The 288358-nt window shown below is 36.8% G+C and overlaps 3 protein-coding genes across 3 annotated transcripts; all 3 read right to left on the reverse strand.

The window, feature by feature from the left end:
- Window positions 1-6088: 6088 nt before the first annotated feature.
- LOC128640809 (BPI fold-containing family B member 6-like) lies at window positions 6089-30137 on the reverse strand. The gene is made up of 4 exons (XM_053693233.1): window positions 30036-30137; window positions 29900-29963; window positions 17939-18024; window positions 6089-6479 (listed from the first exon to the last, which is right to left on the reverse strand). The coding sequence occupies exons 1-4, from the start codon at window positions 30075-30077 to the stop codon at window positions 6441-6443; spliced, it is 231 nt and encodes a 76-aa protein (XP_053549208.1). The 5' UTR covers window positions 30078-30137; the 3' UTR covers window positions 6089-6440.
- A 16928-nt stretch (window positions 30138-47065) lies between these two features.
- On the reverse strand, window positions 47066-178234 carry LOC128662660 (BPI fold-containing family B member 6-like). Its single transcript, XM_053716533.1, has 14 exons — window positions 178154-178234; window positions 176107-176170; window positions 175595-175714; window positions 163608-163719; window positions 118229-118333; window positions 94543-94689; window positions 94398-94461; window positions 91939-91999; window positions 74198-74289; window positions 70114-70296; window positions 58108-58161; window positions 57579-57740; window positions 48843-48910; window positions 47066-47078 (listed from the first exon to the last, which is right to left on the reverse strand). The coding sequence occupies exons 1-14, from the start codon at window positions 178232-178234 to the stop codon at window positions 47066-47068; spliced, it is 1326 nt and encodes a 441-aa protein (XP_053572508.1).
- A 31926-nt stretch (window positions 178235-210160) lies between these two features.
- BPIFB2 (BPI fold containing family B member 2) lies at window positions 210161-243715 on the reverse strand. Its single transcript, XM_053716544.1, has 14 exons — window positions 243610-243715; window positions 242074-242221; window positions 241298-241402; window positions 240430-240579; window positions 232625-232685; window positions 229116-229176; window positions 223768-223859; window positions 221460-221645; window positions 220165-220335; window positions 218675-218742; window positions 218535-218586; window positions 213469-213532; window positions 212803-212879; window positions 210161-210202 (listed from the first exon to the last, which is right to left on the reverse strand). Exons 1-14 carry the CDS (start codon window positions 243713-243715, stop codon window positions 210161-210163), a joined length of 1383 nt encoding a protein of 460 aa, XP_053572519.1.
- Window positions 243716-288358: the final 44643 nt, after the last annotated feature.

Below are 288358 nucleotides of genomic sequence, written 5' to 3' on the forward strand. Positions count from 1 at the left end.
ATTGCTTTTTCGTTGCCGAACTCTGCCTGTCTGACCATTCTACTGGTTAACTCCTAAACTGCTGAATTTCTGTTGTTGAACTCTGCCTGCCTCTGACCACTCTTCTGATTTATCCTGTTTTTCTGATACCTGGGTATCCTACTTGTTGCCAGACTCTGCTTGTTCCTGACCTTTTTCTGCCTCACCCTTATTGTCGTGAAGGTCTACCTTGCCTACCGTGAGTATGGTTTACCTAATTTCTTGAACTCTCTCTCGTTCTAGGATATTTCCTTATCCTTCCACTTGACGCTGGTATAAGAAGACTACTGGCCAAGTTTGGTCTAATAGGGAAATATCCCACGAGCATTACAGTAATAGCATGATACTAAGTTCATTGTTTATAAATCATCATACCATTTGAAAATTCTAACTTTTTTATTTTTTTAAATTATATTCAAAGTATGTGATCTACTTATTAAACAGTTCATGACAATTATTCTATATTGGTATGGCTAACAACAGATCTGCAATTCAACAGACAATAAAAAATGGCAGAAGTTCATAACCAGTGGCAAGACAATTTCTAGAAAAAAGGTCACAATGTTACAGATTTGAGAATTATTCTCACTGATCATGCCTTCCCTCAATAACACTAATATTTTGGTGCTCCACTTGTAATCTAGTCCACTACTGGTATACAAGCTGATGTTATCTTATGGCTAGATTACGAGTTTTGCGTTATGAGTGAAAAAGCAGCATTATGGCTTCTTTTTCACTACCGCTGCTATTACGAGTCTTGTAGGTATAGCCGTCACGCAACGTAACTACCGCACTTTTTAAAAAGTCCTTCTTCAATGGGACTTCCATAGCGCCGGTATTACGAGTTTGCCTGGGAGGCCAAAAAGTGATCGGTACAGCCCATAACTACAAGATCCATACCGTAAACTGAAAGTTAGTAGTTATTGGTTTTACGTTACAAAGCTGTAGCATAAAACTCATAACTAAAGTGCTACAAACTGCACTAACACCCATAAACTACCTATTAACCCCTAAACCGAGGCCCTCCCGCATTGCAAACACTAAAATAAAATTATTAACCCCTAATCTGCCACACTGGACATCGCCGCCACTATAATAAACATATTAACCCCTAAACCGTGCACTCCTGCATCGTAAACACTAGTTCAATATTATTAACCCCTAATCTGCTGCCCCCAATGTCACCGCCACTATACTAAAGTTATTAACCCCTAAACCTCTGGCCTCCCACATCACTAACACTAAATAAATATATAAACTCCTAACCCTAAGTCTAACCCTAACCCTAATACCCCTAACTTTAATATTTGTGGTATTATTTAGGTAATAAAACCTACTATTATTACCTAAATAATACCTATTTAAGACTAAAAACTTACCTGTAAAATAAACCCTAAGCTAGCTACAATATAACTAATAGTTATATTGTTTCTAGCTTATGTTTTATTTTTATTTCACAGCTAAGTTTGTATTTATTTTAACTAGGTAGAATAGTTAGTAAATAGTTATTAACTATTTACTAGCTACCTAGTTTAAATAAATACAAATTTACCTGTAAAATAAAACCTAACCTAAGTTACACTAACACCTAACATTACACTAAAATTAAATAAATTACATTAATTAAATACAATTAAAAAATTACAAAAACAAACAAACACTAAATTACACAAAATAAAAAAGAAATGATCAAATATTTAAACTAATTACACTTAATCTAATAGCTCTATCAAAATAAAAAAAGCCACCCAAAATAAAAACCCCTAGCCTACAATAAACTGCCAATGGCCCTTAAAAGGGCCTTTTGCGGGGCATTGCCCCAAAGAAATCAACTCTTTTACCTGTAAAAAAATAATACAAATAACCCCCCAACATTTAAACCTACCTAAAAAACCTAAGCTACCCATTGCCCTTAAAAGGGCATTTAGCTCTTTTACATTGCCCAAAGTCCCTAATCTAAAATAAAACCCACCCAATAAACCATTAAAAAAGCCTAACACTAACCCCCGAAGATCCACTTACAGTTTTTGAAGACCGGACATCCATCCTCAATGAAGCCGGGAGAAGTCTTCATCCAAACGGCAAGAAGTTGTCCTCCAGGTGGGCAGAAGTCTTCATCCAGATGGCATCTTCTATCTTCATCCTTCCGACATGGAGCGGGTCCATCTTCAAGACATCCGGCGCGGAGCATCCTCTTCTTTCACTGTCTACTGAAGAATGAAGGTTCCTTTATGACATCATCCAAGTTGGCATCCCTTAAATTCCGATTGGTTGATAGAATTCTATCAGCCAATTGTAATTAAATGGTAGAAAATTCTATTGGCTGATTCAATCAGCCAATAGGATTGAGCTTCAATCTTATTGGCTGATCCAATCAGCCAATAGGATTGAGCTTGCATTCTATTGGCCAATCGGAATTCAAGGGACGCCATATTGGATGACTTAATTTAAAGGAACCTTCATTCTTCAGTAGATAGCGAAAGAAGAGGATGCTCCGCATCGGATGTCTTGAAGATGGACCTGCTCCATGTCGGAAGGATGAAGATAGAAGATGCCATCTGGATGAAGACTTCTGCCCGCCTGCAGGATGACTTCTTGCTGCTTGGATGAAGACTTCTCCCAGCTTTGTTGAGGTCTTCTTGCCGCTTGGATGAAGACTTCTCCCGGCTTCGTTGAGGATCGTTGTCTGGTCTTCAAAAACTGTCAGTGGATCTTCGGGTGGTAGTGTTAGGTTTTATTAAGGGTTTATTGGATGGGTTTTATTTTTAGATTAGGATTTTGGGCAACAAAAAAGAGCTAAATGCCCTTTTAAGGGCAATGTCCATCCAAATGCCATTTTCAGGGCAATGGGGAGCTTAGGTTTTTTAGATAGGATTTTATTTGGGGGGTTTGGTTGGGTGGGTGGTGGGTTTTACTGTTGGGGGGTTGTTTGTATTTTTTGTTACAGGTAATAGAGCTGATTTCTTTGGGGTAATGCCCCAAAAAAGGCCCTTTTAAGGGCTATTGGCAGTTTAGTTTAGGCTAGGTTTTTTTTATTTTGGGGGGTATTTTTATTTTGATAGGGCTATTAGATTAGATGTAATTAGTTTAAATATTTGATAATTTATTTTTTATTTTGTGTAATTTAGCTAATTGTATTTAATTAATGTAATTTATTTAATATTAGTGTAATGTTAGTGTAAGACAGGTTAGGTTTTATTTTACAGGTAACTTTGTATTTATTTTAACTAGGTAGCTACTAAATAGTTAATAACTATTTAGTAACTAGTCTACCTAGTTAAAATAAATACAAACTTACCTGTGAAATAAAAATAAAACCTAAGCTAGCTACAATATAACTATTTGTAATATTGTAGCTAGCTTAGGTTTTATTGCACAGATAGCTACAAGATAGCTACAATGTACAATGATTGGAACAGCCAATAGAATGCAAGATCAATCCTATTGGTTGATTGGATCAGCCAATAGGATTGAACTTCAATCCTATTGGCTGATTGCATCAGCCAATAGGATTTTTCTTACCTTAATTCCGATTAGATGATAGAATTCTATCAGCCAATCGGAATTCAAGGGACGCCATCTTGGATGACGTCATTTAAAGGAACATTCATTTATCAAGAAGACGTCGAAAGAAGAGGATGCTCCGCGTCGGATGTCTTGAAGGTGGAGCCGCTCCGAGCCGGATGGATGAAGATAGAAGATGCCGCGTGGATGAAGACTTCTGCCCGTCTGGAGGACCACTTCTGCCGGCTTCGTGGAGGACTTCGGCCCGGTTGGGTGAAGACTTCTCAAGGTAGGATGATCTTCTATTTTATACTCGCATTTTCGTGATTTTCAATATCTAGAACCTTGTGTCCCTATCTTCTTATAGCAATAGATATTTTGCAAAGACAAGCTTCATTCTGTAAAATGCAGTTTAGTACTTTTGCTAATATTTAAACCTTGTCATTGTTTTCACTTAGCAGTTTCATTATTTATAGTATGATATGTGTTGTAGAAGATAAGTTGCAGCCACTTTTTTCATATGGATATTACATTTCTTGCATTGTTCTTCATTTTAAAACTGAAAACAAGATTTTCTCAATGAATACAAATAAAATAAAACTATGTGTGTGTGGGGGAACTTTCAGTAGGGGAATAATCTGCAGCATACAGGTGCCCCTTTGTAATGAGCAGAGACCACAGATCAGTGACTAGGCTGCAATCAAGTAAAAATGCCTCAAGAGGCCTGCTGCCTACTAGCCAAACTCACATGAAGCTATACATGTTTGGCGGGCCTCAAGATGAGCTGCATTATTTATGAAAAATGGACATATAAAAAGTGTCCCAAATGTCCAGCACTAGCCATACTATTTGGGCTCACAACCTGCTTGAAACGGCTCTGCTACATGGCTTGCTTAATAGATGCTGTATATTCCAGATAAAGGCACTCGTGTGTCTTCTCCTATCTATAATGCTGCAGAGAAATTAAGTGCTATACTTACCATCTGTAAAGCTGCAGGATATGTCACACTTTCTGTACTGAACTAAAAAATGCAAGCACTGTGCCAGATGTATTATATATGTTTTCTATAGAAAAACCTCCATCAAAGCAATTTTTATCCAAAGACTGCGTCTTTATATCAATGGTTTTCTTATCTGAGATAACATCACTCTTACATAGGGATTAAAGCAAAAGGTTTCTAGATTTTTACATTGTATGGACTTATAGCTGCATTAAATATGTGAAAGTTGAATGCAGATATTTAATTTTGAAGACATAAATTACTCCTGGAAAATGTGCCCATTTGTGGGAGTACTATAAATAACCAGCTATTACAAATACATATGTTTGTAAATATAAATATATATATATATATATAAATATATACATATAAATACATAAATACATGTGTACATATATATATATATATACAGGTATATATATATATATATATACATATACATACATATCCCTATTTAGACATGTATATATGTATTTCTATGTTAAAGCCCTTTGCCTGCTTTTGTTCTTCTAACACCTGAGACCTCATATCTTTGAGTCCTTAAAACTTTTATGAGCAATATTTTTTGAATAATTTTTATTAGATGGTGTTATTATGAGTGCAAATATATTTTGTAATGTATTTTTTATGTGATTTGTGCAACTTTTTAGTTTTGCAAAACAGTTAACCAGAGCTCTGAAGTCTTGGTTAATGATTGTAACGTAAATTGCGATTGTGCTCAAGCAATCATGTTTACTTTCAACTCATAATACGAGTGGTAAGCCCAACCTCACGATTAACCTCGCGATCAGACACAAACATTTACGCTCCACTCGTAATCTAGTCCAATATGAGCAGCAAAAGTAGCCTTGCACAAAAAGTCCCAAAGGAAATACAAATATTGCATTTTCTTGTTTATGTAGCTTTTGTTGTCCTGTAATGTTTTAAGTTTATTTTGGAATCACTTTTGTGTCTCTTATGCCTTTAACGCTATTATCCAATCACCATTTTTTTAATTCAACTTTATGCAAATATATATTTTTTTATATATATATAATTTTAACCATTGCTAGCCTAGTCAAGAGGACTCAAACTATAACAGGGCTGGTACTATCTCTGGAACTTTATTGGATTATGGTTTAAAAACTGGGAGAAAAATAGCCTATTTTTTCATATTTTATGAGGGCTTATTCTGTAAGTTTTGTTAGCAACTATTTCACCTTACCAGATACGTTTATTGCATTTAGAGCAATGTGGAAACAAATATTTAAATAATATTTCTAGTTAAAATAATTCACAGGCAACCTAAACAAGTAAAGACCAAACAAATGTAGGTGTAAAGTGGGTTGCATATGTTTATATATTTGTTTGATCTTTAATAGATCAGTATAACCATTCTCAATCATTTACTTACATAGGCATGTCTAATATTTTTTCTCTATGTAATTTAGGTATAGTAGTGTATGTTAGTGATGCATACATTTATTTTGGACATTTTCTTATTGGTTACATCTGTTCCATTATTTCTTTAACCTTTTCATTGCTAGAAATAAAAACTATTTAAAAAAAAAAAATCACAAAATATCAAAGCTGCTATAGGAGATAGAATTTATTCAGAAAAAAAAAAATCACTTTTTTGTTTTTATTATTGTTACTAACTGAAATAGAACTGGAATATGCTGTGTATAATTATATTTGTATGTATATTCAAAGGCTATTTTAAAAAAAGATGATCAAATGAAAATAAGAATGGTATGTCTGCAATTTCTAACCAACTCATGTACTTCCATTTATAAATTCAAAATGAATGGGGATGATAACTTATTTATTGTTTGGTTATGATAAACAATTTCGGGTAGGATAAGACAGGATGTAAGACAGGTTCTTGACTGAATCTGCAGCCCATTTTCTTAAAGATAAGTGACCACATTACTCTTCTCAAGCTTTACAAACACTGACAGATATGAGGAGCAGGTCCTGTAAAGAAACAAACAAAATGTTAAATAAAATCTGTTGTTTCTGCCTTAACTAAGATACAAAACCCCAAAAAATAGCGCTACACAGGTGTATATTAAGTATCAATACTGCCTTCTAAATCTTAAAAAATACTCAAATATATAGTGATCCTACAGTAAAAACCTTGACAATAATAATACGTGTCAATAGGCAAATAAAAGTTACTTGTGGTCCAAGTGTGTGTGTATATATATATATATATATATATATAATGAATTATATAAATAATAGTAACATCACTTAAGGCCAGATTACTAGTGGAGCTCATAAGTTTGTGCGCAAGCGATATCAGGTTTTCGCGTTCGTTTTTGTGCAGGTTAAATTGCACTGTGGTATTACAAGTTGAAAGTAAACATTATCGCTTGAGAACAATTTAAGTTAATGCTTGTCGGGTTAGCACGTCCTCAGAGCTGTGGTTAACTGTTTGGAAAAACAAAAAAGTCTCACAAAACACATCAAAAATACATTACAAAGTAAAGTTACACTCATAATAACACCATCTAATAAAAACGATGTTTAAAAAAAATGCTGTCTATGTAAATATGTACAAGTAGATGAAAACATGTAAAGCATATTTATGCAATATTCATAATTAATAAATTGTTATACTGTGTATTTAAGTAAATATTTCACATTTGAATGTTCTGCACATAGCATAATATGTTCTAAGTAAGTTGTAAATAAATATTTCTATATATGTATTTATTAATAAATAGAACATTAGGGCTGCAACTAACGATTATTTTAATAAACGATTAATCGGCCGATTATTTTTTCAATTAATCTACTAATCGGATAAAAAAAAATTGTTTTCCTATATTTAAAATAAAATCTACATACTGAGTGTTATAAATATAAACTTCCGACTAAAACTTTGCATTAAAACAACTGTTTGTCCATTTTTTAAGCAGCAGAACACATTTTTATAATTAAGCAAAACAAAACCACAAACTGTTTGAAAAGAGGTAGAATTAGAAAGAGGGAGACTACCACTGTTTATAACATTCTGTTATTCACTCTTTCAGAAACTTTGCATTGAAATGCAAAAATGTCAACATGTCCACATGCTCCTGGCTGAGGCTGGCTCTCTTTTTGCCTGCAGCAGAGAAGAGGCGCTCAGATGGTGTTGTGGTACCTGAGATGCATAAATAGGGTTTTGCAAATTTCACCAAGGTGGGCTATTTATCTTTGTTAGTTCTCCACCAATGCAAGGGGCCTCTCAACAAAGTAAGCCTGGACTTCATTTTAACATAACAATATCTTGAATATCTATATGCAGTGGTAAATAACCATCTATAAGGTTAGGGGGAAAAATATCTGGTCCACTTTTAAAATAACAGATATATACGTACAGAGGTTGAATTTGGTACATATTCCAATTTAATTAAAAATAGGAAGAAAAATAAAAAAGGCAAAAGGGCTAAAGACTAATATATCAGTAAAAGGACACAGTCTTACACATTTATGTATACAGTACAAATATCAACAATAGCAAGCGATCCGCTAAAAATTGTGCAAACAGGTAATAGTGACATCAATTTATTTAACAAATGCCATCAATCTAGGACTAGGTGTAAATAACAAGCTCAGCACTATATCATGCAAGGCATAGTCCCAAATCACCTGATTTTATATAAACAATCCAAATTATGACTCCTATTTTATTTCTTGGTTGCACATTGACAGGAGTAGATGTAAACTTAAAAATAAACTTAGTATCCTAAAAAGGTAAAAAGTAAAATGTCTGTAGATGTCCATTAGGCTAAGGGCATAACCATAAAACACAATACCATGTGCAGGAGCTCAGTGGAGTGAAGCAGCTGGTGCTGTGCACAGAAAAATAATTGCAAACCAACTAATCGATTATGAGATTCGTTGACAACTATTTTCAGAATCGATTATTATCGATTATGCCGATTAGTTGTTGCAGCTCTATAGAACATATTCTGCTATGTGCCGAACATTGGAATGTGAAATATTCATATTTTCTCATTGGGTTAGCGCATATGACAATGGCCTCTATTTATCAAGGTCTGTCGGACCTGATCCGACAGTGCGGATCAGGTCCGACAGACCTCGCTGAATACGGCGATCAATACGCTCCGCCGTATTCAGCATTGCACCAGCAGCTCACAAGAGCTGCTGGTGCAACGCCGCCCCCTGCAGACTCACGGCCAATAGGCCGCCAGCAGGGGGTATCAATCAACCCAATTGTACTCGATCGGATTGATTTCCGGCGATATCTGTCCGCCTGCTCAGAGCAGGCGGACAGGTTATGGAGCAGCGGTCTTTGTAACCGCTGCTTCATAACTGCTGTTTCTGGTGAGCCTGCAGGCTCACCAGAAACACGGGGCATCAAGCTTCATTCGGAGCTTGATAAATATGCCCCATAATGTGAACAGGTTTGCTTGTGAGTTGTGTGTTAGGATTTTTTCCATTTTTTTGCTCCATTGACTTCTATGGGGGAATACGTTATTACGTGCGCAATATTGTAAGTTTGGCTTTTTACGTGCATCAAGTTAGTGTGCAAGCAAAAACAATTTACTTTCAACTTGTAATACAAGTGCAACCCGAAGCGCAAAAATCTTGAGCGGAATATAACACTCCGCTTGTAATCTGGCCTTATGTTGTGTAGAGATTCTTTTAAGATTGGCTTTATGTGCGCAACAGGTTAGTGCGAGACCAATAACTTTTTACTTTCAACTCGTAATGCCAGCACAGCCCAACGCACGCAAAAAATGTACTTCTTAATTTGTGCTGTAGTGAAAGCGATAAATAGCACTCTACTTGTTATCTGCCCTTAATCATTTGTCATATTAAAATATTTTTACATGTTTTATTGCTGCTTATTCATATAGATGATAGACAATTTTCATTACAAATTCTGTTTAGCTACAGATTATAGAAAGTAGTGTTACACTTTCATTGTACATGAATTACAATTAGAGATTTGAATATCAAAATATGTTTTTCTCAAAAAATACAAAACACATATTTGCAACTCTATGTTTTATGATAATATAAGTATTCTGTAATTATTTATTGAAACACCAGAAATTAATAAATAGATACTTTTCAGATTATTACATTATTATATACTAAAACAGGGAACACTAGTAGCATAATTAATTATTTTAATTATATATTAAAATAATATTATCTTGGGGGGCGGAGCCTGACCACGCAGGGAGATGGTCGCACACTGAAAGGGCTCCCATCTCCCAAGCCAGTAAAAACTACTTTTTTTGCATCACAACTCTCCCTAAAACTTGCAGCTATTATGGACAGAGGATAAGGGGGACAACCGACACAAGCTTAAAGTCTGGAGTAATACGGTCGAGTCAGGGCTTCAGGTATCCTGAGGACGCGGCGAGGGAGAACACGCTGCTCAAAGATAAAGGCCTCAGACTCCTGTAACCCATACCGCCTTCATCCACGCTCGAACCGAGCGATAGACAGAGTCGCCAGAGGGGACCCGATCGTGGGCCGACAACAACCCAGGAAACATAGGACCCACCGCGATCCACCGCGATCACGCATCAGCGAGGTGAGATTGTAAGAGTGGTTAATACCGGAGGGGGTCACGGGTCAATACCTAAGCACGAGGGCCTTACCGGAGGCACTATACAAAACTTAACTGCTCAGACCGGTACACACTGCCCTTAAGCACACTGATCTCACAGAGCCTAAACTCTAGGTGCCTGATCAAGGAGGATACTAGTTATTGAGGCCTAATAACCACGTGGGGATCCGCGGACACAATTTGAACGCTCCACACCACATTATACCACCCCTTCTAACAAGGACTCTGAGATCAAGTACACATTAAAAAAGAAAAAAAGGGGTTTAAAAGGGGACAAAAAGACATAACAAGAAGAAAATAAACAGTCAAGAGACACAGATCTAATACAGCGACATCCACCATACAAGCCTGATCCTTGGGGGATGCCTTGCAAAAAACAAAACAAAGCAGGACACTCAGGGCCCCCTAACCCTTTAAGCCAATTTTTAAAACCTGTTGACTCCAAAACTGAAACCCCAGGCGAGAATATGGCCAACAAACAAACCACTACAACAGCTCAGGTGCTACAGACAGAAGCCCCACAGACACCATATCTTACAAAAAATGACATACAGCAATTATCTTCTAAAGAAGATATTCAGGGTGTTTTGCTGGAAATGAGATCTTTATTTGGAGACCTAAGGAAGGACCTGGGTGCTCTAGACAATAGGGTACTGAAGTTGGAAGAGCATCAAGGCACCATTAAAGAAAAAGCTAAGCAACAAGATGAGGATTTGAGGAGCCAGTCAGAACAAATCTTCTATCTGACAGACAAAATGGAAGATTTGGACAATAGATGTAGGCGCAACAACCTTAGGTTTAGGGGGATTTCTGAATCAGTACACCCCCCTGCAATTGAAGGCTATTTACAAGCTCTTTTCAGGATAATAAAAGGGGATCCCTCTGCTCAGGAGATACCAATAGAAAGGGCCCACAGGGCTCTGAGGCCTAAACCACCCTTAAAGGCCCCTCCTAGAGACATTATAGTCAAATTTCTAAGTTTCAAGGATAAGGAGGACATCCTCAAAAACGCCAGATCCAAACAACCAATATCGCATGCAGGTGAGGAAATTCAAATTTTTTCTGACTTATCCCCAGTCACCCTCCAGAAAAGACGGGAACTATCGCACATAACTGCACATCTTCGGAGACACAAGATCCCTTATCGCTGGGGGTTCCCAGTATCCATTATTGTGATTCACAATAATAAATCACTCATTTACAGACCAGGAACCGACCCAAAACTGTTCTATAGGGACCTGAATATTTTGGATAACAAGGAGCACATACCCCCCCACCTAAGGAGGGATGACACAGCGGGACCCTCTACATCTACGGCTGAACCATCTTCAGATGAGTAGTTAAAATTACTGTCTGTTTAGTATTACTTGTATTCATGTTTCTTCATTTTAGGAGACTGTAATTTAACAGAATTATCCTCTGTATTGTCACTACATATAATGGTGATCCACTTTTCTCTAAGTCCAATTTATTAACAGCGGACACACACCACTGAACTCCATTCCTATCATCATTTGTATCCAGTGGGATATGCTGAGTTCTTTCGATTACACCAAGAAGAAAGGGTTGTCTGGATGTATCAGCCCTCTAGAACTTTGCAACTCCCAACTTCCCTATAATGTTATACCAACTAATGTTTAGAATTAATTATGATAACAGATAGGAGTATTGTCTGCTAGGTGATACCTACACCTTTCTGAAACCCCCCCTTCCCCCCTACCTTCCCTCTTGCCCCCTACACACTCTTCCCCTACTCCCCTCCTACCTCCTAATTACCCTTTACCCATTTACCACCTCCTTTATCCTTCACTCATATCCCACCACTCACCTCTACCCTCTCCCCCTCCCTTTCCCATACTCTTCCTCCCCCTTCTACTTACACACTACTTTACGATTCTAACATACTAGATATGCACTCTGAACGGAGATGTGATATGTTACAATGAGCACTAGGTCAAAATATTTAAGGTCACAGGCACAAGACTAGCTGATATATTTGGTAAATGCTTTGCAATTACTAAATAAGGGTATTTTAAATGATAACGAAATACTTATGATATTAGATCATTATATTATATGTTTTGTGAATTTTTAATGCTTTCCCTCCCTCATACCTATCCCCATTCCCCCTTGCCCCCTCCCCCTCTTTCCCCCTTCAATCTCACTCACCCTTTACCATAATACTGTTACCATCCTCCTCTCTCCCACGGTCCCCCTTATAATCCTTTCCTTCACCTCTCTCTCCCCTCTTTTTCCATTAACCCCCTTTCCCCTCTCCACTTATCCTACTCCCACTAGACTTCACCCCTCTCTCTTCACCCTTTCCCTTCCCCACATCTCCCCCTCCCCTCTGGTCCTTTCCCATCCCTCTCTTCCCTTCTCTGAATACATACGACCGCTTGGCCTAAAATATAATTGCTAAGCTCACCGACTGGAGGTGCGCCCAGATACAGTTGACACCAGGTCAAAATCCTTAAGGTTTCAGGTACTAGGACACTTGTTAAATTTGTTGTTTGGTTTTTCTAATGTTCAAAAATGTATTCTTGCAATTTCTAAAAATGATATGTGTTAATAGATTTCAGAACTATATGGCATGTGAACTTTATATCACTCTAGTAACCCTACCTTCTCCACTTCTCTCTTCTACTTCCTCTTTCCCACTCTCCTCCTTCCTCATTATTTCGTCTCCCTCACCCCTCATCTACTATCTCCCTTCACCTTCCCCTCATCCTCGTCCTTTTCTCATGACTCCCCCCTTATTTCTTCCTCACCCCTCTCCACTCACTCTCCCCTCTTTATCCCTAACGACCATATTGGCTAAATTTTTATCAGTCGTGCCCTATTGTTAGAGGTATATGGTGATATTGCAAGTACCCGTTTAGAATGTTAAAGGTTACAGTTTCAAGGTGTGATCGATTCTCTTTGTCATACTTTGTTCGGCCTGTTATTGTTATAGTATTCTGTTCCCTTGTCCCCCTCCACTGTCGGCCAAGAGTTAATTGACGTCTCCTTTCTTGGAGAGTGATCTCTTTATGGTTATTATTTACTGTGCTTGGGAGTACTACCCCTATATTGACTTTGCCTATAGCAAGGTTGCCACATTCTCTCTTCCTATCACCAAGGTTTTTACAGAGACACATCCAAATTAGTCACTTAATCTAAAGCTTAAGTTGTATATAACCTTGGTACTCTCTTTTCTTTAAGCTTGTATATCTTTTCTAAACCTCTTTCTAACCTCTCCTCATTTTCTGACCTATTCCTTTTTTTTTTTTTTTTTTTCCCTCTCCTCCTCCCCCGGCTTGAGCGTCAGACCCAAAATGATTCCTAAAGTCAGCAAATTTCAGGACCACTCCTTACAAATATCTACTATTAATGCTAAAGGTTTAAACAACCCAGGGAAACGATCTATCGCTTTCCGGGACCTTAATAAGCTTAATAGTCACATCCTAATGTTACAGGAAACTCACTTCCAAAAGGGTAAAGAACCTAAATGGTACAATAAACAATACCCAGTCGCACACTTTGCATCTGGGCCAAATAAAAAAGCGGGGGTGGGAATCTTATTTCATAGATCTTTACCAATACAAATACTTCAGGTAGAAAAAGATCCTGCAGGCAGACACATATTGATCAAAGGCTCCCTATATGGCCATCTAATAACTTTGATTAACATATACGCCCCTAATCAGACGCAAATTGGTTTCTTTAGAAAAGTTGCCAATCTCATTCTAGATCACTCCCAGGGTGTTGTCTTCTTAGCAGGAGACTTTAATCTTTCCTTTGAGCCTCACATGGACTCCTCAAAAGGATCTTCCAAGGTTGCTACCAAGAAAATCAAAATAATCAAACATATTTTGCAGAGCCTCACACTCCATGACATATGGAGAACTATGCATCCCCTAGAAAAGGATTATACCTTCTACTCAAACCCACATAATAGTTATACGAGAATCGATCATATATACACGGACCCTCTGGGTCTTTCCATCACGGGTGATTGCAATATTGGCCCTATCACCTGGTCTGATCATGCCCCGGTCACGTGCAGAATACTTTGGCCTGACATTCCAATTTCTCCCAAAATCTGGAGGTTAGACGATTCGCTGTTGAAAGACCCGATATTTCTTGAATCAATACAAAAAGAAATTTCAGAATATTTCACCCTAAATTCACACTCATCTTCCTCTAGACAGTTAGAATGGGAAGCACACAAAACGGTGATAAGAGGCTTACTAATCAAACAAAAGTCTAAACTTAATCGCGTAGCCAGGGAAAAACACTCTAAGCTTTTACAAACAATTACAACACTAGAAGTAACCCATAAACAAAACCCAAATAATGAACAAATTCTTAAAGAACTCCTAGACACTAGACTTCAGCTCAAACAACATTTGAATGAGATTTACCAACGAAAGGCTATGTTCCTCAAACAGTATTACTATGAAGGAGGTAATAAGCCAGGGAAAATCTTAGCGAGAAACTTGAAAAGGAAGCAACTGAATACATACATACACTCATTAGGATCCGCAGAAGGAAAAATAGCTAAAGATAGTGTTATGATAGCTGAAACATTCCGGGCATATTACAACAAGCTCTACAACTTGGGAGGTAACACCTCCCAAGATAAACCCTCTTTAGAAGAGGACCTAAATCAATATTTCCAGAATCTACAACTACCAAAAGTAGATAAACAGACTGCTGACTCTCTGGGGTCAGAAATTTCCTTAGAAGAGCTACAGCAGGCCATAAAAGATATCCCTTCTGGGAAAAGCCCTGGACCGGACGGTCTTACTTCTACATATTATAAAGAATGCGGTGGGGTACTAGCGGGTCACATGTTACAAATGTTTAACAAACTCAGAGACGAACCCACATTATCTAGAATGTTATTAGAGGCTCATATAACGGTTTTGGCCAAGCCAAGCAAACAGGCCACTTCTCCCGGTAACTTCAGACCCATATCTCTGATTAACGTAGATATGAAAATCTTGGCCAAAATATTAGCTAATAGATTAAACAAAATTCTCCCGAATTTGATCGATAGGGACCAAGTAGGATTTATCCCGGGAAGAGAGGCGAGAGACAATATCACTAAAGTAATCCAACTTATTAACTACGCGAAGGTTTCCAATACCCCTATAGTATTATTTGCAACAGACGCAGAGAAGGCCTTCGACAGGGTGGGCTGGCCCTTCCTGCGGAAGGCGATGGAAGAGATGGACATTCCATCAATCTTCTTAAATATGTCCATGGCCCTTTACTCGGCCCCGAATGCGAGGGTTCGGGTGAATGGGACACTCTCTGACACTTTTTACATTAGCAATGGAACGAGGCAGGGATGTCCCCTGTCGCCCTTGCTCTTTGCTATTTCAATTGAGGTTTTAGCTCAAAAAATTAGGCTTAATGACAAAATCACAGGCATAAGGGTGGGAGACTTAGAGACTAAACAAGCATTATATGCGGACAACGTGCTTTTTACTTTGACCAAGGCAGAAACATCCATCCCAGAACTCTTAAAAGAACTAGAATCCTACAGAATGGTTTCTAATTTCCTCCTCAATCTAAACAAATCCGAACTCATGAATATAAATACCCCCCCGCAACATATAGTTACCCTCCAAGAAAAATACGCGATCCCTATAGCAAAACATAAACTTAAATATCTAGGGATACATCTTACACCATGTATAGAAGATTTATTTAAACACAACTACATACCCTTAAAAGATGAAATTGTTAGAGATTTATCGGGCTGGAAGAATAAGCCTATCTCTTGGTTAGGGAGGATAGGAGTCTTTAAGATGAATATCCTCCCTAGAATTCTTTATTTTCTACAAGCTTTACCAATTCCACTACAGGGAGGATACTTAAAACAACTACAATCCATTATAGAACGATACATTTGGGCAAACATCAAACCAAGAATCCCAAAGAAGACAATGTATCTGCCCAGGGAACGAGGGGGGTTAGGGCTGCCCAATCTAATGACATATAGGAGAGCGATACTCCTACAAAGAGTGGTGGAGTGGTCACATAATAATACGGACAAGGCATGGATCCATCTTGATAGACAGATATTTAAACTAAACAATGTGGGCACTTTAGTCTGGATCCCAATGACACATAGACCAAAAGTATCTCTAAATTCCTAATAACTACAGAAACACTATCAGAATGGGATAAAACATTAGCAACAAGCACTCACATCTCATCCAGAAACTCTCCTCTCATGCCAATTATTGAGAACCCTGAACTTCCATACTGGAAACAGGGTTATCAAATCAAACAACCATACAGTATCAGAATAGGATCAATGTATTATCTTAGGGAGAATAATCAACTCAAAACTCATGCTCAAATAGCGGAGACACACACAGAAATCTTCACCTCATGGCTCAACTATAACAGATTACTTCACTACATATCACATCACAAATCTAGGAAAGACCTAGGGAGAGACCCTACAATTTTTGAGGGTCTATGCATTCTCCAGAGTCCACCCAGACATCTCATTTCCATATTATATATAATTGCAGCCAACAACAAGGAGGCACCGCTTCCCTCCTACACATTAGCTTGGAACAAAGAATTATCCCACGAACAGGATGCAGACGCCTGGGCTAAGGCCTTTGAGCATACAAAGCGTTCATCAATCTCCGCTAACATACAAGAGACAAATTTTAAACTCCTGAGCCGCTGGTATCTCACACCAGTCAGGCTCCACAGAATCTTCCCCTCCTTGAGTAGCTCCTGCTGGAGGGGTTGTGGAGGCGAGGGCTCTCTGTCGCATATATGGTGGTCGTGTCCCAAGCTAGGATGCTACTGGGAAACCATCTTTAGCACTATTTCGAATAAGCTGCACACTCACATACCAAACGCCCCTGAAAGCATACTATTCTGTTCTCTTCCCAAAATTAAGGAACCGGCCAAACTGACACTTATGCTAATAATGATTACGGGGGCTAAGAAACTCATACCCAAAAGATGGAAATCCCAAATAACCCCCACAATAGATGAGTGGAATAGGGAGGTCTCGGAGCTAATTTCCCTAGAAAGATACCACTTCCTCAAGATAAATAAACTTGACATACATGAGATGATCCTGGCAATATGGAAGGGTACTATATAGATGGCGCCCCCTCGGGAACCTCTGCCCTCCCCCCCTCCTCCCCCTTTTTTTTTTTTTTTTCTCTCTCTCTCTCTCTCTCTCTCTCCCTTCTTTTCCTTATCCTCTTCTCTATATCTTTTCTTGCTCTTACGGATCTCATTTGTTGCACATATTACTCTAGGCACTTACCAGCTGAGCATGTGGCAATGGTAATGGTGTAGGTTTCACCACATGCACTATATACACCATAAATATAAAATTAGAAGGTTTTCCAGGACTGATGCTCTCTCTTCCCTTTATCTTTCTATTTTATATTTGAGGCCAAGAACTCTAAGACATTGGTTTCGAACTGTATAAATAAAGAGATAGGCTTCTTATTGTATAGTCAGGACCGAATCACATTATGTTGCTCCTGTATTTACTGTAGAGCTTGTTATGAATCTAGATTCTGTTATGAATATTGTAAACCTGTAAAAACTACAATAAAGCTTATTTGAAAACTTAAAAAAATAATAAAAATAAATAAATAAAAATAATATTATCTTTAGGTTCATATTAATTTTCAGTGAATATAACATTTCTTCTAATTGAAATTTCCATCTCAATACCTTAGAACACAGTTTATCTTACATATGTGTATATTTAAATATGCATACAATTACCTTGAAAATAATTACTAATTAATAATCATTATGTCTATTTTACATTTTAATGTTTATAGAAGATTACCTTAACTGCTTCAATGTGTCCTTCACTAAAGTCTATTTTCATCATCTTTATAATGTTTGGTAGAGGAAAAACTGTCTGTAAATTATCTTTAAAAAACAAACAAAAAAGAAAACAATAAATACAAGCATAGAAATATTAAGATACACTGTAACATTATGTGAGCAAATGTGAGATTCTACTTAGATGTGGGTTAGGATATGCTTTTTATGACTTAGCAAATTAGGGTTATTCAATCATTTTTTTCCCAAGGGGTTACACTTTAAAAATATTTAAGACTAAATAAAACATACAGGAAAAAATTGACTTAAAACATTCTAATAAGCAATGGTTTAGTTAGCTATGCACATTGGCTAGAACAAGTGCCAGAATTTGCTTTCAAATTTTAGTACAGAATGTGTGCAGATACATGAAGGCTAACATACTTGTATGGCCCAGATTGCAAGTGGTGCACTTATTTTTTATTGCTTATGATCGCTAATTGCGCTTAAGGTAAAAAAATAGTGATAACTTCGGGATATCATAACCGCGGCCTAGAAGCAAAACTTTTTTTTCTTTCTGCGATGAGATATTTTTAGTGAAAATTTTTCTACAGGTCATTTTGAAATTCAATTTAAAATTAGGCGGTTACACTAGAACACCGACTAAATTACAATGTGTTGATTAACTGGAGAATAAATCATTTTCTTAACCGTTTTATATATATATATATATATATATATATATATATATATATATATACATATATATATATATATTAACAGGTATTTGAAGAGCGCCAACAGATTCTGCAGCACTATAAACATAGTTGGTATACAGGATAACATTTATAGGGATCCAATGGGTAGAGGGCCCTGCAGAGAGTTGCACTTTTGTAGTCGGCTCTTATGAAGGCAATCTACAAACAGCTGGGCTCATTCTAAGGGGTTCAAGGGGAAAGCAATGGAGTTAGGAAAGGTTAGTGTAGGTTGTATGCATCCCTGAATAGTAGAGTCTTTAGGGAGTGCTTGAAGCTGTTAAAACTAGGGGAGAGTCTTGTGGAGTGAGGCATGGAGTTCCACAGGATGGGGGCCAGTCTGGAGAAGTCCTGTAAACCGGAATGTGAGGAAGTAACAAGAGAGTAGGAGAGTAGGAGATTGTGAGCAGAAAGAAGGGGACAGGAGGGAGAGTATCTGGAGACAAGGTCTGAAATGTAGTGGGGAGCAGTGCAGTTGAGGGCTATATACGTCAGCGTTGGGATTTTGTGTTTAATCCTGGAGGCAAGAGGAAGCCAGTGAATGAATTGGCAGAGAGGTGCAGCAGATGAAGAGTGACGTGTAAGGAAGATGAGCCTGGCAGAGGCATTCATTATGGATTGTAAAGAAGCTAGGTGGTAGCTAGGTAGACCAGAGAGGACGGAGTTGCAGTAGTCGAGATGGGGAAGGATGAGAGAGTGGATTAAAATCTTAGATGTGTCTTCTGTAAGGAAATGTCTAATTTTAGAGATGTTTTTAAGATGGAAGCGACAGACTTTAGCCAAGGACTAAATGTGAGGAGTGAAGGAAAGGTCTGAGTCAAGTGTGATCACAAGTCATCGGGCATGCAGGGTAGGGGTAATGATGGATTTATCAACAGTTATAGCAAATTGGGGGGGTGGAGATTTTGGAAGAAAGGGGAAAAATAAGGAGTTCAGTTTTGGAGAGATTTAGCTTAAGGTAGTGAGAAGACATCCAAGATGAGATATGAGAAAGACAGTTAGTGATACGGGTTAGTAAGGAAGGAGGTAGATCTGGTGCAGAGAGGTAGATTTGGGTCTCATCGGCATACAAATTATATTGAAACCCATGGGACTTTATTAAGGAACCTAATGATGATGTATAGATTGAGAAGAGAAGTGGACTGAGGACAGAGCCTGGGGTAAAGTTGTAACGGGGTGGAGGATGCTCCGGAGAAGGCTACACTAAAGGTATGGTTAGATAGATAGGAAGAGAACTACAAGAGAGCTGTGTTACAGATACCAAAGGATTGGAGGGTTTGGAGCAAAAGAGGGTGGTCAACAGTGTCAAAGGCTGCACACAGATGAAGGAGGATAAGCAGAGATAAGTGGCCTTTGGAATTTGCTGTAAGTAGGTCATTGGTAACCTTGACAATTGCTGTCTCTGGGGAGTGATAGGGATGACATCCAGATTGCAGTGAGTAAAGAAGAGAGTATAGTGTAAAGTATAGTGTAAGGAAATGGGATAGACGTGCATATACTAGCTTTTCAAGGGGCTTTGAGGCAAGAGGGAGTAGGGAAATAGGACGGTAGTTAGATGGGAAGTTGGATTGAGGGAAGGTTTTTTGAGGATAGGTGTGACCAGTGCATGTTTTAGAGATGAGGGAAATATACCAATGCTGAGGGAGAGGTTGAAAATGTGTGTGAGTATGGGGTGAGGGTAGAAGAGAGGGAGGGGAGTAGCTGTGAGGGGATAGGTTCGAGGGGACAGGTAGTGAGGTGGGAGGACAGTATGCGGGCAGAAACTTATTCCTCAGTAACAGGGGCAAAAGAGCTAAATTTAAGGGTATTTGGGTTTTGAATGATTGTGAGATTTTGAGGGGTGGGAGATTGGTAGTAAGTTGAGAGGTGATTTCATTTCTGATAGAGTCAATTTTGTTATTGAAGTGGCTGGCAAAATCTTGAGCTGAGAGAGATGTTGTATTAGGAGGTGGGGGTGGGCGGAGAAGAGTATTGAACATTGAAAACAGATGTTTTGGGTTAGAGGAAAGAGTAGAGATGAGATCAGAGTATTGTTGCTTATAAAGTTAAAAGACAGAATAGTAGGAGTTCAGGATGAACTTGTAGTGAAGAAAGTCAGCTGAACACAGAGATTTCCTCCAGTGTCACTCAGCAGTACGGGAACATCTGTGTAGGTACCGTGTCAGAGGAGTATGCCAAGGATGAGAGTGTGGTTTCTGAGCTATGGTAGGAGGGGCCATGGTGTCAATGAGCAATGTAAGGGTGGAGTTATAGTGGCAGATAGATTGGTCAGGGCAGGAAAAGGAGGTGATGGAAGAGAGGAGAGGTTCGAGAGAGATAGCGAACTGTTGCTAATCTAATGACTTAGTGCTTCTGTGAAGTTTGTTGTAAGGGGTAGAAGAAGGGGAGGTTGTAGGGAGGGAAGTGATGTTGCAAGTTAGGAGATGATGGTCAGAAAGAGGAAAAGGGGAGTTTGTGAAATTTGAGATAGTGCATCGATAGGTGAAAATCAGATCAAGGGAGTGACCATCTTTGTGACAGGCCGAAAGAGGAAGTTAGTTGCAGAAGTTGTTTTGCAGAGGAGGCAGTGGGATTGTCAAAAGGGATGTTGAAGTCAACAAGAATGAGGGCAGGGGTGTCTGAGGAAAGGAAATAAGGAAGCCAGGCAGCAAAGTGATCTAAAAATTGAGTTGGGGAGCCAGGGGGCGGTATATGACTGCAACATGTATAGAAAGGGGAGAAAATAAACAAATCATGTGTGCTTCAAATGAAGAAAATGTGAGGGAAGAGAAGGGCTGTATTTGTTGAAAGGTGCAATGAGAGGAAAGTAAAATACCAATACCATCTCCTTGTCTATTGCCAGACTTAGGAGTGTGGCTGAAATGGAGACCCCCATGTGACAGTGCAGCAGTGGATGCTGTGTCTGAAGCAGAGAGCCAGGTTTCTGTAAGAGCCAGAAGGTTAAGAGAGTGGGAGATAAAGAGATCATGGATAGAAGTGAGCTTGTTGCAAACAGAGCGATAGTTCCAGAGTGCACAAGCGAAGGGGGTGGTGGTTTTAGATGCAAGAGGATTGAGATTAATGTTACCAGAATTTTGTTTTTGGAGCCTATTGAAAGGAACGCATGGATGTGCAAGGTTAGGAAGTTGTGGGGGACCAGGATTAGGGGAGATGTCGCCAGCAGCTAGTATGAGCAAGAGGGAGTGTGACGTGAGGTGAGATGCAGATTTGCAGTTTTGCAGTAATGAGACTGTTTTCGGGCTGAAGTGCAAGGGGGAGAGAGCGTCTTTAGGAATGTGTGAAGTTCATGAATACAAAAGTAAGGTGAGGTTAAGAGAGATAGGCTAATGAACAGTGCAGGTGGTGAGGGGGAAGGAGTAATAGAATAAATTAGTGTGTTATAGAGACAAAAAGGTAGCAAATAGGAATGTGAATATAGTGAGCATTATTACAAACTAAGCAAACAGTGAATAAAACACAGTGTTACAATAGGACTTGCCTTATCCCTTGTCCACTCCTTGTTCAATTCTTGTGCAATTCTTTTGCCCAATTGTTAATGTCTCACTTATAAATGTTCACTTAAGAGATGGGAACAGATGATGTTACACTATTGCTATATAACCTACATTGCTAACCCTGCCCCTGCATTGTTTCCCCTTAGCAGTGTTAAATTTATAGGCCACAGCATTCAGCTGATTGCAATAAAGTAGGTAATGACATGATCAAATATAGTCAAAAGACCAAAAGGTTTGATTCAGGGTGATATAAGTAAAAATAACAGACAATAGAATTTGGGGGAAGCTAGGGTTATACTATTAGTGAAATAAAAAATTAAGAATTATAACAAGTATTGACAAGGTTTGAACATCACATAGATAAAGATGAGCTATCAGCAGAATAAATTCATAACATATTACACAGACTACAGGCACAACACAAAGGAGAGACTTTGAGTAAAATTAACACATATACATACACACAAACACACACACATAAATATAATTTTTTTTCCATATAAACACTTTTTTATTTCACCTGTTCATTGGAGTGCACTTATTTCAATGGATTATAAATGAAAACATATATATATATCTCTCAATGTAAATATTTGCATAGGAAATTAGCACATCTAGGCAAGAGACCCGCTTGCTTTTTTAAACCAAAATTCATTAAAAAACGGAGAATTTGCATATCTAATTTGCATATCTTACCCAGAATTCTCTTGTGCATTGGAACATTGTATATGAAGTATTTCTGGGAAAAAGCAAGCGGGGGCTCTTGCCTAGATGTGCTAATGTCCTATGCAAATATTTACATTGATTACATTTTGAGACATGGAGGATTTTAATTTCAGTTTTTTATCTCCCCCATAATTTTAATGAATTATATATATATATATATATATATATATATATATATATATATATATATATATATATATATATATTTATCCAAAACATTGAAGGGGACTGCACTCTCAGACTGGACTTGGTACACATTCCATTACCCTGTCCCTAGAGTAACAGGCAGTTAACCCCAAACAGGCCTAGGTGCAAGACCCATAGGGGAAATTACAAAACAAATTAATACAACACACAGAGAAAGTCCAGCACTCACTTACAAGCTCTCAGCTAAGATTAAAAGCAAAAATGGAAGGGTTAGTTACCGCATCTGGCCAAATTGGACAAGTCCAGGTACCTCATCAAGGTCCCTTCCAAAACCTGGGTCACTAAAATAGCCACACAATGCAAGCTCTCAATCCAAAAAACTGGGAACAAGTGAAGGGTGCACAGGCTTAAGTAATCACCCTAGACATATACAATACATGAAAGGGGACTGCACTCTCAGACTGGACTGGGTACACATCCCATGACCCTGCAATATGCTCAGCTCTGGGTGTTCACTGGTACTCACAGGAAGCTGTTCTGTCCCCAGACTCACAGGCAGTTAACCCCAGACAGGCCTGGGTGCAAGGCCCATAGAAAAAAAAAACAAATTAATACAACACACAGAGAAAGTCCAGCACTCACTTACAAGCTCTCAGCTAAGATTAAAAGCAAAAATGGAAGGGTTAGTTATCGCATCTGGCCAAATGGAACAAGCCCAGATACCTCGTCAAGGTCCCTTTCAAAACCTTGGTCCCTAAAACAGCCACACAAAGAAAGCTCTCAATCCAACAAACTGGGAACAAGTGAAGGGTGCACAGGCTTATGTAATCACCCTAGACATATACAAAACATGGAAGGGAAGGAGACTGCAATCTCAGACTGGACTGGGTACACATCCCATGACCCTGCAATATGCTCAGCCCTATATATAAAATATAACAGTAATGAATCTAAATCTAACAATCATCCAAATTGAATACCTGCATGGACAAAATTCTGCTGAACCAAACATTTGAAAAATTCAAAACGAATTTTTTGCCTGTGTACATTTCTAATATTTACACCTATAAAGACATGTATACAGATGTATACACATATATAGACATGGATGCACACACACACACATCCAAAATGGTGGTCGCTATGCAAAATGGCCTGCCAAACACTGCACAAGGTGGGGGACGTGATGAGGGGTGGAGCTGGGACTGTGATGTGTCCAAGATGATGCTGATTCGCAGGGTGTGACTTATGGTCTCCATGCAAGTCCGAATACAGGAAAATGTCAGTCACCTGACCTGCATACCCTATATTACCCCAGTGCACACCCCAACAATTGCTTGGTTATTTTTGCACTGTCTTGATTCCTGGCATTCATCTTGCCCTGTTATCTCAGATCCTGTTCCCCATTGTCCTGTCTAGCTTGGGTTATGACTCGGATTGTTTATTGACCTGCCTTACTGCCACCTGCCCTGACCTAGAGAACCTTCTGACCACAACTTCTGCTCTGCCCTGTATTGGATACCTCGCCTGGCTTTACTTACTCTGTTCCACTGCACCCGAGTTCCAATACACTACTAGACCCCTAGTGGGTTGTGACATGCGCAACCCATTACTTTCAACCTTTACTATAAGTAATATTTAGCAACATTGCAGTGTCCATTAAAAGTAATGGGTGCGCTAAAGCCATGTTGGCCACATTAAATCTTCTCTATGAAATCTGATTTACCATGGACTTTTAAGGGACAGTCTAGTTCATTTTTTTTATTGTTTAAAGAAAATAGATAACACCTTTACTACCCATTCACCAGCGTTGCACAACCAACATTGTTATATTAATATACGTTATAACAATTTAACCTCTGACTGTTTCTAAACCTCTACAGTCTGCCTCTTATCTTCATTTTATAAGCTTTTCACAGCCAGATAGTGTTAGTTAATGTGTGCCATACAGATAACATTGTGTTCAATCTCGTGGAGTTATTTATGAAGCAGCATGAATTGGTTGATATGCAAGTTTTTAAAAAGCACTGAGATAAGAGGGCAGTCTGCAGAAGCTTAGATATAAGGTAACCACAAAAGGTAAAAAGTAATATAACCATGTCAGTTATGAGAAACTGGGGAATTTGTAATAAAGGTATTATCTATTTTTTAAACAATAACATTTTGTGGGTAGACTGTCCTTTTAAGTTGTGCGCTAATGTTAGCATTAATAAGCGATACTGTTTATCACGTCCAGCACTATTATTATCTTGCCACTTGTAGGACTCCATTTATGAAGCAGTGGATGCAGCTTCGGAGCCTCATAATTTCAGACTCACCTGAAACAAAATTTAAGAAGCAGTGGCCATAACATCTTTCTGCCACCTTTTAGGTGGTGGATTGAAATCATCTTTATCCGTTATGATTGGGATGATTGACAGCCCCTGCTAGTGGCATATTGGCCGCTAGTGAGCAGGGGGCGGTATTGCACAAGCATTTCACTAGAAATGCTTGTGTAATGATAAATGCTGAAAGCATTTAGAGATGTCAAGCAAACATGATTCACTTTAGCGAATCATGTCCAGTTGACATTTTGTAAATCTACCCCATACTCTAGACCTATGAGTGTAATATTAGCTAATACTGTAGCTGGTAGTATGACTATTTTTGGGTATGTTGATATAACTTATTGTGTTAGAGTAAAAACTTAGGGAGATTTTGTAGCTGTAACATTAAAGTGATTGGTTCAAGGACCCCTTTGAACAATTTCCCCTTACCTTGAAATATAGTAAGGGATAGTATTGGTGGACAGAACTAGTTTACAAAACATATTAGTATTTATCTACTGGGAGGACTGGTGAATCCCCATAGTACAAAAACTAGTTTATTTTTCTATTGGCATTAGTAATTTAAAACATTGTGGCTAGATTACAAGTGGTACTCTAGTGATAGCACAGATGCAATAACCAATATCGCTTCACAGTGCTACCATTACACGCAACTTTGATATTAATAGTCCATGGAAAAGCATGTTAACCAGAGAAGGCTTAGCGCTGCTGACTTTGATTGATATTGCAACCATAATTTTCACTGGTATTAAAAGTTGAAAGGTATAGTTTGTGTTTGAACAAAAGCTGGAACTGCACCAGAATATTTGGAACAACTTCAGCATTGAAGTAAATTATAAGGGTTAAAAAATTTCCTCAAAACACATTAAAATAAAGCTCTACACACACATATATATACTTTTTGATATCATATTATTATTATTATTATTATTATTAAACGGCTAGATTTAGAGTTTTGTCGGTAATGACCCGCGTAGCTAACGCTGCCTTTTTTTCCCCCGCACCTTTTAAATACCGCTGGTATTTAGAGTTCACAGAATGGCTGCGTTAGGCTCCAAAAAGGGAGCGTAGAGCATAATTTACCGCCACTGCAACTCTAAATACCAGCGGTGCTTACGGATGCGGCCAGCTTCAAAAACGTGCTCGTGCACCATTCCCCCATAGGAAATAATGGGGCAGTTTGAGCTGAAAAAAACCTAACACCTGAAAAAAAGCAGCGTTCAGCTCCTAACGCAGCCCCATTGTTTCCTATGGGAAACACTTCCTAAGTCTGCACCTAACACCCTAACATGTACCCCGAGTCTAAACACCCCTAACCTTTCACTTATTAACCCCTAATCTGCCGCCCCCGCTATCGCTGACTCCTGCATATTATTATTATTAACCCCTAATCTGCCGCTCCGTACACCGCCGCCTACTACGTTATCCCTATGTACCCCTAATCTGCTGCCCCTAACACCGCCGACCCCTATATTATATTTATGAACCCCTAATCTGCCCCCCTCAACGTCGCCGCTACCTACCTACAATTATTAACCCCTAATCTGCCGACCGGACCTCGCCGCTACTATAATAAAGTTATTAACCCCTAATCCGCCTCACTCCCGCCTCAATAACCCTATAATAAATAGTATTAACCCCTAATCTGCCCTCCCTAACATCAACGACACCTAACTTCAAGTATTAACCCCTAATCTGCCGACCGGACCTCACCGCTACTCTAATAAATGTATTAACCCCTAAAGCTAAGTCTAACCCTAACCCTAACACCCCCCTAAAATAAAAATAATCTTATTCTAACTAAATAAATTAATTCTTATTAAATACATTATTCCTATTTAAAGCTAAATACTTACCTGTAAAATAAATCCTAATATAGCTACAATATATAAATTATAATTATATTGTAGCTATTTTAGTTTTATATTTATTTTACAGGCAACTTTGTATTTATTTTAACCAGGTACAATAGCTATTAAATAGTTAATAACTATTTAATAGCTACCTAGTTAAAATAATTACAAAATTACCTGTAAAATAAATCCTAACCTAAATTACAATTAAACCTAACACTACACTATCAATAAATTAATTAAATATAATACCTACAAATAAATACATTTAAATAAACTAACTAAAGTACAAAAAAATAAAAAAGAACTAAGTTACAAAAAATAAAAGAATATTTACAAACATTAGAAAAATATTACAACAATTTTAAGCTAATTACACCTACTCTAAGCCCCCTAATAAAATAACAAAGCCCCCCAAAATAAAAAAATGCCCTACCCTATTCTAAAATTAAAATAGAAAAGCTCTTTTACCTTACCAGCCCTTAAAAGGGCCTTTTGCGGGGCATGCCCCAAAGAATTCAGCTCTTTTGCCTTGAAAAAAAAACATACAATACCCCCCCAACATTACAACCCACCACCCACATACCCCTAATCTAACCCAAACCCCCCTTAAATAAACCTAACACTAAGCCCCTGAAGATCTTCCTACCTTGTCTTCACCATGCCAGGTATCACCGATCGGTCCAGGCTCCGATGTCTTGATCCAAGCCCAAGCGGGGGGCTGAAGACGTCCATCCTCCAGCTGAAGTCTTGATCCAAGCGGCGGCTGAAGAAGTCCATCTTCGTGCAGAAGTCTTCATCCTATCCGGGCAGAAGAGGAGATCTGGACCGGCAAACATCTTCATCCAAGCAGCATCTTCTATGTTCTTCCATCCGATGACGAGCGGCTCCATCTTCAAGACCTCCGGCGTGGATCCATCCTCTTCTTCCGACGACTAGACGACGAATGAAGGTTCCTTTAAGGGACGTCATCCAAGATGGCGTCCCTCGAATTCCGATTGGCTGATAGGATTCTATCAGCCAATCGGAATTAAGGTAGGAAAATTCTGATTGGCTGATGGAATCAGCCAATCAGATTCAAGTTCAATCCGATTGGCTGATCCAATCAGCCAATCAGATTGAGCTTGCATTCTATTGGCTGTTCCGATCATTATTATTAACTATTTAATAGCTATTGTACCTGGTTAAAATAAATACAAAGTTGTCTGTAAAATAAATATAAATCCTAAAATAGCTACAATATAATTATAATTTATATTGTAGCTATATTAGGATTTATTTTACAGGTAAGTATTTAGCTTTAAATAGGAATAATTTATTTAATAAGAGTTAATTTATTTCGTTAGAATAAAATTATATTTAATTTAGGGGGGTGTTAGGGTTAGGGTTAGACTTAGCTTTAGGGGTTAATACATTTATTAGAGTAGCGGTGAGGTCCGGTCGGCAGATTAGGGGTTAATACTTGAAGTTAGGTGTCGGTGATGTTAGGGAGGGCAGATTAGGGGTTAATACTATTTATTATAGGGTTATTGAGGCGGGAGTGAGGCGGATTAGGGGTTAATACATTTATTAGAGTAGCGGTGAGGTCCGGTCGGCAGATTAGGGGTTAATAATTGTAGGTATGTGGAGGCGACGTTGGGGGCGGCAGATTAGGGGTTAATAAATATAATATAGGGGTCAGCGGTGTTAGGGGCAGCAGATTAGGGCTACATAGGGATAATGTAGGTTGCGGCGATGTGCGGTCGGCAGATTAGGGGTTAAAAAATTTAATAGAGTGGCGGCGATGTGGGGGGGCCTCGGTTTAGGGGTGCATAGGTAATTTATGGGTGTTAGTGTACTTTAGAGCACAGTAGTTAAGAGCTTTATGAACCGGCGTTAGCCCAAAAAGCTCTTAACTCCTGACTTTTTTCTGCGGCTGGAGTATGTCGTTAGATTTCTAACGCTCACTTCAGCCAAGACTCTAAATACCGGCGTTAGAAAGATCCCATTGAAAAGATAGGATACGCAAATGGTGCAGGGGGATCTGCGGTATGGAAAAGTCGCGGCTGCAAAGTGAGCGTTAGACCCTTTCCTGACTGACTCTAAATACCAGCGGGCGGCAAAAACCAGCGTTAGGAGCCCCTAACGCTGGTTTTGACGGCTAACGCCAAACTCTAAATCTAGGCGTTAATGTTTTAAAAGGGTTAATATATATATATATATTCATATATTTATAAATATGTATGTGCTCACGTACATACATACATATATACACATAAATATACATAGATAAACAAACACATACTGTATATATATATATATATATATATATATATGCACACACATATATACACACATACATAGAAATATACACACACACACACATTTTGAGCCCTTCTTAGTCAAATACCTTGAAACATGCAATATAATTGTATTCATTTTAATGTGTTTTAATGGAAATACTTGAAATTCCAATGCTCTTAACAAAGATAAAAATTATCTTTGTATTTTTAAATATATATTTCTATATATGTCTGTATGTACAATCTTGCTAGCTCAGCCAAAACCATTTTTTACTTTGACCACAGTTAATGCGCAAGCTAAAAAGCAGTTTACCACACTACTTGTAACTGGTTCTGTATGCAGCTTTGAAACTTCATTAATGAAATACTTAAATCAAATATAATGTATTGATTACTCACCATTAATTGTGGGTGTGTATACCTGTTCAATAACAGATGTAAAAAAATCCTCCAGGTCTTGCACCTAAATTAAATTGTAAATTAGTACATGGATTTAAATGAAAACATTGCAGATCATAAGACTCTAAGCACTTACTTCAAAAGCGCCAACTGAGGTTGAAAAGAGGGTCAGAAACATTCTAGAAATAACAAAATGGTCGTAAATGAATTTATATTTCTTGTTATTGTTTACATTTTTTGTAAATACATTTACAGCTTTCTTTTTGACTTTTTTTTCTCATTCTTAAGCTGTCATTTTACTTTATTGTGACACTCTATCTACACCATATTTTAAAATAGAAGCACAAGAAAAAAAACAATCATCAATATGACACACACACATACACATTCACACACACAGGGCTTGACATTTCTAGTGGTCCATTAGGCGACTTAGAATTTGCAGCGGGCAACTTTCTTATCTTTATCATTGAGTGTACTAGTAACTTTTTCCCTCTGGATATTTTCCACCACTGCGTATGTATATATATGTATATATATATATCCTATATTATAAATGACCAGGTATGTTTGTCCAACTGTCCGGCTCCGTCATGCACAGTAGAGACTGCGGCACAGTACAAACATACCAGGCCATAAGGATCAGTGACCGCCAAGACTTTGCAAGTCAAAGGCCATGACGACCAGAGCCAGGAAGGTTAGAAAGGAGGCGGTAGGATTGCTACGCTACAGAAAAAGAAAAAAGGTTGACAAAGGCCGTGATGACCAGCACTGGGAGGGTTAGGAGGGAGTTGGGTGGGCGACACCTCGTTGGAGAGGGCAGGAGCGGTTGGGACCGCTACGCTACACATAAAAAAAAATTATAATCAAAAAGTTATAGTAACAGCACAACTTTAAAGATAAAATGATACATTTTTGATGGGAAATTTATATCTAAAGGGTTCAAGAGTCTAGTATCGCTATAAATACTATAATAAATAATATAATATAAAACGTAGCACACCTGATTAGAAAAAAAGGCTCAACTTTATTAATATGCCTATACAAAAAAAGAAGTATATCAATACCCAAAATTCATGTCATTCCAAACATTCGTCAGTCATACATACACATAAAAAGAGATTACACCCCAGGCGTCCCTAGGGGAATCAAACATATGCTGCCATCTTGTTAGAATTTTTTTTTTTGGAGGACGTAAAAAATTCAAATGTTGAATGTAGTATAAATAATCCTAAAAATGAGGGTATTAATAAACCATCAATCTCATCTGCTGAATTATCGAATCAGAGCTCAATGAGGCACTCAATGAAACACTCGGATAAATGCTGACAATAAAGTTTAGCTGTAAACCACTCCCCTTATCAGTGGGTTTGTCACTTTGTACTCCATACACCAATCGATGTGTTTGTACTGCAGAAAGTTCCCAAGACTATACATATGGCAACCTTAGTGTATGTGTTTCCAAAACTATACCTACGGCAATCTTGATTCAAACAGCAATAAAGTGTCCAGCTGTGTATGATTGTAAAAGTCACTTGTCAATGTGCCAGTATGTTAGCAAGGTATAGCAATTTGTCAACATGCATGTTAGTATACAACACAATACTTGCGGTTCCATTTGTATCACTTCCACATTCAGTATTGCACATACTGGCACATTGACAAGTGACTTTTACAATCATACACTTTATTGCTGTTTTGAATCAAGATTGCCGTATGTATAGTTTTGGAAACATTCTGCAGTGTAAACACATACACTTGGCTCTTCATTTATGCTGTTGCTAATTGCTACATTCCTGTTAACTCTACCCTACCGCAAGTGTTGGATTAAAGTTGGGAGTGATATATGCATAGAGTTTGCAAATGATAAAAATGGAATTGCAAGCACTGGGTTTCATACTAACATGCATGCTGAGAAATGAACTGCTTCATCTTGCAAACAGATTGGCATATTAACAAGTGATACTGACAGCTATATGCAACAAGATAATTTAATGCTGTTTACATTAAGGTTGCCATATGTATAGTCTTGGGAATAGCTATCCCTCTGAAGAAGAAGGTAACTTTGAAACGTGTCAGGGATGCTGTACGGATGTTATTGAGTTAGTAGAGACTCTGAGGTATTGTTTTATGCTCGTTCTCCACCTAACTTATCTGATGATATCTGTCCTATTCTTACCACATAACGATTGAGGTTCTATATCGTGAGTGGGACTGTGATCATTTTTGTTGTAATATACACATTTGTAATAAACGTACTATTTTGGGTTATTTCCCATTTTTTTTCCCACTTACATATTTTCTGAAACATTACAGAAGGGCATACTGTGGAGACTCGAATCAGCACTTCAGTTGTAGCACAGCTGATTCCCTTGGCCGGTGTTCCTGATTTATCATACCACGGACCAGGAGTTTTCAGCTATTTTGGGTGCTTTCTATGAATGGTGACTACTTACCTCATATAGATTGAGGTCCTGAGAAGTAAGTGCATGGGGATAGGGGATTCGTTACCCCACAACTTTTATAGATTGGTTTATCCTGAATACCACAGAAGGAAGGCGCTAACACATAGTCTTTTGCATTTATCTACCTCTTCCAACACACAATATGGCATATACCGCAACAATCCACTCGCACTCAAAGACCTGTAGTTAACCCCTAAACTTAACACCCCCTAACTTTACCAAAATTAAAATACACCTAAATTAAAGTTAAAATTAACTAACTACCTTAAAATAAATAAAAACTTACCTGTGAAACAAAATTAAAACCTAAGCATAAACTAATAAAATATGTAACATTACTTGTTTAAAAAAAAATAAAAAAAACTACATTACCAAAAAAAAATTACATTACTAAAAATAATAAATCCTAACATTACCAAAAAAAATAAATAAAACTACCATTAGAAAATAAAAACACTAAAATTACAAAAATTTATAAAGCTACCATTACAAAATAAAAATGAATATTCCTATTCTAATACCTCCCCAAAAAACTACCCCAAAAATAAAAAACCCTAATCTAAAAATAAACTACCAATAGATCTTAAAAGGGCCTTTTGCAGGGCATTGCCCCAAAGCTAACAGCACTTTTACATTAAAAAAAACAATAATTATTATTATTATTTTTATCTGTTATTTGTAAAGTGCCAACAGATTCCACAGCGCTAATTACCCCTTAAAATTACAACCCCCACCCCCCAAAATAAAAAAAACCTAACTAAAAAAAACCTTATCTACCCATTGCCCCAAAAAGGGCATATGAATGGTCATTACCCTTAAAAGGGCACTCAGCTCTTTTTATGCCCAAAATAAAAATAAAACCTAACACTAAGCCCCAAGTACTCACCAATGATGAAGGGCAGCGCTCCATCCTCATCCCGGTATTTGGAGTCACTGAAAAAAGGGTCTAACACATAAAAACATATGTATACATATGTAGACACACACAGACACATATATATATATATATATATATATATATATATATATATATATATATATATATATATATATATATATATATAAAAGCATTGGAGCCCTTTGCAGTCAAGTAGCTGTAACATGTAAAATCATATTTAATAAAGGTTTTAACTGTGTATTTACAGTAAATATTTCACATTTAAATGGTCTGCACTTAGGGGAATATGTTCTAAGTATTTTGAAATAGATATTCATATATATAGCAGCAGTTTTTCTACAAGCCTATGCTGGATTGTGAGATCATCCTTTTGATCATGTATAACATGGATGTTTTTATTCTGCAATAAAACCAAGTATTGGAATTTGGAACAAAGATGTCTGCATCCCGTTTTTTTCTACTTGCTATATATATATATTTATTGTAAATATATATATCTATATACTATTGTGTGTGTATATATAGTGTATATATATATATATATATATATATATATACAGTATATATATATATATATATTATTATTATTATTATCAGGTATTTGTAGAGCGCCAACAGATTCTGCAGCGGAAAACACATCACATATCATATGAATAGAAATATGTATTTAAAAATATATAGAACATATACTGCTATGTGAAGAACATTGCAACAGGTGACAAATGCATATTTCATATCAGGTTAGCACACTTTAGAAAACATGATCGGGTTTGCGCGCGAGTATGGGTGTTAGTTTTTACACTTTTCACAATACATTGAAGTCTAAGTGGGAATACGTTAACGCAGTTGTGATATTCGAAGTTCAGACTTTTGCACCCGTCGGGTTGTAATTTGCCTGCTACCTGACGCACTCAAAAAGCTAGCTCCACTCATAATCTAGCCCTTAATGTGTATAATTTGGACTTCATTACAGAGACTGCTGGAGATATACTGCAGCCATTCAATCTGAAATAAATTCGAGTGTATATGGAATGTTAGCCTGCTGAATTTGTGTTTGAAATGCAGTTTTTTTCTATGCAGGCTCAAGTGCACATCTACAAAGTAGAATAATTTGAGTGCTTGAAGGACCTCCTTCTTGTACATCCAGTAATATTAAAATAAATAAAGGATGTGACGCAATTACAGTGGACAATTTACCATTCTTCATTTTCTACAGTCTGCCCCAAACTGTATAGACAAAGTGACTCATTCTTCTCTATAAATGTAAGTAAAATTAAATTAAAGGGGATCACATGCCCTGCTTAGCTTCTTTGCAGTTTGCAATAAACCTTCTGCCAGACAACTTAACCAATCCTTGGTGTTAAGGGACTGCCTGATAATTTAAACTTTTTTAAAATTGCTTAATTAGGAATGGCAAAATACCATTAATGTGCTTATGAAAATCACACAGACATCTCATGGCTCATTAAAACAAAAAAGTACAATTTACAACAGTCAAACATATCAATAGGTATTATTTAAGTATTTTTAGACGTGCACGGGTGAAAAAATAATTTAGCTTATTATTAGATTAAACTACTGTACCTGTTTATGTTACAAGAAAACTTATCTTCAAGTATAATTCATAAGCCTGTATTCAATATCCTTTTCTTTTAAATGATTCATATTATACTTCTAAAGAATCATATTTAGATTGCTAGAAGCACAAAAATGGTTATTTTATTAATGCTTAGGTGTCTCATATATTTCTTCAGCTACATTCATAGTCCTTATGTGACATAATTCACAGTTTATTATCTCTCTACCTATATTATATTGACCTCATACGAGACACCGCTTTAACATATTTTATGCTATAGTATATATATATTTCTTATGTGAGACTTATTTTAAATCAATAACAAAACAAAGAGAAAGTTACTATTACGTTGTGAGGTTCATCTCTTATATGTTTAAACTATTCTGTGATGTAACATATATGATTGTATATTTATATCAATGCAGTTTCTGTGACAGCACAGTGTTATTGAACATTTAACCTCAATAAAAAAAAAAAAAAAAAAAAAAGATGTTCGGTTCTACCAAATTTTGTCTTTACAAGATATTTGGTTTAGATGAATATTAGATTTCAATTTGTTAACGTTATTTCCAATGGGAACAGCTAATATACACCTACAGTAGATTACGAGTTTTGTGTTACAGCTATACCGCTGAAAAATTGGCCATTGTGCGTGGAATAGCCAGGAACGCATATTAAAAGTCTCAGCGGTATACCTATACCGCAAGCAATCTAGCCTTTAACGCAACGTCCATTCCATACTCAAAAAAATGACGTTTGAGTGTGGGATTTTAATAGTGCTGGTATTACAGGTTGTGCGGTCCGGCTAAAATGTTTGCATTACAGCCTATACTGACACAATCCATATCGCCATCTGAGAGCAGTAGTTATGAATTTTGCAAAACAAAAATGTTTCACAAAATGCATAACTAAAATGTTACAAAGTACACTAACACCCATACACTACCTATTAAACCCTAAACGGCCACCCTCCCGCATCGCAAACACTATTTGAAACTCATTAACCCCTAATCTGCAGCCCATCCACATCGCGACTATTAAATAAATTTATTAACCCCTAAACCGAAGCTCCCAGACACAGCCACCACTAAAATAAAGTTATTAACCCCTAAACCGCCGATTTCTGACATCACCGCCACTAAATAAACCTATTAACCCCTAAACCTCCGGCCTCCCACATCACTGCCACAAAATAAACCTATTAACCCCTAAACCACCACCCCCCACATCCTAAAAATGCTAAATTAAACTACTAACCCCTAAACACCCCCTAACTTTAAATTAAAATCACAATATAACTATATTTAAATAAATAAAAACTTACCTGTGAAATAAAAATAAATGTAATATTAAACTATAAATTAACCTAACCTTACTATTCTAATAAAATTAAAAAAACTACCAATTAAAAATCCTAAATTACAAATTTAAAAAAAACTAATCCTACAAAAAAAAAATCTAACATTACAAAAAAGATAAACACTAAATTATGAAAAATAAAAAACACTAAGATTACAAAAATAATAAATGAAATTATTAAAAATAAAAACTATTACACCTAATCTAATAGCCCTAAAAAAATAAAAAGCCCCCTCAAAATAAAAACACCCCCTAGCCTACAATTAACTACCAATAGCCCTTAAAGGGCCTTTTGTAGGCCATTGCCCTAAGTTAAACAGCTATTTTACCTGTAAAAACTACAAAGTACCCCAACAGTAAAAACCACCACCCAACCAACCCCCCAAAATAAAAAACCTAACTCTAAAAAAAACCTAAGCTACCCATTGCCCCTAAAGGGGCATTTGTATGGGCATTGCTCTTAAAAGGGCATTCAACTCTTTTGCACTGCCTTTAAAAGGGCATTCAGCTCCTTTACAATTTGCCCAAATCCCTAATCTGGAAAAAAACACCCCAAAAAATAAAAAAAAAACCTTACACTAACCCCAGAATATCTACACATGGTTCCAGAAGTCTGGACATCCATCTCCATCCAAGTGGCGAGAAGTCTTCATCCAGGAGGCGATATCTTCATTCATCCCGGGGGGCGTCTTCTATCTTCATCCCGGCGGCGTGGAGCAGAGCTATCCAATAGGATTAGAGCTACTGAAATCCTATTGGCTGATTTGAACAGCCAATAGGATTTCAGTAGCTTTCATCCTATTGGCTGTTTTGAACAGCCAATAGGATTTCAGAAGCTCTCATCCTATTTGCTGATTTGATTTTGAAGGATCAAATCAGCCAATAGGAATGAAAGGGACGCCATTTTGAAATGGGTACCTTGCATTGAAACTTCAGTGTTCGGCGGTGACTGTATGAAGAGGATGCTCCGCGCAGGATGGCTCCGCTCTGTGCTGCCGGGATGAAGATAGAAGATGCTCCAGGGATGGATGAAATATCGCCACCTGGATGAAAACTTCTCGCCACCTGGATGAAGACTTCTTGCCGCCTGGATTGAGATGGATGTCCGGACCTCAGGAATTGTGAGTAGATATTCTGGGGTGAGTTAGTATTATTTTTTTGGGGGGTGTTTTATTTTTCAGATTAGGGCTTTGGGCAAATTGTAGGGGAGTGCACAAGAGCTGAATGCCCTTTTAAGGGCAATGCCCATAAAAATGCTCCTTTAGGGGCAATGGGTAGCTTAGTTTTTTTTTAAAGTTAGGTTTTTTATTTTGGGGGTTTGGTTGGGTGGTGGGTTTTACTGTTGAGGGGACTTTGTATTTTTTTACAGGTAAAAGAGCTGTTTAACTTAGGGCAATTCCATACAAAAGGCCCTTTTAAGGGCTATTGGTAGTTTATTGAAGGCTAGGGGGTGCTTTTATTTTAGGGGGCTTTTTTAATTTTTTAGGGCTATTAGATTAGGTGTAATTGATTTTATTTTTGATAATTTCATTTATTATTTTTTATAATCTTAGTGTTTTTTATTTTTCATAATTTAGTGGGGGGGTTTGTAATGTTAATTTTTTTTTTTTAGGTAGGAGTAGCTTTTTTAAAAAATTTGTAATTTAGGATTATTAATTGGTAATTTATTTGATTTGATTAGAATTGTAAGGTTAGGTTAATGTACAGTTTAATGTTAAGTTTATTTTTTTTTACAGGTAAGTTTTTATTTATTTAAATATATTTTGTAATTTTAATTTAAAGTTAGGGGAGTGTTAGGTTTAGGGGTTAATAGTTTTATTTAGTGTTTTGCACTGTGGGAGGCCGGAGGTTTAGGGGTAAATAGGTATATTTAGTGGTGGCGATGTGGGAGGCCAGAGGTTTAGGGGTTAATAGGTTTATTTAGTGGAGGCGATGTGGGAGGCCGGAGGTTTAGGGGTTAATAGGTTTATTTAGTGGCGGCGATGTGGGAGGCCAGAGGTTTAGGGGTTAATAGGTTTATTTAGTGGGGGCGATGTGGGAGGCCAGAGGTTTAGGGGTTAATAGGTTAATTTAGTGGTGGCGATGTGGGAGGCCAAATGTTTAGGGGTTAATAGGTTTATTTAGTGGCGGCGATGTGGGAGGCCGGAAGTTTAGGGGTTAATAGGTGTATTTAGTGGCGGCAATGTGGGAGGCCGGAGGTTTAGGGGTTAATAACTTTATTATAGTGTCGGCTATGTCGGGAGTGGCAGATTAGAGGTTAATAACTTTCATTAGTATCGGCGATGTTGGGGAGGGGCGGATTAGGGGTGTTTAGTCTAAGGATGTATGTTAAGTTTAAACTTAACTTTCTTTCCCCCATAGACATCAATGGGGTTGCGTTATAGTAATCGCCATCCCACACTTCAGATGTAATTTTTTTTCTAACACTCTCTCCCCATTGTTGTCTATGGGGGAAAGCGTGCACGAGCACGTCAAATCAGCCCTCAGCTTTTGTGCGGTATGGAGCTTAACGCACCATAACGCACAGCAGAAGGAGGCTTTTCAGTAACTTGTAATGGCAGCGCTATGGACAGTGAAATAACTTTTTTGGCATTATTTTCGCAAACTGCTTAGCGCAAAACTTGTAATCTAGGTGATAGACATTTAATATTAAAAAAAAAATACTTGCATAATAGGATTCAAACAATTAAAAGGACCTTCCCCGCTGGACGAATTTGCATTCATCCAAAGCCCAAATGCACATCTCTAGTATTTTTTAAGAACCATCATTTTTTTTTAATTAATGTTTCACATAGTAACAAACACAGTAAGATAGTATATAAAATTCACCTAAATTACGAGTTTTGCGTTTGTGTTTTAACGCTGGAAAAAATTTCCATTTTAGCATTAAAACAGCAACGCAGACATTACAAGTCTAGTTGGTATAGCTGTACCACAAGCCATTTAGCCTGTAACGCAACGTCAGTCCCGCACTCAAAAAAATGACATTTTTGCATGAGATTTCCATAGCGATGCCATTATAAGTATTGCGGTGAGGCTAAAGTATTGCGGTGAGGCTAAAAAGCTTGTGTTACACCCTATAACGACACGATCCGTATCATAATCTGAGACCAGTAGTTATGAGATTTACGCAAAAAAACTGTTACACAAAACGCATATCTAAACTGTTACGAAGTACACTAACACCCATAAACTGCCTATTAACCCCTAAACCGAGGCCCTCCTGCATCGCAAACACTATTTTAAAGTTATTTACCCCTAATCTGCCGCTCCTGACATCGCCTCCACTAATAAAATGTATTAACCCCTATTCTATACTAAAGTTATTAACCCCTATTCCCCCGCACCCCAACATCGCCCTCACACTATAATTAAGATATAAACCCCTATTCTGCCGCTCCCCGACATCGCTGCCACTAAATAAAGTTATTAACCCCTAAATCTCTGACCTCCCTTATCACTACCACTAAATAAATCTATTAACCCCTAAACCGCTCCCCACATTGCCAAAAACTTAATTAAATTATTAACCCCTAAACCTAAACCCCCCCTAACTTTAAATTAAAATTACAAGATCCCTATCTTAAAATAAATAAAAACTTACCTGTGAAATTAAAAAACCTAAGTTTAAACTATATAATAAACTAACATTACTATTATACTAAAATTAAAATAACTATCAATTAAATAAATTAAATTACAAATTAAAAAAACTAACCCTACTAAAAAAAAATTAATCTACAATTACCAAAAATAAAAAATACTAAATTACAAAAAATATAAAAATACTAAAGTACAAAAAATAACAAACACTAAATTACAAAAAATAACAAACGGCTAGATTACGAGTTTTTGTCGGTAAGGCTTGCGGCTCTAACGCTCCTTTTGTTTCCACCGCTCCCTTAAGCCAACGCTGGTATTACAGGTTTTTTTAAACCTGGCGTTAGTTGCAAAAAGGTGAGCGTAGAGCAGAATTTAGCTCCACATCTCACCTCAATACCAGCGTTGCTTACGGTAGCGGTAAGCTGGCTAAACCTGCTCGTGCATGATTTCCCTATAGGAAACAATGGGGCTGAGCTGGCTGGAAAAAAACACCTGCAAAAAAGCAGTGTCCAGCTTCTAACGCAGCCCCATTGTTTCCTATGGGGAAAGAAAAAATATGTCTGCACCTAACACCCTAACATGAACCCTGAGTCTAAACACCCCTAATATTACACTTATTAACCCCTAATCTGCCGCCCCCAACATCGTCGCCACCTGCATTATACTATTAACGCCTAATCTGCCGACCGGACATCACCGCCACTGTATTAACCCCTAAACTGCTGCACTCCTACCTCGGAAACACTAGTTAATATTTATTAACCCCTAATCTGCCTGCCCTAACATTGCCAACACCTACTTACATTTTTTAACCCCTAATCTGCCACCCCCAACGTCGCCGCTACTATATTAAAGGTATTTACCCCTAAACCTTAGTCTAAACCTAACCCTAACCCCCCCTAACTTAAATATAATTTAAATTAAACGAAATAAAAAAAAATAAAAAAATTCCTATTTAAAACTAAATACTTACCTGTAAAATAAACTCTAAGATAGCTACAATATAACTAATAGTTACATTGTAGCTTGTTTAGGATTTATATTTATTTCACAGGCAACTTTGTATTTATTTTAACTAGGTACAATAGTTATTAAACAGTTATTAACTATTTAATAGCTACCTAGCTAAAATAAGTACAAAATTACCTGTAAAATAAATCCTAACCTAAGTTACAATTACACCTAACACTACACTATCATTAAACTAATTACCTAAACTACCTACAATTAATTACAATTAAATTCAATAAACTAAATTACGAAAAAAATAAACACTAAATTACAGAAATAAAAAAAATTACAAGAAGTTTAAACTAATTACACCTAATCTAAGCCCCCTAATAAAATAAAAAATCCCCCCAAAATAATAAAATTCCCTACCCTATACTAAATTACAAATATCCCTTAAAAGGGCCTTTTGCGGGGCATTGCCCCAAAGTAATCAGCCCTTTTACCTGTTAAAAAAAGAATACAATACCCCCCAACATTACAACCCACCACCCACACACCCCTACTTTAAAACCCACCCAATACCCCCTTGAAAAACCTAACACTACCCCATTGAAGATCCCCCTACATTGAGCCGTCTTCACCCAGCTGGGCACCAGTGGTCATCCGATCCGTCCAGAAGTCTTCATCCGATGGGCCAGAAGAGGACATCCAGACCGGGAGAAGGCTTCATCCAAGTGGCATCTTCTATCTTCATCCATCCGATGTGGAACGGCTCCATCTTGAAGACCTCCGGCGCAGAACATCCTTCTAGGCTGACGACTAACGATGAATGAATATTCCTTTAAATGATGTCATCCAAGATGGCGTCCCTCGAATTCCAATTGGCTGATAGGATTCTATCATCCAATCGGAATTAAGGTAGGAAAAATCTGATTGGTTGATGCTATCAGCCAATCGGATTGAAGTTCAATCCGATTGGCTGATTGGATCAGCCAATAGAATGCGAGGTCAATTCTGAAATCAGCCAATAGGATGAGATCTACTTAAATCCTATTGGCTGTTTAAATCAGCCAATAGGATGAGAGCTACTGAAATTATATTGAATCATTCAAATCAGTGTTAGGTTTTTTTTAAACTTTTTTTTTTTAGATTTGGGTTTTGGGCTTTCTTAAAATTAAAAATGCCCATACAAATTCCCATTCCAGGGTAATGGGTAGCTTATGTTTGTTTTAGAGTTAGTTTTTTTTTATTTTGGGGGGTTGGTTGGGTGGTGGGTTTTACTGTTAGGGGGTCTTTGTATTTTTTTACAGGAAAAAGAGCTGATTCCTTTAGGGAAATGCCCTACAAAGGGCCCTTTTAAGGGCTATTGGTAGTTTATTGTAGGCTATTTTTTTTTGGGGGGGGGGTGGCTTTTTTATTTTTATAGGGCTATTAGATTAGGTGTAATTGTTTTTATTTTGGATAATTTTGTTTGTTATTTTTTTGTAATTTAGTGTTTGTTTGTTGTTTTGTAGACACAAGGTGAGACGCAGCTCACAGCCCGGAGGGATGCGATGGAGCCGGGAGATTACTGAAACACAGCGTCATTCACCAGAGGCAACGTGGTGCAAACGTGCGCTGTCACAACCCAGCATGGTGCAGGTCAACAGGGAAGCCGAGCCAGTCAATGGAAATCACAGGTGAAGGGAAGACAGCACTCGTTGATCCTTAAAATATTGATATTATATTGAACATGAAGATGGACACACCAAACACAAAAGGTATGGATGGAGGAGCGGGTCCTTACGCATTTCGTGCCATGCGGCACTTAGTCATAGGATGATCCTCTATGCAACACTTTCACCATATATAGCATGTTGCACTAATCAGAAGCCTCAAACAAGAGGCCAATCGGACTGCGAATATAACGGAAGAAAATGTGGCAAATTTACAATTTAAAAACAAAGTGTCAAGACTGAGATATCAAATACTCTAAAAATAGACATTATTTACAATGACACAGTACGATAGGAATAAGACTGACACAATATCAATATAGCGCTAATGCAGCAAATATATAAACCACAGGATAATATTTAAATACATTTAACGATGAGGTAGTTGTTAATAAGGGAACTAGTGGATATAATACCCAATATATATGCTGGTGACAGAATTTTAATCAACAAGGAAACCTGTATATATTTGATAATATTCATACACATGAGGATCCCTTTAGGTCTTAATAAAGAGTGAGACATCAGTTACTTTGTGGAGTGATAAATAATATCTAATAAATTGAATGAAATTAATTCATGTTAAATGTATTGCCACAAATGAAATTGATTTGTAAGATAACATAGATGAAATCAATTCATGTTAAATGTAATAATACAAATTAAATTAATTTATATTTTATGTATTGCATTTTATTTATTTATTTGTTGTACAAATGAGTATGAATATTATGAAATATATACTGGTTTCCTTGTTGATTTACAGTGTGGTACAGTTATAGCTCACATAGATACATCACTTAACTTTTCAGATGTATCCACCTTAGAATTACTAAGGGATCTTGAACACACTGTAGATGGATCAAATGATCTTGATATACCCAAACCAAATAAATTAAAATCAGAATTTTATCCTGTTCAATCACGAGGTGCTCATATTAATGTTTTTCAAAAAAGAGTTGAGCAAGAGATTATAGAACTATTTTACGAAAAAAATTATCTTTTGCGAAAAGGCAAGCTGTTAAACAACTAAAGAATAATAATGACATAGTGATTCGTACATCTGATAAAGGTGGAAACGTTGTTTTGAATAAAACCAAGAAGCTTCAAGACAACTTAGTGACAGTGTCACTTATAGAAAATTAAGCTCCATTCCAATTTTAATTTAAAGTTAGGGGGTTGTTAGGTTTAAGGGTTAATAGTTTAATTTAGTGATTTGCGATGTGCGATTGCTGTCGATTTAGGGGTTAATAGGTTTATTTAGTGGCGGTGATGTGGGAGGCCAGAAGTTTAGGGGTTAATAACTTTATTTAGTGGCGGCGATGTTGGGGAGTGGTGGAATAGGGGTTAATATCTTTATTATAGTGTGGGTGATGATGGGGTGCGAGGAATAGTGGTTAATAACTTTATTATAGTTGCGGCAATATCAGGAGCGGCAGATTAGGGGTTAATAACTTTATTTAGTGTCGATGATGTCTGGGGCAGCAGATTAGGGGTGTTTAGACGTGGGGTTTATGTTAGGGTGTTAGGTTTAAACTTAATTTTTTCCCCCCATAGACATCAATGGGGTTGCGTTACGGAGCTTTTGATTCCGCAATCACAGGTGTTAGTTTTTTTTCTAACACTTTCTCCCCATTGATGTCTATGAGGAAAGTGTGCATGAGCACGTTAAAGCAGCGCTTGTATTTTGTGCCGTATGAAGCTTAACACAACCATATTGCATGCACAAGATGGCTTTTCAAAAACTCATAATGGCAGCGCTAGGGAGGGTGAAATAACTTTTGTTGCATTCATTTCACACCCTCTATAGCGCAAAACTTGTAATTTAGTTGTTTGAAAGATAACTGAACTCCATCTAGTTCAACCTATACCTTTCCTACCTAATTTACAAAAAAGAAGCTTCCAATTGCACTTACGATAATACTATTAAAAGTTTACCAATTCAACACAAGTAGATACATTTCTGGTTAAAAAGAGAATTCAGTGATATTTTTTAAGTTATTTGCTTTCACTACCTCCTTAGGCAAGGAGCTCCACATTGTGATTGCTCTTATATTAAACATTTTTTGACATTGCTGAAGATGAAATCTCATTTACTCTAGCCTTAAAATGTGACCTCTTGTCACGAGCATTTGCCTTGTATTAAACAGAGCTTCTTCTAATTCTGTATATGGGCCTTGAATATATTTACATGCTAGTATTGTATTATCCTTAGAAGCTGCCGCCTTACATTGAACGCTCATACATACCTTGTTATTTATAAGTAACCCTACATTCATTTTCTCCTCTGCTTTACAACAGTCATATGGTACAATGCCTGAGTTTAATTAATCCTGAAAAAAGAGATTTGGCTATGACAGTGCCCGATTTTCTGAGAGACCTTTGGTGTATTAATTTTTTCCTGATATCATCTAGGGATAACTCAATTATTGGCATGAGCCTGAATGTTATAGTTTGTTTTAGTGTTTCTCCCATTGGTTCCTCTTGTATATATTTAATAAAGAACATGGTTTAGCACCACAGCCTTCACCTGTTCAATTTTATTCATGCTTCTCACATTTTAATGCACTTATTTTTTAATTCTTACAAAGTCAAACAGAATAAGCAAAGAAAATAATTACAGTTGTACAGATCAAAATGGGCAGTACAAAAACATATTAAGATGAGGATACATGGGGAAAGGTACTTAGTTTCTCTGAGCAGCGCTGACAGAAATTTAAAATACAGAAATTTGTATCTATGTTAAAATAAAATAAACCATAGGGAGGAGGAATATTGTGTCTCTTAGTTAACCCTCTAAACAAAATATTAGCTACAGAATTTACATAATAGAGTAATCCTAATGGGAGGTGGTAATTAAACATGTAACAACAAATAAAACTAACCATTTGAATAATTAGTGAGAGGAACTTAAATTATAAAGGAGCAATATGGTAGGTGAAACCCTATGGCTTCTCAAGGCACAAGACAAAGATATCATATAGAGTAGAAGACACAACTCCTGTCATTCTCCCAAGTAGCTAAGAACTTCAGGAGAGAGTATTTGTGGTAGATATGGTGTGAGATTAAAAGAGGAATAAAAGGGGAAGAGGATGAGGCATAATATTGCCTGATTAAAATGTAGAAGCTGGTCACTAAGAAAAAAAGAGTTGTCCAATAGTACTCCACGGAGTGTGCTGGGCGTGGCTTGGCACACTCTAATCCAGTGCTTAACTAACCCAGGCACATTAAATGACAGGCAGCAGGCCAGGCAGTGATGAAGAAAGATTCAGCAGCAGCTAGACAACTTAGTACAGTTAAATAGTAGTTTAAAAGCAAGCTGCTCCTGATCTTCAATTGTTGCCTGCCTGAGTGAGTGCTGACAGGATGTCTGACCCCCACAATGTAATGTCACACACTAACCATACTTAACCACCAATGAAATACAACCTCTGCCCCTCTAGCGTCCCACGTCTTCCCCACATGCGGATCTTTCTAGGAAGAAGAATGCTGTGTGAGATGTTAACGTGGGTTATGTAAATGTTGGTAATTTTGTAAAAAAAATATTGATTTTAAATCACACTTGGTGGTTACTACTACTACTAAAGTTGAAAATTGACACTCAATCTAATGGAGTTTACTTTTTAGTGTGCACAGTAGCAAGTGGAACACTTGGTTTAGGGGCATATCTATCTAAATTTTATTTTCAGTATTTATGGCCTATTTGGGCTATTAGCTTGTAGAAAAGGCTTCTTCAGAGAGAAGAGAGAGTAGGTGAGCAAACCTCTTGAGAAGAAATAGGAACCATTTATCTTTCTGTTTACAAATAAGAGAGTTTACTACATTTAGGAAAAAAACAGAAACTTTAATAAAACTATATATAAACTAAATGTGTGCATTAGATGTAGAACATTGCTTACTTATTTGATTATTGCAGAATTTTCTAATAAACTGAACCTTTTCTTCAAATGCCATTTCAGTGCAATTTTTGTAATCTTCAAAGATTTCACTAATTAAATAATGCTTGCTTCCCCATGATTGAGAATAAAACTGGCTAATTTTTATTGCAATATTTAAAGGGACACTGAACCCAATTTTTTTTCTTTTGTGATTCAGATAGAGCAAGCAATTTTAAGCAACTTTCTAATTTACTCCTATTATCAATTTGTACTCTTGCTATCTTTATTTGAAAAAGAAGGCATCTAAGCTTTTTTTTGGTTCATCACTCCAGACAGCACTTTTTTATTGGTGGATGAATTTATCCACCAATCAGCAAAAACAACCCAGGTTGTTCACCAAAAATGTGCTGGCATCTAAACTTACATTCTTGCATTTCAAATAAAGATAGCAAGAGAATGAAGAAAATATGATAATAGCAGTAAATTAGAAAGTTGCTTAAAATGTCATGCTCTATCTGAATCACAAAAAATTGGGTTCAGTGTCCCTTTAAGTACATAAATACATAATTCAATTATTTCTAGAATCATAAAAGTAAATTCTATCAGAACTTTGAATAACTACTACTATTATGTTGCATGGGGAAAAGCTTTATGAAGAACAGACTTGAATAAAAGCTTTACAGTGGGTTAGATTCAGAGAATCCTGCAAGAAAAGGCTTCATAGATGGAATCTGTACAAGAGAAAGACATAGAATAATCATTCATATGAGTCTAGAAGTATTGCAAAGTGTAAGAATAGAAAAAGCTTTTTCAGTACAATAAGATATTTTCAAAGTCAAAGCCATTTGAATCCATCAGACAACACAGTTGTATAGTATTTTTGAATGGTTTTTCTCTAGGTAAAACTGCCAGGAATCATTGCATTAAGATGTTCCCCCAGTGGTATTTCAATCTATCAGAAAACACTTTTTAAACAACATTTCAAATACATTTCTATGTTGACATGTGTGATCACTTAATAAATCATACTGACCTATTTTCTCATGTCATAGATAATTTTTCTGAGGGTGGAGGTAGATGATGTATCTATACATCACCATTTCACAACAGAACAAAAAATCTATTGTTTTTTATACTTTTTTGTTGCTAGGATTAAGTAGTCACATGTTTATTTCACAATAGGGTAAATACATAAGGTTGCTTTTGTGCATGCTTAGTTCACATTTACGAAGCAAATGACTATAGGTCGGTGTAAAATAGTGTTGAGTTAGAGGGTCCTGTTTGAAGTAGAACCAGAGAATGGTGAAGTAAGCAGGACCAGTGTATAGCAAAAGATGCACCATTGCAAAGCAGAACCATGAGAGAGGTCTAGCTTCTTAATGAGGCTGAGCCAGCAAAAGGAGGAAGTCCAGTCTGTAGTACAGGCTGAACTAGTGTGAGAGAGGTATGAGTAGGTTCCATCTGGTGAACTTTTGAGAAAGCCTAGCTAATAGAGATGGTTTATTTATTCTTGATTTGAGCTCATACAAGCAGATGAAAGTTAAGCCTAGAGGCCTAGATCCACAGCACATCAAAGGTTTAATGTTATTGCTTTAACTGCCAACATTCCTTGCTCTGTATAAGCTACTTAAAGATGACTTAGAGCCCCTGTCACAGGCTAATGGGTTGGCACAAATTTTGATCTGCATAAGCTTACTGACATCTATGATTCTTTTAAACATTTACGGGTGTTTTCAGTGGACTGGATCAGTTTACTTAGTAAAGTATTAAAGCTGTTTCTGACAAGCCACAAGATGAATAGCCAGACAATAGGTTTCCTTCTGTCAATCATTGAAGGATGGCACTGTTTAAAAATGAGATTTTTTGCAGGCAGATGAAAGCCATGTCACCTCTAAACCATAGATAGTACTCATCTGAATGGATAGAGTTGAGAACAGCAAATACACTTCCCGGAAAGCTGATGTGTGTGTTCCTATGCTCATAGTTCTTATTTTACCTTGTTTCATTTTCAACTACTTTTGCACTTGCTATTTGTGCAAGTTTTTCTCTTCTTTACTGTCTGCAATCCTTTCTGGCAGAAATAAATAAGTCATAATAATTATTTGATCACCACTGCCTACAATCACTGAAGGCATGATCTTTTGACAAGCATAAATCTTAATTTGTTTAAAATAAATAGCAATACTTTTGTGCTAATATTCAAATTACAATGCAGTAATTTGTAGTAAGTGCAATGCAATAATCTATGTGACATAGATTTGAATTTGCCACTAAAATTGTATGAAATGTAACTAAAAGAAATAACTTCAGAATAATTATTTTTTTAGCAATGCAAATTATATTAAATGAGGGGAAACTAAACTGATATTCTGTTTGTTTTAATAATAATCTATCCCAATCTGTGATGTATTTCCGACATTTTTGCATTTAATAATGTTTTTAAACCATAATAAATCTTCATAACACCTATGACCTACAGTTAATTCTTTACATACCTGTCTAGCGCAGCTACAGCATGCACATTTGTATCATCAGCTGAAAACTGCATTCTGAAGTTCATATGCTGAAAATAAATAAACAAAGCCAATCAACTAGATGAACTGATCAAAACTACTGGGAGAGTCTAATATTTTCAAAATAGATATTATTCTAGATGGGTATTTTTTGTAAGATGCAGTGAAAAATACTTTCAACAACAGCCTATGATAGACATTCTTGAATTGTTTCTGCAATATTGAGAATTGCTGTACCTATCTTATTATGTTCTGATAATGCGTACACCCCGTGTGCACTGACTTTTGTAAATGTTTGAAATTATTGTTGTAGCACCTTTTGTTCAAAATAAAAAATCAACTGATAAAAAAACAAAACAAAAAAACAACTTTCAACAACAGCATAGTAGCCAAACAAATAGAGAGGCAGAATTTCTTGAGGACATTGTGAGTCTTATTTATTGTTCAGTATTATGTCTTATTGCTTTGTGACAGCTAAGAGGTTGTTCTCAATATATTATTTAATAAGTAACAGCTGTAGATGATCATTTTTCAATGTAAAAAAAAATCACAATCATCCATATTCATTGTATATAGCACTGGTTTTCAAACCTGTCCTAAGGCCTCCCCAACAGGCCAGATTGTTAGGCATGAGGACAGCTTTAAAAACCATTGGTCTATAGGAAATACATTTCATTGTTTTTATGATAAATGACCCTGTACTTAAAGGGATATTAAACCCAAAACATTTATTTTGTGATTAGATAGAGCATACAATTTAAAAAGAAGTTCTTCTATAATTAAATGTATTTTGTTACCATGGTATTCTCTGATAGGTGTCTGAAGCACCACTTGGCAGGAAATAGTGCTGCCATAACAGCACATAACAGGTTAGTTTAACACACAATCTATTAGCATCACTATAGACCAGATTATGAGTGGCGCGCCAACTGTTTCGGATTTATCTTGTCTGTCGCGCGGAGGAAGGAACGTTTGTTTATATATATATATATATATATATATGTGTGTGTGTGCGTGTGTGTACATATGTATTTATATCTGTATATATATATGTATTTACAGACATGTATGCACATACAAACACATAAATACATATGTACACACAATTATAGACATATAAAACTGCATCGGAGCCCTTTGCAGTCAAGAAGATGAAAACATGTAAAAACATATTTAATAAAGTGTTATACTGTGTATTCACTGTAAATATTTCACTTTCCAATGTTCTACATAGCAGAATATTTTCTATGTATTTTTAAATATATACTCATATATATAATCATCTATTTATATAGGTATATATATATATATATATATATATATATATATTACCAAAAAATCATATATTTATATATGTGTGTGTGTGTGTCATGTTATAATGTAACTTACTTTTGATATCAATATTTCTTTGCTTATTTTTTAGCAAAATGAATCTACCATAAAAAAGCAAAGGTTGCTATATGAATGTTGACCAGTAGATGGCAGTGGAACTGTATTTTTGCTAGTAACCAGAGTGATGAAGAATCAGAGTAAGCAGCTGTCTTTAATCAGAGTGGTATTTAAAGGCTGTTTTATACATAGTTGTGCTACCTTGAAAAAGGCCCCATTATAGGGCCGAAATGTTGGAGTTACACTATTTAGTGAACAATATATAATAATTTGAAGCAAACTTTATGAAGTACTAAGGGCTAGATTTATTAAAGCTAGGCTTACCATCATTTTTAGAGATGAAACTGGGACCACCTGGCGCTGTGCCAGTGGGGGTGTGGTCAAGGATGTGGTCAAGGGGGCATGGTGATTGCCAACCGGAACTAAATTTAAAAAATACTCACAGATGCATAATTTAATCTCTTTAAAAATAGGCTCTGACTGAAATAGAAGGTGGCACTAGATAATTCAGTTACATGAAAGTAGTTAGGGTTGGAAAAGTCAGAAGTTAAAGCAGAAACTACTTAGAGATGGTGCAGATATGGCTATGCAAATTAGTAATTCTACATATATAGAGGAAATATATTATATTGAACAACTATTATTAGTATGACCAATGCCACAGCATGGTGCACATAAGGAGACACATACAGGCCCTGCAATTGTACAGGCATGGAGGTAGGTACAGTGACATGGAAGCATTAAACTGCTGGCCTGTGTTCATGACCAGATTTTAGTAATAAAACTGAATGAACAGTCAGTAGTTGAAGAGCAGGGGCAGAATGCTCATTGATGGGAAGCTGCTGCTTGACCAGTCTGGGGCATAACTAAAGAAACCCTAGGCCCCATAGCAAAATGTAAAAACCTGAGCTCCTCCTTTACACCCTTCCCTTTTATTTTTCACCCATATAAAAAAGTAGTCATTTGATCTGTTGCACTTGAATGCTTCATTTGGGGGGTCCACCAAGGCTAAATTTTAAAACTCTATTAAACCTCTCTGCGCCTGCTGTATATATATAAATAGAGAGAGAAGAGGCAGAAAAAGACATCTAATGCTGCTCCCTAGAGCTTTGAGAGGGATAACAACTACATGCATTGCATCCTAATTGATAAGCCTATAGTAACTAGAAGTCATTAGTGCAGTGTTTCCCAAACCCAGTCCTCAGGACCCTTACACAGGCCAGATATTCATTATATCTTAACTAGAGCACAGGTGAAATAATCATCTCACCCATCAACTGATTATTTCACCTGTGCTCTAGTTAAGATATAATTAATATCTGGCCTGAGTAAGGGTCCTGAGGACTGGTTTTGGGAAACACTGCATTAGTGGTTAATGGTTGTGGTTGAGAGGTCAGCGCTGGTTTAGTGATGGGAGGTTAGATTAGAAGCAGTCTGTAGTGAATTATAACTATTCAGGTAGTATTCATGGTAAGCACTGACCCAAACAGTGAAAAGATTTAGATTTTACCATTTATTGATGGGAGTTGGAGACTGTACCAGTAAAATAAGAGAAGTCTAGTTTTAGGAAATTAAAGGATTACTTTCTGTTATTATTTTTAAGCTAAACAACTAACATATTAACGTTAATAAACATTAATTAAAACCTACTGACCTATATTTTCTCCAAAACGAAGTTTCATAAAGTTCTAAAAGTTATATCTTTTATTCGCCCACTATTTTCAGCACTGCATGTTCAAAATACTTAAACCAATAACTTTGTGTTTAAAGCGCCATTTTGAAACCTAGGTATTGTAAACAGATTGGTACAGAGCAAAGGATACCCACGGATACCCACGGAGTGGGTTTGGAAAACAATTAAATTTGCAGACAAGATTTCTGATATACGGTAGAGATATGTTAATGAAATGCTATTGATAAAAAGCGTATTTGGGGTAGTTAGTTAGTAACAGGCATAGAAAATATTTACTTACAGTGGCCCTTTAAGTGACGTAACTGTTGCTCCTGTAAATAAATACCAGTTCTGGATAATACTTCACCAAGATCTCAGTTGGTTGCATTTATTATTACCTCCTAGTTTAAACAGTCAGTCCTTATAAGACTAAGGGGTAGATTTATCAAGCAGCCGATGCTGCAATCTACCCCTGAAGTTTCAGGTCCGCCTGAAACTTTAGTTAAGAAGCAGCAGTCGTAAGACCGCTACTCCTTAACTCATCCGCCACCTCTGAGGTGGCGGACAGCAATCATCCCGATCGGATACGATTGGGATGATTGACACCCCTGCTAGCTGCCAATTGGCCGCAAATGTGCAGGGGGCGGCATTGCACAAGCATTTCACCAGACAGCGGATCTTGTCCGCCCGACATTTGATAAATCTACCCCTATGACCCAAATGAGCGATATTCACTGCTTGTGGCACAGTGATGACTGCTGATTCTGACTCACCAATTTCCCGAACCAATTATGCTCACTCTGAGGGGAGGCATGATAGTGTATATGGTAGGTAGCTTGGATATTCCTGGTCTTATTCGCATCTGTTCTGCCCTATGTGCTTTGGTGCCACGGTTATGATTAACTCTTTCCTGGTCCTGCTTTGCTTCTGTTACTGACTCTCTTCGTGTCCTGATTCAGTCTTTTCTTCCCTCCTCTTCCACGATTATTACCAGTTCCTTATAGCCTCGGTTCTGCCCTGCACTGTCACTGCTGCTGTCAGTGTTTTGTCAGATGACACCTTAAATTCCTCTCACCGCAGCACGTTTTTGGATTGGACGAATAAAGCTATTTGGTGTGTCACTGAGTGTGGCTTCCTATGGGATGGTTGTGTGGTACTTGCAATTCATTTTGAGTTTAGAGGGGGCATTCAGGGACCTACACAGTATAGCATTTTGTGATAATATAGCCCATGTCAGCTATGCTAACCAATTTCAATCAGAAAGTAAAAAAACATCTTTTGCATTGTCGGTATTTATAATGCCGGCACTGGCTGGGACAGAATGAACAATCGGGTGGGACACTGGGACAACGCCTCCAAACAGGGACAATCCCAGTCAAACTGTGACATCTGGTAAGCCTAATTAAAGCCCTACGGCTGCAATTTCTCATAAGAACTTGCTTGCCGTAATTTATCAAGTATATTAATTAAATTTATTAAAAATCTATTATGACATTCAAAAATATCTTCCAAAAAATCAATATTTCATTAACAGTTGTCCTATTTCTTCAGAAAATTGTCCAGCAAAAATAGTGTTTAAATTTTCTTTAGCAAAGGCAAGTAAATACAAAGGGCAAGATGACAAGTTGTGCAGCAAATCTGTTTTTCGGAGTTGCGAAAACACTGCGCGCGTTATGGCTTTTTTACATTTGGGGTTGCACAGGTATTACAAGTTGCAAAATAACTTATTTTGTAAGCGCGTTAACCTGCGTAATCCAAAAAGCCAAATAGTGTGCGCATTCAGGTATTCCCCCATAGAAGTCAATGGAGAAGACAAATAGAAAAAACCCCCACTAAAACCTGAATCTTTTGCGCAAAGCACATGAGGTATTCTCCTCGAAAAGTGTACATTAAAATGCGATTATTTCATATTACGAGAATGTTTTCTTAACAGAATATGTTCTATTTATTTATAAATAAATATTTCTCTATATATCTGATGATTTTTAGACTGATATATCTATTTATTGCGAGATGTACTGTATATGTATATTAGATCTATAAGCGAATATCTCTCTAAGGTATTGTTGTTTTTTAAATTTTTTAATCTTTTATTGAGGTTGTTTGTGGATACAACATAAAGTAGACAAGATATATAGATAGATAGATAGATAGATAGATAGATAGATAGAGATATAATAATAGTACAATAGTAATTCTAATGTCATGACACTAGTGTATATAAACATATTCATCAAACACATATAGCAAGATATTGTCAGAGAAAACAAAAGTTTACACAATAATATTTGCACTTGACAAAAATAACTTGGAACCTTGTTTTAACATTATTAATTCCTCTTACACTTCAGAGGGTCACTCATGTACCCAGGTAAACTAAAATCGTGCTTAGAGGAAATTTAGTGAAATGGACAGTCACGCTTGGACCTTGATAAAGTAACAATATTATCCTAAGAAATATTAAAGAACTTTGATAAGCTAGTGATATATATATATATATATGTAATGGAGAAAAAAAAGTATATCAATATATTTGTAAACTTTTAAGTTAATATAACCAACATCCTACTTCTAGACACCTGTAAGACCTTAAAGTTTAACTGTAAGTTCTAAGATGTCCTATCTTTTCATGTGTCAATTTTTAACTGCCTCTTATGGGGTGCCCATATAGCCAGTGTTGCATTAATGGGGCGTGCAGTGGGAATTATGTGAGAAGTTGCCCGTTTTTAAGTTTGAAAATACTCCTATGTATACTTAAGGCTAGTTCCTGACTTATCTAAGACCAAATTGTTCACTGGAAGCAGACTAATAATTAAGTCCATATTGGATCAGCAATTTTAATATTCAGGCCAAAGGGTGGAATATTTATGCTTTAGATAACCTTGGTTCACATCATGCTACCGTTCATCTGAGATTACCCAAAATTCAAACTAAGTTATTCATATGAAGAAGTCCTTAGGTCTTCCTGCTGTTATAGATGGTATGCTAAACACAGGTGACAAGCATAATTCTTAACTATGAAATATTGAATAAAGTTTCCTCTTAGTTGTCGTTGTCTAACAAAACATAAAACAGCCATAAAGAATAATACTCAACTGGTCTGTAGACTCATGTAATATTTCAAAATTCTAGGACCTGTTCTACATAGCGTGATCACTTCTATACGTGCAACAATAAATAAATAGAAAAAAAAGAGAACCCACAGAATATGTAAGACATAGAAGCCTGGTTGCTTAATTGAATGTCAGTATCATGGTATGCCTGAAGAATCTTTGTTAACTAACAATGTTTAACTAGTTCTATGATTGATTTTACACATCTTGAAGAATTAAAAATTGTATTCATGAAGTTTAAGAGATCTTGATATTCCACTCCTCCGATCACCAGATCATCATTCAGGGCATCATCCATTTCAGATCAGAGATCTAGCCAATGCCACGTACAGAATATCATAATTTATTAAATTCCTGATAGTTGAAATAGATTAGCAAGCCAATAAGGGAAGTGTAGGAAAAAAAGATACACAGTCACTGTGTCACAAACCGTAGATAATTAACCCACTCCAGTTGTTAGGAGGTACGTGAAGCTCCACATAGTATTCTATGGTAATTTGCTGTACCGTTTATAATTAACCCACTCCAGTTCTCACAAGGTTCGTGAAGCTCCACATATTATTCTGTGAGAATTTGCTGCTGAAGTCCCAAGGTAATTGAAAAGCATTGCTACATGTTCCTTGCTATCAAGAGCCTCCCTTCATCTGTGTATCTTATCCTTGCTCATAGTAGTTAAGAGCTGATTGTCAGAGTACAATAGGTGATTTATTGGGTACTTGTATTTCTGCGATCTTCTGTGACTCCTCCAAGTCTGCTAGTGTGTCTGTAGCATGATCGGGTTGAGAAATAACTGCCACCACCACCCTTCTTTGCCTCTGAATTCCACCATGTTTCATCTCTTCCCTCTGTATATCCTGAATTTGCTGTGCAAACGGCACAGCCGGAGATCGGCACCAGGGCCCCACAACATCACTCTGGGTAAGCAATTCACACACGCTGTTAGGATGCAAATTTTTGCCAGACACTTTATCCGGGGGTAGGCTGACTGCAGATTTTAGTGTGATCAGGCAGATGTCGTGATAACGATACATGCGGTTGCTTAATTCTTTAAATAGCGAGGCAGCTTGCTCCATGGTAGGACAGTAAGCAGGTGCTGGATATGATTTAGCTTAAGACCTGTTATCATAGTTGGTTGGTATAAACTGCTTTGCCCAGATTACTGGGGGGGGGGGTGTTAGAAGTCAGAAACATATGCCACCACCTCGACTTCCAATGGCCCAGTTTAGAGCTCCGACTTGGTCAAAGTTCCCCCCCAAAAAAAGATTATTTCTGGTATATCAACTGTAGTTGTTTCTTAAAACAGTGATCTATAGCCAGGATGGTTAAGATGATTGAGGTTAACTAGCGGATTATCAAGTTTGAAGTCTTTGAGCCTCTAAAGTATGCGACTGGTCATGGCCGCTGCCTAGGCATGCCCTCCATCTGAGATATTGTTTAATGTGCATAAGATTGTAATGTGAAATATTTTCATTATCTCCATTGTTAAACATATCTCTATACATAATAATGCATGTTTCTCTATATATGTGTATGTATGTCAATCTAAAATCCCTTTGTCTGCTTTTTTTTTCTAACACCCAAGATCTCGTATCTTTGAGCCCTTATAACTTTTGCGTGCAATATTTTTTTAAAAATAATATTTATTAGACAGTGTTAATATGAGTGTAAATGTACTTTTTAAAGTATTTTGGAAGTGTTTCGCAAAACTTTTATGTTGTGTAAAACTGTTAAATTTGAGAGCGTAAAGGAACGTTGTGTAAAACGCATTTGCACAAGCTCAATCACAATTTTTCAAGACTTATAATATCTGTACAATGGAAATTGATTGCGAAAAGACCATATCACGCGCTGAAAACCCATGACGCCACAACTTGTAATCTTGCCCATAGTCAATGCAAATATGTATTTTTCCCCCCAAAAAAGGTTTTGTTTATCACTGTCACATACGTTAAACAGAGACAAACAAATGGTCTAGTGACATTGTTTAGAGAATCTACACATGATTTTTGCATAAATGCAAATAGAGAAGATTTTTTTTTTATTTGCTCTTTACTGCTATTATAAAGTTGTGTTATATGTTAAGATATCATTACCTACATCAATAAATTAAAGGGACAGTAAAGTCAAAGTTAAAAGTTTGTGATTCAGATAGAGCATGCAATTTTAACCAACTTTCCAATTTACTTCTATTGTCAAATGTGCTTTGTTCTCTTGGTATCCTTTGTTGAAGTTTAAAGCTAGGTACACTGATAAGAGCTTTGTAACATGCGCATGTCTTTAGAATTCTATGACAGCTGTATTTGCAGCTATATATAACATTGGTATACACATTGTTGCAAACAACTGAGCTTACCTAGGGTTACTCTTTAACAAAAGATACCAAGAAAACTAAACAAAATTGATGATAGAAATACAATGGAAAGTTGTTTTAAAATATTTAGTTTATCCAGTCCATTTAAGTTAAATTTTGACTTACTGTCCATTTTAAGATGATCTTTTTCAGTACAGTATAGCAAAAATGAATTTCACTCAGAAACTACTCACCACTTGCACCACAAACAGTGCCTCGGGTTCTGATTCTGGGAAGGATGCAGACACTTCAAAGGTAGAGTAAATATGTAATAGTGATTTGGATGGGTTCAATGTAACCATTGTTGGTTCATCTACAGTAATATTTATTGTGTAATCTTGTACGTCAAGTGGAAGCTGTAAAAATATTGTACACAGTTTAGTGCATATTCTAAATACAATTGCAATATACTATTATTATTTAGCCATTATGTCCTCTGTGTTTACAGTGACTTTATTAATCACAATATATTGTAGATGTTTAGGTGCAAAAAGTAGAATAAACACATTAGAGCATTTTTTCTTACTTTTACATCCCTTTAATCTCCCTTTATGGTGGTTGCAAAAGACAATATTAAGTCAATATAAAACATAATTTTACTTTGCTGAAATAACTATATTTTAATTTTCTGAGGTCCTCTGTCTCAGTAACTATTGATAATCTGACAAATTGTATTCACTTCTTTCTCTTAAATCTAAATATATACATTATGAGAATACCTACCTCAGGAATTATTTCAGTTAGCATAGATGGAGACATTGCTCCTGAATCTGTCAGCTAAATAAAAAGGAAAGAAATAATATTAGAGTCTTGTTCCAATCTATACATTAAACCATATATAAGGTGTTGCAATCTTAAATGCTGTCATCCGATTTTTCACCCTATCTTTCAATTCTCTGTATTATCAAAAATAGTCCTATTTGTACTTGCAGTCTTACTGTGTCATATCAGAAAGCTAAAAGAGGGAGAGAGGAAAAGTGACTTGAGGTGTACCATGATGACATGGTCAGTATGCCTATAAAGGGGCATACTCAAAGAAGTAAATGATAAAGATAAAAGAGAAGGTAAAGGGATGGGTGGGTGGGGGAAACGTAAAGGAAGCACAGACAAAAAAGGTAGGGTATGTATGGATATATATAGGGTAAGACTCCTACGCATTGAGGCTAACATATGGCCAGCCTTCCAACTTGTACTCAAAGTCTTACTGTGATGTATCAGAAAGCTAAAAGAGGGAAAAAGTAAAAGTGGCCTGAGGTGTGCCATGATCACATGGTCAGTATGCCTAAAGGGGCGAAAAGAGACAGAGTATGATGAAGGAAAAGTTAATATAATAATTAAAACAGTTATTCAGCCAAGTGTGAGAAACACAAAAAACATAACAACTTGAAGATCGGGAATATACCTAGCAAATTCTTGATGAAATGAGCGGGGCCCCCATGACGAGAGGCAGCAGCTGACGCAGATTCTAATTGAAAGAAATGGTCAGAGAATTATATAGGTTTAAAGCCTAGATACATTAAGAGAATGCGACAATGTTTAATGAATATGTGTTGTAGTGAGGGGAGTACAGGGAAAAGGTAAAAATGGCCAACCCTAGGTCTACCTGTCAACTTTAACATGAGCTAGTCTAAGGGGTCTATTTATTATTGTGTGGACGGACATGATATGATGTAGCGTATCATGTCCGCTGCACATCGATAAATTCCCACAGCATACGCTATCAGCATTTATCATTGCACCAGCAGTTCTTGTGAACTGCTGGTGCAATGCCGCCCCTGCAGATTCACGGCCAATAGACCTCTAGCAGGGGGTGTCAATCAACCCGATCGTATTAGATCGGGTTGATTTCTGTCTGCCGCCTCAGAGCTCATAACTTCTTTTTCCGGCGAGCCTGAAGGCTCACCGGAAGCACGAGGCATTAAGCTCCGTACGGAGCTTGATAAATTTACCCCCAAGAGTCATGAGTCTCAAAAGGCTTGAGATTGATGATGGCCCCTGTCTGCATTTAACATGTATCCAAATGCAGACAGTAATGATCAGGCCTAAATTCACTAAGGGAATCCGACATTTTTGAATAGTAGTTAGGGTCTCAAAATACAGAGCGCACAGAACTTGATACCAGTACACGTGAATATGCCTCCTTAATAACCCCAATGGCCAAAAAAGGCAGTTAAAAGGAAAAACTAGATAAAAGCCCGAAAGGGAACCAAATTGGACAAGTTACGGAGAATCTCCCCCATAATGGGACCTGACAACCATGAAAGGGGAGCTACTTATCTGAATTCCTTTATAATAGCTTAATAGGATATGCAGTAAATAAAGAGGGCCTATAAGGGTACAGGCCAGCTAGTGAGAGTCCAAAAATAAAAGCTGCATAACCTGAGAAAGCTGCAGCATCTGTAACTACATGAGGAAAAGATTCAGACACTGCAGGAATGAACATGAATATGCCATCCCAAAGTAGAAGGAACTCTTCTTACATATGTAAATCAAATAAAGCAACAGGACAAATAATACTCATAGCAAAGTAAAGCATACATAGCAGTGACTGCAGCTCCTCCTGGTACAGACAAGGGAGATTTTAACGCATGGATATGGACTACTAACTCTTCCTAACGTGACAAAAATGAAGGAAATAAACTAGGTAATGAATGATTTTCGACAGGAAAATCTAAAAGTGATGAAAGACATAGTAAGCAAATGACATCCCTGAAAACACTAAAGACAAGGACAAAACCTAGACAGAGAGTATGCGGCTAAGTCAGATAGCATGAAATGTGCCGGAGTGACAGAGAGGGCAATGATACCTGAACATAAGTCTACCGGCAAAGGAGCCAAGACAGCGAGAGTTCAGGAGCAACAGGTGTCTCAGGGACATGATGGAGGATGGGTAACACTACAGAGTATCAACCCCAGCTGAAGCTTGTGACATGAAGTCAACAATAAATACAAAATAGAATGCAACTAAAACAAAGAAGTAGCAACAGTACATCAAAGAGTTGTACAATGCTGGAACCTAGTGTGTTGGGGAACAGAAACCTAAATAAAACAGCTTGCGTGCTGTAGCCAGGTAAGAAACACCCCTACGCTGTAGCACAGACATGAGCTAGGGTATAATCCAGGACCTAAGTGAGGGTGTATTCCCGTGCTCCGATCCCCTGGCAGGAGATGGCGAAACATATGCAAACTCATTGATGTCTGAGGCTTGAGACATAACCTATGTAACTAAAAGAAAATAATTATTAAAACATCTTAAAATGTATAACATTTAAATATATGTCTGAGGTATTTGGTGCAAACAAGCGGAATCACAATGGTGATAATAAATCATACGCCTAGATTTAGAGTTCTGCGTTAGCCGTCAAAACCAGCGTTAGGGGGTCCTAACGCTGGTTTTTACCGCCCGCTGGTATTTAGAGTCAGTCATTAAAGGGTCTAACGCTCACTTTCCAGCCGCGACTTTTCCATACCGCAGATCCCCCTAAGCCATTTGCGTATCCTATCTTTTCATGGACATCTTCAGCCCCTGCTTGGATCAAGACTTCAGCCGGATCATGAACATCTTCAGCCCCCGCTTGGGCCAAGACTTCAGCCGGATCATGGACATCTTCAGCCCCCGCTTGGGCCAAGACTTCAGCCAGATCATGGACATCTTCAGCCCCCGCTTGGGCCAAGACTTCAGCCGGATCATGGACATCTTCAGCCCCCGCTTGGGCTTGGATGAAGACTTCGGAACCTGGACCGATTGGTGATACCCGGTGTGGTGAAGACAAGGTAGGGAGATCTTCAGGGGCTTAGTGCTAGGTTTATTTAAGGGGGGTTTGGGTTAGATTAGGGGTATGTGGGTGGTGGGTTGTAATGTTGGGGGGGGTATTGTATGTTTTTTTTTACAGGCAAAAGAGCAGAATTCTTTGGGGCATGCCCCGCAAAAGGCCCTTTTAAGGGCTGGTAAGGTAAAAGAGCTTTTCTCTTTTAATTTTAGAATAGGGTAGGGCATTTTTTTATTTTGGGGGGCTTTGTTATTTTATTAGGGGGCTTAGAGTAGGTGTAATTAGCTTAAAATTGTTGTAATATTTTTCTAATGTTTGTAAATTATTTTTTTATTTTTTGTAACTTAGTTTTTTTTTTTTGTACTTTAGTTAGTTTATTTAATTGTATTTATTTGTTGGTATTTTATGTAATGTATTTATTGATAGTGTAGTGTTTAATTGTAACTTAGGTTAGGATTTATTTTACAGGTAATTTTGTAATTATTTTAACTAGGTAGCTATTAAATACAGGGAGTGCAGAATTATTAGGCAAGTTGTATTTTTGAGGATTAATTTTATTATTGAACAACAACCATGTTCTCAATGAACCCAAAAAAACTCATTAATATCAAAGCTGAATATTTTTGGAAGTAGTTTTTAGTTTGTTTTTAGTTTTAGCTATTTTAGGGGGATATCTGTGTGTGCAGGTGACTATTACTGTGCATAATTATTAGGCAACTTAACAAAAAACAAATATATACCCATTTCAATTATTTATTTTTACCAGTGAAACCAATATAACATCTCAACATTCACAAATATACATTTCTGACATTCAAAAACAAAACAAAAACAAATCAGTGACCAATATAGCCACCTTTCTTTGCAAGGACACTCAAAAGCCTGCCATCCATGGATTCTGTCAGTGTTTTGATCTGTTCACCATCAACATTGCGTGCAGCAGCAACCACAGCCTCCCAGACACTGTTCAGAGAGGTGTACTGTTTTCCCTCCTTGTAAATCTCACATTTTATGATGGACCACAGGTTCTCAATGGGGTTCAGATCAGGTGAACAAGGAGGCCATGTCATTAGATTTTCTTCTTTTATACCCTTTCTTGCCAGCCACGCTGTGGAGTACTTGGACGCGTGTGATGGAGCATTGTCCTGCATGAAAATCATGTTTTTCTTGAAGGATGCAGGCTTCTTCCTTTACCACTGCTTGAAGAAGGTGTCTTCCAGAAACTGGCAGTAGGACTGGGAGTTGAGCTTGACTCCATCCTCAACCCGAAAAGGCCCCACAAGCTCATCTTTGATGATACCAGCCCAAACCAGTACTCCACCTCCACCTTGCTGGCGTCTGAGTCGGACTGGAGCTCTCTGCCCTTTACCAATCCAGCCACGGGCCCATCCATCTGGCCCATCAAGACTCACTCTCATTTCATCAGTCCATAAAACCTTAGAAAAATCAGTCTTGAGATATTTCTTGGCCCAGTCTTGACGTTTCAGCTTGTGTGTCTTGTTCAGTGGTGGTCGTCTTTCAGCCTTTCTTACCTTGGCCATGTCTCTGAGTATTGCACACCTTGTGCTTTTGGGCACTCCAGTGATGTTGCAGCTCTGAAATATGGCCAAACTGGTGGCAAGTGGCATCTTGGCAGCTGCACGCTTGACTTTTCTCAGTTCATGGGCAGTTATTTTGCGCCTTGGTTTTTCCACACGCTTCTTGCGACCCTGTTGACTATTTTGAATGAAACGCTTGATTGTTCGATGATCACGCTTCAGAAGCTTTGCAATTTTAAGAGTGCTGCATCCCTCTGCAAGATATCTCACTATTTTTGACTTTTCTGAGCCTGTCAAGTCCTTCTTTTGACCCATTTTGCCAAAGGAAAGGAAGTTGCCTAATAATTATGCACACCTGATATAGGGTGTTGATGTCATTAGACCACACCCCTTCTCATTACAGAGATGCAAATCACCTAATATGCTTAATTGGTAGTAGGCTTTCGAGCCTATACAGCTTGGAGTAAGACAACATGCATAAAGAGGATGATGTGGTCAAAATACTCATTTGCCTAATAATTCTGCACTCCCTGTAGTAAATAACTATTTAATAGCTATTGTACCTGGTTAAAATAATTACAAAGTTGCCTGTAAAATAAATATTAATCCTAAAATAGCTACAATATAATTATTCTTTATATTGTAGCTATATTAGGGTTTATTTTACAGGTAAGTATTTAGCTTTAAATAGGATTAATGTATTTAATAAGTGTTAATTTATTTAGTTAGATAAAAATTATATTTAACTTAGGGGGGTGTTAGGGTTAGGTTTAGACTTAGCTTTAGGGGTTAATAAATTTAATAGAGTAGCGGTGAGGTCCGGTCGGCAGATTAGGGGTTAATACTTGAAGTTAGGTGTCAGTGATGTTAGGGAGGGCAGATTAGGGGTTAATACTATATATTATAGGGTTATTGAGGCGGGAGTGAGGCGGATTAGTGGTTAATACATTTATTATAGTAGCGGTGAGGTCCGGTCGGCAGATTAGGGGTTAATTATTGTAGGTAGCTGGCGGCGACGTTGTGGGGGGCAGATTGGGGTTAATAAATATAATATAGGGGTCGGCGGTGTTAAGGGCAGCAGATTAGGGGTACATAGGTATAATGTAGGTTGCGTCAGTGTACGGAGCGGCAGATAAGGGGTTAAAAAAAATATGCAGGTGTCAGTGATAGCGGGGGCGGCAGATTAGGGGTTAATAAGTGTAAGGTTAGGGGTGTTTAGACTCGGGGTACATGTTAGGGTGTTAGGTGCAGACTTAGAAACTGTTTCCCCATAGGAAACAATGGGGCTGCGTTAGGAGCTGAATGCTGCTTTTTTGCAGGTGTTAGGTTTTTTTTCAGCTCAAACTGCCCCATTGCTTTTTTGCAGGTGTTAGGTTTTTTTTCAGCTCAAACTGCCCATTGTTTCCTATGGGGGAATCGTGCACGAGCACGTTTTTCAAGCTGGCCGCGTCCGTAAGCACCGCTGGTATTTAGAGTTGCAGTGTCGGTAAATTATGCTCTACGCTCCTTTTTTGGAGCCTAACGCAGCCTTTCTGTGAACTCCAAATCTAGGCGATAGTTTGTTGTCATAAAAACAACAAATTAGACATGTCAGTTAAGAGGTAGGAATGTAAGTGTTTCCTAAAATTATAACTGAAGTATGTAGGGCAAGCAAGCAGACTCACTAGGGTGATAGAAAATCAGTTAAAAACTAAAACTCAACTTGCATGTCAACTTGCATGTCTAGCCAAGACAGCTAGAGTTCAGGAGCAACAGGTGTCTCAGGGACATGATGGAGGATGGGTAACAATACAGAGTATCAACCCCAGCTGAAGCTTGTGACATGAAGTCAACAATAAATACAAAATAGAAATCATAAAAACAACAAACTAGATATGTCAGGTAAGAGGTAGGAATGTAAGTGTTTCCTAAAATTATAACTGAAGTATGTAGGGCAAGCGAGCGGACTCACTAGGGTGATAGAAAATCAGTTAAAAACTAAAACTCAACTTGCATGGGACCAAAGATGTGTAAGTCCCTGTCTGTAAAAGAGGCCTTGTGATTATCGACAAGGAGACTTGTCACCAAACAAGGTTAATTATTATACGATAATTAAGTCCATAGGTGCCCATAAACATGATGGGTAACAACACGTGGTGATATAATGCCAGAAATAACAGAAATAATGCTGCATGTGAAATTAACATGATGAGGATAATATAAATACAACAAGACATAAGTGAAAGAAAACATGTTAGGTGATGGTTCGTATGAAATAACAAAATTAACATAAGTGTGAGGTATATGGAAACAGCCCCTGTCTGTAAGAGAGGTCGACTTCGCTAGAACATACCAGGCTAATTAAACTTGAATCTGAGGCCTTGTGGTACCTGAAAGAACATGTCAGGTAAAAGGTAGACATGTTGTGTTTCCTGTAATTATAACTGAAGAATGAAATGCAAATGAGCTGACTCACTAGGGTGATAGCAACTCAATTTAAAACAAAAACTCAACTTTCACAGGGGCCGAAGACGTGTCAGTCCCTGTCTGTAAAAGAGGCCGAGTTACCTATGTCATACCAGGTAAATTAAAAACATAAAACTCAGGCCTTATGATTACCTCAAAACATATCAAGTAAAAGGTAAGAATGTTATGATATGACGTGCATATATGACATATGAATCTACGGGCGAGGAGACTTGCCACCAAACAAGTTATTTATTAAATGATAACTCAGCCCGTAGGTGCCCATAAATGTGATAGGTAACAACATGTAGTGATATAACGCCAGAAATGACAGAAATACTAATATATGTAAAATGAAAGTGATGTGACATTACATAAAGTAAAAACAACAAAAATATGACGAAAAGAAAATATGCGAGATGATGGTTTGTAAAAAATAACAAAATAAACATTAGCCAAAAAGAGTATCAACCTGAACAAAATACAGCCTAACAACTGAAAACAAGCCTAAAATTATCTGTATAATAATTATCTGTATAATAATTATCTGTATAATAATAAATGTATAAAATAATATATGAACTGGGTTTGCCTTACTAGTGTTACAAAGAAATAATTGTTATATAAAGTGAACAAACATAATTGTGGACAATAAAGTGGTGTGTAACAACTGAAATCAATAAACCAAACTAATATGCTAAAATATATATATATCCTATCATACAGAACCAGTATAGCATTTAAAACCACAGTACGGTGAGTGGTGAAAAAAAAAAAAACAGACAGGGGACAAAGATATATTCAAGTCCTCTTTAAATCTTGAGATAGCAGTATAATAAAATGTCTCCAAGCAATGTCCTAGTCCTGACGGGACACAAGCAGCTGCTGTCTCCTTCTCAAGCTCAATATGGCAAATGAGCAACGATAGCTGTATCAAATAGAAGAACAGAAGGTGGTGCCACAATGGTGCAGATCAAAATGGACAAGGAAACCACTATACATAAGACACAAGGTACTCACAGAGTGTAAAGCACTAGATAGTGCTAATCTCGCCTTCTGAACACTTTTGAGCCGTTCAGATAGCTCACAAAGGCAAAGACTGCTGCGTCCTCCTCCAGAAGTGGGTCTACAATTCCAGCACAAAATCGACAATGTCTAGCTGGTCGGTCTCCCACACAGAACTGCATCTTTCTGTGTCCCTCAAATCAAAAAAACTTCCACAGAATAATGCTGGAATTGCAGACCCACTTCTGGAGGAGGACGCAGCAGTCTTTGCCTTTGTGAGCTATCTGAACGGCTCGAAAGTGTTCAGAAGGCGAGATTAGCACTATCTAGTGCTTTACACTCTGTGAGTACCTTGTGTCTTATGTATGGTGATTTCGTTGTCCATTTTGATCTGCACCATTGTGGCACCACCTTCTGTTCTTCTATTTGAAACTGAAAACTAACAACCTATAAGATAAAAAGTTATATGAAAGCGTTCAAACCTACTGAACGAATCCGGAAGTATAGGAAGCATAAATAAAAGGCTAGAGATATACTAACTAAATAAATATGAATATGAATAAACATAGCTAAATTGAAACAACAAAAGCGTTTGAAGCTACCGAACGAATATGAAAGCATATGAACATGATTAAAACTATGAATGTACAAAGCAACAACAACCTTAATAAACACAGCATGCAGAAAATGAAAGTAAATAAAAGTAATAACACAAAGTACTAAACGTATGAATTTGAAATATAACGAATGGATCCGATAGCGCGGTGGCTATGGACAGTAATAAAAAAGGACAACCTTAACATTACACTAAACAAACAACAAAAGTATATATAAACAAATATGAACAATATAGCTAAATTGAAACAACAAAAGCATACAAAGCTACTGAATGGATCTGATAGCACACGAGCATCAGAAAACTACGAATATACAAAGCAACCAGGGCCATCTTTAACACAGGGCAAAAGGTGTTTTTTTTTTTGGTTCATGCCAGACTGGACATGCCAAGCTAGTGCCATGTGCTATTTAGATGTGCACAGTGCAGCACTGAATGCTAATCCATAACTCAGCATACAGCCAATCCCACTGCATTAGAAAAGGTCCTGCTGGGGTTACCACTGTTACCAGGTAACTGCTCTGGTGGTGGGGATTGTTTCTGAGTAGGGCTGACTGTAGACACATGCAGCAGAAAGCTGGAGCGGCAGGCACGTGAGGATTTGAGCATCTGTGCAGCTGCACACACTGCTCTCTTCAGTCTTGAGGCTGTGTGACTCGTCTCACACTGTATCCATGCAGCCTTGGGCAGACAACATCCAGTCTGCTGGTCCCCTTAGCCCTGCTCTTTCTGCTGCGGCCCTAAGATCAACTAACTGAAGTTTGTTAGGGGAACAGTGCTTTGTAGAAAGGTTTCAATGGGAAGAATAAGTGATAATATAAGAACATAATTAAAACCTACAAATATACGAAGCAACAACAACCTTAATGAAATTATATAACAAGTGTACAAAACGTATGTATTCGAAATATAACAAATGGATCTGATAGCGTGGCAGCTATGGACAGAAAGTAAAAGTAATTGTAGAAAACAAAAAATAAACGTGTATGAAAGCAGATATGAAATGGTAGCATGTAAAGATATGAAAGAAATGGTTGAAAGGAAAAAAACATTAACTTAGTAAATAAATAATCGTAATATAAAAACTGCAGAGTAACGACTGAATCAAATCAAACAACAGATGTGTAAGGAATCAAAATGTGAAACGATTAAAATCGACCAACTTCGAACTACAATGAAACCGGAAGCGGAATCCGGGAAACGTAATGGAAATGCAGACAAAGATATATATAGGGTATATATAGATATATATAGGATAAAACTCCTCCTACAAATTCAGGCTAACCTATGGCCAGCCTTTCAACTTAAAGGGACACTAAACCCAACATTTATCTGTCATGATTCAGATAGAGAATACAATTTTAAACAACATTCCAATTTACTTCTATTATCTAATTTGCTTCATTCTTCAGATATTTTATGTTGAAGAAATAGCAATGCACATGGGTGAGCCAATCACACGAGGCATCTAAGTGCAGCTACCAATCAGCAGCTACTGAGCATATCTAGATATGCTTTTCAGCAAAGAATATCAAGATAATGAAGCAAATTAGATAATAGAAGTAAATTAGGAAGCTGTTTAAAATGGCATGCTCTTTCTAAATCATGAAAGAAAAAATGTGGGTTTCATGTCACTTTAAGCGAATCTTGCAATGGAGTATTTTGAAGATAGGCGCTAAAGATGGTTCAGATGTGACACAGTATGAGTACCTTTGGGGGTTCCAGTGATCACAGGATCAAACTAATGTATTAAACAATTCTTGCACATGAATAAATATCAGTGATTATGTGATAGATCATTTAACATGTTTAACAGAAACACATATAAATATGGTATTTTTTTCCTTTTTGCAGAAGCTGAAAATGAAAATATGGTGACTTTATTCTGACAGGATTATAATACAAAGAGAACATGGTTTTAGTAATTTTAATTAAAAATATGCGCTGTTACTATTAATTTCGGATGCTGTGGTGGTGCTGCTGCTATTTTTGTGAATAACTGCTTTTTAATCATAGAGAACTGTTGCTATAAGTTGCAGCTCGGATAAGATCTAGACCAGTTTTCTCAAAGTATTGGCCCTGGGGCCATATGCGGCCCTCAAGATAGTTTAATCTGGCCCTCCCATGTTTGTTAGGTAAATTATTAATTTGGCCCCATCAATTTTTTTAAGGTCCAAAGAAGTGCAACAAGTTGATGTTCTATATAGGCACTCACAAGATAAATATAAAGACAAGCAGGCATTTGTCAAATGTAGACTCCCATTATTTACTGCTTGAATAAATATCACCTTTTCTTCAGTTCCAGAATGATCACTTCATCAAGTACTCGATCGGGTTGAATTTCTGCGATTTCTGTCCGCCTCATCAAAGCAGGCGGACAGGGTTATGGAGCAGGCTCGCCAGAAACACAGGGCCTCAAGCTCCATTCGGAGCTTGATAAATAGGCCCCAATAAATCTAATTTTAAACAAAATTCCAATTTACTTCTATTATCTAATTAGCTTCATTCGTTAGGTATCCTTAGTAGAAGAAATAGCAATGCACATGGGTGAGCCAATCACATGAGGCATCTATGTGCAGCCACCAATCAGCAGCTATCGAGCCTATTTAGTTATGCTTTTCAACAAATTATATCAATAGAATGAAGCAAATTAGATAATAGAAGTACATTGGAAAGTTCTTAAATCATGAAAGAAACAATTTGAGTTTCTTGTCCCTTTAATTGAAAAGAGCTGTAAATTGAAAAAACAAAACAAAAACAGGACATAATAGAAAAGTAGCATGACATTTAAATGGACATGAAACCCAAAATTTTCCTTTCACGATTCAGAGAGCACATGCATCTTTAAATTACTTTCCCGCTTCCTTCTAATATCGAATTAGCTTTGTTCTCTTGGTATCATTTGTTGAAAAACATACCTAGTAGTCTGAGGAATGCACTGCTGGGTGTTAGCTGCTGTTGGTGGCTGCACATATTTGCTTCTTGTGATTGTCTCACCTTATATGTTCAGCTAGCTCCCAGTAATGCATTGCTGCTCCTTTAACTAAGCATACCAAGCAAAGTAATACAACTTTATAAAAGAATTAAACTGGGAGTTTGTTTAAAATTGCATGCTCTGAATCCTAAAATAAAAAAATGTGGGCTTATTTTCCCTTTAATATGACATTTAGGTCAAACTCAAATTTACTTTAAAAAAATCTTATTTACTCTATAGCATTTTTTCAACAAAAGTTACCGAGTACAAAGAACAGAAGTTGTTTAAAATTGTATCCTCTATCTGAATCATGAAAGAAAAACATTTGGTTTAGTGCCCCTTTTAAAGCAAGTTTTGCTATTAAACGGTAGAATTACTTACATCACTTTCAGTAACAAAGACATTAAATGTCCCTTCTTTTTGTAGTGCTGTAAACACACGTCCCAGAAAATCAGCTGACAGAATTAGTGACGTATCTCCAGGATTTGTAGAAAATACATTGTCTTCAGTAAGCTCAGAAGCTTCAGGTGATTCAATAATGGTTTCTCCATGCTGAACTGTACCCTGAAAATGAAATTCTCCACAATTATGTTCAATGACACCATTTGGATAAGCAGCCTCATAGTATAATCTTGTTTGCATATTTTCTATATTATCTATGCACAGACTAGCCACCTATTGAAGCAGTTCATGTTTACGCACACATAAACATGGGTTTTACAGAAATTACCACAAGACACATTTATTCACTTGATCTGTTTTGAAGTAAGGTTTTTTCTTTTTTTTAATACACATGTATTAAAATGTATCTAGATTCCAATTTTGTGATAAATGGAACAAGTTGTTACCCAAAGAATCACACCTCAGCTGAAAACCTTTAGCTAAAGCTCTGTCAATTTGCTGCCATTACAGGTAAATCACATACGCTGTATAACTAAATTTTGACAGAGAGCTTTCCTGGTTGATTAGTAAGTTATCTATTCATGATTTCAAACTAGATAAATTGGAAATTAGAACAAATAAAGTGTAGAGAACCATACGGCTAGATTACGAGTCTTGCGTTAGGGTTAAAAAGCAGCGTTGAGAGGTCCCAATGCTGCTTTTTAATGCCCGCTGGTATTACGAGTCTGGCAGGTACAGGTGCACCGCACACTTTTTTTCTCGACTCGAGCATACCGCAAATCCCCTTATGTCAATTGCGTATCTTATCTTTTCCATGGGATTTGCCTAACGCTGGTATTACGAATCTTGGAAAAAGTGAGCGGTAGACCCTCTCCTGTCAGAACGCCTACCGCATTTTAAAGTCAGTAGTTAAGAGTTTTATGGGCTAACGCCGTAACATAAAACTCTTAACTGAAGTGCTAAAAAGTACACTAACACCCATAAGCTACCTATTAACCCCTAAACCGAGGCCCCCCCGCACATCGCAAACAGTTAAATAAAAATTTTAACCCCTAATCTGCCGACCAGACATCGCCGCCACAGTAATAAATATATTAACCCCTAAACCGCTGCACTCCCGCATCGCAAACACTAATTAAATTTAATTAACCCCTAATCTGCCGTCCCTAACATCGCCAACACCTACCTACATTTATTAACCCCTAATCTGCCGCCCCCAATGTCGCAGCCACTATAATAAATATATTAACCCCTAAATATAAGTCTAACCGTAAACCTCACCCTAACACCCCCTAACTTAAATATAATTTAAATACATCTAAATAAAATTACTATTATTAACTAAATTATTCCTATTTAAAACTAAATACTTACCTAGAAAATAAACCCTAAGCTAGCTACAATATAACTCATTGTTACATTGTAGCTATCTCAGGGTTTATTTTTATTTTACAGGCAAGTTTGTATTTATTTTAACTAGGTACAATAGTTATTAAATAGTTATTAACTATATAATCACTTACTAGTTAAAATAAGTACAAATTTACCTGTAAAATAAACCCTAACCTAAGTTACAATTACACCTAACACTACACTATAATTAAATTAATTACCTAAACTAACTACAATTAATTACAATTAAATTAAATAAACTAAAGTACGAAAAAGAAAAACACTAAATTACAGAAAATAATAAAATAATTACAAGAATTTTAAACTAATTACACCTAATCTAATCCCCCTAATAAAATAAAAAAGCCCCCCAAAATAATAAAAATCTATACCCTATACTAAATTACAAATAGCCCTTAATCAGCCCTAAATCAGCCAATAGGATTGAGCTTGCATTCTATTGGCTGATTGGAACAGCCAATAGAATGCAAGCTCAATCCTATTGGCTGATTGGATCAGCCAATAGGATTTTTTCTACCTTAATTCCGATTGGCTGATAGAATTCTATCAGCCAATCGGAATTAAAGGACGCCATCTTGGATGACGTCACTTAAAGGTACCGTCATTTAGTGTTAGTCATCGGATGGAAGAGGATGCTCCGCGTCGGATGGCTTGAAGATGGACCCGCTCCACTTCGGATGGATGAAGTTAGAAGATGCCGTCTGGATGAAGACTTCTGGCCATCTGGAGGTCCTCTTCTGCCCGGATTGGATGAAGATTTCTGCCCGTCTCGAGGACAACTTCTGCCCGGTTGGGTGAAGACGTTTCAAGGTATGGTGATCTTCAAGGGGTTAGTGTTAGGTTTTATTAAGGGGGGATTGGGTGGGTTTTAGAGTAGGGTTGGGTGTGTGGTGGTGGGTTTTAATAATGGGGGGTATTATATATATTTTTTTTTTACAGGTAATAGAGCTGATTCCCTTTTAAGGGCTGTTTGTAATTTAGTATAGGGTAGGGATTTTTATTATTTTGGGGGGCTTTTTTATTTTATTAAGTGGATTAGATTAGGTGTAATTAGTTTAAAATTCTTGTAATTATTTTATTATTTTCTGTAATTTAATGTTTTTTTTTTTTGTATTTTAGTTTATTTTATTTAATTGTAATTAATTTTAGTTAGTTTAAGTAATTAATTTAATTATATTGTAGTGTTACGTGTAATTGTAACTTAGGTGAGGGTTTATTTTACAGGTAAATTTGTTTAGGGGTTAATAACTTTAATATAGTGGCGGCGACGTTGGGGCGGCAGATTAGGGGTTAATAAATGTAGGTAGGTGGCAGCGATGTTAGGGACGGCAGATTAGGGGTTAATACTATTTAACTAATGTTTGCGAGGCGAGAATGCGTCGGTTCAGGGATTAATATGTTTATTATAGTGTCGGCGACGTTGGGGGCTGCAGATTAGGGGTTAATAAGTGTAGGTAGGTGGCGGTGACATTGGGGGCGATAGATTAGGGGTTAATAAATATAATGTAGGTGTCGGCGATGTTGGGGTCAGCAGATTAGGGGTTCATACATATAATGTAGGTGGCGGCGGTGTCCGGAGCGGCAAATTAGGGGTTAATTATATAATGCAGGTGTCGGCGATGTTGGGGGCGGCAGATTAGGGGTTAATAAGTGTAAGATTAGGGGTGTTTAGACTCGGGTTCATGTTAGGGTGTTATGTGTAGACATACATTTTATTTCCCAATGGGAATCAATGGGGCTGCGTTTGGGAGCTTTACGCAGCATTTTTGCAGGTGTTAGACTTTTTTTCAGCCGGCTCTCCCCGTTGATTCCTATGGGGAAATCGTAAACAAGCACGTTACACCATCTCACCGCTCACTTAAGCAGCGCTGGTATTGGAGTGCGGTAATGAGCAAAATTTTGCTCAAAGCTCACTTCTTGTCTTTTAACGACAGGTTTCTGAAAACTTGTAATACTAGCGTTGCATGTAAGTGAGCGGTGAGGAAAAACTGCTCGTTAGCACTGCACAGCCTCTAACGCAAGACTCATCATCTAGGTGTATTTACAATTAAAAGGACATTTTCCTGTAATTGAAGAACATTGGAGTGTGAAATATACATTATTCATGCTGGGTTTAGCGTATTAAATAAACTTGATCAGGTTAGCATTTTTGTATGTTTTTATTTTCCCTTTTTTGCACTCCATTGAAGTCTACTGGAGAGGAAGATAATGGGGTTGGGATATTTTTTAAGGGTGCGTTGGTTTTTTGCTTCTGAGAAAACTTTTTACTTTTAGCTTGCAATACGAGCGCAACCCGACATGCCGAAAAAGTCTCTAAATAGCATAGTTTTCACTTGAGCAGGAGTGTTTAATTGTGCTACACTATCTTGCCATATTTATGCTAGGATACAGCTGTTGAGTAATTCTTGTTCGTCATTTATCTGGCAGCAAGAGTTACTTTTGCACGTGCATGATCTGTTAAAATAAAATATATAATGTGTATATGCTGCTTATCAAAACTGATTTTAAATTCAGTCAGTGCTAAAGTGTAAAAACAGCTTCAGCTTAGAGGAGTGAAATGACTCAGCAGTGAAGGGGTTAACCCATACCCTTCTTATTACTTTTTATAAATTTCTTTGGCATCACAGTCTAAGCAATAAATTTGACTTACATTTAGCTCATACACAAAGTGGTCCGCTGTCACTTCTGGAAAATTGGACATCACGTATTTGAGATTTTCAGATTTTCCAAATGGGTATCTGGCTGAAAAGATTGCAGAAAGTTAGCATTTCTTTAGTCTTCTGTGTATACATAGATGCCTACTTTTGTTTTCCTGCTTTATCAAAATTCAGTTTGATTAATTGGCCTCTATTTATCAACCTGTCAACTTATCTGCATTCGCCGGCAAGAATACGCTCGCCTAAGATCGCCTAACATCGCTGCCGCAGACCTGAATATGTTCTCCAAAATATCAAGAAAGCTGCCAAAAACTGCTCATCGCACCAAGTACGGAGCGATGAGCAGTGGACTGTTGTTAACTAACAGTCATCTACCTCGCTGCTCTTTGGCTTATTTGCAGCTTTCTTGGTACCCTGTCATTAAGCACCCACACTATACTATACTGTTTACCCTCATACTGCCGCTCCAGGAGCCCACCGCAACTCTAATAAATGTAATAACCCCTAAACCGCCACTCCCGCCGCCACTATATTAAATTTATTACCCCTAAACCTAAGTCTAACCCTAACCCTAACACCACCCTAACTTAAATATAATTTAAATTAATCTAAAAAAATATTCCTAGCATTAAATAAATTATACCTATTATAATATACCTATTTAAAACTAAATACTTACCTATAAAATAAACCCTAAGATAGCTACAATATAACTAATAGTTACATTGTAGCTATTTTAGGATTTATTTTTTATTTTACAGGCAAATTTGTATCTATTTTAACTAGGTAAAATAGTTATTAAATAGTGATTAACTATTTAATAACTTCCTAGTTAAAATAAATACAAAAGTACCTGTAAAATAAAACCTTACCTAAGTTACAATTACACCTAACACTACACTATAATTAAATGAATTACCTAAATTAAAATAAATTAATTACAATTAAATAAAATTAAAACTAAAGTACAAAAAACAAACACTAAATTACAGAAAATAATAAAATAATTACAAGAATTTTAAACTAATTACACCTAATCTAATCCCACTAATAAAATAAAAAGCCCCCCAAAATAATTAAAAGCCCTACCCTATACTAAATTACAAACAGCCCTTAAAAGGGCTTTTTGCAGGGTATTGCCCCAAAGTAATCAGCTCTTTTACCTTTAAAAAAAATACAAAAATACAATACCCCACCAACATTAAAACCCACCACCCACACAACCAACCCTTCTCTAAAACCCACCCAATACCCACTTAAAAAACCTAACACTAACCCCCCTTGAGACGTCTTCACCCAACCAGGCCGAAGTCCTCAACGAAGCCGGGCAGAAGAGGTCCTCCATCCAGAGCGGAGCGGGTCCATCTTCAAGACATCCGACGCGGAGCATCCTTCCAGGCAGACGACTACCCGACGAATGATTACGTGTAAAAAAAAAATACAATACCCCCCACCAACATTAAAACCCACCACCCACACAACCAACCCTACTCTGAAACCCACACAATCCCCCCTTAAAAAAACCTAACCCCATGAAGATCACCTTACCGGGAGACGTCTTCACCCAACCAGGCCGAAGTCCTCAACGAAGCTGGGCAGAAGAGGTCCTCCAGACGGGCAAAAGTCTTCATCCAGACGGCATCTTTTATCGTCATCCATCCATCCAGAGCGGAGCGGGTCCATCTTTAAGACATCCGACGCGGAGCATCCTTCCAGGTCGACGACTACCCGCCGAATGAATATTCCTTTAAATGACGTCATCCAAGATGGCGTCCCTTGAATTCCGATTGGCTGATAGAATTCTATCAGCCAATCAGAATTAAGGTAGGAAAAATCCTATTGGCTGATGCAATCAGCCAATAGGATTGAAGTTCAATCCTATTGGCTGATCCAATCAGCCAATAGGATTGAGCTCGCATTCTATTGGCTGATTGGAACAGCCAATAGAATGTGAGGTCAATCCTATTGGCTGATTGCATCAGCCAATAGGATTTTTCCTACCTTAATTCCAATTGGCTGATAGAATTCTATCAGCCAATCGGAATTCAAGTGACGCCATCTTGGATGACGTCATTTAAAGGAATATTCATTCGGCGGGTAGTCGTCGACCTGGAAGGATGCTCCGCGTCGGATGTCTTAAAGATGGACCCGCTCCGCTCTGGATGGATGGATGAAGATAAAGATGCCGTCTGGATGAAGACTTTTGCCCGTCTGGAGGACCTCTTCTGCCCAGCTTCGTTGAGGACTTCGGCCTGGTTGGGTGAAGACGTCTCCCGGTAAGGTGATCTTCATGGGGTTAGGTTTTTTTAAGGGGGGATTGTGTGGGTTTCAGAGTAGGGTTGGTTGTGTGGGTGGTGGGTTTTAATGTTGGTGGGGGGTATTGTATTTTTTTTTTACACGTAAAAGAGCTGATTACTTTGGGGCAATGCCCTGCAAAAAGCCCTTTTAAGGGCTATTTGTAATTTAGTATAGGGTAGGGCTTTTTATTATTTTGGGTCGCTTTTTTATTTTATTAGGGGGATTAGATTAGGTATAATTAGTTTAAAATTCTTGTAATTATTTTATTATTTTCTGTAATTTAGTGTTTTTTATTTTTTGTACTTTAGTTAATTTTATTTAATTGTAATTAATTTATTTTAATTTAAGTAATTAATTTAATTATAGTGTAGTGTTAGGTGTAATTGTAACTTAGGTTAGGTTTTATGTTACAGGTACTTTTGTATTTATTTTAACTAGGTAGCTACTATTCTACCTAGTTAAAATAAATACAAACTTGCCTGTAAAATAAACCCTAAGCTAGATACAATGTAACTATAAGTTATATTGTAGCTAGCTTAGGGTTTATTTTATAGGTAAGTATTTAGTTTTAAATAGAAATTATTTATTTAATGCTAAGAATATTTACTTAGATTTATTTAAATTATATTTAAGTTAGGGAATGTTAGGATTAGACTTTTAGGGGTTAATAAATTTAATATAGTGGTGTTGGGGGCGGCGGTTAAGGGAGCGGAATAGTGCCGAGCGTACCTGGTAGAAATTTGATAACTTCCAAAAGTAGTCAGATTGTGCCGAACTTGCGTTCGGAACATCTGTAGTGACGTAAGCATCGATCTGTGTCGGACTGAGTCCGGCAGATCGTATGTTACATCACTATATTCTACTTTTGCCGGTCTGTAGGGTTTGGTTATTAAGGCAAATCAAGCTCCCCACAAATACGCTGCGGAATTCCAGCGTATTTGCGGTTGACGGCTTGATAACTAGAGGCCATTGTCTTCTCTTTTTTATTAAATTCTTTATTCGAAATCTTACCTTTTCCTTTTTATGTGAAAACATAGGTTGTGATTACACTGAAGCTGCTAATTGTTTTTCAGAGGCCATTTTAAAAGCTCATGATACCCACATTTTTATTTTCATGATTCAGATAAAATATACATTGTTAAGCAATTTTCCAATTTACTTATGTTGTCAAATGTGCTTAATTCTCTTGGTATCTTTGTTAAAGAAGCAGCAATGTACAACTGGGACCAAGCTGAAAACATTAGGTAAACCAATCACAAGAGACATCAGAGATGTGCAGCCAAGAAATTTTCGTTTATAAAAATTTGCTTCCCCAAATATTCGTTGGCTGCACTATATGGTATTTGTTTTTGTAAAACGAAACAAATACTGAAGTTTAGTTAAACATTATCATTTTTTTCGCTTTAACCAAATGTAAATGTTTCGAAGTTACAGATGGAAAGTTTACCTGCAGCTACAATACTTTCCTTAATGCACCTATTCATTTGATTCCTTTATTTCTTTAAAGGGGTTAATACCTTAGTACGCTCTGGAGAGTGCACTAACCTAATCTTCATCTTGCCAGAGCCTTGGCTGTGCTAACAGCAGGCTTAACGCTCTTGGCAGGTCCTGGTGAGTGGGCTCCTGTTAGTGTGGTTGTAGCTATGGCAAGAATAGAATCGGGTTAGCACACTCTCCAGAGCATGCTAAGGTATTAACCCCTTTAAAGAAATAAAGGAATTGAATGAATACTGATGATTTTTGTCAGTATTTTTTATTTTCTTTCATTTTCTTTGTGCATTCATTCGGATTTTCGTTTCATTAAAATTAAAATTAAATTTTTGTCATGAATGTGCATTTGTACTAAATCGAATGCACACCTCCTAGAGGTATGTATGTGCAGCCACCAATCAGCAGCTAGCTCCGAAATGTCAATTGCTGCTCCTATGCCTATCTAGGTATGCTGTTCAACAAAGGAAACCAAGAGAATGAAGCAATTTAGAAAATTTATGTAATTTGGTAAATTGTTTAAAATTGAAAACTCTATATCCTGAAAAAATAAAAATAGGTTTCATGTCCTTTTAAATGGCTGTCAAAATTATTACAGATTTCTGCTGTTTAGATAGGTGTTATACATGCTTTTTTGATAGTCGCAATTTTTTAGTTAGCTTAGCTTACACTAAAGCCATCAACAAATTTAGGGTTTCCAAATTCTCATGTTTCTAAATGTGAACAAATTTACATCTACCCTTGCATGGTGTCAATGAACAGAATGATTTTTTTATAAATGCTAAATGCAAATATATATATATATATATATATATATATATATATATATATATATATATATATATATATATATATATATAAATTGGGGGACACACATAAAATAATAAAAAGCTATTACAAAGTGAGACTGTGAGGTTACTATTTATTTCTCAGAATACTGTTTTTTTCAAGAGGGGGATGGTTGATTTAAAATAATAATAATAAAAAAGCTTATAGAAAATGTTTTATGGAATATTAAGAATTAAGGAATTTACTTTTTATTAAGAATTTACTTTTTAATTTTTGCCCTGTTTGAGAGCACTTCACACATGCCTAGTCTACCCCAAGAAGTGATTTCTTATGGCACCTGTTTAGTATCTATATGACCGTTAAGGCACAGATGCCCTAAAAAAAAAAAAAAAATGAATCCTTACATTTAATTGGCTAAGCTTGGGGGTGGGGTTTAAATGCTCTGAAACACAGTCCTTTGTACCTGATTAATCAGAACCTGCCACTGGCGCACTTAGATAACACCCTGCCAACCCTTCTAAGACACCCATGCATGCCCTTAGTTATCCAGACAGTGCCACTGGCAGCTGTAAAGCTGGGAGAGAAGATTGTTACAGACACAGCCTTTTATTTCCAGCATCTGGACGGACCGACCAGTTACCTGAGCTCCCTCCAATTCAATCTTGTGCACTTCCTGAGGCCTGCCAGGGAAAGTGCCATGGAAAAAGAACATACCATGTGACAAGAAGCACTGGAACACTTCTCTGGTAACGAGCACTTTCCCTGGCAGGCACACAGCAAGAAGAAGCATGCACAATGCAGTACTCCAGTAGGAGAAGGATAATCTAGGCTACCAGGCACAAGCCCCCTATCTACCCTCTATGTTCCTGGGTACTGACTAGCTGGGGCCGGCATTCTGCTTACACCCGCCAGGCCACTTCCTCCATGGTGAGCCAGGAGAGAAGCCTGTTACAGGCTGAGTTATCCAGGCCATGCCACTGGCAGCCTCACTACTGGGAGTAAGGAGAAAAGTTTATTACAGGCTGAGTTATCCAGGCCATGCCACTGGAGAAAAGCCTGTTACAGGTTGAGTTATCAAGGCCATGGCGCTGGCAGCCACACCTCTGGGAGTCAGAAGAGAAGCCTGTTACTGGGGCATCTTTTTATTTCCATTCCCAGCATCCGGACAGGCTGATCGTTCTTCACCTGAGCTCCCTCCTCTTCACAGAGATCTTGTTTGAGAGCACTTCACACATGCCTAGTCTATCCCAAGAAGTGATTTCTTACGGCACCTGTTTAGTATCTATATGACCGTTAAGGCACAGATGTCCTAAAAAAAATAAAAATGAATCCTTACATTTAATTGGCTGAGCCTGGGGGTGGGGTTTACATGCTCTGAAACACAGTGCTTTGGACCTGATTAATCAGAACCTGCCACTGGCGCACTAAGATAACACCCTGCCAACCTTTCTAAGACACCCATGCATGCCCTTAGTTTCCAGACGGTGCCACTGGCAGCTGTAAAGCTGGGAGAGAAGATTGTTACAGGCACACCCTTTTATTTCCAGCATCTGGATGGACCGACCAGTTACCTGAGCTCCCTCCAATTCTATCTTGTGCACTTCCTGAGGCCTGCCAGGGAAAGTGACATGGAAAAAGAACATACCATGTGGCAAGAAGCACCGGGACACTTCTCTGGTAACAAGCACTTTCCCTGGCAGGCACACAGCAAGATGAAGCATGCACAATGCAGCACTCCGGTAGGAGGAGGATAATCTAGGCTACCAGGCACAAGCCCCTATCCACCCTCTATGTTCCTGGGTACTGACTAGCTGCAGCCGGCATTCTGCTTACACCCACCAGGCCACTTCCTCCATGGTGAGCCAGGAGAGAAGCCTGTTACAGGCTGAGTTATCCAGGCCATGCCACTTGCAGCCTCGCTCCTGGGAGTAAGGAGAAAAGCCTATTACAGGCAGAGTTATCCAGGCCGTGCCACTGGAGAAAAGCCTGTTACAGGTTGAGTTATCCAGGACATGGCGCTGGCAGCAGCACCTCTGGGAGTCAGAAGAGAAGCCTGTTACTGGGGCATCCTTTTATTTCCATTCCCAGCATCCGGACAGGCTGACCATTCTTCACCTGAGCTCCCTCCTCTTCACAGAGATCGTGTGCACTGCTCAAACCTTGCTGAAGCCTGCCAGGGAAAAAGAACATGGCAAGAAGCAGAAGAAAACTTTTCTGGTAACACCCACTTTCCCTGGCAGGCCTCAGCAAGATCTGAGCAGCGCACAAGATCTCTGTGAAGAAGAGGGAGCACAGGTGAATGATCAGTCCGTCCGGATGCTGGGAATGGAAATAAAAGGGTACATCTGTAACAAGTTTCTCTTCTGACTCCCAGCGATACGGTTGCCAGCACCATGGCCTGGATAACACAGCCTGTAACAGGTTTGACTTCTCTCCTGACTCCCAGTAGCAAGGCTGCCAGTGGCACGGCCTGGATAATTCTGCATGTAACAGGCTTTTCTCCTGACTCTAGTCAGCACCCATGAACATGGAGGGTGGATAATGGGCTTGTCCCTGGCAGCCTAGATTATCCTGAGTGCTGCAGGGTACAGGCTTCTTCTTGTTGCGCAGGGAGTGTGGACAGAAAGAACTGTCTGAAATGTATGACACTAAGGTACTAAGGGCATTGGGTTTGGGTTTTAAAAGTACTATAGTCTATTCTGTGTATAAGATGATATATATATATATATATTAAATCCAATGTTTTATTTAGTGAAAATAAAAATAATTATTATTATTATTGTTTATAATAAAATATTAATAATAAAATAATATTGATCATTGGTCCAAAATATGAAGTGGGCAGAGCCATTTGAGGGGCTGGGTTTTTATATCAAGGGGTGTCTAACACCCTACCATTTTCAAATTTCATCAGCCGTCACTGAGAACAAATCCATATTTTTAAAATATTGGTTAAAACTGTAAAAAATATATATACACATGAGACTGAAAAATATGTTAATTAATTAGTAACTATCTTATTAAGGGTCAGATTATGGGGCATATTTATCAAAGTGTCAACTTTTCAGGGCAATGGGTAGCTTAGGTTATTTTAGATTTTTATTGGGGGGGGTTGGTTGGGTGGTGGGTTTTACTGTTGGGATGTGTTTGCATTTTTTTTGCCTGTTAAAAGAGCTGTTATCTTTGGGACAATGCCCCACAAAAGGCCCTTTTAAGGGCAATTAGTAGTTTATTGTAGGCTAGGGGTTTTTTATTGGGGAGGGGGGGCTTTCTATTTTGATAGGGCTATTAGATTAGGTGTAAAAAATGTTATTTTTTATAAATTGGTTTGCTATTTTTTGTAATTTAGTTTTTAAATTTTTTTGTAATTTTACCCAATGATAGATACATTTGTGGCCCTAGTAACGACTGAACTTGAAATACTAGACACTAAAAGTGCAACTGGTAAAAACTTAAGCTTAAAAGAAATAACAGCACTGACTGAACTAAAAAAATAATCCTGACATTACACTCAAAAATGCAGATAAGGGCAATACAGTAATCATGACGAAGAACAAATATTTAAAAATGTGCAAGGACATACTTTATATTAGTGAAAACTATTGTGTTATCAGAACAGACCCTACAGATATATTTACATATTAATTAACAGCAATGCTGGACTGGGGATTCAATGAAAGATTAATCACTAAAGATGAACATCAGTACATGATGAACAAAATGGCAAGAACAGCCACATTCTATAGTCTCCCCAAGGTACACACTATGACATTGTATGTACAGGACACAAAGGATGTATTAAATCACTTAGAAAACATGATAGTGGATGATAATGTACTACTAGCTAGCATTGATGTAGAAAGTCTATACTCTAACATCATGCACAATCTAGGTCTTGAGGCTGTAAAACATTTTCAAAAGACTGTAAATCAAAACGGGAGTTTGAAAGTTGACTTCACTATTGATCTACTAAAGTTTGTCCATAATTATTTTCTTTTTGATAATAGAAGGGGTATCCTAACCAATGTCCCAAGAAAGCCTATCAAAGAGCGAAAGCCTTAGACTGAAGATCTTTACTAAGAAACACCACAACAGGCTGCACACCAATACAGGGAAAGGAACAATCCATAAGAGTCATGGGCCTCTAGTTATCAAGCCGTCAACCTCAAATGCGCTGAAATTCCGCAGCGTATTTGTGGCGAGGCTGATTTGCCTAAGTTATCAAGCCCTGCTGCCCGGCAAAAGTAGAATTTTGTGATGTAAGCTTCGATCCGCCAGACTCAGTCTGACACAGATCGATTCTTACATCACTTCAGATGTTCCGAACACAAGTCCGGCACAATCTGACTACTTTTGCTAGTTATCAAATAACTAGCAGGTATGCTCGGCACTGTTCCGGCCCAACGTACCTGGTTTTCAATCCGCCGCCCTGGAGTCGGCAGATCCCATAGGAATCAATGGGAGTCTGACCATAGCGAAAGCTCATGTTCGCTGCTGCCCGACATCCCATTGATTCCTATGGGAACGTCTACACCTAACACCCTAACATGTACCCCAAGTCTAAACACCCCTAATCTGCCCCCCCCCTACACCGCCGCAACTAAATAAATGTATTACCCCCTAAACCGCCGCTCCCTGAACCCACCGCAACCTATATTAAACTTATTAACCCCTAATCTGCCCCCCCTACATCGTCAAAATATAAAATGAGAGGGCGCTAAAAGCAAGAATAAATACCACACTTAATCTCTAAAAAATTATAGGTTTAATAAACACAATTATACATATATATAACAAGTAAAAATTACTAACATCAAAAAGTTGAAGGGACGTCTCCCTATAAAAAATTTAATCTTAAAAATACCACCAATATATTCCAAAAAAAATGTTAAAATTTCATTTATCATCCGTTTGTATAAGGACAAAAGAGTATAGTCAAATCGATGTAGGCCACTGGTAATTGCAATAAAATTAATCCGCAAATGTTCAGGGACCAGCAGTTGGTAATGATCCAAAAAATGATTAACAATGTTGCATAACACTTTCAGTCACTTTGTAGCAGTTCTTAAATAGATAAGTGCCTAAAGTTTAAAGACAGTGTTCCACCTTTTATATGCAATTATCAAAGATACTTGTGTATATATTAAGAAGGGCGCTCCAGGGCGTCTTACCGTTCTCTTCTGTCGGCTAAAAGCAGGCCGCTCAGCTTTTGTGGTAAAGGTTCACCCGTGGTGATTAAGTGATGTTCAAGCTTCCAGGTAAACTCCCACTCAGGTTTAACCGTCTCACAGCAAGCCGCTCTGACCACACTGGTGGCGGTTTCCTCTCGGTGGTTGAGCACGGTTTGTAGCCGTAGTGGTCCGTGTCACTGGCTGGATCTGTACTGACTGAGGTTAACACCTTACTTTGTAACTGTTAGTAACAGCGGCTCCAGGACCAAATTGAAATTCTGGCAGCATGAAGTAACGAAGAATGTTTCTTCGTTATTTCATGCTGCCAGAATTTCCAGTGTGGTCAGAGCGGCTTGCTGTGAGACGGTTAAACCTGAGTGGGAGTTTACCTGGAAGCTTGAACATCACTTAATCACCACGGGTGAACCTTTACCACAAAAGCTGAGCGGCCTGCTTTTAGCCGACAGAAGAGAACGGTAAGACGCCCTGGAGCGCCCTTCTTAATATATACACAAGTATCTTTGATAATTGCATATAAAAGGTGGAACACTGTCTTTAAACTTTAGGCACTTATCTATTTAAGAACTGCTACAAAGTGACTGAAAGTGTTATGCAACATTGTTAATCATTTTTTGGATCATTACCAACTGCTGGTCCCTGAACATTTGCGGATTAATTTTATTGCAATTACCAGTGGCCTACATCGATTTGACTATACTCTTTTGTCCTTATACAAACGGATGATAAATGAAATTTTAACATTTTTTTGGAATATATTGGTGGTATTTTTAAGATTAATTTTTTTATAGGGAGACGTCCCTTCAACTTTTTGATGTTAGTAATTTTTACTTGTTATATATATGTATAATTGTGTTTATTAAACCTATAATTTTTTAGAGATTAAGTGTGGTATTTATTCTTGCTTTTAGCGCCCTCTCATTTTATATTTTGATACTCTGTTTTCCACATAGCCATTTGGAGAGGTGGTTAGGGAGAGGCTTGGATATATTTTTAGACCTTAGCGCTATATAACACTTGTTTTTTCCACCCCCTACATCGTCGCCACCTATAATAATTTTATTAACCTCTATCCTGCCCCCCCTATACCGCCGCCATCTATATTAAACTAATTAACCCCTGAACCTAACCCTAACACCCCCCTAACTTAAATATTATTTTAAAAAATCTAAATAAAATTACTCTTATTAACTATAGTAATCCTATTTAAAACTAAATACTTACCTGTAAAATAAACCCTAAGATAGCTACAATGTAATTAATAATAACATTGTAGCTATTTTAGTATTTATATTTATTTTACAGATAACTGTATTTATTTTAACTAGGTAGAATAGTTATTAAATAGTTATTAACTATTTAATAACTACCTAGCTAAAAGAAATACAAAATTACCTGTAAAATAAATACTAACCTAAGTTACAATTTAACCTAACACTACACTATCATTAAATAAATTAAATTAATTATCTACAAATACCTACAATTAAATACAATTAAATAAACTAACTAAAGTACAAAAAAATAAAAAATCTAAGTTACAAAAAATAAAAAAGTATTACAAGATTTTTAAGCTAATTACACCTAATCTAAGCCCCCTAATAAAATAACAAAGCACCCCAAAATAAAAAATGCCCTAACCTATTCTAAATTACGAAAGTTAACAGCTCTATTACCTTACCAGCCCTTAAAAGGGCCTTTTGCGGGGCATGCCCCAAAGTATTCAGCTTTTTTGCATGTTAAAAAAAATACAACCCCCCAACATTAAAACCCACCACCCACATACCCCTACTCTAACCCAAACCCCCCTTAAATAAACCTAACACTACCCCCATGAAGATCACCCTACCTTTAGCCATCTTCAGCCAGCCGACCACAGATGGAACAGAAGAGGACATCCGCAGTGGTCGAAGTCTTCATCCAAGGAGCGCTGAAGAGGTCTTCCATCCGATAGAAGTTTTCATCCAGGCGGCGTCTTCCATCTTCATCCATCCGGAGCGGAGCCATCTTCAAAGCAGCTGACGCGGAGCCATCTTCATCCACCGACGCCTACTCGCCGAATGAATATTCCTTTAAGTGACGTCATCCAAGATGGTGTCCCTCGAATTCCGATTGGCTGATAGGATTCTATCAGCCAATCGGAATTAAGGTAGGAAAAATCTGATTGGCTTATCCAATCAGCCAATCAGATTAAGCTTGCATTCTCTTGGCTGATCGGAACAGCCAATAGAATGCGAGCTCAATCTGATTGGCTGATTGGATCAGCCAATCGTATTGAACTTGAATATGATTGGCTGATTGGATCTCCCAATCAGATTTTTCCTACCTTATTTCCGATTGGCTGATAGAATCCTATCAGCCAATCGGAATTCGAGGGACGCCATCTTGGATGACGTCACTTAAAGGAATATTCATTCGGCGAGTAGGCGTCGGTGGATGAAGATGGCTCCCCGTCGGCTACTTTGAAGATGGCTCCGTTTCGCTCCGGATGGATAAAGATTGAAGACGCCGCCTGGATGAAGACTTCTATCGGATGGAAGACCTCTTCAGCACCCCTTGGATGAAGACCTCGACCGCTACAGATGTTCTCTTCTGTTCCATCGGTGGTCGGCTGGCTGAAGACGGCTAAAGGTAGGATGATCTTCATGGGGGTAGTGTTAGGTTTATTTAAGGGGGGTTTGGGTTAGAGTAGGGGTATGTGGGTGGTGGGTTGTAATGTTGGGGGGTGGTATTGTGTTTTTTTTTTACAGGCAAAAGAGCTGATTTATTTGGGGCATGCCCCGCAAAAGGCCCTTTTAAGGGCTGGTAAGGTAATAGAGCTGTTAACGTAACTTAGAATAGGGTAGGGCATTTTTTTATTTTGGGGGGCTTTGTTATTTTATTAGGGGGCTTAGATTAGGTGTAATTAGCTTAAAAATCTTGTAATATTTTTTTTAACTTAGTTTTTTTTATTTTTTGTACTTTAGTAAGTTTATTTAATTGTATTTAATTGTAGGTATTTGTAGATAATTAATTTAATTTATTTAATGATAGTGTAGTGTTAGGTTTAATTGTAACTTCGGTTAGGATTTATTTTACAGGTAATATTGTATTTATTTTAGCTAGCTAGTTATTAAATAGTTAATAACTATTTAATAACTATTCTACCTAGTTAAAATAAATACAAAGTTACCTGTAAAATAAATATAAATCCTAAAATAGCTACAATGTAATTATTAATTACATTGAAGCTATCTTAGGGTTTATTTTACAGGTAAGTATTTAGTTTTAAATAGGAATAATTTATTTAATGATAGTGTAGTGTTAGGTGTAATTGTAAGAACAGGAGAAGTGGACCGAGCGCTACACCCAGGGCCTTAAGCTTACTAACTTTAATACATATAAAAATTTACAAATGGCAATCAGACGCATGGATCCATGCGTCTGATTGCCATTTGTAAATTTTTATATGTATTAAAATGTACTTTTTACTAGCCTTTTAAGCTTTTTAGCGCTTACTCTCACCCCATCTTAACTTTTATAGGTGTAATTGTAACTTAGGTTAGTTTTTATTTTACAGGTATATTTGTCTTTATTTTAACTAGGTAGCTATTAAATGGTTAATAACGATTTAATAGCTATTTTTCCTAGTTAAAATAAATTGAAATTTGCCTGTAAAATAAAAATAAATCCTAAAATAGCTACAATATAATTATTAGTTATATTGCTATATTAGGGTTTATTTTATAGGTAAGTATTTAGTTTTAAATAGGATTAATTTAGTTAATAAGAGTAATATTTATTTAGATTTATTTAATTAATATTTAAGTTAGGGGGGTGTTAGGGTTAGACTTAGGTTTAGGGGTTAATAATTTTATTATAGGTTGCGGCGGTATAGGGGGGGCAGGATAGGGGTTAATAAAATTATTATATGGTTATTTATGTTGTAATGTGCAAATGTAATTTGATCTATGTGGGAGATCTACTCCTCCAGGGAGTTAAGAACTAGGATCTTGGAACATATTGGTGATATTAAATTAAATAGATCAGTACCAATAGCCCAGCATATGAATATATTCCCTGCAGATGCCAAATATGATATTATTTTTTTGCAATTGAACAGCTGAAATTAAAAGGCAGAAGAGGTAACTTTAATAAAATATTGCTGCAAAAGGAATGCATGAATTGCAATCAGCCGCACCAAAAGGGCTAAATGAAGCGATATCATATAAATGTTTTCTGGGGTAAATGCAGAAATTCCATAATACCTGTATGATAATACTCCAGTATGCAATTAATTGAAAGCGATCAGGATTGGAAAAGATACCCAGTAGGCTGTTCAATATAACATAATATACAAAATATAATACCTGTCTGATAATACTCCAGTATGCAAATAATTGAAAGCGATCAGGATTGGAAAAGATACTTAGTAGGCTGTTAAATATAACATAATATGCAAAATATACCCTAAAACTGTATCTTATGACCCTGTGGAATAAGCACAAAAAATAGCCCCGAACAGTCATTCATTTTTGACTGATATGCTCTATTACGATAATGCCGATAACATATGATATGTAAACAAATGTCTACAGGTACATACACAGTATATGTATCCTGGAGCTAATTAATAGTAAACCAAATTGAGAAGTTTTAAAGGTGATTATATCCGTCTAGGATAAAAAAAGTATTCCAGGAATCTTTTCCTGTACAGGAATATGGCATATATTTCAAAAAGAACAAATAGCCAATATTGAAATCCTCATTACGCATCCAATTTCTGTGGAACTTAATAGACATATAAAGACAATTTAATATGAGATTTTGTAAAAACATATATAATTAAGAATAACCTTTTTTGTTTTAAATAAATATGAGCACCCTCTGCGGACCTACATGAATTTAACGTTGACGCCTGTCAGTATAACACTGCTGTCAACAAAACTGGTTACCATGGCATCATATGCCTATAAGAGAAGCTAAGATGGCCGAGACCTATCCTAAGCCCTGACGAAGTCATGTACAAGTGACGAAATGCGTTGGTGGGCTGGGCTATGAGGGACGTAACTGTGGAGTTAAAATAATTTGAACTTTATTCAAACTGGAAAAAACTATACATCTGTTACAAATACAATATAGTCACATTCTGTAGCTTACCAATGTTATTGTTATGGTGATTATTTGGAGACTGAATAGCCAGCTAACATAGAAATACTATATATAACGGCATAGTTACAGTATTGAATAGATTGAATATACTTTATGATACTCTCAGCATTGAATGAGTGACCAGCTTGAATCAACTTTGATGTGTGTTGGTTAGTTATAGGGATACAGTTTGAAATTGGCCGACTGTGTTCAATCACAGCAGTACGCAGGAAGGAGGTCGCCTTTGAGCATATAGGTTCATTGGATGTACCCTAATACATGCCTGCATGTTTGTTTATTCCTATTTGCTAACAAATACTCCACAGTCTCTCACAGCCCACACAGTCTTTTTTAATGTAGCAGCCACACTCTTAGGAAATACCCCCTAATGCCTAGCAGTTGTAGCTGTATTTTTAAATGTTTGTGTATGTTGAATATATGTTAATAAAGTGTTATTTTTTATCATACAATACAATAGTATGTAATTCAGCACTGGGCTAAAAGCCCCAAATCCTTTTTGGATTCCAAACTTGATATATAATTTAGGACTTTGTAATAATGTTTAATTGTATATTTACATAATTTTAGTAGGGCTAGGTTTTTTTAAAATGTAATTTAGCTTATTTAATTGGTAGTTTAATTTAATTGTAGTATAATAGTTAGGGTAGGTTAATTAATAGTTTAAAATTAGTTTATTTTAAATCTACAGGTAAGTTTTAATTTATTTGAAGATAGGAATGTTGTAATTTTAATTTAAAGTTAAGGGGTTCTTAGGTTTAGGGGTTAACAGCTTAATTTAGTTTTTTGCGATGTGGGGGGCTGAAGGTTTAGGGGTTAATAGGTTTAGTTAGTGGTGGTGAAGTGGGAGCAGAGGTATAGGGGTTAATAAGTTTATTTAGTGGCGGCGGTGTCAGGGAGCAGCGGAATAGGGGTTAATAACATTATGTAGTTGGCGGTGATGTTGGGGGTGGCAGATTAGGGGTGTTTAGACTCAGAGTTTATGTTAGGGTGTTAGGTGTAAACGTAACTTTTTTTTCTACCATAGAAATCAATGGGGTATGCTTCATTCAGCATTGAACATAAGCCTTCAGTGCTTTCAGACTCCCATTGATTTCTATGTTATCCGCGGCCTCTAGGGTGGAGGATTAAAAACCAGGTACGCTGTGTCAAAAAAGACGCAAACGTACCTGTTAGATGTTTGATAATTGGAGGAAAGTGTCAAATAGAGCCGAATGTGTATTCAGAACATCTGTAATGACGTAAGATTCAATCTGCATCAGATTGAGATCGCGGGATCGTATGTTACATCACAAATTTCAACATTTGCCAATCTTGAGGCTTTGATAACTTGGTCGGATCAATCTCGCAACAATTATGATGCGGAATTCCACCATATTTTCGGTTGACACTTGATAAATAGGCCCCTATAAGTGGAGTGCAAATATTGCTTCCGTAAAATTGATATTTGTGCTCTACTTACTGATATCAATGCATGCAAATGTGCACTGGTATTACAAGTTAGGTGAACGCGACTTCATGTTCACATTGCATGGAAGCTTTGCGCTCATGAGAAGGAGATTTCATAGGCTCCAATGGGAGCCTCAATCTCATGCCGTGTCTCATGAATGAATAAATACATATATATGTATGTGTTAATATGTGTATATACACTTATTAACATGTAAATATATATGTATATATTCATATACATAGATATTTACAGGGAACACACAGTTCCCATCGACTGCTATGTAAAGGAACTTTTTAGTGGTGTTTTGTTTCTAACACCCCACACCTGCCAACTTTAACCCCTCATAACTGCTTTTTTCAGGGGTTTTTTATTTTAAGGCAAATTGAGAGTTATTTTGAAAGTTAACTAGATGTCTGACCTCTGGTTAATTTTCTGAGTGTTAATTGTTACAGAGAGCTCGCAGTAGCAATAACAAACCACTTGTAATGGCTGCTAATTTTTCATGCGTTCATTTACAGATGGGCAGTAAATTGGTGCTCCACTTGTAATCTAGACCTAAATGTTTAAAAATATATTTGCATGCCTACTGTTGCTGAGTCAATCATAGGTAAAGGCCACATACTCAAAAGAAGATTGAGTATGTGACAATAATTTTCTCGTAAAATGTATGAAGATGTTGAAAGTTAAATAAGAATTAGAGTAGGGTTAGCCTTAATGGATGACAAAATATTCATATGTTTTTAAAATGGAATTAGGGACTATGTAAAAAAGAAATAAAAAAAAAGCACTTTACACTCTTTTGAAGATCAAAATGTAAACATTCCCTTTGATTTTGACTATTCTGGGTTACAATTTGAAAGGCGAGTATTAGGTTTTTATATATTTGCTCAATACTTTAATTAGTGTAGAGTTTCTTTTCCACAAAAATGAATAAAAATCTAACTGGTACAATACTAGGGGGCCAATTCATCAAACTCCGTATGGATCTTGATGCAGCTGTTTCCGTGCGAGAATTCAAGCTCACCGGAAGCAGGAGTTAAGAAGCAGTGGTCTTAAGACCGCTGCTCCTTAATTTGTTTACTACCTCTGAGGCGGCGGACAGCAATCAGCTTGATCTAATGGGATTGGGTTGATTGACACCCCCTGCTAGGAATGTGCAGGGGTGGCATTGCACAAGCAGTTCACCAGAACTGCTTGTGCAATGATAAATGCTGACAGCGTATGCTGACAGCATATGCATTTATCGATGTGCGGAGGACATGATCTGTATGATTTTATTATTACTTCATGAGTCACTTTAAATATGAAATTCTAAACACCAAGAATGTTATCTGGCCCACATATGTACCACTTAGAGCGCAATACTTACTGTCTTGTAAGCATAATTTTTCATTTACGGAAGAAAGTATTATATCCACTGATGGACAAACCTGAAAAAAAACCACTGATAATCATTATTTTTATTATTAGTAGCAGTAGTTTACATTTTTTTTTCTTTTAAAGATTAAAAGTATCTCTTATTGATTAGCACAAGACCCTTACCAACCAGATGGTAATACTTTGTTTAAAAATAGTTCTGCTACACAATGGGCTAGATTACAAGTGGCGCTAGAGTTAAGCTTTTTGCACTTGTCGGGTTGCGTTCTTAAAGTTATTTTGCATTAGCGGTAACCCGAATAGCGCAAAAATCATAACCAATTTTTTGCGTGCGTGCGTGTGCATGTGTTCCTCCATAGAAATCAATAGAGAAAAAAAAGTAGAAAGAAAACCTAACATCCAAGATCGCACAAACACTATCACATTTTCTCATTCCCCATAGAAGTCAATGGAGAAAAAAAAATCTTGAAATATTTACAGTAAATACATAGTTACATTTTTTATTAAATATGAATATTGCATATATATATATATATATATATATATATATTTATTTAAATTTTTTCTTATAGCTATGTCTTTATATGTATAAATTTATGTGTTTAAAAGTGTATAAATATTGGTCAATACATATATACACACATATAAATACATTAATATATATGTACACATATATAGACATATCTATATACATATAAATACATCTTTAGCAATGTAGGTATCTCTATGCTAAATTACTTTGCCTGCTGCTTTTTTTTAACACCCGAGATCTCAAATATTTGAGCCCTTAGTAATTTGTATTAGATGTTGTTAATATGAGTGTAACTGTACTTATTTTTGAAGTGTTTTATGCAACTTTTTTGTTTCGGAAATCAGTTAACTGCAGTTCTGAGATTGTGGTAAGGATTGAAGCATAAATGGTGATTGCATTAGCGCAGTCACAATTTCACTCAACTTGTAAAATCAGAGCAATTAAAAATGCTTGCAAAAAGACGATATCGCTTGTACAAAATAGTTTGAGCCTCACATGTTATCTAGCCCATTATCTATAATTTAGACATAGCTTCAGAGTAGAATGTTAGAACAAGCAGAAATGGATACAGCACCCACTACTCACAAGAGCACGGATGGGGCTTACCAAGCCCAAGTAAATCAAATGAAAAGGTAATCTCCAGCTGTAGTGAGCAAAGTGACTTTTTATTTTTCATACAGGGTCAAATACAGCAACCTTTCGGGCTAACAATAAGCCCTTTTTTCAAGCTTGAAAAAGGGCTTATTGTTAGCCCGAAACGTTGCTGTATTTGACCCTGTATGAAAAATAAAAAGTCACTTTGCTCACTACAGCTGGAGATTACCTTTTCAGAGTAGAATGGTCAGATGATAAATGATTACAGTGAAATGGCTCATTGTCCTGTCTATTGAAAAATAGTGACATTGTTAATTGACCTCTCTATTGGAAAATATTCAAGAAATATATTTCTAGCTATCAATCTATAACTTTTTGGCATGTTCTTCTGTGCTACATCCCTACCACTTTATAGTTGGCCTATACAGAAGGTTAAGAAGAAGCTGTCTGATGACCCCTGCTTCATAACTCTCTGTGATACAGCAGCCAAGGGGGATCCAAAGCTACATTTGTAGCTTCTTAAATGGAGCCCTTATAGGGACAGTAAAGTTAAAATTAAACTTTGGTGATTTAGATACAGCATGAAATTTTAATCAACTTTCCAATTCACTTCTATTATCAATTGTGCTTTGGCGAGCTCAGCAGCGTGCAGCAACGTTTATAGTAATGTTGTGAATACATGCAAGCACTGCTGCCAAAGGGTGATAACGACACGTGCACGCTCCTAGACTCTAACATTTCTATAAACAAGCATGCAAGATGGCAAAAGAAATGTGCACACTCCTGAGCTTACCTAGGATTACTAGTTAACAAAAGATATTAAAATAAGTAAGTAAATTTGATATCCAATCCGTTTACTTTATTTTCCCTTTAATATCATAAGGCCTTATATACTATTTACTTGAAGTATAAATCGAATAAAGGTTATTATTTTTTTTTATATGTGCATAGCATATAGCAGCAATTTTTCCTTCATTCTCTTGGTATTCTTTAGGGAAAAAGCAGCAATACATTTATGGCAGATATCTGAACACATCAGTAAGCCTATGACAAGAGGTACATATACTGTATATATATATAGCCACCAATCAGCAGCTAGCTGCCAGATCCTGAGCCTATCTAGGTATGCTTTTCATCAAAGTATACTGAGAGAACTAAGTTAATGAGATAATAGAAGTAAATTGGAAAATTGTAAGCTTGATCTGAATTGTGAAAGAGAATGTTTAGGTTTCATGTCACTTTAAGCTGTAACTTAGGCATAACTTGCTTTACTGAGTTTTTTTTTTTTTTTACTGTTATGATGAACATTCATGATCAGTGCTCACCGTCGTGGGCAAAAGAGTTTTCAGGTTTTTATCCAGGAAATTATTCATCACATTCGGCAAAATTCTATGAAAAAAAATAGTATACGAAAATGTTTATGTATAAAAACTGACATTGGATTATAGTGAATTTAAGTTAGTCACTTACCCTTTTGGCAAATTAGCTTTAACGTCAAGGAGGTTGGTATCACATGATTCCTTTACTAATTTAGGACAGCTGGAGTTGTCCTTCTTGAGACTTGTAGTAGTTTTAATATTTACTGACATCTTCATTTCTACCCTCCCACCAAGGAAGCTATAAAACATAAAAAACACTGTGATCTTTTTTTTTTTTTCTTTTTGTGGTACACTTTCCTAAAAACATTATGCACTGTATCACTAGTATATGCTTATGGTTACATATAAAATTCATATGTATTATGACATCTTTAAAAAAAACTTTAATTCACCTGCATATATTTAACTTGTGTGTTTCTTTGATTAAAACTTTGGACCACAAAATATGTTTTGGTGGTTGTATTTAACAATTGTTAAAAAATATTTTATAGTAGATTGTTTGTTGTTCATTTTATATTGCTATGAAAATTAATTTTAATTTTTTTGCTTGTTATTAGAATTAATGAACATCTCACAGAAACTTGATGTTAGATGCAATTCACGTTTATTGTATTATATAATAGAAAGTAAACCACTGTATGTAGCATTTCCCTTTGGCATGTTTCCTTTCGGCACATGCATTTGTCAGGCTAATCTGAATGCCGAAGATGGAGGCCGAAAGCCACATTGAGCAATTTTCAGAGCCGGATTTATTCTTGCGAAAATGCAATATGCTAAGATCGGGTGTTGCACTTCCACAAGAATAGATCTGGCTCTGAAAATTGCCAAATGCAGCTTTTGGCCACCATCTTTGGTATTCGGATCTGCCTGAAATAGACAAATGCACATATCTATTTTCTTCTTTTATTGTACTTATACTGTAATTAGTCTCAAAAATAAGATTACAACTTAATAACTTTTAATTTAATGGATGGCATTTTGATTTATAAAGTAATTGCAATAGTGTGGTCGCAACATATTAATAGGATTCAGAAACTGCAATACAGTTATCTGATTTGATTAAAACAACCCAAATATGTAAAAATTATTATTGTGCTTTTATCACTTTTGTTTGCTAAAAATTTTGTTTACTCAATATTAATGACAATTCTACACATGTATGAATTACAGCTACTATTACTTATATTTTATTAGTTTTATCATTTAAAGGCAAACAGCACATCATCATCAAAAGGGTTAAACCAAATTATCACTATTTTGAATATCACCATTGTTATGTAGCACAGAAGCACTAGGATACATTGCTGGAAATGTAGGTGGTTTACACAGGCACAGAATACAGGAGATGTCATTATCAGTAAAATGGTGGATTCCAGATTGTTGAATCAGAACAGACTGTAATTGTTATTACATAAGGGTAAAAAAATGACAATATTTAAAGCTAGCTATTGGCTCTTAGTTTTGTCTGTTAAAATACCTGGAATTCGCTATCTTATTGCAGCATTTAAAATTAAGTGGTGAAGTTAGCACTGTTGGTATTTAAATTTGATACAAAACTAATATAGTTGTATTAGAGTATCTAGAAATAATATAAAAGAGGGTGCAATAAACCAAGGATGTAATTCACAATACAGTGAAAATCCGTATATATAGCATACGTGTGAAAATTGAAAGCTTATAAAATAAAACATAACATTTTAATTATGCTAAAAATCAGAACATGAAAATCAATTTAAAAAACTCTTGCACAAAAGCACGCTACTCCCAAACTGAGGCTCAAGGGCCACAGGCCTCAATGTAGAGCAGAAGGTGGATTATTATTCATGTAGTTATTAATTTATCTAGATTTTTTAATTTTAATACTAAATATAATTCTATGGTAAAACCACTAAACCATTATAACTAAGTTAAGTGAAATAAACACTATAAAGGGTCTCCATTTTTTCTAAAGAATTTATTAGGAATCAATATACTGTATATATATATATATATATATATATATGTTGTAATAAGAGGAATATTTACAGGTAGTATATATATATATATATATATATATATATATATATATATATATACAGTATATATACATACATTTTACAAAAAAAAACAGTCCAAATAATAATACAGGGAAACTCCAGCTACCACAACCCCAATTTGTGCAACACTGCTAACTAAAAGGTAGATTACTAGTTGTGCATTCATGTTTTAATGCTGAAAAAATGGCCATTTCAGAGTTAAAACAGCAATGCAGTCATTACAAGTCTTGTCGGTATAGCTGTACCAGCAACGTCAGTCCTGCACTATAAACATTTTTTTTTCATGGGATTCCCACAGCACTGCCATTACGAGTTTTGCAGTGAGGCTAAAAAGCTTGCATTACACCCTATAATGACAAGATCCGTAACTAGTAGTTATGAGTTTTACGCAACAAAACTGTTACATAAAACTCATAACTAAAGTGTTACAAAGTACACTAACACCCATAAACTACCTATTAACCCCTAAACCAAGGCCCTCCCGCATCACAAATACTATATTAAAGATATTAACCCCTAATCTTTCACTCCCGACATTGCCACCACTAATAAAATGGATTAACCCCTATGCCGCCGCTCCCTGACATCACCGCCACTATACTAAAGTTATTAACCCCTATTCCCCCTACACCCCAACATCACCCACACTATAATAAATCTATTAACCCCTATTCTGCCGCTCCCCGACATCGCCACCACTAAATAAAGTTATTAACCCTTAAACCTCTGGCCTCCCACATCACTACCACTAAATAAACCTAATAAACCCCTAAACCACCAGCCCCCCACATTGCAACAACCTAAATTAAACTATATTAACCCCTAAACCTAACCCTAACCATAACCCTAACCCTAAACCTAACCCTAACACCCCTAACTTTAACATAATTAAAATAGAGCTAAATTAAAGTTACAATTATTAACTAAATAATACCTATTTATCTATTAACTATTTACTAACTACTTAGTTAAAATAAATACAAACTTACCTATGAAATAAAATCAATCTGCCTTACACTAAAACCTACCATTCCAAAACCACCCACTAAAATTACAAAAAATAAAAAAAAAATACCATTACAAAAAATAACAATTGAAATTAAACAATAAAAATTATTTCTATTCTAATACCCTGTTTAAAAAAAAAAAACACCCCAAAATAAAAAACTAATATAATAATAAATAATATAATAAACTACCAAAGAACCTGAAAGGGCCTTTTGTAGGGCATTGCCCTAAAGAAACCAGCTCTTTTTCTACAAAAGAAAAAATAACCCCCCTAATAGTATACAACCCCCACCCCCCAAACCCACAAAATAAAAATAAAGTAAAACCTAATCTACCCATTGCCCTGAAAAGGGCATTTTTATGGCATTGCCCTTAAATGGAAAAAAGGTGTGATTTGATCAGCGCAGAAAACCACACAAACAATCTAAAAAGAGACTCCCAGAAATCCCTCAAAATAATAAAATTAGAAAAAGAAGGGGATATAGATTGCGCAAAAAATGCTGAAGGTGGACGTGAAAAGTGTAAAAATAAAAAAATTTAAAATGATTCATTTGTGTAAAGTTTAATAGTGAGGACTAATACTATTAGTATTAGTATTTGGTATGTAAAATGTATTATGAGGACTCAATCAAAGTCCATAAGATTTAAAAAAATGTATAAAAAATATGTAATAATATATAAATAATATTTTTATATAGTGGGGGGGGGGGGTATATTTAAACTGTGATATTTTAAAGAGTCATATTCGACTCTAACATAAGCTCATAAAATGCGGTAATATAAGCTCTAGGTAAAAACTAGAGAAATATAATAAATAACTGGTGCTGTAATATAATTGAATAAATAGCATTATGAATAAATACCAGTAATCAATACATGTGTCCTCTTATAAGAGTAAAAAGTCTTACTGGATCTGCAGGAAATATGCTATTAAATAGATACAGTTGATACAACTAAAACATAATATAATTATGTGTCACACAGTATGCACCAGAGTCAGCAAGAGAGAAGAAAGGTCTTAACTCTAAACTTTGTCTACACTGTAGATCTTTGCTGGATAAGGTGAACTTAAATGTGAGTACGGATATACGCTTAAGCACTACCACTGTAGACATTGCATTAAGGAGTCCTTTCCCCCATTAACAGAACCTGGAGACGGTTGTTCTGAGGGATTTCACCAGTATTCTAAAGGCTTCAGATTCAGCCCACACTGACACCGGAACGCCCTTTATACCAACAAACATTACATCTGATTCTTAATGAACTTTTTTCTTCTTATACGATCAAATGTTACTATCTGATCAAATGTTTTAAACTGTATTAATTGTATTATGTTTTAAGTGTATTAACCGTATCTATTTAATAGCATATTTCCTGTGCGGCCGCTTTTTGTTTTCTGTTTTTAGTATTTCTGTTAAAATAAATAATTTTAACTGCAGATCCAGAAATACTTTTTACTCTTATAAGAGGACACATGTATTGATTACTGTTATTTATTCATAATACTATTTATTCAATTATATTACAGCACCAGTTATTTAATATTTCTCTAGTTTTTCCTAGAGCTTATATCACCGCATTTTATGAGTTTATGTTAGAGTCGAATATGACTCTTTAAAATATCACAGTTTAAATATACACAGCCCCCCCTTACTATATAAAAACATTATTTATATATTATTACATATTTTTTATATATTTTTTTAAATCTTATGGACTTTGATTGAGTCCTCATAATAAAGTTTACACACCAAATACTAATACTAATAGTATTAGTCCTCACTATTAAACTTTACACAAATTAATAATTTTTATTTTTTTTATTTTTACACTTTTCACATCCACCTTCAGCATTTTTTGCACAATCTATATCCCCTTTGTTTTCTAATTGCCCTTAAAAGGGCATTTAGCTCTTTTGCTGTCCATTAAAAATAAAAAATGGCTATTCTAAAAAAAAAAAACCTCCAAAACGAAAAAAACATTACACAAAATAACAAACAAATTATCAAAAATAATAACAATTATTCCTATTCTAATACCCATTTAAAAAAAAAACACCCCAAAATAAAAGAAACCTAATCTATAATAAACTACCAATAGCCCTTAAAAAGGGCCTTTTGTAGGGCATTGCCCTAAAGAAATCAGCTCTTTTTCTAAACAAAAATACAAACCCCCACCCCCCCAAACCCACAAAAAAAAAGCTTTCTTAAAAAACATAATCTACCTATTGCCCTGAAAAGGGCATTTGTATGGGGATTGCCCTTAAAAGGGCTTTTGGCTCTTTTTCTTGCCCTTAAAAGGGCATTTAGCTTTTTAAATAAATAACCTTAATCTAAAAAAAAAACCCACCCCAAAAAACGTTAAAAAAACCTAACACTAACCCCTTTTTAGGTACAGTTGCTGAAAGTCCTGCTTGAACGATCTTCATCCTGACGGCTCCATCTTCTTCCAGGTGGCTCCATCTTCATCCATCGTGGGACCAGCATCTTCTTCATCCCTGCAGAGGCAGAGTGATTGATGTGCAGAGGCGGAGGTTCAGACGAAGGTCCAAGGCGGAGATCCAGGCGAAGGTCCAAGGCAGAGGTCCTGGCGGGGATCCAAGGCGGAGGTCCAGGCGGAGGTCCATTGATCCAATGTGGAGGTCCTCTTCATGATATCGTCTGCTGCACACTGAGAATTCAAATGCAAGGTAAACCTTTTATACTGGGGGTACCATTGCATTCCTATTGGCTGAAAAATTTAAATCAGCCAATAGGAATTAGGGCTGCTAAAATCCTATTGGCTGTTCAAATCAGCCAAAAGGAATTAAGCAGCTCTCATTCCTATTGGCTGATTTGAATCAGTCAATAGGAATGAGAGCTGCTTAAATCATATTGACTGATTTAAACAGCCAATAGGAATGAGAGCTGCGGAATTGGGGTTAAGAGATTTATTGCCCCCACCTACATTGCCGACACCTACATTATGTTATTAACCCGTAATCTGCCACCCCCGATATTGCCGCCACCTTTGGCACTAAGTGCTCCTTAATTTGCTGCATTAACTTTTCAGTTCTGTTTGCTGGGAAGCGTACAATTGGCACTAAGAGCTTCCAATTTTTTGCAAACTGAATTTGCTCATGTTTATAAAAGTAAAATATGTGATACTTTGCACATGCATGGTGTTACAAATGGTGGTTCATGTTACTTTTGTTCTCACAATAAATACTAATATTTTTAAAATTTTGCATTGGTGCAGGCTTACCATTCTTTGATATATGAATATATATCATTTGTCCTTTCTTTTTCTTGTGCATAATATATTGTTTTATGGTTGCATGCAAATTGCATCTAAAAAATTCTTTAAAACATTTTTGAGTGCCACGCATTTATAAGATTTGGTGGCGGCGATATCGGGAGCGGCAGATTAGGGGTTAATAACATTATGTAGGTGTCAGCGATGTCGGGGCAGCAGATTAGGGGTCTTTAGACGTGGGGTTTATGTCAGGGTGTTAAATTTAAACGTAACTTTTTCCCTGTAGACATCATTGGGGCTGCATTACGGAGCTTTTCATTCCGCGATCGCAGGTGTTAGGTTTTTTTCTAACACTCTCTCCCCATTGATATCTGTGGCGAAAGCATGCACGACCATGTCAAAGCAGCGCTTGTATTTTGTGGGGTATGGAGCTCAACACAACTATATTGCACGCACGAGACGGCTTTTTAAAAACTCATAATGGCAGTGCTATAGAAGGTGAAATAACGCAACTTTTGTTGCGTTTGTTAACTACCCTCTATAGCGCACGACTCGTAATCTACCTGTATATAAACTAATCACAGATATCTTTATCCCAAGAATACTAAGCCAAATTCTCTAATGTGTGTTTTCTCGCATTGTCCAAAATCAGAGATCTTCATCAAGAGGGTAAAGAGAAGAGAGAGGACAGAGAGAGTTTGGTTTCCCAATTTTATGCTCAATTCAAAAGGGTTTGGTATATCATATGCCAGTCTTTATATGGTATTTCAATGCATTTAGGGATTCATGTAAGCTGTATAAAATGTAAAACTATGTACAGTATAAGATTTAAAACCAAAGTTAGTTTTTTTCTGTTGAAAGGATATCTAGGTATTGTTTAGGTTTAGATAGGTAAATTAAGTATATCATCTATATGGGAAGATTTTTTTGTATTTTCTATATGATCTATACCATGTGTAGCATTGTTGCCTTTCATGTTTTTGCCTTTAATAATTGTTAAAGAAGAGTTAACAAATGTTGTACTCTTTAGCGCCAACTAGTGATGGTTATTTATAAATAGATGATGTTAATCACATGCACCTAGATTACAAGTTATGCACGCTATAGGGAAATTAGCGAATGCAAAAGTTGCGTTATTTAACCCTCTATAGCGCAGCCATTACAAGTCTGCAAACAGCCGGCTTGTGCGTGTGATATGCCTGCGTTGAGCTCCATACCGCACACAATCCAAGCACTGTTTTGACATGCTCGTGCACGCTTTCCCCATAGCCATCAATGGGGAGAGCGGGTTAGAAAATAGCCTAACACCTGCGATCACGGAAAGAAAAGCTCCGTAACACAGCCCCATTGAAGTCTATGGTGAAAAAAAAAATAATGCTTAAACCTAACACCCTAACATAAACCCCAAGTCTAAACACCTCTAATTTGCCCCCCACTGACATTGCCACCACCGACATAATGGTATTAACCAGTAATTTGCCGCCCCAATATTGCCGCCACCTAAATAAAGCTATTAACCCCTAATCTGCCGTTCCCAATAATGCCGCCACTATACTAAAGTTATTAACCCCTATTCCCCTGGACCCCAACATCGCTCACACTATAATAAATCTATTAACCCCTATTTTGTTGCTCCCCAACATCATCATCACTAAATAAAGTTATTAACCCCTAAACCTCTGGCCTCCCACATCACTACCACTAAATAAACCTAGTAACCCCTAAACCGACAGTCCCCCACATCACAACAGCCTAAATTAAATTATATTAACCCCTAAACCTAACCCTAACGTAACCCTAACCCTAAATCTAACCCTAAACCTAACACCCCCTAACGTTAACATAATTAAAATAGAGCTAAATTAAACTTGCAATTATTAACTAAATAATTCCTATTTAAAACTAAATACTTACCTGTGAAATACAAATAAAACCTAAGCTAGCTACAATATAACTATTAGTTATATTGTAGTTAGCTTAGGTTTTATTTGTATTTCACAGGTAAGTTTGTATTTATTTTTAACTAGGTAGACTAGTTAGTAAATAGTTATTAACTATTTACTAACTACCTAGTTAAAATAAATACAAACTAACCTGTGAAATAAAACCTAAGCTGCCTTACACTAAAACCTACCATTACAAAAAATAAAAAACACTAAAATTACAAAAAATTAAAAAACCTACTATTACAAAAAACAACAAACTAAATAATCCAAAATAATACAAATTATTCCTATTCTAATGCCCTTTTAAAAAAATAAAAAACCCATCCCAAAATAAAAAAAATAATCTATAATAAACTACCAAAGGCCCTTAAAAGGGCCTTTTTGTGGGCCCTTAAAATGGCCTTTTGTAGGGCATTGCCCTAAGTTAAACAGCTCTTTTATCTGAAAAAAATACAAAGACCCACTAACATTACAAACTCCACTCCCCAACATAAAAAAATCTAAAAAAACTAATCTACACATTGCCCTGAAAAGGGCATTTGAATGGCCATTGCCCTTAAAAGGGCAGTTAGCTCTCTTGCATTGCCCTGAAAAGGGCATTTAGCTCTTTTAAGGAAAGCCCAAACCCTAAACTAAAAAAAAAAACACCCACAAAAAACCTTAAAAAACCTAACACTAACCCCCGACGATCCACTTACAGTTTTTGAAGTCCCGCTTAAACGATCTTCATCCAGGTGGCCAAGTCCTCATCTAGGTGGCGAGAAGTCTTCATCCAGGGGGCCTCTTCTATCTTCATCTAGGCGGCATCTTCTATTTTTATCCCGACGGCGCGGAGCGGGTCAATCCTGAAGACATCAGAATAAAACAAATGATAGAATAGTCAAACAACCTAATGATTAAGCTGCTACACCAAAAAAGAACACGATACTCCTCAAATAATAGTGTTAACTGAACTGAAAAAGATAGAGGTCAGAAGGTGGCGCTATAGAGTTTCAAAGGTGAAGTGTTACAATGTATCTCATAAGCAACTAAAAATGGCAATAAATCGTTAAGCCTATATAGGCCTAGATTTAGAGTTCGGCGGTAGCCGTCAAAACCAGCGTTAGAGGCTCCTAACGCTGGTTTTGGCCGCCCGCTGGTATTTGGAGTCAGTGATTAAAGGGTCTAACGCTCACTTTTCAGCCGCGACTTTTCCATACCGCAGATCCCCCTACGCCATTTGCGTAGCCTATCTTTTCAATGGGATCTTTCTAACGCTGGTATTTAGAGTCGTTTCTGCAGTGAGCGTTAGAGCTCTAACGACAAGATTCCAGCCGCCTGAAAATAGCAGGAGTTAAGAGCTTTCTGGCTAACGCCGGTTTCTAAAGCTCTTAACTACTGTACCCTAAAGTACACTAACACCCATAAACTACCTATGTACCCCTAAACCGAGGTCCCCCCACATCGCCGCCACTCGACTAAAATTTTTAACCCCTAATCTGCCGACCGCCACCTACGTTATACTTATGTACCCCTAATCTGCTGCCCCTAACACCGCCGACCCCTGTATTATATCTATTAACCCCTAACTTGCCCCCCACAACGTCGCCGCAAGCTACTTAAAATAATTAACCCCTAATCTTCCGACCGCAAATCGCCGCCACCTACGTTATCCCTATGTACCCCTAATCTGCTACCCCTAACATCGCCGACCCCTATATTATATTTATTAACCCCTAATCTGCCCCCCACAACGTCGCCGACACCTACCTACACTTATTAACCCCTAATCTGCCGAGCGGACCTGAGCGCTACTATAATAAAGTTATTAACCCCTAATCCGCCTCACTAACCCTATCATAAATAGTATTAACCCCTAATCTGCCCTCCCTAACATCGCCGACACCTAACTTCAATTATTAACCCCTAATCTGCCGACCGGAGCTCACCGCTATTCTAATAAATGTATTAACCCCTAAAGCTAAGTCTAACCCTAACACTAACACCCCCCTAAGTTAAATATAATTTTTATCTAACGAAATAAATTAACTCTTATTAAATAAATAATTCCTATTTAAAGCTAAATACTTACCTGTAAAATACATCCTAATATAGCTACAACATAAATTATAATTATATTATAGCTATTTTAGGATTAATATTTATTTTACAGGCAACTTTGTAATTATTTTAACCAGGTACAATAGCTATTAAATAGTTAAGAACTATTTAATAGTTACCTAGTTAAAATAATTACAAATTTACCTGTAAAATAAATCCTAACCTAAGATATAATTAAACCTAACACTACCCTATCAATAAAATAATTAAATAAACTACCTACAATTACCTACAATTAACCTAACACTACACTATCAATAAATTAATTAAACACAATTGCTACAAATAAATAAAATTAAATAAACTATCTAAAGTACAAAAAATAAAAAAGAACTAAGTTACAGAAAATAATAAAATATTTACAAACATAAGAAAAATATTACAACAATTTTAAACTAATTACACCTACTCTAAGCCCCCTAATAAAATAACAAAGCCCCCCAAAATAAAAAATTCCCTACCCTATTCTAAAATACAAATATTACAAGCTCTTTTACCTTACCAGCCCTGAACAGGGCCCTTTGCGGGGCATGCCCCAAGAATTTCAGCTCTTTTGCCTGTAAAAAAAAACATACAATACCCCCCCCCCAACATTACAACCCACCACCCACATACCCCTAATCTAACCCAAACCCCCCTTAAATAAACCTAACACTACCCCCCTGATGATCTTCCTACCTTGTCTTCACCATGCCAGGTTCACCGATCCGTCCTGGCTCCAAGATCTTCATCCACCCCAAGCGGGGGCTAGACATCCACTGAAGAAGTCCAGAAGAGGGTCCAAAGTCTTCCTCCTATCCGGCAAGAAGAGGACATCCGGACCGGCAAACATCTTCTCCAAGCGGCATCTTCTATCTTCTTCCATCCGATGACGACCGGCTCCATCTTGAAGACGTCCAGCGCGGATCCATCCTCTTCTTCCGACGACTAGACGACGAATGACGGTTCCTTTAAGGGACGTCATCCAAGATGGCGTCCCTCGAATTCCGATTGGCTGATAGGATTCTATCAGCCAATCGGAATTAAGGTAGGAATTTTCTGATTGGCTGATGGAATCAGCCAATCAGAATATAGTTCAATCCGATTGGCTGATCCAATCAGCCAATCAGATTGAGCTCGCATTCTATTGGCTGATCGGAACAGCCAATAGAATGCGAGCTCAATCTGATTGGCTGATTGGATCAGCCAATCGGATTGAACTATATTCTGATTGGCTGATTCCATCAGCCAATCAGAAAATTCCTACCTTAATTCCGATTGGCTGATAGAATCCTATCAGCCAATCGGAATTCGAGGGACGCCATCTTGGATGACGTCCCTTAAAGGAACCGTCATTCGTCGTCTAGTCGTCGGAAGAAGAGGATGGATCCGCGCTGGACGTCTTCAAGATGGAGCCGGTCGTCATCGGATGGAAGAAGATAGAAGATGCCGCTTGGAGAAGATGTTTGCCGGTCCGGATGTCCTCTTCTTGCCGGATAGGAGGAAGACTTTGGACCCTCTTCTGGACTTCTTCAGTGGATGTCTAGCCCCCGCTTGGGGTGGATGAAGATCTTGGAGCCAGGACGGATCGGTGAACCTGGCATGGTGAAGACAAGGTAGGAAGATCATCAGGGGGGTAGTGTTAGGTTTATTTAAGGGGGGTTTGGGTTAGATTAGGGGTATGTGGGTGGTGGGTTGTAATGTTGGGGGGGGGTATAGTATGTTTTTTTTTACAGGCAAAAGAGCTGAAATTCTTGGGGCATGCCCCGCAAAGGGCCCTGTTCAGGGCTGGTAAGGTAAAAGAGCTTGTAATATTTGTATTTTAGAATAGGGTAGGGAATTTTTTATTTTGGGGGGCTTTGTTATTTTATTAGGGGGCTTAGAGTAGGTGTAATTAGTTTAAAATTGTTGTAATATTTTTCTTATGTTTGTAAATATTTTATTATTTTCTGTAACTTAGTTCTTTTTTATTTTTTGTACTTTAGATAGTTTATTTAATTTTATTTATTTGTAGCAATTGTATTTAATTAATTTATTGATAGTGTAGTGTTAGGTTAATTGTAGGTAATTGTAGGTAGTTTATTTAATTATTTTATTGATAGGGTAGTGTTAGGTTTAATTATATCTTAGGTTAGGATTTATTTTACAGGTAAATTTGTAATTATTTTAACTAGGTAACTATTAAATAGTTCTTAACTATTTAATAGCTATTGTACCTGGTTAAAATAATTACAAAGTTGCCTGTAAAATAAATATTAATCCTAAAATAGCTATAATATAATTATAATTTATATTGTAGCTATATTAGGATGTATTTTACAGGTAAGTATTTAGCTTTAAATAGGAATTATTTATTTAATAAGAGTTAATTTATTTCGTTAGATAAAAATTATATTTAAGTTAGGGGGGTGTTAGTGTTAGGGTTAGACTTAGCTTTAGGGGTTAATACATTTATTAGAATAGCGGTGAGCTCCGGTCGGCAGATTAGGGGTTAATAATTGAAGTTAGGTGTCGGCGATGTTAGGGAGGGCAGATTAGGGGTTAATACTATTTATGATAGGGTTAGTGAGGCGGATTAGGGGTTAATAACTTTATTATAGTAGCGCTCAGGTCCGCTCGGCAGATTAGGGGTTAATAAGTGTAGGTAGGTGTCGGCGACGTTGTGGGGGGCAGATTAGGGGTTAATAAATATAATATAGGGGTCGGCGGTGTTAGGGGTAGCAGATTAGGGGTACATAGGGATAACGTAGGTGGCGGCGATTTGCGGTCGGAAGATTAGGGGTTAATTATTTTAAGTAGCTTGCGGCGACGTTGTGGGGGGCAAGTTAGGGGTTAATAGATATAATACAGGGGTCGGCGGTGTTAGGGGCAGCAGATTAGGGGTACATAGGGATAACGTAGGTGGCGGCGGTTTACGGAGCGGCAGATTAGGGGTTAAAAGTGTAATGCAGGGGTCAGCGATAGCGGGGGCGGCAGATTAGGGGTTAATAAGTGTAAGGTTAGAGGTGTTTAGACTCGGGGTACATGCTAGAGTGTTAGGTGCAGACGTAGGAAGTGTTTCCCCATAGGAAACAATGGGGCTGCGTTAGGAGCTGAACGCTGCTTTTTTGCAGGTGTTAGGTTTTTTTTCAGCTCAAACAGCCCCATTGTTTCCTATGGGAGAATCGTGCACGAGCACGTTTTTGATGCCGGCCGCGTCCGTAAGCAACTCTGGTATCGAGAGTTGCATTTGCGGTAAAAATGCTCTACGCTCCTTTTTTGGAGCCTAACGCAGCATTTGTTTGAACTCTCGATACCAGAGTTAAATTTATGGTGCGGCCAGAAAAAAACCCGCGGAGCGTTAACAGCCCTTTTACCGCCGAACTCTAAATCTAGGCCATAGTGTTTAAAATGTAATTTATTTGCTATTAAACTAATACATGTCATAAAATGTAATTTATTTGCTATTAAACTAATACATGTCATAAAATGTAATTTATTTGCTATTAAACTAATACATGTCATAAAATGTAAAAAATTAAATCTATCAATTCATAAATCTATCGACACCAGTGTCAGGAACAATTCATTGATAAAAAATCTTTAAATATATAGAAATGAAAATAAAAGACCTTTGGTCATATTGGTATTAAATTGTGCAATTGATATATCATACAACATAATATCACAACAGTTATATACACAAAACTTTTTCGTGCAGTGTAAAACAATGATGTACAAAAGAGATCACTGGTGAGTCACTTGCAGATTCGTTATCCAGGAAAAAACAATAGTCTTTACCCTTGAGTTAACTCGCTGATTCGTTATTATGTGAACATAGCCAAATGCTTGATTACAAAAAATTATGTTTCTCAAAATGTTCTTATAGGCTTTTCTTGATATTACTTATATTCACAGTCTTTCTGATAATCAGATATTGCCTTGTTAATTTAGGCTGTGATGCGAAAAAGCAATGTTATCCGTGATACACCTCACCTTTGAGTGTCAGGTGCGGACGGAGGACACAGACAAGTCCCTCCTTTACCCTTTGGCTGTGGATGTCTTCAGTAGTTTTTAGCAAGCTCCACAACGGCTAACCCCTCGGGACCAAACAATCCTGGGGTTCCGTTTTGCTTGCTATGCTGGAAGATAACAGTCAGCAGTGCTCGTTTAGCGAAGATCTGTAAAGTTGCAGCTCAAGCGTTCTTTACCGGTATGTTACGCCTTGCAGGGAGCTGGGGGTGTGCACACACCTTCACCTACAGTCAAGTCAGGTGATCTACGCATTTCGGCTAGATGCCTTTGTCAAGATACCTGACTCGATTTGGAACCTCTCATTTATTCACTCCGCTTATTAACCCTTTGTTGCATTTGGCTAGTTTTCATTTGATTTGTTCCTTTTCGCTTAGTTCATCAAGTTGATATTTCAAATTAATTTTCTTAGACCAATATATTTATAATTATTTCATCTCTTTTGAATAAAAATAGAATGTATATTTGAAATAATACAATTAATTCATAAATACATAAATACATAGATAAAGCGCTCCTAAAATCTTTTATTGCATTTCAGTCCTTAGTTATTTATCCTTTCATTAAATAATAATATTCATCTTATCTATAGGGACATCACAAATGTTTCTTTGACTACAAAATATTTTGTGAATAGGGTAATGTAGGTTATTTTTATTCGTTAATGTGTGAAATCTCTTTTTTGAAGACAAATCATTAAGAGGATGTTATTATAATTTATTTATATTTTCATTAGACAAAGATTACTACAATTTCTTAAATTTTTGTATTTGTATAAAAACTAGATTTATAAGATTTGATTAAGATCAAGTTCTGAATTTAAGCCATGGGGATGTAATGTCTTAACGCTATAAATTAATTCTACTTCAGCCTTTAGGAGTGTTTTTTCAATATTTCCTCCTCTGGAATCTTTATAGATTTTCTTTATACCTCAAAACAGTAATGCTTTTGTGTCTTTATAATGGTGTTCTTTAAAATGTTTGTACAAGGCTGTATTGTCTATACCATGTTCTATACAGAGTAGATGTTCTCTGATTCTAGTTTTTAGTAGTCTACTAGTTTGTCCAAAACACTGCAAATTACATTTGCATTGTATTAAATAGATGACATTTTTGCCTGAACACCTAATGATGCTATTAATATCATATCTTTTCCCTGTGTTTGTTGATATTATTTGTTGTTTTTTGGTACTGCAACTACATGACTTGCAGTTTATACAGGGAAAGAAGCCTTTTAATTTCCTCCCATTTAGATCTTGTTCACACTTTGTTTCTTTATTTCTATTTTTGAATTCACTGGGTGCCAATATGCTTTTTAAGTTTCTTGCTTTTTTGAAAATTATTTCTGGTCTCTTATTGATTTTTTGACCTAATATTGGGTCTTCCTTTAATAGATGCCAGTGTTTAGAAATAATCTGTCTGATGTAAGGGTGTTGTGTACTAAAGTTTGTTATAAAGGGAACATTAATCATGTCACTATTTTTATGTCCTCCTTTACTTTCATTCTTATTTTATTCTTATTTCTATTTCCTATCAGTAATTCTTTCCTATCTAGCTCTCTTACTAACGCCCTAGATTCTTGTATCCTTTTTTCATTGTATCCTTTTTCTGTAAATTTATTAGAGAGTCTTTTAGACTGTATGTCATAGTCTTCAATATTCCAACAATTTCTTTTGACCCTTAGGAACTGGCCTTTGGGATGTTATTTTTCCACTTTTATAATGACAGCTTTGATTATGGACATAATTATTTGAATCTACTTTTTTGAAGTGTGTTTTTGTGGAAACCACATTGTTATCTATCATGACTTCTATATCAAGGAAATTTATTCTTGATGTAATATATTCGTGGGTGAAGGATAAGCCGAGTATGTTCTCATTTAAATCTTTTCAAAAACATATCCAATAAATCTAGGTCACCCTTCCACACTATAAACATATCGTCTATAAATCTCCTATACAGCACGGGATTTGCAACCAAGGGGGATTATTTGTAGAATTTCTGCTTCAAAATATCACATGCATAAGTTGGCGTAACTGGGTGCAAATCTCGTGCCCATAGCAGTTCCTTTTATCTGTAAATAAAATTTGTCATTAAATGAAAAAGAATTGTTTTTCAAATAAATTCTATACTATCTAAAATGAATCTTTTTTGAGTATTTGAAATAATTAATAATAAATAATTGTCCATTTTAAGGAAATATTCAATGGCTGTTAATCCTAATGTATGATTAATATTTGTATATAGTGAGCATACATCGCATGTTACTAGGCAGTAATTATCTTGCCATTCTATGTTCTCAAGGGTATTTAGAAAATGTGTGGTATCTTTTAAATAAGCTGCGAGATTAACTACATAATTTTGAAGGTAGTGATCTACATATTGAGACAGATTTTGGGTTAATGATTCTATACCAGAAATAATTGGTCTTCCCGGTGGTAATTCTGTGTTTTTATGGATTTTCAGTAGGAAATAGAATATTGGAATTCTTGGGTTATCAATTTTTAAGAATTTATATTCAGATTCATTAATTATACCTACTTCCTTAGCATCATTTAGAAGTTTATATATGTAGTTGAATCTTGTAGTAATCTATTTGCTTCATATATATAGTAATCTGCATCCATGATTACTATTCCTCCACTTTTGTCCGCTTGTTTAATGGTAATAGTGTTATCCATTTTAAGTTTTTGTAAGATTAAATTCTCCTCTTTAGTTAAATTCTTGTATCCTTTTTTCATTGTAACCTTTGTCTGTAAATCTTTTAGACTGTATTTTATAGTCTTCAATATTCCAACAATTTCTTTTGACCCTTAGGAACTGGCCTTTAGGATGTTATTTTTCCACCATTTATAATGACAGCTTTGATTATGGACATAATTATTTGAATCTACTTTTTTGAAGTGTGTTTTTGTGGAAACCACATTGTTATCTATCATGACTTCTATATCAAGGAAATTTATTCTTGATGTATTATATTCGTGGGTGAAGGATAAGCCGAGTATGTTCTCATTTAAATCTTTTCAAAAACATATCCAATAAATCTAGGTCACCCTTCCACACTATAAACATATTGTCTATAAATCTCCTATAGAGCACGAGATTTGAAACCCAGGGGTATTTTTGTAGAATTTCTGCTTCAAAATATCCCATGAATAAGTTGGCGTAGGTGCAAATCTCGTGACCATAGCAGTTCCTTTTATCTGTAAATAAAATTTATTGATTAAAGAAAAATAATTGTTTTTCAAAATAAATTCTATACTTAAAAAATTTCTAGAAAGAGAAATCAAACAGAAGAATGAAGTTTCATTTATACAGAAAAATATAGACAACAAAATAGTACCAAGAGGACTTAGATTAAAAATAAATTGTAACTTTGAATTAAATAATGATCTATCAAAAGAATGTTTTGGGATATTAGAAAAAGCTTTGATAGATCGTATGTGAGTAATTATTAAAGCAAGAGAGATATCACTGAATGAATTAAACACTAAAATTGACTCATATAAAGAAATATTAAAACCATATGAAAAGATGAAGATTGTATATCTAAACATAAAGAGATAGGAAACAATTTAACCAGGTTTAAAGAACTAGTAATCAATAACAAATGGAAAAATATGATAGAGACCGTGAGGATTATGGTCTAATAGAGAAAGAAAAAAATGGTGAGGATGATATTAGAGAAGAGAACCCAAATCCAACAACTAGTAATACAGTGACTACAAACAGAAAACCCATAAACTGCGTATTTGGGAGAGATAAGAAAAACAGTAACAAATATAATGAGACTTATTCAAAACATAGTACTGATAGACAGAACATAACGAAAACCAACTATAGAAGGGATAGACAAGAGACATTTAATTCAGATCAGAATAGATCTAACTATTACAATTGGATAAATAATGGTAACATAAGATCTGATAGGAGAGAAGTGTATCGAACTGAACACAAACCATATAATCAGCATGAGTCCTTTGGAACTTATAACAATATGAGATATGATAGACAATATAACAGAAATTCTAATAGAAATTACAATAGAAATTTTAATTATGAAAAACAAAATTGGAGAGGTCATAATTTTGATGAAACAAATAACTATACACATAGAAGATTTAATAACAATAGAGAATTGGATGAATCACACAGAGAAAGGCTTGCAGGAAAAAGAGAATGGGAACTTCCAATCAGAAACAGATTTGAACCACTCAGAGAAACAGAACACAACGAATCACAACCTACACATACTACTAGAGATAATTTTTTAGAACAGCGCTCCCCCCAAAAAAGCAGACCCAGAGAGGAACCATTCCAGGAATAAAGAGGGTGGTACGAAACCGTAAAAAGGAAAAGACCAGTAGAGGGTCTAGAGGAGGAAGAACCAAAAAAAGCCAGGACAAAAACAAGATAAATATAATAAATACAGAGGGAATTTTCAATATAAGTAAAAGGGATTTAAATGACAAAGAAAAAGTAATCCTAAGTAAAGGTCTAAACTTTGCCCCTTCCTGTAAAATGAACAAATTCGAAACCCTAATAAATATCAATTAATTCATAAGAAAATTGACAATTAAAAAATATTTTATAACAAATTAAATTGAGAGTAATATAAATAACAGAAATGAATTTATCCATTCAGAATTAAAATCAAAATCTACATTTTACCCAACAGAGGAAAAAGATCTGTTTATTTCAACTTTTGAAAAATTAAAGAAGACTTAGAAAAATGTGATCTGTCTGGTAAAATTAACTGGAATTTAACTAAAGAGGAGAATTTAATCTTACAAAAACTTAAAATGGATAACACTATTACCATTAAACAAGTGGACAAAAGTGGAGGAATAGTAATCATGGATGCAGATTACTATATATATGAAGCAAATAGATTACTACAAGATTCAACTACATATATAAACTTCTAAATGATGCTAAGGAAGTAGGTATAATTAATGAATCTGAATATAAATTCTTAAAAATTGATAACCCAAGAATTCCAATATTCTATTTCCTACTGAAAATCCATAAAAACACAGAATTACCACCGGGAAGACCAATTATTTCTGGTATAGAATCATTAACCCAAAATCTGTCTCAATATGTAGATCACTACCTTCAAAATTATGTAGTTAATCTTGCAGCTTATTTAAAAGATACCACACATTTTCTAAATACCCTTGAGAACATAGAATGGCAAGATAATAACTGCCTAGTAACATGCGATGTATGCTCACTATATACAAATATTAATCATACATTAGGATTAACAGCCATTGAATATTTCCTTAAAATGGACAATTATTTATTATTAATTATGTCAAATACTCAAAAAAGATTCATTTTAGATAGTATAGAATTTATTTGAAAAACAATTCTTTTTCATTTAATGACAAATTTTATTTACAGATAAAAGGAACTGCTATGGGCACGAGATTTGCACCCAGTTACGCCAACTTATGCATGGGATATTTTGAAGCAGAAATTCTACAAAAAATCCCCCTGGGTTGCAAATCTCGTGCTGTATAGGAGATTTATAGACGATATGTTTATAGTGTGGAAGGGTGACCTAGATTTATTGGATATGTTTTTGAAAAGATTTAAATGAGAACATACTCGGCTTATCCTTCACCCACGAATATATTACATCAAGAATAAATTCCCTTGATATAGAAGTCATGATAGATAACAATGTGGTTTCCACAAAAACACACTTCAAAAAAGTAGATTCAAATAATTATGTCCATAATCAAAGCTGTCATTATAAAAGTGGAAAAATAACATCCCAAAGGCCAGTTCCTAAGGGTCAAAAGAAATTGTTGTAATATTGAAGACTATGACATACAGTCTAAAAGACTCTCTAATAAATTTACAGAAAAAGGTTACAATGAAAAAAGGATACAAGAATCTAGGGCGTTAGTAAGAGAGCTAGATAGGAAAGAATTACTGATAGAAAATAGAAATAAGAATAAAATAAGAATGAAAGTAAAGGAGGACATAAAAATAGTGACATGATTAATGTTCCCTTTATAACAAACTTTAGTACACAACACCCTTACATCAGACAGATTATTTCTAAACACTGGCATCTATTAAAGGAAGACCCAATATTAGGTCAAAAAATCAATAAGAGACCAGAAATAATTTTCAAAAAAGCAAGAAACTTAAAAAGCATATTGGCACCCAGTGAATTCAAAAATAGAAATAAAGAAACAAAGTGTGAACAAGATCTAAATGGGAGGAAATTAAAAGGCTTCTTTCCCTGTATAAACTGCAAGTCATGTAGTTGCAGTACCAAAAAACAACAGATAATATCAACAAACACAGGGAAAAATTATGATATTAATAGCATCATTAGGAGTTCAGACAAAAATGTCATCTATTTAATACAATGCAAATGTAATTTGCAGTATTTTGGACAAACTAGTAGACTAATAAAAACTAGAATCAGAGAACATCTACTCTGTATAGAACATGGTACAGACAATACAGCCTTGTACAAACATTTTAAAGAACACCATTATAAAGACACAAAAGCATTACTGTTTTGAGGTATAAAGAAAATCTATAAAGATTCCAGAGGAGGAAATATTGAAAAAACACTCCTAAAGGCTGAAGTAGAATTAATTTATAGCTTTAAGACATTACATCCCCATGGCTTCAATTCAGAACTTGATCTTAATCAAATCTTAAAAATCTAGTTTTTATACAAATACAAAAATGTAAGAAATTGTAGTAATCTTTGTCTAATGAAAATATAAATAAATTATAATAACATCCTCTCAATGATTTATCTTCAGATTTCACACATTAACGAATAAAAATAACCTACATTACCCTATTCACAAAATATTTTGTAGTCAAAGAAACATTTGTGGTGTCCCTATAGATAAGATGAATATTATTATTTAACGAAAGGATAAATAACAAACGACTGAAATGCAATATAAGATTTTAGGAGCACTTTATCTATGTATTTATGTATTTATGAATGAATTGTATTATTTCAAATATACGTTCTATTTTTATTCAAAAGAGATTAAATAATTATAAATATATTGGTCTAAGAAAATTAATTTGAAAAATCAACTTGATGAACTAAACGAAAAGGAACAAATCAAATGAAAACTAGCCAAATGCAACAAAGGGTTAATAAGCGTAGTGAATAAATGAGAGGATCCAAATGGAGTCAGGTTTCCTGACAAAGGCATCTAGCCGAAACGCGTAGATCACCTGACTTGACTGTACGTGAAGGTGTGTGCACACCCCCAGCTCCCTGCAAGGCGTAACATACCAGTAAAGAACGCTTGAGCTGCAACTTTACAGATTTTCACTAAACGAGCACTGCTAACTGTTATCTTCCAACATAGCAAGCAAAACGGAACCCCAGGATTGTTTGGTCCCGAGGGGTTAGCCGTTGTGGAGCTTGCTAAAAACTACTGAAGACATCCACAGCCAAAGGGTAAAGGAGGGACTTGTCTGTGTCCTCCGTCCGCACCTGACACTCAAAGGTGAGCTATATCACGGATAACATTGCTTTTTCGCATCACAGCCTAAATTAACAAGGCAGTATCTGATTATCAGAAAGACTGTGAATATAAGTAATAACAAGAAAAGCCTATAAGAACATTTTGAGAAACATAATTTTTTTGTAATCAAGCATTTGGCTATGTTCACATAATAACGAATCAGCGAATTAACTCAAGGTTTAAGACTATTGTTTTTTCCTGGATAACGAATCTGCAAGTGACTCACCAGTGATCTCTTTTGTACATCATTGTTTTACACTGCACAAAAAAGTTTTGTGTATATAACTGTTGTGATATTATGTTGTATGATATATCAATTGCACAATTTAATACCTATATGACCAAAGGTCTTTTATTTTCATTTCTATATATTTAAAGATTTTTTATCAATGAATTGTTCCTGACACTGGTGTCGATAGATTTATGAATTGATAGATTTAATTTTTTACATTTTATGACATGTATTAGTTTAATAGCAAATAAATTACATTTTAAACACTATATAGGCATAACGATTTATTGCCATTTTTAGTTGCTTATGAGATACATTGTAACACTTCATAATACCTTTGAAACTCTATAGCGCCACCTTCTGACCTCTGTCTCAATCTTGAAGACATCCTCTTCATACGGTCGCCGCTGTATACTGAATCTTCAATGCAAGGTACGCAATTCAAAATGATGTCCCTTGCATTTCTATTGGCTGATTTGATTTTGGAAATTCAAATCAGCCAATAGGATGAGAGCTACTGAAATCCTACTGGCTGTTCAAAACAGCCAACTGGATGAAAGCTTCTGAAATTCTATTGGCTGTTCAAATCAGCCAATAGAATTTCAGTAGCTCTCATCCTATTGGCTAAATAAATTTGTTTGCTGCCACCTCTTTTGTAATCTTTGATATGCCAGTCAAATGCCAGTTAAAGGCTATATGGGAGTGTCTATAAAACCTAGAATAACACCTAGAATAAGAGACAAAATGTGTATCTGGGGAAAGGGACTTTAAAAAAAGCTACAGTATGTGATAAAATTTGAAATCTATGTCACCAGAATCCCCACTACCAGATTTATAGCAAATAAAAAGATCCATCAATCTGTTATATATTGCCCGTACAGGCTTATGTATACTTTTGCTGTATCCCCTGGTAGTTATTAAAAACAACTGGGTATCCTGTGCTGTACAACCTAAAAAATTTAAACTCAGTTATCTATGGGAGTAGCAGTGTGAATACCTGATGCAAGTGTCTCCACTCCTTTTATTGTTATGAAGTACAGAGGTGGCAGTTCTTTATAGTGTTAAGAGGAGTTTTCTTTTAGTTATAGTTTGAAGGTAAGTCAGGTCATTTATGGTAAGAGGAATTCGGGGGGGGGGGGGTGAAAACATGGTCAACTGCTGTTAGGCTTAATTGCTTTGGGTTTTGGCTCTGTTTAAAGTGACACTAAATACATTTCATGCATCTCCCTTAAATCATAGGTGCGGCCCATTATCAAATCTAGGTTGCTACATGTATCTGAAGAAGAGTTGCTGCACATGATCAAATAGGTCCTCACTGGAATGCAGTGAAAGATATATTTCAACATGGTGGCACTCAGTGACCCACATTTTAAAAGATCTGTGGAGACAATGCTTGCATCAGAAGAACCTGACCTCATGCATTTAAGGCCTCCAGATTAGTGTGTGCAACCCCGTCCCCTGCTCAAACGCAACAATTGCGCTTGAGCAGGGTTTGTCAGTCATCCTGGATGAACAAGCTGGGCTGTCTGAGGTTCGCAACTTCGGAAGCTGCAAACATGTTAAGAAGCAGCGATCGCACAAAATGACCCCCGGCTATTTAGGCAGCTTTATAAATGGGGACCTGTTGTCTGACCATGTACTTACCCATCTCTAGCTAGGATCTTTGCTAATGTTTGTTTAATGCTACAATGTATACTCCTCACCTTTTTCCACTTAATGCAATCTTGTTTGTTACTGACATCTTAATGCCAGCACCAGGTACAATATCCAGAGAGATTTCTGTGAATTTTAGGTCATCCACCTTAATTCTGTGAAACAATGGGGAAAACAATGAAGAACATGTATACACTAAAATATATACAAAGTTTACAAACATTATAAAATAATAGTTTAAAGGGACATAATACTCATATGCTAAATCACTTGAAACTGATGCAGTACAACTGTAAAAAGCTAACAGGAAAATATCACCTGAACATCTCTATGTAAAAAATGAAGATATTTTACCTCACAATCACCTCAGCTCAGCAGTGTAAGTTCTGTGTAAAAAGTTATACTCAGCTGCTCCCAGCTGCAGGTAAAAAAATTTTAAAAAAAATGAAGAAATGAACAGCCAATCAGCATCAGCAGTGCTGAGGTCATGAACTCTTACTGTGATCTCATGAAATTTGACTTAACTCTCATGAGATTTCATAGGCCTAGATTTGGAGTTTGGCGTTAGCCGTGAAAACCAGCGTTAGAGGCTCCTAACGCTGGTTTTAGGCTAACTCCGGTATTTGGAGTCACTCAAAATAGGGTCTAACGCTCACTTTTCAGCCACGATTTTTCCATACCGCAGATCCCCTTACGTCAATTGCGTATCCTATTTTTTCAATGGGATCTTTCTAACTCCGTTATTTAGAGTCGTGGCTGAAGTGAGCGTTAGACATCTAACGACAAAACTCCAGCCGCAGGAAAAAAGTCAGTAGTTAAGAGCTTTCTGGGCTAACGCCGGTTCATAAAGCTCTTAACTACTGTACTCTAAAGTACACTAACACCCATAAACTACCTATGTACCCCTAAACTGAGGCCCCCCCACATCGCTGCCACTCGAATCATTTTTTTTAACCCCTAATCTGCCGACCGCCACCTACGTTATACTTATGTACCCCTAATCTGCTGCCCCTAACACCGCCGACCCCTGTATTATATTTATTAACCCCTAACCTGCCCCCCACAACGTCGCCGCCAGCTACCTACAATAATTAACCCCTAATCTGCCGACCGCAAAGCGCTGCCACCTACATTATAGCTATATACCCCTAATCTGCTGCCCCTAACACCGCCGACCCCTATATTATATTTATTAACCCCTAATCTGCCCCCCACAATGTCGCCTCTACCTGCCTACACTTATTAACCCCTAATCTGCCGAGCGGACCGCACCGATACTATTATAAAGTTATTAACCCCTAATCCGCATCACTAACCCTATAATAAATAGTATTAACCCCTAATCTGCCCTCCCTAACATCGCCGACACCTAACTTCAAACATTAACCCCTAATCTGCCGACCGGAGCTCACCGCTACTATAATAAATGTATTAACCCCTAAAGCTAAATCTAACCCTAACACTAACACCCCCCTAAATTAAATATAATTTTAATCTAACGAAATTAATTAACTCTTATTAAATAAATTATTCCTATTTAAAGCTAAATACTTACCTGTAAAATAAATCCTAATATAGCTACAATATAAATTATAATTACATTGTAGCTATTTTAGGATTAATATTTATTTTACAGGCAACTTTGTAATTATTTTAACCAGGTACAATAGCTATTAAATAGTTAAGAACTATTTAATAGTTACCTAGTTAAAATAATAACAAAATTACCTGTAAAATAAATCCTAACCTAAGTTACAATTAAACCTAACACTATACTATCATTAAATTAATTAAATAAAATACCTACAATTACCTACAATTAAACCTAACACTACACTATCAATAAATAAATTAATTACAATTCCTACAAATAACTACAATGAAATAAACTAACTAAAGTACAAAAAATAAAAAAGAACTAAGTTACAAAAAATAAAAAAATATTTACAAACATAAGAAAAATATTACAACAATTTTAAACTAATTACACCTACTCTAAGCCCCCTAATAAAATAACAAAGACCCCCAAAATAACAAAATGCCCTACCCTATTCTAAATTACTACATTTCAAAGCTTTTACCTTACCAGCCCTGAACAGGGCCCTTTGCGGGGCATGCCCCAAGAAATTCAGCTCTTTTGCCTGTAAAAAAAAACATACAATACCCCCCCAACATTACAACCCACCACCCACATACCCCTAATCTAACCCAAACCCCCCTTAAATAAACCTAACACTAAGCCCCTGAAGATCTTCCTACCTTGTCTTCACCCTACCAGGTTCACCGATCCGTCCTGAAGAGCTCCTCCGATGTCCTGATCCAAGCCCAAGCGGGGGGCTGAAGAGGTCCATGATCCGGCTGAAGTCTTCATCCAAGCGGGAGCTGAAGAGGTCCATGATCCGGCTGAAGTCTTCATCCAAGCGGGAGCTGAAGAGGTCCATGATCCCGATGAAGTCTTTTATCAACGGCATCTTCAATCTTCTTTCTTCCGGATCCATCTTGCAGACCTCCGACGCGGAACATCCTCTTCTCCCGACGCCTACTAGCCGAATGACGGTTCCTTTAAGGGACGTCATCCAAGATGGCGTCCCTCGAATTCCGATTGGCTGATAGGATTCTATCAGCCAATCGGAATTAAGGTAGGAATATTCTGATTGGCTGATGGAATCAGCCAATCAGAATCAAGATCAATCCGATTGGCTGATCCAATCAGCCAATCAGATTGAGCTTGCATTCTATTGGCTGATCGGAACAGCCAATAGAATGCGAGCTCAATCTGATTGGCCGATCGAATCAGCCAATCGGATTGAACTTGATTCTGATTGGCTGATTCCATCAGCCATTCAGAATATTCCTACCTTAATTCCGATTGGCTGATAGAATCCTATCAGCCAATCGGAATTCGAGGGACGCCATCTTAGATGACGTCCCTTAAAGCCGTCATTCGGCTAGTAGGCATTGGGAGAAGAGGATGTTCCGCGTCGGAGGTCTGCAAGATGGATCCAGAAGAAAGAAGATTGAAGATGCCGTTGATAGAAGACTTCATCCGGATCATGGACCTCTTCAGCTCCCGCTTGGATGAAGACTTCAGCCGGATCATGGACCTCTTCAGCTCCCGCTTGGATGAAGACTTCAGCCGGATCATGGACCTCTTCAGCCCCCCGCTTGGGCTTGGATCAGGACATCGGAGGAGCTCTTCAGGACGGATCGGTGAACCTGGTAGGGTGAAGACAAGGTAGGAAGATCTTCAGGGGCTTAGTGTTAGGTTTATTTAAGGGGGGTTTGGGTTAGATTAGGGGTATGTGGGTGGTGGGTTGTAATGTTGGGGGTGGGTATTGTATGTTTTTTTTTACAGACAAAAGAGCTGAATTTCTTGGGGCATGCCCCGCAAAGGGCCCTGTTCAGGGCTGGTAATGTAAAAGAGCTTTGAAATGTAGTAATTTAGAATAGGGTAGGGCATTTTGTTATTTTGGGGGTCTTTGTTATTTTATTAGGGGGCTTAGAGTAGGTGTAATTAGTTTAAAATTGTTGTAATATTTTTCTTATGTTTGTAAATATTTTTTTTATTTTTTGTAACTTAGTTCTTTTTTATTTTTTGTACTTTAGTTAGTTTATTTCATTGTAGTTATTTGTAGGAATTGTATTTAATTTATTTATTGATAGTGTAGTGTTAGGTTTAATTGTAGGTAATTGTAGGTATTTTATTTAATTAATTTAATGATTGTATAGTGTTAGGTTTAATTGTAACTTAGGTTAGGATTTATTTTACAGGTAATTTTGTTATTATTTTAACTAGGTAACTATTAAATAGTTCTTAACTATTTAATAGCTATTGTACCTGGTTAAAATAATTACAAAGTTGCCTGTAAAATAAATATTAATCCTAAAATAGCTACAATGTAATTATAATTTATATTGTAGCTATATTAGGATTTATTTTACAGGTAAGTATTTAGCTTTAAATAGGAATAATTTATTTAATAAGAGTTAATTAATTTTGTTAGATAAAAATTATATTTAACTTAGGGGGGTGTTAGTGTTAGGGTTAGACTTAGCTTTAGGGGTTAATACATTTATTATAGTAGCGGTGAGCTCTGGTCGGCAGATTAGGGGTTAATGTTTGAAGTTAGGTGTCGGCGATGTTAGGGAGGGCAGATTAGGGGTTAATACTATTTATTATAGGGTTAGTGAGGCGGATTAGGGGTTAATAACTTTATTATAGTAGAGCTCAGGTCCGCTCGGCAGATTAGGGGTTAATAAGTGTAGTTAGGTGGAGGCGACGTTGTGGGGGGCAGATTAGGGGTTAATAAATATAATATAGGGGTCGGCGGTGTTAGGGGCAGCAGATTAGGGGTACATAAGGATAATGTAAGTAGCGGCGGTTTACGGAGCGGCAGATTAGGGGTTAATAATAATATGCAGGGGTCAGCGATAGTGGGGGCGCAGATTGGGGGTTAATAAGTGTAAGGTTAGGGGTGTTTAGACTCGGGGTACATGTTAGGGTGTTAGGTGCAGACGTAGGAAGTGTTTCCCCATAGCAAACAATGGGGCTCCGTTAGGAGCTGAAAGCAGCTTTTTTGCAGGTGTTAGTTTTTTTTTCAGCTCAAACATCCCCATTGTTTCCTATGGGGGAATCGTGCACGAGCACGTTTTTGAGGCTGGCCGCTTGCGTAAGCAACTCTGGTATCGAGAGTTGAAGCTGCGTTAAAAATGCTCTACGCTCCTTTTTTGGAGCCTAACGCAGCCTTTTTGTGGACTCTCAATACCAGAGTTATTTTTATGGTGCGGCCAGAAAAAAGCCAGCGTTAGCTACGCGGGTCGTTACCGACAAAACTCCAAATCTAGGCCATAGTAAGCTTCCTTTACCTGATTGGTGAAATAATATGAGAGTTCACGAGGCTCATCCTTTCAGCTGTCCCAGGACAGACACACTAAAATGCTGCTTAGAAATCCTTTACAATGGGAGGTGGCTACTGAGGAACTTTTGAGGTAAAATATCTTTCTTTTTTACATAGAGATGCTCAAGTGATATTTTCTAGTCAGCTTTTTACAGCTATGCTGCATCACTTTAAAGTGTTTAAACATTTGGGTATTATGGCCCTTTAATGTGTCTCTGTAGTAATATCCATTAACATATATTTATTGTGGGATTTAAATCTCTTAAACTAAACTTTGTCACGTTTTTGTTTTGTTTTTTGGCGTTTACATACAAAACAAAAACATGACACAGAACAGCCATACATATCATTATATTTTAAATGGTATTACATGGTAAATAAAAATATATGCATAATACTTTATTTTTTTCATGTAATTGGCAAGAGTCCATGAGCTAGCGACGTATGGGATATACAATCCTACCAGGAGTTTCAAAGTTTCCCAAACCTCAAAATGCCTATAAATACACCCCTCACCACACCCACGATTCAGTTTTACAAACTTTGCCTCCTATGGAGGTGGTGAAGTAAGTTTGTGCTTGATTTTCTTCTGTAATATGCACTTCTCAGCATTCTGAAGCCCGATTCCTCTCAAAGTACAGTGAATGCTAGAGGGATGTGAAGGGAGTATCACCTATTGAATTCTATGGTTTTCCTCGCAGGAAATCTTTTCATAGGTTCTCTGTTATCGGTCATAGAGATTCATCTCCTTCCTACCTTTTCAGATAGACAATATACTCTCATATTCCATTACCTCTACTTATAACTGTTTCAGTACTGGTTTGGCTATCTGCTATATATGGGTTGGTGTCTTTCGGTAAGTACGTTTTCATTACTTAAGACACTCTCAGCTATGATTTGGCACTTTTTTACCTGTAAAAAAAATACAAACAACCCCCCAACAGTAACACCCACCACCCACACAAATAAAATCCTAATTAAAAAAAGCTCCCCATTGCCCGGAAAAAGGCATTTGGATGGGCATTGTGCTTAAAAGGGCATTTAGCTCTTTTTCAAGTGCTCAAACCCCTAATCTAAAAATAAAACCCACACAATAAACCCTTAATAAAAACCTAACACTAACCCCGAAGATCCCCTTACAGTTTTTGAAGACCCGACATCCATCCTCAACGAAGCTGGCAGAAGTCCTCAGCGAAGCGGCAGAAGTCTTCATCCAACCGGGCAGAAGTCTTCATCCAACCGGGAAGAAGTCTTCATCCAAACGGCATCTTCTATCTTCATCCATCTGTCACGGAGCGGCTCCATCTTCAAGACATCCGGCGCAGAGCATCCTCTTCAATTGGCATCTTCTTGAAGAATTAAGGTTCCTTTAAATGACGTCATCCAAGATGGTGTCTCTTGAATTCCGATTGGCTTATAGAATTCTATCAGCCAATCGGAATTAAAGGTGAAAATATCCTATTAGCTGATGCAATCGGCCAATAGGAATGAGCTTCAATCCTATTGGCTGATCCAATCAGCCAATAGGATTGAACTCGCATTCTATTGGCTGAAGACTTCTGCCCGGTTGGATGAAGACTTCTGCCGCTTCGTTGAGGACTTCTGCCGGCTTCGTTGAGGATGGATGTCAGGTCTTCAAAAACTGTAAGTGGATCTTCGGGGGTTAGTGTTTTTTAAGGGTTTATTGGGTGGGTTTTATTTTTAGATTAGGGGTTTGGGCTCTTGAAAAAGAGCTAAATGCCCTTTTTTTTTTTTTAAATGGGTTTTTATTCATTTTAAACAATATATAACAATAATTGGGGACTGGCAGGGCCCCTGCTCATTATAATACACATCATATAAATAAGCATTTAAGTATGAAGCGTACATCTGATACAATCAAGGTTCAGAGATAGAAGTCGATACATTTCCGAGAAGTTATCAAGGGGGAGTGGAAGGGGGGGGGCGCATATCTATAGGGGGGGAGAGAGAGGGGGGAGAGGGGGGGGGGTCCCTACCGGGGATTGTCTGAGGAAGTCGCAGCGTGGTTTCTCAGACACTAACCTGGGGTAGCCATGCAGTATCGTGTATGTCTGTCCAGTCAGCCCAAACCATTTCAAAAAGGTCGATTCTGTCCAAACTATAATATATGTCTTTTTCCATAGCGTGTAAGTAAGCCATGGTTTTGAGAATATCAGGCCATCTAGGAGGAGAAGCTTTCTTCCAGCGTCTGGCAATATTAGTTTTAACTGATGACAGGAGATAAACACAGAAGATCTGCTGATGTTTGGGGAGGACGTGCACGTTTAGGTGTAGAAGTGCCGTGGCAGGGCATTTGGGCAGCTGGATACTGAGGGCAGACAAGGTGCAGAAACATGTATTCCACAGAGGAGTCAGCTTAGGGCATTCCCACCATATGTGGAGCATGTCGCCAGGGGAGCCGCAGTCCCTCCAACACTGTGGAGAGGATGTCGGAAACATCTTGGACAGCCGCGCGGGGACCAGATACCATTGAGAAATGATTTTATAATGGGTTTCGAACATTGTTACACAATGCAATGATTTTTTAGTTAAGGTGAGGGACCCCTGCCAAGCGTTTGCAGAGATACGAGTGTGAAGGATAGTGTCCCACTTACGCAAGTGTGGGGCCAGGTCTGGGGGTACGGAACCCTCAAGCAGACTGTAATGCCTCGAGAGAGGCTTGTGGAGTCTGCGACCTCCTTTCCACACAGACTCCCATGGGGTAAGCTGACGTGGGGTGGCGGGGAAAAATCCCCAACTAGAGAGGAAACTCTTGATCCTAGTGAGTTCGAAGTGGAGGTAAGACGGAATGTCTTCCCGAGGTCTGTCCATAGGCAGCGAGATATATCCATCCCCGCTGGACCCTGACCAAAAGTCTGAGACTTGGTTTACCCCTATCCGAGCCCACGTGTTGGGATGTGTTTCTGTGAGGCCTGTGAAAAGGCCAGGGACAGAAGTGATCGGGGAGGGGTGTGGCGCAATCAATTTATGATACTGAATCTTATCCCAGATTGCCAGGCACTCCAGGACTACAAAGTTGTGAATATTCAGGGTTCTACAACTATGGACCGGGGTCCAGATTAGATCCTTTAGGTAAATATCAAAGGGTAGTGAAGCTTGTTCAATGTCTCTCCACCTGTCTCGTGAGTGAAGCACTCCCCATTGGGAGATATGCGTGAGCATGGCTCCCTCATGGTACTTTGCTATGGATGGGGAAGCCAGGCCCCCCAACTGGACTGGAAACTGTAGGGTTTTATGGGCTATTCTGGGAGTTTTGTTCTGCCAGATAAATTTTGTGCACTCACTTAGAAATTGTAGTAAAAGGTGAGCGGGTATTCTGACCGGGAGACACCTAAACAGATAGGTGAGCCGAGGGAGGAACGAAATTTTAAGGGAAGCTATACGACCCATCCAAGAAATTTTCTTGTGGTCCCAAACATTTTTTAACGCACGCAGATCCGCCAGAAGGGGTAGATAGTTATCCTTAACCATCTGTTTCAAGTCATTAGAGATTTTGACTCCAAGATGGGTAATCCATTTGCTAGACCACTTAAAGTTAAACTACTTTTGGAGGACCGTGACATAATTTTGGGGGAAACCCCACCAGTAGATTTCTGTTTTGGGGGCGTTAAGCTTATAGAAAGAAAGAGAGCCAAAGGCCTCAAGTATTTCCAGGAGTCTAGGAATTGTGCGAAGTGGGTCTGCAGAAAACACCTTAACATCGTCTGCAAACAGGGCGATGTTGTGTTTGGAGCCAGAAAGTGTAATTCCCACTAAGCCCTTATCGGTGCGTATCGTTTCGGCGAGTGGCTCAATTGCCAGAATAAACAAGAGCGGGGAGAGTGGACACCCCTGCCTCGTACCGTTAAAGATGGGAATGAGGTTGAATGGAACCCTACCCCCCTGACCACTGCTGTGGGACTGGAGTATAGAGCTTGAATCGCGAGGCATAAGGGAAATTTGAAGGCATTAAGAGTCTCCCAGAGGTAACTCCATCTGACTCTGTCAAAAGCCTTCTCGGCATCCAGAGAGATAACCGAGAAGGGCTTATTAATTCTTGTTGATTCGCAAACAATGTTGATAAGGCGCCTAGTATTATCCGGGCCCTCGCGATTGTGTATAAACCCTACTTGGTCTGGGTTGACCAGGGTAGGCAGGAGTTTGCATATTCGGTTGGCCAGAAGCTTGGAGAAGATTTTACTGTCCACGTTTATAAGCGAGATAGGCCTATAGTTGGGGCAGAAGGAGGGGTCTTTGTTTGGCTTGGGAATCATAATGATCTCAGCCTCTAAAAATTCTCGCTTAAAGTTTCCTCCTTGTCTGGCAGTGTTGAAAAACCTAAGGAGCAACGGCAACAGTTCTTGACTATAGGTTTTGTAGAACTGTGCGGGAAATCCATCTGGGCCAGGGGCCTTAAGGGGTTTGAGACGCTGAATAACCTGCTTAATTTCCATCTGGGTAAACGGATTGGTCAAAGACTCTTGTTGTTCCGTCGTTAGAGACGGGAGGTTTAGTGAGTCAAGGAATTGTCTAATCTGTTGCGTGGAGGCGGGGGTTGTGATTTCAGTACTCTCAAGGTTATAGAGTTTGGAGTAATAGTCTGAGAAACAATCTCCTATCTGTGAGGGGAGTCTGTGGGTCTTATTGTTGTATAAGATTTGGTGTATGCGAGATGTGCTATTCCGCTGGCGCAATTTATGTGCTAACAATGTATCTGCCCTGTTGCCTTTGTAATAAAATAGCTGCTTAAGTTTTGTGAGATTCTCTTGGGTACGTCGCAGCTCTAGGTGATTAATATGCGAGCGCACGGCTGAAATCTGGGAGGTCAGTGCATCTGTAATGTTGGCTCTGTTAGTGGATTCAAGCAGCCTAAGTTTACAGTGAGCTTGGGCTAGGGTAAGTCCTGCTAGTTTCCTAAGTCGGGCTTGCTTGCGGATAATATAGCCTCTGGCTACCGCCTTAATAGCTCCCCAAAGTGTATCGTCCGTTGTCTGTCCGTTATCGTTAAGTTGGATAAGTTCTGTAAGGTCTCTACGTAACTCTTCCCTGAAGGGAATGTCTGCTAGGATGTTGCGCGGAAGGGACCACATGCTTTTATTAAGACAGGGATCGCTGGTGCGTAAGTCCGCCAGGACTGGGTCGTGGTCTGACCATGAGCAGAGGGGGATAGTAGATTGGAGCACTGAGTCTAAGGTTGACACCGAGCAGAAGATATGGTCCAACCTAGAGTTTTGTATGCCTGGGAGAAGTGGGTGAAATCCCTATCTGTAGCGTGTAACGATCTCCAAATGTCATAGTACCCAAATTCAGACATGATAGATTTAAAACGTGTGGAGAGGAGGGTTAGTTGGGAGGAGGTCTTAGTTGGAGATAGGGTCTTGCGGTCTAATTTAGTGTCCCATATCATGTTATAGTCCCCAGCTATTATAACTCTACCCTGTTTGTGTTGATCAATTAATCTCAGGATTTTCCTAAGACATGCCAGCTGGTGAGAGTTGGGCAGGTATACTGAAACTAGGGTATGTGTGACATGATCAAGCTTACAAACTACTATAGTGAACCTAGCCTGTGGGTCCCTTAGTATCTGGATTTCCTCGTAAGCTACCCTCCTGCGAATCATAACTGCAGTCCCTCGTGCTTTTTTGTAAATGAAGAGCACTCTATGGTCGTATATGAACGAGAGTGAAATCTATGGGGAGCATCGGCCAACCAGTGTGTTTCTTGCAGAAACACAACGTCGGGGTTGTGATGGTTGAGCATATGGGAGAGTAAGCTCCGCTTAAAGGGAGAGTTTAAGCCTCTGGAGTTGTGTGTGCAGACTCGTAGACGGTTCATTTTCCGCTTCTAACCTTGGGGAGTGGGTGGGCAGGAGGAATAACTGGGAGGCTTAGATCAAAGTCCTGGTAGGTAATATGTACGGGTTGGGGAGGGAGGGAGGGAGGGGTGTTAATCAACACGTAAGGCAGGAATGTACCGACAGTACAGGTGGAAATAGTCCACCTAGGTGGAACCCTGGTGTGGGTTAACCTGAAGGGGGGGGAGCTAAGGGCAAGTGTATGGTCGGAGGGGCTGGAAGGTCCAGCCCCACTCCATTAACCAAATGAATAGGTCGTGGGAGGGCAATCTAAATTACAAATAAATGTCAACCTGTGGGCCCCAAGTAGGGCGTAACCAAAACATAACGAACAATGTGAACACATAAGCCTAACATGAGGCAATAAAATGTAATAAACAATGAGAACACCTAAGCCTAACATGAGACTATAATATGCGGCCATATACGATCTGAAAATTACATATTTAACACATAAGCCTGATATGAGGCGATAAAATGTAACGACCAATGTGAACACATGAGCCTAACATGAGGCAATAAAATGTAAGAAACATTGTGGACACATAAGCCTAACATGAGACTGTAAAATATGGCCATTTATGATCAGAGAATTACATATTTAACACATAAGCCTAGCATGAGGCAATAGAATGTAACGAACTATGTGAGCATATAAGCCTAACATGAGACAATAAAATGTGGACATATATGGTCAGAGAATTAAATATTTCAAACGGTATGGGCCCTACTCCGTGACAAGTTAGCACAGCAACAAAAGGGAAGAGGAGTAGAGATAGGTATATTCTATCATGTCAGGCCTGTGGTAAGTAGCATAAGAAAGCTCAATTTTCAGGAGGACAGAGGCTCCGGTTGGGTTGTGTCCATAGACTGTTGTGTTCTCATCCTCTTTGGCCTTTGTTCCTTAACAGACCATTCGGGGGCCATGACTCTTAGCTTAGATTGAGCAGTAGGAGGTCCTCTCGGGTCCACTGCCATAAGACCCCATTGCCCAAGGAGAGAAGTCCCTTGAGGGAAAGAAGTCACAGTGAATGTTTTGTTGTCCTTTGTTATTATTAGTTTAGTAGGGTAGCCCCACCTGTATTTAATATTTTCCCTGCGAAGGATCAGCGTGACTGGCTGGAAGTATCTTCGGTGCTGTAGAGTGTGTGCGGATAGATCGGGCAGCAGCTGGATGTCCTTGAATCGCTCTGATAACTGTGGCTTCCGAAAGGCCGCCTGCATAAGTCTGTCCTTGAAGAGAAAACTATGGAAGCAGACTATGACGTCTCTCGGTTTATCCTGTGAGACAGTTCTGGGGTGCAAGGCTCTATGAGCTCTTTCCATGGTGTCAGTCAGCCCTTCTGTTGGACCTAGCAGGTCTTTGAAGAGATCTTTTAAGAAGTTTTGAATCTCAGCAGGTTGGATGTCCTCAGAAATTCCTCGAAACCTTACGTTGTTTCTGCGTGCCCTATCTTCCACGTCAGCAAGTTTGAACTCCAGCTGACTAATCTGGTCCGCAAGAGATTCCAAGTAAGATAGCAAGTTTGTGTGGTCAGTGGCAAGATCATCCTGTTTTCTTTCCAGAGAGTCCACCCTATCACCAATCTCTGAAACGTCTTTGCGTAGTTCAGCATGGTTATGCTGGATTTCCTTAGTTATGGAGATAGTTTGGTTTGCAAACATTTTTTTAAGAGTTGCCTCCGTAATTAGGTGTTGTGGTCTGACCGGTGGCATGAGGTCAGGCTGGGAACCGTCCCCCAGAGATTCAGAGTCACTCTGACCTTCGTTGGAGTCTTCAATCAGGTCTTTGGAAGGTTGCTTGAAATGGTCCAGGACCGTTTTCTTTACTGGACCTGGTGTTTTCGAATGTCTCCTGGCAGTATGGGGCATTTTCATAAGAGAGGTGAGAACCGTATGCTAAGCAGTTGAGCTTGAATTAGAGGTTGTTAAGGAAATTTGTGGGCCCGACAGGCTGACAAAGTGAAAAGAAGAAAATACACATGCACAGTAATATTACATAACGGAGTAGGGCCAGACGTCCACCTGAGATCTCTACCTCCCCATAGTGGCGCTTATGGGCAGAATGCTACCCTACAGCATGCAATATCTATCAGAAAAAGCCGACTCACGCGGAGGAAGAGGCCAGGTGGACGCCTTAAACAATTTACCCTTTGCTTATAGTGAGGCACCTATATATTCCTTGAGAGAAGTGCCCCCTTCGGACTCAGGGAAAGAGGGATACGACCAAAAGGAAGGGGAAAAGGAGAGTGGAGGTGACCAGCCCACGTTAGCAGGCCGGAAAGGGGGAGTCCAAAAGGGGGGGTTCAGTAAGATAAAATGAGATTAACACACAGATGTAATCATCAGCATAAAATACATGGAGAAAAGAGAAGAGGCGCCAAATGGTGTGTATCGTTTTGAATTCAGTAGGCCTTGCCCCCAAATATAAACTACTTACAAAATTTCCAGCACTTGAGAAGTGCCACAAATGCCTTCTGAACTGTTAGGAGCCGTCCAGCTAGCTGAATTGTATCAGTACTGCTTCAATATTGTGCTGTGTGAGACAAAAAAACACAAAAGTGCCACAATAGTGTGTATCAGTGTGATCACTTGCAAAAGCACAACACATGAAGTATACTCACAGGATATAGGGCACTTGAGAAGTGCCACAAAAGCCTCCTGGACACTTGTCAGCTGTCCAGCTCACTGATATCACCGATATCCTCTGGGTTCACTCGTTCACTCGTGCAGGTTACAAAAGGGCTCCAATACAGCACCCTTGGATATACCTGCAGCTCAGTGTCCAAATAAGTGCATGTATGGCTACCAAAGTTAAATGCCAAAAATTACCGTGCTACTTGTACTTGTCAAATAAAAAGATATTTATTAAAAACAATGTTACACTACGCGTTTCCCGGTTACTCAGACCGCTTCCTCAGGTGTAAATACTTATTTACACGAAAATTACATCGGGATCTCATTTCAACCACTACACATATTTGAGAGTGGGTAACGTCACATGCCAAGCCCCTAAGTGGGAACCTATCACATCAGAGAGAAATTCAACTAAGGCACAGATTGGCTAATGATTTTTTAGTTGCTCACGCATGCGCCCTAGGTCGGGATAGACGCCGACATTGGGCTATAAATCTTTGCTACTTTGTATTTGTATTTACACCTGAGGAAGCGGTCTGAGTAACCGGGAAACGCGTAGTGTAACATTGTTTTTAATAAATATCTTTTTATTTGACAAGTACAAGTAGCACGGTAATTTTTGGCATTTAACTTTGGTAGCCATACATGCACTTATTTGGACACTGAGCTGCAGGTATATCCAAGGGTGCTGTATTGGAGCCCTTTTGTAACCTGCACGAGTGAACGAGTGAACCCAGAGGATATCGGTGATATCAGTGAGCTGGACAGCTGACAAGTGTCCAGGAGGCTTTTGTGGCACTTCTCAAGTGCCCTATATCCTGTGAGTATACTTCATTTGTTGCGCTTTTGCAAGTGATCACACTGATACACACTATTGTGGCACTTTTGTGTTTTTTTGTCTCACACAGCACAATATTGAAGCAGTACTGATACAATTCAGCTAGCTGGACGGCTGCTAACAGTTCAGAAGGCATTTGTGGCACTTCTCAAGTGCTGGAAATTTTGTAAGTAGTTTATATTTGGGGGCCAGGCCTACTGAATTCAAAACGATACACACCATTTGGCGCCTCTTCTCTTTTCTCTTTTTGAACAGAACCTGTGATTGCCAACACCTTCCTGGAATGAGTTTGCTGCCTGGAGATTACAAATACCTCTGAGAGTGTGGACTATCTTGCTTTATATTGATAGAGAGATAGTTTATTCATTGTAGTACACTTTATTACAATAAGATATTTTCAACCCAACAAGTTATATTTGTAGGTTGTTATTTTGTTTATATTTGTAGGTTGTTATTTTGTTTGTTATATCACACACTTTATTGTTAATATCAACACTAGTAGTGACGAGTTTAACTTTTTTATGACATTATTGTAGCACATTGCACATCAATACTGGCGCACTATTGCTAGTATATGAGGGCGCCTCTAATTTCACTTTAACAATTTTCATTTGATGATTTCTGGCTTTTGTTAGAGAGCGACCTGAGAGATTTTTATATAAATCATTCACAGAACCACCACATACTTTACAGTTGTATTTTACACAGAATAGAATAAATTTAATAGTTCTATTGGATACTATCATAAGGCAACTTTACAGATTGCTTTATATATCACAGTAAATACATTGGGTTTATTTATAAATATTATCAATATATATTTTATCTTCCTTGTTCAGAAACTTGCAATACAATGCAAAGCAAGGAACAAAGAATACATTTTCGGCACACACTTAGTAATTTAGACACCCCACTTGAGGAATCATCTAGGGAGGATGAGGAACTCACTTTTCCACAACTTTTACACAAACTTGAAGAAGCTTTAAAATGTGAACATAGACACTGGTGGGACATTGACACTTTAAAAAAATATAAAGCAAAAGGTCATATACCGAGAGGATTAAGGTTATCTAAAGTCTGCTCATTCACACACGATAATGATTTAACGATTAAATGGCAGGAACAACTTACAAACTGTTCACTTAAATTGATAGACCTTTTAATAGAATTTAGGAGTACTCTTTTAAATAATATAGAGATTGAGATTGAGAAATTACAATCATTGTTAAATAAATATGAACAACATCCAGAGTATAATGCTAAAGTCAAGGAGGTTACAGAAAAATCTGATGCATTCCAAAAAAAACTAATTAAAATAAAAATAAAAAAACTAGCAAGAGATGAAAAAGATTACCTGGAGGGTTGCATATATAGAACCCAACAAATAGATAACATAGATGAAACAACAGAGCCCAATATTGAGAGCAATCCCATACTGACAAATCAGAGAGATCAGTCAGCGGTAAATTCCCCCAACTGGAAAAAGGTAAATTACTATAAAAAACCTAAAGATAAAAAGAAAAATATAAATTTTAAAGGGAATTACAATTTCAAAAATGAGAACAATGGGCAAAAAAGCAACCAATCAGGGAATAGCTATAGAAGAGAATACATGGAGAAAAGTAAGGGATCAGAAAATCATATGGGGAATTTTTATTCCAATAATCATAGAAGGAGAACTGAATCCCCTAATGTCCATCAGGAATATAGAGAGTCGTATAATGGCAATCCCATGAAGGAATCTAGAAACTATGAGGAACAAAATAAATTTCATCATACATACAATCATAGATCTGATAATGGAGAAGATTTTTTTGAACCTGGTAACTCTCAGGTTTTTCAGATGCACAAACGACAAAAATTTTTTCAGTCGAACCAGAGAAGGTTACCTGTGCACCTGAAACAATTAGACAGAACACCCATAAGAGAAGAATACATTCCAGTATCAACCCCAAGAAAGAGAAGCTACGCAAGCGTGGCTGCAGAGGTAGAGCCAAATCAACCAAAAAACAAAAACTTGCGAAAATGAAAGAAGGTATCTTCAATTTATCTAGTCACATATTAACCAATGAGGAAATCTGTATTTTAAGTAGAGGACTTTCATTTTGTCCCTCCAACAAACACAATATGTTTGAGTTATTTGTTGACCTTAATAGGTTCATCAGAAAGTTAAATTTACAAAGGTATTTTTGTGACAAAAAATTAAAGTCAACAAATCAATTTCCCATTATCACAAATGACATGCCTGAAAGACCCACTAGGGAAATTGTTTATTGTGAACCTGAAGAATTTTGTGAATCATTATTTGATGATTACATACACTCTAATCTTGCACCTAGATCCAGTTTTAATCCCCCCACTACATGTCCAAATATCACTCTTTTTCAAAATCTAGTATTAGAAGAGTTTGGAACAATGAACCTTGAAATTAACAATCATAATTTGAATAAGTTTGAATACAGGGCTCTTGTCAATTTGGCTAATAATAAAGATATAGTCATTAGACAGGCGGACAAGGGGGGAGGGGTAGTTCTACAAGATATGCCAGATTATATTGCAGAAGCCAATAAAATTCTGTTAGATCCATGTTATTATAGGGAATTGACTTTTAACCCCACATCAACATATATGGCTAAACTCACTAAACTAATAGATAAAGGCTTTTCAGAAGGGATTCTAAACAAAAAAGAGAGAGATTATTTGGTACCTACTTCCCCCAATTTGGCCTATTATTATCACCTTCCGAAAATACACAAAGACCCAAAGTGTCCACCAGGGAGACCTATTATTTCTGGTATTGGAAATCTCACTTGCAATTTATCTGAATATGTAGACACCTATCTCAAAAAACCTGTTATGGGCCTTGAATCTTATATTAAAGATACCCCAGACCTTATATCTAAGATCTCTAAAATTGAAAAAGCAGGGCGTGACCTTATTTGGTGTACATGCGATGTATCCTCCTTATATTCAAATATCTGTCATGATCTGGGCTTGGAAGCAATAGATGATTTTCTAAAAAGAGATCAATATCTACCTTCCAATCAAAGACAGTTTTTATTGGAGGCCATATCTTTTGTGTTAAAACACAATTATTTTGTGTACCAGGAAAGGTTTTTCTTACAAATCAAGGGAACGGCCATGGGCACCAGGTTTGCCCCCAGTTTCGCAAATTTGTTCATGGGGATATTTGAGGAGCAATATATTTACAAGTCTCCATTGGGGGCAAACTTGGTGTACTATGGCCGTTTCATCGATGACCTGTTACTAGTATGGGATGGTACAGAAGACTCTGTAAAGGAATTTATCTTATCTTTAAATAATAATAATATGGGCCTAAAACTAACATCTAATATAAATAGAAACAACATAGAATTCCTGGATTTAGTCTTAAGCTGGGATATGAATGGACGAGTAACCACCAAAACTTTTTTTAAATCAGTTGATACAAATAGCTATTTAAACTTCTGGAGATCAGAATTAGATTGGATTTATATATTAAACATTTGGTTTATTTTGGAATATAGAAACTATTGGAAAACATTTGACTCTTTATTCCCTGTGGTATATCTAAGCCATTGGCGCTCCTATATATCCTGATCCATTAAACTATAAAAGCAATCATTATAAAGCCTGGGTAAAAAATATACCATATAACCAGTTTTCGAGGATCCGTAGAAATTGTACAGAGATTCTAAGATCAAGATTTTTAGAAAAGGGTTATCCCAGAGAATTGATAGAAGAAGGCTATAGAAAAGCCAGGATTAAAGATAGAGATGATTTTTTTAATTTTAAAAAGAAACATGAAGGCATTACAAATAATAATGATACTAGAGGGAACGAATCCAAAAATACAAAGTCCAAATTTAATAATCTAAGATTTATCACCAAATTTAATAGCAACCATAATAAAATTAAACATATTTTGTGCAAACACTGGTATATTTTACGAAATGATTGCATTCTTAAAAATATCTTAGAAGAGTTCCCCACATGCACTTTCAAGAGAGCTCCTACTTTAAAAAATAAATTAGCACCGAGTAAGGTGGTAATGAAGAAATATATCAAAGGGGGTAATACAAAAACCATTAAAAACAATTGGCCAATGGGTAAAAAAGGTTTTTTTAAATGCAATCGACCTAACTGTGGTCTTTGTAAGTACACATCAGGAAATAGGATAAAGTTTCAATCTGCTTCCACTAAGGAAGAATTTGAGATAAGCTCTAGATTCACTTGTGATTCCAGTTATGTGGTATATCTCCTTGAGTGTCAATGTGGAATTCAATATATTGGTAGGTCCTCTAGACCCCTAAAGAAAAGATGGGGAGAACACAATAGAAATATAAAAAATGGGGTTGTCAACCATAGTGTCCCAAGACATACTAATAACTGTCATGATGGACAAACAGATTTATTTAACATTTTTCCTTTAGAACACATTGCTCCCAAATGGGGTAGAAATAGGCTGACATATCTGAGACAGAGAGAGACATTTTGGATTTGGAAACTTAAGACCCTCCAACCATATGGCTTAAACGAAAATATAGACATGGCCGCTTTTAACTAAGATTTAGGGCATACAAATCAGTTGCTGTAGTTAAGGATAACAGCAACAACAGTCACATTAGATTTAATAGTATTTTAACTGATTTGTATACATTCAGTTAATGTTTAATTATATTCTAGATTATATTCTAGATTATCACTAGATTACATTGTAAGTTTCAATTTTTTAACTGTCCTTTTATATTTCTATTTTTATCTCTATTTTTTATTATAATTTTAATTATTAGTGTTACTTTTACACAATCTATACAATTTTGTTTAACCCCTTAATGACAAGTGACGTACCAGGTACGTCCTGCAAAAACTTGCAGTTAGTGACAATGGACGTACCTGGTACGTCACTTGTCTAAGAGAGTGCTGGAAGCGATCGCAATCGCTTCCAGCAGCTCTCAGGGTATTGCAGTGATGCCTCGATATTGAGGCATCCTGCAATACCCTTTAGAAAGCATCCGATGCAGAGAGAGCCACTCTGTGGCCCTCTCTGCACCGGTAGCGATGCGGCCGGTTCGTTGGTGGGTGGGAGCGCAACAGGGAGGCGGGTGGGCGGCCCATCGCTACCCGGCATCCGGCTCCTGTTAGTGCAATGTGCACGCCGGGTGCCGGGAGCGTGCGGGTGCGCGTGTGCGCGTGCGCGTGCGCGCGCGGGTGCGCGCGTGTGCGATTACCTACCCACACTGACACCAATGAGTGGGAAGAAGGGGGGGAAAGTAATAATATAATAATAAATATATGAGGATCTGGGAGGGGGAGGGGGTTGGGGTATTGTGGGGGGCTGCTACACTACAGAAAAAATTAAAATGGAAATAAAAAATAATAAAAAAAACACTTTTTTGGGGGGCAAATTGGGTACTGGCAGACAGCTGCCAGTACCCAAGATGGCGGCAATTAGGTAGGGGAGAGGGTTAGAGAGCTGGGGGGGGGATCATGGAGGTTGGGGCTAAGGCAGGAGTCCATCACATCTAAAACATTTTATTTTTTTTTATTAAAAAAAAGAAAAACTCCTTTTATTTAGTACTGGCAGACTTTCTGCCAGTACTTAAGATGGCGGGGACAATTGTGGGGTGGGGGAGGGAAGAGAACTGTTTGGGAGGGATCAGGGGGTGGGATGTGTCAGGTGGGAGGCTGATCTCTACCCTAAAGCTAAAATTAACCCTGCAAGCTCCCTACAAGCTACCTAATTTAACCCCTTAACTGCTGGGCATAATTTACGTGTGGTGCGCAGCAGCATTTAGCGGCCTTCTACTTACCAAAAAGCAACCCCAAAGCCATATAAGTCTGCTATTTCTGAACAAAGGGGATCCCAAAGAAGCATTTACAACCATTTGTGCCTTAATTGCAGAAGCTGTTTGTAAATGATTTCAGTGGGAAACCTAAAGTTTGTGACAAAATTTGTGAAAAAGTGAACTTTTTTTTTTATTTGATGACATTTGGCGGTGAAATGGTGGCATGAAATATACCAAAATGGGCCTAGATCAATACTTTGGGTTGTCTTCTAAAAAAAAATATATACATGTCAAGGGATATTCAGGTATTCCTGACAGATATCAGGGTTCCAATGTAACTAGCGCTAATTTTGAAAAAAAGTTGTTTGGAAATAGCAAAGTGCTACTTGTATTTATGGCCCTATAACTTGCAAAAAAAGTAAAGAACATGTAAACATTGGGTATTTCTAAACTCAGGACAAAATTTAGAAACTATTTAGCATAGGTGTTTTTTGGTGATTGTAGATGTGTAACAGATTTTGGGGGTCAAAGTTAGAAAAAGTGTGTTTTTTTTCAATTTTTTCCTCATATTTTATATTTTTTTTATAGGAAATTATAAGATATGATGAAAATAATGGTATCCTTAGAAAGTCCATTTAATGGCGAGAAAAACGGTATATAATATGTGTGGGTACAGTAAATGAGTAAGAGGGAAATTACAGCTAAACACAAACACTGCAGAAATGTAAAAATAGCCATTGTCATTAAGGGTAAGAAAATTGAAAAATGGTCCGGTCATTAAGGGGTTAAACAAGTACATACTGATTCCAGTTTAGTCACAAGTATGTGAAAATCTGTCCGATTATAGCGGCTTTATATTTAGTTAATGTATGTAGAAGTCGAGAATTAAGCTACAACATAAACATTTGTATTTGACATTGTTTTTATATTTTATAATTTGTAAATGCTTGATCAACTAACTTTAGTCAACTAGTGCCAATCGAGAAATATTGCAAATACTGGGGTGACACTCCAATAACAATTGTATCACTAGGTACGTTAACACTCACGAAGTGTTTATTTATCAGTATTAGCCGACACGAAAATTACATCGGGATCCCATTTCAACCACTACACATATTTGAGAGTGGGTAACGTCACATGCCAAGCCCCTAAGTGGGAACCTATCACATCAGAGAGAAATTCAACTAAGGCACAGATTGGCTAATGATTTTTTAGTTGCTCACGCATGCGCCCTAGGTCGGGATAGACGCCGACATTGGGCTATAAATCTTTGCTACTTTGTATTTGTATTTACACCTGAGGAAGCGGTCTGAGTAACCGGGAAACGCGTAGTGTAACATTGTTTTTAATAAATATCTTTTTATTTGACAAGTACAAGTAGCACGGTAATTTTTGGCATTTAACTTTGGTAGCCATACATGCACTTATTTGGACACTGAGCTGCAGGTATATCCAAGGGTGCTGTATTGGAGCCCTTTTGTAACCTGCACGAGTGAACGAGTGAACCCAGAGGATATCGGTGATATCAGTGAGCTGGACAGCTGACAAGTGTCCAGGAGGCTTTTGTGGCACTTCTCAAGTGCCCTATATCCTGTGAGTATACTTCATTTGTTGCGCTTTTGCAAGTGATCACACTGATACACACTATTGTGGCACTTTTGTGTTTTTTTGTCTCACACAGCACAATATTGAAGCAGTACTGATACAATTCAGCTAGCTGGACGGCTGCTAACAGTTCAGAAGGCATTTGTGGCACTTCTCAAGTGCTGGAAATTTTGTAAGTAGTTTATATTTGGGGGCAAGGCCTACTGAATTCAAAACGATACACACCATTTGGCGCCTCTTCTCTTTTCTCTTTTTGAACAGAACCTGTGATTGCCAACACCTTCCTGGAATGAGTTTGCTGCCTGGAGATTACAAATACCTCTGAGAGTGTGGACTATCTTGCTTTATATTGATAGAGAGATAGTTTATTCATTGTAGTACACTTTATTACAATAAGATATTTTCAACCCAACAAGTTATATTTGTAGGTTGTTATTTTGTTTATATTTGTAGGTTGTTATTTTGTTTGTTATATCACACACTTTATTGTTAATATCAACACTAGTAGTGACGAGTTTAACTTTTTTATGACATTATTGTAGCACATTGCACATCAATACTGGCGTACTATTGCTAGTATATGAGGGCGCCTCTAATTTCACTTTAACAATAAAATACATGGAACAGTGACTCTTGCTGACCGAAGCACAGGGCGAGAAGCTGAACTTGCTTTCTCTATTAACTAACCAATTTCAAAAAAGTGCAGCGACCAAGCAAGAGGGACTGGGGTCTAAGTAGTATGGTACCACACCTCCTGAGAGAGAGAAAAAAAAAATGCAAGTTATGCAGTAACACTACACTTAGTATTATTCAAGAATTACAGGGACATAGGCTATAGGTCTCAAAAGATAGGAAGGGACCTAGGTTATGTGAGTCTCATTAACCAGGTGAGTGTGTGAGAGGAATATAGTGTGTGTAAAGTGAAATAAAGCACTCCACTCTGTGCCAGGGCTACAGAGGAACATAAGCTGACGCAGCACCACAGTAAATCACATTTATATGACAGTAACTCCTATTAATAAGGTCAGCAGTAAAAAAGAATAAGGTCTGCCTCACATAAGGCAGTATACTTAAAAAGTCTAATAAGTGTCCTGAGACGTAGTGACAGGAGGGTGATGACTGAGGCACCTGCAGCATGTGGGCACAATTACAGCTGTGAATCTAGACTGTTATGGACTTTATCAGCAGTTCAGTTCAGCACAGCAAGAATATGCAGTTGTGAGCAACCACAACTGCTGAGGACTATAGGGTATGGTGTTGACTAAAGAGAGTTCAGCAGCTCCTGCCTCTGGTGTAATAGAGACTAAATTATGTCCTTGTTCACTGCAGCTAGTAGTTATAGTGGGCCAAACTGGAAGTATCTTATTTTGAAAGCCGTGGTATATACCACAACTCTCCCTATACAGCAGGTGTCTTAAGAAATATGGCGGCCTGCAAGTTTGCCAGGCATCTATATAGGAAGCAGAGGGTCTGAGACTTTAAGTCAGTTCACTGTGGCAAGCTGCGTTTGCAGCACTTACTTAGCGATGTCTGCAGGGTAACGATATCCAATCTGTCCTCCGGTCAGCTTGTTTGACACCTCAGGTACCCCTTAATGTGGACGCCACCTCCGGAGCGGAGCCCCGACCCTCCGGAGGGATAAGGCCTGAAGATGTAAGTCTCCTCCCGCAATCTAGCAGCGTAGAAGTGACCTCTTTGTCTTGCTGCCAGAAGTGCCAAATTACGGGTCTCAGGCCGGGTACCTGCATGCAACTTAAGTTCTCCCGTATGCTCCAGGAGTCAGAGGGGGACCTCCGCAAGAATCTACTGAGTGTCTGTGGCTCTGACGGTGGCGCTGCTCCTCTTAGCCGCAAAGATGGCCGCCGTTCGCGCCAAGTTAGTTTGGTGTAAGTAGCTATCAGGCCTCCAGATCCCGGCTGATCACTACTGTCTGACTGTCTCCTGGCAAGCACCGCTAGCCACTTCTCCTTACCCACTGTGCAGAAAGGCAGAGATTTTCGGGTCCTCAGCTTGCAGCTTGCGGTCTTGTTAGTGAGGCGTCTTGCAGCTCTTTTAGCCTCTCAGCCCAAAGGCTCCCGAAAGAGTGATTAGATTTGCCCAAAACTCAGTGGTATAGGTGGGGTATGTCTAAGTGAAGTATATACCTAGGTTTGGAGTTTATGAAAGCTCAATAATTATCTTAAATTATTAGTTTAATGTAACTAAGGCTCAGAGCTCCTCTTGCACACGTCTGACCTGTATGGCGGTTAGCTCCGCCCCCCGCTAAATGCCCTTTTAAGTTCAATGCCCATCCAAATGCCCTTTTCAGGGCAATGGGGAGCTTAGTTTTTTTTAGTTAGGATTTTATTTGGGGGTTTGGATGTGTGGGTGGTGGGTTTTACTGTTGGGGGTTGTTTGTATTTCTTTTTACAGGTAAAAGAGCTGATTTCTTTGGGGCAATGCCCCACAAAAAGTCCCTTTTAAGGGCTATTGGTAGTTTAGGCTAGGGTTTTTTTTATTTTGGGGGGCTTTTTTATTTTGATAGGGCTATTAGATTAGGTGTAATTAGTTTAAATTTCTGATAATTTATTTTTTATTTTGTGTAATTTAGTGTTTTTTTTGTAATTTAGTTTATTGTATTTATTTTATGTAATTTATTTAATTGTAATGTAAGGTCAGGTGTTAGTGTAACTCAGGTTAGGTTTTATTTTACAGGTAAATATGCATTTATTTTAGCTAGGTAGTTAGTAAATAGTTAATAACTATTTACTAACTATTCTACCTAGTTAAAATAAATACAAACTTGCCTGTGAAATAAAAATAAAACCTAAGCTAGATGCAATGTAACTATTAGATATATTGTAGCTAGCTTAGGGTTTATTTTATAGGTAAGTATTTAGTTTTAAATAGGAATTAGTTAGTTATTAATAGTAGGTTTTATTTAGATTTATTTTAATTACATTAAAGTTAGGGGGTGTTAGGGTTAGGGGTTAAATAAATTTAGTATAGTGGCGGCGACATTGGAGATGGCAGATTAGGGGTTAATAAGTATAGGTAGGTGGCAGCGACATTGGGGCAGCAGATTAGGGGTTAATAAGTGTAATGTAGGTGGCGGCGACATTGGGGCGGCATATTAAGGGTTAATAACTGTAATGTAGGTGGCGGCGCTGTCGGGGGCGGAGGACCACTTCTTCCGGATTTATTTAGGACTTTGGCCCAGTTGGGTGAAGACTTTTCACGGTAAGGTGATCTTCAATGGGTTAGTGTTAGTTTTTTTTTAAGGGGGTATTGGGTGGGTTTTAGAGTAGGGTTGGTTGTGTGAGTGGTGGTTTTAATGTAAGGGGGGTTTGTAATTTTTTTTACAGGTAAAAGAGCTGATTACTTTGGGGCAATGCCCCGCAAAAGGCCCATTTAAGGGCTATTTGTAATTTAGTGTAGGTTAGGGCTTTTTTATTTTGGGGGGGCTTATTTATTTTGTTAGGGGGTTTAGATTAGGTGTAATTAGTTTAAAAATCTTGTAATTAACTATTGTACCTAGTTAAAATAAATACAAATTTGCCTGTAAAATAAAAATAAACCCCAAGATAGCTACAATGTAACTATAAGTTATATTGTAGCTATCTTACGGCTAGATTTGGAGTTTGGCGGTAAAAGGGCTGTTAACGCTCCGCAGGTTTTTTTAACTCTGGTATCGAGAGTTCAAACAAATGCTGCGTTAGGCTCCAAAAAAGGAGCGTAGAGCATTTTTACCGCAAATGCAACTCTCGATACCAGAGTTGCTTACGGACGCGGCCGGCCTCAAAAACGTGCTCGTGCACGATTCTCCCATAGGAAACAATGGGGCTGTTTGAGCTGAAAAAAAACCTAACACCTGCAAAAAAGCAGCGTTCAGCTCCTAACGCAGCCCCAATCAGAAAATTCCTACCTTAATTCCGATTGGCTGATAGAATCCTATCATCCAATCGGAATTCGAGGGACGCCATCTTGGATGACGTCCCTTAAAGGAACCGTCATTCGTCGTCTAGTCGTCGGAAGAAGAGGATGGATCCGCGCTGGAGGTCTTCAAGATGGAGCCGGTCGTCATCGGATGGAAGAACATAGAAGATGCCGCTTGGAGAAGATGTTTGCCGGTCCGGATGTCCTCTTCTTGCCGGATAGGAGGAAGACTTTGGAGCACCGGATTATGGATCGCCAACCCCCGCTTGGGTTGGATGAAGATCTTGGAGCCAGGACGGATCGGTGATACCTGGATGGTGAAGACAAGGTAGGAAGATCTTCAGGGGATTAGTGTTAGGTTTATTTAAGGGGGTTTGGGTTAGATTAGGGGTATGTGGGTGGTGGGTTGTAATGTTGGGGGGGGGGTATTGTATGTTTTTTTTTACAGGCAAAAGAGCTGAAATTCTTGGGGCATGCCCCGCAAAGGGCCCTGTTCAGGGCTGGTAAGGTAAAAGAGCTTGTAATTTTTGTATTTTAGAATAGGGTAGGGAATTTTTTATTTTGGGGGTCTTTGTTATTTTATTAGGGGGCTTAGAGTAGGTGTAATTAGTTTAAAATTGTTGTAATATTTTTCTTATGTTTGTAAATATTTTTTTATTTTCTGTAACTTAGTTCTTTTTTATTTTTTGTACTTTAGATAGTTTATTTAATTGTATTTATTTGTAGCAATTGTGTTTAATTAATTTATTGATAGTGTAGTGTTAGGTTAATTGTAGGTAATTGTAGGTAGTTTATTTAATTATTTTATTGATAGGGTAGTGTTAGGTTTAATTATATCTTAGGTTAGGATTTATTTTACAGGTAAATTTGTTATTATTTTAACTAGGTAACTATTAAATAGTTCTTAACTATTTAATAGCTATTGTACCTGGTTAAAATAATTACAAAGTTGCCTGTAAAATAAATATTAATCCTAAAATAGCTATAATATAAATGTAATTTATATTGTAGCTATATTAGGATTTATTTTACAGGTAAGTATTTAGCTTTAAATAGGAATCATTTATTTAATAAGAGTTAATTTATTTCGTTAGATAAAAATTATATTTAACTTAGGGGGGTGTTAGTGTTAGGGTTAGACTTAGCTTTAGGGGTTAATACATTTATTAGAATAGCGGTGAGCTCCGGTCGGCAGATTAGGGGTTAATAATTGAAGGTAGGTGTCGGCGATGTTAGGGAGGGCAGATTAGGGGTTAATACTATTTATGATAGGGTTAGTGAGGCGGATTAGGGGTTAATAACTTTATTATAGTAGCGCTCAGGTCCGCTCGGCAGATTAGGGGTTAATAAGTGTAGGCAGGTGTCGGCGACGTTGTGGGGGGCAGATTAGGGGTTAATAAATATAACATAGGGGTCGGCGATGTTAGGGGCAGCAGATTAGGGGTACATAGCGATAACGTAGGTGGCAGCGATTTGCGGTCGGAAGATTAGGGGTTAATTATTTTAAGTAGCTTGCGGCGACGTTGTGGGGGGCAAGTTAGGGGTTAATAAATATAATATAGGGGTCGGCGGGGTTAGGGGCAGCAGATTAGGGGTACATAAGTATAACGTAGGTGGCGGTCGGCAGATTAGGGGTTAAAAATTTTAATCGAGTGGCGGCGATGTGGGGGGACCTCAGTTTAGGGGTACATAGGTAGTTTATGGGTGTTAGTGTACTTTAGGGTACAGTAGTTAAGAGCTTTATAAACCGGCGTTAGCCAGAAAGCTCTTAACTCCTGCTTTTTTCAGGCGGCTGGAATCTTGTCGTTAGAGCTCTAACGCTCACTGCAGAAACGACTCTAAATACCAGCGTTAGAAAGATCCCATTGAAAAGATAGGCTATGCAAATGGCGTAGGGGGATCTGCGGTATGGAAAAGTCGCGGCTGTAAAGTGAGCGTTAGACCCTTTAATCACTGACTCCAAATACCAGCGGGCGGCCAAAACCAGCGTTAGGAGCCTCTAACGCTGGTTTTGACGGCTACCGCCGAACTCTAAATCTAGGCCTTAGCGTTTATTGCATAGGTAAGTATTTAGTTTTAAATAGGAATTATTTACTTAATGATAGGAATATTTATTTAAATTATATTTAAGTTAGGGGGTGTTATGGTTAGGGTTAGACTTAGGTTTAGGGGTTAATACATTTAATATAGTTTTGGCGGTGTAGGGGTGGCAGATTAGGGGTTAATAAGTATAATGTAGGTGGTGGCGGTGTCGGGGGAGCAGATTAGGTGTTAAAAAGTATAATGTAGGTGGCGGCGGTGGCGGGTCGGCAGATTTGGGGTTAATAAGTATAATGTAGGTGGCGGCGGTGTAGGGGGCGGCAAATTAGGGGTTAATAAATATAAAGTAGGTGGCAGCGGTGTAGGGGGCAGCAGATTTGAGTGTTTAGACTCGGGGTACATGTTAGTGTTTTAGGTGTAAATGTTACCATAGGAATCAATGGGATATCGGGCAGCAGCAAACATGAGCTTTCGCTGCTTTCAGACTCGCATTGATTCCTATGGCATTCGCCGCCTCCAGGGCAGTGGATTGAAAACCAGGTATGCTGGGCTGGAATAGTGCAGAGCGGCGTACCTGGTAGAAATTTGATAACTAGCAAAAGTAGTCAGATTGTGCCGAATTTGCATTCGGAACATCTGTAATGACGTAAGCATTGTGTTGGACTGAGTCCGGCGGATCGTATGTTACATCACAAAATTATACTTTTGCCAGTCTGTAGGGTTTGATAACTAAGGGGAATCAGGCTCACCACAAATACGCTACGGAATTCCAGTGTATTTGCTGTTGACAGCTTGATAAATAGATGCCTATATCTCCAGCGGTAGTATGTAACAGTTGTCATGATAAACTTTTACATGCAGAGAATTTATCCATCAGTACTAGTACAATGCCTGTTGTTCCTTTAACATCTAATGTACATGATATCCCTGTGAATATAAAAGATGTTATTGCTGTTGCGATTCAAAAGGCTTTGTCTGCTATTCCGCCTTCTAATAAACGTAAAAGGTATTTTAAAACTTCTCATAAAGTTGATGAAGTTTCAAATGACCGACAACATATTGATTTATCCTCCTCTGATGAGGATCTATCTGATTCAGAAGATCCTACCTCAGAGATTAACACTGACAAATCTACTTTTCTCTTTAAGATGGAGTATATTTGTTCCTTGTTAAAAGAGGTGTTGATTACTTTGGGTATTGAGGAAACTAGCCCTCTTGATATTAAAACTAGTAAACATTTAAATTCTGTTTATAAACCTCCTGTGGTTACTCAAGAGGTTTTTCCAGTTCCTGACGCTATTTCTGATATGATTTCAAAGGAATGGAATAGGCCTGGTACTTCTTTTATTCCTTCTGTTAGGTTTAAAAAGTTGTATCCCTTACCAGCAATTAGATTGAAGTTTTGGGAAAAAATCCCCAAAGTTGATGGGGCTATCTCTACTCTTGACAATTGTACTACTATCCCTATGAAAGATAGTACTTCCTTTAAAGACCCTTTAGATAGGAAACTTGAATCTTATCTAAGGAAAGCTTATTTATATTCTCGCTATTTTCTCAGGCCTGACATTTCTTTAGCTGATGTTGCAGATCAACTTGCATCAACTTTTTGGTTGGAAGTTTAGCGCAACAGGAAACAGATCCTGATTTGTCTAGCATTGTTTGCTTGCTTCAACATACTAATCATTTTATCTGTGATGCTATTTTTTATATCAAATGTTTAATCTATGTCTTTAGCTATCTTAGCCAGAAGAGCTTTGTGGCTTAAATATTGGAATGCTGACATGGTCTAAGTCTGGATTACTATCTCTTTCTTTCCAAGGTAACAATTTATTTGGTTCTCAGTTGGATTCAATTATTTCAACTTTTACTGGGGAAGGGAGTTTTTTTACCCCAGGATAAAAGATCTTAGGGTAAATCTAAGGCTTCTAATAATTTTTGTTCTTATCAACAGAATAAGGAACAGAAAGCCAATCTAATCTGATGACTTCTCATCTAAACAAGAAACTTCACAGGTACCTATCCAGGTATCCACAGGCGGAGTCTGTGGATGCGTTATCAGTTCCTTGGTTTTACCAACCTGCTTATATCTTTCCGCCTCTAGTTCTTCTTCCAAGAGTGATTTCCAAAATCATCATGGAACATTTGGTTGTGTTTCTGGTAGTTCCAGCATGGCCTCACAGGTTCTGGTATGCGGACCTTGTCCGGATGTCCAGTTGTCAATCTTGGCCACTTCCTTTAAGACCAGACCTTCTGTCTCAAGGACCGTTTTTCCATCAGGATCTCAAATTACTAAATTTAAATGTATGGAAATTCAATGCTTAGTGCTTATTCATAGAGGTTTCTCTGACTCAGTGATTGATACTATGTTACAGGCTCGTAAATCTGTTTCTAGGAAGATTTATTATCGAGTTTGGAAGACTTATATTTCATGGTGTTCTCATAAATTCTCCTGGCATTCTTTTAGAATTCCTAGAATTTTACAGTTTCTTCAGGATGGTTTGGATAAAGGTTTATCTGCAGGTTCCTTGAAGGGACAAATCTCCACTCTTTCTGTTTTATTTCACAGAAAGATTGCTAAGCTTCCTGATATTAACTGTTTTTTTTTCAGGCTTTGGTCCATATCAAGCCTGTCATTAAATCAATCTCTCCTCCTTGGAGTCTTAATTTGGTTTTGTAAGCTTTATAGGCTCCTTCTTTTGAGCCTATGCATTCTTTGGATATTAAACTACTTTCTTCAAAAGTGTTTTTCCTTTTAGCTATCTCTTCTGCTAGAAGAGTTTCTGAATTATCTGCTCTTTCTTGTGAGTCACCTTTTCTGATTTTTCATCAAGATAAGGAAGTTTTGTGAACTTCATTTAAATTTTCACCTAAAGTTGTGAATTCTAACAACATTAATAGGGAAATTGTTGCCCCCTCTTTGTGTGCTAATCCTAAGAATTCTTTGGAAAGATCCTTACATTCTCCGGATTTTGTAAGAGCTTTGAAATATTATGTTGAAGCTACTAAAGATTTCAGGAAGACTTCTAGTCTATTTGTTGCATTTTCTGGTCCTAGGAAAGGTCAGAAAGCTTCTGCCATTTCCTTGGCATCCTGGTAAAAGCTTTTGATTAATCATACTTATTTGGAGTCGGGTCAGACCCCACCTCAAAAAATCACAGCTCATTCTGCTAGATCAGTTTCCACTTTGTGGGTTTTTAAGAATGAAGCTTCAGTTGATCAGATTTGCAAAGCAGCAACTTGGTCTTCTTTGCATACATTTACTAAATTCTACCGTTTTTATGTATTTGCCTCTTCGGAAGCAGTTTTTGGTAGTAAAGTTCTTCAGGCAGCTGTTTCAGTTTGATTCCTCTGCTTATGTTTTAAGTTTTGTTTTTTCTTTCATTTATGAGAAAAACTTATTTTTTTGGTTGTGGATTTAATTTTTTTCAGCAGAAAATGGTTGTTTTTATTTTTTCCCTCCCTTTTATCCCTCCCTCTCTAGTGACTCTTGTGTGGAGTTCCACATCTTGGGTATTTCTATCCCATACGTCACTAGCTAATGGACTCTTGCCAATTACATGAAAGAAAACATAATTTATGTAAGAATTTACCTGATAAATTCATTTCTTTCATATTGGCAAGAGTCCATGAGACCCACCCTTTTTATGGTGGTTATGTTTTTTTGTATAAAGTACAAATATATTTCCAATTCCTTTTTTGGTTCTTTTTACTCCATTTTTTATCACCCCACTACTTGGCTATTCATTAAACTGAATTGTGGATGTGGTGAGGGGTGTATTTATAGGCATTTTGAGGTTTGGGAAACTTTGACCCTCCTGGTAGGATTGTATATCCCATACGTCACTAGCTCATGGACTCTTGCCAATATGAAAGAAATGAATTTATCAGGTAAGTTCTTACATAAATTATGTTTTAATTATAGACATTAAATCATAAGGAAAAGTGACAATAAATAAAAGTATTTCTTACAGAGAACAATTGTTTGAATTTACATGGTGTCAAAATGATTTTTCGATAAATACACTATTTCAGACACCAGTTTTATGGAGGTTGTTTGTTGAACCAAAAATGTAGATACAGCTCTTATTCTAGAACAGATACACTGGAGGTTACGATCATGGTGGGTAACATTAATGTAAGTGTATTAATATTGACTGTATATTTAGGGCCAGATTATTGGAATTTTATGGATTTATACATTTCTTTCTGTTTTCTTTAGGCTCCACAGGGTGAACTTGCTTTTCTTATCCTGCTTTATACTATTTTATAATCTTTGAAACATGGAGATGAAAAAAATCCTTGCTGAATTCTAAATGTATCAAGGATGGTTGCAGACTCCTGATAAGATGCAAAGATAAGCTTGCAAGTTGATGAAGGCAGAGCAAACGCCCACAAACAGCATTCCCTTCTGGACTGCATTCTCTTCCACTATAACAAATCTGGCAATGGTGGTCCACGCCTCCTCAATGGAGGGGATCTGGAGCACAGCATCTAGCTGGCTAGAGAGCTCCCACAGCACCTGGTGTACACAACTACTCGCACAACATTTTCCCATTCAAGCACCTATTTATAATTAAGTAAAATGTGCATATATCGTTGTTCCATGGCTGCAGGTGTTTGAGTATGCTTAAACGGGTAGCAGGTTAAATGTGTTAAAAGGGACAGTCTAGTCCAAAATAAACTTTCATGATTCAGATAGGACATGTAATTTTAACCAATTTTCCAATTTACTTTATCACCAATTTTGCTTTGTTCTCTTGATAGTCTTAGTTGAAAGCTAAACCTAGGAGGTTCATATGCTAATTTTTAAGCCCTTGAAGGCCACCTCTTCTCTCAGGGCATTTTGACGGTTTTTCACCACTAGAGGGTGTTAGTTCATGTGTGTCATATAGATAACACTGTGCTCACGCACGTGAATTTCCAGGGAGCCAAATGGCTAAAATGCATGTCTGTCAAAAGAACTGAAATAAGGAGGCAGTTTGCAGAGGCTTAGATAAAAGAAAACCCCAGAAATAAAAAGTGTACTTATATAACTGTGTTGGATATGCAAAACTAGGGAATAAGTAATAAAGGGATTATCTATCTTTTAAAACAATAAAACTTCTGGTGTAGACAGTCCCTTTAAAATATAGTTAAAGGAATAGAAGGGTCAAAAATTAAATGTGCATAGGTACATTTCAATTTGAAATAGAATAATTTTAGTAATATACTTCCATTGGCAAAAATGCTTTTAACCCCTTAAGGACCAGACCATTTTTAAATTTCTTACCCTTAAGGACCAGGGCTATTTTTAAATTTCTGCGGTGTTTGTGTTTAGCTGTAATTTTTCTCTTACTCATTTACTGTACCCACACATATTATATACCGTTTTTCTCGCCATTAAATGGATTTTCTAAAGATACCATCATTTTCTTCATATCTTATAATTTACTATAAAATATTTTATAACATATGATAAAAAAAAATTAAAAAAACACACTTTTTCTAAATTTGACCCCCAAAACTCTGTTACACATCTACAACCACTAAAAAACACCTATGCTAAATAGTTTCTAAATTTTGTCCTAGTTTAGAAATACCCAATGTTTACATGTTCTTTGCTTTTTTGCAAGTTGTAGGGCAATAAGTACAAGTAGCACTTTGCTATTTCCAAACCATTTTTTTTTTTTAAATTAGCGATAGTTAATCTTTTATTGAGGATTTTATAGATTACAACCAAAAAAAATGTACATTCTTTCACAACAACAGTATAGAATCAAGATGTTCCCAAGTTAAGCCAATACTGCTCATAGATATCTGTGCGATGCTTGTGAGGTAACATGAAGGTTAATAAAACCGAAAGTCTGAAAACAAAAGCTAGGTTAAATTAAACCGTCATGAATGCACATACACAATCAATACCCCTATTCTCAGTGAAATGGCAAAAAGCACATGTTTACCTTGGGAGTAACAATTAGAGCATCTATGACCACATTTTAAGAAAACATAAAGAGAAACATCCTTGATAAAATTAAAGTTGTCTAAAATGGAGAAAATAAAATTGAATAAGCATATTTGAAACCTCATTTTTCTTTTTAAGTAATAGCTATGTGGCAACTACTGGACTGTTCTCTCTTGGACCAAATGTATCTTTAATACTATGTCATATGGTAGTTACATAGAGGCCACTTTTGGGCCACTTGGTAAATTAGCGTATTTAGCAACTGATAATGTGAAAATGAAAGTATAGTAAATGTAAGTAGAGATTAGGTACATAGATGAAACCTCATTTTTTTTTAAAGGTTGTAGAATCCTCCAAACTAGTTAATGGGCCACTCTTGGACCCTATGACTCGTAAATGTAAACTGGAGGAAGGGAGGGGGGGGGGGGGGAGACTGCTAAATCTCAAAGGCCACTCTTGGACCTTAGTGTACATAACTTTTTGAGCACAACAGAAAACAATTCACAATTTCGCAACTTATAACTGATAAAACATTAATGTTTACGAACTTAACATGTAAAAAAAGTATTAAATTAGGATATCCTCAGGGGCTGCCTATAAGTTCGAGGAGGGGGAATACTGTAATTGTAAGAAGTATGTAATCAAATAGGAAATCGGCATGGAGATAAACTATTTACATGGCGGCTATGATCTGGGCATACCCACCAACACATTGGGAGTCTCAGCATATTTTGTAACAATCAGCCTAGCTGATATTATAATTATAAATATGGGCAAGAAGATTTAGAGTAATTGAGCTGGGATATCACAGGCCTTCCACGTCTCCAACCTAACAAACCCATAATTGAGTCTATGTAGGGGATAGGCTCCTAGAGTAGACACAGTGGACCCTGCTATGTACCTGGGTCAATGAAAAGGGCCATTCTGAGTAATAGAGCATATATGTTTGCTGGTATAGTTACTGACAAGTGTATAAATAAGGATAGTCTTATTCCAAGTATAAGTGTATTAAAGTTTAAGTATCTTGTACTCAGTTCACCTTGCCTTCATAACAAGGAAATAATCTGAAAGTCAAAGCTTCCACACTGTATCGTTCCGGCCGCAGACAACACAGCGAGGTTTATGGGGACATAAAATAATTAGGCAGACCAAGTAGTAATAAATGGAATAATAACACATGTCAATACAGCAGAAAAAAAATGGGTATGTAAAATTCTCTTAACAGGAATAGGTAGTGTCTCTAACCCAGATGTAAACTGCTCTATTACATTTTGTTTCCCCTTAAAAATAGAGTATAATACATGTTTGGAGGAAAACGCGCACACAAAAAAAGTGGCATCCCAGACTGACCTAAAGCCCTTTACAAAACATAACTAACATCAGTAGGACTCTTAGTTAGGGGTAATCCGATATCTTTAGAATTGAATGGCTGTAGTTAATGGGCAGATATAGCTAAATGTCAAAAGTAAATAGTACATCTAACCCACTCCAATTTTCAAAGCATTTTTAGGCAGTAGTGATCACCCCAGATGTATAAGCAATCCCCATTAATATGTCCAGGAAAGTGTTCCAATCGTCGGGACAGCCTTTAATAAATAGGTTCAGGCAATGGGAGTTAAATGCAATAGTTTGCCGTCTGAGGGGTAGTCTCTGCATTTTAGCCAACCAACCTAAATCCATTAGAAGTTGTTCAGCACCTGCCCGCCACGTGAGGACTATGTAGCTGAGATCTTCACTGCAGATCTTGACAACCTCTGTTGTTATGTTGTTGTGAGGAGCTGTGGCTGCGGTAGAGGGATCCATATTTAAAGGTGTAAGTGGCCACCATTGAAGATCATCATTTATCTCTAGAGTTGCGGGTTTCATGAGGGCCTCTCTGTGCCCACTTTCTGCACCAAACTGATGTGCCGCCTCCAATGCCCACGCAGTGGGCGCCATGCTCCTAAACTCCAAGCCCACTACGTGTCCCCCGGAGTCACTAGGCCATGTGGGGCTCAGATGACTAGGAATCCCATTGCAGAACCTCTTGATCTTAGCAGCTTTCACAGTGTGCAGCACAGCAATATTTTTAGATTAACTTGCCAACTCTCGGAGTTACTAAAATTTCAGTCTGTCATGGCTGCCGGTTGGACATGCCCCCATATATTTTTTTTTAGTAGACAACCCAAAGTATTGATCTTGGCCCATTTTGGTATATTTCATGCCACCATTTTACCGCCAAATGCGATCAAATTTAAAAAATATAAAAAAATTTCACTAACTTTTTCACAAACTTTAGGTTTCTCACTGAAATTATTTACAAACAACTTGTGCAATTATTGCAAAAATTGTTGTAAATGATTCTCTGGGATCCCCTTTGTTAATAAATAGCAGATATTTATGGATTTGGCATTACTTTTTAGTAATTAGAAGGCCGCTAAATGCCGCTGCGCACCACACTTGTATTATGCCCTGCAGTGAAGGGGTTAATTAGATAGCTTGTAGTGAGCTTTTAGGGTTAATTTTAGCTTTAGTGTAGTGTAGTAGACAACCCATAGTATTGATCTAGGCCCATTCTGGAATATTGCATGCCACCATATTACCACCAAATGCGATCAAATAAAAAAAATCGTTAACTTTTTCACAAACTTTAAGTTTTATACTAAAATTATTTACAAACAGCTTGTGCAATTATGGCACAAATGGTTGCAAATGCTTCTCTGGGATCCCCTTTGTTCAGAAATAGCAGATATATATGGCTTTGGCATTGATTTTTGCTAATTAGAAGGCTGCTAATTGCCGCTGTGCACCACACTTGTATTATGCCCAGAAGTGAAGGGGTTAATTAGGTAGCTTGAAGGGTTAATTTTAGCTTTAGTGTATAGATCAGCCTCCCACCTGACATATCCCCCCCCCCTGATCCCTCCCTGACCCATCTCAAACAACTCTCTTCCCTCCCCCACCTCACAATTGTCACCGCCATCTTAAGTACTGGCAGAAAGTCTGCCAGTATAAAAATAAAGGTGTTTTTTTTTTAAATATATATTATATGAAGTGTAGGATCCCCCAACCTCCCTGATCCCCCCAAACAGCTTTTTAAGCCTCCCCTCTCAACCTATTGGCCGCTATCTTAGATACTGGAAGCTGTTAGTTGTACCCAGTTTACAATTTTGCCCTGTTTTTTTCTAAAAAAATATAAATCCCCTATTTTCTGTACAGTGGCTTTTCCCCCTCAATAACCTACCCCCTCCCCTCCCGGATCCCTTTCCAAAACATGTTTCCCTTTTCCCTCTCCCTCCTTCCCGCCCCCTGCATCCTTGCACACTCACAGACACTTAACAGGATCTAGAACTCACCCCGGCGATTGGCCTCCCACCCGTCTCCCTGCTATGGCTCCCACCCACCAACAATCGGCACCACCACTGTCCAATGCAGAGAGGGCCACAGAGTGGCCCTCTCCGCATTGGTAACTCTGCAAATGTATTTATGCAGTGCTCCACTCACGGGCATGCAAAAATAGTGTGATCTCGCTATTTTTAGCGAGATCGTGGCACAGAGAAGTCCAGGACTATAGCGACGTACAGGGTACATCGCTGGTCCTTAAGGGCATAACGACCAGCATCGTACAGGGTATGATGCTGGTCGTTAAGGGGTTAATAAAAGTTGTTACTGTTTTTCTGCAGCATACTCATATATACTGTATTCAAACACCACACCTTATCAGAGGGTCAACAGCAGCTTGTATGACACAAATTACATATTCAGAAGTAATACACACCACAGCCATCTCTCAGAGAATGCATAGTGGCCAAATGGGGCCTTATACACCTGTTTCCGCATGAGTCTTCAGGCTCACCAGAAACAGGAATTAAGAAGCAGTGGTCTTAAGACCGCTGATCCTTAACTTGTACAGCACCTCTGAGGCGGCGTACAGCAATCCGCCTGATCGAATATGTTCTGGTTGATTGACACCCCCTGCTAGAATCTGCAGGGGGCAGCATTGCACAAGCAGTTCACCAGAACTGCTTGTGCAATGATAAATGCTGACAGCGTATGCTACAGCGGATCATATCCGCCAGACATTTGATAAATTGCCCCCCTAGTGTTTAAATAATGGAGCACAGGCCTTTACATGTAAAAACGTAATAACAGCAATAACAAATAACATTCTGGTATGAGTTTGTTGGCCAGCTACTGAAAAAAATAAGGAAAATGGGACTCCAAATCTGAAAATGTCTTATTGGATTATTAAAACATGCCTAATTTATCCAATTGGAAGAACATGAATGTATCCCATTGTCTGCATATGTTTTGCAGAGTGTGGAGGGGCTGTGCAGGAAGATCCTTCTGGAAGCTCTGTGCTCTCTGCTTTCTCCTGCTTTGGGGGATTCCCTCCATAAAATAAATGTTGCTCTATTTAAGAGGTCTTCTAATGCAATAATTACATTCTATGATTTATTACAGCATGTTATGTTTTCCTTGCTTTGGGGCACTGTACATCCGCTACCCTATTTGCTAGGGCTTGTGCAACACTGCCCCTGTTTGCATGCATGGGGGATTTATATTTGACAACTCAGAGGTTGAGTTTGACATTTTTGCCAAGTAATGGCTGATTAGTAGCATTTGTTGCTTAGTACATGGAGCCCATTGTGCTTAAACACAAGAATTGTAGCTCCTGAGCAGGCCACAACTAGTCAGGAGCAGCAGTTGCACATGAATATCAATTATTTCTGATTGCAAGCTGCAATGTTTTTGGCTCCTTTGGGACTTTAGTTATGTGATTAACCCCTTTGTGGGTGGTAAAAACAATGGGCCAGATTACGAGTGGAGTGCAAATTAACGCTTCCGCTTAAACTTTAATTGCGCTAGAAGTAAGCTTTTGTATTGTTCAGAAAATAGAGACTACTACACTTTTAAGAAAAGGGAAGTTCAAAGTATCCAGACAAGTACTTAATCCCCAGCAAGCAACTGATTCATTGCTTGATGAATGCCAGTTTGTGGCAAGCCAGACATCTATATTCTGAAGTACTGAAGATTCCCAGTTTCATTTATATACTGATCAATTGCTAGAGTGAGAAAATATCTGCCAGTCTGGAAATGCTTTATTTCTAGGGTAACCATATTGCCGCTTTAAAAAGGAACACATATAAAAATTCATATGTCAGGGTTCTTATACAAACCATTTATTTAAACAGACCTGAAAACAGCCCTGACATTTGTATTTTTTTTTCATATATGTCCCTTTTTAAAGCAGCAATATGGTCACACTATTTATTTCTTGTCTACAGTTCACAGCCTTTTGAAACTATTTTTTTCATGCTGCACAAGGATATCTTTTGAATCTCTTCAATCACTCCTAAAAGGCAATCCTGGGGCGCGATCCGATATAGATCGCAGTTTGCGGCGCAAGCGAGGGAACCCATGTCGCCCGCAGTTTAAGCTCGCAACTCGAGCCATCCAATATGCGGCGCCGTCACTTGCTAAAGTGGCGCAAGTCTCACAAACCAGCGATGTCCAGAAATCTGCGTAAGTACAGATTTTTGGAGTCGCCAGTGACTTGCGCCACGTTAGAAACTGCCGGCGCCTATAAAACCTGACTAAAGTCTAAATCACCCGCACTGTCTAACATGCCTCCTAAACATAGCCCGACACGTCTAACACGCCTCCCTAACATAGCCCGACACGTCTAACCCTCTATCCGCTATCCCCCCTCACTATCCTAACAATAAAAAAGCTATTAACCCCTAAACCGCCGCTCCCGTACCCCGCCGCAACCTAATAAAGTTATTAACCCCTAAACCGTCGCTCCCGTACCCCGCCGCCAGCTATATTATATCTATAACCCCCTAAAGTGAGCCCCTAACACCGCCGCCATCTATATTAAAATTATTAACCCCTAATGTAAGCCCCTAACACCGCCGCCATCTCTATTAAAATGATTAACCCCTAATTTAATCTACCTACCCCGCCGCCAGCTATATTATCTATATTAACCCTAAGTATATTATAGTTAATATAGGTATTACATTATATATATTAACTATATTAACCCTAATTATATTAGGGTTAATATAGTTAATATAGTTACTATAGTATTTATATTAACTATATTAACTCTATCTAACCCTAACACCCCTAACTAAATTTATATTAAATTAATCTAATTCATTTATAAACTAAAATATTCCTATTTAAATTAAATACTTACCTATAAAATAAACCCTAAGATAGCTACAATATAATTAATAATTACATTGTAGCTATGTTAGGGTTAATATTTATTTTACAGGTAAATTGTTAATTATTTTAACTAGGTATAATAGCTATTAAATAGTTATTAACTATTTAATAGCTACCTAGTTAAAATAATTACCCAATTACCTGTAAAATAAATCCTAACCTAAGTTACAAATACACCTACACTATCAATAAATTAAATAAACTACAAACATCTATCTAAAAATACAATTAAATTAACTAAACTAAATTATAAAAAAAAAAAAACACTAAATTACAAAAAATAAAAAAAAGATTACAAGATTTTTAAGCTAATTACACCTATTCTAAGCCCCCTAATAAAATAATAAACCCCCAAAATAAAAAAAATTCCCTGCCCTATTCTAAATTAAAAAAAGTTCAAAGCTCTTTACCTTACCAGCCCTTAAAAGGGCCTTTTGTGGGGCATGCCCCAAAGAATTCAGCTCTTTTGCATACAAATACAATACCCCCCCATTACAACCCACCACCCACATACCCCTATTCTAAAACCACCCAAACCCCCCTTAAAAAAGCCTAACACTACCCCCCTGAAGATCTCCCTACCTTGTCTTCACCACACCGGGCCGAACTCCTGATCCGATCCGGGCGATGTCTTCCTCCAAGCGGCAAAGAAGAATTCTTCCTCCGGCGATGTCTTCCTCCAAGCGGCAAAGAAGAATTCTTCCTCCGGCGACGTCTTCCTCCAAGCGGCAGCAAAGTCTTCATTCTTCCGGCGGCATCTTCAATCTTCTTTCTTCGCTCCGCCACCGCGGAGCATCCATCCCGGCCGACGACTGAACGACGAATGAGGTACCTTTAAATGACGTCATCCAAGATGGCGTCCGCCGAATTCCGATTGGCTGATAGGATTCTATCAGCCAATCGGAATTAAGTTAGAAAAATCTGATTGGCTGATTGAATCAGCCAATCAGATTCAAGTTCAATCCGATTGGCTGATCCAATCAGCCAATCAGATTGAGCTCGCATTCTATTGGCTGTTCCGATCAGCCAATAGAATGCGAGCTCAATCTGATTGGCTGATTGGATCAGCCAATCGGATTGAACTTGAATCTGATTGGCTGATTCAATCAGCCAATCAGATTTTTCTAACTTAATTCCGATTGGCTGATAGAATCCTATCAGCCAACTGGAATTCGGCGGACGCCATCTTGGATGACGTCATTTAAAGGTACCAACTGCGCTGGTTTGGTATACCTGCCTATAGCCCAAAAAACTACGGGCGACGGCAGAAATATACGCGCGTAACTTCTAGGTTACGCCGTATATAGGATACCAAACCAGCGTAAATATTGGCGTCGCCGGCTTTTGAGGGCGACGATTTTTATCGGATCGACCCCCTGAGATTCCTCCTCCAGCTTTCATTCAGAATTCAGGTGTACACAAATCTTAACCTCTCCTTACAGCAGCACAGACCTAAAAGAAATTCATCTATAACGGCAAGTATCGAACATGCCACTGCATAAAACTTTTTGCTGGTATAAAGGATTATTTTACTTTTCCCTTTAATGTGCAAGTCATTATTGCATTAAGGTTTATTTACTTTTTTAATTAGTGTACAAGTCATTATTACATTAAGGATATTTACTTTTTCCTGAAAGTGAATTTATTATTTGTGCTGCATAGTAGCTTTCCATAGTTCTCAGTATGTTGAACTGTATTTGCTACATAGTAGCTACACAAAACCATTACATGTTGAAAAGGGTTATTGCCATATAACTATCAGATCACTGGGAATCTGTATAAGTGTTGCAGCTTTTTGCGCTCGTCGACGAGCGCAAATATCAGAAGTTAGAATATTGAGTGCTTGTTTATATATTCCCCCCATAGAACTTAATGGAAAAAAAAAGTGGGGGGAAAAATAACATCCCACTCTCACGCAAACTTGATCACATATTCTCATTTGCTCTAACACAACATATCAGAATATGTTCTATATATTCATAAATACATATTTATACATACATCTGATGGTATTTTGGTACAATATATATACCTATATATACATGATTATATATAAGTATTTTACATTGGATTGTAAAATATTTAGAGTAAATAAAACATTTATTATATATGAATATTACATAAATATGCTTTTATGCTTTTACATATTTTCATCTACTTAACTGCAAAGGGCTCCAATGAATATATATATATATATATATATATATATATATATATATATATATATATATATATATACATATATATATATACATTTGTATTTATGTGTTTACATGTGTATATATGTCTGAAAGTACATATATACACATAAAAATACATAAATATATATGTGCACATATCAAGACATGTATTTATACATACATATATATTATTAGACATATACAGTATATGTACTGTATGTATCTCAATGTTAAAGCCCTGTGTCTGCCTTTTTATCTCTAACACCCAAAATCTCATATCTTTGAGCTTTATAACTTTTGTGAGCAATATTTTTTTAATAATTGTATTAAATTATGTTATTATGAGTATAAGTGTACTTTAAAGGGACAGTCTAGTATAAACTAAACTTTCATTATTCAGATAGGACTTTTCATTTTAATCAACTTTCCAATTTACTTTTATCATCAAATTTGCTTTTTTCTCTTGGTATTCTTAGTTTAAACTAAACATAAGTAGGCTCATATGCTAGTTTCTAAGCCTTTGAGGGCTGCCTCTTATCACATGCTTTTTAAATCTCTTTTCAACACAAAGAGACAGAAAGTACACGTGGGCCATATAGATAACACTGTGTTCAGGCACAGGGGGTTATTTAATATCTAGCACAACACAATGCTAAATGCAAGACAATAGATTATAAACAGTCACAGTCGTGATCAGGGGGCTGGAAGAAGGTTCCTAGATACAAGGTAATCACAGAGGTAAAAAGTATATTAATATAACTGTGTTGGTTATGCAAAACTGGGGAATGGGTAATAAAGGGATTATCTATCTTTTAAAACAATAACAATTCTATGGTAGACTGTCCCTTTAATGTATTTTTTTTGTTTTTTGTTACATTTTTTTGTTTTGCAAAACAGTTAACCATAGCTCAGAAGACGCTGTAACCATCCCAGCGTAAATCACAATTGCACTCAAGTGATAGGGCAAGATTACATTCATACGCCGGTGGTGCGTGGTGCGTATATTTCACCTGTCGCAGGCAATTTTTACTCCCATAAGCTAACGTAGAACCACGTCACAAATCGGTATCACATATTCAGTGCAAGGACTTACGCGGCAAAAATTGAGAAATTTTACTCCATTTTCACCTCGCCACACATAGGCAGGCGCAGCAAGCCTTGCGCTGAAAATGTGAGCACTGTAACTGCCTAAAAATATTAAATAACACTTAACGCATGCACAATATCTACCTGTCAACCACAAACCCCCACCGCAATAACTAATAAAGTTTATTAACCCCTAATCCGCCATTAACCCACATTGCAATAAACCTAATAAAATTATTAACCCTTAATCCGCCATTAAGCCACAATGCAATAAACCTAATAAAACTATTAACCCCTAATCCGCCAAACCCACACAACGCAAATAACTAATTAAATTACTAAACCCCCTAACCCCCTAAATTAACCCCAATTACCTCAATTAAAAAATACTAAATTACAATTAAAATAAAAAGCTAACGTTGCTTAAAAATAAAAAAAAAATAAAGTTTAATTAATCTAAGATTACAAAAAATAAAAAAGTCTAACATTACATAAAATAATAAGCCAAATTATAAAAAATAAAAAAATTAAACCTAATCCCCATGAAAATAAAAAAGCCTCCCCAAAATAAAAACACCACCTAATCGAATACTAAATTTCCAATAGCCCTTAAAATGGCCTTTTGTAGGGCATTGCCCTAAATTAAACAGCTCTTTTACCTTAAAAAAGTAAGTCCCCCCCTCTAACAGTAAAACCCACCACCCAACAAACCCCCCAAAATAAAAAAACCTAACACTAAATAACCTAAACTACCCATTTGTATGGGTATGGGCATTTGTATGGGCATTCAGCTCTTTTACGAGTGCCCAATAAATCCCTAATCTAAAAATAAAGACCAAAAAAAAACCCCAAATAGGTACTCACCATTCCTGAAGTCCAGCAGAGAAGGTCCTGTTCCAGGCAGTGAAGTCTTCTTCCAAGCGGCCGACATCTTCTTCCTGATTTGAACAGCCAATAGGATTTTGGTAGCTCTCATCCTATTGGCTCATTTGAATTTGAAGAATCAAATCAGCCAATAAGAATGCAAGGGATGCCATATTTAAAAGCGTACTTTGAATTCACTATTTAGTGTACGGCGGCGATCGTACGAAGAGGATCCTCCACGCTTTATGGCTCCACGGTCGATGGTCCTGCTCCGTGCTCATCTCCCCTCTGCGCCGGCTTGGTCCTGGATGAAGAAGGAAGTGGCCCCCACTTGGAAGAAGATGTCGGCCGCTTGGAGAAGAGGTCACTGCCTGGAACAGGACCTTCTACGCCGGACTTCAGGAATGGTAAGTACCTATTTGGAAGTTAGATTTAGGATTTTTTTTTTTAGATTAGGGTTTTAATGGGCAATCGTGAAAGACCTGAATGCCTTTTTAAGGGCAGTAAATGAGCCGAATGCCCTTTTAAGAGCAATGCCCATACAAGTGCCCCTTTAGGGGCAATGGGTAGTTTATGTTTTTTTTAGTGTTAGGTTATTTTCATAGGGATTAGGCTTAATTATTTTAATTTTGGATAATTTTGTTTATTTTATGTAACATAAGACTTTTTTATTTTTGGTAATTTTAAATTAATTTATTTTGATTTAATTTTAGGTTTATTTTTCTAAGTACTGTTAGGATTTTTTATTTTAATTATAATTTAGTATTTTATTTTTTTATGTAATTAGGGGTTAATTTAGTGGGTGTTAGGTTAGGGGGCTTAGTAATTAAATTAGTTATTTGCATTGTAGGGGTTTGGCGGATTAGCGGTTAATTAGGGTACTTGCATTGTGGGGGTTTTGCAGATTAGGGGTTAATAGTTTTATTAGGATAGATTTATAAGGTTTGTTGCGATGTGGATTAATGGTGAATTAGGGGTTAATACATTTATTAGGTAGTTTGTGATGTTGGGGTTGGTGGATTTAGGGGTTAATACTTTGACTAGGTAGAGCGCGATGTGGGTGAATGGCGGAATAAGGGTTAATAGTTTAATTAGGCATATTGCATTGTGGGGGGTTGTCGGTTTAGGGGTAATACATTTATTATTAGTTGCGATGTGGGGGGATTGCAAATATAGGGGTTTTACGTGTCGGGTTTATTTTTGGGAGGCGGGTTAGACTTTTATGGGAGATTTGATTTTTTTTTTTTCTTAGGCGCCATCAGTTTCTAAAGTGCTGTAAGTCACTGGCAACTCCAGAAATGTGTATGTACGCACATTTCTTGACATTAATGAACTGCCGTGTCGTATATGTGATACCCCGATGAGTGAGGTGAAATTACGGGCAGCTTGAGTTTCATCAGTTATGCTGAAGCTTGTGCGGCATATGTAATCTCGCCCATAGCATTTACTTTCAACTCGTAATACGAGCGATAAACCCCTTATCCACTTGCAATCTGGCCCAATGTAAGAATTTGAGTGATTAAAAAAAATGCATTTTGAAATTTTGGAATTGTTACTTACTGTGATATTCCTTTGACTGGGCTTTTACCCTTTTTGCCTATGGCTTTCTTAGCTGTTGGTATATTTGACATTTTATCCAAAATTTCTTTACTTGTCAAAATGTCAGTCACAACTGAAAATAAAGCACAGGAAATAAGGAAATGAGATGACTGATTGCAGTTCATGTTTCAGAAAGACTCACATACAGAATAATGTTATAAATATGCTAAACAAATCAAACTTATTTTTCTGCACTATTTGTTTTTTAGCAACCAATCGGCCAGATTACGAGTTTTGCATTATGAGTGGCTCGGTAATAATTTGCAAGTTTTTCCACCGCTCACCTTTAATAGCGCTGCTATTACAGGTTTGCAAAAACCCAGCGTTAGCGGGCAATATAGCAGCATTCCTATTTAAAACTAAATACTTACCTGTAAAATAAACCCTAAGCTAGCTACAATATAACTAATAATTACATTGTAGCTAGCTTATGTTTTATTTTTATTTCACAGGCAAGTTTGTATTTATTTTAACTAGGTAGACTAGTTAGAAAATATTAATTAACTATTTACTAGTTACCTAGAAAAAATAAATACAAATTTACCTGTAAAATAAAACCTATCCTGGCTTACACTAACACCTAACATTACCCTATAATGAAATAAATTACATTAATTAAATACAATTAACTAAATTACAAAAAAAAATAAACACTTAATAACTCAAAATAAAAAAAACTAATTATCAGATATTTAAACTAATTACACCTAATCTAATAGCCCTATCAAAATAAAAAAGCCCCCCCAAAATAAAAAAAAACCCTAGCCTAAACTAAACTGCCAATAGCCCTTAAAAGGTCCTTTTGCGGGGCATTGCCCCAAAGAAATCAACTCTTTTACCTGTAAAAAAAATACAAACAACCCCTCAACAGTAAAACCCATCACCCACACAACCAAATCCCCCAAATAAAATCCTATCTAAAAAACCTAAGTTCCCCATTGCACTGAAAAGGGCATTTGGATGGGCATTGCCCTTAAAAGGGCATTTAGCTCTTTTCCATTGCCCAAACCCTAAGCTAAAAATAAAACCCACCCAATAAACCCTTAAAAAAACCCTAACCCTAACACTAACCTCCGAAGATCCACTTACAGATTTTGAAGACCGGACATCCATCTTCATCAAGCCGGGAGAAGTATTCATCCAAACGGGCAGAAGTCTTAATCCAGACGACATCTTCTATCTTCATCCTTCTGACGCGGAGCGGCTCCATCTTCAAGACATCCGGCGCGGAGCATCCTCTTCTGTCGATGGCTACTGAAGAATGAAGGTTCCTTTAAGGGACGTCATCCAAGATGGCGTCCCTTGAATTCTGATTGGCTGATAGAATTCTATCAGCCAATCGGAATTAAAGTTGAAAAAATCCTGTTGGATTGAGCTTCAATCCTATTGGCTGATCCAATCAGCCAATAGGATTGAGCTTGCATTCTATTGGCTGATTGGAGCCAATTGGAATTTTTAAACTTTAATTCCGATTGGCTGATAGAATTCTATCAGCCAATTGGAATTCAAGGGATGCCATCTTGGATGATGTCCTTTAAAGGAACCTTCATTCTTCAGTAGCCATCAACAGAAGAGGATGCTCCATGCTGGATGTCTTGAAGATGGAGGCACTCTGCATCGGAAGGATGAAGATAGAAGATGCCGTCTGGATGAAGACTTCTGCCCGCCTGGATGACCACTTCTCGCCGCTTGGATGAAGACTTCTCCTGGCTTTGTTGAGGACTTCTGCCCGCTTGGATGAAGACTTCTCCCGGCTTGATGAGGATGGATGTCCGGTCTTCAAAAACGTGGATCTTCGGGGGTTAGTGTTAGGTTTTTTTACGGGTTTATTTGGTGGGTTTTATTTTTAGCTTAGGGTTTGGGCAATGGAAAAGAGCTAAATGCGCTTTTAAGGGCAATGCCCATCCAAATGCCTTTTTCAGGGCAATGGGGAGCTTAGGTTTTTTAGATAGGTTTTTATTTGGGGGGTTTGGTTGTGTGGCAGGTGGGTATATGTGATACCCCGATGAGTGAGTTTTTTAAGGGTTTATTTGGTGGGTTTTATTTTTAGCTTAGGGTTTGGGCAATGGAAAAGAGCTAAATGCTCTTTTAAGGACAATGCCCATCCAAATGCCCTTTTCAGGGCAATGGGGAGATTAGGTTTTTTAGATAGGTTTTTATTTTATTTGGGGGGTTTGGTTGTGTGGGTGGTGGGTTTTACTGTTGGGGGGTTGTTTGTATATTTTTTACAGGTAAAAGAGCTGATTTATTTGGGGCAATGCCCCGCAAAAGGCCCTTTTAAGGGCTATTTGCAGTTTAGTTTAGGCTAGGGTTTTTTTTTATTTTGGGGGGGCTTTTTTATTTTTTTTATTTTGATAGGGCTATTAGATTCACTCTATTCACTCATAACGCAAAACTCGTAATCTAGCCGAATGTGTTCCAGGGTTTTAATAAGCAAGTTGTGCAAAACATATTAAAATAAAGTATTTTACAAATATATATTTTTTAACAAAAATATATCATTTTAATTATTGAGAAATATGTTTTATAAGGGTTAAAAAAAAAATATGGCAAGGCGTTTGACTCAAAAAGGCTCTAATGTATGTGGATATGTTCTAAATATGTGTGTGTATATGTATGTATGTATGTTGTATAAATATTTTCCAGAACTAGTGCACTCACTTATACTTCAGGCAGCCACTGGGGTACAATGTGTATCAAAGTAAACAGCACAATAAGCACAGCACACACCGGGTTTTCCAAAAAGTGTTAAAACATCACCTTTATTTTCAAATATTTAAAAGTCCATGCCTCCCAAACATTTTGGTGTCCCTATTGACAACTTTGCCAATGGCACAGGAAATAAAAACAGCTGTATATCCTACCCAACACCCAACCCCTCTTTAAACCTAGAAAACACCAGATTTCAGTTACTATTCAGCCAATTGCGACGTCTGCCTGAGCCACGCATGACCCAATATTGTGTAAACATAGCCGCATGACTAATTACCATAATCACTGACAGTGTGTCATGTGACCACCGCATCACAGGCAACCAGGGACTCAGCGCATATCGTAACAGCAGAGCGTAACAAATACAAAGGGACAAAAGTCACCATAACTCCTATCCTGATAAAACAGTGATCTGCTATATACAAACATCAAAACTATTTACAAAAGTATATTGCAAGTAATAACTTTAATAGAGCCTAAACAAAATAAAATAGTATTCTTCAGCTTCATGCTACCCGATGTATGGTAGAAACTTAACTGATAGAGGATAGCACTGGTATCAAATTTATAGCAGATCATTGTTTTATCCAGATAGGATAAACATTTTAAAATAAAGGTGATGTTTTAACACTTTTTGGAAAACCCGGTGAGTGCTGTGCATATTGTTCTATATTCACAGATATTTAGACATATCTACATACATTGGAACCCGGAGGAAGGGGAATGTATCCCTAAATCATTAGGCTGATTAAATAATCGCAAGGAAAATACTATGAGGCCCATTTATCAAGCTCCAAAAGGAGCTTGAGGGCCCATGTTTCTGGCAAGTACGATCGGGTTTGATTGACACCCCCTGCTAATTGGCTGCAAATCTGCAGGGGGCGGCGTTGTACCAGTAGCTCACAAGAGCTGCTGGTGCAATGCTTATTACAGAGAGTGTATTGCTCTCCGCATTCAGCGAGGTCTGTCAGACCTGATTCGCACTGTTGGATCAGGTCCGATAGACCTTTAATAAATAGGCCTCTATATATATATATATATATATATATATATATTTATAACCAAATGTACTAGTAAGTCCAGCACTTTCTTGGAAAACCCTTCACTGGGTATAGCTTCTAGTAGGTTTACCTTTGCAGTGCACGTTTGCCTGGGAGGCCTGCCATACTCCCATATATAATTCCAAAAGTAGACAATGGCAACAGCACTTTTCTTTAAAACACTTCTTCTTTATTAAAGTAACATTAGGATAAAAACACAGCGACGTTTCGAGCCCAGTGTGTGTGTATGTATGTGTGTATATAAATATATAGCCTGTCTATGGCGATTTACCACCTGGGTGCAGCTTCTTTTAGCCCAGTAATGCTTTTCACAGAGAAGAACTTTCCTGTAGTATATCAGTCTGATCCCGCCTATTACGGTCAGTCCAGCGCCGAAATACCAGGCAGTTCCTCTCTGAACAAGGAACACAGCAACCCCAGACGATCGTTTTGGCCTTCATTGGGCATATATATATATTTATGTATGTGTTTATATGTGTAAATATGTATGTTTAAAATATACATTAATTTCAAATCTGATGACTGCAATATGTTACAAAAAAGTTGCAATTTAGGACTAATAGCGATGTGACAAGGTGATGTGAAACAGGTGAGTCAATCGTGTAATCATAGTATATAAGGGGCCTCCATAAAAGGTTTAGTCCTTCAAGAGCCAACAGATGTGTCAGGGTATAATCCAACACTTTAAAAACAACATTCCACAAAGACAAATCAGTAGGATTTTGGGCATTTCCCCTTCTACAGTGCATAATATAATTAAAAGATTCAAGGAATCCAATCAAATCTCTGTGCGTAAAGAGCAAGGCAGAAAACCACTTCTGTATGTGTGTTATCTCTGATCCCTCAGACACCACTGTCTAAAAAACTGTCATAAGTCTGTAATGGATATCCTGACATGGGCTCAGAAATACTTTGGTATAACCTTTGGCAGTCAACATCACTCTCCACTGCATCCACATATGCAAGTTAAGGCTTTACTATGCAAAGCAGAAGCCATACATCAACACTGTCAAGAAGCGCTGCCGACTTCACTGGGCTCAATTTAATCTGAGATAGACAGTAGCACAGTGGAATTGAGTTTTGTAGTCCGACGAGTCAACCTTTCAAATAGATTTTGGAAAAAACAGCCTTTGTGTTTTCTGAGCCAAAGAAGAAAAGGACCACACAATCTGTTATCAGCAACAGGTCCAAAAGCCAGCGTCTGTCATAGTGTGGGGGTGTGTCAGTGCCCATGGCATGGGTAACTTGCACATCTGTGAGGTCATCATTAATGCAGAAATATATGTATACACTTTAGAGCAACATATGCTGCTATCCAGACGTCGTCTTTTCCAGGGTCTTCCCTGCATTGTCCAGGAGGACAACGCCAAACCACATTCTGCCCAGATTAGAAGAGACTAGGGGTGCTAGCATGGCCTGCCTGCAGTGCTGACCTGTATCTGAGAATGTGTGGCATATTATGAAGCGCAAAATAAGGCAAAGAAGGCCCTGTACAGTTGCGCAGCTAAAGACATGCATAATGGATGAATTGGGGGAAACTCCGCTTGCTAAACTTAACAACTGGCGTCTTCAATGCCAAACGCTTAGTAAGTGTTATTAAAAGAAAAGGTGATGTTACACAGTGGTAAACAGTTGAGTGTCCAAACTTTTTTGGAGTGCGTTTCAGTCATCAGATTTGAAATGAGTGTATATTTTAAAAAATACATTAAGTTCACAAAGTAAAACATCAAATAATGTGTCACTAATGTGTTCTCAATATAGTACGGGGTGAATTCAATTTTCAGATGTCTTTTTTGTTGTTTGTTTTTTTTGCATTTTCCATACTGTCCCATCAGCATGTGCATGTGTACAACATTTTAATAAAAATTAGTAATATAAATGGTAATTTCCATGTATTTCTTACCTAAAAATGTAAATATAGTTTACTTTTCCCAAGTTATTATTTTATAATGTAATGTAGTCCTCACCCATGCCAATAATGTGACTGGCCCTTCATATAAAAATATTTTTTTTTGGCACCATTGTTTTACAAAATGCTTTCATGGAATTGACTCCATAGTTTAAGATAGATAGAAAGTTCCAGTTATAGTATAAGAGAAATAAATGCAAAATTTAGTATTTCAATGTTAAAAATTAATCAGTTTCAAGATCAAAACGATTCTGGGATAGATTTATTGGCTGCTAAATTCAGAAAAGTTGAAGAGTTCTATACAAGCCTGTTCTTAGTATACATTGCTATACATGGACCTTTAGATATTAAAATGTATGTAAAGGTCAGGCAAGCTGAATTTTTCTCAAACAATATTGCAGAAATGTGTCTGAACCATTATATGGTATGTAACAATTCACACTTGCATGTCATGTTAGTGAAATTCTTTTTAGGTTCCTGATATTTAATGTAGTGAACCATCACTTCAGTCTGTTTGCATTCTTAAAGAGACAGCAAAGTCAAAATGATTTAGATATAGCAGTCAATTAAAAAAATGCAATCCACTTCTATTACCAAATCTATTATGAAATTTGCTTAGTTCTCTTGGTATCCCTTGTTGAAGAATAAACTTGCTAATGCTAATTGAGGCTTAGAATTGTGCACATGTCTTTAGCACATTGTTATAAACATTTTGGCAAAAACTATTTTCAGATGGCTAAAGACACATACATGTTCCTGAGCTCAACTGGGATTCCACCAATACCTTTTTGAGAAAGCAGATAAAGTCAATGGGGGCCAATTTATTAAGCAGCGGACGGACATGATTTGCTGTAGCTTATGCTGTCGGCATTTATCATTGCACAAGCATTTCTTGTGAAATACTTGTGCAATGCCGCCCCCTGCACATTCACGGCCGCTAACAGGGGGTTTCAATCATCCGATCGTATCTATATTGCAAAAACAGCAACAAGACTGTGTCAGTCGGAATCATATTCTTCAAGGGGGAATATAGTTTGAACTAACTAGTTTTTATTAATAAAATTGGGTTTCTAGGAAGATCCACTGGCCTCTAGTTATCAAGCTGTCTGCTTACCTGCATTCGCCGGCCCAATACGCTCGCCTTACATATCCGCTGCGGACCTGAATACGTTCGCCAAAGTTATCAAGAAAGTTGTCAAGAAGCCGCGCACCAAGTACGGAGCGATGAGCAGCGGACTGTTGTTAACTGACAGTCATCGATCTCACTGCTCATCGGCTTCTTTGCAGCTTTCTTGCTAGCCTGTCACTAAGCACCCACACTATACTATACCGTTTTTCCCCCTAAACCGCCGCTCCCGGAGCCCCCCGCACCTAAATAAACTGATTACCCCCTAAACCGCCGCTCCCGGACCCCGCCGCAACTATAATAAATATATGAACCCCTAAACCACCGCTCCCGGACCCCGCCGCCACCTACATTATACCTATTAACCCCTAATCTTCCACCCCCTATACCGCTGCCACCTACATAAAGTTATTAACCCCTATCCTGCCGATTCCGGACCCCGTCCCAAATAAATTAATTGTTTAACCCCTAAACCACCGCACCCGGAGACCTCCGCCACCTACATTACATTTATTAACCCCTATCCTGCCCCCCCTACACCGCCGCTACTATATTAAATGAATTAAACCCCAAAACCTAAGTCTAACCCTAACCCTAACACCCCCCTAACTTAAATATTATTTAAATTAATCTAAATAAATATTCCTATCATTAAATAAATTAATCCTATATAAAACTAAATACTTACCTATAAAATAAACCCTAAGATAGCTATAATATAATTAATTATTACATTGTAGCTAGTTAATAAGTATTTAATAACTATTGTACCTAGTTAAAATAAATACAAACTTGCCTGTAAAATAAAAATAAACCCTAAGCTAGCTACAATGTAACTATTAGTTATATTGTAGCTAGCTTAGGGTTTATTTTACAGGTAAGTATTTATTTTTAAATAGGATTAATTTATTTAATTATAGGAATATTTATTTAGATTAATTTAAATAATATTTAAGTTAGGGGGTTTTAGGGTTAGGGTTAGACTTAGGTTTTGGGGTTAATTCATTTAATATAGTGGCGGCCGTGTAGGGGGTGGCAGATTAGGGGTTAATAAGTATGATGTAGGTGGCGGTGGGGTTCGGGAGCGGCGGTTTAGGGGGGTTAATATATTTATTATAGTTGCGGCGGGGTTCTGGAGCGGCGGTTTAGGGGTTAATAAGTTTTTTATAGTGGCGGCGGGGTCCGGGAGCGGCGGTTTAGGGGGTAATAAGTTTATTATAGTGGCGGCAGGGTCCGGGAGCAGCGGTTTAGGGGGTAATAAGTTTATTTAGGGTCCGGGGGGCAGATTAGGGGTGTTTATTATAGTGGCGGCAGGGTCCGGGAGCAGCGGTTTAGAGAGTAATACGTTTATTTAGGGTCCGGGGGGCAGATTAGGGGTGTTTAGACTCGGGGTACATGTTAGGGTGTTAGGTGCAGACACTTCCCATAGGAATCAATGGGATATCGGGCAGCAGCGAACATGAGCTCTCGCTGCTGTCAGACTCCCATTGATTCCTATGTGATCCGCCGCCTCCAGGGCGGCGGATTGAAAACCAGGTACGCTGACCCGGAATAGTGGCGAGCGTACTTGGTAGGTATTTGATAACTACCGAAAGTAGTCAGATTATGTCGAACTTGCATTCGGAACATCTGAAGTGACATAACCATCGATCTGTGTCGGACTGAGTCCGGCGGATCGTATGTTACGTCACTAGATTCTACTTTTGCTGGGCTGTAGGGCTTGATAACTACGGCGAATCAGCCTCTCCACAAATACACTGCGGAATTCCAGCGAATTTGCGGTTGATGGCTTGATAACTAGAGGCCACTATGTCTACTGGTGATGGTTGTTAACTGTAGAGATTCTTTTTGAGAATGTCCTCCCAGAAGTGTCTAGAGAGTGGTTCATTGAGGAACAGATGAAAATTTCTATTGGTATACATATTTATTACATTTCAGACTGTCAAAACAGACAATATAGAATAAGAATATACATTTATGAATTTAAACAATAATGCAGTAACAGCACTGCCCAACAATGTTCTACTGATCCTGCATTATTAAAAATGTGTGTGTATATATATATATATATATATATATATATATATGTGTGTGTGTGTGTGTGTGTAAATATGTATTTCTATGTGTAGATATGTATTTACAGATATATATATATATATATATATATATATATACACACATATAAACACATAAATACATATGTTTACATATATAGACATTGTACATTTACATATATAAGTGCATTAGAGCCTTTTGCAGTAGATAAAAACATAAAAAGCATATTTATGCAATATCCATATTTAATAAATTGTTATTCTACTGTATGTATTTACTGTAAATATTTCCTATTCCAATGTTCTGATAGCGCTCCACTTGGAATCTAGCCCTATATCTCCTAATTCAGGAGTGAGACTGAAATGTGGTGCAGCTCTAACAGTGTTGCCCTATTTCACATAACACCTCTTCAAAATGAGTCTACTTTATTACTAAGTGCAATGGCCTGTTTGCCCTCACATACAATTAATCCTAATCTCATCTTCCACCCTTTGGCCAAACCCCCCTCCAATACAATTAATACTAGCGATGAGCAAATAGATAATCAGCCTTAACTCTAAAACTAAAGATGGGAAGAGAATTAAATATAAGGAAGTTGGTAATGCAACAAAGGACAACACTTGGTTTCATTGAGTGGTGGGAATTTATGAAGGGGGTTTTGCAGTGGGGGCTTTAAAAAATGGTTTTGATAATGAGGTCAGAATATTTCACACTGAGGTTTTAGGTAAACTTATATAGAGTATTGTCTAGTGATGCAATAGGAAAGGATGACTACAGTATTTTGAGGTTGTGGTTAGGATTTTGTTGTGCTGGAAGGTTTGCATAAGCAGGGTTAATAATTATATATTTATATACAGTTTATGAAAGATAACATAGTTGCACAAATGCACTTAAGACAAATATGGGCAGTTGCACAAAATAGAAACAATCAAGTGTATTTTGCTTTTACATCATATTGGCTTCCATAAAAATGAATAGCTATTTATATTAATTGAGACCTAATACACTGCTGAACCACTCAAATTGAAATGTATCTCAAGTGTAATGGCTCACAACCCAATATTGAAAGCAGCAGTTCTGCAACAATGTTCTACAACTGTCACTATCAATAGTGGATCTTATTGGATACAGTCCTATGTGTTTTGTTTTGTATTTGCTGATTCCACTATCAAACAATATGCTTAAAGGGACAGTCTAGGCCAAAATAAACTTTCATGATTCAGATAGAGCATGTAATTTTAAAAAATTTTCCAATTTACTTTTATCACCAATTTTGCTTTGTTCTTTTGGTATTCTTAGTTAAAAACTTAACCTAGGAGGTTCATATGCTAATTTCCTAGACCTTGAAGCCCACCTCAGATTGCATTTTAACAGTTTTTCACCACTAGAGGGTGTTAGTTCACATATTTCATATAGATAACACTGTGCTCATGCACGTGAAGTAATCTGGGAGCAGGCACTGATTGGCTAGACTGCAAGTCTGTCAAAAGAACTGAAAAAAGGGGCAGTTTGCAGAGGCTTAGATACAAGATAATCACAGAGTTTAAAAGTATATTATTATATCTGTGTTGGTTATGCAAAACTGGGAAATGGGTAATAAAGGGATTATCTATCTTTTAAAACAATACAAATTCTGGTGTAGACTGTCTCTTTAAGTACAGGTGGCCGTCGTTTTACAACGGTTCAATTTACACCGTTTCAGAATAACAACCATTTTTTTCCAGTCATGTGACTGCTATTGAAAAGCATTGATAAGCAGTGCATTTATTAAAATAGCCAGTAGGTGGAGCTGTCCCCTTGTGTTGCAGCAAAGCCAAGCAAGCTGAAATTAATCAGTTTAACCAGACCTGAGCTATCGAGCAGATTTCAAAGGAACAAGATCTTCTTGTCTATAAATCAGTCCAGATTGGAATGCACAGAAAAAAACTGTTTGCAGAAAACGCAAGTGAAGTCTGTGTTGTGTGATTATTTTATTAGGTTTATATGCTGTTTAGCAAATGTTTTTGTTCATTTAACTTAGTTTAAGGATATATTCTGTGTTGTGTGATTATTTTATTAGGTTTATAATGCTGTTTAGCATTTAAAGTCTTCATTTCAAAGCTTTAAAAATAATGTATTAGGTGTTACTTATGACAATTTTGAGAGGGGCATGGAACCTATCGCCCTCACTTCCCATTGACTTACATTATAAACTGGGTTTCAATTTACAACGGTTTCGATTTACAACAATTCCTTCTGGAACCTAACCCCGGCGTAAACTGAGGTCTACCTGTATTATAATATTTGTTGTAACAAATTGCTTATTTCAATTTCCATTACTTTTCATTTCAGATATATTTGACATACTGGTTGCTACCTCTGATGAAATTATTTTTTTATATATCTATTATGAATAAATTTATAATAAAGCGTTAAGTAAAAAAAAGATTAACAAAATGTAAGATAAATTGGCCACACAGCTTTCATAATATTAAAACATTTATAGTTCCATGTTTAGATTCCCCATTATTGCCACCTGTCTAAGGGCATATATTATGGAAATGTACAACTCTGAGAAACTACCCCCCAACTTGGTCATATACCTTAAGTCTTTTCCAGGTTATGGGCATTAAAGAGTGCTTTGGCCCTCGTGAGATCTATGTACTTTCCTTCAAAATTAGGGATCACTGATTCTAGATAATCCATACCATAACAAAATAGGAAAATTGGGGGGGGGGGGGGATAATACACATAAGCTAAACTAAGATTATTGTATTGACATTAAATGTGTGCCTCCACTCTTTCAGATATTAAATGGATTTTAGAACTTTAAGTCATCTCATAAACCCACAATTATCCTGTGTGTGCCATGGTATTGGTGAATGTTTGAAATGCCTGATAGAGATAGGCTATTATGAATGGAGAGGAACAAATATAAATATTGTCAGCAAAGCAAGAAACCTAGACTTCTCATTAACGTTTCTAAACACATAGACTGAATTATTCCTTATAGCATTTTTATAATCCCAAAATGAAAGCATTTTATTGCATGCCCCTCCCTCTGCAGAGCATTTCAATTAACATGCATTTACAAAGCTGAACTTACCATTTTCTAAGACACAGCGATCCAGCTCAAGTAATGCTCCTGAATGGAGACCCAGACATAATGCCATAAGGGAGAATAACAATGCCAAGTGCCACAAATGAAACATGCTTCTCATAAAGCCTGCAAAAACAGAGAAGATGGATGACATAAGCACAATACGCTATTAATTCTTCACATATGCCCACAAAGATCGAATTAATGAATACTCCGTCTCATGAGTGATTGTTAAGTATTTGTATTTTGGGCATTACTTGCTTTGTCACTTTAGGATTATATTCCTAAGGATGTACTCGAACGGTCTTTACTTCTCCTGTTTCATCGATATGCTGGTCTTTTTACAGGTGCAATCTATAAAATGATCTTATCATTATTAATTACTCTATCATGCTCTCCAATTTATTTATTTTCTCATGTGTCTTTAACTCTATCTTTTTTTTATTTCTGTCTCTGATTTCTTTTATTTTTATGACACTTATAAAGTTCCCTTTCTTGTTAGTTTGTATCTGGCTTACCATTCAGAGCTCCTTCATATAAGCCAGATTGTGTGGTTTTGCTTTGCCTTATAGAGTCAGATATCTTTATATAATGAAAAGTGTAATATAATATGCCCAGAACTGCAGTGCCCAAAATTCTAATGATCACAAACTTGTGACATCAAAAGTTTATTGCAGGGCAGCTGGAACATCACTTATGTATTGTGACAATATTAATATTAATTATGTATTGTTAAATATTAAGAGACACATACATGTATCTGTTACTGAAATTGATTATTATTATATAGTATATATAAAACATGTACTGAATATCATGCATTTAACTTGTTTTAATATTTTCATTTTAGGTGTTATATGGAGTAAAAACAACACCAGCAGTACATATTTGTGGATATTAAAAGACACCTCTGAAATGGTATAATGATGATTGTCATGTGTTCATGTTTTTTAGATTGTATCCAAACTTGTCAGTAAATTCTATTATCCTAATTTCACACAGTTGACTTAAGATGAATATCAGGGCAGCATCCTAATGATTAAAAATACTTAAAATAGCTAAGAATCAAATTTCAGTAAAGTTCTTACGTTGACAGTCGTTAATATATGACAAATGTACTGTGTCAGGATTCTTGTTGCATAGTGCATTGTAAGACGCCATGGGTATGAAATTTTATAACATTAAACTGCTACTAACATGAAGATTCCTGGTTCAGCTGTCTCTCAGCTGAAAGTCCCAACAACAACTGCAACTGGAAATTTGACTGTATTTGGGTCTCTTATTTTACAACTGAAGGCTAAAAAAAATTGTGATGAAGGGGGCATTTTGAATTTCTATTAAAGGGACAGTCTAGTCAAAAATAAACTTTCATGATTCCGTTAGGGCATTTAATTTTAAACAACTTTCCAATTTACTTTTATCATCAATTTTGCTTTGCTCTCTTGTTATACTTAGTTGAAAGTTAAGCATAGGTAGGCTCATGTTCTTATTTCTTAGCCTTGAATGCCTCCTCTTATCTGAATGCATTTTTACAACTCACAACTAGACAGCGTTAGTTCATGTGTGCCATATAGATAACATTGTCCAGTGTTCATGCCCGTGGAGTTACCTAGGAATCTGTCAAAATGACTTAAATAATGGGGCAGTCTGCAGAGGCTTAGATACAAGGTAGTCACAGAGGTAAAAAGTGTATTAATATAACTGTTGGTTATGCAAAACTGGGGAATTGGTAATATAGGGATTATCTATCTTTTTAGAGCAAAAATGTTAGTACAGCAGAGCACTAACACTGCTCATGTTAAATTAATAGTTTCTTAATCTTGAAATCATATTTAAAGTTGAAAGTAAAAAGGTTGCGTTCATGTAAAAGCCTCATGTGCTAACATCTGGAATTCAGCAGCGCTGAAACCCTTCACTCATACAGGCCCATTTATCAAGCTCCGTACGGAGCTTGAAGGGCCGTGTTCCTGGCGAGTCTTCAGACTCGCCAGAAACACAACTTATGAAGCAGCGGTCTAAAGACCGCTGCTCCATAACCCTGTCCGCCTGCTCAGAGCAGGCAGACAGGAATCACCGGAAATCAACACGATCGAATACGATTGGGTTGATTGACACCCCTTGCTGGAGGCCGATTGGCCGCGAGTCAGCAGGGGGCGGCGTTGCACCAGCAGCTCTTGTGAGCTGCTGGTGCAATGTTAAATGCGGAGAGCGTATTGCTCTCCGCATTTAGCGAGGTCTTGCAGACCTGATCCGCAGTGTCGGGTCAGGTCCGCAAGCCCTTTGATAAATGGGCCTGATAGACTCCAAATGGGTGTATACAAAACTCTCTTCTGACTTTCGCTTGAGCACTAATGTGAAGTATGCTAAGCAGAATATGTGTTAAGAAATAGTCTACATAGCTTTGTTCTTCACTCCATGGAAAATGGTACATGTGTGTGTATGTAGTGTGTGCGTGTGTGTGTGTGTATGTATATATATATATATATATATAAGAAAGAGGAAAAGGCCCGATGCCTTTTCATTTAAACAAGTTTCCAAGATATTTTGAAAGACCCAGGGATTTACATGTGTAGTTTGTAGATTCTCTAGAAGGACCCTGGTCATTTCGTCTTTCTTACATTTTTCCTCCAACTGTTCTGCTGCCATGAATGATAGCTTGGATCAAACAATAGTTCTCATCAGTCATTCTGATTGCTCCAGCTTGGCCTTGCAGAACTTGGTTCGCAGATCTGGTACAGATATCCAGTTATCCTCCATGGTCTCTTCCACTAAGAAAAGACCTATTGTCTCAAGACCAAATAAAGACCTGATGTCTTCTAAATTGAACAACAGTATTTTGCAACATCCATGGATCCACAGGTGTAGTTTGTTGATGCTCTATCTGCTCCCTGGTAATTTTATCTTGCTTCCATTTTTCCTCCAACTATTCTACTGCCAAAAATGATAGCTTGGATCAAACAAGAGTTCTCATCAGTCATTCTGATTGCTCCAGCTTGGCCTTGCAGAACGTGGTTCGCAGATCTGGTACAGATATTCAGTCATTCTCCATGGTCTCTTCCACTAAGACACAGCCTTTTGTCTCAAGGCCCTTTCTATCTTTAAGATTTAAAGCCTCTTGGAGATTCAATGACTGTTTGTTTTAAACAAGGAGGCTTTTTGGATGTTGTAGTTGAAACTTTAATTCAGGCTAGAAAAAATCTCAAATTTTTTTTTTTTTTTTCTGGTGTGAGAAAAAGGGTTTTAGCTGGCATTCCTTTAGAATTTATTTAATTCTGCCATTTTTAGAAGACTTATAAAGGTTCAACTGCTAGCACTTTAAGAGGTCTAAACTTTAGATGTAGTGAAAGCTTTAAAATAATACTTACAGGCTACAAATTATTTTAGACAATCCTAGAATTTGTTTATTAATTTCTTGGGTCCAAACAAAGGCCAGAAGGCCACAGCTATTACTTTAGCATCTTGTCTAAAACTCTTGATTCACAATGTTTACTTGGAGGTGGGAAAGTTTCCCCCAAAACAGATTACAGCCCATTCTACTAGATCAGTTTCCACTTCCAGGACTTTCAAAAATGAGGCTTCTGTTGAAAAATTGCAATGGTCAAACTTGGTCATCCTTAAATACCATTAACAAATTCTATTACCTTGATGTTTTTGCTTCTTCTGAAGTGAATTTTCATAGGAAAGTCATTTTTAAAGATTCTCTGGACTAGAAAGCATAACTCTTTTTGGCTCATTATTATTATTATCGTAATTTAATTAGGAGGCGCCATCATATTCCGCAGCGCTGTTCATGGATACAGTTCATTTAAATAAAACAATAATATAAAACTTCAAAGAGACAGGACAAAATTTACAAACACATACAGGAGGAATTGAGGGCCATATTCCCATGGGACCTTACAATCTAGAAGGGTAGGAGGTTGAGAAACAGGAGGCGAGGAGAAAGATGTTAATGCAGAGTTAGATAAGGGAAATGTTGTTAGGTAAGACAAATATTATTGAGTTGGGTGGTAGGCTTCTCTGAACAGAAAAGTTTTCAGAGAACATTTAAAGGAAGAAAAATCCTGACAGCACGAGGGAGAGTATTCCAGAGAGTAGGTGCTGCATGACAGAAGTCCTGCAGTCTAGCATGAGAGGAGGTGATAATCGCAGATGCAAGGAGCAGGTCATTGTTGGATCTTAGTGGGCGGGCTGGAGTATACTTGTTGATTAGAGAGGATAGGTAGAGGGGAGCAGTGTTGGTGAGCGCTTTGTATGCAAGGGCGAGAATTTTGAATTTAATTCTGCTGTAAATGGGGAGCCAATGAAGGGACTCGCAAAGAGGTGCAGCAGATACAGAGCGACGGGAAAGGTGGATCAGCTTGCATATTCTGCTTGCAATGGCCAATTTTTCAGCGGTATAGTCGTACTGCAACACTTGTAATCTTGCTGTATAATTTTTACTGAAATTACATGTCCCATAGAAAATAACAGAAGCCAAAAAGTGCAAAATTTCATTACACCCGGTTTCTATTGAACATGCAAACAGGTAAAACACTGTGGAAAGCTGTCAATAAAGTCTTAAACACTAGGGGCTGATTTATCAAGGCCCGATTGCATCCGTTTCTTCAGGTCTTAAGAACGCTGCTCCTCAACTCATCTGCCATCTCTAAGGTGGTGGACAGCAATCAGCCCAATCGGATACGATCAGGTTGATTGACACCCCTGGCCGCGAATGTGCATGGGGCGGCATTGCACAAGCATTTCACTAGAAATACTTGTGCAATGATAAATGACGATAGTGTGTGCTGTCGGCATTTATCGATGTGCAGCGGACATTAGTAAATCGGCCCCTAAGTGTGAAAAAGGAATAATACACTTTTTTAGGCTTTGCTCCCATTGAGATATTAACATTTACAAACAATGAAAGTGTTTAACTTTATACATTTATTGTTATATGTAATATTTATTGCTGGCTCAGGTGTTAGAGTTATGTTCCTATTTAAATATTAATATATTTATAAAAATATAATCAAGCACATATCTCAATAATTCCAACTAGGTCTATGCCTAGGGCAACAATAAATATTACATATATCATTAAATTTATAAATTGAATAAACAAAATGTTTTTCCTTAAATAATTTTTTTTATATTTTGTATCATAACTCCCATGTCTTTCTCTCTAGCGGCAATCACATGTAAGGAGCGCAGGCATAAACAACATTTTATAGTGTTAGATTGGGTTACCATAGCAACAATCTTATTAAGGTGTAATTTTTAAGAACTCCGACGTCGGATGGAAGCGTTTACACAAAAAGCCAGATTGTAAACACTGCACAAACATTAAAAATGGAAACCTGGTACTAAAATGTAGCTGTAAACTACATTTAGCTGTTGGCAACTTCGGTAGCTTAAGGCTCCAGTTTAAATGACTCACTGGAAATTTGCCTATAGTCGGTATGAGTTTACTGCAGAATTTCTGAATGCATATGTCTAGTTAAAAATAAGGACAACAATTCAACCAATCAGATTTAAGTTTAGACAAGTAGATTTAAAAGATAATGAAACACAACTTTTTTTTATTATTATTTATTACAAGTCAAAATGTCAAGAACCAGTGTATTTTTACTGTAAGCACAAAAATGTAAACATGGCTGACTTTTTTATCAGACAACTTCTTTCAGCTGGACAGTCTGGGATTAGTGGTTAAACCCTGTTTATTATTTTTTATTAGTTTCATCTAGTGATGTAATAGTATATCATTAATTGTAATCAATTTTTATATGGATTGTTTGAAGGAATTGTATAATTGAGAAACCAAAAATATTGCAAAACGCTCACATTTCTACTAATTTATGAATAATTTAACCTGGAACACATTTTTCTCAGAATTCATAATGTTCCAGCATAAAAAAGTCAGAAAGATGAGGATATATGCCAGTATTGCTAATTATCTAAATATGGGATGGATTGCAAGTGGAGCACTAAATAAGCTTTAACTAAAGCGCTAACAGCGCTAGCGATAAGCCTTTTGAACTTGTCGGTATTACAAGTTGAAAGTAAAACCCGACAAGCGATAAAAGCCAAACAAACTACTACGCTCGTGTTATCCTATACCCCAAAGAAGCCAAATGAGAAAAAAAGGGGAATAAAAACCTAACACCCTACTCATGCACAAACATGATCACCATAAGCTCCTAATAACTTCTAAACTGCCACATAGCCCACCGCAAAGTCCCCACTACATTATTTCATTATTATTATTACATTATTAACCCCTAAATCAACAGCCCCCAATGCAAAGTAATCTTGATAAAGGCTTCACAGCTGAAACGCGTAGAGGAGAACCGCCATACTTGATCCAGGTTAAATCTTAGATATTTGGATCTGAGTAAAGCTACAAGATGATTGTGAATTATCTAACTGAGAGGGGGAAAGTGCCTTATCGAGCGGTGACAAGTACCCTGAATATCACAAGAAGGAATTACCATTAAGCGCTCATATTGGTATATTTTCATGAGACACAGGAATCTGCAGGGAGACCAGTAAGATACAGAGGACAGGCTGGGAGAGGATTGGCCACCTTTAGGTCACGTTTTTTTTAAAAAAAGCACAAGGTTAGTTAAACGCTACCTATGAAGGAGCTGTGATCCGCATACAAACAAAAGGATTCAAGGTATTGTGCAATATACATTCACAATTACTAACAAACAGTGTATACTTGTAAACAGCAAATAGAGTGACAGATTGTTTTTCACAGAAGACAACATTGTTACCAGCAATGGTTATATTGCACTTTATTTTTGTACACACGCTGAAACCATAAAGACCAATAATTTACAAACTACTTGAGTATTACTGACTCTTCAGAATAACGATCAGTTATACTTCGCAGTTAAAGAAAACAGCATATACACGATCAACTGCTATCTAATATAAACCTAAGGTGAATTAAAATCTAACGGAACTCACAAAAAACTGACTATTCTTGTATATATTGCTAATGACTATTCACATTACAAGGGACAGATAAAAAGTTCTACGATAAATCACAGTACTTAAGGAGACGTCTTTTTCAGCTTATTACAGTTGTAATACATTTTTTTACCTTTTTTCTATATATATTTTTTACCAAAGATTTTTTCAGAGAGATATTCCTAGTATTGCATTTTTGTATTGTATTATGCTTGTATTTTTATTAGTATTTTTACGTTTTTTATGATTGGTTATGGATTATGTATGAACTTACATACAGAGCTCTGTTGTCAATTGTTTATCATCTAATTGTTACCATATTAAATTGTATATATTATTTGTTGTATCTATAGCTTCCTTTTTTTAAGAAAGCTTAAAAGTTTACCCAAAGTATTTGCTAATATAAGGCTAGATTACGAGTTTTGCGTTATGAGGGGTGCGGTGCTAACTTGCAAGTTATTGTCAACGCTCACTTCCCTACAGCGCTGGTATTACAGGTTTATGAAAATCCGGCGTTAGCAGGCAAGAAGTGAGCGTAGACCAAAATTGAGCTCCACACCGCACTCCAATACCAGCGCTGCTTAAAGCTGCAGTGAGCTGGTTTTACGTGCTCATGCACGATTTCCCCATAGACATCAATGGGGAGAGCTGGCTGAAAAAAGCCTAACACCTGCAAAAAAGCAGCGTAAAGCAGCCCCATTGATTCCTATGGGGAACCAAAATTTATGTTTACCCCTAACATGAACCCCGAGTCTAAACACCCTTAATCTTATATTTATTAACCCCTAATCTGCCACCCCGACATCGCTGACACCTACATTATACTTAATAACCCCTAATCTGCCGCTCCGGACATCGCCGCCACTATAATAAACATATTAACCCCTAAACCGCCGCACTCCTGCATTACAAACACTAGTTAAATATTATTAACCCCTAATCTGCCGCCCCTAACATCGCCGCCACATACCTACATTTATTAACCCCTAATCTGCCACCCCCAACGTCACCGCCACTATACTAAATTTATTTACCAGCTAAATCTAACCCTAACCCTAACACCCTCTAACTTAAATATAATTAAAATAAATCTAAATAAAAATTACTATCATTAACTAAATAATTCCTATTTAAAACTAAATACTTACCTATAAAATAAACCCTAAGCTAACTACAATATAACTAATAGTTACATTGTATCTAGCTTAGGGTTTATTTTTATTTTACAGGTAAGTTTGTATTTATTTTAACTAGATAGAATAGTAAGTAAATAGTTATTAACTATTTACTAACTACCTAGCTAAAATAAATACAAATTTACCTGTAAAATAAAACCTAAGTTACACTAACACCTGAGTTACATTAACACCTAACCTTACACTACAATTAAATCAATTACATAAATTAAATACAATTACCTAAATTACAAAAAAAACAAACACTAAATTACACAAAATAAAAAAAGAAATGATCAGATATTTAAACTATTTACACCTAATCTAATAGCCCTATCAAAATACCCCCCCCCCAAAAAAAAACAAGCCTAAACTAAACTATCAATAGCCCTTAAAAGGGCCTTTTGTGGGGCATTGCCCCAAATAAATCAGCTCTTTTACCTGTAAAATAAAATACAAACAACCCCCCCAACAGTAAAACCCACCACCCACACAACCAACCCCCCAAATAAAATCCTAACTAAAAAAACCTAAGAAAAGGGCATTATGATGGGCATTGCCCATAAAAGGGCATTTAACTCTTTTTCAAGTGCCCAAACCCTAAGCTAAAAATAAAACCCACACAATAAACCCTTAAAAAACCCTAACACTAACCCCCGAAGATCCACTTACAGTTTTGAAGTCCGGACATCCATCCTCAATGAAGCCGGGAGAAGTCTTCATCAAAGCGGCAAGAAGTCCTCAACGAAGCCGGGAGAAGTCTTCATCCAAGCAGGCAGAAGTCTTCATCCAGACGGCATCTTCTATCTTCATCCATCCAGCGCGGAGTGGGTCTATCTTCAAGACATCCGGCACGGAGCGTCCTCTTCAATCGAAGTCTTCTTCCAGAATAAAGGTTCCTTTATAATTATATTAGGGTTAATATAGTTAATATCGTTATTATATTATATATATATATATATATATATATATATATATATATATATATATATATATATTAAGTATAATAACCCTATCTAACTCTAACATCCCTAACTAAATTCTTATTAAAATAAATCTAATTAATATTAATATTATTAACTAAAATATTGCCATTAAAATCTAAATACTTACCTATAAAATAAACCCTAAGATAGCTACAATGTAATTAATAATTACATTGTAGCTATTTTAGGGTTTATATTTATTTTACAGGTAACTTGGTATTTATTTTAACTAGGTACAATAGCTATTAAATAGTTAATAACTATTTAATAGCTACCTAGTTAAAATAATTACCAATTTACCTGTAAAATAAATCCTAACCTAAGTTACAAATACACCTACACTATCAATAAATTAAATAAACTACAAATATCTAAACTAAAATACAATTAAATAAACTAAACTAAATTACAAAAAAAAACTAACACTAAATTACAAAAAAAAAAAAAAGATTACAAGGTTTTTAATCTAATTACACCTATTCTAAGCCCCCTAATAAAATAATAAAGCCCCCCAAAATAAAAAATTTCCCTACCCTATTCTAAATTAAAAAAGTTAACAGCTCTTTTACCTTACCAGCCCTTAAAAGGGCCTTTTGCGGGGCATGCCCCAAAGAAAACAGCTCTTTTGCCTGTAAAAAAGGACACAATACCACCCCCCAACATTACAACCCACCACCCACATACCCCTATTCTAAACCCACCCAAACCCCCCTTAAAAAAACCTAACACTACCCCCTGAAGATCTCCCTATCTTGTATTCACCCAGCCGGGCAGAACTCTTCATCCGATCTGGGCGATGTCTTCAATCAAGCGGCAGAGAAGTCTTCTTCCATCCGGGCGATGTCTTCAAGCAAGTGGCAGAGAAGTCTTCTTCCATCCGGGCGATGTCTTCAATCAAGCGGCAGAGAAGTCTTCTTCCATCCGGCGATGTCTTCAAGCAAAGCGGCATCTTCAATCTTCTTTCTTCGCTCCTCCGTCGCGGAGCATCCATCCGGCACGACGACTGAACGAGGAATGAGGTACCTTTAAATGATGTCATCCAAGATGGCGTCCGTCAAATTCTGATTGGCTGATAGGATTCTATCAGCCAATCGGAATTAAGGTAGAAAAATCTGATTGGCTGATTGAATCAGCCAATCAGATTCAAGTTCAATCCGACTGGCTGATTGAATCAGCCAATCGGATTCAAGTTCAATCCGATTGGCTGATTACCTAAATTACAAAAAAAACAAACACTAAATTACACAAAATAAAAAAAAGAAATGATCAGATATTTAAACTAATTACACCTAATCTAATAGCCCTATCAAAATAAAAAAGCCCCCCCCCCCAAAAAGAAAACTAGCCTAAACTAAACTATCAATAGCCCTTAAAAGGACCTTTTGTGGGGCATTGCCCCAAATAAATCAACTCTTTTACCTGTAAAATAAAATACAAACAACCCCCCAACAGTAAAACCCACCACCCACACAACCAACCCCCCAAATAAAATCCTAACTAAAAAAACCTAAGCTTCCCATTTCCCTGAAAAGGGCATTATGATGGGCATTGCCCATAAAAGGGCATTTAACTCTTTTTCCAGTGCCCAAACCCAAAGCTAAAAATAAAACCCACACAATAAACCCTTAAAAAACCCTAACACTAACCCCCGAAGATCCACTTACAGTTTTGAAGTCCGGACATCCATCCTCAACGAAGCCGGGAGAAGTCTTCATTGAAGCGGCAAGAAGTCCTCAACGAAGCCGGGAGAAGTCTTCATCCAAGCTGGCAGAAGTCTTCATCCAGACGGCATCTTCTATCTTCATCCATCCAGCGCGGAGAGGGTCTATCTTCAAGACATCCGGCGCAGAGCGTCTTCTTCAATCAAAGTCTTCTTCCAGAATAAAGGTTCCTTTAAATGACATCATCCAAGCTGGTGTCCCTTGAATTCCGATTGGCTGATAGAATTCTATCAGCCAATCGGAATTAAAAACAACAAATAAAATACAATTTTGAGCGCCCCACTGAGATAACTGATAAAAGGATATATGGGGAGTGAGTGTCAATTCTGCACTAGAGCCTGGGTTGCTGTCACACACCTGTCACGGCTCTGAACACCAAATATAAACTGTATTGAAAAGAAAAAAAGAGAACAGGCGCAACACCTCGAAGTGCAATATGTATGTAAAATCAAGGGCCCGATCCGATATGCAGTGTCGCCAGCAAAAGCCGGCGACGCCGAATTTTGCGCGGGTTTGGTATCCTATATACGGCGTAACCTAGAAGTTACACTCGTATATTTCTGCCTTCGCCCGTAGTTTTTTAAAACATAGGCAGGTATACCAAACCCGCGCAGTTTGGTATCCAATATACAGCGTAAGGACTTACGTGGCGAAAATGGAGAAATCTTACTCCATTTTCACCTCGCCACAAAATGCAGCCGTAGTAAGCCTTACGCTGTCTATTGGAGCCCCATAACTCCCTAAACTAGCTGCAAAATAAAACCTAACACCTAACGCATGCGCAATGTCTATCTACCTGTCAACCGCGATCCCTCGCCACAATCCCTAATAAAGTATTTAACCCCTAAACCGCCGCTCCCAGACCCCGCCGCCACCTACATTAAAAGTATAACCCCCTAATGTGATCCCCTACACCGTCGCCAGCTACATTACATACCCCCTAATGTGAGCCCCTTACACCACTGCCATCTACCTTACCTACCCCCTAAAGTGAGCCCCTACCCCGCCGCCATCTACCTTACCTACCCCCTAAAGTGAGCCCCTACCCCGCCGCTATCTACCTTACCTACCCCCTAAAGTGAGCTCCTACCCCGCCGCCATCTATTTTAAAAATATTTACCCCTAATTTAATCCCCCTACACTGCCGCACCTATATTAAACACATTAACCCCTAATCTAATCCCCCTACACCGCCGCCAGATTCAAGTTCAATCCGATTGGCTGATTGAATCAGCCAATCGGATTCAAGTTCAATTGAACTTGAATCTGATTGGCTGATTCAATCAGCCAATCAGATTTTTCTACCTTAATTCCGATTGGCTGATAGAATCCTATCAGCCAATCGGAATTCGACGGACGCCATCTTGGATGACGTCATTTAAAGGTACCTCATTCCTCGTTCAGTCGTCGTGCCGGATGGATGCTCTGCGGCGGAGGAGCGAAGAAAGATGATTGAAGATGCCGCTTTGCTTGAAGACATCGCCGGATGGAAGAAGACTTCTCTGCCGCTTGATTGAAGACATCGCCCGGATGGAAGAAGACTTCTCTGCCGCTTGCTTGAAGACATCGCCCGGGAGGAAGAAGACTTCTCTGCCGCTTGATTGAAGACATTGCCCGGATCGGATGAAGAGTTCTGCCCGGCTGGGTGAAGACAAGGTAGGGAGATCTTCAGGGGGGTAGTGTTAGTTTTTTTTTAAGGGGGGTTTGGGTGGGTTTAGAATAGGGGTATGTGGGTGGTGGGTTGCAATGTTGGGGGATGGAATTGTGTTTTTTTTTACAGGCAAAAGAGCTGTTTTCTTAGGGGCATACCCCGCAAAAGGCCCTTTTAAGGGCTGGTAAGGTAAAAGAGCTGTTAAATTTTTTAATTTAGAATAGGGTAGGGAATTTTTTTTTATTTTGGGGGGCTTTATTATTTTATTAGGGGGTTTAGAATAGGTGTAATTACCTTAAAAATCTTGTAATCTTTTTTTATTTTTTGAAATGTATTGTTTTTTTTTTTGTAATTTAGTTTAGTATATTTAATTGTATTTTAGTTTAGATATTTGTAGTTTATTTAATTTATTGATAGTGTAGGTGTATTTGTAACTTAGGTTAGGATTTATTTTACAGGTAAGTTGGTAATTATTTTAACTAGGTAGCTATTAAATAGTTATTAACTATTTAATAGCTATTGTACCTAGTTAAAATAAATACCAAGTTACCTGTAAAATAAATATAAACCCTAAAATAGCTACAATGTAATTATTAATTACTTTGTAGATATCTTAGGGTTTATTTTATAGGTAAGTATTTAGATTTAAATAGGAATATTTTAATTAATAATATTAATATTAATTAGATTTATTTTAATAAGAATTTAGGGAAGTTAGAGTTAGATAGGGTTATTATACTTAATATATATATAATATAATAACGATATTAACTATATTAACCCTAATATAATTAGGGTTAATAAAATTAATATATAATATAATAACTATATTAACTATATTAACCCTAATATAATTAGGGTTAATATAGTTAATATATATAATATAATAACTATATTAACTATATTAACCCTAATATTATTAGGGTTAATATAGTTAATATAGCTGGCGGCGGTGTAGGGGGATTAGATTAGGGGTTAATTTGTTTAATATAGGTGGCGGCGATGTAGGGGGATTAGACTAGGGGTTATTGTGTTTAATATAGGTGGCGGCGGTGTAGGGGGATTAAATTAGGGGTGAATATTTTTAAAATAGATGGCGGCGGGGTAGGAGCTCACTTTAGGGGGTAGGTAAGGTAGATGGTAGATCTTTTATACGTGTATTAACATGATGCTCCTCCTCCACAGGTATGTTTAACCCAAACAGAGACCAGAAACGGATCCTTTGTAAAACTCCACTGCTCTGCACTTGCGGTTAAGGAATACCAATTAAAACTACACTGGGTTTACAGCACACATACGATTTATGCATGTTATGTGTACACATAATTAATAAACAAACCAATACAAAATGATAATAAGCATCCCTATCTATATTGTTTTAAAACTTATCTCAGCTTTAAAGGGACAGTCTAGGCCAAAATAAACTTTCATGATTCAGATAGAGCATGTAATTTTAAACAATTTTCCAATTTACTTTTATCACCAATTTTGCTTTGTTCTCTTGGTATTCTTAGTTGAAAGCTTAACCTAGGAGGTTCATATGCTAATTTCTTAGACCTTGAAGGCCACCTCTTTTCAGAATGCAATTTAACAGTTTTTCACCACTAGAGGGTGTTAGTTCACGTGTTTCATATAGATAACACTGTGCTCGTGCACGTGAAGTTATCTGGGAGCAGGCACTGATTGGCTAAACTGCAAGTCTGTCAAAAGAACTGAAGTAAAGGGGCAGTTTGCAGAGGCTTAGATACAAGGTAATCATAGAGGTTAAAAGTATATTAATTTAACTGTGTTGGTTATGCAAAACTGGGTAATGGGTAATAAAGGGATTATCTATCTTTTAAAACAATAAAAATTCTGGTGTAGACTGTCCCTTTAATATAAAAACCATACCTAAAATGCATAAACGTAACTATTTTAATACATACGATTAAACATTAAAAACAATTTCATTAAATATGCAATGTGAAAAATATATATTTAAAAATCCAAAAAATGCTAAAACTTTAAACTTAAAAATAAATAGCGAATTTTTCGTTTCATTATACATTTTAATTCATATGGATGTGTCCATAAAATCATAATTCAAAAAATGTAACATACAATATTGAATCTATAAATACATATATAAAAAATCAAATTTTCCTGTGTATACTCACTCTTACTCAAAAAGTCTCTTAGATCCAATTTAACACTTTGCTCAAAAAATATAATAATAATAATCCATAGAGACCAGAGATGACTAATGCTTGATTCATCTTAAAAAATGGGTTTTGGTTACAACCTCTATGTGTATACCTCATAGTAATCGTTCACTATATAGGAATGTATACCAATTGATGGCTAATGTCAAAGGTGAAAAAATGTGAAAAAATGATATTGGCTGATGCAATCAGCCAATAGGTTTGAGTTCGCATTCTATTGGCTGTTCCAATCAGCCAATCCGAATTCAAGGGATGCCATTTTGGATGACGTCACTTAAAGAAACCTTCATTCTGGAAGAAGACAGATTGAAGAGGATGCTCCGTGCCGGATGTCTTGAAGATGGACCCACTCCGTGCGGGATGGATGAAGATAGAAGATGCCATCTGGAGGAAAACTTCTGCCAGTCTGGAGGACCACTTCTGCTGGCTTGGATGAAGACTTCTCCTGGGTTTGTTGAGGACTTCTTGCTGCTTGGATGAAGACTTCTCCCGTTGAGGATAGAAGTCCGGTCTTCAAAACTGTAAGTGAATCTTTGGGGGTTAGTGTTAGGTTTTTTTAAGGGTTTATTGGGTGGGTTTTATTTTTACCTTAGGGTTTGGGCACTTGAAAAAGAGCTAAATGCCCTTTTAAGGGCAATGCCCATCCAAATGGTGAGCTTAGGTTTTTTTAGTTAGGATTTCATTTGGGGGGTTGGTTATGTGGGTGGTGGGTTTTACTGTTGGGGGGTTGTTTGTATTTTTTTAACAGGTAAAAGAGATGATTTTTTGGGGCAATGCCCCACAAAAGGCCCTTTTAAGGGCTATTGGTAGTTTAGTTTAGGCTATTTTTTTTTTTATTTCGGGGGGGGGGTTATCTTGATAGGTCTATCTATTAGATTATGTGTAATTAGTTTAAATATCTGATCATTTCTTTTTTTATTTTGTGTAATTAAGTTTTTTTTTTTTTTATTTAGGTAATTTTATTTATTTTAGGTAATTTATTTAATTGTAGTGTAAGGTTAGGTGTTAGTGTAATTCAGGTTAGGTTTTATTTTACAGGTAATTTTGTATTTATTTTAGCTAGGTAGTTAGTAAATAGTTAATAACTATTTACTAACTATTCAACCTAGTTAAAATAAATACAAACTTACCTGTAAAATAAAAAAAATCCCTAAGCTAGCTACAATGTAACTATTAGTTATATTGTAGCTAGCTTAGGGTTTATTTTACAGGTAAGTATTTAGTTTTAAATAGGAATTATTTAGTTATTAATAGTAGGTTTTATTTAGATTTATTTTAATTATATTTAAGTTAGGGGGTGTTAGGGTTAGGGTTAGACTTATGTTTAGGGGTAAATTTAGTATAGTTGTGGTGAAGTTGGGGGCGGCAGATTAAGGGTTAATAAATGTAGGTAGGTGGCGGCTATTTTAGGGGCAGCAGATTAGGGGTTAACAGTATTTAACTAGTGTTTGCAAAGCGGGAGTGCAATGGTTTAGGGGTTTTATGTTTATTATAGTGGCAGCGATGTCAAGAGCGGTAGATTAGGGGTTAATAATTTTATTTTAGTGTTTACAATGCGGGAGGGCCTCGGTTTAGGTGTTAATAGGTAGTTTATGGATGTTAGTGTACTTTTTAACACTTTAGTTATGAGTTTTATGCTACAGCTTTGTAGCGTAAAACTCATAACTACTGACTTTAGATTGCATTACGAATCTTGCAGGATAGGCTGTACCGCTCACTTTTTGGCCTCCCAGAAAAAGCTTGTAATATCGACGCTGTGGAAGTCCTATTGAAAAAAGACTTTACGCAAATTGCGTAAGTGTGCGGTATAACTTTTTTGACAAGACTCGTAATAGTAATAACCCATAACGCTGCTTTTTTACTCATAACGCAAAACTTGTAATCTAGCCGATAGATGCTTAATATTGCTTTTTTATTTTGATAGGGCAATTAGATTAGGAGTAATTCACTTTTATTTTTGATAATTTCTTTTTTTATTTTGTGTAATTTAGTGTTTATTTTTTGTAATTTAGATAAATGTATTTTGTTAATTTAATTTATTAAATTTTATTGTAATGTTAGGTGTTAGTGTAACTCAGGTTAGGTTTTATTTTACAGGTAACTTTGTATTTATTTTAACTAGGTAGCTAGTAAATAGTTAATAACTATTAACTAACTAGTCTACCTAGTTAAAATAAATACAAACTTAGCTGTGAAATAAAAATAAAACCTAAGATAGCTACAATGTAACTATTAGTTATATTGTAGCTAGCTTAGGGTTTATTTTACATGTAAGTAAGTATTTATTTTTAAATATGAATTATTTAGTTATTAATAGTAAGTTTTATTTAGAATTATTTTAATTATATTAAAGTTAGGGGTTGTTAGGTTTAGACTTAGGGTTACATTAGGGGTTAATATATTTATTTAGTGTTAGCGATGTGGCGGCGGCGACATTGGGGGCGGCAGATTAGGGGTTAATAAATGTATGTAGGTTGTGGAGACATTGGGGCAGCAGATTAGGGGTTAATAAATTTATGTAAGTGGCGGCGACATTGGGGGCAGCAGATTAGGGGTTAATAAATTTAAGTAGGTGGCGGCGACAATGGTGGCGGCAGATTAGGGATTAATAAGTGTAATGTAGGTATCGGCGGTGTCGGGGGCAGCAGATTAGGGGTGTTTAGACACGGGGTTTATGTTAGGGTGTTAGGTTTAAACTTACATTTTTTTTCCCATAGACATCAATGGGGCTGCATTACGGAGTTTTACGCTCCGCGATTGCAGGTGTTAATTAATTAATGTCTATGGGGAAATCGTGCACGAGCACGTCAAAACAGTATTTGGGTGAGGTATGGAGCTCAACGCAACCATATCGCCCGCACAAGCCATTTTTTTTCAAACCTGTACTAGCAGCGCCTATGAAAGGTGAGCGGTGAAAATAACTTGCAAGTTATTAGCGAGCCAGCCATAACGCAAAACTCATAATCTGGCTGTGTGTTAGTATTGGTTTAATATTTTGAAGTGTTCATATAGTTGTTCTATAATTATCTAGCACAATATTACACAATACAGGCAATCTTAAGCTGACTGTTCAAGGACATTTAAAATTGATCAGAGTATATATTTTTTTTTTAATAATTTTTTTATTGAGGTTTTATGATACATACAAGAGAAAAAACAACATACATCGCCTCATATTGCCAACGGTAAACATGTCAGTATATATATTCAAAAAATATTAGGTTAATCACAGCACCACTAAAGCATTCTATCCACGGTCAAAAAAATTCCAATGAAGAATTATTTAGATATTTAGGGTGCAAGAGTCTAGTAAAACCTCCAATTCTACCATATACAAATAACAAAAAAGAACTCAGCACACCTCAATTTAACTCAAATTTTAAATGCATTTTATTATAAAGTATCTAAATACAATTCTATAGTATTAATCCATAACTTTCAGTCCATCCACACATGCAAAACACTTTCATTCATAAAACAATCAGATTCAACACAGGCGTCCCTGGAAGAATCGAAAACAATTGCAAAACAGTGTACATATATAGGAGAGCGAGGCTAACCAAACCTCTATTTTATAATTTTTCGATCTGAATTTGACAGACTAATTAGTAGGTCACTCATGGACCCTTTTAGATATGATAAATTAATAGATATAGTAGTCTGGAGGATAGCCGCTTTTGGGCTTTATGATAGTTGGGGGGAAGTAGGGAACAAATCAGCGGGTAAGCACCGCTCGGAGCATGGAAGAAAGGGGGAAGAAAAAGGGGGGTGAGGGGGGGGGGGGGCGGAGGTATCAGAAATATAGTTCCTATGTCACTAGTTCAGAAACAAAGTGCCTATGACATTATAAGCAATCATGACAGGATATGTTATAGTAGGAGATTTGAAAACATATAAATATATTTTGTAATAAGGGACCGCTCTGGGTACGTTATAGTACCAGTTGAACTGTAGTTTATAGAACATACTGTGTGATAAAACAAGCGGTTCGAAACATAAAGATGCAAGATTATAGGTTAGTTAGCTAATCTAGCCTCTGTAGGTAGCTTACCTGGAAATACTTTACATATCCTGCAATGGTAACACATATATATAAGCCTTAATTAACATCGCCAGTGTATGATATAGTAGGTAAGAATGCTTACATAAACATCACATTTTAACATGAAACCACTGTCTGTATATACACCTGTAATTAAACAGACCTGTGCACATCAGGTAATAAGAAAAAATTGATGCATGCATCCGCATCACTGTTGGAAACCAATAGCATACTGGGATATGGTACAGAGTTATATAGCACATAGAAGAAAATAGAAGTGCACGAGTTAGTAACAAAGTGGAGTTTAACACAGCTTTGGATTTATCTCAAATCCTCTATGCATGATAGCAAACACTGGGAGTGTCCTCTAGGAGGGTATATTGAAGAGGATCTAGTGGAAAGTCAGGGAGCATAAAAGGCTGCCCAAGATATCTATGTGTCGGATATTGATAAACATATTGGCAGTGAACTATAGTCACTGATATCATAATCTATATGTCATATTAATAAGAAAGTAAGAGAAGCCTGATAAATGCTACAAAGCTACAGCCTATGTGAAGTAGGTCAGACGGAGTATGTGGGAATGGAGTTGCATATCTCAGCTCATAAGACAGTATTGGTACCAAAACCCCACTTATAAGAGACTTACCAGCATTTCAGTAGGGAAAGCAAAGGACTCAAAAGTAAGACAGTAGTGCATTATCCTGGCTACGAGCACCACTCTATGTAACCTAAACAGAGGGGTAGAAACTTATTAGTGCTGGGAGATTACACTATGCTGAGAGTTTTTAGAGCCAATCCTGTCAAGCTTAGGACATAACTATGCTGCATATATAAACATGTGTATACAGCATTCACTAAATCTATATAAGGTTCAGCTGTACATTAGACACTTAACTCAGCCACCCTATCTAAACCATGTCTGAAATGGATAGCTATACTTCTTTCAATCTTAATGTACAAACTAAAGCACAAATAAGGGGTTTTGAACACATAACATATAAAATAGTCAGTAGAAGTTGAGAACAGTAACAAGAGTGTTTTCAGTGTAAAACAGTTCTAATTTGCTGTAGGTTAGGGCTCTTATCATAGTCTCCTGTAACGGTATTTAACATATATTTGTCAATTTCAGCCCACTCCAACTCTGAGACATGGCTGTCTAGGGATTTTAATACAGTTCAGGTTCTGGCCAAGAAAGTCCCTGCTGCTCTGTGGGAAAGTGTCAGCCCGACTCATCTGCAGCTCTGCCTCTGCCTTCATTGGAGCTGTTATTATAGGACCGGTTGTAGGTAATAGCGCTATACATATTGCGCCAGGCCTGTGTATCCGTCTCGAGCCACTGATTATGGGGCCTAAGCCCCTGGTGTACCATACCGATCAGAGTATATTTTTAGTCTATTTGAATAAAACGGTTTTAAACCTAAGTATACACAACACTTTATTTCACACACACTATTGATTTATCACTTAGTAAATAATTATTTTTTAAATAAACTTACTATTTTATTTATCACGAAAACTGAATTCACTCCTTTTATCGAGAAAGATATTGTATCACTTAAATTAAAGAGGAACACACAGTTATTTTATATTTCAATTAATAGCTTTAGTTTTTTTCAGTTTTTCCCCCCAAAGCAGCATATTTTTGCGCCACCTTATATCTGTGTTACATATTTATCTATTACAAATTATCTTGGAATAATTTGTTTTGTGAGGTAGACAGTGTTTGGTCTTCGAGTATCCTGAGAGGTATATATTGTATTTTTGTTTTTAGTTACCCAATGCAAAGTAAACCACTACACTATTAACCTCTAAATTGTAAGACCCCAACTCAAAATAACCCACTAACATCTAAACCACCTAACCTAACACCCCCTAACCCAAAATAGACTAACCTCTAACAAGATAAACCTAACTACCTTTAAAAAAACAAAAAAATCTACCAATAATATAAAAAACTACAATAACTATATAAAAAAATATCATTACTATTAAAAAAATAAAACCTACCATTAGCAAAATAATAAATAAAATTACATTACTTAAAAAAAATTAAACATTACCAAAAAACAATCAATAACATTACAAAAAATAACAAACAAATTACCAAAAATAAAAAACAAAATTTATGCTTACCTGATAAATGTATTTATTTCTTGACACAGTGAGTCCACGGAATAATCAATTACTGTTGGGCATATCACTCCTGGCCAGCAGGAGGAGGCAAAGAGCACCACAGCAAAGTTGTTAAGTATCACTTCCCTTCCTACAACCCCCAGTCAATCGACCGAAGGAAAGAAGAGAAAGGAAATAACACAAGGTGTAGAGGTGCCTGAGGTTGACATAAACTGTCTGAAAATAAGGAAGGGCCGTGGACTCACTGTGTCAAGAGAGAAATACATTTATCAGGTAAGCATATATTTTATTTTCTTTCTTAAGACACGGTGAGTCCACAGAATCATCAATTACTGTTGGGAATCAATACCCAAGCTAGAGGACACCAATGATTAGGGAGGGGCAAGACAAGTCACCTAAACAGAATGCACCACCGCTTTCAAAACCTTTCTCCCATAAGAAGTCTCAGCCGAAGCAAAAACATCAAATTTATAAAACTTTGAAAAAGTGTGCAAACAAGACCAAATTGCAGCCCTGCAAATCTGTACCACAGCGGCCTCAATCTTGAATGCCCAAGAAGAAAAAACAGTCCTAGTAGAAAGAACTGTGATTCTCTCAGGAGGCTGCTGTCCAGCAGTCTCATATGCCAAGTGAATAATACTTCTCAACTAAAGAGAAAGGAAAGTAGCAGTAACTTTCTGACTATTACGTTTCCCAGAAAAACCACACAAATAATGCTGAAGACTGGCAAAAATCTTTAGTCGGCGAATAAAATTTAGGAGTACCCACAATCAAAGTTGAGTCACAAACCGTTCCTTATGAGAAAAAGGATTAGAGCATAGAGAAGGAATGACAATTCCTGAATAATATTTCCGTCCGAAACAACCTTAGGAAGAAAAACCAAACTTGGAAGGAGAACTGCCTCTTCTGCATGAAATATGAGATAAGGTGAATCACACTGCAGAGCTTAGAGTTCAGAACCCTCTGAGTAAAAGCGATAGCAGTAAGAAATAAAAAACTTTGAGAACAAGGTTACGCCTCCCAGGTGGAGCAACAGATTTAAACATAGGCCTGAAACTAGTCAAGGCCTAGCAACAAAAATTGTACATCTGGCACATCCACCAGACATTTAAGAAAAGACAAAGCAGAAATCTGAGCTTTCAGAGAATTGACTTACAAAACTCCAGACCTTTCAGAAGACCGGTCAAAATCCTAAGAATCCTGCCCCTACTCCTAGAGTAGACTACGGATTCACACCATAAGGACATTTATGCCCTATCTTATGGTAAATGTTTCTAGTAACAGGCAACAAGCCAGAAAATGGTCTCAATGACCGACTCAGAAAACCCATGCTTATACTGAATTAAGCATCCAATCTCCAAGCAGTCTGCTTCCGAGCAATGATATTTGGGTGAAGGAAAAAAAACCTGAAATTGAAGGACCTTCCTCAGAGGCAGTCTCCAAGGCGAGAGAGACGATACTAGGTCTGCATACCCCATCCTGCGAGGCCACGCAGAAGCTATCAGATTACAGAAGCTCTCTCCTGTTTGACAGGAGTCATGACTCGTGGAAGGAAACAAATGGGGGAAACCGAGATACAAGATGGAAATCCCAGGAAAAGCCACTAGAACATCTATTAGACTGTGAACCATATCTTGAAAGTTTGGCGTTCTCCAAAACGCCCTCAAAAGTCAACTCGGGAACCCCCCATTAGAGGGTTTACCCGGATAACACCGCCGGATGGAGGGTCCCACTCCCAGATGAAATATGTGTCTGTTCAAAATCCGATTACCAGTTGTCCACCCCAAGAAAGTGGATGACAAAAAACAATCATGAGCTTCCGCTCACAGACAATCCAAGTCACCTCCTATGACTAAGGAACTCTGAGTTCCTCTGGATTAAATAAAGTCCATGCCTCACATAGGTTAACTTGATCCTGTAGTGGTGGGATCCAAACCTACTCCTCCAAGGAGACTGGAGTTTTAATCCAGTGCCTTAGAAAGCATGGTCCCTGATGCAAGCCACTGAGGTGACTTTATCCGACTGGAACCAAGCAAAGGTCGACTGAGGCGAGGCCCTTTAGGACATTGCAAATCACTTTCAGCTCCAAAATGTTAAGGAGGAAATCATACACTTCTGCCTTAATTATGTCCTAAAGTGTTTCTCAGCCCAGCAGGCTGGTGTCCATGGAACATCACCCAGGAATGTCTCCAGAAGCATGCACCCTGAAACAGATACTCCTGAAAAACCACCATGGGAGAAAGTATATTGATGGATTATCTAGATCTATCTGAGAAAGATCCGAAGATCTCTATTGTATGGAAAATAGCAAAAAGGGAATGATGTCCATGGAAACTCAGACCATTTTCCTCCATACATAGAGTCACTGAAAAGTGAAGGAAAAATCAACTGCAACTAGATTAAAAATCTCATCTGTCTGGTTGCTAGGTGGTTAAGCTATCAACTTGACCATTAGAGCTTGCTGTTGGCCGGACAGTAGACAGCAAAGAGAGGAAAAGGAATAACTCCTTGATTAGCTGACCTCTGATAGAATCTCTATTTCCCATCCATGGGAAAGTAGATTGGACAAGATCTCCCAAAAGAGAGTTTGCTCGAGAAAAGGTGACACCTGATCCATATATTGTCCAAAAAGCATCCTTGCAATACCCCAAGACCTAAAAGTCTTTCTAAGATCATGGGAACAATAAATACACATTTGTCAGGTCTATGTTTGTGAAGAACAGGCACACTAGCAGCAAGGGAGAATGGATACTACTTGAAGGGAAGAACCTTAGAGACTTGAGGAAAATACCTAGATCCCGTTACCAGACTGGAACTGGGACTATCATTCCCAGAAAAGGTCCTGAACTCAGTTCAAGGAATGCTCATCATACCTGGATTGCAGATACTCCAGAAGGAGAAATCTACCCCTGGAAGGAATCTTAGAATGGACTCATTTTGATTGGCTTCCCAAAACATGACTGATCCTGCAAAAATAGGAAAAGGAAAACTTTCCTTTAGTCTACTCTCTTGACGGGTGGAATTTCCCCCGTAAAGTCAGAGGATAATTCTCCCACAAGGCCTCATCTTTAAAAAGAAATGCCAGAAACTTGGATTAGGAGGAAACATAAAATAAGAACCTGCAACTGCAGAACTAGAAAGCCTAGGCTGTACCACTTAAGCCGCAGGTAAGTTTTAAAGCTGATTTCCAAGATTTCAGCCACAAGCTAATGGAGTCAGCAACAGGAAAATCCTTCAAGGACAGGAGACAGGGAGAAAGGTATCCTTAGCTTCTCCTAAACCTGTGTAAAATTCTAGAAACCCTTCCTCATAGGAAGGAACATAATAGAAATGATAAAGTTCACAAAACTTTCAAATGTTGACAACGACAAGGAATTCAATGTCGTCCAAGTAGCCAAAACATCCTTTACCAACACACATACATCTGAAGAATAAGACTTCAGCATCAGATGAAGGAAATAAACTGTGCAAATCTGAGATTTCACCCTCAAAAAACTACTGGCAAAATCTCCTCACCAACTCAGAAAAGAGAGCAACTTGTGTAGTAGAAAATGGAGCAGAAACCTTACAATCCGAAATAAAACATATCCTTTTGCATATTTCCTGAAAGAAAGGAAAAAACAGACAAAGCCACAGATATCGCAGAGGACACCTGAGCTGCAAAATCTGTAAGCACACATACTCCTCCAGGAGATTTAAAGGAACCGCAGGGTACTGCATGTGATGCCAAAGAGGCTTGGGACATAAAAGGAGAGAGCTGTGGCATTGCCTGAACAGCATTATCCTAGGAGACATAAGGCTCAGTTCGATCTGAACAATCAAGTGCTTAACTTAAAAGGTAGTACAGAAACATGTTTAAATTTATTCTTGAAAGTAAAAACTCCAGAAAAGATTTTTTTTAAAAGGATACATTCTATTTAAAAGAAACAGATGATCTTTACTTAAAAACTAAATATTCCTCCATTCATACCAGCAACAGAGCACTGTTCATAACATAAACCCTTATTAAAGAAATTACGCTCTAGCATATTCTCTGATAACGCATATTCAACTTGCACATATAAGGGACAAGCATACTGCAATCAAATCTCATTGTTGCAAAGATCACAAAGTCATTTACCACTAGCTTATAAGCATACTGCTCTCGCAGCCTGCTTATCTTAACAGAGTTCCAAATATAGGAAGCCTTCTACCATACTCCAGGAGGCATAGAAAAGACCTAGAATAGGAAATAGTACTTCCGTATGCTTATTTGAGGCAAACAAAACAACTCTGTTCTGTTCTCATGCCGGAGAACAAGGCAGAGTTAAAAAATACAAGCTCAGACAACAAATGGGCCACTCCGATAAGGAAAAGAAGGGGGAATGGCTAAAAGTCGGAACGAAACGAGCAACATTCCGCCGCTAAACTTCCCTCTATGATGAGGGATTCTCCATGTGTTAACTTAGAATCTTGACATTCCGCATGCTTTATATATTCTAAGTCCAAGCAGAACGCTGGCACCCTCGTGCAGCTTCTAAAGCACTTCTAAAAGCGGAGCTGGAGTTACAATGTGTGCTCAGAATACAAACACATCTATGCAGCCCCTAAGAAATGGCACCATAGCGCTCTCCTAACAGTCCCCTGACACAGTCTACTTCAGACAAAAACAGGAGCTTAACGGGCTGTCACCTTTATAAGCAGAAAAATAAAAAGTTCTAAAATACTGATCTGAGCCCTATAGATAGTTAACCCTTAACTCTCCAAGTCTCATGTTTTAATGTCCCTGCCCACTGCCTTAACCATCCATAAAAGATTTGCCCCACCTAAAAAGTAGAGGGTCCTTAACCCCTTCAGTGCCAGCCCTTGAAGACAATAGACACTTACCTGCATTCTAGTCGTACAACAGTCAGGCGACTCACAAAGTATGAGAGGATGCCACTCCTCACAGAGACCTGTGGAAAAAAGAAAGACAGAGTAAACCTACTCAGGCTTTCTATACTAGGGCAGCAACATGTTTGGAAAATGCAGCAAAGCACACTTTACAAGTTCCTAACTGCTTAAAAGTCACCACTGCGCTATTGAAGAGACTGAAGTGGAGTACGGCTAGACCCAGCTTGTGATGGAAGACCAGAGTAAGCCTGCTCTGGCTTCAAAATAATAAAAAATCTTGATTGTAGAGGAATAATCAGACACCAAAAACTTCACCTCCTCCTTGTACCGCAGGCAAAGAGAATGACTGGGGGTTGCGGGAAGGGAAGTGATAATTAACAGCTTTGCACTGGTGCTCTTTGCCTTCTCCTGCTGGCCAGGAGTGATATTCCCAACAGTAATTGATAGTTCCGTGGACTCACCATGTCTTAAGAAATAAATAAGAATTATGCCTATTCTATCTAAAAAAATAAAACTAATCTAAAAAGTGCCCTGAACAGGGCATTTGACTGGTCATTGCAATTTAAATTGCATTTAACTCTTTTGCAGCCCAGGTTAAAATAATAATAAAAATAACTAATCTTAAAAAAAAACAAAAAAACACCTATCACTAGACACCAAGATGGTACTAACCAAAATTGATTTGGGCAGCGCTCCATGTTCATCTCGGCAGTGGTCCTTCATCATCCATCTTCAGATCTTGAACACGGTGGTCCTCTTCATGCAGTCACCGGCTGCACACTGAATTTTGCATATCTCTGAGTAGATTGTCACAAAAATATTCGGACGCTGGTTTAGCACTCTCTAATGTTAGACTTTACAATTTTGCTACATTGCTTAAAATAGCAATGGATTGGATTGCATAAACTAATCTGGTTGCCTCCTTTGATATTAAATCTCATTTGATTGCTCCATGGAAAGCTCTTCTACATTGCCCTTTGCATAAACTCCCTTTGAAAGTATCCATTCTACAGTCGTTAAAAAATATTATCCGAATATGGCAAAAATGTTGTCATATTTTAGGAATTGATCCTCTTTTCTCCGACTTCCTGCCCATTAGGGGTAACCCTCTTTTTATTCCAGGAATAGATCAAAAAGTATTTCAAGAATGGCAGGACAAAGGTCTCAAAGATATCCATCAGTTATTGAATGATCAACACCAGATTCTACCCTGGGAAATGATCTCTCAACAATTTTCTCTCCATAGGGGAAATCGTTTTGCGTACTTTTGTCATTATGTTTGCTCTCAAAGTTGGTACTCTTCAATTAGGGCTGAGTGGTTTGAGGTCAAGAGCTGCATACAGAAATTTATAGCAGGTGATGTATCAATTTCTCTAATTTATGATATTATGCTCACTAAACAGGGCATACTGGCTGGTGAAAAATTTGTTATTTTATGGCTACCTCATATTCCTACAATTGATCAGGAAAAGATCTCCCATAGTCTTGCGATGGTGGCCAGATACCCTGTTTCAGTAAGTTGGAAAGAATCTCATGTCAAATTAAAAAATAACTTTTACCTATCCCCCCTTAGGATATCTAAATCTTATCCTAACAAAGTGGCTGATTGTGCCCGTTGCTCATATGGTAAAGCGGATCTTATGCATATGTTATGGTCCTGCCCCAAAATAAATCAACTCTGGCAGAAAATTCAATATTGGTTTAATAGAGTTTTTAATGGGGCTTACTCGTTCTCCCTGTATGTATGTTTAGTACTCAACCCTAGGACAGATTCAAAAATAAGAATTTTAAATACTATTATATTAATAGTAAGATACAATATCTTTAAATATTGGATAGCTAAGCGCCCACCTCGCCTGGGGTTAATTCTTAAGGGAATACAAAGTCAAATTATATATGAATCCTTTCATTTATCTCAGGCTTCTGAGAAAAGAATGAATACATTTTTGGTAGAGTGGGCACCTACCATTAAGACATACCCAATTCAACTACAGCGGCAGATTCTGTCTCCATTTGTTTCATTCATCAGCTTCGCTGAATTAGTCTTGCTACAAGTTTTCCCTTGTTCTTGGATCAGAAACTATAGAGATATTCTTTAAGATTCAAAGTCAGGAGCCCTTGATTACACGGTAGATCCTCGCGGATCCTGGGGCCCCCCTTCTTTTTTTTTCTCTCTCTTTTTCTCTCTCTTTTTTTCCTTTAGTTTTAATTTTAATTTTAGGTTTATAAGATAAAAAATAGTAATTTAAACTATCTGAGATCTTTTTCTCAGGACGGAAACATATTCAAATGTTTTGCATCTATCTTATTTACTGTATGGTTATGGCATCTCAAATCAATTTGCTGTATTTTTTTTGTATGCATTGATACCGGGAAGGTACAAATACTTATCCGTCCTGCATGATGACAAATGTTTTGATTTATGACTACTGTTTTATTTTTTGGCTATGTATAATAAATAAATATATATAAAAAAAAAAAAACTGGCAAATTTGTTCATTTATGGCCGCGTGATAAATAACTAGCAATTACAAGTGGCTGATTATCGCTACAACGAGCTTGCGGTAGCAATTACCACTTAGAAAAGATCAGATCTCTGGTTAATTTTATAAATGTGCCCCAAATGCCCCCAAAATGCATTGTAGTGTATTTTATTAAAAAAATAAAAATTGAGCATACAGGAATATATCATCAAAATAATGGGTTTTTGGTGCACTCTTACTTAAATGTTTTGTTATTTTCATATTCATAGGTTTTCCTTTCAGAGTAATTATTGTTTTGAGTATTTTGACACCATATTCCTGTATGATTTATATAAAAAATTTAAATTTTAGATAATATATGATTTTTGGTGAACAGTATTGTTACTATTTTTCAGATGCACCTTAACAATACAGGTATGTATTTTTGTGTGAATGGTTCCATTATTCATTTACTATGACTTTTAAATAATAATTAATTGTGCATTTTTGGAATAAATGCATCTCCTTCCCATAAAATAATGCAGTATTTGCCCATTAGCAAAACACCTTATTTTCACAGTAAAAAGAGCTTTATATAATGCCACCAGAGAAACAGAAGTACTAGTGAGCATTCTTAAAGGGACACTGTACCCAAATTTTTTCTTTTGTAATTCAGAAAGAGCATGTAATTTTAAGCAACTTTCTAATTTACTCCTATTATCAATTTTTCTTCGTTCTCTTGCTATCATTATTTGAAAAAGAAGGCATCTAAGCTTTTTTTTGGTTTCAGTACTCTGGACAGCACTTTTTTATTGGTGGATGAATTTATCCACCAATCAGCAAGGACAACCCAGGTTGTTCACCAAAAATGGGCCGGCATCTAAACTTACATTTTTGCATTTCAAATAAAGATACCAAGAGAATGAAGAAAATTTGATAATAGGAGTAAATTAGAAAGTTGCTTAAAATTTCATGCTTAATGTGAATCACGAAAGAATTTTTTTGGGTACAGTGTCCCTTTAAATAGTTTTGCCAGCCCAGAAAGAACTATGGGAAGGAGATGCATACATTACAAAAGTGCACAATAAAAATCTTAATTTTTAAAATCATCTCTGAAAATTCTTGAGAGCACTAGCTTGGACATTATACAATACCCTTTGTTGCTTATGGACTTACTTTCTACCTGTTCAAGAACAAAAATAAATAAATATATCATAACATAATATATTTTTAAAGAAAAAGAACTTTCATTGTTAACTCAATATTTTCTTGAGATTCAACGTATTTGTCTCTCTCTTCCATTACAGCTGTGACTGATGGCCATATACAGTATACAAAATTATGAATTTGTTTTATCATGCAATTTTTGATAGTTTAAAATATAATTTTAACAGGTTTAACAACATATTTTCATGTAAAAATACTTTAACATGTTCAATCACTGATCTTTTGTATGAGCATTGCAAACAATATGATGAAGAACATATAAGAGATTTATTATAAACCCTGAGGACTAACACCTCATATTAAGTCCAACATATACTGAATGTATGTAAAACCTCTCAAAACAAAAATATTATGGGCCAGATTACAACTGGAGTGGTAAATAATGTTTAGGGAAAAACTTGCCCGTTTATCGGGCACATGTTAAATAACCAGCCACTAGGTTCTGTACTGTGTATATTTGCATCAGAACAAGGCTCGCATTGCTCTTTACTTCTTATACTAGCGCACATTTTCATGCACTGGTATTCTGAGTGGAGCACAAATATTGCGCTCACGAAAGCGCAATTGTGAGCTCCACTCGTGACTTATGCCTATGTTTGAGATACTAAGCCTCTCAAAGATCCGACTTAGATGTGTTCTGTTCAATTCTACTCTAGATTTTTTCTTTGCATAAATGTTTTGTAGATGATCCATTTATATAGCCCCTCTGATGTGTTTTTGTAACAATGTATAGATTTTTTAATAACATTGTGCTGATTTTCAGAATCCTAATCAAGCCCCAAAGTATCAGATGTAGACTAAAGTCTAAGGATTGTTGCTTCTCCTGTTTGTTTAATGGGTCTTTTCAAATTCAGGGAAGGGGGAGGGTAGAGTCCTGCTCTACCTGCTTTACCTGTCCCTTTCACTAGGTGCCCCATCCTAACTTAATCAGGAGTGATAAACTTGGAGCTTCTAAGTAAGTTTTTAAAAGGTTTTATCCTGGTTTTTAGATCAGTGTCTGTGCATATTCTTCTTTATTGTAGTATCTATTACATGCAGTTAAATTAAAATTGGTGTATACTGTCCCTTTAACTGAAGAAAATGCAAATAACAGGACTCATTCAGAAGATTAATGCAACAACGATTTGATGGACAAACTTTTCTCTGGTTATGAGGTAAATATCAGTTTGCAACACTAGATAAGTTACATCCTTGAGTGTATCTGGGAAGCTAATGACGCTTCTTCCTTAAAGGGCTCAGAGAGTCTGATTCTAAATAAACTTTTGAGAGCCTTAATGTTCCATACAGTAAATGTAGATCATAGAAAGAATTGTATAATGTAGAAAGACTGATTTCCCTGCAAAAGATTTCTCAGGGTACATCCTGCCAAAGAGGATACCAGAAGGTCATTGTAAAGTGCCACAATGTCAAAGAAAACAACTGAGAGTGTAACTGGCGCTATTTAGAAGACGGCAAGGCTGTGCCAAAGATTTACCTTTTTAGCAAAGTAAAGACTGTGCAAGGATATAATCTGAGTGCTCTGTACATTTTTTATATACTTTTTTTCAAAAGAAGTGAAGCTTACAAGCAAAAATTTCTTTCTCTAACTGGAATCCTTTGCTAGATTGTTTTTGATAACAATATATTTCATTCTAGAATAAAATACAAATGGGATTCTTTAACCTGCACAGATCTACAGCTGATAAAAATTTCTACTTGTAAGAACATTTTAATTAAAGTACATTTGAACAAGGTATTTGAGAACAGTGGAGGGTAATAGTCAAGGCACTATTGCTTATAGGGTTACCAATCACATTTTAAACATTTTACAGTAGCATGAAAGTAATGCAGATGTGATTGTTTATTTAGGAACTAATGTTTTGACTTGAGATGCTATTACAGATTAAAATATAGTTTAGTGACCTAGAGATTCATTTAAATAACCCAATGAAACCTGAATATCAAAAGTATAAACATATATTTTATATATATATATATATATATATATATATATATATATATATATATATATATATATATATATATATATATATAATTTTCTAAACCAATAGCGTCTAACTTTTTATGCAGAACTAATTTTTAGCTTAATTTTCTATAACATTCCAGTCCTTTAGAATAGGTGATGTTTGAGTTAGTTTAACCACCATAATTATAAATTTAATATGATCAAAACAGAAAGTCTAATACTTACGCTTGAAGAAAAAAAAAAATCTTTAAAGCATTCCCCCCCCCCCCCCCCAAGGCTTTGTAAAGGTTTTTTTTTACAGATTTCTACATATTTGCTTAGAAGCAAAATAAATGTAATCAATGAAAAAGTATTTTTTTTTTTACATAAATGTTTGGTAATCATAAATTTCTGTTTTGTTAGGGTAAACTAGTCTCAATGGGTATAAGCAAGCAAGTCTCCAGAAACTTTCAGTGGGCGTTAATGGGTGTTTTACAGGTGTGGTTGGGATATTTTACCTAACCTCTGCCCTGTATGCAGAATTCATGAACAAGAATTAATTAAACCAGAAAGAGATAGTGCTTACTAATATTTGCACTATGCATACACAAGAACATTATATTAACATTTAAAGCTGTGACAAGCTTATAGATTTTCAAATGATCAAAGCTGTGGCATTAAAAAATTTGAAACAAATGTTTTGTCATGGATTAGAATACTTCCAAACGTGTCTGAAGCCTTATAGGCTTAGTGATTACAACTTTGTGGGTGTTTTACGGGTGGTTTATGAGTGTAAGGGGTGGAGCTGGATACATTAAGTGGGCAGGTTAATACAAAGGGTCCTATCTATCAAGCTCCGAAAGGAGCTTGACGGCCCTTGTTTCTGGCGAGTCTTCAGACTCGCCAGAAACAGCAGTTACGAAGCAGCGGTCACAAAGACCGCTGCTCCATAACCCTGTCCGCCTGCTCTGTGCAGGAGGACAGGAGTCGCAACAATTCAACCCGATCGAGTACGATCGGGTTGATTGACACCCTCTCCTGGCGGCTCATTGGCCGCAAGTCAGCAGGGGGCGGCATTGCACTAGCAGCTCTTGTAAGCTGCTGGTGCAATGTTAAATGCAGAGAGAGTATCCGCATTCAGCGATGTCTTGCGGACCTGATCCGCACTGTCGCATCAGGTCCGCAAGACATTTCTTAAATATGCCTCATAGAGTTGTCATGGTTGGATACAGTCATAATAGGGGCTTTTCTTTAGAAAGGAAACTTTATGGAAAAGAACAAACCTCAGAGAACAGGTTTCAAATTATGTCCATGAAAAAGTATTGGTAAAGTTTACACAGTTCAAAGCTAATGGGAAATCATAAGAATGTTTTTTTTTTTTTTTATAGATTTCAATTGAATTTGAATGCCCTCAAATTTGAAAACCTCATAAAAAAAGCACTTTGCACAACTATTTCAAATGGATTAGAATAGCTCTTATTGAAAGTTAAAGGGGCAGTAAAGTCAAAATTAAACTTTCACGAATCAGATAGAGCATGCAATCTTTAAAAAAAGCTTTTCAATTGTATTATCAAATTTTCTTTCTTCTCTTGGTATTCTATGCTGAAGACTAAACCTAGGTAGGCTTGATAGAAGCTTAGGAGTGTAAACTTGTCTATATCAGCCTATGGAAGCAGTGTTTGTAACTATGTATAGCATTGCTATAAACAATGTTGGAAACACAGCAACCAGATGACTTAAGACTTGTGCACTCTTGTGAGCTAACCTAGGATTACTCTTTACCAAAGAATATCAAGAGAGCCAAGCAAAATAGATAATATAGGTAAATTGGAAACTTGTCTGACATTTCATGATCTATCCAATCAATTTAGGCTTAGTTTTGACTTTACTGTCCCTGTATTGTTGAAAAGATAACCAAAATACCATAATACATTAAATAGCATGCAGTATAGTATATATATAATAGTATATATATATATATATATATATATATATATATATATATATATATATATATATATATATGTGTGTGTGTCTGTGTGTGTGTGTGTGTGTGTGTGTATATATATATATATATATATAAAGGGTTTATGCTTTAAGTATTGTACAATATGCAACATAAATTGCTCTGTGATACAAAATTAATAAATACCTGTTTATTCTAACTACTTAGCTGTATGCTTATTTTTGGACCCCAAATGTGATTAGAACTATGTGCAGCATTATTCTTGCTTTGCTGCTTTAAACGTCTCAACTATGATCTTAGCTAATATATTTTGCAGAAAGTCTTATCTGAAAAGACCTCTTATCTTTTTTATTTTTATTGATAAATCTTTTGTAAATCAAGTATATATTACATGTGATTCACAAAATAAAATGTTCTTAGTAAATCCTCAGAAAGCTCTTAGATATGACAAGTATTAATTATGTGTTGTGCAACCAACTATTGTGTAGAAGGTATCATGGTTCATCCGTTTCCTTGTATTAGGTTTCAGTCAAGTTTTATGTTCTTAATAGTCTCATATGTCCCGGGTTTTCTCTTGTGAGCTATTGTTTGTTGGTGTTTAATTTGGTCTCCTGCAACTTAATGATTTATAGAACTCATGAGGATTGATTATTTTCTTGTTGCAAAACCACACAATGAGGTAAAATCTAGTCTATTAGAAAGCCTATGTAAATGGTAGGGCATTGGTTTTCAAATCTGAGGTCATTCCAAGCCACAATCAAATCAGACTTTTATGTGTTTTTGAGTGAATGTGCATCATATAAACTAATAATAGTAATATAATGCATCATATGAACTGGATTTTTTAATATGCGAAACTGGCAGTTACCCAAGGTCATTTAAAGTGAGTTTAGTTATTAAACAGTTAATTTCCTGTTCCATTATGCATTCATTACACTTGACAGCACAATGAAGCCATTTGTAATTTCTCTGGTGAAATAAGTCCTCTGTTTCGAATGATAAATTACATTTTAGTGGAGTAAAGACAGGCTCAAAAATATAGCATGGTAAAATAAAAATAAAATAAAAACATCATACTTTAATAATGAAGATGGAATACAAAGAAAATGACATGGATAATGATGTTTTGCATACAGCTTTTATTTTTATTTTATATCTAGGGATGAAGATCCCAATATCTCGAAACCATCCTTTTGTTTTCCAGATCTACTTTGTAGTCAAATCTCACCCATCACTTGATATATTGAAGATCACATGACATGACTGCATAATCCTGCACAAATGTTAGAAATAAATGAATTAACAAATGAACAATATTTGTGAAACATAATCAATATATAGATAAAAACAAATATGAAAAATTGCTGAAAGGGTACTTGTTTAATAAACTTTGAAAAATATAAGGGTACACCAAAGGCTCTATTTATGAAGCTACTGTTCTGTTCATTATGACTGTTCTGCTATTGAGCAACCTGCAGGGGTATAAACTTCTTGCCCAATTATAGACGTGGATAGAAAGGTTGCCTGACTGGGAATTGTATACATATACTTGATTGGTATATAATGAGAAATATATGATAAAAAAGCTTGAAATATATGTAAAGTAGGGTGACTATTTTTTCCTTTTTAGCTTATAATTTACATAGAGCATAGTGCAAAGATTACAGTAAAAAATATTGAAAAACTTGAAATCCAAAACAGACCCTTAAAAGAAAACTAAAGTCAAAATTAAACTTTCACAATCCAGATAGAGCATGCAATTTTAAACAACGTCTTAATTCACTTCTATTATCCAAATGTGTACCGCCTTTTTATATGCACACTTTCTGAGGCACCAAATCCTACTGAGCATGTGCAAAAATTAATAGTATATAGGTATATGCATTTTCTGATTGGCTGATGGCTGTCACATGATGTAGGAGAAAAGAAAATGCAAAAAAAAAAAAAAAGCTACAACTCATTTGAAATTTGTTTTTTATTATGAATTTGTTGATTATGCAATTCTACTGAATTTAATGGTCCTTTCATATCCATCTTAAATATCCACAATTAGAGAAGTAAGAAGCTACAAACAATGTGGTCAATCAAAATCCTTTAGAAAAATGTATCTAATATTTTTCAAAATAAAAACACCATTAATGCCTAAGGGGATTTTTGTAGATAATGATTTAATTTGGAAGTTTTTCCAGATGACTTTGCTCTACCCCAAAATCTATCCACCATATAAATAGTAAGTTTTGCACATTCACATAAAAATGAACACTATAAAAACTTTAGGATAATACCTGACAAATAATGGATCAATTCAGATAGAGCATGTAATTTTAAACAATTTTCCAATTTACTTTTATCACCAATTTTGCTTTGTTCTCTTGGTATTCTTAGTTGAAAGCTTAACCTAGGAGGTTCATATGCTAATTTCTTAGACCTTGAAGCCCGCCTCTTTCAGGTTGCATTTTAACAGTTTTTCACCACTAGAGGGTGTTAGTTCACGTATTTCATATAGATAACACTGTGCTCGTGCACGAGAAGTTATCTGGGAGCAGGCACTGATTGGCTAGACTGCAAGTCTGTCAAAAGAACTGAAAAAAGGGGCAGTTTGCAGAGGCTTAGATACAAGTTAATCACAGAGGTTAAAAGTATATTATTATAACTGTGCTGGTTATGCAAAACTGGGAAATGGGTAATAAAGGGATTATCTATCTTTTAAAACAATAACAATTCTGGTGTAGACTGTCCCTTTAATTTAATTTTTAAACCAGAATTTTTTTTGCAAAGCTGCTCTGTGAGATGGATATTAATCAACTGAAACACTTTAATATTTTTTTTATATATATTTGACATTTTTTCTTACATTTGAACCTGCAACAATGCAGCTTACATTTTCAACATGATATGTCAGTGGGTTTTCTGTGTGTGCTTATTTTAACATAAAGTATCCCAAAGAGAATATGATTGGCTTGTTCATAGAACATAATGGCACATCCTTTCCTGCTGCTGGGTCATTACTTTGCTTTCTATAATTTACAACTTGCAAATAAGTCTATGAACAGAATCCCCAAAATTATAGGTAAGAGCTTAAAGGGACATGCAACCCACATTTTTTTTATTTCATGATTCAGATAGAGCACACAGTTTTAAATAACTTTTCGATTTACTTCTATTATTTAATTTTCTTAGTTCTCTTGTTATCCTTTTTTTAAGCATATCTAGGTAGTCTCAGTAGTTGGGAACTAGCTGCTGATTGGTGGCTGCACATACATGCCTCTTGTAATTGGGAAACCTATGTGTTCAGCTAGCTCCCCGTAGTGCATTTCTGCTCCTTTAATAAAGAATGTCAAAAGAATGAAGCAAAATTGATCATAGACGTAAAGTGGAAAGTTGTTTAAATATGCATGCTCTATCTGAATTATGAAATAAAAAATTGGGTTTTGAATCTCTTTATTTCAACAAAGATATTATGCAGCCATATATTTGGTTTGAATAAAATAATAAAAAATACCCAACTTACATTTAAAAATAATACATTTAAATAATGCCAACTATTTATGAAATTTACATTTTTCCCAATGCTTTTAAAATATTAATCCTGTCCATTAGGTGAAGGGATGATTAACATGATATTTTTAATTTGTTATATAATCATTCTCCCCAATAAATATTTATTTATGTACCCAACAATACTTTTCATGAAGTAAAACTTATTTGTATTAACCACATTTTTCCTGACTTACTGTATTTAAACGATGTGATGGACAGTAAATTGTGAAGGTTAGGACTTACTTGTGTGGTAAATACTTTGAAGAAGAATAAGTCAACAGTTGTCAATGTATTTAAATAAACAGATAGTAATTACAAAGCAGGCTTCCCTACCTCCTCTATGGTCACGACTGGGTCAGTAAGTTGTACGTTTGGTAGTGATGGCAATGCCAGGCCCACACTCATTTCCGCTGCAAAAGATTAACATTATTCAGAAACTGTTATTATTGGCAAAAGCAGGAGACTGAACTCAGCAGCACATGTTGACTAGAAAAAGGGGCAGTAAATACAGTAAGATGATTTTTAAATGTTACTTATGAGTTCTAAAATAACTTTGCATTATACTTTCAATATTTATTTTGCTCACTGTTCATGTAATTTAGCTCTGAAATTGTAATTTTTCTAATTCTTAAAACTGCACCTGCAGACTTTGTAATGCTAACCCTGCTGCATATCTACCCCTAATTGACTTCAGCAGATAAAAACTGCAAAATAATGCATTTTATATTTACTTTTTGCCTTGTTATTTGCAGAAACAAACCTAGATAGACTACTCCAAGTAAGGCTACAGTTTGGCTATTGAAAAAAAATAAAATTGCTATACAAATTTGCAGGTTATTGACTATTGAATACGTTTAAACTTGGATTATATCTTATTCTATCGCAAGACAGCAGAAATATCTTGTAATTCAAAGGTGTTTATTGTCCTTATAACAATCATTTTACATTAAGCACTTGTTTCTACCCTTTAATCTTAATATAAATCAAAACTTTATTTACCGTTTATCTGAACCAAGAAAGCCTTTTCAAAGACTGCACGCACGTATCCACTGAGCACGGAAATCTAGGAGACAAAATGAAAATCACTGTTTTCCTAGTTTAGTATATCTATATACTCAACATCCAAATGGTCTTTCGGTTTATATGAAACTGTATAATATTTGTTCTATGGCAGTATCCATTAAAAAAGTCACCAGAAATATTAACAGTATATGGAGGTATGCTGCAGTTCAAGGTCTACAGTGTGATATTATGTATTCTAGTTACTATTTGTATGTCTTCTATTTACTATACCAATTATCTGTCCTACATTTGCGTTATTTCAATATTTCATAATTGGAAACAGGCTTTACAAAAGAAAAGCAAACTAAGGGTCTGATTTAAAAGAAAAAATACAGAACTTTGAAATACTAAAGAGATGGGAACTTCCTCCCATATAAAGTAGAGTTAAACAGACATTGAATGGAGTTAAACAGACATTGAATCACATTTTTTATTTCATGATTCACATAGAAGTAAAATGGAAAGATGCTCTATTATCTAATGTACTTTCTTCTTCTGCTATCCTTTGTTGAGAAGTATACCTAAGTAGGTTCAGGAGCAGCAATGCTCTACTGGGTGCTTGTTGTTGATTTTTGGCTGTGCATATATGCCTGTTATCATTGGCTCACCAGCTAGCTCCCAGTAGTGCATTGTTGTTCTTTTAAGAGAATGGATAAGTTGTTTAATATAGTATGCCCTATCTGAATCATATATATATATATATATATATATATATATATATATATATATATATATATATATTGTCCCTTTAACAGGGGAACACCTGGCAGTGATATAATTTCTAAGTTTGCAGCAAATACAAATTAAACTAAAATGGTTTTACTGTCCAGCCCCCTTTCTAAAACTATCATGCTTATTTTTCATTAAATAAAAATACAAAGAGCACTCAATGTACAATCAGAATTCATAAAGTCACAGTCGTAAATACATAACTTTTATACAAATGCCCAGGAACACAAAATAGAGAATAGGAAGCTAAATGTAATACATTTTAAAGAACAGAATCTAAAGTCTCTAAATGCTATATAGTTTTATTATGTGATACTGTGTTTTTTTCCCCACATCCAGAAAGCATCAACAATTTATTTCCAGCAGATAAAAAAATGGGTCAGTAGTTAAAGGGCCATGATACCCAAATGTTGAAACACTTGAAAGTGATGCAGCATAGCTGTAAAAAGCTGACTAGAAAATATCACCTGAACATCTCTATGTAAAAAAGAAAGATATTTTACCTCAAAAATTCCTCAGTAGCCACATCCCATTGTAAAGGACTTCTAAGCAGCAAATCAGTATGTCTGTCCTGGGACAGCTAAGGGAGTGAGCTTACGTGCACACTCATATTATTTCCCTATTCAGTTTAAGGAAGTTTACTATGAAATCTCATGAGAATTTAGGTAAATCTCATGAGATCACAGTAAAATAGTTCATGACCTCAGCACTGCTGATGCTGATTGGCTGCTGTTCATTTCTTCTTTCTTTTTTACATGCTCAGGTGATAGTTTCCTGTCAGCTTTTTACAGTTATATTGCATCAGTTTCAAGTAATTTAGCATATGAGTATTATGTCCCTTTAAAATATCCCCAAATAAACATGATCTTTAAACCTTTTTTTCTGCTTTCAACAAATAATCTTCCCCTTAACCCTTATTTGATATTCATACATTCTCTTACCCGAACATATCTTATTATTTAATTACTAGAACATTCTCATTTGCATTTGATTATTTTGAAAATATTTGTGTGCAATGTTCGCCACCTAGTGTTTAACTTTTAAATTGATTTTGCATTGTAAAAGTTTTATTATTTGCTTTATCAAAATAATTGTTGTCACTATCCTTCACAATATTATATCATAGTATGAACATCATTTATGTAACAAAAAAATATGTTGCCTTTATTGCACTACTAATTAAACTATTAAAGAAATGCAAATAGATGCCAAAGTAGAGCCCTAATGAAATAATACCTAGTTCTTAATTGTGCATTGGCATAGGACACTGTATATACAATAAATATGTATTAAATTACAAAACTAAAAGTTATTGCAAACTCTAGGACATTACTGGCAAAGACTATGATCTCATTCCAACATGATAAAGTAGGAAAATTCCTTATTTAATTTCTTATATTATCTTGCCAACCCTCTATTGTATTCAGGTATCTCTCTTAATTGACCAAACTTTTTACAGTCTTCCAAGCTCCCTTATTTATCTGCTCTCCCATATTTTTTAAAACACATAAAATCTACTTACTCAGGGTCAGATTACAAGTAGAGGGTTATTTAACGCTCCCGCTAGAGCGTTAACTGTGCTAGAAGTAAGATTTTTTTTATTATGAGTTGAAAGTAAGCTGTTTTCACTTGTGCACTAAACTGAGGAACACAATAAAACGAACTTCGAATAATGCACGCTGGATACCCTATTTCCCATTGATATCAATGCAGCAAAAACAGTGGGAAAAAAACTCCCTACTCGCAAACATGATCACATATTCTCAGGCACGATAACCCAACATGAAAATATGAATATTTCACATTACAATGTTCTTTACAGAGAATAATGTTATGTTGGGATATGCTGGTATATATATATATATATATATATATATATACACACACACACACACACACACACACTGTATATGAGCTTTACCTAAGCAGCAATCAGAAATCTATCTGCTATTGAAGAGTTCTAATAAGAACGAAACAGGCTGTCTAGCAGTGATTTCTGCCTTTGCTGCATTAGGGATCGCTGTGTTAAACAGTATTTGAAGCAAAACCTCTGAGATTTTGCACATCTAATTTGCATATATTACCTAGAATCCTCTTGTGCATTGGTAACAATGTGTATGCTGTTATACTGGGGAAAAGCAAGCGGGGATACTTGCCTAGATGTGCTAATTTCCTATGCATTGTTTATTTATTATTGATTTTCTTTTGAGACATGGAGGTTTTTAATCTCAAACTTTTACCTCCATCATAATTTTAATGAATGTTGATTTAACCCTCAAATGAGCTTTTCCTAAGCAGCAATCAGGAATCTATCTGCTACTGAAAAGTTCTAATAAGAATGAAACAGGCTGTAAAGCAGTGATTTCTGTATTTTCTGCATTAACCCTATTAAGGGATCGCTGTGCATATCTAATTTGCATATCTTACCAAGAATCCTCTTGTGCATATTCTGAGGAAAAGCAAGTGGGGATGGGGATACTTGCCTAGATGGGCTAATTTCCTATGCAATTTATTTTTTATTGATTTACTTTTGAGGCATAGAGGTTTTTAATCTCAAACTTTTATCACCACCATAATTTTATTTTTTTATATATATATATATATATATATATATATATATATATATATAAAAATATCTATTTAAAAGAACATTTTCTGCTATGTACAAAACATAGGGATGTGTAATATTTACAGTAAATACATAGTTCAAACCATTACTAAGAATGAATATTCCATAAATATGTTTTTTCATGTTTTCATCTATTTAACGGCAAAGGGCTCCAATGCACTTATACTGTATATACACATGAATACACAAATACATATGTACCCATATATAAACATATATACATAAATATACAGCTTTAGAGATGTATATATATGTATCTCAAAGCCCTTTGCTTGACTTTTTTTCTTAAACAAATGAGACCTCATATGTTTGAGCCCTTATAACATTTTTGTGCAATATTTTATGAATAATGTTTGCTAGATGGTGCCATGATGAATGTAACTGTACTTTGTGATGTATTTTTCTGTGTTTTGTGACACTTTTTTGTTAACCAGTGCGCTGAGGATGCATTATTTTAGCGTAAATGGCAATGCACTCAAGTGATCACATTTACTTTCAACGTGTCATATGAGTGAAAAACAGTCCGCTTTAGACCGCTGCTACATAACTTGTGTTTCTGGCGAGTCTGAAGACTCGCCAGAAACACGGCCCTTCTTGCTCCGTTCGGAGCTTGATAAATATGGGCCTATGTATACATGTGCATATAGTGAAATGAATTAATCCTCTTCTTTAATTGTGGGTGGAAGAAGTTGGGAAGTTCAAAGTATATGTTTAAAATTTCTGTTTATAGAACTTACAGAACTTAAATTTTCACATCCTGGATAGTTTTTAAATCTATGCTTATCATGTTTTCAGCTGAATGTACATTCATACTGAAAATCAGATATGAATTTTTTGTAAACAAAAATGAATATCCAAATGAATGCACCAATGAAATTGAAGAAAAACTAAAAATTACTGATGAAATTTGTCAGTATTTATTATTTTCATTTAACAGAAGACATAGGGGCTGGTTTATCATTCCCCTTATTGGCCCCAATGCAGATGTTTCCGTGCGAGTCTTCAGACTCGCCGGAAACAGGAGTTAAGAGGCAGCGGTGCTCCTTAACTCGTCCACCCCCTCTGAGGCGGTGTACAGCAATCCGCCCAATCGCATACGATTGGGTTGATTAACACCCTCGCTAGCGGCAAATGTGCAGGGTACGGCATTGCAAAAGCATTTCACTAGAAATGCTTGTGCAATGATAAATGCTGACAGTGTATGCTGCCGGCATATATAAATGTGCGTCAGACATGATCCGCTACAGTGGATCATGTTCGTCCGCACATTGATAATTCGGCCCTATAGCATGCTCAACACCCAGGACCTGCCCTAAGTTTATTGTACATTTTATTTTAAACAACTGAATATCTCAATCACTACATGACCTATTTATTTACTTGCAACTGTGCATTTAAACCATATATATTCAAAATAGCTTTGACCTTTAAATTAGGAATTGTGAGATTTCAATGATCTCCATACAATTTCTCTCATCTATATTTTTTTATTATTATTTTTATTTTGTGGCCAAATTTATAATTTTAGATTAAAATTAAATTTCCTCTATTGCTCTGCAACTTTGTACTGTAAGTGCTTTAACTGAAGTATTGTGATTATGTTTGAAATAGGAGTCTATTTTAAGTTGACTTATCTTTCACCCACCTTGGTTTTGCATGGTCCATAAGATGAAGAAGCCACAGCAAGACTGAGATCCCTATGGAAAAAAGTATTTTTTTTTTATATTTGTGGAAGTTTTATTTTATTGTTCAAAATATGTCAAACATAAAAAATGTATAACAGACCCTGCTAATGAAAGGGAAGTCTTCAATTTTTCTCCCTTAACTTCAAGCTTTGCAGCAAACGTAACTCCCTATAAGCAAAAATTGTAGGAAGAAGGTAAGAACTCTTGCCTGTTTTATTGAGTTACCTTATATTTAAAGAGACATTCCGGTCAAAATTTAAATGCACATAGATGAATTACATCTTTGAAAAGAAGCACATTTGCAATATACATGTATTGGCAAAAATGCTTCTAGTAAAAGTTATCACTGGTTTAGTGTTAACATTTTTCTCTGCACGTGGATGTAATGCATAGCTAGATATTGTCACTGCATCCACATTTTAAATAATGCAGCTGCTCAGATCATCACTGGGGCTTGTATCATGTCAGCAATTAACAATTTGAGTCATTACCAGAAGGTACAATCATCTTAGACTCTCTGAGCAAGTGCTTTGTTTAAAATGCTGGTGCACGGGGCATACTTAAATACATTTTTGAAACAGCTATAGCTTTTATTAGAAGCATTTTTGCTAATACATGTATATTACAAAAATGCTTCTTTGCAATACCGAAATGAATCCATGTGGTTTCCAATTTTGGCTGGAATATCCCTTTAAGAATTGCTCTTAGACATACAATAAAGCATACAGTGATCCCTCTAAGGCCAGTTTTACAAATACCAATTAGCAAACATTACACAATGCAGACTGCAAGATATGGTTCCCTTTTTAACTATTTCACTGGACTGGCTTTAGAGTGAACACTAAGGGGCCCATTTATCAAAGGGCTTGCGGACCTGATCCGACACTGCGGATCAGGTCCGCAAGACCTCGCTAAATGCGGAGAGCAACACGCTCTCCGCATTTAACATTGCACCAGCAGCTCACAAGAGCAAGGGAGCTGTCAATCAACCCGATCGTATTCGACCGCTGCTTCATAACTTGTGTTTCTGGCGAGTCTGAAGACTCGCCAGAAACACGGCCCTTCAAGCTCCATACGGAGCTTGATAAATGGGCCTGCATAAGTATAGATATTATTTATACTACACTGATTAACACAAGGCATTTCTAGTGTAATTACTTTAAACTCTAATGTAAACAGATACAATACTTCATTGATTACTTTATTAATTTATTATTAGATTGGTTTTTATTGCATTATTATAGGATGCACCTTCCATGATGTTTCTATAGGTTTGTGAAATTTGACTGATTTATTTTTGCATACAAATTGAAAAATTGACACTTCAAAACTAATCTATTTATATTTAGGGCTATGAGTGCTGCCTTCTCACTCAAATTTAGGAATATTCAGTTTCGGTCTCTAAACAACAGATTTTTTATTTTATTTGAGAAATATTGTTTCCATTTAATACATTACTCCAAATACTTTGGACATCATTGTTTTATGAATGACAAAAAATAATAATACTGCACTTGGTATTTGAAAATTAGGTCAATGTTTTTGTAAGAATAAAAATGGAGAATATATATTAAGCATATTCATTCTTACCACATTGAGTGTCAAAAGGTGCTGTGCATGCGAGTCCTGCAAGACCACAAACATCTCTATTTGTGGAGAGAGATTAATCAGTAGCTGGCTGGAACTGAAGAGGACGTCTGGTGTCTCAGTGACAACAATTTTAAGGTTCACAGGGAGTGACTGAGTATACTTTTGTTTTATCTGCAGACAACACAAGGACAAATTAAAATTTGCAATTGCATAAAACATACACATAAACCTTTACGTTGTGTACTGTTAAAAAAACTGTCTATTTCTAGTTTATATTATAAAAGTTATCATTTCAAAACACCTTTTTATTATAATTATACATCACTATATTAAAGGGACACTGAACACATTTTTTTTTTTCTTTCATGATTCAGATAGAGCATGAAATTTTAAGCAACTTTCTAATTTACTTCTATTATCAAATTTTGTTTATTCTCTTGGTATCTTTATTTGAAATGCAAGAATGTAAGTTTAGATGCCGGACCATTTTTGGTGAACAACCTGGGTTGTCCTTGCTGATTGGTGGATAATCCAATAAAAAAGTGTTGTCCAGAGTTCTGAACCAAGAAAAAAGTTTAGATCCCTTCTTTTTCAAATAAAGATAGCAAGAGAACAAAGAAAAAATGATAATAGGAGTAAATTAGAAAGTTGCTTAAAATTGCAGGCTCTACCTGAATCATGAAAGAAAAAATTTGGGTTCAGTGTCCCTTTAACTTATATAATATGAAACCAATATGTTTGCATGCAAACAGAATTAATATGTTTAATTGCATTTAAATGTGGATATTCCCAAAATACCTTTGTTGATGTAATAATGAAAGCTTGTGTAAATTGTGTAAATTTGAGACATATTTGCATCTGATAATTTATGTATTATTAAATTATAAACAATTTAGACAACAAAGAAAGAAATTTCATATGTGGGGGAAAAAATATGAAAATAATAACCTCGGGAATGAGGGATCCTAGAGCCGATGTTGTCAGTTGACTTGTAATGGATGACTAGAAAATATGATAGTTATTATATTTTAAAACATTTCTTGATCAAAGAAGAAATGGTACTCAAAGAAAGTATACAGTAGATGTATAAATGAAATGATTGATAGATATTTGATGATAGGTTAAAGAGTCAATTGCAGGTAGATAGATAGATAGATAGATAGATAGATAGATACAATTATCGATCTATCAAAAATAGATGGATACACAGACAAATCGAGAGACAGATGAATAGACAGTCAAATAGACAGATAGATAGAAAGATAGGTAGACAGACATTTTTATCTTTCACTTACAAATCCTGCTGACTTCTCCATATTAAACCCTCCTGAGCTATGTATAGCTGTAAACATAGCTATAAAAAAATCTTCGGAAAATCCCATGTTGACCATGGAGTTCTCTGAACCTGCTCCAGGTGGCAGGGTGAAATCATTTGCACTAGATGGCAGTTCTATCACCTGATCTTGCACTTTGTATTCTACCTGCAAATTAAAAATAAGGAGAAATAGTAATGCATGTAACTCTCACAAAAGCAGGATGACATTTCAATGGAGTACATTCTAATCCTGTAGAACAGCTTATTAAATAATGTACCTACAAGTATACTCATAGACATATAAAGAGAATTTTGTTGAAAAAAACATACTGATTCACTTTCTACATTATCAGAATATACCCCAATGTTTCCACTTTTTTTTGTCCACAGACTAATGGTGTACTTTTCTAAACTTTTCTAAAGTATTAGAATATTCCCCTAGGATAGGATAAGTATCAATGGGTATATCAAAACATTTATTTTACAAAATCCACCTTACAGGTCTAGATACATTTCTCTAGATAAATCATTTGCTAAGCTTTTCTACAGGGGTAGACTATACCTCAATGTTGATTTTAACTTGGGCCTAAATTCCAGTCAAACCATAATTTCAGCCCTATATGGAAAATAGCTCTTCTGGAAATTGTCCTTATTGGCTAATTTAAAACCAAACTCCAGCTTAATATGTGTTTAAATATGATTTATACACTGTTATCTTTCATAGAGCAACAATACTGGCAAATTGACCTTCTGGAGCTGATAAAACCCTTTACCAGAATAAAAAGAATGTACCTAGTATGGTGTCAAACTATACTGTGTGAGACATAAAGTCTACATTTTTGTTATAGTAGAGACTTTGGCCAATTCTTTACATAATAACAACACCCTGGTGGATTAAGTATACAGGGGAGGCAAATCAGTAACCAAAGCATATTTTCTTTTCTTTCCAACTTCCCTGGAGAAGACTAATCTTCAAGATCTTGAATCACAAATGTTTTTAAAAAAAAAAAAAAAAAAGGTGGATGGATCTTTTTGTTTTAACATTTTGTTCTAAAATTACCACCACACCTAGCAAAATTAATTAATCAACATTTTTAAAAATCTGTATATTATAAGAATCAGTACTTTCCCCATACATCAGGGTTACTCCTGAACATATTGGTTCCTATAGCTTTACATGGAAGTTTAGGAAAATCAACATTTAAATACTGATATATAGATATTTAAGTGATATATTCGATATCTGTTTTAATTTTTACATATACTTACTATTGGTTTTTGTTTCATAGGATGACAACATTTCAATGATTAATACTTATATTCACCATGACTGAAAGTAGACTAGAATTAGATCATTTTTTTGTAAATATTATTTTATAAAGTTGGAAAATGTTTTAAGATTAACTATAGAGTGATTTTAAGTATTCAGTCATTTATAATGGTAGTATCCTCTTAAACAGACTAGGCATATTTAAAGATAAGGCTAAATTGTTGCCTAGTTTTCATAGTAACTAACCGATAATCAGGTGTAAAATGATACACAAATTGCTTCACAAAATATTTTTTCAGCTTTTGTTTTACATGCAGTTCTATAACATTTGCATTATGTTTTACAACTCACAAAAAACTTGGCAGGTGATAAGCATAAAAGGGGCCTTTTTTACATATTTGTTTCTATTCAGCGATGCTGCATAATCTGTGAGCATTGGGTGGTACATGGTGGAAATGTTATATATATAATTATGATATATATATATATATATATATATATATATATATATATATATATATAATCTCTGGACAGATAGCTCATCATGCTAATGCTGTTGCAGAGATCTGAGGTTGCAATCTTGAGGTTGCAGGTTTGATCCTGGCAAGGTCTACTCAGCCTTTCATCCTTCCGAAGTCGGTAAAATGAGTACCATTAAGTTGGGTAATAATAATACCTGTTATCAGTGCAGCAAGTTGATTACGTTTGAGGTTGTGCACTATACAAGTATCTAATGATTATATATGTCTGGTGCTGGTAAAATGATAATTATTACAGTGTAAACATGGTGCAAATAATCATTTATCTGATTTCAATGAAAAACGAGAATAGTTAATCATGGATGATATTTGGGAAGCGCTAATTGAGAAACAAATAGCAAAGATATATTAAGCATTAAAAAGGAAAAGCTAATGATTAATGGGCCAAAAATAATTCTACCTTTTAATATGATCGTGACTTGTAAATATCAGAGTCAGCACAAATTGGATTCAATATTTAAAGTGATCGTATAACTTACATTCATATCCATGTCCATATAATCACCAGTTACCACAGGAGGGCTAGGCATGGTGTATTGCATTTCAAGGTCACCAGTAATAGGGGTAACATCTTGAAAATTTAAAAACAAACAAAAAGATGAGTCTGAGATGCAGATTTTCTAATATAAATTAATATTAAAATATTATTTTAGTGTCACTTTATAATAATATTCTGCATACACTGTTGAAATAATTGTATGTAACATTGCCAGGTTTGACAGTAGATTAATTACTTGAATACTGAAGTACATTGTAACACCATTTTTAACCCCTTGAGTGCTACTGACGGCTCTGAGCTGTCACAGAGTTTCCCACTCTGGTGCTAATGATGGCTCCGAGCCGTCACTAGCACTCTCCCACCTTGAGAGAGATCTGGGGGCTCCCACCCGCTCCTACCCCGGCGATCGGGCCCGCATAGTGACAGGCATCGCCAGGGCTTCACGTTATGCACGGTGACGTCACACGCAATAATGTGATGACATCACCATGCAACTTTATTTATACTTAACAATGTTAAGTATAGGAGCAGGGGGCATGCTGCTTAGAAGCCTGTATCTTAGGCATCTAAGTAGCTACAGACCCCCCAAGACCCACCATTGGAAAGGTGAACACCTAACCTTTCCAAAAGTGTAAGTCTTGGGGATCTGTAAAAAAAAAAAAAAAAATTGTTAAAAAAACAAAAAAAAAACTTATGGCTAGATTTAGAGTTTTGTCGGTAACGACCCGCGTAGCTAACGCTGGCTTTTTTCTGGCCGCACCTCTAAAATAACTCTGGTATTGAGAGTCCACAGAATGGCTGCGTTAGGCTCCAAAAAGGGAGCGTAGAGCATTTTTAACGCAACTGCAACTCTCGATACCAGAGTTGCTTACGGACGCGGCCAGTCTCAAAAACGTGCTCGTGCACGATTCCCCCATAGAAAACAATGGGGCTGTTTGAGCTGAAAAAAAACCTAACACCTGCAAAAAAGCCGCGTTCAGCTCCTAACGCAGCCCCATTGTTTGCTATGGGGAAACACTTCCTACGTCTGCACCTAACACCTTAACATGTACCCCGAGTCTAAACACCCCTAACCTTACACTTATTAACCCCTATTCTTCCACCCCGCTATCACTGAACCCTGCATATTATTTTTAACCCCTAATCTGCCGCTCCGTAAACCGCCGCTACTTACATTATCCTTATGTACCCCTAATCTGCTGCCCCTAACACCGCCGAACCCTATATTATATTTATTAACCCCTAATCTGCCCCCCACAACGTCGCCTCCACCTGCCTACACTTATTAACCCCTAATCTGCCGACCGGACCGCACCGCTATTATAATAAAGTTATTAACCCCTAATCCGCCTCACTCCCGCCTCAATAACCCTATAATAAATAGTATTAACCCCTAATCTGCCCTCCCTAACATCGCCGACACCTAACTTCAATTATTAACCCCTAATCTGCCGACCGGAGCTCACCGCTATTCTAATAAATGTATTAACCCCTAAAGCTAAGTCTAACCCTAACACTAACACCCCCCTAAATTAAATATAATTTTAATCTAACAAAATTAATTAACTCTTATTAAATAAATTATTCCTATTTAAAGCTAAATACTTACATGTAAAATAAATCCTAATATAGCTACAATATAAATTATAATTACATTGTATCTATTTTAGGATTAATATTTATTTTACAGGCAACTTTGTAATTATTTTAACCATGTACAATAGCTATTAAATAGTTAAGAACTATTTAATAGTTACCTAGTTAAAATAATTACAAAATTACCTGTAAAATAAATCCTAACCTAAGCTACAATTAAACCTAACACTATACTATCATTAAATTAATTAAATAAAATACCTACAATTACCTACAATTAAACCTAACACTACACTATCAATAAATTAATTAAATACAATATGTACAAATAACTACAATGAAATAAACTAACTAAAGTACAAAAAATAAAAAAGAACTAAGTTACAAAAAATAAAAAAATATTTACAAACATAAGAAAAATATTACAACAATTTTAAACTAATTACACCTACTCTAAGCCCCCTAATAAAATAACAAAGACCCCCAAAATAAAAAATGCCCTACCCTATTCTAAATTACTAAAGTTCAAAGCTCTTTTACCTTACCAGCCCTGAACAGGGCCCTTTGCGGGGCATGCCCCAAGAAGTTCAGCTCTTTTGCCTGTAAAAAAAAACATACAATACCCCCCCCAACATTACAACCCACCACCCACATACCCCTAATCTAACCCAAACCCCCCTTAAATAAACCTAACACTAAGCCCCTGAAGATCATCCTACCTTGTCTTCACCTCACCAGGTATCACCGATCCGTCCTGGCTCCAAAATCTTCATCCAACCCAAGCTGGCGATCCATCATCTGGTGGCTGAAGAGGTCCAGAAGAGGCTCCAAAGTCTTCATCCTATCCGGGAAGAAGAGTAGATCCGGACCGGCAACCATCATCTTCCAAGCGGCATCTTCTATCTTCATCCGATGAGGACCGGCTCCATCCTAAAGACCTCCACCGCGGACCCATCTTCATCTGGCGACGTCCAACTGAAGAATGACGGTTCCTTTAAGGGACGTCATCCAAGATGGCGTCCCTCGAATTCCGATTGGCTGATAGGATTCTATCAGCCAATCGGAATTAAGGTAGGAATATTCTGATTGGCTGATGGAATCAGCCAATCAGAATCAAGATCAATCCGATTGGCTGATCCAATCAGCCAATCAGATTGAGCTCGCATTCTATTGGCTGATCGGAACAGCCAATAGAATGCAAGCTCAATCTGATTGGCTGATTGGATCAGCCAATCGGATTGAACTTGATTCTGATTGGCTGATTCCATCAGCCAATCAGAATATTCCTACCTTAATTCCGATTGGCTGATAGAATCCTATCAGCCATTCGGAATTCGAGGGACGCCATCTTGGATGACGTCCCTTAAAGGAACCGTCATTCTTCAGTTGGACGTCGCCGGATGAAGATGGGTCCGCGGTGGAGGTCTTCAGGATGGAGCCGGTCCTCATCGGATGAAGATAGAAGATGCCACTTGGAAGATGATGGTTGCCGGTCCGGATCTACTCTTCTTCCTGGATAGGATGAAGACTTTGGAGCCTCTTCTGGACCTCTTCAGCCACCGGATGATGGATCGCCAGCCCCCGCTTGGGTTGGATGAAGATTTTGGAGCCAGGACGGATCGGTGATACCTGGTGAGGTGAAGACAAGGTAGGATGATCTTCAGGGGCTTAGTGTTAGGTTTATTTAAGGGGGGTTTGGGTTAGATTAGGGGTATGTGGGTGGTGGGTTGTAATGTTGGGGGCGCGGGTATTGTATGTTTTTTTTTACAGGCAAAAGAGCTGAACTTCTTGGGGCATGCCCCGCAAAGGCCCCTAATCAGGGCTGGTAAGGTAAAAGAGCTTTGAACTTTAGTAATTTAGAATAGGGTAGGGTATTTTTTATTTTGGGGTCTTTGTTATTTTATTAGGGGGCTTAGAGTAGGTGTAATTAGTTTAAAATTGTTGTAATATTTTTCTTATGTTTGTAAATATTTTTTTATTTTTGTAACAGTTCTTTTTTATTTTTTGTACTTTAGCTAGTTTATTTCATTGTAGTTATTTGTACATATTGTATTTAATTAATTTATTGACAGTGTAGTGTTAGGTTTAATTGTAGGTAATTGTAGGTATTTTATTTAATTAATTTAATGATAGTATAGTGTTAGGTTTAATTGTAACTTAGGTTAGGATTTATTTTACAGGTAATTTTGTAATTATTTTAACTAGGTAACTATTAAATAGTTCTTAACTATTTAATAGCTATTGCACATGGTTAAAATAATTACAAAGTTGCCTGTAAAATAAATATTAATCCTAAAATAGCTACAATGTAATTATAATTTATATTGTAGCTATATTAGGATTTATTTTACAGGTAAGTATTTAGCTTTAAATAGGAATAATTTATTTAATAAGAGTTAATTAATTTTGTTAGATTAAAATTATATTTAACTTAGGGGGGTGTTAGTGTTAGGGTTAGACTTAGCTTTAGGGGTTAATACATTTATTAGAATAGCGGTGAGCTCCGGTCGGCAGATTAGGGGTTAATAATTGAAGTTAGGTGTCGGCGATGTTAGGGAGGGCAGATTAGGGGTTAATACTATTTATTATAGGGTTATTGAGGCGGGAGTGAGGCGGATTAGGGGTTAATAACTTTATTATAATAGCGGTGCGGTCCGGTCGGCAGATTAGGGGTTAATAAGTGTAGGCAGGTGGAGGCGACGTTGTGGGGGGCAGATTAGGGGTTAATAAATATAATATAGGGGTCGGCGGTGTTAGGGGCAGCAGATTAGGGGTACATAAGGATAACTTAAGTAGCGGCGCTTTGCGGTCGGCAGATTAGGGGTTTATTATTGTAGGTAGCTGGCGGCGACATTGTGGGGGGCAGATTAGGGGTTAATAAATATAATACAGTGGTCGGCGGTGTTAGGGGCAGCAGATTAGGGGTACATAAGTATAACGTAGGTGGCGGTCGTCAGATTAGGGGTTAAAAAAAATTAATCGAGTGGCGGCGATGTGGGGGGACCTCGGTTTAGGGGTGTATAGGTAGTTTATGGGTGTTAGTGTACTTTAGAGTACAGTAGTTAAGAGCTTTATGAACCGGCGTTAGCCCAAAAAGCTCTTAACTCCTGACTTTTTTCTGCGGCTGGAGTTTTGTCGTTAGAGTTCTAACGCTCACTTCAGCCACGACTCTAAATACCGGAGTTAGAAAGATCCCATTGAAAAGATAGGATACGCAATTTACGTAAGGGGATCTGCGGTATGGAAAAGTTGCGGCTGAAAAGTGAGCGTTAGACCCTTTTTTGACTGACTCCAAATACCGGCGGTAGCCTAAAACCAGCGTTAGGAGCCTCTAACGCTGGTTTTCACGGCTACCCCCAAACTGTAAATCTAGGCCTTATAAAATCTTAGCACCAAGGTGGGAAAGTGCTTAGCACTCAAAGGGTTAATATAACTAGCAAACATTATCACAAATACTAGCCCAAATTATATTTTACTCAATGTTTAATGCAGAAAAAAGTTTTACCTAAATTCACACTTCTTTAAATAAGTTTTTGTTTAAAAAATAATGGCTTAAAGAAAAATATCTCTAAAAAAAGAAACAACTGCCCACACAGAAACATCTCTTGAAGTAAAATATATAAATCAGTATCACTCAATGCTCATTTATTCTTGTAAATAAAAACAACAAGTTATTATTTTTGTATATCAAAAATATTTACCTATTTGGAAAGTTTAGAATGTTATACTTACGAGCCATCAGTCCCAAATCTGCGTTCATTCCCAGGAAAACATTGGAGACTGTTAAACATAACTATAGAGGTAAAAAGAATAGTAATAATAATCTGTATTAGTTCTAGAAAATGTAAGGTGTAAAAAAAATGTTAATATTTATAGTTTAATTGGTGGAAGACTGTTCTGGGCTTATCATAGTTAAGTAATTTGTGAAAACTAAATGTTTATTGTGATGCTCTATTTGGGGGGGAAATTATAGCAACATAAAGCTGATTATGGTGATCATTTAGCAGTCACTGGGCGTAAAAGGCTTGCTCCAGAGAACCAGTGCACTTAGTATTGTGGCCAGCGAGCAGCAATCACATACCAGCGCGCCAGCAGGGGCTTGTCCGGGGTGACTATAAACTGCCTACTAGGAGGTGGCTCATAGGTTAAGAAGCAGTGGTCTGAAGACTGCTGCTGTTTAACTACCAGCTGAAAGCTAACGGCGAGATTACGAGTTTTGCGGTAACAGGGGTGAGTTGCTAACGCTTAGTTTCAGCTCACTGCTCATCTAAAGTAACGCTGGTATTACAGGTTTTTTTATTTATTTTACAGGCAACTTTGTATTTATTTTAACTAGGTATAATAGTTATTAAATAGTTATTAACTATTTAATAACTTCCTAGTTAAAATAAATACAAATTTACATGTAAAATAAACCCTCACCTAAGTTACAATGACACCTAACACTACACTGTAATTAAACTAATTACCTAAACTACCTACAATTAATTACAATTAATTTAAATAAACTAAATTACAAAAAACAAACACTAAATTACAGAAAATAAAAAAAGAATTACATTTTTTTAAGCTAATTACACCTACTCTAATCCCCCTAATAAAATAAAAAAGCCCCCCAAAATAATAAAATTCCCTACCCTATACAAAATTACAAATAGCCCTTAAAAGGGCCTTTTGCTGGGCATTGCCCCTAAGTAATCAGCTCTTTAATCTGTAAAAAAAAAAAAAAATACCCCCCCAACATTAAAACCCACCACCCACACACCCAACCCTACTCTAAAACCCACCCAATCCCCCCTTAATAAAACCTAACACTACCCCCTTGAAGATCACCCTACCTTGAGATGTCTTCACCTAGCCAGGCCTCCAGAAGGGCAGAAGTCTTCATACGATCTGGCCAGAAGAGGTCCTCCAAGTGGCAGAAGTCTTCATCCAGGCAGCATCTTCTATCTTCTTCCATCCGGAGTGGAGCGTGTCCATCTTGAAGACATCCAATGCAGAGCATCCTCTTCCTTCTTGATCCGATGACTGAATGAAGGTTCCTTTAATCCAATATGGCATCCCTTCAATTCCGATTGGCTGATAGAATCCTATCAGCCAATCGGAATTAAGGTAGGAAAAATCCTATTGGCTGATGCAATCAGCAAATAGAATTGAGATTGCATTCTATTGGCTGAATGGAACAGCCAATAGGATTGAACTGAACATCAGCCAATAGGATTTTTCCTACCTTAATTCCGATTGGCTGATAGGATTCTTTCAGCCAATCGGAATTGAAGGGATGCCATCTTGGATGACGTCACTTAAAGGAACCTTCATTCAGTCGTCGGATCAAGAAGGATGAGGATGCTCCGCGTTGGATGTCTTCAATATTGACCCGCTCCGCTCCGGATGGAAGAAGATAGAAGATGCCGTCTGGATGAGGACTTCTGCCGCTTGGAGGACCTCTTGTGCCCAGCTGGGTGAAGACATCTCAAGGTAGGGTGATCTTCAAGGGGGTAGTGTTAGGTTTTATTAAGGAGGGATTGGGTGGGTTTTAGAGTAGGGTTGGGTGTGTGGGTGGTAGGTTTTAATGTTGGGGGGTATTGTCTTTTTTTTTTTACAGAAAAAAGAGCTGATTACTTTGGGGCAATGCCCCGCAAAAGGCCCTTTTAAGGGCTATCTGTAATTTAGTATAGGGTAGGGAATTTTATTATTTTGGGGGCTTTTTTATTTTATTGGGGGGGTTAGAGTAGGTGTAATTAGCTTAAAAAATGTAATTCTTTTTTATTCTCTGTAATTTAGTGTTTTTTTTTTCCTAATTTAGTTTATTTAAATTAATTGTAATTAATTGTAGGTAGTTTAGGTAATTAGTTTAATTATAGTGTAGTGTTAGGTGTAATTGTAACTTAGGTTAGGGTTTATTTTACAGGTCCTTTTGTATTTATTTTAGCTAGGTAGTTATTAAATAGTTAACTATTTAATAACTATTGTACCTATTTAAAATAAATACAAAGTTGCCTGTAAAATAAATGTTAATCCTAAAATGGCTACAATGTAACTATTAGTTATATTGTAGCTAGCTTAGGGTTTATTTTACAGGTAAGTATTTAGTTTTAAATAGGAATAATTTAGTTAATTATAGTAAATTTATTTAAATTATATTTAAGTTAGGGGGGGTTAGGGTTAGACTTAGGTTTAGGGGTTAATAAATTTATTATAGTGGCGGCGATGTTGTGGGCGGCAGATTAGGGGTTAATAAATGTAGGTAGGTGTCGGCGATGTTAGGGACGGCAGATTAGGGGTTAATAAAACTTAACTAGTGTTTGCGAGGCGGGAGTGCGGCGGTTTAGGGGTTAATACATTTATTAAAGTGGCGGCAATGTCCGGTCGGCAGATTAGGGGTTAAATAATTTTATTATAGTGTTTGCGATGTGGGGGGGCCTCGGTTTAGGGGTTAATAGGTAGTTTATGGGTGTTAGTGTACTTTGTAGCACTTTAGTTAAGAGTTTTATGTTCCGGCGTTAGCCCATAAAACTCTTAACTACTGACTTTTAAATGCGTTAGGAGTCTGGACAGGAGAGGGTGTACGGCTCACTTTTTCCAACGATCGTAATACCGGCGTTAGGAAAATCCCATTAAAAAGATAGGATATGCAATTGACGTAAGGGGATTTGCGGTATTCTAAAATCGCGGAAAAAAAAGTGAGCAGCACACCTGTACCTGCCTGACTCGTAATACCAGCGGGCGTTAAAAAGCAGCGTTAGGACCCCTTAACGCTGCTTTTAAGGCTAACGCAAGACTCGTAATCTAGCCGTAACATTTTTAAATTCTGATATTTAAGTATTTGAATTTTAACTTTCATACAAAAAGTTCATAATTTCACATATTTAAAAAGTTACGATAGCTATGGTACAAATGCATTAATGTACTATTTTGAAAAGTATATTTATTAGGCAATAATTTGAGGAAAAATGTGTGTTGTTATTTGATTTATAAAAGATTCTTGGTAATGAACTTTTGTGATACACATCAAGATAACATTCAAAATACAGATTATTTCATCCATCTTTTTTTTTTTTTTTTTTAAATCTTGAAAACTGAAATACATTTTTTATGGTGGTCCCAACATTTTCACCAGGTTTTGATGTTATAAAAATGTTTTAATAATATATTCATGTATATTTTTTTGTTTTCTGCTAAGCAGATTGTTTTCTGCTGAGCAGCATTGTTTCAATTTATAAACATCAGTTTAATCTTACCCTGTCACTTAAGATGGCATGAATGTGTCCTTGAATGACTTTCACTATTGTAGGAATTAAACTGTGGTATTAAAAAGAAGGAAAAAAACAAGAACAAATGGATTGATATATACTGTATATACACACACACAAAACAGAAAATAGTCCTGAAATACATATCAGATAAAAGAGGTGCATGTACTCTAGTATACTTAAATTGCAGGTAATATATACCAACACACAAATAAAATCAGTATTATTATAACAGAATTAATTTTCTGTTATACCCTAACCCCAACTCCCACTTATCATCACACAGTTATTACATACACACATTTCAGTTACTAAGGTTAAGTAACTCATCGTTCACACGGGTTCTTTGAATCTCACCCAATTAATTTTAACATTATATGCACACTTTTTTAACGTAAAATATTTTTTTTTAAATTTAATTGTATCAATTTATCATCGCTATTCACAATCTTATTCTCAATAACATGTCTATTATTAGGCTATTTTAGTTCATAGAACTTCATCATCAGATATTAATTTTATTCACATATTCACGATTTGAGAATAGTATTATCATTTAATAGTCTTAATACACTTATGTCACTAAAATAGAAGAGTTGATTTTTGGTCACACAATAGCACAATGAATTCATTTTAGTACTTTAGAATTTCACCTAATGATTATTTTCATTTGGCTATCAGGGATTGAATTTAGTAAGGTTTAACTTTTTTATAGATTATTAACTTATCATTTATTCACTTTAATACTCCTTGTTCATTACAGTAATATTAATCTTAGTACAGATTAGATCATCCTCTATTTTCATTTATCATCGTATCCAATACATTTTGACTTGCCAACATAACATATTCAGTTTACAACAGATAAATCTTAACTCAGATTTTGATGTATCACACCTCTTTTAAATGTATTCCAAGTGTAAGCAGTTATAAACGTTTTTATTTCCTTGGTATACACATAACCAATTATATAGCACTTGCGCTATAGATCAGTTCTAATACATATTCTGATGTAATAAATACATTCTGAGTATAATCAGTTATTAATGTTACAATATTTTCTCTATGTGTGTATATATAGAATCAAGTTGCCATCAGATGCACTGCAGATCAGTCCTAATATCCAACTTGATGTAACAAACCTTTCTCAATTGTATCTAAATTGTGTGGAGCTATTAATATTACCACTGTTTCTGCATATTCACAATTAATCAGATGTTAGACACGTTACCAAGAATTAAGTGTTAGTGCATTCAAAGGTACAAATCTTATCAGATCAGGTCGAATGCAAACCTCTAACACATATTAGGGGTATATATGTTTCATACATTATAAGGACTACGATTTGTGATATGATCATGTTACCCACCATGTCTGGAAAACCAATCCAATTCATGTTGTGGCGTCATTATGTAAACAAAGACATACATCTATCTTGATTCGCTGAGTCAGATGACTTACCTCCAATCAGGCGGAGTTACTAGGAATAAATACCTGCCAAACTTGAACCTCTGTAAACCCTTTGAGAAAGCCGAGTTACTCTGCGAAACATGTCAGGGGAGGTTGGGAGATAATGGGCTCCTTATAGTTGTTGTTTTTTAACTTAGCAGGAATTCAACTTAGAAACTTAAAAAGAATATCTCAAATATTTAACTCAGTCTGCTTATAGCTTGTCACGTTTTTGACTTAGACTTCATTTACAATTTTAAGCAGCCGAGTGTAACGCATACTCGTGACGAACAGAGAGACAGGCAGGAGATTCTTTGTTATTCAAATAAGCATATTCTGGTGTTAATCGGATGAGTCAGAGTTTAATAGGGTTTGAATGTGGTCAGTTTAGAACCTGGCAGTTGGTATTTGAATTTAACTCTGCAGTATACGAATTGCAGTAGCATTATCGATATATTTAAATCTGAGTATTTCTCGTATATTACAGAGAGATATACATTCAATGCCTAAGCCAAATAATACTTTCATAGGATCATTTTATTCAATTGTGTTTCTCATTATAGAAAGAAAGATTTGTTACCTAAATCTTATATACACATTCAGTACTAACATATTGTGGGCAATATTAACCAAAAAAGACTAAATATACAAAAATACCGTGACATTACCAGGTGCATTCTTACCAGCACCAAACCCAGTTTCACACATTCTGGGTAATACTGTGTCATTAACTTAAACTCTCCACCAGGGTAAAGCTGTGGTACTGCATAAACATACACCATCTCAGTAATAACTGATTCTTATTGCCTAAATCTAATATACATATTCAGTATTAATATATAGTGGGTAATAATAAAGGAACATTATACACTCATTTTTTCTTTGCATAAATGTTTTGTAGATGATCTATTTATATAGCCCATAATTTTTTTTTAAAATAAATGTATAGTTTTGCTTATTTTTAAATAACATTGCTCTGATTTTCAGACTCCTAACCAAGCCCCAAAGTTTTATGTGAATACCGTCAGCTACCTTTTCCAGCTTGCTCCTGTTTGTTTAAAGGGTCTTTTCATATGCAAAAGAAGGGGGAGGGGGGAGTGTCTTATTTGCCACTTGCAGTGGGCTTTCCAGCTACCTTTTCAACAGAGCCAAACTGACAGCTTCTAAGTAAGTTTTTAAACAGTTTTATACTGGATTTTTATATCAGTATCTGTGCATCTTATTCTTTATAGTAGTGTCTATTACATGCAGTTATATGAAAATGAGTGTATACTGTCCCTTTAAGTACTGAGTAAAAAACACATATAAAAGTACCGTGACATTACCTGTTGCATTACTATTAGCATCAAATCAAGTTGTTACACATTCTGGGTAATGCTGTGTTATTAACTTAAACTATCCACCAGGGTAAACCTATGGCACTGTATAAGCATATACCATCACCGTAATACCTGATTCTTATGACTACTAATGGGAATTGAACCCTTAGTTGACCATTGAATATTATATCTGCTGTTTATTTGAGTAGTGGAGGAATTAGATCCAGAATAAACTTTCTAAGATTTACAATACTAATACTATAAGCCAAGATGAATAATTCCATTTATTACTAATAGATTTATTAAAAACATCTCTCAGATAAATATGCTTATGCAAATGTGCAAATCAATTCCACGCATGACACTGCATATCTGATAATATTTATATGGTATATCACAATATACCATAATCATCTACAAAATTGTTTACAAACAAAATAACTGACCACTTTACCTGACTTATATTCACCAAGATAATTATCTGTGTCTCATCAGATAAATGTATAGTGATTAGTCTAAAGACTATGGATTAACAGTACATCCTAGGTCTATATTATTAAGACTAACCAATAATTTGAGTTCAGAGTGCTTATTTGTTAGGAATCCTGTTATTGGATATCAACCTGCAGCTCTGATTTAAGTTGATATTAATTCCTGTGTTTTTAAATGTATTGTCCTACCATTATTTTTAAAGTCCTAATAAAAGTTATATTTTAATTTATCTAGTGTATCCGCCACTTGTAACTCAGTCTATTATTACACAAAGCAGGGAATTTGAGTGCTATCTATGTGTACAACCCCTGGAGACTCACATCTCCTTTTGTTTCTAATACACATATATATTTTTAGTAATAACACAGTGCCCATAAACCAATGTAAAGGCACTTTTCAGTGTCATTTTTTTTCTAACACCCTACAGCCACACACTTTAAAGGAATAGTCTAGTCAAAATTAAACTTTTATGATTCAGATACAGCATGCAATTTTAAGCAACTTTTTAATTTACTCCTATTATTTTTTCTTCATTCTCTCACTGTCTTTATTTAAAAAAACAAGAATGTAAGTATAGGAGCCGGCCCATTTTTGGTTTAGAACCTGGGTAGCACTTTCTGATTAGTGTCTAAATGCAGCCACTAATCAGCAAGCGCTACCCAGGTGCTGAACCAAAAATGGGCCGGCCCCTATGCTTACATTCAAATAAAGATAGCGGACAAAGAAAAATGCATAATAGAAGTAAATTAGTAAATTAGTTGCTTAAAATTACATGCTCTGTCTGAATCATGAACGTTTGATTTTGACTAAACTATTCCTTTAACCCCTTAAAACTGCTTTGTGCAGTTATATTTTTAAAGAAATAAAAATGCTCAGAATTTTTATTACGAAAAAAATTAACACAACTCCTTATTTTGGGGGCAATTATGGCACATATTTTAAATAAACGAGAGGTCTGACCTCTGGATAATTGTTGGATCACAAATTGCTTCAGCGAGCTTACGTTAGCATTAACCATTAATGGCTGGTTATTAAACATGCGCCCATAAACGTGTGAATTTGCTCGTTTACGGGTGCACATTAAATTAGCACTCTACTTGTAATCTAGAGAAAACTGTTTTTAGGAGATAGATATCTCCTAATGAAAGTATACACATATAGCACTCAGGGAGTTGGTGAGACAATAATAAGATCTTACATCAGATCTTAAATTTTTGTATGTAGTTTTGACACTATCGCCAATTGCATATAGGACATGGACAGATGAGAATAATAATTAAAATATAACTTTTAATAGGGTTTTGTTTAAAAAGGGGAGAGAACTTTAGATTAAAAACACTTACATAAAATCAATGTGTTGCTATAGAGCATATTTGATTGTAATTGAATATGTTGCACCGTGGTTGTCTGAGGGGACAAATGAATATTGACTGACACACCTCGGAAAATGTGTGAATGGGTGAACACTATTGTATACTGTTGTACTTTGATATTTTGACAATACTGGGTCTAATTTGGTTCCTCAGTGTGTAATGTCATTCTTTACATCAGGAGTAACACTGATGATCAGTGAAGTAAATATCATAAATATGATTTAGTAACCAACAAGATTGGTGTCAATGTATTTAAGAGAGAAATCTCACTGAATCAACATAAGAGTTTATGTCCATGTGTTTTGAAATAGAAAACTCACTGAGTTAAACAAGAGTTTGGGTTGTAATGCGAAATATTTATTTGGTGTAGCAGTGAGCCACTAATGTACCCTTGTATATTTTAAAGTAAATTCAGATATTAGAAAATAGTGGATAGTAGCCTGACTGCTGTATTACTTATTGTATCTAAAAATAGTTATTTGTTGATTGTTAACACCCTCCAGCTCGTTATATATTTCTTGTACTACAATTTATTATCAAACTCGAGCTATAGGAAGTTTCTTATAATCTGCAAGCAGTGCCATTGGACCCAATTTTCTCCAATTTTCTACTTGTAATCTAGCCTAGCGTGTTTATACTTTTTTGTCAATAGCTGCTCATGTCTGATGTATTCAAACCTGAAAAATCTAAGTACAGGTCAGTGGGGGATTTGGGCAGAGAGGTACTAAAATGTTGATTTTTATTGTTATTGTTTATTGATTTTTATTGTTCTCTCTAAACATAGATCTCACTGTATATAGAGAGATAAGATAAGAAGAATTTTGAGTAAACATAGATAAACTAAGGATATCATGTGGGCTCAATAAGCTGAAATACATATTTCATGTTTAAAAATAAGCCTTAAGCATCAATTTCTCATACATTTTAAACACTGCAGCTGGTATAACCAGTTATTGTAAACACATTAAGGGAACCCAATTTTACAGTTCACTGTCCCTTTAAGGCATACAAGATTATTTTGACATTTCTGTTTAATTTTCACTAAATAATTTTCATGATTTTCTCTCTGCAACTCAGGACTGAGAAAAGCATATTTTTCTATTACAGTAGTGTATTGTAAAGTTTTTAGTAACTTTGACTTATACGTGTTGACTCACAAACAATATTACTGGGTAACAAACAATTATTTAAGCTTTTGAATTTATATAACATATTATTTTAACCATTATGTTAATTTTACATATGTAGGATAATAAAATGTTAGCATACAATCATGTAATTTAAGTGAATGTCAATTTAGATGAATCGGTGCCCAGTTTTTAATAATCCTATTAAAAACAAGGGCACTTTAATTCATCAAAATTGACATTTCACTCGTTTTCTTCAAAAAACGTACCTTTTAATGCTGACAGTCACTGCAGCGCTTCCTCTGCCCGTTGCAAGCCCTCTTTGCGGGTTCAAAATGACGAATCCGGCTCCCTCCAATCACGGCGTTGCCTCAGGCCATGATTCCCCCAGGGGGAAAGCCATAATTGGAGGAAGACGGATTCATCATTTCTGACATAGGAAGAGGCTTCAGACGGACGGGGGAATCGCTAGAGCGGCTGTCAGGATTTAAAGGTAAGTTTTTAAAAAAAACGAGTGAAATGTCAATTTTGATGAATTAAAGTGCCCTTGTTTTTAATAGAATTATTAAAAACCGGGCACCGATTCATCTAAATTGACCTTCACTTTAAACAAATAAAACAGAAATATGCTTTCCATATTTTGTTATACTGTTTCTTGTAATTTATCTATGAAGATTGATTATTTAATGAGTAACAACAGAAAAATACGATCATTATTATTATTATTTTTGTAGATAAATCATCTGTTATGTTTTTGTAAAGGATTATGATATGACCCTTTGTTAGCTAAAATTCAGTAGACCTGTTTGTTCCAATTGAGTAACTTAAATTGTGAAGACCTGTGTTAGAAGTGTTAGAAGTGTGAACTCTCAAAGAATTTTAGAAAGGCAGATTTTAGATTGAGAGCTGTTTTTCTGGCTTTTTTAAAGGTGCTGGATGTGAAAAAGGGTCTAATATATTGCAATGTATGATCTTAAAAAATAAAAAATAAAAAGATTTTGTAGGGATTTTGCTTATGAGACTTAGATCATCAGACCCGATAGTTCCATTTATTAAGCTGCAAGAGCAACTTTTGAGCCCCAGAATTTCAGGCTTGCACAAGCGAGAAACACTTAATAATACAGTAATATGAAACCCAATTTTTTTCTTTCATGATTCAGACAGGGGGGTATATTTATTAATGTGCGAGCGGACATGATACAATGTAGCGTACCATGTCCGCTGCACATCGATAAATGCCGACAGCATACTCTGTCAGCATTTATCATTGCACCAGCAGTTCTTGTGAACTGCTGGTGCAATGCCACCCCCTGCAGATTTGCGGCATTTGGCCGCTAGCAGGGAGTGTCCATCAACCCAATCGTATTTGATCGGGTTGATTTCTGTCCGCGGCCTCAGAGCAGGCAGACAAGTTATAGAGCAGCGGCCTTTAGACCACTGCTTCATAACGTCTGTTTCCGGAGAGTCTGAAGGCTCGCCGGAAACAAGGGGCATTTCCGTACGCAGCTTGATAAATCGCCTCCAGAGCATGCAATTTTAAGCAACTTTCTAATTTACTCCTATTAGCAATTTTTCTTCATTCTCTTTATTTACAAAGCAGACAATTAACCTTAGGAGCCGCCCTTTTTTGGTTCAGCACCTGGGTAGCACTTGCTGATTAGTGGCTAAATGTGTATATTTTTTTATTCTGACTGTATTTCCATGTATCCTCCTCCAATTTCTGTACTGATGCTCCAATGCAGTGACGTACAGTGCAGTCCAACCCGCTCTATTTATAGCGTAACATGTTGCTGACTTTAATCACAGTATATACATTATTAATTTTAAGATATTAGATTAAGGTAATTTAGATGCTTATTGTTTTTTAACTTTTTAATTAGCTTCTTATTCTAATGTTACAGTTATTAAAATTTAAGGTTTTAGGTTTGGACTTTACTTTATACTTATAATTTGTTAGAACTATAATATAAACACACTAACTATATATAACCAAAACCAGAAAACATGATAAAGTACATAATTCATCTTATTACCTGAATCCTCCAGCAGTAACTTGTATTTCTCCTAGGATGGACTTGCAGGCACTAACAGCAAGGATAGGGAAACCTTTAGCCGTCTTTGAAACACGGACATCTGCAAGAACTCCAGCTCCTACTTTTATCTCAATTCCACCAAGTAAAAGACTGTAGCAGAGAAAGATAATTCGTTACTTTGATATGATGTGCCACTTTGTACAATATATGACTTTAACACATTTTTTTAAATGTTAAATTATTTATTTTGTTAGTTTTTATATTCCGCACGTTTTATGCTTTATAACAAGGGTTCTTCCAAAAATTTGAATTATTAAAAGATTGCTGCAATTGAAGTCATAATTTCATAATTACTTTAAGTATACATTGCATTTGACTTCATTTCATGGCATCCTTTTCCACTACAATTATATATAATTATCTTCTCCCTACTTTTTCTATAATTTCTTTTAAAGCTTTCTCATGACACTAGGTTTATTAGTGCTATAAAATGCATCTAAGTATTCTATAGGTCTTACTCACTGAAATACTACATTGTTTGCTAAATTTTAAATAATCTGAAATAATAATTTCCAAGTCCTGTTGCTCATTTGTAATGGTCAGTAAAGTAATATTGAGTCTGTAATTAAAGTTTAGATTTGTCTTCCCTAAATTAAAATTTTGCACTTTGCAGTAAATGTAAATATAAATGTTTGTATGTATCTCCAATAGATTTATTAAGCAGTTGAAAAACATTTCTTGTAGAATAGAGTCACATAATTAGTTAGAAGATACTTTTAAATGATGTAACATAATATTTAGCATATGAATTAGTTATTCAATTTGTTAACAGAAAAACATTTGTTTTAGCAAAGCTAAGTCTACCTACACTCGACCTTGGATATGAAGGCCAGTATCCACAGAGACTTGGACACCCACTCTAGGCATTAGTTTAACATCAAGGTCTGGAAGGTTAACCTGCAGAATTTTTATCCTAAAAGATATAAAAAAAATTGTGATGAGTCATTTGATTCCCATACATTTTCTTCCTATGATTATTTAAGCAACATAAATTGATTGCAATGTTTTGTGGTGGTGAATGATACCTTATCAAGGAACTGTACTCAAATAATTGTTCATCTATATGAAAGAGAAGTAGTTAAACTTATACACATTTTGTTTTGCCCAAAGAAATATGAACTAAAGTTTCAGTAATACTCTTCCTGATAATTGGCTCACAGGTAAGTTCTACTAATGCTTAGTGAGCAAAAATAAGAAGTGCCAATCAACCATTAAACATAAACAGGAGGTTCCAATAGCCAATGAGCATGTCCAAGTTAATAATAAAATGTAGGTTAAAATACAAATGATAGAAAATATAGACAAGTTAGAAAAGGAATATGCTAATACTAGTCATTAATATAATGAAATAAGTTTAACTTAGCTGTTTATTAAATAATCCTGAAATGTTGGGAGACTTACCCTATGTACTTACAAACTTCTATTAGAAGAATACAAGAAAATGTAGGATCTAATACTGAGGCAGCAGTAGTGGGACAATTTTAATAGTAAAATAAATCAAACGTCGATAACAATTTGAATGATGATCCTTTATCATTATATATATATATATATATATATTCAACAAATCTTCTGCATACTTACCCTACAATATTTAAAACTTTCCCTATCAAGTTTTGTGCTGCTCCAAATATATTTCCTAAGAGTCCTCCACCTCCGATATTCTGAGATACATCAGGGATTGCAATGAGGCCAAATGCTTTCTGAAGAGGTCTTCTTTGAGTTTGACATGCTTTTAAAATAATAAAACTAATTTTATGGTGGCCATTTCAATTCAATAAATGATCAAGCAATCAATCAACAAATAAAAACAAAACAATTATAATATTCCTATAAATAACAACAGCAACAACTATTTTTGCAATTGTTTCCCTTTTGCATTCTTCATGACTAGTTCCTTATGTTTGTAATGTTACATTCTGTCAGTCATATCTCTTGGAAATCCTACAGGCTGGTTTAGTTTTACAGTTATATGTGCTCTGTCAGTATTTAACTCTTGGCATATCTTTAAAAACAGGTTCTTCCTACGTATTAGCAGTTTAAGACAACTATTAGAACAGATATGTTCTTTATTCTTATACTGGATTTTACTGTTTTTTTAATACACCTACCAAGTGTAAAGCCCTTTAATAAGCTTTAAGGTAAGATTAAACCAATGTGCATGGATGTTAATTTAGTTATTAGTCAAAATTAGTTAGGGTTCATACCTATATTATATAAGAGAGCAATATCACATGGTGATATGTAAGCTAATAATGTTGATCCAAGGATTACAGGTGAAACTCAAAAAATTAGAACATCGTGCAAAAGTTAATTTATTTCACTAATGCAACTTAAAAGGTGAAACTAATGAGACTGCTTGAGCAGTGAACAAGTGCACCCGGTGCACGAAACATGTCTGCATGGGGATCAGCTCACTTGCCTGATTGTTAGAGTCACTGCTGGCTCATTACAGGACATCCTGGTTTTGTCCTTTTTTAATTCTGTGGAATAAAAGTTCATTTTTTATATACTTTGCTGCTTGGAACATTATTTTTGCTTTACTCTGTTGCTCACAGCATTTTTAGAGCAACTATCCTATTTCTCAGAGCGCTACTTCACTACCTGTATCCTAACTTTCTATTAATGTGCTTTGATACAGCACTTTGGGAACATCCAACTTCTTTTTCAATTACCTTTTGAGGCTTTCCCTCCTTATGGAGGGTGTCAATGATGGTTTTCTGCACAACTGTCAGGTCAGCAGTCTTTCCCATGATTGTGATTCCTACTGAACCAGACTGAGAGACCATTTAAAGGATCAGGAACCCTTTGCAGGTGTTATGGCTTAATTAGCTGATTAGAGAGGGACACTTTGAGCCTAGAATATTGCACCTTTTCACAATATTCTAATTTTCTGAGATTGTGGCTTTGGGGTTTTCATGAGCTGTAGGCCATAATCATCACAATTATGACAAATCACAGCTTGAACTATCTTGCTTTGCATGTAATGAGTCTATCTCATATATTAGTTTCACCTTTTAAGTTGCATTAGTGAAATAAATGAACTTTTGCACGATATTCTAATTTTCGAGTTTTACCTGCATATTCCATTAAAAAAACTTATGTGTGCATGCTACTCACCATAGTTCATAGCTTGCTGCTTGACTCTTACAACAGTTTTGCATGGCGTGGCTGTCAATGGTGGAATGCATAGTGTCATGAACACAGCTAGGAATATTAGCTTCATGATGTCTAATAACTGGAAAGTCTCTGCAAAAATAGAGTAAAGTAAAATAGTTTTTTTTAAAAGTATACATTGTTTTAAAATATCTGTGTGTATACTATAGGTATAACTATAGGTATATGTCTAAAGAAATGCTGTAAAATCACCCCATTTTGTACATAAAAATCTGTGAATTCAATCACTCTAATTTCCTTACAGCTGTCTTTCCTACCTATGTTTACACAATCCAACAGTTATCTCATTCATTCATCTCATTTATGGTCATCTACAGACCACCCTTAGCCAGTAACTGTATTTCTACCTTTCTCTTAGACAGTCTCTTAGCACTTCATTTGGAAGTTTGATGAATCCTCTCAGCATAGGCTTGATTTCAAAATGTTGATGACCCTTATGGGTAAATAAAGGTCTATTTTATGAAAAGCTGATGGCTATACTGGCTTATCTTTTTATTCCAAAATGGACATAAAAGTGGACAATGTTGACCATTTTTTAAAAAAATTTCCTTGATCATTTTGACTATCACAATAACTCTCACTCAACCTCAAATCTATCATTAGTAGAAAAGGAAATTATACTGTTTTTAAGGAACATTAAATTCTATTTATATTCTTTATTGCATGAAAAATGATTTGAGAATATTTAAACGTAAAAAAATTAATGTTTATATACAGAGTAGACCTATTTTTGTTCATGCTGATTTAAGCATGCTGCTTGCCTCCAATAGTTGTCTAATCAGCCTGCACTTTATTAGCATCATTCTCTTAAATCCCCCTATGATACTTTAATTATTACCCATCTACTACTTTCCCACTATTCTCTTTACCCTCTAAATTCTTTACCCTCAAAGTACCCATCACTTCTATTCTAGATTAAAAAGTTAACTATTAGGCCCACTTTCACAAACAGTTGGTGGTTAAGAGTCCACCAATCGCAAAAGAATACACTATCAGCACTCTCTTTATTCCATGTAGTTGGAAGAAGTATAGTGTATATGTAGTGTTTGATGTAGCTTTTTCACATACTTAAATTAAAATATAACATTTTTAAAATCAGGGGGGATAATTAAAAACAACTGTCACAGACCATATCACCATTAATATAACCAAACTAACCGTTATCCTGTGATAAAGGATTAGCTAAATAATCATGAAATAACTGATGCAGCTGCACCTATAAAGCCCATCCAAATATTAGGAGTGCACCTTATTAATATACTGTATAACCATTATTAAAGTTAAAGTTAGTGCCGGTGCAATCCTGTGCTACAGGATGGAAAGATAATGTAATATGATGCTGCAAGTAACTGAATAACAGAGACCCTGTATATTAGTCAACATCTAGCAGTCTCACTATGAACAAAGCAGTTAAGTATCTTATGAAATGAGGAGAAACAATTGAATTATTATGTAGCTAATAGAAGTCATAACACTGTGACAATGTCAGACCGCTACATGTCGAGTAGCGGCTACGTCCAACATTAAATAATATGACTGGCAACCGGCTAGGGTATAAGTTAATTAAATCAAGTAGTGATTTGTTACGCTACTACTGCTATATAAAGCAATACCACAGAGAGCTGTAGTGTGATCAGATTAACAGGGTATCTTTTTACTGCTGTTGCAAATATTTTCCATGAGGCATGCGTTAACGGTTAAGTAGCTAAACGTTTACACTATATTAGTAAACAGGTTAGGTCTGAAGAATAAGTTTAAAAACCATAAGAGAGCCCCACAATTATTCCTCCCGCTTTATAATATAGCGGATTACTATTCTATTTGGTGGGGCCATTGGCCTTGCTTGTTTACATTAATATTAGGCCCCCTTGTCTAATTATTATCCTAGGTCTCTACTTTTTTTTATTTCCAAATATTTTAAAATGTATATAAAATTACATCCAAGATTTTTTTTCCTTGTGCTTCTGCAATTGTACTTTACTTCCCACTTCACTTATACAGTTTAACAGGGTTCTTACAACAAACCATTATTATTAGGGCTTTATGTTGCTTTTAAGTTATGAATCACACTCTTACACACAATTTCAATAAATTTGACTTTGCTTTGGTGAAAATCCTGTGATGTAACTGTTATTGTTTGGTTATAGTATGTCATATGCATTGACATATATATATATATATATATATATATATATATATATATATATATATATATATATATATATATATATATACATGTGTGTACATTTGTATTTATGTATTTACACATATAAACACATAAATTCATATGTTTACACAAATAGACATACTGTATATAAGTGCATTGGAGCCCTATGCAGCCAACTATATGAAAACATTAAAAAAAGCACATTTATTCAATATTTATTTTTAATAAACTGTGTTCTGTGTATTTTACTGTAAATATTTCAGATTCCAAAGTTTTGCACATAGCATATGCTCTAAGTATTTATAAATAGATGTTCCTATATATAATCATGTAAATTCATATATACACATATAAATATATACTGTATGTACTCACACATTATTATTTTTTTTTTATATTTTTATTAGAAAAAGTTATTATGAGTGTAACTGTATACTTTGTAAAGTGTTTTTGATGTGTTTTTGTGACACATTTTTGTTTCACAAAACAGTTAAGCAGAGCTCTGAGGTCGAGCTAACCCGACGCACGTTAACTTCAATTGTCCTCAAGTATTAATAACACATTTTTACATTGTGGCCATAATATTAGATTTAAACTCATGTAGAACTGTATAAACTTACTTTGATACATTTCTATTACAATAATAATAATATACAAAACTTGTTATTAAAATAGAACACATTTGGTATTTTGCAATTGTGATAAAAAATGTAAAAAAAAAAACATTGTTGTAAGAAAAAACAAAAAACGCCCTTTATACTTGTAATCCAAATAAATATATTGAAGTCTAATCCTGATGTTTTACCTCAGATTTAACATGCCAATAACAGAATTCTCAGTTTCATTCCAAAATATACCATGTTAATCAGGGGTCAAGTCCTTAAAAAAAAAGTGTGGGAACTCACCAAGACTTTCACCCCCACCCCCTCACAATTAATATTGTTTTATATATATACACACACACAAACACATTGTATTTGTATGTATATAATCTATAAACTTTGGTTAATGAAAGCAAATAAAATCCAATGAAGGGTTGAATGGTTGCCTTTTAACCTGAGAATCCTCCTCTGTCACAGAGTTTTGCCCATTTAAGGTGCAATAATCCTATTCCTGCTGAAGGGAGCTAAATAACCCCAGAGCAAGCCACAGAGAAATATAAGCACCATGTGTTACACACAGTGCAGGGTGATCACACAACAGGACCGCTGACTGACAGGCTTGCATTTAGTGTAATGTAGGAAGTGATACTGTCCATTACTAGAGGATCTCCCTATCTCTCTAACCAGACTGTGCTCCAGCTCCTCCAACCAGCAGCAACAGTGTTTACTGAAGAATTTCTGTTCTTTGTCCAGAGGGAACTTAGTTCCTAATGCAAAAATAGTGCAGGAACTCCGTTCCCATGTGTTCCTGCTCGACTTGACCCCGATGTTAATACTATTTAGATTAAAGAGCTATGTAATCCACTAAGAAACCAAGTCTGCTGACTGGGTAACATACATTGTTCTTTCTAAAGTAATCATTTGATAAAATCTGTTGCTTCTTCCTCTGCTATTTTAGTTTCATTACTAAATAACAAAAAAACTATAAAATCCTTCTTTTCTATTTAATGTCTAATTCTTTTTTGTCCATATTCATGTGTCCAGTCTCATATATTGGTATACTCCTTACATCATTCAGCCTTTTCAGGTATGTCTCCTCTCCACACACCAAAGTTTCAGGTCTAACTATTGTTATGGTATAAATCAATTTTCCTCTTAAACATCATTTACATTTAATCTATAAAAGTATCTCTATTAAGAGGCATGAAACTTAAAAGGTACATGAAAAAACAACATTTTTTTTTCATGGTTCAGATGGAGCACACACTTTTAAAAAGTCTCCAATTTACTTCTGTTATTAACTTTGCTTTATTTTGTTTGTTTTTGTTTGTTTTCTTTTGATAGTATCCTTTGTTGAAGAGGAAACCTAGCTAGATATTGTGCACTTGTCTGGAGAACTGTATAGCATAACCCACACTGCTGCCATGTAGTGGTTTGCAAATGTTTAACATTGTTAAAGGGACACTGAACCTAAGTTTTTTCTTCGTGATTCAGATAGAGCATGCAATTTTAAGCAACTTTCTAATTCACTCCTATTATCAATTTTTCTTCGTTCTCTTGCTATTTTTATTTGAAAAAGAATGCATCTAAGCTTTTTTTGGTTCAGACTCTGGACAGCACTTGTTTATTGGTGGGTGAATTTATCCACCAATCAGCAAGAACAACCCAGGTTGTTCACCAAAAATGGGCCGGCTTCTAAACGTACATTCTTGCTTTTCAAATAAAGATACCAAGAGAATGAAGAAAATTTGATAATAGAAGTAAATTACAAAGTTGCTTAAATTTGCATGCTCTATCTGAATCACGAAAGAAAAAATTTGGGTTCAGTGTCCCTTTAATTGCTTGCAAAACTGCGGACATAAAGTGATTCAGACACATGCAAGCTCCTAAACCTATCTACCTGGTTTTCAACAAAGGATACCAAGAATGCAAAGTAAATTTAAAAATACATTTTAAGTTTCACGTCTCTTTAACATATCTGCATAGATGCTTTTCCAGTCACCCATATATAAATTTTAATAATCTCTACTCCTAAAAAGATTGAAAGCTCTTTAGTGCAGTGCATCCATGCCTACTGATTTCTATCTGTATTAAAATTAATTTATACCTGTATTTGTATTGACAAAAATAAAATCTACAAAATCAGTCCCAATACAAATAAACATACACAAATATATACATTCATCTCTATCTGTTACATATAAATGATTAGAAGGTTGCAGTTTGATGATTGAATGTGAATCAATAATATTATGACAACTAGTAAAACACAAATGTTTTAACATGCATATTTCTCTAACAAATTTCAGTTCCTAATTTAAAGGATAGACAGATAAATTGATAGACACACTCAATGCTTTTCTGTGGGGGGGTTGGAAGGTGCCTGTACAAAAAAACCCCCAAAAAAACAATTATCGGTACTCATTGATTATTGATTGTTTTACTATGCTCAGTATCTTTCAGAGAAGCAAATAGACAAAGTTATTTACAATTTTTATATATTTTGCAGCCCCCTCTGGTAAAAACTAGAGTATTTACAGAATGATTACAAATATTACCTGTTACATTATAAAAGCCTTATATAAACAGTATTTGTGTATGTGTATACATATATACACACTCACTGGACTTCAGTGAAATTTAAGGCACAAAATTATTTTGACATTTCAGGACGGCACAGTGTCCCTTCCTCAGATATATATATATATATATATATATATATATATATATATATATATATATATATATATATATATATATCTATCTATCTATATATATATATATATAATGTATGTGTGTGTGTATATATCTATCTATCTATCTATCTATCTATCTATATATATATAATGTATGTGTGTGTGTATATATATATATATATATATATATATATATATATATATAATGTATGTTTGTGTATACATGTCTATTTATATGGTATATGTGAAAATATGTATGTGCACATATGCATAAACACAGTATAGACACATATAAACATATTAACATATATGTATACACACACACACACACACATATATATATATATATATATATATATATATATATATATACATACATTTAGAACTTCAAAGTAAAATTCTTTGAAACATGCAATATCGGCTTTATTAATTTTTTTTAGTGTAGTTGATCTAGCAGAGCATTAGGTTAGCGCACCAGCGATAACTAATAAGACTTTTTTTGTAGCACACCCCATAGAAGTCTATGGGGAGAGAGAGTTAATTGACACTAAACTCACATTTTTTCTTTAATGATTCAGATAGAGCATGTAATTTTAATAAACTTTCTAATTTACTCCTACTTTCAATTTTTCTTCTTTCTCTGGCTATCTTTATTTTAAAAGCAGGAATTTAAAGTTTAGGACCCATCCCATTTTAGATTCAGAACCCTGGACAGCGCTTGCTTATTCGTGGCTACATTTAGCAAACCAATAAGCAAGCATAACCCAGGTTCTGAACCAGAAATGGGCCGGCTCTTAAGCTTTACATCCCTGCTTTTTAAATAAAGATAGCAAGAGAATGAAGGCAAATTGATAATAGGAGTAAATTAGAACGTTTCTTAAAATTGCATGCTCTATCTGAATCATTAACAAAAGAAAATTGGGTTTAGTGTCTCTTTAGCTCAGAGTCCTGGATTTAGTGATCTTAAGTCTATCACTCGCTAATCCGGCCTCGCTAACTTTTTAACATGAGCGGAGTTATTGTGTGAGCCACTTGTAATCTGGTCCTAAATTATTATTTCAAAGCTAAATAGAGATAATAAAGCTATAATAATTAGCGCATAGCAAATTCATTCTTACCTTGTTTCTCTAATTGTCCAGTTTTACCACTGGCCTCTTGTGAACAGAAATTTGCATGAAACATGTCTTTATATCTGATACCCATAATGAATGGGAATGAGAAAAGTAAACATGGGTTATTTGAATTAGTATAATCCGTAAGGTGTAACTTTTAAATGTTGTTACTGTTCTTTACTGAAGCAAATACATTCTTTTGCCAAAGTCATTTCTTCTCACATTGATCTTGTAGTATCAGTCTCTGCTGTGTTATCAAAATGTATTACAAAGGACATACTGTCATTAACAGAACTGTTTTGTAACCCTCTCATTTTAGGAAAAATTAATTAAGTGATACGTTTACATTCTTTTATCTTTTTTTCCCTTTATGAATATGCTGAATATGAACATTTAAATGGACATACTAGTTATAACTGAAATAAGTGCATTTATTCTAATTAATTGTTATACTTGTATTAGAAAATATACTTCGAATAAACATTATTACTGTTTTAGAGGCATATGTATATATGCTGGGAATACCCAGTGCACCCCCATACAAACACTGCTCAAAGAGCCAGCAGAAGGATTTTGTGTGCCAGCGATTACTCATAATTTTTCTTACAAAACATAATCAGCTCTCTGAATAAGCACAGTCATTTTAACTAAAACATGGGGGCTGCAAATCTATATTTCAGAAAAATTTAGGGCCACATGTCTCGTTATTAAACATGGTTACATGGTACCTACCCTCTATCAGCTAAAACTTGCCTAATAGTTGCCCTCATCTAACTCCACACTAACATCATTCTCACCTTTGCAGTCCCCACCTCCTGTTTCTGTTTCTCACTCTCCTACCCATCTAGGGGCGCGATCCGATATAGATCGCAGTTTGCGGCGCAAGCGAGGGAACCGGCGTCGCCCGCAGTTTCAGCTCGCAACTCGAGCTATCCCATATAAGTCGCCGTCAGATGCTAACGTGCCGTAAGTCTGACAAACCAGCGATGTCCAGAAATCTGCGCAAGTACAAATTTCTGGCGTCGCCAGTGACTTGCGGCACGTTAGAAACTGCCGGCGCCAATAAAACCTGACTAAAGTCTAAAACACCCGCACTGTCTAACACGCCTCCCTAACATAGCCCGACAAGTCTAACACGCCTCCCTAACAAAGCCCGACACGTCTAACCCTCTATCCGCTATCCCCCTCACTATCCTAACAATAAAAAAGCTATTAACCCCTAAACCGTCGCTCCCGTACCCCACCGCCAGCTATATTATATCTATAACCCCCTAAAGTGAGCCCCTAACACCGCCGCCATCTATATTAAAATTATTAACCCCTAATGTAAGCCCCTTACACCGCCGCCATCTCTATTAAAATGATTAACCCCTTATTTAATCTACCTACCCCGCCGCCAGCTATATTATCTATATTAACCATAAGTATATTATAGTTAATATAGGTATTACATTATATATATTAACTATATTAACCCTAATTATATTAGGGTTAATATAGTTAATATAGTTACTATAGTATTTATATTAACTATATTAACTCTATCTAACCCTAACACCCCTAACTAAATTTATATTAAATTAATCTAATTCATTTATAAACTAAAATATTCCTATTTAAATCTAAATACTTACCTATAAAATAAACCCTAACATAGCTACAATGTAATTATTAATTATATTGTAGCTATGTTAGGGTTAATATTTATTTTACAGGTAAATTGTTAATTATTTTAACTAGGTATAATAGCTATTAAATAGTTATTAACTATTTAATATCTACCTAGTTAAAATAATTACCCAATTACCTGTAAAATAAATCCTAACCTAAGTTACAAATACACCTACACTATCAATAAATTAAATAAACTACAAACATCTATCTAAAAATACAATTAAATTAACTAAACTAAATTACAAAAAAAACAAACACTAAATTACAAAAAATAAAAAAAGATTACAAGATTTTTAAGCTAATTACACCTATTCTAAGCCCCCTAATAAAATAATAAACCCCCAAAATAAAAAAAATTCCCTGCCCTATTCTAAATTAAACAAATTTCAAAGCTCTTTACCTTACCAGCCCTTAAAAGGGCCTTTTGTGGGGCATGCCCCAAAGAATTCAGCTCTTTTGCATACAAATACAATACCCCCCCCCATTACAACCCACCACCCACATACCCCTATTCTAAAACCACCCAAACCCCCCTTAAAAAAGCCTAACACTACCCCCCTGAAGATCTCCCTACCTTGTCCTCACCACACCGGGCCGAACTCCTGATCCGATCCGGGCGATGTCTTCCTCCAAGCGGCAAAGAAGAATTCTTCCTCCGGCGATGTCTTCCTCCAAGCGGCAAAGAAGAATTCTTCCTCCGGCGACGTCTTCCTCCAAGCGGCAGCAAAGTCTTCATTCTTCCGGCGGCATCTTCAATCTTCTTTCTTCGCTCCGCCGCCGCGGAGCATCCATCCCGGACGACTACTGAACTTGGAATGAGGTACCTTTAAATGACGTCATCCAAGATGGCGTCCGCCGAATTCCGATTGGCTGATAGGATTCTATCAGCCAATCGGAATTAAGTTAGAAAAATCTGATTGGCTGATTGAATCAGCCAATCAGATTCAAGTTCAATCCGATTGGCTGATCCAATCAGCCAATCAGATTGAGCTCGCATTCTCGCATTTTTGGGGGTTTATTATTTTATTAGGGGGCTTAGAATAGGTGTAATTAGCTTAAAAATCTTGTAATCTTTTTTTATTTTTTGTAATTTAGTGTTTGTTTTTTTTGTAATTTAGTTTAGTTAATTTAATTGTATTTTTAGATAGATGTTTGTAGTTTATTTAATTTATTGATAGTGTAGGTGTATTTGTAACTTAGGTTAGGATTTATTTTACAGGTAATTGGGTAATTATTTTAACTAGGTAGATATTAAATAGTTAATAACGGGGGGCGGAGCCAACTATGAAAGGATATGGACGCGTATGTCATGAGCTCCTGGCTCTTTTATGATATAACTATTTCTTTTTGGCGACTACATTGACTTTTTTCTCATCAAACGGGGTTCCTATCAGTAGTGGCACACCAGCTAACTAATTCCCACATTCCAGAAGGTTAGAGTAAAGACGGCAGAAAATCTCATATGCACATGTAACGTCTGCTCAAAATGGAGGCGGACATCATCGCAGCTCTTACTGTATTGGAGCGAGTCATGGACTCACAGTTTAATACTCTGACACATCAAGTGCTTTGTTTGCGGAGAGGAGTACCCGATTTGCTTACCCACGAGGCTGGCGAGCTAATATTTTATCCTGCAATGGAGGAAGGGGGAAGTGACATATCGATATCGGATCTGACTGAAACTTTTCATGCCCGATCTCATCCTGTGCTCAGTATATGTGCTAAGGAGGTACAGTTTCAAGAGGTCATGTCTGCTCACCCGGATGGTCAGCTGAACGAGTGCTGTGGGGCTGCTGTAGTGCCTCTGGATCATATGGCGAAGCAGCCGATTGTGACCGGACTAAAGTCTGGATTTATAGCAGAGGAGTTTTCAGCGCGGCACCTGACACATGCCCCATATCGGATGCGGAGTGGAAAGACCCGCCTGATACTAATGTCAGGCAATAAGAGCGCCCTACAAGCAACTTACTACAGCAGCTCGTTAACCCCAGAGATTCCTCTCCACAGTGTTTTGCTTGCTGGGCCATATAGAGGGACTTGGAGGGAGAATATGCTGCGACTTGGCAGCGTATTACCTTTAAAAACTTATCTCCTCCTCATACTTGCATTACAGGACTTGAATGCCAAAAGAGGAATCGGGTAATTACAGGCTGTCTACACCTAGACTCAGAGACAGTCTATTTTTGCTATTGGCATGTTTATCATAACTCCGGACATTGTTTATGCCTAAAAGTGTTTTAGATATAGTTATGGCATTAAAATGTCTACATTTTTGTTGTAGGATAGATGGGATTATTACTTGAGTGTTTTAGTTTTACAGTATGCTAATTAGTCTGCTTATATAACATTGAAATTTAGTATAAACGTGGAGCCATTAGCTCTATTATTATTGCTGTACCCCTGTATCTTGGTACCCCTGTTCCAGTATTGTTTCACAACAAGGAGGCACTTATTTGTATACTAGTTTATTTCCTTTTAACTGTGTCTATCTACCAGTGTTAGACTTCCTAGAGCCAGGGCTGTTTATAGTCTGTAACTATACATACAACCTTATAATTCAGTGTATACATAGAGACACTAGCACTTGAGGTATCCATATATATTGCTATCCTGGTTCTTAAGATCTTGCACAATGAGGAAGCAGTTACTAACGTTATAATTTATCACTAGGGATTGCCTTTCTATTAACACAGCACGCCCACCCTTGGGTATTGGGCCCATACCTAAAGGGTAACATAAATTTTTGTAAATATCCCACGATATTGGCGTGCCTATGCTATACTATTGTGTATCTGTATAATACAGATCTGACTGTTGCGATACTATTTCCCCTCCTGTATTATACCCTGTTTCCCGTTTCAAGCTGATAAGCTTTGTTTAAGAAGTCTTCAGAAATAGTAATTGAGCCGCTCTCTCTCGAGATAAAATATCCACTTTGGCTCATTCTGATGTAGAACAACCTCCATTCAGAACTCTTAATTGTACACCTTTTTCATACTTCCGGGACTACTGAGCACTGTATTATATTTACTTGTCTTGCATGCTTGTTTGGTAAAAGGATATCTTTCATTTATTTGTTTCTCAACTGATGTAATGGAATCATAGGTTTGTCATATTATATGTATGGTGCAATATTACGCTCTGCAAACGTTAGGTGTCACATTTAGTATAAGTACCCCTATTAAGCCTCTATATGTCCTCCCCTTTCTATCTTAAAACACTAAGGGGTTATACAGTTAAACATTAATGGATTTTGCAGATATGTTGTAAATATTGTAACAACGCATATTTAAGCATTTAGTATAAAAGGGTCCTGCTAGTATTTAGGTTAGACATTTATGTGGCACCATGATGTTGATAAGTGTATATAGAGACAATATATAGAAGAGAAGATGGCTGTCTCGTACCGACTGTTTATCTAACTCACCTTCTCCGCTCCGCCCCCCCCTCCCCCACGGCTTAATGTAAATCCCCAGGGGGTAATATTATCTTAGACATTCACCCAACCCGGTGAATTTATTCCGCGGTATTAACCCGCCACCTTCTACCTATTTAGGCTTATAAATCATGCCCATGAGGGGCTATATATCACTAACTTTCTACCTATATAGGTCTATAAATCATGCCCATGAAGGGCTATATATCATTAATTACATTTTGCACAAAATAAATAAAACTATAAGGTATCAATGTAAATCTTGTAATGTATATATCCGAGGTATGCTAGTAATACAGTAGGATATACCTGTTCTCAATGTGTTTACTATGATTTACTTCTGTTATCAGCCGTGTCCATCCTGTAATAACTTGGTTTTTTTTTCTGTTTATATGTGGCTTTTGTAATACTACTTACCTTAATAAAAATCTTTGATTTAAATAGTTAATAACTATTTAATAGCTATTATACCTAGTTAAAATAATTAACAATTTACCTGTAAAATAAATATTAACCCTAACATAGCTACAATGTAATTATTAATTATATTGTAGCTATCTTAGGGTTTATTTTATAGGTAAGTATTTAGATTTAAATAGGAATATTTTAGTTTATAAATGAATTAGATTAATTTAATATAAATTTAGTTAGGGGTGTTAGGGTTAGATAGAGTTAATATAGTTAATATAAATACTATAGTAACTATATAAACTATATTAACCCTAATATAATTAGGGTTAATATAGTTAATATATATAATGTAATACCTATATTAACTATAATATACTTAGGGTTAATATAGATAATATAGCTGGCGGCGGGGTAGGTAGATTAAATAAGGGGTTAATCATTTTAATAGAGATGGCGGCGGTGTAAGGGGCTTACATTAGGGGTTAATAATATTAATATAGCTGGCGGCGGTATAGGGGGATTAGATTAGGGGTTAATAATTTTTATATAGGTGGCGGCGGTGTAAGGGGTCAGATTAGGGGATAGATAAGGTAGATGACAGCGGTGTAAGGGGTTCTAATTAGGGGATAGATAAGGTAGATGGCGGCGGTTTTAGGGGCTCACAGTAGGGGGTTAGTTTATGTAGATGGCGGCGGGGTCCGGGAGTGGCGGTTTAGGGGTTAATAACTTTATTAGGGATTTCGGGGGGGGGATCGCGGTTGACAGGTAGATAGACATTGCGCATGCGTTAGGTGTTAGGTTTATTTTAGCAGATCGCGGTTGACAGGGAGATAGACATTGCGCATGCGTTAGGTGTTAGGTTTATTTTAGCAGCCAGTTTAGGGAGTTACGGGGCTCCAATAGTCAGCGTAAGGCTTCTTACGGCTGCTTTTTGTGGCGAGGTGAAAATGGAGTAAGTTTTCTCCATTTTCGCCACGTAAGTCCTTACGCTGCATATTGGATACCAAACTGCGCGGGTTTGGTATACCTGCCTATAGCCCAAAAAACTACGGGCGACGGGAGAAATATACGCGCGTAACTTCTAGGTTACGCCGTATATGTGATACCAAACCCGCGCAAATATTGGCGTCGCCGGCTTTTGCGGGCGACGATTTTTATCGGATGGACCCCTAGATTGTAAGTTACTACTGAAACAGGGCTCCCAATTCCCCCTGTATTTGTTTGTTACATTTTGTCTGGTGTCTCATATTGTTCTGTCCTTTTATCTTTGTTACCCATGGACAGCGCTGTGGAATCTGTTGGCACTTTATAAGTAAAGAAGAAGATCTGCTGTTTAATCTCGAGAATATTTTTTTTTAAGTTGTCACCTTGTTTACCCATTCACAAGAAATCACCAAAACACACATTTTTCTTGGGGCCACAAGAACTATTTTTCTTGGGGTCACAAGAACTATTATACACATTCTTAGTTCTACTATTTACCAGGGGTCACAAAACGTAGTACAGATGGTAACATGTGGATCATGGGTCACCAGTTGGCCATCCCTGTTCTACACTACGACTTGTTAGGTCAGATCACAAGCTTATTTATATCTTTCCTAAACTCACAGGTCCGCCGCTTCTTAAAAGGGGTGCCGATCGAGTAGGGTGCAGGGATCAAGTTGCCCTTTTAGTATTTTGTGATCAAAATTATCACAATCTTACAGAATCGAACACAAAAAAGTTTGATAATTCCTTTCGATAATCAATCTCCATTTCCCCCCAACAGTACTGCCTAAAACCAATAATAGTTGTCTACACAGAAAACCACATTTAGGTACATAAAAAAAAAAATATGTGCAACAAATACCCAAATCCAAAATTTCTTACTTGCAATATTCCTGCACACTATAAAATAATTGATGCTGATCCTCCATTTTAAAATGTGCCCCTTGATTCAAATATAAAAGAGGTACATCAGAATAGAAACTAATCATTACTAGTAATAGTAACTAGAACTCTTAAGGACTGCAATAGACAGTGGAAGGAATCAGGAACAAGGAGCAAGCAAAGTTTGAGACCAAGGGCAATTTAACACAGTCTAGAGGCCCACTCAATGGCCATTAAGATGGGGAATAAAAGGTTCAGTCCAGGGGGAGATAGAAGGGGAGTCCTGGGGTGGTCAAAGGGGGTGTCCGGTGGGGAGTCACATGATAGTCAAAAGGGGAGTCCTTGAGAGGGAGTCACAGCAGGAGTCACAGGGGTAGCCCAAGGGGGAGAAGGAGAAGCAATAGCAGAAGTCCAATGGTGAGTCATAGTGGTAGTCTAAGGGAGAATCAGAGATGACAAAGTGGGATTCCAATTGTGAGTCACAGTGTAGTACAAGGGGAGTTATTGAAGACATGGGAGGGACAAAAGAGAGGCCAAGGAAGACAGTGGATGCACAATTGTAAGCAACAGGACAAAAAAAAACCCAGTAAAAAACAAGCACACCAGACAAATATCAAAGGTGACCCCCAAAGAAAAAAGCTTGTGACAAAGAAAGAGGTGGTAGAGAGGGAGGGGCACACCCACTCAGAAAGGAACAAGCTACATTTCCCACAAAGACATCAGACCAACATTCCCCACAAGCTTCCAGATAGATTTAGAGGACACAAGTTTTCTAATGAAGAGAACATTGCTTTAATTGAGATTGTATTACAACATACAGACATGCTGGGCTAGATTACAAGTGTTGTGCTATTTAATGCTCCCACTTGAGGGTTAACTGTACTAGAAGTAAGCTTTTTGCATGCGTCAGGTTGCGATCATATTATGCGTTGAAAACAAACTGTTTTCACTTGTACACTAGCCCGACAAGTGTAAAAAGCCGGATTTTTAATATCTAATTCACAATTCACCAAATGAAAATTAAGCAAAAAAAGTGGAGAAAAACCAGAACACCCAAGTGTGCTAGCATTAAACAGGAAAAGATGAATATTTTGTATTCAATGTCCAATGTTCTGACATTATGTAATACACACACACACATATATATATATATATATATATATACATACATACATACATGCATACATATATATGATGTAGAGAAAGAATTAATTTGTATGTAAAAATCTGGCTAATGTAAGTTGCATTAAATTCTGAAATCAAAATTTAACCCAAACCAGTTGAATACACATAGGTTATCTGAAAAACACAATTAAAGAGAAAACAGTTGTCTCAAATGAAATGAGGTTACTTTAGATAAACTTTTGATCACTGCCTGGAAATGTGTAATAAGATTTCCTATTGGATCACCTGAACCTGAATAACAATAATAATAATAATAATAATAATAATAATAATAAAAATAACCCCAGAAGTCTGCAGTTTAAGATACATTTCCAGGATGACCAGGAAATGTAAATGTCTTCATCTAAGTGTTAATTATTCTATACTGAGTTAAATATAAAAAACTCTAGACTCCTAGTCTGAGTTAAAGGTATCTAAGAAAGTCTTTTAAAACGTGTGTATTTTTAAAGCTTAAAAATTAAAATGTTAAATGTAACTTATATCCATAAATAGCAGATATATGCAAAATATACTCTGGATTGGGTGACTGTACCAATATGTATTTGGATCTGGGAGATGTGTCTAGTGCCTAATATACCTTTAACCCTTTAGTGACTAGGCCACTTTTCCATTTGTTGACCGTTTGGGACCAGGGCTATTTTTACATTTATGTGGTGTTTGCGTTTAGCTGTAATTTTCCTCTTAGTCATTTACTTTACACACTCATATTATATACCCGTTTTCTCGCCATTAAATGGACTTTTTAAAGACACTATTATTGTTATCATATCTTATGATCTACTATAAAAAAATGATAAAATATGAGGACAAATCGGAAAAAAACACACTTTTTCTAACTTTGACCCCAAAATCTGTTGCACATATACAACCACCAAAAAAAATAGTTTCTAAATTTTGTCCTGAGTTTAGGAATACCCAATGTTTGTATGTTCTTTGCTTTTTTTGCAAGTTATAGGGCAATAAATACAAGTAGCACTTTGCTACTTTCAAACCATTTTTTTTTTCAAAATTAGCTATAGTTACATTGAACACTGATATCTGTCAGGAATCTCTGAATAACCCTTCACATGTATATATATATTTTTTTTGTAAAGTATTGATCTAGGCCCATTTTGGTATCTTTCATGCCACCATTTCACTGCCAAATGTGATCAAATAATTTTTTTTTTTAGCTTTTTCACAAACTTTTTCACAAACTTTAAGTTTCTCACTTTACAAACAGCTTGTGCAATTATGGCTAATGCAATTATAGTTGTAAATGCTTCTCTGGGATCCCCTTTGTTCAGAAATATCAGACATATATGGCTTTGGCGTTGGTTGTTGGTAATTAGAAGGCTGCTAAATACCGCTGCGCACCAGACATGTATTATGCCCAGCAGTGAAGGGGTTAATTATGGCGTTTAGCTTTAGTGCAGTAGACAACTCAAAGTTCTATCTGAATCATGAAAGAAATATTCTGGGATTTATGTCCCTTTATATATGAATATTGCATATATTAGTTTTTTACATTTTCATCTACTTGACTGCAAAGGGCTCCAATGCACTTATATAGATGTCTATATATGTGTACATATGTATTTATGTGTTTGTATGTGTATATATAAAAAAAAGAAAATGTGTTAAAGTGCACAAAAGGAGGATATAATGTCCAGGGGTCTTCTGTGTATACTATGTGCTTAAAAAAGGAAATAACAAATAATATTGAAGTCCTGTATGGGAAATCGAACAAGCAGGTGAATGGAGATGTACTCACACAAACCAGAGCTATGACCTAGCTCTTCGTATATAAACCCGATAATAAAACTTTAGGTGTATAAAGTGGACCGGAGAGACTCCAAATAAGTTAAAAGTATTTATTAATTTTTACAATAACTCTGGTTATACAGACTTATTATTGAACACAACTGCAAAAAATTAGCAAGAAATACCAATAAATCAAGCGTGAGCTGAAAACAGATCTTGTGGCCAATCCTCTCCAATGCACATTTCACTGGATAGCTTCCGAATTTTTCAAGGATGATGTTGTAGTTCCATTGCTGTCCTTTAATTCCGCTCAAAATGCATCCATTAGTTGTCAAAAAGTCCTCCCATTTTATTGCATAAGTATATTAGGATCACATCTGAAAATTCATTGTTATGGAAACAAGCACATTTAAGTACAAAAGTGAGGAGCAAACAGTTTTGCGCTAGCGCAATCAGGTTTTTGTGAGATATTTTCATTCTGCTGATATTACAAGTGCATTAAAATCGGGATTGCACTAGCGCAACAGCCTTTTATGCTTCAATCCTTTCTGTGATCTAAGATCTGTGGTTAATTTGTTTCTGAAACTAAAAAGTTGCACAAAACACATCAAAAATGCATTGCAAAGTACACTTACACTCATAAATAAACCATTAACCCCTAAACCGCCATGTACCCACATCGCAAACACTAAATAAAACTATTAACCCCTAAACCGCCAGCACCCAACATCAAAAAGTACTTAAACACACTAGTAACCCCTAATCCCCATCCCCCCATAACGCAAACACTAAATAAAATCATTAACCCCTAAACCATCATTCCCACATCACAAAGTCCCTAAACACACTATTAACCCCTAAACCGCCATCCCCCACAATGCAAAGTCATAAATGACACTATTAACCCGTAAACTACCAGCTCCCCACATCACAAAGACATTAATAAACATCTAAACCCCCTAACCTTACCCCCTAAGTAAACCTAAATTAACTGAACTGAATGCCCCTTTAAGGACAATGCCCATACAAATGCCCTTTTCAGGGCACTTTTTAATTTAGGGTTTTTTAAGATTTTTATTTTTTGCAATGTTAGAATTTTTTATTTTTTGTAATGTAGGATTTTTTAAAGGTAAGATTAGGTTAAATTTATTTTTACAGGTAAGTTATTTTTATGTTAGTTGGGTTTATTTTGTAATTTTTGTGTATTTTAATTTCAGTTAAGTTAGGGGGTGTTAGGTTAGGGGGTTTAGATGTTAATTAATGTCACTTGTAATCTAGCCCAAAAGTGGTAAAACATGGGCTTAAAGTAAAACATTATAAAAACAGTAAAAAATATATTTTAACAAATATTTAAATTACGAATGTGGCACATATTGTCTGATGCGGTCCAGTAGATACCAAAGATCCAACTCTGTACCTCAAGGGGCAAAAATATTACTGCATTATATAATTTATACCCCTATTCCATATGAGATTCAATCTGACAGTAAGGAGCTAAAATATGTAACATTTGTTTAAATCTTAAACAAATTAATATGTATAAGCAGCTTGGATGGATACAATATATCTTTGTTATAGGATTGTTACACTTTATTCCAAAAATGATGCCAGAAATATGTTTTTTTATTTTTTGATTGCTTTAGAACATATATGGAATAAAATGTTACCGAACATCATAATACTCTTCTATATAAGTACTATGCTAGAAATCCTTTATGGGAAATATTTATTTAGCATATAAATCATAAATAGACGCTTACAGTGTGCTGAACTAATACAATCAAAGTAAAAACATATTAATTTTTGTATTTAATATATGATGTTATCCATAGTAGGTAGTGGGAATTGAACTGCCAAGCAATAGCATCATGATTGTTCTAATCCGTTCCTCTAAACACCACTCTATATACAGATGCATTCAGTGTGAAAACTATGGATTAAACATATTATAATAAACACTATAGAAAAGGATATTTTTATATAATAATATAACAATAACAAATATATTAAAAATATATTTTAAAAAAATGTAAAAATCAATAAAAAGTATACTCTTGAAAAATAACTCAAAGATGTATATTAAAAATATATATAAAATAATTTTAAAAGAAGTTAAAATTGAATTAAAAAATAACAATGTACCAAATCCTTATTTAATCCATAAGGGATCAAAGTATTTAATTAAAAAATCCAACGCATTTCAGTTTTCCCCAGAACCTTAAGGGTATTCCCTCTTCTCCAACGACCTTTTTAATGCCTATAAATTTAATGATGTTCTTGGGGTTATTATGTATTCTTCTAAAATAGTCAGATACTGAGTGTTTATTATTTCCCTTTTTGATAGTATCCACATACCCTCTGAATCTTAGCAAAATTTTTAGTGGTTATACCTACATATTGTAAATGACATGCAGATTCTAAAAGATAAATAACATTATTAGACTGACAGGTAATCTTTTGGTTGATTTCATAATTTTTTTCATCATGAACTGATATAAAATATCTTAAATAACAATGTTTTTATACACCATACCCCAACCACATTTATAAAAACCCTTTAAACCTTGGGGCAACCAGGTGTCTTTAGGATTGTCTCTTAAGAAACTTCTAGTAACTTTATGTTCAGTACACGTTTAAATACAATTTTTGGTCTATTCTCTATAATATTATCTAACCCACCTAAGATGTTTCAATTTTTATTAATTATATTAATTCATCCTTTATTTTGGTCACAATAGTTTAAAACAATAGGTCCTACTTTGCTTTCTTTATATAGTACATTCTGTTTATCTGTATTTGTAAATACATATATACACATAAAAATACATAAAGACGTATGGATATATATATATATATATATATATATATATATATATATATATATATATATATATATATATATATATATATATATATATATATAATTACTTTTTATTTTGTTTTAACATAATAATGGAGAGAGTAATAATCCTATATTTTAAATTTAATTGTTTATTTCCACCTTTTTAAAGGTAATGGAGCAGACCCTTTAAGAGAAATATTAAATTTAATTAACAGAGAGAAATATGAAGAAGGTAATTAAATCTTCTTATCTACAGAAAGGGAATACAGCACTTAACAGTTAAATATTTATTAGTTCAACAAGTCATCCAATAGTATTACCAAGTTCTGTGTGAAAAAATAAAGGTCTTTCACCACTATCTCTGAAATAAGTAAATCGGTCTATCCATATATAATCTAAACAAATAAAAAAGCAGCTTTATAGTGCAAATAGACATTCCTATATCAATATAAATAGCTATGTCTAGTACATTCAATGTATACATAACACATGATGGAAGATAGTATCAACCAGTTTGCAACATAGTGTGAAATGCTACTATTGTATCCTAACTAGGTGACCGGTGAATTAGCATAGATACAGCATTAGCGAAACATGAATTTGAGCTAATTCGGGTCAATGCCTATTAATCAGTGTATTAACAAGGGGTACAGGACAGACCATATAGCAAACTCATAGTGTAACTAATTATATTGTTTATTTAGTAACGGTTACGGCTACCCATATGAGAGAGTTTGGGGGCATATAGCTAATTGTAGTGATCTCACACACACGTTGTTACTGTGCACAATGCAACCGTTACAAGTATATTTATGCAAGAGCAAGAGGCACAATAATAACGACATAGCATTAAGAAGCAGTATGGACGCTTTTTATTCCAATTTAGTTATCGGCTTGTAAGTGTTTATAAGACTATTTAGCCATGCTCTCAACCTGTATACGGGGATAAACAGGGGGCCAATAGCCAATAGGAGCACTTTATAGATCGCAACTGTAACCATTGCATCTCAATAAGGTGACCTGCAAATAAGTATAGGCACAGCACTAGCGTTATAGGACTGTGAGCGTATACCAAATTGGTTAGTGCCTATCGATTATTGATTCAACAAGGGGCACGGGACACAGCATAGCAAACTTATAGTGTATCCAATCATTATGAGAATGAGTAACGCTCACGGCTACCTAAATGAGATAGTTGGGGTCATACAGCTAACTGTAATGATCTTGCACACACGGTGTTACAGTACATAATGTAACACAATGACACAATAGAACCAGTACTTACTGAGGTGTGAGGCATCATAGGGTACAGCCTTACAGTAATAATAGCTCATTTCAATTTATTCTTATCCACTGTTGGCTATGCAATAGGTAATTACAGTTCTATACTCTGATAGCAACGTAGTGGAAATAAAGATTCCCAACCACAATTAGCATTATGCGTGAGTCTGATAGGCACCAGTAACAAATATAGTTTGCTTAGGTACAATTCATGGTACAAAGTGTGAACCATAACACGTGTTCAAGTACGACATTATTATACACACACCAAGGATCTTAGTTAATACAAGTAAACCACCTGTTTTACCAATATTAGGTTACCCATGACGACATAGCAGGATATTAACTAATCCAAGTATCATAATAGGGAATCCACCCTATCCAAATCTATTGCAGATCAGGTTTATATGGTCTGAACACAGTCACTTTCATTCTATCAAGATACAATAGTATCAATAGTTTTTTTTTATATATATATATATATTGATCACAGACCATATTCAGCAGTCCAATATATACTGGATTATAATTCAGCAATCGTCCATCATAACTATTGAGTTAATACTAAACAACCTAATGAGGAACTAAACACAAATTGATAACTGGTCTTGCCTAGCAGTTCATACTTGAACATACCTAATCACGTTCCCTTTTATTTTAAACTTTGTGACACAGTAGACACACGAGTTACTCTCTCATTTAGGTAACCCCCCCCCCATCTCTCCCTTTTCTCCTACATGTGTGTCATATCCCAATGATGTGTTATATATATGGGACCCAATCATTAGATATTTGACAGAAATTTACAAGTCTGATTATACACATTTAGGACACATACATATTATGTCCTGTGGTGACAGAGAATATATGAACAGAAAGAATATCTAAGATAACCTAGTAATCACACATGTACCCACTAAAACCCAACACAAGTTTATAAATACACACTGAATGATAGAAGAAGTGGCGATATCAACTGTGGATAAGGCCACTATTATTTGACCGTTTCCCTCTTCTTGGAACATAATCACATGAACAACAGAGTTCAAATATTTTAAATGAATGGATGTTTTGTTGTAGTTTGTATAGTTTTAAACAAATTAATTAAAATTTATGTTTTAACAACCGGAATACCACATAATTTCTATGTCTGGGCACTAGAGTACTATATGCATACTTTTCTTCTGGGCACTAGAGTGCTATATGCATACTTTTCTTCTGGGCACTAGAGTGCTATATGCATACTTTTCTTCTGGGCACTAGAGTGCTATATGCATACTTTTCTTCTGGGCACTAGAGTGCTATATTCATACTTTTCTTCTGGGCACTAGAGTACTATATGCATACTTTTCTTCTGGGCACTAGAGTGCTATATGCATACTTTTCTTCTGGGCACTAGAGTACTATATGCATACTTTTCTTCTGGGCACTAGAGTGCTATATGCATACTTTTCTTCTGGGCACTAGAGTGCTATATGCATACTTTTCTTCTGGGCACTAGAGTGCTATATGCATACTTTTCTGTGGATTTCCTCTATCCACATTTTCTAGTTTCAAAGTGTTGAGAATGGTGTGGGATAAGCGCTCCAGCAAAGTAGAGCCAACCAGATTATTATGCAAATAAAATGAAATAACAAGAGGACCCAATGGTACTAAAAAAAGAAGAATTTATATAGCAATTTAAATGGATAACTTGTTAACGCATACAGAATATGTTAGCATATACCCAATTACATGAGATGCCGGCATCAATAACAGTAAAACATACTAATCATATTAAAAACAGAGAAATACAGCCGATATAAAATTTCTAAAAAGTTCCCTGAGTGTGCCTTAAAAATATATATGAATATGAATAAACTTGATAAAGGTAAATGACTCTTAGCACAGTAAAGTTAACTCGGCTAAATGTTACCAGTATTTTGTTTAAGCAATGAGATATTTGATCACAGTATTCGGTGGAGGCGTCTGCTCTGTTCAGCCGTTAGGAGTAACTGTGAGTGATGGATCGTGAGGTGTGACGTCACGTCACCTGACTATTGTATTCCTCCAATCCCTGTGATATGCTTAAACACAACAAATTTGAAAAATGTATCCAATTCTTAGTTATAACAAAGTATAGTTGATTGTGTGATGGTTAGTATCAATACTTGCGAATGTCCAGTGTCCAAAAATCTGTCCAAATTTTTAAAACAGGTTTGTTTTATCAGCAGCTCTGAATCCTATGAAGTGTTGATCCGTTTAGTTTTATGTCCGTTCTGGAATATGAAACTTGTCCTTTTTCGAAGAAGCTCCTAAGCACTTGATTTTTTTCCACTTTTAGTGTTTATTAGGGCTATAATGGGAGCAAGAAAGAAACAGGGTTGCACACAGGAATTATTCATACATCGATCTCAGTGTTGAATCAAGGAGATAGAAATGAACCTGTTTTTGTGCCAATAGAACAATTCAGCAGTTCAATAGCCTTAGTGGATAATTGGTTACACACAGGAATTATTCATATGTCCTCCCTCTATATTTATCATAGAGATAGGGATGAACCTGTGGAGTGTAACACTATCAATAATAAAATTCTAAAATGACAGGAGTAAGCAAATCTACGCGTTTCGGCAGTGTTAGCTGCCTTTATCAAGATGATGATCCTGTGTGTAACCAATTATCCACTAAGGCTATTGAACTGCTGAATTGTTCTATTGGCACAAAAACAGGTTCATTTCTATCTCCTTGATTCAACACTGAGATCGATGTATGAATAATTCCTGTGTGCCCCCCTGTTTCTTTCTTGCTCCCATTATAGCCCTAATAAACACTAAAAGTGGAAAAAAATCAAGTGCTTAGGAGCTTCTTCGAAAAAGGACAAGTTTCATATTCCAGAACGGACATAAAACTAAACGGATCAACACTTCATAGGATTCAGAGCTGCTGATAAAACAAACCTGTTTTAAAAATTTGGACAGATTTTTGGACACTGGACATTCGCAAGTATTGATACTAACCATCACACAATCAACTATACTTTGTTATAACTAAGAATTGGATACATTTTTCAAATTTGTTGTGTTTAAGCATATCACAGGGATTGGAGGAATACAATAGTCAGGTGACGTGACGTCACACCTCACGATCCATCACTCACAGTTACTCCTAACGGCTGAACAGAGCAGACACCTCCACCGAATACTGTGATCAAATATCTCATTGCTTAAACAAAATACTGGTAACATTTAGCCGAGTTAACTTTACTGTGCTAAGAGTCATTTACCTTTATCAAGTTTATTCATATTCATATATATTTTTAAGGCACACTCAGGGAACTTTTTAGAAATTTTATATCGGCTGTATTTCTCTGTTTTTAATATGATTAGTATGTTTTACTGTTATTGATGCCGGCATCTCATGTAATTGGGTATATGCTAACATATTCTGTATGCGTTAACAGGTTATCCATTTAAATTGCTATATAAATTCTTCTTTTTTTAGTACCATTGGGTCCTCTTGTTATTTCATTTTATTTGCATAATAATCTGGTTGGCTCTACTTTGCTGGAGCGCTTATCCCACACCATTCTCACCTCTTTATCTTACAGTCTGTAATTGGAGATTTTATCAGACCATATCAGGGATTTAAGCACAGAAACCTTTTTTCTGATTAGCACTCACACCACCTTTTTTTGTTTTTTTTTGTTAGTTTCAAAGTGTGAAATGAATACATACACCAATTAAAAAAAACAGCTGTTAGTATGCCCTCAAGGTTATTATATGGCCCATCTGGTTAATTCAGAGGTACCTCTGTCAAATGTTGCTGGCATAACAAAACTACTCCAGCCTCTTTTTCCTAAAAGCCAAAAGTGATTGCGGTTCAAAGACCACACTCAAGGTTTTACTGGGGTCTTCCTGTAGAGAATGCTGAAAATTGGAACAAGAGTACCTCACATGAGAACGTACATCAACATTAATCTGTATACACCAGCTAAGCTATAGCCTCTGAGAGCTTGTATTCCCAACGAGGGAAGATGGATGAGCTTGTTGTGATACCGCCCTCTCTGTCATCACATAGCCTCCAAAGCGCTACTACCATTCTCTTAGGCCTAGATTTAGAGTTGGGCGGTAGCCGTCAAAACCAGCGTTAGAGGCTCCTAACGCTGGTTTTTACCGCCCTCTGGTATTTGGAGCCAGTCATTAAAGGGTCTAATGCTCACTTTCCAGCCGCGACTTTTCCATACCGCAGATCCCCTTACGTCAATTGCGTATCCTATCTTTTCAATGGGATCTTTCTAACGCTGGTATTTAGAGTCGTGGCTGAAGTGAGCGTTAGAAATCTAACGACAAAACTCCAGCCGCAGAAAACAGTCAGTAGTTAAGAGCTTTCTGGGCTAACGCCGGTTTATAAAGCTCTTAACTACTGTGCTCTAAAGTACACTAACACCCATAAACTACCTATGTACCCCTAAACCGAGGTCCCCCCACATCACTGCAAATATATTTACATTTTTTAACCCCTAATCTTCCGCTCTGTACACCGCCGCCAACTACCTTATCCCTATGTACCCCTAATCTGCTGCCCCTAACACTGCCGACCCCTATATTATATTTATTAACCCCTAATCTGCCCCCCACAACGTCGCCGCCAGCTACCTACAATAATTAACCCCTAATCTGCCGACCGGAGCTCACCGCTAGTATAATAAATGTATTAACCCCTAATCCGCCTGCCTCCCACCTCAATAACCCTATAATAAATAGTATTAACCCCTAATCTGCCCTCCCTAACATCGCCGACAGCTAACTTCAAGTATTAACCCCTAATCTGCTGACCGGAGCTCACCGCTACTCTAATAAATGGATTAACCCCTAAAGCTAAGTCTAACCCTAACACTAACACCCCCCTAAGTTAAATATAATTTTTATCTAACGAAATAAATTAAGTCTTATTAAATAAATTATTCCTATTTAAATCTAAATACTTACTTGTAAAATAAATCCTAATATAGCTACAATATAAATTATAATTATATTGTAGCTATTTTAGGATTAATATTTATTTTACAGGCAACTTTGTATTTATTTTAACCAGGTACAATAGCTATTAAATAGTTAAGAACTATTTAATAGCTACCTAGTTAAAATAATTACAAAATTACCTGTAATATAAATCCTAACCTAAGTTACAATTAAACCCAACACTACACTATCAATAAATAAATTAAATACAATTCCTACAAATAAATACAATTAAATAAACTAACTAAAGTACAAAAAATAAAAAAGAACTAAGTTACAAAAAATAAAAAAATATTTACAAATATTTGAAAAAAATTACAACAATTTCAAACTAATTACACCTACTGTAAGCCCCCTAATAAAATAACAAAGACCCCCAAAATAAAATTATGCCCTACCCTATTCTAAATTACAAAAGTTCAAAGCTCTTTTACCTTACCAGCCCTTAAAAGGGCCCTTTGCGGGGCATGCCCCAAAGAATTCAGCTCTTTTGCCTGTAAAAAAAAACATACAATACCCCCCCCAACATTACAACCCACCACCCACATACCCCTAATCTAACCCAAACCCCCCTTAAATAAACCTAACACTAAGCCCCTGAAGATCTTCCTACCTTGTTTTCACCATGCCAGGTATCACCGATCGTTCCAGGCTCCGAAATCTTCATCCAAGCCCAAGCAGGGGCTAGACATCCATCATCCGGCTGAAGTCTTCTATCAAGCGACGGCTGAAGAAGTCCAGAAGAGGCTCCAAAGTCTTCATCCTATCCGGGAAGAAGAGTAGATCCGGACTGGCAACCATCTTCTTCCAAGCGGCATCTTCTATCTTCATCCAATGACGACCGGCTCCATCTTGAAGACCTCCACCGCGGACCCATCTTCTTCTTCCGATGACTTCCCGACGAATGACGGTTCCTTTAGGGGACGTCATCCAAGATGGCGTCCCTCGAATTCCGATTGGCTGATAGGATTCTATCAGCCAAACTGAATTAAGGTAGGAAAATTCTGATTGGCTGATGGAATTAGCCAATCAGAATCAAGTTCAATCTGATTGGCTGATCCGATCTGATTCTCTCTTAGACAGTCAGTGACAGGAGCAAAATAATCCAAAACTTGAAAGCAAGTATACCACACTGAACAGAACATTAACCATTATGATGGATGACTAATCTTAGTGACTGGAGTCACTGCTTTTGAGAGACGATCCATTCTGCAATTCAATAAATGCCACCCTCTCAATGGACAGTGAGTGGCGTTCAGGTATCTTCTTACTAATTAAATCAGCGTTATAACAAGGTAACAAGGACACCAGGTCTATAAGGCCAATATACTCCTAAAAGAATCCTAATTGTTTGTGACACACACTTCTGGACATTTGTGAATGACATTTCTTCCTAAAGACGATAAAGCATATTTACTATCATAGAACAAAAACAAACAGTGTACAGCTCCAAGGTAAGTGAAGATGCAGGTGGTGAGAGGGATTGTCCAACCTCTTAACATGTAGATGAATAGAAAAATCCACAGCACCTTCAAAGAATTTTCAACAATTTTATTGAGACATCTTTCTCCCTTGTAAGTACAAACTGGTAAGCAGCAATGTTTCAGGAAATTATCCCTTAATCATGCTAATAGGCCTCATCTGATGAGATGCATTTATAGGCCTATATATTAACCCTTTGTATACTGTTACAAAGTGAATTTTATCACTCAACACTACCACCTAGTGGTTACAAATATTATTGCAGTTAAACACATACATAAATTTAAAGATAAAAACAATATACAATTTACCTATACATCTATTGATAATAAAACATTTAAGGACCATAGAAAAAACACTTATTATTGTTTCTCATATTATTGATATGCAACATAGAAATACTTATTCATGTGTTTTTGTTAAACAAATATTTATTATAGAAATACTTTTAGGTACAGATCTGTCAGGGTTTTTTCCCTGTTGTGTTTGCCATGTGCTGCTGGCAGCCATTTTACTCACCTCTCTTCCTGACTATGGTACATTGTGGGGGATGCTGCTCAATTACTGCACTTCCTTTTATGGCCAGACTGGTGTGCATCATCCATGTGAGACAGGATGCAGTCTCAGAATTGTGATGTCATCACTTATTATTTAAAGGGCCTCTGTTCAGTATGCTTTGCCTTTGCGTTGTCTCAGACCTGTTTGTGAGTTTTCCTGTGTATTACCTGGCTGCCTGACATCCTTCTTGGTTCCTGATCCCTGGCTTGTTCCTGACTCTGCTGTTTTCCTTGTTCCTGATTCCGGCTCGTCTGACTATTCGCTTTGGCTCATGACTTGGCTCGTCTGACTACCAGCTCTGGTTTTGATTCCTGGCTTGTTATTTGACTTTTGGAATATTTATTATTTTTTGCTATTAATAAAGGTATGATTATTTTTGCACTTCTCATCTCAGTCTGATTCCTGGCACCCTGACATTACGCAAAGGCCATGAATCCTGATGGTGCTAATAATCCACCTTTACCTGCCATAATTTCCAGGATGGATGTACAGGATCACTGCTTGGATCAATTTGCACTAGCCCTGCAAACCCTACTGACTCGCACTGCACATTTGGACCAAAGTGTCCCGCAAGTTATGACTGCTCCTGTTTCCGCTGCTGCACCTATGCCTACCAGGAGCATGTCCGGTTCTGCACCTCTACCTCAGCGATATGGAGGCGATCCTATTGAGTGCCAAGGGTTTTTGAACCAGGTGGGCATTTACTTTGAGATGTTACCTCAGACGTTTCCCTCTGACTAAGGTGGGATTTCATTCTCATCTCGTTACTCTCTGACACAGCTCTTGCCTGGGCTAATCCCTCGTGGGAGACTAATAAACCTGTGATTTCAAATTACCCTGAATTTGTGGCCTCCTTTCAAAGGGTATTTGATGTTCCGGCTCGCTCCTCCTCTGCTGCTAAATGACTCATGTCCATTCAGCAAGGTACAAGATCTGTTGCTCAATATGCTATTGAGTTCGGTACACTTGCCGCAGAGGTAGTTTGGAACAATGAAGCCCTTGTTGCTGTCTTCTTTCATGGGCTCTCTGATGCGATTAAAGATGAAGTTGCTGCCAGAGATTTACCAGAGGATCTCGAGGCATTGGTGTCTTTTTTTATCCTAATTGACATCAGACTAAGTGAGAGGCCCTCTTTCAAGGAGCGCTTGCAGAAGCCTCCTGTTCCATTGTCTCCTACGTGTTCGTTCCCACCCATGCCTCCCTCTCCTCCCATGCCTCCTGGTCCCGAGTCACCAGGTACTGCTGAGCCGATGCAGCTGGGATTCACGTGTCTCTCCACGGTGGAGAGGGCCTTTAGGAGGAGGGAGGGGCTCTGTCTCTATTGTGGGTTACAGGGCCACCTTTTAAAGTCTTGTCCTACACGGCCGGGAAACGCTCACACCTAAGGTCCTGTCGGGGGCAGACCTTGGGTGGTTTATCCTCCTCCCCGGAACTGCTTAAGGAGAAACCTTTGGTCACGGTTGTCCTTTACTGGGTGGACTCCTCCATAGTCACCCAGGCTCTTGTTGACTCCGGTGCTGCGGGCTATTTCTTTGACAGTGCTTTTGTATCAAAGCACTCCATTCTTGTTTTGCCTCAGTCCATTCCGCTTGCTATTGAGGCCATTGATGGCAGGTCCCTTCAGCCCGTACTCATTACTCATGAAACTGCTCCGTTGTCCATGGCTGTTGGGGCTCTCCATTTTGAAACTCTCCAATTCCAGGTGATAAACTCTCTGCATTTTCCGGTTGTTCTGGGTTATCCCTGGCTCCAAAAGCACAATCCCAGTCTCGACTGGTGCAGGTCCAAAATTTTGTTGTGGTCCCCACAATGTATTTCCACTTTTCTTCGGAAACCAGTTAAAGTCTTGTGCACTTCTTCGGTTTCTCAATTGCCAGAGGAGTACCGAGAGTTCCTAGACGTGTTTGACAAGGTGCGTGCCGGTACGTTGCCTCCTCACAATTTATTAATTATGTTTCTACAAGATATGTTGCAACAGTGTGTTGTGGTGTACTTAGACGACAGCCTCATACACTCACCCACACTTGAGGCTCATTGTTCTGATGTTACACGGGTTCTTCAGAAACTATGTGAGAACGGCCTGTTTTGTAAACTCGAGAAATGTGAGTTCCATCAAACTCAAGTAATCTTCCTAGGTTATGTTATCTCCATTGCAGGGTTCTCCATGGATCCTGACAAGTTATCTGCAGTTCTGCAGTGGCCTCGCCCAGTTGGTCTTCTGTCTATTCAACGTTTTTTGGGGTTCGCCAATTACTATAGAAAGTTAATTAAAAACTTCTCTTCCTTGGTCAAACCTATCACAGACATAACCCGTAAAGAGAATGATCCACTCCATTGGTCACCTACTGCCATTAAGGCCTTTGTTAGTCTTAAGACTGTCTTTGCTGCCGCTCCAGTTCTGGCTCATCCTAACCCTGTCCTGCCTTTCGTTCTTGAGGTCGATGCATCTGAGACTGGAGTAGGTGCCCTCTTGTCTCAACGTCCTACGCCTGACGGTTCCTTGCATCCGTGTGGTTTCTTCTCTAATAAATTGTCTCCAGTGGAGTGCAATTATGAAATTGGCGACAGGGAATTACTGGCCATAATTTTGGCACTTAAGGAATGGAGGCATCTTCTCGAGGGTACTAGCGTGCAAGTGCTCATTCTTACTGACCACAAGAATTTAACTTATCTATCTGAAGCAAAATGTTTGTCTCCCCGACAGGCCAGATGGGTGCTATTTTTGTCTCGGTTTAATTATGTGGTCTCCTACCTGCCTGGTAGTAAGAATGTTAGGGCTGATGCCCTATCTCAACAATTTTCACCTCTGTCCAAGGAGGAGTCTGTACCTACTCCTGTTATACCTCCTGACCATATTTTGGCTACCATACGTACTAATTTGTCTTCTCCCTTGGGGGAGGAGATCCTGGCTGCACAAACCATTGCACCTCCTGAGAAACCTAGTGGTAAGTGTTTTGTTCCTGAGAATCTTCAAACTAAACTTTTGCACACTTACCACTATCCTAAAGCCGCAGGTCACCCAGGCAAGAACCAAATGATTTGATCTGTCACTCAACAGTTCTGGTGGCCAGGTCTTCGTTCTGATGTTGCTGTGTATGTTGCCTCCTGCTCAGTTTGTGCACAGAATAAGACTCCTCGACGTCTTCCTGTGGGTCTTCTTCAACCTACTGCTAATGGTGAGTGTTCTTGGACACATCTTTCCATGGACTTCATTGTCGAGCTCCCTGTTTCCAATGGCAATACTGTTATCCTTATGGTGGTTGACCGTTTTTCTAAAATGTCACATTGCATTCCCTTGATGAAGCTGCCTACCGCTCAGGAGCTTGCTTCAATTTTTGCCCTGGAGGTCTTCCGTTTACATGGGTTACCCAAGGAGATAGTGTCGGACCCGGGTAGCCAGTTTGTCTCCAGATTTTCGCGTTTCTTTTGTGCTCAAATGGGGATCCAGCATTCCTTCTCCTCGGCATATCACCCTCAATTCAATGGGGCTGCAGAACGGTCTAATCAAGCTCTGGAACAGTTCCTCCATGGGTCTGAACTGTTACCTTGGGCAGAGTTTGCTCGTAATAGTGCTATTAATGCTTCCTCCAAGATATCCCCGTTCATGGCGAATTATGGGTTTCAACCATCCTTATTGCCCGATTCATTCATGTCTCAGGGTATTCCGGCTTTGGAGGAGCATCTCCGGCAACTCCTTTCCAGGTAGGTGCAGATTCAGGATTGCCTTCATCATTCTATGCAGCGCCAAAAGTTCCAGGCTGATCGTAGGCATCTGCCTGCACCTTCCTACCAGGTTGGTGAGAGAGTTTGGCTGTCCTCCCACAACTTGAAGCTTCATGTGCCTTCCAATAAATTGGCTCCCCAATATGTTGGTCCTTTTCGAATACTCCAATGGGTTAATAATGTGGCCTACGATCTTGACCTTCCTCCTGCTATGCGCATCTCCAATGTTTTTCATGTCTCCCTCTTGAAACCATTGGTTTGTAATCGGTTTACCACTGTGTTGCCTCGTCCCCATCCTATCTTTGCTGACAACCATGAGGAGTATGAGGTCAGCAGCATTATTGACTCTCGTATGTCCAGGGGCCGTTTACAGTATTTGGTTCACTGGAGAAGCTACGGTCCGGAGGAGAGTTCTTGGGTTCCCTCCTCTGATGTTTATGCTCCCGCCCTCCTCCGTGCCTTCCATGCCCATTTCCCCAATAAGCCTTTTGTCCTCCCATGGGGGAGGGGTCGTTGAGGGGAGGGTACTGTCAGGGTTTTTTGCCTGTTGTGTTTGCCATGTGCTGCTGGCAGCCATTTTACTCGCCTCTCTTCCTGACTATGGTGCGTTGTGGGGGATGCTGCTCAATTACTGCACTTCCTTTTATGGCCAGACTGGTGTGCATCATCCATGTGAGACAGGATGCAGTCTCAGAATTGTGATGTCATCACTTATTATTTAAAGGGCCTCTGTTCAGTATGCTTTGCCTTTGCGTTTTCTCAGACCTGTTTGTGAGAGTTCCTGTGTATTACCTGGCTGCCTGACGTCCTTCCTGGTTCCTGATCCCTGGCTTGTTCCTGACTCTGCTGTTTTCCTTGTTCCTGATTCCAGCTTGTCTGACTATTTGCTTTGGCTCCTGACTTGGCTCGTCTGACTACCAGCTCTGGTTTTGATTCCTGGCTTGTTATTTGACTTTTGGACTTTTTATTATTTTTTGCTATTAATAAAGGTGTGATTATTTTTGCACTTCTCGTCTCAGTCTGATTCCTAGCACCCTGACAAGCTCTCTCTTAATGCCTTTGGGGATTAAAGCATCCAATTTATGTATCCAATAATTTACTATCAAGACGCCTCACATTTTTATCATTTAGATGTTATTTGCATATATGCAGACACACGATCTGTGGTCTATCATTTTTTAGTGCACTAACATATTTTTATATGATTTTGATACATATAAAATTAATTTTTATTTTGTAATCTATTTTTGTGATTTTTACTCTGTATCCTTCTGGACGTCCAGTTAGATTAGATAGCCGTTAACTTAACGCATTATCATTTGTGCTTTGTGTTTTAACTATACTTATCTATGACATATCTACATATGTAATTTATTGATATTTTATTATTATCATTTATTAAAGAATTTATATTACTGTAATCTGCTTTATCGAGCTAATCCTTAGTATATATTCTAAAACTAGAGATTAAAATTCTATATCACCTCCCTCACTTTGTATACACTCAATCTTTTATTAGATTAGGGCGGCATTACCTACCCCTATCTTAGAGCGCCAATACTTTTGTATTCACTGCATTTCCCTGTGAGACCTTGACATGGGCTGTCTGATTTAAATAATCTTAATCCCAAATTCCTTTATCAGAAGATCTGCATTTATAGAACATTCAGGTAGATTACAAGTTTTGTCTGTAAAACTGTGCGGTGCTAACGAGCAGTTTTCAGTCACTGCTCACCTACAGACAACGCTGGTATTACAGGTTTATTCAAACCCGGTGTTAGCCGCAGAAAAGTGAGCGGAGAGCAAAATTTAGCTCCACATCTCACTGTAATACCAGCGCTGCTTACGGTAGCGGTGAGCTGGCTAAACAAGCTTGTGCACAATTTCCCCATAGGAATCAAAGGGGCAGAGCCGGCTAAAAAAACACCTGCAAGAAAGCAGCGTTCAGCTCCTAACGCAGCCCCATTGATTCCTATGGGGAAATACATTTTATGTCTACACCTAACACCCTAACATGAATCCCGAGTCTAAACACCCCTATTCTTAAACTTTTTAACCCCTAATCTGCCGCCCCTGACATCGCTGACACCTACATTATATTATTAACCCCTAATCTGCCGCTCCGGTCACCGCCACCACCTACATTATATGTATGAACCCCTAATCTGCTGCCCCTAACATCGCTGACACCTACAATATATTTATTAACCCCTACTCTGCCACCCCCAATGTCCCCGCAACCTACCTACACTAATTAACCCCTAATCTGCCGTCCCCAACGTCGCCGCCACTATAGTAAAGTTATTAGCCCCTAAACCTAAGTCTAACCCTAACCCTAAGACCCCCTAACTTAAATATTATTTAAAAAATATAAATAAAATTACTACAATTAACTAAATTATTCTTATTTAAAACTAAATACTTACCTATAAAATAAACCCTAAGCTAGCTACAATATAACTAAGAGTTACATTGTAGCTATCTCAGGGTTTATTTTTATTTTACTGGCAAGTTTGCATTTATTTTAACTAGTTACAATAGTTATTAAATAGTTATTAACTATTTAATAGCTACCTAGTTAAAATAAAGACACATTTACCTGTAAAATATAAAAATTACACCTAACACTACACTATAATTAAATTAATTACCTAAATTAAATTAATTACAATTAAATAAAATTAACTAAAGTAGAAAAAAACAAACACTAAATTACAGAAAATAATAAAATAATTACAAGTTTTTTAAACTAATTACACCTAATCTAATCCCCCCTAATAAAATAAAAAAGCTCCCCAAAATAAAAAAAATCCCTACCCTATACTAAATTACAAATAACCCTTAAAAGGGCCTTTTGTGGGGCAAAGTAATCAGCTCTTTTACCTGTAAAAAAAAGGACAATACCCCTCAACATTAAAACCCACCACCCACACATCCAACCCTACTCTAAAACCCACCCAATCCCCCCTTAATAAAACCTAACACTAACCCCTTGAAGATCACCGACCTTGAGATGTCTTCACCCAACCGGGCCAAAGTCCTCAACGAAGCCAGGCAAAGTGGTCCTCCAGACGGGCAGAATCTTCATCCAAGCTGGAAAGAAGAGGTCCTCCAGACGGGCAGAAGTCTTCATCCAGGCGGATGAGTATCCTCTTCCTTCCCGACGACTAAAGACGAATGAAGGTTCCTTTAAGTGACGTCATCCAAGATGGCGTCCCTTGAATTCCAATTGGCTGATAGAATTCTAAGATATGAAAAATACTATTGGTTGATGCAATCAGCCAATAGTATTAAAGTTCAATCCTATTGGCTGATCCAATCAGCCAATAGGATTGAGCTCGCATTCTATTGGCTGTTCCGCCAATAGAATGCTAGCTCAATCCTATTGGCTGATTGCATCAGCCAATAGGATTTTTCCTACCTTAATTCCGATTGGCTGATAGAATTCTATCAGCCAATTGGAATTTAAGGGACGCCCTCTTGGATGACGTCATTTAAAGGAACCTTCATTCATCATTAGTCGTCGGCCAGGAATGATGCTCCGCTTTGGATGTCTTGAAGATGGAGCCAAATGGATGAAGATAGAAGATGCCGTCTGGATGAAGACTTCTGCCCGTCTGGAGGACCTCTTCTGCCTGGCTTCGATGAAGACTTCTGCCTGTCTGGAGGACCACTTCGCCCAGCTTCGTTGCGGACTTCGGCCCGGTTGGTTGAAGACTTATCAAGGTAGGGTGATCTTCAAAGGGTTAGTGTTAGGTTTTATTAAGGGGGGATTGGGTGGGTTTTAGAGTAGGGTTGGGTGTGTGGGTGGTGAGTTTTAATGTTGGGGGGTATTGTCCATTTTTTACAGGTAAAAGAGCTGATTACTTTGGGGCAATGCCCCACAAAAGGGGAACGTTTTTCATGCTACAAGCATTGAGGTATGTTCAGTCATTTTTTTCTGGAGAGACTGTGGTATTTCAGAACCGGCTGACATAGTTTCCATGAGGGAAGGGGTAAGCAGTAATCATACATGCAATGAAGGGATATTACTGGGACCTGTTATATTATGGGCTAAAAATTAAATGACACTGGTTGCATAATGTTTGAGTGAAAACGATTTTATGTGCAGGGGCAAATAACGTTTTTATGAACTAACTTATGTGTGTTTGATGGCACTGGAGGGTTTCACATGGCTGACAGTATTGTATTGGATATATGAAAACCCACATATCTAGTTCTTATACCAGTTTACAGCATTTTTTTACTAGGCAGAGACATCGTATAAGATGGGCGGGGCCTAATTTTGCGCCTTAGATGTGCAGTTGTATTTCACATGAAGGCAAAAAGCTCCAGCTCCGGTGGGCCTAAACTGAAGAGATAGCTTTATCGAAGTGAGAGTGTAATTCTCAGACCCCAGAGGGCAGGTAGGCGCCACAGCAAAGCTGTGGCGAGGTGCAGGGGGTTGCTATTTTATTTTTCATAACGTTTTGGGTAACGTTTTTTCTCATAGAGGGTTAATTGTCCCTTACTTGTGGTGCAAGCTTAGGCTGCCAGATAAGACACATATATGCTAAAATTGTGAGTGTTATAACTTTTTAAAGCAGTTTTGGAAAAATTGTACGCTTTTTTTCTCTTAAAGGCGCAGTTCTGTTTTTCAGATTGTTGTGTTTTTCATTAAATAAAGTGTTTTCAATACTTTTTGTGGTTATTACTAGCCTGTTCAACATGTCTGACATTGAGGAAAGTCAATGCTCTATGTGTTTAGAAGCCATTGTGGAACCCCCACTTAAAATGTGTCCCTCATGTACTGAAAGGGCCTTACATTGTAAAGAACATATTTTAGGTGATAAAAGTATTTAACACCCGCTCAAGCGACATCAAGTACTTCTAGTGCGACTAATTCTTTTACCCTGCAAGATATGGCTGCAGTAATGTCTACTACCCTTACAGAGGTATTATCTAAACTGCCAGGTCTATAGGGTAAGCACAGCAGGTTAGGTATTACAGTAAATGCTGAGCCCTCTGATGCTTTATTGGCCATCTCCGATGTACCCTCACAGTGTTCTGATTTGGGGGTGGGGGATTTGCTGTCTGAGGGAGAACTTTCAGACTCAGGAAAGATGTTCCCTCTAACAGACTCAGATGTGACGGCCTTTAAGTTTAAGCTTGAACACCTCCGCGTGTTACTCCGGGAGGTTTTAGCGACTCTGGATGATTGTGACCCTATTGTAATACCACCAGAGAAATTGTGTAAAATGGATAAATATTTAGAGGTCCCTACTTACACTAATGTTTTTCCAGTCCCTAGAAGGATTTCAGACAGTCTTACTAAGGAATGGGAAAGACCAGGCATTCCGTTCTCTCCCCCTCCTACTTTTAAGAAAATGTTTCCCATATCTGACACCATTCGGGATTCTGGGCAGACGGTCCCTAAGGTGGAGGGAGCTATTTCTACCCTGGCTAAGCATACAACTATACCTATTGAGGACAGTTGTGATTTCAAAGATCCTATGGATAAAAAATTAGAGAGTCTTTTAAAGAAATTGTTTATTCATCAGGGTTTTCTTCTACAACCTATAGCGTGCATTGTTCCAGTAACTACTGCAGCAGCTTTTTGGTTTGAGGCTCTAGAGGAGTCTCTTAAAGTTGAGACCCCATTAGATGATATATTGGATAGAATTAAGGCTCTCAAGCTAGCTAATTCTTTCATTACCGATGCCGCTTTTCAATTGGCTAAATTAGCTGCAAAAAATGCAGGCTTTGCCATTTTAGCGTGTAGAGCGTTATGACTTAAGTCTTGGTCTGCTGATGTGTCATCAAAATCTAAACTTTTAGCTATTCCTTTTAAAGGTAAGACCCTATTTGGACCTGAACTAAAGGAGATAATTTCCGACATTACTGGAGGTAAAGGTCATGCCCTTCCTCAGGACAAGACGGTTAAAATGAGGGCTAAACAAAATAATTTTCGTTCCTTCCAAAATTTTAAAGGTGGACCCTCTACTTCCTCCTCCGCCACAAAGCAGGAGGGGAATTTTGCAATCCAAGTCAGTCTGGAGACCTAACCAGACCTGGAATAAAGGTAAACAGGCCAAGAAGCACGCTGTTGCTACTAAGACAGCATGAAGGGGCAGCCCCCGATCCGGGACCGGATCTAGTAGGGGGCAGACTTTCTCTCTTCGCTCAGGCTTGGGCAAGGGATGTTCAGGATCCCTGGGCATTAGAAATCGTGACCCAGGGGTATCGACTAGAGTTCAAGGATTTTCTCACAAGGGGAAGATTTCATCTTTCACGTTTGTCTGTAGACCAGACAAAAAGAGAGGCGTTCTTACGCTGTGTAGAAGACCTATATACCATGGATGCAATCTGCCCAGTTCCAAAACCAGAACAGGGGCAGGGGTTTTACTCAAATCTGTTTGTGGTTCCCAAAAAAGAGGGAACCTTCAGACCGATTTTAGATCTCAAATGCCTAAACAAATTTCTAGATGGAGACCATACAATCTATTTTACCAATGATCCAGGAGGGTTGGAGACCATACGATCTATTTTACCAATGATCCAGGAGGGTCTACCGTGGACTGCATATCTTCACATTCCTATCCACAAAGATCATCACCAGTTCCTCAGGTTTGCCTTCCTGGACAAACACTACCAGTTTGTGGCCCTCCCTTTTGGGTTGGCCACAGCTCCCATAATCTTCACAAAGGTTCTAGGGTCCCTTCTGGTGGTTCTAAGGCCACGGGGCATAGCAGTGGTGCCCTATCTGGATGACATTTTGATTCAGGCGTCGACTTACCAGCTAGCCAAATCTCACACGGACATCGTGTTGGCTTTTCTAAGAACTCACGGGTGGAAGGTGAATATACAAAAGAGTTCACTAGTTCCACTGACAAGAGTTCCATTCTTAGGAACTCTGATAGACTTAGTAGACATGAAACTACTGGCTGAGCACTTCAGTCCATTCCTTGGCCATAAGTGGTGCAGTGTATGGAGGTCATTGGATTAATGGTAGCGGCAATGGACATCGTTCCGTTTGCTCGCTTACATCTCAGACCACTGCAGCTGTGCATGCTCAGACAGTGGAATGGGGATTATGCAGATTTATCTCCTCAGATAAATCTGGATCTAGAGACCAGAGACTCTCTTCTTTGGTGGTTGTCACAGGATCATCTGTCCCAGGGAATGTGCTTCCGCAGGCCAGCATGGGTCATAGTGATGACGGATGCCAGCCTCTTGGGCTGCGGTGCAGTCTGGAATTCCCTGAAGGCTCAGGGTGTTTGGACTCAGGAGGAGTCCCTACTTCCAATCAATATTCTGGAACTGAGAGCAATATTCAACACGCTTTAAGCGTGGCCTAAGCTGGCCGTGGCCAAATTCATAAGATTCCAGTCGCACAATATCACGACTGTAGGGTATATCAATCATCAAGGGGAACAAAGAGTTCTCTAGCGATGATAGAGGTTTCCAAGATAATTCGATGGGCGGAGAATCACTCTTGCCATCTATCAGCAATCTATATCCCAGGAGTAGACAACTGGGAAGCGGATTTTCTAAGTCGTCAGACTTTTCATCTGGGGGAGTGGGAGCTCCATCCGGAGGTGTTTGCGGCATTGATCCGTCAATGGGGCACACCGGAATTGGATTTGATAACATCTCGTCAGAATGCCAAACTTCCTCGTTACGGGTCCAGATCAAGGGATCCCCAAGCAGTACTGGTAGATGCTCTAGCAGTACTTTGGACGTTCAACCTGGCTTATGTGTTTCCTCCTTTTCCTCTCCTAAGTCGACTGATTGCCAGAATCAAACAGGAGAGGGCTTCGGTAATCTTGATAGCGCCTGCGTGGATCTAGTGGAAATGTCATCTCTGCCACCGTGGAAACTGCCACTGAGACAGGACCTTCTCGTTCAAGGTCTGTTCCAAAATCCAAACCTAAATTCTCTGCAGCTGACTGCCTGGAGATTGAACGCTTGATTTTATCTAAGCGGGGATTCTCTAAATCGGTCATTGATACCTTTATTCAGGCTCGGAAGCCTGTCACTAGGAAAATTTACCATAAGCTATGGCGTAAATATCTTTATTGGTGCAAATCTAAGGGCTACTCATGGAGTAGGGTTAGGATTCCCAGGATTTTGTACTTTCTCCAAGAAGGATTGGAGAAAAAATTATTGGCTAGTTCCTTAAAGGGACAAATTTCTGCTTTGTCAATTTTACTACATAAGCGTCTGTCGGATGTCCCAGACATTCCGTCTTTTTGTCAGGCTTTAGTCAGAATCAAGCCTGTGTTTAAACCTGTTGCTCCGCCATGGAGTTTGAATTTAGTTCTCAATGTTCTTCAAGGGGTTCCGTTTGAACCCATGCATTCCATAGATATTAAGCTTTTATCTTGGAAAGTTTTGTTTTTAGTTGCTTATCTCTTCTGCTTGAAGAGTTTCTGAGCTTTCTGCGTTACAATATGACTCACCTTATCTTATATTCCATTCTGATAAGGTGGTTTTGTGTACTAAACCTGGATTCCTTCCTAAGGTTGTTTCAAATAAGAATATTAATCAGGAAATTGTTGTTCCTTCTCTGTGTCCTAATCCTTCTTCCAAGAAGGAGCGTCTGTTACATAACTTGGATATGGTTCGTGCCTTGAAGTTTTACTTACAAGCGACCAAGGATTTCCGTCAAACATCTTCTCTATTTGTTGTTTATTCTGGAAAGCGTAGGGGTCAAAAAGTTATGGGTACCTCTCTTTCTTTTTGGCTGAAAAGCATCATCCGTTTGGCATATGAGACTGCTGGACAGCAGGCTCCTGAAAAAATAACAGCTCATTCTACTGGAGCGGTGGCTTCCACATGGGCTTTTAAAAATGATGCTTCTGTGTAACAGATTTGTAAGGCTGCGACTTGGTCCTCCCTTCATACCTTTTCCAAATTTTACAAATTTTATACTTTTGCTTCTTCTGAGGCTATTTTTGGGAGAAAAGTTCTTCAAGCAGTGGTGCCTTCTATTTAGGTATCTGTCTTGTCCCTCCCGTTCATCTGTGTCCTGTTGCTTTGGTATTGTATCCCACAAGTAAGGATGAATCCGTGGACTCGTCGTATCTAGTAAAAGAAAAGGAAATTTATGCTTACCTGATAAATTGATTTCTTCTACGATACAATGAGTCCACGGCCCTCCCTGTCATATTAGACAGATTATATATTTGTTTACAAAACTTCAGTCACCTCTGCACCTTTTAGCTTTTCTTTTCTCTTCCTATACCTTCGGTCGAATGACTGGGGGTGTAGAGAAGGGATGAGCTATATATACAGCTCTGCTGTAGTGCTCTTTGCCACTTCCTGTTAGCAGGAGGATAATATCCCACAAGTAAGGATGAATCCGTGGACTTGTCGTATCGTAGAAGAAATCAATTTATCAGGTAAGCATAAATTTCCTTTTATTTTATTGCATTTTTAAATTATTTATGATTAAACTTCTGCATTCCAATGTTCTTTACATACAGAAAAATGTACTTTTATTGCAAATACATATATATGTATGTATACAAGAAAATAGAGAGACACACTCAGCTGAGACAGAACAAAAGCTTTGTATGCATTTGAATAATAAGGATGATGGGGGACGTGGACTCCTTGCGTAACCCCCGCTAGCGGTTATGTAAACACTGCAAAAAATGTGGCTGTACCTCAATTTCCATTGCACCACCATTACGAGTCACCCTAAAACTTTCTTTTGACGTGCAGTATGGTGAGGTAAGCCGCATAGTGCACAAAAACCAAGTTCTGACTTGACGTGCACATGCACGTATTCCTCCTATCGCATTTATGCATTCCCCATTGAAGTCTATGGAGAAAAGAGAATTTTTAAAAAATCTAACACCCTAACATAAGCCACAAGTCTAATAACCCCTAAACCACCGTCCCCCCCACATCCCAAATTCTAAATAAACTATTAACCCTTAAACCGCCATCTCGCCATAAGAATCAAAGTCAAATCAACCAATAGGATGTAAACAGCTCTCATCCTATTGGCTGATTTTAATTTTTCAGCCAATAGGAATGCAAGGGTACCACATATAAAAGGTGTACCTTGCATTCAATCTTCAGTGTGCGGTGGACGATCGCATGAAGACAACCTCCGCATCGCAGATGATCTCCACTCTGCCGACCGCTCCTCATCCGACAACCGCTGCACCTCTGCAAAGATAGAAGATGGTCCCGCGATGGATGAAGATCGAGCAGCCTGGAAGAAAACCTTTTCGATGCCGTTAAGAAGATGGATCGCCGGACTTCAGCAATGGAAAATATCTATTTTAGGGTTAATATTTTTTTAGATTAGGGCTTTTTTATTTTTTATGGGTCTTATAAAGGCAATATAAGGGCAATGACCATGCAAATGCTCTTTTCGGGCAATGGGTAGATTCGTTTTTTTTTTTAGTTTGGTTTGTTTATTTAGGGGGGTTGAGGGTGGGGCGTTGTACTGTTAGGGGGTACTTTATTTTTTTAGCAAAAGAACTGTTAACTTTAGGGCAATGCCCTACAAAATGCCCTTTTAAAGTGTATTGATAGTTTATAGATTAGGGTTTATTTTTTATTTTGGAGTGGGATTTTTTAACGGGTGGTATTAGAATAGGAATATTTTGTTTTTAATTTTGGATAATTTTGTTTGTTATTTTCTGTAATGTTATCTTGATTTATTATGTTTAATGTTAGTTGTTGTTTTTTTCTTGTAATGTTAGGTTTCTTTTTTAGTTAAAAAAGACAGTCTACTCCAGAATTGTTATTGTTTAAAAAGATAGATAATCCCTTTATTACCCATTCCCCCTGTTTTGCATAACCAACACAGTAATATTAATATACTTTTTACCTCTGTGATTATCTTGTATCTAAGCCTTTGCAGACTGCCCCCTTATTTCAGTTATTTTGATAGGCTTGAATTTAGCCAATCAGTGCCCTCTCACTTTTAACTCCACAGGCATGGTCACAATGTTATCTGTATGACACACATGAACTTACGCCCTCTAGCTGTTAAAAACTGTCAAATGCATTGAAATAAAAGACGGCCTTCAAGGGTTTAGAAATGAGCAAATGAGCCTACCTAGATCTAGCTTTCAACAAAGAATAACAAGAGAACAAAGCAAATTTGATGAAAAAAGTGAATTGGAAAGTTGTTTAAAATGTAATTTCCTAACTGAATGATGACAGTTTAATTTTGACTAGACTGTCTCTTTAAGCTTAAATTTTATTTTTCACCGGTAAGTTTCAATTTATTTTAAGGTAGTTATTATAATGTAACTTTAAATTAAAGTTAGAGGGTGTTAGGTTTAGGGGTTTAATAGTTTAATAGTTTAATTTAGTGGGGGGACAGCGGTTTAGGGTTTAATAGGTTGATTTAGTAGTAGGGATGTGGGAGGACGGTGGTTTAGGGGTTAATAGTGTAGTTTATGGGTGTTAGCGTACTTTGTAACAATTTTTGATGTGTGTTTTGTTTCACAAAACAAATAACTACAGGTCTTAAGTGTGGAATGGATCATTGTGGTATAGGCTAAAACGAATGCGGTAAAGCTATACTGCACAGCTTGTATTATCACGTAGATGACCATTCCGCAGGCAAAGGCCATTTTTAAAGCGCTAAAGCCATACCGCACAAATTGTAATCTTGCCCTTAGAATTTTTTTTTTCTTTATTATTACATATATTTTTCTATAAATATCTGATAATGTAAAATATATATATATATATATATATATATATATATATTTACAGTTTGTGGGGTGTACAAGTTCCCTTTTATCATGGAATTACAATTTCCACAATTGAAGCAAGGGAGGCACTGTTTTCCTGAAAAGTAACTTTGTTGCAGGTTTTATCACTACCAATTTCTGCATATAATGTAAAGAACCCAGGAGGGGATCCTAAAAGAGGTGCGCTTATCTGTTAAAAAATATAAATAACAAAGAGACCACTGTGTAAAAATAAGTGCGATAAAACAAACAATTAATATATGGAATAAAAAGTTATTTTGCAACCATAGAGCTCATGTATGATAACTTGCTTGTTTTCCAAAAAGCGGTTAAACTGGATAATCCTCCGCTGATGATGGATTTATATATTTAAGGCAGCTCCTCTTGACCTGGTGGAAGGTAGATCTATAGGGATAGAGTAAAAAGAGGGCGCCTCATAGTGTAGAATGACCCTTATAAATGGATATGTTGAAAGGGTGCAAAAAGGCTTACCACAAGACGATGCACTGTACTGTGACCAGTGCTCTCAGACGGACTAGCACCTCACAGCGGCTAGTACACTGTTTTCCAATGCTTCTTGTTAAGAGCAGGATACGGCTTGTATATACCCTTGCTGTGGAGAGGGATGACTCTGGAAATAAGACCAGGCTGACAACTTCAATAATGGTTAAAAGATAGAAGCGCTTTATAAACGTGCAACTCGTTTCTCAAGCACAACTGGTCATTTCATCAGGCAAATATAAAAGTGAAGCATTGGAAAACAGTGTACTAGCCGCTGGGAAGTGCTAGTCCGCCTGAGAGCACTGGTCACAGTACAGTGCATCGTCTTGTGGTAAGCCTTTTTGTACCCTTTCAACGTATCCATTCATAAGGGTCATTCTACACTATGAGGCGACCTCTTTTTACTCTATGCCCAATTTCTGCATATACCAATTTGTCTCTTATGTTCTTCCTTCTTCTAGATGACAACATTGGAAGAGTGGCAAACTCACAGATATTTGGATTACATTTCTGTAATACAGACCAGTGTTTCTTAAGTATACCCATAATTATATTACTGTGTTCTGTATGGTCTGTAACAAACACTAGACGTCTTAACTTAAGATCTTTCTGTATCTGGTTACTTTTCTCTACAAAATGTAAGTACTTTTGATGTAAACTAGATGGGTAACCCCTTTGTTGAAATTTGTTTATTTTGCCCCG

The sequence above is a fragment of the Bombina bombina genome, chromosome 1 (genome assembly GCF_027579735.1).
Source record: "Bombina bombina isolate aBomBom1 chromosome 1, aBomBom1.pri, whole genome shotgun sequence".
NCBI lineage: Eukaryota > Metazoa > Chordata > Amphibia > Anura > Bombinatoridae > Bombina > Bombina bombina.

Bases quoted from the DNA above. Each gene is read 5' to 3' on its own strand.
- LOC128640809 (XM_053693233.1), bottom strand. From the start codon at position 30,077: ATGTTTCTGACCCTCTTTTCAACCTCAGTTGGCGCTTTTGAA. The intron at 29,964-30,035 runs GTAAGTGCTTAG...AATTTAATTTAG, and splicing joins CCTCAGTTGGCGCTTTTGAA to GTGCAAGACCTGGAGGATTT. The intron at 6,480-17,938 runs GTAATCTTCTAT...GTTTCTTTACAG, and splicing joins GACACATTGAAGCAGTTAAG to GACCTGCTCCTCATATCTGT.
- LOC128662660 (XM_053716533.1), bottom strand. From the start codon at position 178,234: ATGGCAGCAGAACAGTTGGAGGAAAAATGTAAGAAAGACGAAATGACC. The intron at 70,297-74,197 runs GTAAGTCAAATT...TTTCATTTTCAG, and splicing joins ACTTTGTGTATGAGCTAAAT to GGTACAGTTCAGCATGGAGA. The intron at 57,741-58,107 runs GTAGGTATTCTC...ATATTTTTACAG, and splicing joins TAACTGAAATAATTCCTGAG to CTTCCACTTGACGTACAAGA.
- BPIFB2 (XM_053716544.1), bottom strand. From the start codon at position 243,715: ATGAAGCTAATATTCCTAGCTGTGTTCATGACACTATGCATTCCACCA. The intron at 218,587-218,674 runs GTCTGTTATACA...TTTTTTCCATAG, and splicing joins ACTTCCCTTTCATTAGCAGG to GGATCTCAGTCTTGCTGTGG. The intron at 212,880-213,468 runs GTAAATAAAGTT...AATCTTTTGCAG, and splicing joins TTTCTTGGTTCAGATAAACG to CGGAAATGAGTGTGGGCCTG.